Raw genomic sequence first — 230,000 nt, 5'->3', positions numbered from 1 at the left:
GGCCATTTTGTGTATGTACAGTCTACATAAGTCAGTGTATGTCTGCTTAAGTCAGTGTGTGTGTGTGTGTGTGTGCATTGGTCACTGATTGTGATTGTGTGGACCATTGAGTTTGAGTGAGTGAGTCTGTGTGTGTGTGTGTGTGTGTACATATAAACATGGCATTGTAGCGGAGGTGCCTCTAGTGGCTGTAAGTGTGACAGCTACTAGAGTCTTGTTTAACCCTTCAAGTTAAGGCAATGTTTTATCTTGTGGGGTTAAACCTATAGGACCACTGTGGAGCGAATGTGGTGCAAAATCCTTGCGCCAGCCCTGCTGGGGATCCACCTTCTGGGCACCCCTGGTTTAAACGTTTACGGATTCCACTGGAAAGCTGTTCTATGTATCTACTATCTGTTCTATATCAACGGTAGCCCTTACTGCCTCCACCTGGGAGGCAATGCCAGGTATCTACTTCCCTTTCTATATCACAGTTGGCCTTTACCTCTCTCACTGGAAGGCTACTCCAGGGATCCACTACTCTTTCTATAGGGTTACATGTCTATTATCCTGCCAGTGAATATTGCATTTTGTGGACCCCATATTGTTGGCCATGCCTGTCTGAATTGTAAATAATATATTTATTGTGAGAATTTTAGTGGTACAAATAAGGAAATATTGTAGCTTTCAGGGAGTCCAAATGAAACACCGACCATTAACTTAATAACTAACACTTCCTTATGACACTGTCCTCCAGCTTCCCTTCCCACAGCTTGCAAGGCGACTAATCTATTTGTCTTTTATTTAGCCGGGACAGACTGGGTCATTCAGAGCCAACTGAGTAGAATTGTCTCTTTGATGGGTTGGGAGAATGTTGGGTATTACTCCTAGATGGCTAACAGGCACGTTGGCAAATGTATTTTAATTAGGATGTAATCTATGTATCGGGCACACCGGCAGGTCCCAATAATTGAAATGGTGAGATTTTACGTAATAGCAGATGAATGATGATGTTTATTCGTAAGCGCACAGTGTTATTACAGCTCTGCTCATTCCACCACCTGTTTAAATGTACAGTGTGAGTCCGGCTTGTCTAAGAACACTATAAACTGTAATATTTAAGGGCCTTGCTTAGAGTGATGGGATGTGCAGTCCACAGAATCCACAGTGCCCAGCTAGCTATAAAGCCACCACCGGAAGGAGAGCACAGGGCTGTAGTGAGGTGTGCTCGGTGCTGTGACGGCTAGCTCGGAGCTAGTCCCTGTTACACAGCCCTTCCCTACCTTTTGTGTTTATACAATGGGCAGGTATGACACGGTGACTGCAAAATCCATCCTCACCGTTCAGCCCACACCTTCCCCACATTTGTTTATACACAGTCACGGTGTCCCTGTTGATATGCACGTCATGCGATTTTGACATCAGTGATGTGTACCCTGGCGACCAGTATACTCCACTCAAGCAAGCGATGTTTCCTGTAAAACGAACAGCCCAGAAATGAAACCGTATAAGAATAATCCATAGAGACAATGCATTGTTCTAAATTTTCACACCTATTGTTCCCCTGCCACCTGCAGGATGCTCTGTAGACCAACAGACAGAGCCCTTTGTGAACTATTTCAGTGCAAATTTGGACACCTTAGTACATCAAAAAAGGTTAAACTCCCATTTATATTCATATTTTCATTTATCATTAATGTCCTTATCATTTTCACCTAAATACATTATTCCGTGTCCAATACAAAGGGGAATTTTGCCTCTCTATAAGGTACTGTTTATATATTTTGCTCGGCAGACTGGAGTCTTCTCGAACCAGCTGAGACAAATTTATAAATGCACAGTCAGCCAATCGTTACTAGTGATGTAACCCGTCGGCCTGTTGACAATTCGTATTCAGATAGCCTGCCTGCGTTGCTGCCTCTGTCCTGTTACTGTAGACACGTTAGAAGGCTGACAGAGGTTCAGACAAAAATACAGAACATAAGGAAAACCTCAGTCTGCAAAATCAAAACCAAAATCCCATGAAAATGTATAAGGGACTGTCTTATTGGCTTTTATTTAAACAATGCATTGTCAGTGCCAGTTTTGATGTCTCGCCAGGCCTGCGCGTGTTTGTATACGACACATACATCACGGTCTGTGTTTATCCTGCTTCCCAAACAGAAGTAATCCTGGTGATGAGTCACGTTTGTTTAGTAACCGTGACGTTCTCCCAGAGGAAGACACATTAATTATAAAAAAATAAAAAGTTAATTAACTTTCTCCTCTAACGCAGTCATTGCTGGGCGACTTGGCCCAGCCACGAAGAGGTTAATGTGATAGCTGCCAACACCTTGGTAGTTCTGCAAATAACCACCTCATTGCCTTTCAAACCCATTAAACGCAAATCAAGGTGATGGATGGCTAATGGAGATCTAACTGGGAATGTTCTATTACAACAGGTCACATCTAGTATGGGGTCACCGGCTGCATGCTTAATGCTTGTACAACCAATTTGTGCCTGCACAGTGTTCATTAACCCCTTCTACAGGGGCTGGATAGCAGATTTTTAATGAGATGGAGGAGAGCAGAGAATGTTCCGTATCTACAAACAGATTATAGCCAACTGGTCACCACCTTGCGGCACGCAATTTCACCAGGCCCGAAATACAAGACTAGAGAGAACAATCTGCCCACCTTTAAACATGTAAAAGTATTTCCTGATAATGGGAAAAACAGTTTGACATTGATTGACAACACTGATGTTGAAGAAATTCCACTGTAGCATCTCCACAAATTGTCCTGTCATGTCTTATGGTCAAACCAACTTCCCCTAGTGACCCAGATAAGAGCAATCTCTCCTAATCTCTAGCGCTGTTATCTCCACTCAGTGAGGGCTCGTGTTGGAAGAGCAGATCAAGAAAACCATCATGGTGACAATGTAGGGTATTTATATAACATTTGAGGGCCATAGTTGTTGGCACTCTAATACATTGAAGATCACGCCATATCGGTGTCCCATCAACGTATCACTCAACACCTGGTGCGTTTGGTCCCAAGAGTGTTTTCCGATGGGGAAGCCTTTAGTTGGACTGGCTTCAGATTAAATGCTGGCGTTAGTAGATCTGCAGCTCTTTATTCAGAGAAGTAGGACAAGATAGCATCAGTTATGTGAGAAGGAATTGCATTGTCACTCGCTGACATCTATCATGCATCATATAAACTACCAGCCAGTATTGGCCTACACCTGCCCGGTACAGTTAATCATTGGAATAGGAAGGGTGGCAGGGTGATTAAGTGCTCCATTTATTGTCCTGGACGCTGGTGCAGATACTGCGTGCTGTGACAGAGCAGAAAGTACACCGTTAATATGACTATGGTCAAATGTAGATCAAAAGAACCTGCAGTTTATTTTTCTAATCCTGAAATATAGCTCTAATCACTCCGAGGCAGCAGATGGATAAAAGAAACAATTTGTAATCGAAGCTCCTACCAGCAGCCCTTCCACTAAACCTTTGAGACTTTAAGCTCTTTCGAGCAGGACTTTTGCAACTTCTTCTTTTGTAAAAAGTTTGAAGTGGTCTTGTTGACTGTACACCCGTTGTATAGCACTGCAGCATTAATAATGTCTGTTTATATCAATATTTGCAAGAAGCTTTGTAGAGGAAAGAATCCAAAGACCTTCGCTTTCTACTTGGCTGTGAAGATGTGCCAGAATTTCTGCCTGCCCGGTTTATTTGTCATCAAATTCCATGGTAACACATCTTATTAGCAGAGTTTGGGAAGGCCTCCTGTGTTTAACTGATCGAGGGAAGCACACAGTACAGTTGCCATTTTACCCTTGGACTGCGCTACAGAACATGTTGGTACCTTAGAAATAAATAAATAATGAGTGGGCTAGAGAAAGTGAGTGTGTATTCGATAGTAACGCGGTTCAGCTGTGAGGAGGATAATTGATGATGTATAGTTTTGTTTTCTCCAGTGCGGTTTAGCTTGTACTATTACCATGAGGCCACGTGTGCAACATAATTCCTTACCATTATTGAAACCTGATTTACATACGGTGACACAATGTCATCTAAAACAGACACTTAAAACCTAATTTCCCTTGATTAACATGTTTTAAACCCAGCCTGAACAGCATGTCCGCCAGTTTACATGTGCGTTGTGCACGCGGTAACAGTATTTATATGACAGCGTTCCTTTAATATGATATAAAGGAACACGTAGTCTAAAAAGCTAGAAGAGCATGCTGGGTGTTGTAGTTTGTAGACCGCTGTTGCATTGATGTTAAAAATGCATTGTCTGTTCCTCTTGTGAACTCCCTTATACGGTAGCTCAGACGCTTCCTTGCTACAGGACAGGACTTAAAATAATTAATTGTAAATTATAGTCTATTGTTACAGCCAAAACCCAGCTTAGAAATGTGATCTAGAATTCGTCATAATGGCCTCCTCTACCTGATAACACAATAAGTGAGATTCCTTCCCCTGTTAGCACTAATTGTAATGTGTCTGACATAGCTTGTTGTTTGAAGAGGGTTTTTTTTTTTCTCTGCTCTAATTAAACAGGAAATATTTCCTGCACGTGAATTACAGAAGATTGTCTTGTCTGGTTAGAGCTTCCTTTAAATATCTCGCTGCAGATTACAACAGGGAGGGGTAGGACTGCGGTATGTACTATATAGTTTTTACGGTTTTATTTTCTCCCCTCCAGTGTGATTTGTTGCAGTCCACCCATCCTCTGTTATATAAACCACAAGAACATATCAAAAAAAAAATTATACGTGTCGTGGGTAGGCCAGAGTTATTTTCAGTTGCAGACGTACCGTCTTAGAAAGCGCAGTGGGTGGAGAAGTAATGGACTAAACAAACAGTGTAAGGTTATTATTCCAGATCTGTTTCTGACTATACCAGACACCTCTTTAAAATTCACTATAGAAAATATAGGGAAGTACCTATATTTCCAAAAAATAATACCATAAACTTTATTCCTATTGTATAGGAGAGTACTGTACAAGCAACATAGAAAGAGGAGAAGCTCACACGGTGATTATAGTTACCTCCTGCTGTACAATAAAATACCTATATTATAAAAATGTTATACAGTATCTCAAAGTGAAACTTTAAAAGGAGAGGTTATTGTAACACACAATATATAGAGCCTATTGTAAGTCGGCTCCAACCGTGGAGGCATCAAATGAAAATTTGTAAATAAACGTGCTTCAGTTGTTTAGGTCCCAAGAGAGACCCTTTTTTCTTCATCAGGAGGGATGATCAGAAACCAAAGTAATTAAAGGAGCACTGTAGGGTCAGGAACACAAACATATTCCAGACACTACAGTGTTATAATCACCATCTAGCCCCACTGGCCCCCTAAATATAGTAAAATCTTACTTTTATTCCAGTCTGCTGCTGGCTCTGCCCTTGATCTGTCTGCTTGGTTGACATCATTAGAAGTTATGATCTGAGCCAATTAAAATGCTTTCCCATAGCAAAGTATTGGGTTGGCTGAGATTGTCAAGGAGGCAGATCAGTGGCAGAGCCAGCACAAGCTAAACAGCCCTGTCCAATCAGCATCTCCTCATAGAGATTAATTGAACCAATGCATCTCTATGAGGGAAGTTCAGTGTCTCCATGCAGAAGGTGGAGACACTGAATGTCCGTCGCATTTGCCCCAGGAAGCACCTCCAGCAGCCATCTGAGGAGTGGCCAATGGAGGTGTCCCTAGGCTGTAATGTAAACAATGCCTTTTCTCTGAAAAAGCAGTGTTTACTGCAAATAGCCTGGAGGGGCTGACTATACTCGCCAGAACAAATTCAATAAGCTGTAGTTATTCTAGTGACTATTGTGTCCCTCTAATCAAAATAAGATTTATAAGTGTATACAAATAAAATCAAATAGCAGCAAAGGAAATAGCACAAAGTATTTTGACTGGTGCACAGCCTTCCCAGGTGCTTAATTGCAAAATACTGTCCCGCCCTTCCTTTATATGGAAATTGGAAATATGCCAATCATAAAATGGTGGGCACGTCGAAAAGCATTTTGCTTTTTCTTTTGCCACTATGTTTTGATAGTATGGGAGAATACTGTAACCTGTGTTACAATAGTATAGAAGAGTACCAGAAGCTTCATTCCTGGAATATCGGAGAGTCCCCAACCTTTATTCCTATAGTGTAGGAGGGTACCGGAACCTTTATTACTATAATATAGGAGAGTACCGGAACCTTTATTACTATAATATAGGAGAGTACCGGAACCTTTATTACTATAATATAGGAGAGTACCGGAACCTTTATTACTATAATATAGGAGAGTACCGGAACCTTTATTACTATAATATAGGAGAGTACCGGAACCTTTATTACTATAATATAGGAGAGTACCGGAACCTTTATTACTATAATATAGGAGAGTACCGGAACCTTTATTACTATAATATAGGAGAGTACCGGAACCTTTATTACTATAATATAGGAGAGTACCGGAACCTTTATTCCTATAGTATAGGAGAGTACCGGAACCTTTATTCCTATAATATAGGAGAGTACCGGAACCTTTATTCCTATAATATAGGAGAGTACCGGAACCTTTATTCCTATAGTACAGGAGAGTACCGGAACCTTTATTCCTATAATATAGGAGAGTACCGGAACCTTTATTCCTATAATATAGGAGAGTACCGGAACCTTTATTCCTATAATATAGGAGAGTACCGGAACCTTTATTCCTATAATATAGGAGAGTACCGGAACCTTTATTACTATAATATAGGAGAGTACCGGAACCTTTATTACTATAATATAGGAGAGTACCGGAACCTTTATTCCTATAATATAGGAGAGTACCGGAACCTTTATTCCTATAATATAGGAGAGTACCGGAACCTTTATTCCTATAATATAGGAGAGTACCGGAACCTTTATTCCTATAATATAGGAGAGTACCGGAACCTTTATTCCTATAGTATAGGAGAGTAGCGGAACCTTTATTCCTATAGTATAGGAGAGTAGCGGAACCTTTATTCCTATAGTATAGGAGAGTACCGGAACCTTTATTACTATAATATAGGAGAGTAGCGGAACCTTTATTCCTATAGTATAGGAGAGTACCGGAACCTTTATTCCTATAGTATAGGAGAGTACCGGAACCTTTATTCCTATAGTATAGGAGAGTACCGGAACCTTTATTCCTATAGTATAGGAGAGTACCGGAACCTTTATTCCTATAGTATAGGAGAGTACCGGAACCTTTATTCCTATAGTATAGGAGAGTACCGGAACCTTTATTCCTATAGTATAGGAGAGTACCGGAACCTTTATTACTATAATATAGGAGAGTACCGGAACCTTTATTACTATAATATAGGAGAGTACCGGAACCTTTATTAGTATAGTATAGGAGAGTACCGGAACCTTTATTCCTATAGTACAGGATAATAGTAACTTCCTTCCTTTACTATTGGAGAATACAATATTATTTTTTTCTCTAGTTTAGGAGAGTCACGGAACCATTGTTCCCTTAGTTCTTGTGTTTAATGCATAGATAGAACACTAAAACTATGCAAAATTAATAAAATAACTATAATAAAAAATATTTATTTCCAGATTTCTGTAGCACTGCTGAATTGTTCCCTAATGCTGTGCTTCATGAGCACTGCAATATTCTGATGCAAAATACTAACAGCTGTACTTCCAGAAACCAAAAGCAGGACATCATGCACGGCAGTAATTTAGGAACTAAAACGAAATCCTGCATAATGGGAGGGAGGGGAAGATTGAGACAAAAACACCCAGCTTAACTAGCTGTAACCTGTGGGTGCCTTTAATGAGAGTTTTTGTTGTTGGAGTGGTAGACACAACAGATGTTCTTCCAATATATACGTAAAAGATAGAATCTGTATCTCGGTGTGGACTGGAGGATGCAGCTCCTATCATTCTCAGCCCAGCCTCGGGTGATGAGAGTTGTACTTCCCCTAGAAGTTGCCTATTCATGCTGTGAATGATGTAGGGATCCCGTACAGTCTGGAGTCTATAAAGTTGGATATCTTTCGTTTACAAGCAAGCACAGATCAATTACCGTAGAGCCAACCACGGACCAAGCTGAACTAATTACCCTGTTATTTTTTAATTGAGTAAACGAGCTGATTGATGACTCTGTGAAGGAAACATGAAATACACAGAGCTGGGGAAGTTTGACATTCCCACCTCCCATGTCACATTGTGGGATTGCCAGAGCTGGTCATGTAAACATGGCACAGTTATTCACTAAACTGGAACTGAGGAGAAATGAGATGGGAATCGTAAATGGACAATTTGGATAGCATATTCAAATATATTTATCTTGGCTAGTTTGGGCTAAATTGTTAAATTCCACAGTCAAATCTCAACAAGTCAACGTTTTTAACGTGATTAACGTGATCTATGTAAAAATATAATTGGGACAATAACTGTTTGAAGGCACATTCTAGCATTACGATTACGAATATATGCACTACTAACTATACAGAGTTTTCCCCACTATTTAGAATGTCAATTCTGCACTCCTTCATTAAATAACTTTAAAACTTCCCTTTATTCCCTAGTGCTAGCCCTGTCATGTCTGCTCGTCCCCCCAGCTGAGATGTTGGCCAATCCAATGGTTTCCCATAGGGAAGTACTGAAAGGATAGTGCACATGCACAGCAATTGCCCCGCAATCAGCACCCCCTTTGAAGAGATGGATTGTCTCAATGCATCTTTATGGGGAGCTTTTGGCATCTACACGCAGAGCCTGAAGACGTTGAACGTTAGTCCTCCTGCAAAGACTGCAGGACTGTATCCAGGAAGCTCCTCTAGTGTCTGACAGTGTAGCCACTACAGGTGACAAGAGAAAGCTTTTCTGTCCCAGAACCACTGCATTAAGCTCTAGTGTTTCTGCAGCCTAGAGTGTCCTTTGAGATTTTCCTACAAAACTAATTCACGTGGAGTCCACTATACACTGCGTACCTTAGCTCAGTGATGGCAACTTTGTGATGTCCACATCTAATGACTGAGACTGCAAAGAGTTCATATCTTGAAAGATCCATGTGAACTCTGACCCTGTAATAAATGAGAATTAAAATTACCCAATTGAGGCCAAATTAGCTGTACTGTAAGCATACCTAACTTGAAGAATCTTCATTTTGGCTATTTAGCCCTAAGTTTTAAATTCACACTTCATTGAATAACCGTGCATGCCCTACCTAGTACTCCCTTCCCTAAACTGAATATGCTGTGATGCAGTATACGGAATTGATGTGATCCCCGTGAGAAATTAATTAATTGCAATTATAATAAATTGCTTGATCTGGTAATCCTATGCTCCTAGAATAATAATGAAGCTGTGTTTGTCTTGGGTGGATCATTATATAATCCCATATCTGTCAATTCTTAATATACGATGTTAGAAGCTGTCACAATATCAGTGTGTGGAGTTAGGAATAATCCGATAATGGTTCCATAGAGTGAATTGTACAGTTCCTTAAATGGACTCTCCAATGCCAGGAAAACAAACTATTTTTCTGGCACTGCAGGTCCCCTCTCCCTCTCACCCCCCATCCCAGGTTGCTGAGGGGGTTAAAACCCTTCAGTGACTTGCCTGTATCCAGCGCCGATGTCCATTGGCGGTGGGTCAGGGTCCGCCCACGCTCCTCCCCAGCGCATTAGACCTCCCCATAGGAAAGCATTGAATAATGCTTTCAATGCTTTCCTATGGGGATTTCAGCTACGCTGGAGGTCCTCAAATAGCGTGAGGACGTCCAGCAACGTTATAGCACACTTTTCGTGTTCTATGAACACGGAAGTGTCCTCTAGTGGCTGCCTAGTAGACAGCCACTAGAGGAGGACTTAACTCTGCAAGGTAAATATTGCAGTTTATGAAAACTGCAATAATTACACTTGCAGGGTTAGGAGTAGTGGGAGTTGGCACCCAGACCACTCCAATGGGCAGAAGTGGTCTGGGTGCCTGGAGTGTCCCTTTAAAAATCTCACCTCTGTGAAACTGTCACTTACTAGTAATTTAATGTTATGTTTATTTATCCCTGTATCTAACAAAAATGTTTCTGAGATCTGAAAAATGAAATTAAAGGAACACTTCAAACACTTAAAGCAGTTTAGCTTGCTAAAATGGTTTGTGTGAAGAACACATCCTTCCCCTCCCCCACTCCCCACCCCCTAATTTTACAAAAAGTGCAGGTTTCAATAAAAATTGGCATGTTTATAAATTAATATTGTTACACCCCTCCGCCTGTCAATCAGACAACGGTCCTGTTACTTCCTGGTTTGTTTATCTCAAATCGAGCTACATTGGGAAGTCTGATTGGACAGCCACAGAAAGTCTGGCCTGGAGAAGAAGAGGAGTACTTGCAAAGACTGCAGACAAGAGAACTGCAGCTTTTGCCAGCTCTTTTTAGATATGACCCAAACAAATGCATGTATGTTTTCATTGGTGTATCTACTAAATAGGGATGGCTATCTTTTGTTTTATAATTTGTAGTCCCTTTAAATCTAGAAACCACATTACTGTATTTACCTCTATCCCGGAACTAAATACCTCCATCGTGGACCCCTGCAAATCAGGGGTGTTTCTAGGATTAAAAAAAAAATACTGTGGGCTTGAGCCCAAATAATTTTGTGTCCCCTTCCTAAAGCGCCACCCTTTGCCCCTCCCAAAATCCCACCCCTTACTCTTCCCACCAATTACCCCTTAACACACCTCTTGACACACTCACACACTGGAGGTAGAGTGCCTTCATCAGAATATGTTGTTCCCACTGTCCCCTCGGCCCCCTCACTCCTCAATCCCCACCATCACACTTTCCAATCAATGACGCCCCTCCCTCCGGAATGTTTGTTTCTCTTGCTAATTTGCATCATGTGCCCTGACTGTGCCAGGATTTGAACTGAGCAGTATTGCTTTTTTCAATGCTAACAGTGCATCACAAGGAAAAAAGGTTAACACAAGATATAGGTAGTTTTCAAATTCTTATTCAATGGTGTCATTTTAACAATTGTGATGGGTCCTCTTTGAAAGGAGACAAAGCACTGACACATACTTTGGGCAGTGTAGCAGTCTTCCATGGTTACTCAGTGCTGCCCTCAGCTATTATTTTTGGAAAACAGTTAACAGGTTAGAAAGCAGCTTCAATCAAGGTAAAATCTGCCCCTAGCGCCTTAAGGAAAGTGAGTATTATCACCCTTCCCAGGGTATTCTCATGCAGTTACAGCCCAGTTACCTGTGGTTAGAGATAAGGCCTCACTTCCCCTGCCCAGAGAAGAGAGTTTTGGCACAGATTACTTGTATTTAGTTGTCTTAGCCAAAGTCAGCAGGATCAACCTGGATATGCCCCTGGTACATCCATAATCTGTGAATTTAGTTCTCCAGAATGACCACGGGTATTCTTTGAAGGAAAGTATCACAAATTGTCACCTCACTGGGGTCAACTATGTTGATTTACTCTGCAGGTATATTATGCCCTGGTGACTTATTTAGAAATGTTGATATATCCTGGCTATTTTAGAAGAAAGTGTAAGAAGTAGGGAGGTGATCCAAAAAAAAATGTATCTCACGGGGCAGAGCTCTGCTGTTTTGAAATGTCCCATTATCTCCAGTTCTGTCAATATGTGTCTATATAAGGAAGTCAAATGTGATTAAGCTGACAGATCAAGACTGTATTGACATGAAAGCATTGGAGTGGGTATATTTTGGTTATATGTACATAGTAATCCTACTTTTTTTTTTTTTTTTTTCTGCAGGCCATGGAGTTCAGTTCCAAAGACCTGGCTTTACAGGCACAGAAGAAGATACTCAGCCGCGTGGCCACCAAGTCGATGGTCAACATGTTCATTGATGAGACCAGCAGCGAAGTTCTAGATGAGCTGTACAGGGTTTCCAAAGAGTACACAAAGAATAAGACAGAGTCACAAAAAGTCATCAAGGACTTGATAAAGGTGGCGGTCAAAATAGGTGTATTGTATCGACACAACCGTTTCAGCCCCGAGGAGCTTGTGTTGGCCAATGATTTCAAGAACAAGTTGCACAATGGAGCCATGACTGCCATTAGCTTTTATGAAGTGGAATTCACTTTTGAGAAAGGAGTATTGCCTCAGATACTTATGGAGTGTAAGAACTTACTTCTTCGTCTTGTGGAGAAACATCTGACACCTAAATCACTTGGGCGGATCCAACATGTTTTCAATCACTTTGCAGATCAAGAGATGCTGACCCAGCTCTACAACCCAAAGGGGGAATTACGACCCCATCTGCAGAAAATCTGCAATGGAATGAACAAACTGATTGACGAAGGCAAATTGTGAAGAGATATGTAAATAATGCAATGAGGGAACAAAGGAAGTACGCGTGAGGTTTCTGGCCCAGTTATGTGTGGACCTTGAGAGACATTAATGCTTCTTAATGAATTGAAGCTCCATGCCAAAGGACACATAGGCTGCATTGCCATAACAGCTGGGCTACTATTGTACAGCAAGCCATGGATATAATATTGCACATTTTAACAGGCGTGCTATTTTATTTTTGTATTCAGGCTGTTTATAAAAGTTTAAATTAAGATAAAATATATGGGGGGGGGGGGGGGGGGGGAGAGGAACTCCTGGCCTATTAAGAAATTAGAAGGTCACATCAGTTTCCAGTACTACTTAAGAAAAAAAAAAAATATATAAGATCAGTTTTACATTTCTAAATGTTCTGGTTATCTGACACTGGAGCTATGAACCATGTTGTGTTCACATTTTAACTGCTCAGCACAATTCCTGCAGATTGGCATAAACATTATATTAAAATGCTCTGTGGACCTTGTACGTCTGGCCAATCAAAGGTTTTTTGTTTGTTTGTTTGTATCTGTTTTGTTCAAAATGTTGAGAAAGACGTTGCCAAGATTTACTTCCCTTTATGATGAAATGCATATTTTATTTTGATGTAAGATTGTGTGTAGTTGCAGGACATCCTGTAATATTTAGCTTCAGGCAGTAATGTAAAATGTATGTAATTTTCATGCTATCTTAAAAGATACATGTAGTTTCCAAACGTCCTGGGATGTGCATGTACTTTCAGACTGCTCTGTACGATACATGTAGTTTTAGCCTGTTTTCTAACACATATACTTACAGATTGTTTGATGTATGTAGTTTTATAACATCATATAGGATACAAGCTATCCAGTAACATCCGTGTAGTTTCAGACTGTCCTGTAAGATACATTTGGTTTCAGAACATCTTCTAAGATGCATGCAGTTTCAGGCTGTCCTGTAAGATACATGCAGTTTCAGGCTGTCCTGTAAGATACATGCAGATTCAGGCTGCCCTGTAAGATACATGCGGTTTCAGACTGTCCTGTAAGATATATGCAGTTTCAGGCTGCCCTGTAAGATACATGCAGTTTCACCCTGTCCTGTAAGATACATGCAGTTTCAGGCTGTCCTGTAAGATACATGCAGTTTCAGGCTGTCCTGTAAGATACATGCAGTTTCACCCTGTCCTGTAAGATACATACAGTTTCACCCTGTCCTGTAAGATGCATGCAGTTTCAGGCTGTCCTGTAAGATACATGCAGTTTCACCCTGTCCTGTAAGATACATGCAGTTTCACCCTGTCCTGTAAGATACATGCAGTTTCACCCTGTCCTGTAAGATACATGCAGTTTTACCCTGTCCTGTAAGATACATGCAGTTTTAGGCTGTCCTGTAAGATACATGCAGTTTCAGGCTGTCCTGTAAGAGACATGCAGTTTCACGCTGTCCTGTAAGATACATGCAGTTTCACCCTGTCCTGTAAGATGCATGCAGTTTCACCCTGTCCTGTAAGATGCATGCAGTTTCACCCTGTCCTGTAAGATGCATGCAGTTTCATTTGGTTTCTGGCTGTCCTGTATGATGTGTAGTTCCAATATATCCAGGGTGTATTGTGATAAGACACTGTGTGTCTCCATTACACCTCTTATGTATAGTTTTTTCTGTCAATGACTCTCTGTAATGTGTATTAACAATGAATCTGAATAATAGATTCACCATAACAACATTGAACCTGTGTGCCTTTGCTTTTAGTAAGACCAAAGGTAAATAAATGTACCGTGAGTTATGTCTACCTGTATTAATGGTTTCTTTAAAAGAGCTGTATTTTTTTATTTTTTTATTATTGTTATTGTTCTATATTACTACATATATACTTACCACACGTTTTATGATCTGTGGCAGCATACATGACAAAAAGGACACTACAGATTAATAATAATAAATGGGAAAATAAAAAGCTATAAAGAAATACAAAACATATCTCCCCGTTGGTGTATGTGGGTTCTCGACAAGGCCGAACGAAGTACGGGCAAATTGGTCATGGACCGAGGGCCCGACGCTTTTGGGGGTCCGTCCGTGGTACAGTAAATTAATGGCTTAGCTGGAGAGTGCAACAAGCTCCCCAGCCAGCCTGCTCATTGTAAGGGGCCCGCACAGCTTCCACGGGCCCCTGTTGCTAAAGATGTTCTCCCCTTGGTCGACCGCGCTATAGTAACTGGCAGCAGAGGCTTCGCACATTGAGACACAGCTACCTACCCAAAGACCCAGTATGCTGCCTCTCTAGCGGTGCATGCGGTATTTGGCTGGAAAAGATAAACTGACAGAGGTTCCAGGAGCAGAGTCTCTGCCGGCAGACTGCCTGCAACATTGATCATAGAGCTCCGCGCAGCTTGTTCTGCAGGAAGTGACATCATGTTTCAGAGTGCAGAGCGAGCTGTGCGGAGCTTCTCGATCAGTGTTACAGGCAGAAATCTTTAGGCCACTCGCATGCTGAGGAGGAGGTTGGGTTGCATACACCCACCAGGAATGCAGACAAACTTATTCTCTCACCGAACCACCAGGAGGTACAAGGATTCCCTGTCCAAACGTAATGCTCAGGGAGAGGGGAATACTTTTGAAAATAAAAATTCTTATTAAAAATGTTTTTAACTGTATAAGCTCCCCCACTACTGCCCCATCACAGCTTCAATCCACTCTTTACCCACCAAAGCCCATGTTGTCTCTACACCCCCAACCCTACATTCACTACAGCCCATATACCCCATACCGCTATACCCCCTAAACCTCCTATACCCCAAATACCCACTACAGCCCATATACCCCTTACACCTCCTATACCCCCTACACCCACTACAGCCCCTATACCCCTAAACCTCCTATACCCCAAATACCCACTACAGCCCATATACCCCTTACACCTCCTATACCCCCTACACCCACTACAGCCCCTATACCCCTAAACCTCCTATACCCCAAATACCCACTACAGCCCATATACCCCCTACACCCACTACAACCCCTATACCCCATATACCCACTATAGCCCATATACCCCCTACAGCCCCTATACCCCCTACACCCACTATACCCCCTACACCCACTACAGCCCCTATACCCCTACTCGCACTACAGCCCCGATACCCCATACACCGACTACAGCCCCTATACCCCCTACACCCAGGGCCGCCATCAGGGTCCCTGTATTCGCTATATTCGCTATATATAGGTGCAGCCGCGGGCCCCCCGGCTCCCTGTATTTGCAGAGGGTACGCGAGATGTGCGGCGGTTAGAGCATTTCCATGGCAACGCTCCGCGCGGCGCGCACACCACATCTCGCGGGAGTGAGAGCGAGGAAATGCTGTAAAGTACACTTGCAGTACGCTGTGCCCCCTCTGCAAATACAGGGAGCCGGGGGGGGGGGGGGGGGGGCACTGCATCCACTACACTGACACACACACTGCATCCACTACACTGACACACACACTGCATCCACTACACTGACACACACACACTGCATCCACTACACTGACACACACACTGCATCCACTACACTGACACACACACACTGCATCCACTACACTGACACACACACTGCATCCACTACACTGACACACACTGCATCCACTACACTGACACACACTGCATCCACTACACTGACACACACTGCATCCACAACACTGACACACACTGCATCCACAACACTAACACACACACACTGCATCCACGACACTAACACACACTCTGCATTCACAACACTAACACACACACTGCATTCACTACACTGACACACACACACACTGCATTCACTACACTAACACACACAAACTGCATCCACAACACTAACACACTGCATCCACAACACTAACACACACTTTGCATTCACTACACACACACTGCATTCACTACACTGACACACACACTGCATCCACAACACTAACACACTGCATCCACAACACTAACACACACACTGCATCCACAACGCATCCACTACACTGACACACACACTGCATCCACAACACTAACACACACACTGCATCCACAACACTAACACACACTCTGCATTCACTACACTGACACACACACTGCATTCACTACACTGACACACACACTGCATCCACAACACTAACACACTCTGCATTCACTACACTGACACACACTCTGCATCCACAACACTAACCCACACTCTGCATTCATTACAATAACACACACTGCATTAATTAAACTAACACACACACTGCATTAATTAAACTGACACACACACTGTATTCACTACACTGACACACACTCTGCATTCATTACACTGACACACTCTGCATTCATTACACTGACACACACACACTGCATTCATTGCACTAACACACACACTGCATTCATTACACTGACACACACACTGCATTCATTACACTGACACACACACTGCATTCATTGCACTGGCACACACACTGCGTTCATTACACTAACACACGCGGGGCGGGGGGCAGACCTTGTGCTTTGGACCTCTGGTGGTGGCCCTGCCTACACCCCCTACACCGACTACAGCCCCCTACACCCACTACAGCCACCTACACCCTATACCCCCTACACCCACTACAGCCCCTACACCCACTACAGCCCCTATTCCCCCTACGTCCACTACAGCCCCTGTACCCGCTACAGCCCATATACCCCCTACACCCACTACAGCCCCGTACACCCACTACAGCCCCTATTCCCACTACAGCCCTTATACTCCCTGACCTCATACAAACATTGCCATGATACAAATACAAATACTTACATACTGGCATGCTACACAAATACACTTAAATACTATTTAAAAAACAGACATGTATTTAAATACACTCTTAATCCACATATGCTGACACTACACACAGTCATACATATATTCACTTACACCAGGACTCACAGTGAATATACACATAGAACTAAACATTCACTTTATATGCACATACAATCAAATACATGGTACATCTATACCAGCGTGTATATAGGTCTGCAGGAGGCCCGGGTCCTAATTGTTCCCGGGGGTCCAGGCCACTGTCATTCCATCCCTGTGTCTATACCTTGAGCAGTTGGGTTACTGGACACTTTCTGTGTGTTTATTCCCATTCGCTTATTAAACGGGCAAAGTAATGACAGAGTCCCATATTGTGCCATCAGTTCTACTATTGATCAGACTGATCATTTCTCTAGATTCAGAAAGTTCTATGGAATAGGAATCCGGTCTGCCCTCCGTCTTTGTTGACTGTGATTTCCAGAGAAATTGAAAGATACAATGGAATCTCATCTATGTTATACATTACATTTGAAATTCCCATTGAATTCTCCCTTTAGTGAGGGTTATACACTAATGTGAGAATTGCCAGGAATTGAAAGTGAAATATAAGGCCTATGTAGCTGATCTATAAACGTTCTCTAAGTCAGCTTTGCTTCTAGATAGGCTACTCTTGCCTTAGAGGAACACTATAGTGTCATGAATATAAACGTGTATTTCGGACACTATAGTAGTTAAATAACTATTTAGATAAACGACCCTCTCTCTTTACATTAAACAATGGGATTTTACTAACCTTTTAGTGCTGCAAGAACGCCTCCATGGCTGAGATCATTAATTTTGATGATCTCGGCCAATCATTGCATCTCTATGAGGAACATTCAGCACCTCCATGTAGAGGGAGGAGACAATGAATGCCAGACTAGGGAGCACCTCCGGTGGCCGTCTGAGTGACTGTCACTAGAAGTGTTACTAGGCAGCAATGTAAACACTTTCTGGTGTCTATAGGGTCCCTTTAAATATGAAATTCACTTCTCCCTTTAGTGAACAACCCTGCTATGTTATTGATATTAATAACAGAGTCTCGTTTAACACTCAGCAAAACAAGAGCTGCAGCTCTCTACAAACCACAATTCCCATGATCCATCACCAGGTGGCTCCAGTTAATCAACAACTATTGAGCTCCCAGTAAGATGGATCATTTCTAGGTAAGTCATGGGGTAGCACGACCTCTGTTTATGGAGGTAGCTTATTACTTTGGATGATACAAATGTACATGGAGAACTATATCCTGCTTCTCTGGTGATTTGCAATTTAAAGGGCGGAACCAGAGCCAAATCTTGGTAGGGGCACTGGTAGTGGGCTGCAGTAGAGATGTAGGGTGCTGTAGTGGAGGGTTAGGGGGGCTGTAGTATACCGCACTGCACTGACGTCACCGGCGCTAAGCAGAGCAGGTAGTGGCGGAACTATAGGGAGAGGGCCCGGGTGCCAGAAATTATTTTGCACACCCAGCACAAGAGTGGCCAAAAGATTAAATCCCATCTGTTGTAAATATCCCATGATGCATTGCCAGCTGGGGATCTATCATTTGCTCATTCTAGCAGGGTTCGCTGTTGCAAAGCAGTGGTGTGCATGTGTAGTGCGTTTGAATGCTGGGGTGTGTTTGTATGTAGTGTTGGCACTTGATAGTGGGAGTGTATTTGTATGCAGTGTTTCTGTTTGACTGCTGGAATGTATGCTTATATACAAATATGCAGACACACAAGGTGACACAGATACAAACACTGGCACACACATAATTGCATACACAAATTTCAATTTACATGCAGGGGGGTGACTTCCTGGGGTTGGCTGCCGCTGATGGGGGTTTGAGGCTCTCTGTCATCATTGCTCCCTCCTCCCTCTCTGTGTTACCCCAGCCCCCATAGTCTCACATATTAAAGTGGCCAGGTCGTCGCAGCCAAAGGGCCGCAGCATCCGACCGAGCCCCTGATGAGACCTCTCTATCTGTCTGTACTACCCTGTGTATGGGCTTCCCTAGGAGCCCCCAACACCTGCAGGTTCCCACCAGCAGCATGGCCACAGCATTATTTTCGGGGAAGGGAGGTTTCCCCTACCCCAGATCCGCCTCTGTTAGACCCAACTTGTGTGTAAATTCAACTGCTGCTCCTAGATTTTCACTTTCATATTGTGCTAAATAGTTTATCCTCCCTAGAGAATCAAATGTGGTTTATATATTTATACAATCTGATAGCAAACCGAGAGAATAATTGTTTTAATCAAACTGCTGCTACATTTTAAATTTTGAGCAGATTAAACAATCTGCTTCACATGTTAAAATGTCTGCCCACCAATCCCATCACCTGCCGCTGGGAACAATTCCCCAATTTAAACAAGGGCCGGCGTGGCTCTGGTTTATTGTAGAGTTTGCACATTCCTGATAGCGCCACATGTTGACATGTCTTTGTTAAAAGCTGGCTAATACATCTATTCTATGTTGTTTGGACTCTTGGCCCTGTTAGATATTATGGAACATTAATATTTAACAGTCTCTGCTGTTTTGGGAAACTAACACAGAGTTGTGAACGCTGCACTAAACGAGTCTTGACGACAATGGCATGGATTTGCAAGCAAAAGCTTCCTTTGGGTGCCATGTTGATGAGGCGTTTTCGGTCACGCAAACTGCACCTATAACGCATCCAACACCTGCTGCTCATCCACACGGTGTCATCATTAATCCACCCATATCACCCATCGAATATAAAATGAACACACACGTGGTTGATTTAATTTATACATTTAATATACTGCCGTTCCACAAGATTTCACAACAGCAGTGCAAGTATGTCAAGTATTTGCAGGGTCTCCCTGCGTTAAATACATACTTACAAGGCCTTTCTCAGTGCACATAGAACCTAAGAAAATGTTTGTCTTTGTAATATCAGCATATTCCCCTACACACAGCACACATTCCTATTCAGACACAAGCCCTGAACCAGAAGCACTAAATGGTTACCCTTTAATGCACAGACACGCTCTCCACCCCCTCTCCCAGCACAGTCTTAAAACAAGGCCAAGGCGCATACATGGTGCCGGTTACATGACTTCAAATAACCCCATAATATCAGTGGCTCTTAGACTGTTAACCTGATTTGCGTAACTCCAGGCAATATGGACTCTGCCACAGGAAAAGGCACAAGGATTGCCTATACTAGTTAGGCAGTTGCCCCTCTAAGTGCCAGGGTCCACGTCTACACTACTATAGTGACACACGATGCCCGAGGTTCATTGGGTCCTAACAAAGCCAATGTCTAGAGACAGTGATACGAGAAGGAACATCTTCTATTGCTCTATTTCACTTCAGTAGAAAGAAGACATTGTGAAGATTGGTGGTTGTGCTGAATCATTGAATTTGTTCTTTTATACTAAAAATGTAAGCTGTGAAAGAACTGGTCTCTTTGCCTAATTACGTAATTGTTAACATTGAAATCTCTTAGCTCCACCCTGTGGGTTCATGTGGTAACAAGTTCCTTAAAAACGAGATGGCTTCTGCTTTCACAATGAAAGCCCTAATTCCAAGAATTTCATTTTCTGTTTAAAAATGTCTGTTTTCAGACAATACCAAAGTAAATCCGTAAAAAAAAAAAAACCCCAAACTTTTTTGTAGAAAGAGAGAACATCATTTAACGTTGAAGGTCTTCTAAAGGAATGCGGTGGTTTGAGCAGTAGTTAAGAGTTCACGTAGCCAATTTGGTTGAATGCCTACAAAATAGGAGCAGAGGCACTGTACGAGGTAAAATTATCACTTTAACATTATTTGACGCCGTAAAAAGAAAGGAAACTGCAATAAGAAATATACAAGATCCAGGCAGAACACGGCGGTCAGAGTTTAAATATTTCATCCTCGTGGTCCTTTATGGTAGAGGCCCGTGTGGTTATGGTGAGAGGAACAGGTCCTAGTAAAGAACGTTGCTGAGTTTGTGGTGATGACTCTCTGGTGCGGTCAGGAGGTCTCTGGTAACTTTTGGCTTCTGCGGTCATGTTGTCATCTGGAATCCTAGAATGAACGAATGAATCCATTAATGTTTTATCATAACTTTAAGATCAACTTCCACCTTGTTTTAAACGCTATGATGTGCCAATCATATCATGCTTATCTTACACCATAAGCACAGTAGCTAACCTCACCACATCCTACACTGTCTCATAGCAATCTTTGTGCAACCGTAGTTCCTGAAAAAAGCATTTCACCGCGAGACAGGCCCTTGCGTTTTACTCATTTTTAATTAATATGCTGATTATGTTATCATGGCTACATTCTAGGAGATCTCCACTGAAGTAGATTAAGATTAATTAGAGTCTGTAATTTTCTGAAGAGTCACTTGTGGCTTTTGAGTGCACTCAGGAAATCTAGTGGAGAATAGAATTGCCCTTCATATGGCATGATATGCCGATAATTCAAATAGTTATAGAATCGAACACTGTCACTGGTCAGATCTACTGGCAGAATGTTCTCTTAATTAATTCATTGGTCCTCCATCCTGTGACACGTGATGCTGAAAAATTCTGTTCAAAATTTAAAGGGAATGTCTTATCCCCAAAACATGTGGACAAAAAAATAATAAAAAAAAATATATAAAACACTCCAAACAGATACAGCACTTCAGCTTGCTTTGTGTAGTGTCTCCTATTTGAATTTTATGAAAATGCCAATTACAATAGAAATTAGGACAATTTGCAAATGAACCTTGTTACACCTCCACGTATATCGATCGGTCAGTAAGTTCTGTTACTTCCTGATCTGGTTAGTGGACCTAAACTCAAGAGGCAGCCAGTTGCTATAGCACCTACCTTGCAAAGTATTCTCATTGAGCTGCATTGGGAAGTCTGTGATTGGACAGTCACAGAAAGCCTGTGCTGGGGAGGAAGGGGAGGGCTTGCAGTAGCTGTACATACCTTAATCTGCAGCTATTGCAATCCAAATTTTAAAATACTTCCAGAGAAAACATGCAAAACAAATTGCATGCATAATTTCTATGGATTTAATGGAGTGTTGCTTAAAGGGACTCTCCAGTGTCAGGAAAACAATCAGTTTTCCTGGCACAGCAGGTTCCCTCTCCCTCCCACCCCCAATCCCCGTTTGCTGAGGCAGCGACGATGTCCCTCGGCAGTGGTTTCGGGTCCGGCCACGCTCCTCCACGTCAGCCGGCCGGGGAGACTCATTACGCCTGCCGGTGGGGGAGACATAATGTGCATGCGCGGCTATGTCGCGCACGCGCATTATACCTCCCCATAGGAAAGCATTGAAATTGCTTTCAATGCTTTCCTATGGGGATTTTAGCGACGCAGGAGGTCCTCACATAGCGTGAGGACATCCAGCGACGCTATAGCACAAATCTGTGCTAGCTAGAAACCCGGAAGTGCCCTCTAGTGGCTGTCTAGTAGACATCCACTAGAGGAGGAGTTAACCCTGCAAGGTAATTATTGCAGTTTATGAAAACTGCAATAATTACACTTGCAGGGTTAGGAGTAGTGGGAGTTGGCACCCAGACCACTCCAATGGGCAGAAGTGGTCTGGGTGCCTGGAGTGTCCCTTTAACAAACTGTCCTGAAGATATGCCCATGATATTTTAGTACAATAACACTTTTCTCTTGTTTCTGTGAGTCTCCCTGCATTAATTTTCCCTCGATCTCAATGGTGACTGTGAGCTCAACACAGGAAGATCCTGGACATCTGAATACAAGGCTGGCAAACATAGAGAGAAGTGAGAAAAATGAACAGTACAAGGGCAAGTGGTTACATGAAATGTCCACCTGTGATTATTTTTAGATGTCAGATATGAAATATATGGATATATCTATCTATATGATGAATGCACTGCAAAGGTAACTCATTATTCCTATTCATCTTATACTCACAACGTTTCCACCTCTTTGAGCTTTTTCACAGCTGCTCTCTTAGACACACGGATTTTGGTGTCCAAGTTGTTCATAAAGTCACTAGCTGATATCTCATTCCTGGTCCCTGCATGGGATTTATTCTCCTGTCGCTTGCTCCTGTCCTTCCCCGATTTTTGAGTCTGACTTGAAGATGGCCTCTCGGAGCTTGAACCGTCTCCTGACTCTTCTGGAGACTCCAGTCCATTGGACAACTCACCCTGTTCAACCAGCACAGGGATGTACAGATATTTCTTGAGGAATATAGACTCATTTGTGTACAATCTGTTGGCTCGTTTTATTTGTTCCATCTGTGGACAAAACACTGGTATGAAATTAAATCAATTGTGCTCTATATAGTCTGTAGAAAATGTACAAGTGTAATATTCAGGCTGTTTACAATAATTTCCCTGATAAAAGGCCCATTTGTTTGTGTTTACTGAGTGAGTCAGTCTGTCTGAAAAGGGGAAGAGGAATTGGGCTTGATGTCTAACTGTAACTGAGGGTGGTAATGACTGTTTGCTACCATGGTACTTTAATTTATCAAATCATTTGCATCGGTTTGCAAAATATCAAATGTGGTGTCTCTGTGAACTACAAGGGGAACTACATTGTGTCTGCTGCATTGAGAAGTGTCTGTGAATTGCATGGATTGTGTCTGAGCTGTATTGCGTGGAGTGTGTCTGTGGATTGAGTAGAGTGTGTCTGAGCTGCATCCAGTGGAGTGTGTCTATGAATTGCGTTGAGTGTGTCTGAATTGCGTAGAGTGTGTATATGTGAATTGCGTGGAGTTTGTATCTGTGAATTGCGTAGAGTGTGTATCTGTGAATTGCGTAGAGTGTGTATCTGTGAATTGCGTAGAGTGTGTATCTGTGAATTGCGTAGAGTGTGTCTGAATTGCGTGGAGTGTGTATCTGTGAATTGCGTGGAGTTTGTATCTGTGAATTGCGTAGAGTGTGTATCTGTGAATTGCGTGGAGTTTGTATCTGTGAATTGCGTAGAGTGTGTATCTGTGAATTGCGTTGAGTGTGTCTGAATTGCGTGGAGTGTGTATCTGTGAATTGCGTGGAGTGTGTATCTGTGAATTGCGTGGAGTGTGTCTGAATTGCGTGGAGTGTGTATCTGTGAATTGCGTGGAGTGTGTATCTGTGAATTGCGTGGAGTTTGTATCTGTAAATTGCGTGGAGTTTGTATCTGTAAATTGCGTAGAGTGTGTATCTGTGAATTGCGTAGAGTGTGTATCTGTGAATTGCGTAGAGTGTGTATCTGTGAATTGAGTAGAGTGTGTATCTGTGAATTGAGTAGAGTGTGTATCTGTGAATTGAGTAGAGTGTGTATCTGTGAATTGAGTAGAGAAATGCTGATGCAAATTTAAACAATTGCCATGGAAACGTTTAAATGACCTTATGTTGCTGATTTCTCCAGACAATCTATTTCTGTTTAAAATATATGCAATACTGCCTTCTGAATTTATGCGCTGTGATACTAGTTTGCTAAAACATAGCTTGTGATCAATGTCCAACTGTGTGAAGTACTGTATAGAAATAAAAATCATGTGATCACTTGTTAAATATTTCAAGTGCGGATTCTATACAAATAAATTTATGTCACGCCAGTGCTGCGAATTTCTGCATGAGGGAGAGTTTAAAGTAAATTTCAATTAAGGCACCTCATCTATTTTAAAGGGGGCGTTCATGACTCCCCCTCTATTCTTCTTCTTCAACGTAAACATGTTTCGTTTTATGCTTTCATTAATTTATTTATTTTTAATCAGTACGCCAGGAATATCTAACATTTGATGGATGACAATTCACATAATTTGGTGTCGGATATTATGCTCTCACACCATAGTGATAGGTCTGTCCACCAATTGGTGTGTCAGCGACAGGCAGGTGAGGCGGACTATGGATATTGGGGCTAGTAAAATTCTTTAAGCTTGGAGGCTACAAGAGCTGCCTGTTCCATTTAGGATAAGGGAGATTGATATATGAACATTAAATTGCTAGCTCTTGGGGACAGTGTTTTGTTGTAACTCACAGTGACGCCGTATTTCAACGCCAAGCCTTGTAACGTGTCGCCCGGTTGAACCTGATGCTCCAACTTTCTTACTCTCGCCGGCGAGTACGATGACTGGACCAGGCTACCGTAAGAGCGTGTACACGAGCCGCGCAGGAGCCCAGAGTCGCCTTGTTTGTGGGTTGACGACATGGCGTTCAATGTCGGCTGCTCTCACAAGCGAGCGGTCCCCAAAAAGGAGGTGTTTTCTGTAAATTCACAATGGGATGCTTTCAGTCGCTGTCACATGCTGCTTCCTGTATCTAGGGAAATTAAATTAGGCTGAAAAAAAAGAAAAACAGAGAAAATGAAGTTACCCTCATGGATCACATGCTCTGGGGTTCAATGGAGGGGCTGCCAGTGCAGAGTCAGGCTCAGGCTAGTTTAATTTCTCTGTATAATGTCAGCTATAGCTGGGCAGCTCAGTAAATAACTGGCCCTGATCAATGCATGTTCAAAATGTCAATAACCCAGCCAACAGCAGCTGGCCAGGGCTGTCTGCCGCAAAGCCTCTATGAACTTGTAGTCCTAAGGGTTGGGCTATACAGAGCTGACCTGGCAGCAGAACTGCATCTCCCGGCATGCAACCGGCCCGCCCCCTCAGCTGTGCGATTCACTTGTCAGAGGCGACAGAGGGGGAGAGGACTACATCTCCCGTGAGTCTCTGCGGCGCGTGACGGTGAACAACGGAAGCCGAGCAGGAAGTGAGGGGCTGTGCGGTGTAGAGAATGTCGTTCAAACGGGAAGGGGACGATGGCAGCCAGCTCAATGTACTAAAGGTGAGAGGGAAGGGGTCTTGGGCAAGCATCATGGGAGTTGGAGTTGCCGGGGCAGCATGGGAGTTGGAGTTGCTGGGACTTCATGTGAAGAAACATTCAGAATAATAAAACCTTCAGATTGTAATAATGTCTGTGTTACAGCACTGCAGCCATTTATTATCTCACTTATTATTATTATTATTATTATTATTACCATCAGTGAGCCCTGTGTCTCTGGAACAACTGGTTATATTTTATTAACAGGGAGACATTGTGTCAGGGGAGGGCGCACTCAGTGTGTCTGTCTGTCTCTCCCAGGGGAGGGCGCACTCAGTGTGTCTGTCTGTCTCTCCCAGGGGAGGGCGCACTCAGTGTGTCTGTCTGTCTCTCCCAGGGGAGGGCGCACTCAGTGTGTCTGTCTGTCTCTCCCAGGGGAGGGCGCACTCAGTGTGTCTGTCTGTCTCTCCAAGGGGAGGGCGCACTCAGTGTGTCTGTCTGTCTCTCCCAGGGGAGGGCGCACTCAGTGTGTCTGTCTGTCTCTCCAAGGGGAGGGCGCACTCAGTGTGTCTGTCTGTCTCTCCCAGGGGAGGGCGCACTCAGTGTGTCTGTCTGTCTCTCCCAGGGGAGGGCGCACTCAGTGTGTCTGTCTGTCTCTCCCAGGGGAGGGCGCACTCAGTGTGTCTGTCTGTCTCTCCCAGGGGAGGGCGCACTCAGTGTGTCTGTCTGTCTCCCCCAGGGGAGGGCGCACTCAGTGTGCCTGTCTGTCTCCCCCAGGGGAGGGCGCACTCAGTGTGCCTGTCTGTCTCCCCCAGGGGAGGGCGCACTCAGTGTGCCTGTCTGTCTCTCCCAGGGGAGGGCGCACTCAGTGTGTCTGTCTGTCTCTCCCAGGGGAGGGCGCACTCAGTGTGTCTGTCTGTCTCTCCCAGGGGAGGGCGCACTCAGTGTGTCTGTCTGTCTCTCCCAGGGGAGGGCGCACTCAGTGTGTCTGTCTGTCTCTCCCAGGGGAGGGCGCACTCAGTGTGTCTTTCTGTCTCTCCCAGGGGAGGGCGCACTCAGTGTGTCTTTCTGTCTCTCCCAGGGGAGGGCGCACTCAGTGTGTCTTTCTGTCTCTCCCAGGGGAGGGCGCACTCAGTGTGTCTTTCTGTCTCTCCCAGGGGAGGGCGCACTCAGTGTGTCTGTCTGTCTCTCCCAGGGGAGGGCGCACTCAGTGTGTCTGTCTGTCTCTCCCAGGGGAGGGCGCACTCAGTGTGTCTGTCTGTCTCTCCCAGGGGAGGGCGCACTCAGTGTGTCTGTCTGTCTCTCCCAGGGGACGGCGCACTCAGTGTGTCTGTCTGTCTCTCCCAGGGGAGGGCGCACTCAGTGTGTCTGTCTGTCTCTCCCAGGGGAGGGCGCACTCAGTGTGTCTGTCTGTCTCTCCCAGGGGAGGGCGCACTCGGTCGTTCTGTCTGTCTCTCCCAGGGGAGGGCGCACTCAGTGTGTCTGTCTGTCTCTCCCAGGGGAGGGCGCACTCAGTGTGTCTGTCTGTCTCTCCCAGGGGAGGGCGCACTCAGTGTGTCTGTCTGTCTCTCCCAGGGGAGGGCGCACTCAGTGTGTCTGTCTGTCTCTCCCAGGGGAGGGCGCACTCAGTGTGTCTGTCTGTCTCTCCCAGGGGAGGGCGCACTCAGTGTGTCTGTCTGTCTCTCCCAGGGGAGGGCGCACTCAGTGTGTCTGTCTGTCTCTCCCAGGGGAGGGCGCACTCAGTGTGTCTGTCTGTCTCTCCCAGGGGAGGGCGCACTCAGTGTGTCTGTCTGTCTCTCCCAGGGGAGGGCGCACTCAGTGTGTCTGTCTGTCTCTCCCAGGGGAGGGCGCACTCAGTGTGTCTGTCTGTCTCTCCCAGGGGAGGGCGCACTCAGTGTGTCTTTCTGTCTCTCCCAGGGGAGGGCGCACTCAGTGTGTCTTTCTGTCTCTCCCAGGGGAGGGCGCACTCAGTGTGTCTTTCTGTCTCTCCCAGGGGAGGGCGCACTCAGTGTGTCTTTCTGTCTCTCCCAGGGGAGGGCGCACTCAGTGTGTCTGTCTGTCTCTCCCAGGGGAGGGCGCACTCAGTGTGTCTGTCTGTCTCTCCCAGGGGAGGGCGCACTCAGTGTGTCTGTCTGTCTCTCCCAGGGGAGGGCGCACTCAGTGTGTCTGTCTGTCTCTCCCAGGGGAGGGCGCACTCAGTGTGTCTGTCTGTCTCTCCCAGGGGAGGGCGCACTCAGTGTGTCTGTCTGTCTCTCCCAGGGGAGGGCGCACTCAGTGTGTCTGTCTGTCTCTCCCAGGGGAGGGCGCACTCAGTGTGTCTGTCTGTCTCTCCCAGGGGAGGGCGCACTCAGTGTTCTGTCTGTCTCTCCCAGGGGAGGGCGCACTCAGTGTGTCTGTCTGTCTCTCCCAGGGGAGGGCGCACTCAGTGTGTCTGTCTGTCTCTCCCAGGGGAGGGCGCACTCAGTGTGTCTGTCTGTCTCTCCCAGGGGAGGGCGCACTCAGTGTGTCTGTCTGTCTCTCCCAGGGGAGGGCGCACTCAGTGTGTCTGTCTGTCTCTCCCAGGGGAGGGCGCACTCAGTGTGTCTGTCTGTCTCTCCCAGGGGAGGGCGCACTCAGTGTGTCTGTCTGTCTCTCCCATTGGAGGGCGCACTCAGTGTGCCTGTCTGTCTCTCCCAGGGGAGGGCGCACTCAGTGTGTCTGTCTGTCTCTCCCAGGGGAGGGCGCACTCAGTGTGTCTGTCTGTCTCTCCCAGGGGAGGGCGCACTCAGTGTGTCTGTCTGTCTCTCCCAGGGGAGGGCGCACTCAGTGTGTCTGTCTGTCTCTCCCAGGGGAGGGCGCACTCAGTGTGTCTGTCTGTCTCTCCCAGGGGAGTGCGCACTCAGTGTGTCTGTCTGTCTCTCCCAGGGGAGGGCGCACTCAGTGTGTCTGTCTGTCTCTCCCAGGGGAGGGCGCACTCAGTGTGTCTGTCTGTCTCTCCCAGGGGAGGGCGCACTCAGTGTGTCTGTCTGTCTCTCCCAGGGGAGGGCGCACTCAGTGTGTCTGTCTGTCTCTCCCAGGGGAGGGCGCACTCAGTGTGTCTGTCTGTCTCTCCCAGGGGAGGGCGCACTCAGTGTGTCTTTCTGTCTCTCCCAGGGGAGGGCGCACTCAGTGTGTCTTTCTGTCTCTCCCAGGGGAGGGCGCACTCAGTGTGTCTTTCTGTCTCTCCCAGGGGAGGGCGCACTCAGTGTGTCTTTCTGTCTCTCCCAGGGGAGGGCGCACTCAGTGTGTCTTTCTGTCTCTCCCAGGGGAGGGCGCACTCAGTGTGTCTGTCTGTCTCTCCCAGGGGAGGGCGCACTCAGTGTGTCTGTCTGTCTCTCCCAGGGGAGGGCGCACTCAGTGTGTCTGTCTGTCTCTCCCAGGGGACGGCGCACTCAGTGTGTCTGTCTGTCTCTCCCAGGGGAGGGCGCACTCAGTGTGTCTGTCTGTCTCTCCCAGGGGAGGGCGCACTCAGTGTGTCTGTCTGTCTCTCCCAGGGGAGGGCGCACTCAGTGTGTCTGTCTGTCTCTCCCAGGGGAGGGCGCACTCAGTGTGTCTGTCTGTCTCTCCCAGGGGAGGGCGCACTCAGTGTGTCTGTCTGTCTCTCCCAGGGGAGGGCGCACTCAGTGTGTCTGTCTGTCTCTCCCAGGGGAGGGCGCACTCAGTGTGTCTGTCTGTCTCTCCCAGGGGAGGGCGCACTCAGTGTGTCTGTCTGTCTCTCCCAGGGGAGGGCGCACTCAGTGTGTCTGTCTGTCTCTCCCAGGGGAGGGCGCACTCAGTCTGTCTCTCCCAGGGGAGGGCGCACTCGGTCTGTCTGTCTGTCTCTCCCAGGGGAGGGCGCACTCGGTCTGTCTGTCTGTCTCTCCCAGGGGAGGGCGCACTCGGTCTGTCTGTCTGTCTCTCCCAGGGGAGGGCGCACTCGGTCTGTCTGTCTCTCCCAGGGGAGGGCGCACTCGGACTGTCTGTCTCTCCCAGGGGAGGGCGCACTCGGACTGTCTGTCTGACTCAGGGGAGGGCGCTCTCAGTCTGTCTCTCCCAGGGGAGGGCGCACTCAGTCTGTCTGACCCAGGGGAGGGCGCACTCAGTCTGTCTGACCCAGGGGAGGGCGCACTCAGTCTGTCTGACCCAGGGGAGGGCGCACTCAGTCTGTCTGACCCAGGGGAGGGCGCACTCAGTCTGTCTGACCCAGGGGAGGGCGCACTCAGTCTGTCTGACCCAGGGGAGGGCGCACTCAGTCTGTCTCTCCCAGGGGAGGGCGCACACGGTCTGTCTGTCTGTCTCTCCCAGGGGAGGGCGCACTCGGTCTGTCTGTCTCTCCCAGGGGAGGGCGCACTCGGACTGTCTGTCTCTCCCAGGGGAGGGCGCACTCGGACTGTCTGTCTGACTCAGGGGAGGGCGCTCTCAGTCTGTCTCTCCCAGGGGAGGGCGCACTCAGTCTGTCTGACCCAGGGGAGGGCGCACTCAGTCTGTCTGACCCAGGGGAGGGCGCACTCAGTCTGTCTGACCCAGGGGAGGGCGCACTCAGTCTGTCTGACCCAGGGGAGGGCGCACTCAGTCTGTCTCTCCCAGGGGAGGGCGCACACGGTCTGTCTGTCTGTCTCTCCCAGGGGAGGGCGCACTCGGTCTGTCTGTCTCTCCCAGGGGAGGGCGCACTCGGACTGTCTGTCTCTCCCAGGGGAGGGCGCACTCGGACTGTCTGTCTGACTCAGGGGAGGGCGCTCTCAGTCTGTCTCTCCCAGGGGAGGGCGCACTCAGTCTGTCTGACCCAGGGGAGGGCGCACTCAGTCTGTCTGACCCAGGGGAGGGCGCACTCAGTCTGTCTGACCCAGGGGAGGGCGCACTCAGTCTGTCTGACCCAGGGGAGGGCGCACTCAGTCTGTCTGACCCAGGGGAGGGCGCACTCAGTCTGTCTGACCCAGGGGAGGGCGCACTCAGTCTGTCTGACCCAGGGGAGGGCGCACTCAGTCTGTCTGACCCAGGGGAGGGCGCACTCAGTCTGTCTGACCCAGGGGAGGGCGCACTCAGTCTGTCTGACCCAGGGGAGGGCGCACTCAGTCTGTCTCTCCCAGGGGAGGGTGCACTCAGTCTGTCTGACTCAGGGGAGGGCGCACTCAGTCTGTCTGTCTCTCCCAGGGGAGGGCGCACTCAGTCTGTCTCTCCCAGGGGAGGGCGCACTCAGTCTGTCTGACTCAGGGGAGGGCGCACTCAGTCTGTCTGACTCAGGGGAGGGCGCACTCAGTCTGTCTGACCCAGGGGAGGGCGCACTCAGTCTGTCTCTCCCAGGGGAGGGCGCACACGGTCTGTCTGTCTGTCTCTCCCAGGGGAGGGCGCACTCGGTCTGTCTGTCTCTCCCAGGGGAGGGCGCACTCGGACTGTCTGTCTCTCCCAGGGGAGGGCGCACTCGGACTGTCTGTCTGACTCAGGGGAGGGCGCTCTCAGTCTGTCTCTCCCAGGGGAGGGCGCACTCAGTCTGTCTGACCCAGGGGAGAGCGCACTCAGTCTGTCTGACCCAGGGGAGGGCGCACTCAGTCTGTCTGACCCAGGGGAGGGCGCACTCAGTCTGTCTGACCCAGGGGAGGGCGCACTCAGTCTGTCTGACCCAGGGGAGGGCGCACTCAGTCTGTCTGACCCAGGGGAGGGCGCACTCAGTCTGTCTGACCCAGGGGAGGGCGCACTCAGTCTGTCTGACCCAGGGGAGGGCGCACTCAGTCTGTCTCTCCCAGGGGAGGGCGCACTCAGTCTGTCTCTCCCAGGGGAGGGCGCACTCAGTCTTTCTCTCCCAGGGGAGGGCGCACTCAGTCTGTCTCTCCCAGGGGAGGGCGCACTCAGTCTGTCTCTCCCAGGGGAGGGCGCACTCAGTCTGTCTCTCCCAGGGGAGGGCGCACTCAGTCTGTCTCTCCCAGGGGAGGGCGCACTCAGTCTGTCTCTCCCAGGGGAGGGCGCACTCAGTCTGTCTCTCCCAGGGGAGGGCGCACTCAGTCTGTCTCTCCCAGGGGAGGGCGCACTCAGTCTGTCTCTCCCAGGGGAGGGCGCACTCAGTCTGTCTCTCCCAGGGGAGGGCGCACTCAGTCTGTCTCTCCCAGGGGAGGGCGCACTCAGTCTGTCTCTCCCAGGGGAGGGCGCACTCAGTCTGTCTCTCCCAGGGGAGGGCGCACTCAGTCTGTCTCTCCCAGGGGAGGGCGCACTCAGTCTGTCTCTCCCAGGGGAGGGCGCACTCAGTCTGTCTCTCCCAGGGGAGGGCGCACTCAGTCTGTCTCTCCCAGGGGAGGGCGCACTCAGTCTGTCTCTCCCAGGGGAGGGCGCACTCAGTCTGTCTCTCCCAGGGGAGGGCGCACTCAGTCTGTCTCTCCCAGGGGAGGGCGCACTTAGTCTGTCTCTCCCAGGGGAGGGCGCACTCGGTCTGTCTGTCTCTCCCAGGGAAGGGCGCACTCGGTCGTTCTGTCTGTCTCTCCCAGGGGAGGGCGCACTCGGTCGTTCTGTCTGTCTCTCCCAGGGGAGGGCGCACTCGGTCGTTCTTTCTGTCTCTCCCAGGGGAGGGCGCACTCGGTCATTCTGTCTGTCTCTCCCAGGGGAGGGCGCACTCGGTCGTTCTGTCTGTCTCTCCCAGGGGAGGGCGCACTCAGTCTGTCTTTCTGTCTCTCCCAGGGGAGGGCGCACTCGGTCGTTCTGTCTGTCTCTCCCAGGGGAGGGCGCACTCGGTCGTTCTGTCTGTCTCTCCCAGGGGAGGGCGCACTCGGTCGTTCTGTCTGTCTCTCCCAAGGGGAGGGCGCACTCGGTCGTTCTGTCTGTCTCTCCCAGGGGAGGGCGCACTCGGTCGTTCTGTCTGTCTCTCCCAGGGGAGGGCGCACTCGGTCGTTCTGTCTGTCTCTCCCAGGGGAGGGCGCACTCGGTCGTTCTGTCTGTCTCTCCCAGGGGAGGGCGCACTCGGTCGTTCTGTCTGTCTCTCCCAGGGGAGGGCGCACTCGGTCGTTCTGTCTGTCTCTCCCAGGGGAGGGCGCACTCGGTCGTTCTGTCTGTCTCTCCCAGGGGAGGGCGCACTCGGTCGTTCTGTCTGTCTCTCCCAAGGGGAGGGCGCACTCGGTCGGTCGTTCTGTCTGTCTCTCCCAGGGGAGGGCGCACTCGGTCGTTCTGTCTGTCTCTCCCAAGGGGAGGGCGCACTCGGTCGTTCTGTCTGTCTCTCCCAAGGGGAGGGCGCACTCGGTCGTTCTGTCTGTCTCTCCCAGGGGAGGGCGCCCCTATTTACAACTAGTTTTCGGAAGTTGTGTAACATGTTCTAAGTACCGCAAAAATACGTATCTTGGCTCATGGTAGACTTCCTTTTAATTTATAGCATTGTTAAGCTACATGTATCTCATCTTGAATAAACTGCACAATAATTTAGTTTTTTATATATATATAACCCTAAATAAAATTTTAGTAGTGTTTTCTGCATTTTGACTTACTACATACAATTAAATGGGTGACTTTCTTCTTTTCATTTCGTATCACAGAAGCGGAGGGTTGCCGATCTTCTAGCCAGCTTTATTCCCGAGGATGAGGCCCTGCTGATTAAAAATGGAAGGTAAAACTCTTCATCCAATCAAATAACATTTAAAGGGGAATCCAATGGGTTAATAAGAGGTCTCCCCTGTCCCCATTCATAAATGGGACTATTTCAAGAGAAATCACGACTTTTATCAGAACGTCCTTCGAGCCGGCAGCTGTGGGCTCTTACTGTGACTGTGCGGCTCTGCATACTTACCTTGTCAGAACTTGAAAAGGTGCGTAGACTGTGCGGCAGCAACACGCTGAGAGCGTTTAATAAAACAAAAACAAAAAAAACATTTTACGCTGGCCTTGATTGAATTTGTAATACTAATTAATAACATTTGGAATTATTTTTAAATGAAAATAACAGTGAATTATTTTATTCGTAGTGATTGAACTATCTCTCCATGTAACAGGATTATCTTTTACAGTTACGCCTGCACCGTGTGTTCTCACCGACCGGTCTTTGACACAATTGATATGCTGTCTGTTCACAGAAATGGGAAGAAACACCTGGCCAGTGAGTATTTCACTACTTTAACCCCTTAAGGACACATGACATGTGTGACATGTCATGATTCCCTTTTATTCCAGAAGTTTGGTCCTTAAGGGGTTAATACTCCCTCTCACAGAATATGGCTTCCTGCAGGGATGCCCCGGCTCGGCGCTCGTGTCGGAGGGATGCCCCGGCTCGGCGCTCGTGTCGGAGGGATGCCCCGGCTCGGCGCTCGTGTCGGAGGGATGCCCCGGCTCGGCGCTCGTGTAGGAGGGATGCCCCGGCTCGGCGCTCGTGTAGGAGGGATGCCCCGGCTCGCCGCTCGTGTAGGAGGGATGCCCCGGCTCGCCGCTCGTGTCGGAGGGATGCCCCGGCTCAGCGCCTACATGGGGCCAGGTCTTTCACAAAACTATCTTCTAATGTGGTGATTTTGCCCTTTTTCTTACTGTGTTCTCCATTAATACAAGGTTTGCAGTGGTTTTATGGAAAGAAGGACAATTTCAAGAACGAGGTCCAGAAGCGGCAGCATGAACGGTTTGTGCGAGCAGAAGAGACCGGGGAACAGGTTTGGCCAATGAGTTTGTCCCACGTCTGTGTAAATTTGGAATGAATGGTCACACCTGCTCCCATATGTAGCTCTGATCTTTCTAGTGTTAGGGGAGATTGGTAACAGTATTCACCATGAGATACAATGTAGACAGTTTCTCCGTTAAAGGGAAACTATAGTGCTTAAGGGGTTAAAAACCCTTGCTGTCATTTACCTGATTCCAGCACCGACGTCCCTCGGCATTGGTTCAGGCTCCACCTCTGCCGCCAGCCAGCCATCTAGACGGCAACTAGAGGTGGAGTTAACCCACAAAGGTAATTATTAAAGAAATGCAGCTTTTGCAAGCTCTTTTCAGGTATACCCCCAGCGAATACACCTAATGTGATACACCTAATATCTGCAGCCTGGGTGATTTGTGTTCTATTACTCTAACTACATAGAGTTTGTGTTACTTTACAGGGTACACATGACTTTTTCACCTGGATCTTAATCTTATATGTTTGCAGATGCCCATTGGTCCGGCCCCTTTGCTGACGCAGACAAGGAAAATTACCCAGCATGCTTTGCTAAAAGCTACTCCCTACAATAGTTGCTGTTCTCGTAACAGGTAACCAACTACGTCCTTCTAGGGCGGCAGCTCCTGTATTGATTGTTTTGAAAAAACAAAACTGGCATCTGCCTAATTTGACTGTTAAAGTTCTAGCTTTTACTGGGTTCAGTTCTCATTTGATGCAGTTTAGCCGCCCACCAATACTCTGTGTATTTACAAACGGAGCAAAACCAGATACATTTCCTATTTGTTTATCTAAATCACCCGCCTCCTAAATCTACCCATTTCCCCACTAACAAATGGCTTACAGCTATTAGCTACCCTAATAAAATTCCATGGAGTAAATGCTATCTGTGCCATATCTGTGCCTTACTCTCCATCACCCTGATTGAGGCATGGAGCTCAACACATGCAGAGTGTGAGTGCAGTCAGCATGAAACACCGGACTCCATGCTTGCTGCTTGACCAAAGCCATTTACCCCTTCTCCTTGACGATTGTGCTGCACAGTGTAGCTTTTCCTGTACAGTTTGGCATCCTAAGCACTGCACATAATTACTTCCTTTGAATTCTAATTGTACTATTACTGTAATTCAGTGGAGAGGCGTTTCTTTATTTATATTATTTTTATTTAGAGCTGAATCCAATTGAATGGATTTGCATTCACCCATATGGTAACCTGCCAGCAGTATGGCGTTAGTGAGTTGTCCTTTGTTGTGAGAGTGTAATAGATTACATGCTGTCATCCTACTGCAGCCGAGACTGAGCTTTCACCTGTACAATGCAGCGGGTGCTAACGGAACACTGAAAGAATTCAATGATTTCAGAATTAACAAATTGATTGTGCTGTTAACTCCATTCACATTGAAGACATTATTAGAATTGTTTCTCTGTTAAAAGCGTGTTTATAATATTTAGTTTCCCCCCCGACTCCCTTAAAATGCTGTAGCTATGGATTGAAAGTATGTTAAATTGCCTTTTCTGTAGGTCAAACATTTTACGGTTTCTCTTCTCATTTCCTGCTATTACTGTGTCTCAGGACAGCTGACGCAAGCAGAAAGATCAGTCCGTTCGGTGCTAGCCCTGCTCCTGACACTGTGCCGAACCTCCCGCAGAGAACAACAGAAACCTCCCAGCCTGGACAGTGCGACAGATCCCTAGGTGAGTGTTGGGTGAGCCTGGGGGGATCAACGGAGAATGTGATTTGTAATCGAGGATTCAGAGGGTTTATTTAACTTACAATTAACGGTTATTCCCCATCTCACACACCTACTTTGTACAGATGTTGAGAAGCAGACGACAGAGTGTCCCAAGCCCAGCACCGGCCACAAAAAGAGAGGAGCAAAGCGTTCAGAGAGTGAGGCCGACAGTACTGACCCTGAGAGGACGAGAGCCATTCAGCATTACCTTCTACTAAAGAGGTGAGCGCTACCTGCTGAGAGAGAGAGAGAGAGAGAGAGAGAGTGTGTGTGTGTGTCCCCTTCCTTTTACCTCTCTCCATATAGTGTCTTTACAGTCTCTTCTCTCGCTTTCAGCTCCGGGTGGATTCCAAACAGATCAGGAAAATGGGTAAAAGATCCGGATGTGGAATTTGATTCAGATGAAGAAGAACCCCCAGTGCTCCCCCACCCTGACACATGAACCCCTGGGAAAAAAAGCACAGTTCTGGATCAGCGACTGTCCAATGAATGACAATGTCCGGATTGGGAAGGATACCCAACTTTAATTTGGTTATTCTACAAGTTAAGAATCCTGAAAACAGAGCAGACATTTCTATAATAATCCAAAATGTTTTTAGCATCCTATGGGTGCGTGAGGAGTCCTGGGCATTTAATAGCCAGATCCTGTGTCCGTGAGGCAGGTTCCCTGGACTGGATCACCAGACCAATATATTTCTTATCACCTAGACGCAGCAGGACTTGTGCCATGCTTTATTTGTGATAGTCACTGGGTGTCAGGATCTTAAAGAATAACATGTAGAAAGATCTACAACCGTCACTTTCTGTGTGTGTTGACTGGGATTTCTGAGAGTCATAGTTAAGTAACAGCTTGACGTGTGTGTTTGATTGATCCTGGTTCTTGTTAATCCATTCTACCTGGTTAACTGCAGTGCAGCAATTGCCTGATAGAGGGCGCTACAGGACAAACGCTGCTCAGTATTTAAATCCTATCAGTCCAGGAACACTGCATATAACTGACAAGATCTCTATCGATATATTAAAGGTGGGGGTTTACTCTGAAATATTGCATTTTTGAGGTTAACATAAAATAAAACCAAACCGATTTTCACATAATAAAGATGTCATATGAGTTTTTCTTCCCAAGCTGCATCTCCCCACACCGTCATGGCTGACTGTGTAACTTCAATCATTGCAAATAGCTTTAGAATGGTTGCAAAATTCAGGAGATAAAGGTTTAGCCAGAACAGGTACCATGCAATCTAGTTCAAAGATTTCTAATAAGTATTCTAGATGTAGATTTATTATATATATATATATATATTAAATCTGTGTTTTAATTGTAAAATCAAGACTGAAACGTTAGTTTTAACCTCCATTGATTAATGTAAACTTGTAGGTTTAACCCCTTAAGGACACGACATGTGTGACATGTCATGATTCCCTTTTATTCCAGAAGTTTGGTCCTTAAGGGGTTAATAAATGTGTACATTTGTGTGGGGGGTTTTCTAACAGTTTAGCTCACTATGTTTGCTGCTTGCAGGGTCCTATGGCGTCCTGCAGAGAGCTTTTCGGCCTGGGGGTAAATATGGCAGAGAAAGCCCTAAGGGGAGAAACGCGTTGTGGTATTTTGGCCACTTTCAAATTGTGAGTCAGCTATTTTACTCTTTTTTATTTATTTTTACCTGGCACAAAGAGTTTTTATAATTCCAGTGAGAATTTACTCCAAAGAATCCTTTGGTGGGGATTATACCACTCAAGCTTTATCCATTGAGCAGTCTGCCTGCTCAATAAAATGTGAGTAACCACTTGGTATTTTATTACTTCACCTCTGGCTTTTATACAATAAGCACTATTATTGTTTCTTTTTACATTTCATATGGTCCTTTTACCAACAAGATATCCATCTACTACAAAACTTCACGTATCCCATAAGTGGGGATTGTACCACTGTATGCCATCCACACTAGAGCTAGTCTTATAGCTCTGGGAAATGTGAGTAGGACTATATACACCTCTTAAAATAGTACTTAGTACCTGTTGGGATATACTGCACCATTATTTGCTGTCTTTTTATTTTTTCATACGGATTTCATGAATATCCCATGCCAATACCTTACTGAGGAATACTTCCCCTGACAAGATTGGGATTGACTTTTTATACAAGGTTTTATTTGGACTTTTTGCTGCATTTATCAGGCATAGACTCTTTTTGGACTATTATTAATACTTTCATCCTTTGTTTCGAGGCGCACCCTTTTTCTGTTTTGTGTTATTTTGTATTTTATTTACTGTTAGGGGATTAGAGGGGGGGACTCCCCTTTTTCCTTGAGGTGTGCAGCCGTGTACTGTGTATAATATCTTTCTGTGGCAGCCTAGCGCTGAATCTGTTTTCTCATACACTCTTTTGTTTAAAATTCTTTATTTTTGTAGTGCATATTAAGAATAACATACAAGCGTGAGATACCCCGACGGCAATCCTCAAGCGAATTAGTTACATTTAGAACAATGGGGTAAACCAATTTGCATGCACAATTTTATAATTTTAGTCAAGACTGTTAAAGCGAGAGTGTTATAAGCTAAGTAGTGATGTCTCAGTAGTTAGACAAAAATATAGCCCTTTTCTCTTTTTTGTTGTGAGACAGATGGGTGGACAGGGTAGTGTCCTGAGTTTTATCAGAGCATGAGAGAATATTTGCTTTGCTCACAGATAGGTGTTACCCAGTGGTCGCAGTGTGAGTATCGGTCAGGCCCAGGCAGCACCCTACGGAACTGAGCTAACCGTCCTAATCCCTGTGTCTGACTGTACATGGAGATGCATACCATATAGTTTTAAATGTGTAACACAAGCTCATACACTCTTTTGGACTTACTTTTTGGACTTTTGATTATTATTCATTATCCATATTTCAAACTCTTTTTGTTTTTTTAATCTTGTATGTATTTTCTCTTATATAGTGTCTTGTATAGTTTATAATCAGGTTATTTTTTTTTTCCACCTGTTGCGCCGCCTTCCCCTTCACCTCTTTTTGTTAAGGGACGTGGTGGAAGGCAAAGGTTTCTTTTACATTCCAAGATACCCTAATATATCCAAATGGTCCTGTTTAAATAAAAAGATTGAAATATATAAATGTTGGCAAAATAGCTTGCTGATAATCCAGTGGCGAGAGCAACTCGAAATCACTGCAAGTGGATCGCGGACACAATGCGATTTATAATAATCAATCTACTGATTAAAACTTGTCCTTTTTGGGTGCTACACAATATAGCACAGCACACCAAGGGTTAAAAAAAATCCACAAATCTGAAATCATGAAAAGTCTTCCTGCAGATGTAGACTGCTGCAGTTTTTTTTGTTTTTTTTTTTCTCTTTAGCTGTACCTGTTTACTATGTATAAATAAAGAGTATGCAGCATGGCATGCAAAGGGTTAAAAACAAACACATTTTCAAAAACATCACTGAAATCATCGGCAATTCACCGCACTGATTTGAAATCATCGGCAATTCACCGCACTGATTTGAAATCATGAAAGCTGAATTGACTGCTGCTGGTTTTTTTTCCCCTCAAATCAGTGCGGTGAATTGCCCAATGATTTCAGTGCTGTTTTTGAAAATTGGAGTTTTGTTTAAATAAAGAGTATGCAGCATGGCATGCAAAGGGTTAAAAACAAACGAATTTTCAAAAACATCACTGAAATCATCGGCAATTCACCGCACTGATTTGAAATCATCGGCAATTCACCGCACTGATTTGAAATCATGAAAGCTGAATTGACTGCTGCTGATTTTCTTTTTTTTCCCCTCAAATCAGTGCGGTGAATTGCCCAATGATTTCAGTGCTGTTTTTGAAAATTGCAGTTTTGTTTAACCCTTTAAGTGCCATGCTGAACAATGGCTATTCTTTCTTCATACATTAAAAAAAAAAAAAAAAACTGCAGTCAAAATTCAGCTAGTTTCAAGAGTTTTCACGATTTTTATCAGTGCGGTGAATTGCGGTGAATTTCAGTAAAGTTTTTTTTTTTTTTTTTTTACACCCTCGAGTGTCGCGCTGGATAATCTTTACTCATGCATTTTACATAAGGGTAACGCTATGTTAAATAACCTTGATCTAGCAACCATATGTAGATATTTTATTAACATTCATTTCCTCAATCAGTTTATACATTTTAAAAAGGGAACCGGCTAAACCAGTAAAATGAATCGGTGATCTGCAGATTATTTTATTATTTCCGATCAGTATGGTGAATGGCCGGTGGTTCCGCTGGTGGTTTTAACGTGTATGATATTTATGACCCTTTGAATGCCTGGCTGGATTAATATCCTTGACAATTCACATAATTAAAATAGTATTAATTGTGCTTAGAGTTTGGTAACGTTCTAGTTTTCATAGGTTTAGAAAAACAACAACATTTCTCTTTGACTACCAAAGCTTTAATAATTGCTTAACTGTATACAAAGAAACCAGTATTTCAATCCATAGTTTGGTTGTGTAAAGAAATGAATAATCTCAAAAGCCATAACAGATTAATATCAGTTTATTTACATATTTTATATCATTTCCCTGCAATATCTTCCTTGTGTATAACGAGACTGCAGCCTGCCAGGAGAAAGTCTCTTTGTCATTTTCTGAGATCCACGTAGTGTCAGCGATAAAAGAGAAGCCCTATTACATTAAGTTAAATTTATAAAAGGATATGGGACGGTTCATTGAACTTGCCCCATAGCAGTTTGTGGTTTTTACTACATCCCCCATAATTCTACGCTAGGCTGTGGCACAGTATTATGGGGGTTGTAGTCCAGGAGCAGACACTGGGAAATGTAAGACATTGCTGTGGTATGGGTTACAAGGTAGCCAGAGGCCGAGGAGAGGATACACTGGGAGATAGGATAGACAGAGGATTCCAGAAGGGAATGGGTAAGAGGGAACACAGCCAGGTGTGATCCTCAGTCACAAAATGGCAGGAGCCTATTAGGGCCAGAGGAGAGTCATTTGTAGAAGACCAGTGATCTCAGACAGGGACAGGAGCTCAGGACACAGAACATGGGAACTGTTACACTTTCTTCTGTTTACGACCTGTCAAGAAAGAGAGTCACGCAGATTAACCAAGCAGCTATAGGCACCTCACTTTGTCTTTAATTCTGTTTGGGACTCTGCATACAACACACAGGGTGGAGCTCCTATCTCCCCTCCCAAGCAAAAGGTCACCTAGCTTCACTAGCAACACCTCTACAAGATGGTTTCAGTCTTGAGCAGTAGCCCGACCATACCAGAGGACCACATACCCAACCCTTACTAGGTTAAAGTACATCCAAGTGGAGTCATGGGAGGCCTAACGGCTCCCCCTTAGTGCCTAACTCACTATGACAATCTAGGTCTGACAAAAAGGCACATTGACAGATTCTTACGCAGAAATCCCCACTAGACTCCAGGCTCCTTGATAACATGAAGGGTTATTTGGCAATGGCTTTGAGTCCCCACTTATACAACCATGAGGCTGCCTACAGATTCCCTTTTATTTTCCTTTATCCTTGGTCTCTGAGTATGTTAAGTCTCCATACAGTTCATTCGTTTTTATGCATTTGGCATGTTGCACTCAGTTGTATGCCTTTCAGTTTATCCATGTTATACTATCCTATTGCATGTTTCTGTACGTGCTTTGACACATGCTATTTGTTACAATTCACAGCATTTACAGAGATAAAAAGACACTTACACATTTCTAGGTTCCTGGTGATGGCTGTGGATGCCCGAGCTCTTGGTCCCTGTCGTGTGAACTGGTACCCAAATCGTATGATTGAGGGGCAGTTCTCCACCATTGAGGCCATCTCCATTTCTACTGTGTCTCCCAGGTTCTGATGCTGTAAAAATAGAGATCAGAAAGACTGTTACCCTGGAGAACTCTGGACACGTATAAAGGATGCAAAAGAAACTGCGTGATAAATAGAGATGTGGGGCCGGGTAAAACAATGAGTGACTGCAGTGTGAAAAAAGTAAAAAGATGCACTATAGTCGTTATAAGCAAACCTTTTTTTTATTTATTTTTCCATTCAAAATAAAATCCACAAACTCCAGATAGAAAAGTTAAAAAAATATATTAAAAGGCCCACGTGTTTCATGCTGCAGTGCACTTACTCCTTATCAAACCATAATCTCCATGATGGGACGGAGGGAGAGCAGACAGACAGTATATACGGAGTGTACAGGTGGGGACACGGTTGATGCGTTACCTGGTTGTCTACTCGGAGTTCGGTGAGTGTGGAGTTACTTTTCATGGCTTTGATTACAGCCAACATCCCAGCGCTGGAGATAAAGTTAGACTCAATATTCAGACTCTGTAATGTTTTGTTCTCCTTCAGCATCTCGGCCACGGCCTGAAGATACAAAGTCAAACAATCTCTAGATTACAACTCACAATATGTCACACCACACACAGTGTCAGTCACCTTCTGTCTCCCACCCCTCTGATCCATCATGCTGGGAATTCCCATGGGCATATGGCCCTCAACTGTATTTGTTTGTCAAATGTTGTATTATTTGCGATGTATTTTACCAATTACATCCATGTAAAGCGCTGCGGGTGTGTTGGCGCTTTATAAATAAGTAATAATAATGTGGAACCTGGCATTCTGTGAGCCATACTCCGACCCAACGGACACCTGGGTGCTGTGTGCAATGGAACCGAAGCTGGAATTTAGGCATCGGATACTCTCCCTTCCACTGGCAGATACACATAGAACAGTAAAAATACTTACAAAGGCCACTGGGTCGTTGCTGCGAGTGGCAACTAAACTGAGCTTCTTGACGTGGCTGTTAGATTTCATACCTTCACAGAGTTCTTTCAGTGTAGGAATGGGAATGTCCTGTAAAGAAGTAATAGAACAAAATGGAATATGGAATACACATTGTATAACATTCAGAAGAGATGCAATATGTGCTGTATAACATGAGCACAAGGTGAGATACTCTATAGGGAGATAGGAGCTCCACACTGCACTGTATGGAATGACCTGTAATAGATACAGTGTGTATTACATCTCCACATATTATATATATATATCGTACTTACAGTCCCTCTGATATACACTGTATCTATTATAATATACACTGTATAGAATGATCTGTAATAGATACAGTGTATATCAGAGATACGATAAGTAAGATATATAATATGTGGGGATGTAATACACACACTGTATGGAATGATCTGTAATAGATACAGTGTATATCAGAGATACGGTAAGTAAGATATATAATATGTGGGGATGTAATACACACACTGTATGGAATGATCTGTAATAGATACAGTGTGTATTACATCTCCACATATTATATATATATCGTACTTACAGTATCTCTGATATACACTGTATCTATTATAATATACACTGTATGGAATGATCTGTAATAGATACAGTGTGTATTACATCTCCACATATTATATATATATCGTACTTACAGTATCTCTGATATACACTGTATCTATTATAATATACACTGTATGGAATGATCTGTAATAGATACAGTGTATATCAGAGATACGGTAAGTAAGATATATAATATGTGGGGATGTAATACACACATTGTATGGAATGATCTGTAATAGATACAGTGTATATCAGAGATACGGTAAGTAAGATATATAATATGTGGGGATGTAATACACACACTGTATGGAATGATCTGTAATAGATACAGTGTATATCAGAGATACGGTAAGTAAGATATGTAATATGTGAAGGTGTAATATACACTGTATGGAATGATCTGTAATAGATACAGTGTATATCAGAGACACGGTAAGTAAGATATATAATATGTGAAGGTGTAATACACACACTGTATGGAATGATCTGTAATAGATACAGTGTATATCAGAGATACGGTAAGTAAGATATATAATATGTGAAGGTGTAATACACACACTGTATGGAATGATCTGTAATAGATACAGTGTATATCAGAGATACGGTAAGTAAGATATGTAATAAGTGGGGATGTAATACACACACTGTATGGAATGATCTGTAATAGATACAGTGTATATCAGAGATACGGTAAGTAAGATATGTAATATGTGAAGGTGTAATACACACACTGTATGGAATAGATACAGAGTATATCACAGGTGTGAGATATATACACTGTATAGGCTATATGTATAAAATGAAAGCTACACACGGTATAAAACTAGGAGATATTTAATACTGCGATCACCTTGATATTATTCAGATTGACTTCCTCCAAGTCGGCAGCATTACTCTTGATTTTCTGCAGAGTTTCCTCCACATTGGTTGGGTTGGGGGGTTCGTCTGGCACTGGTTTATATGAGTCTGGCTTGACCACACCTACAGGAAAGGATTTATAAAGAGAGAAATGGTATAACGGCCATATGTAATACCAAGCTATATCATACATATTCAGATTCCGGTATGGCAGTGATAGCTGGCTAAGGATCATGGGAAACATAGGAAACAACATATGTTTAGCCGAAGGTTAGAGAACAGAGGACTGGGCGATCTAACAGACAGGGCATGTCTATTAATGACAAATATTCAGAGGGAGCCACAGCAGGGCATCCCTTGCCTACCCATATCCCATGCTCCTGGTCTACCATGACATTCTCATTCATGTGACCAATGTCATTCAAATACATCAATAATGCATTCATTTATGGGGTAATGGGAGACCAGACTAGTGTGTGAGTGACTCTGAATCGTACTGTATGGCTTGATGACTCTGTTTAAAAACTAAAGCTAAAGATATTAAATACATTACAAACTAAAAACCCTTTCCCATGAGAGACGGAGATACCGTGGCCTGCATTTCACTTGGGCGAAAAAATAAATCAAACATTTAACAATGAAATTCCTAGCAGCTGATGGATTCTATCACACCCATTAACAGATATTTACCTCCTTGCCATAAAAACAATCCACACTGTCAGAGGAAGTTGCCTTCTTCAATGTCTGCTCCTGTAGTCCCTTTAATGCAAACATTGCTTTTTCTTCGAGAAGGCAGTGTTTTCATTGCTGCCTAGAGCTACCGCTAGTGGCTGTATCTTAGACAGCCACTAGAGGCGCTTTCTGGTTAAGATCGTGCAATCCCACAGGACCGAAATTCGGCATCTCCATGTTATACAAGACGCTGAACGCTCCCAATAACGATGCATTAAAAAACAGGACTTTCAGAGCTATAACATGTATAGTATCCAGTTTGTTGATTCAATGAAGAAACCTAGTTGCCACTTAACTCCATTATAATTATTTTCCATATTTTTTTGGATTACTTTAATTTGGTTTTTTTGGTCTCTTTTGGATCAGCAGCAGATGGTTTAAAGATCACACCATGAGTTCACACATTCCTGATGTGGCTGTAACGTGGCTCAGTGGCACTTACAAAGAAAATCCCATCATACCTAGCAGGTAATGAAAAGCTGTTCTAAATCATACATGGAGAACACACCGTTTATAAGTGACGTACACTCCGTTGAGTGCACACTCAGCCCCTCACACTCTGTTGCACTTACTGTTGATGCCCTCTTTGTTTGAGATGATTCCAGTTGTGATTGCATCGTAGTACTGCTTGTTACTCATCAATGTGTACATTCCCAAGATGGCTGAAAGATGAAAGAGAAATACGTCATAAATACATTCTGAACTTGTGTGAATCCCTAGGGGTCAGGGAGCTGTACGTTGTCTAGCTGGCCTCCTGCTCACAATCATGAGCTGTTTATAACTTCAGGCATCATCACCAGTCCTGCTATACAGCCGTATCGGAAGCTGGCATAACATGGGCTACAGCGTGTATCTTGTGACTTAACTGTAAGGGTTGTTTAGATTAGGGAGGTATTTAAGGTTATGAGGAATAAGGGGGACTGATGGTCAGGGGGTGTTAGCCTTTAACCCCTTAAGGACCAAACTTCTGGAATAAAATGGAATCATGATATGTCACACATGTCATGTGTCCTTAAGGGGTTAATTTACTGTGGACTGTAAAGCTTATATAAATAAACGTTAACCGCATTTTAAAGGCATGCACAACCTTTACTGTTCGTCCCCAACACTATGGTCCCATAAAACCCATGCCTAACCGTACCTTAGCATCCCTCTACCTAAAATCTGCCCTCATGCCTAAGCTTACTCTAACCAAAATAAACCTACCTCAACATCCCCTAACCTCCCTTCTTTACACATAGTAACTGAGACAGCACCCACATTAGCGCGGAGCATGGGGTTACCAGTGCGGTACAGGGTGTGACAGCTTCTACGGAGCCATAAAGATGTCTTTCTGAATATCACACAGAGGGGGCAAATAGGTCAGGACAATGGAGTGCAAGTTAATCTACATAACTGTATACTGTTTAATAAACAAAGTAAAAATAAGAAAAAAAATAAGGAATGTTGTGATCAGTTGTTCTACGCCTTGATCAGTGTGCATTACTGGTTGATCACAAGCAACATTTCTAACAGAGCCCCTACACACGGTATGGTTTGGGAAGGCAAACGATACCGAGAGAGGTGCCATGTCTGGTCACTATACAGTACAGGATGAAGAGAGAGGTGCTAGGCCCGGTCACTATACAGTACAGGATAAAGAGAGGTGCTAGGCCCGGTCACTATACAGTACAGGATGAAGAGAGAGGTGCTAGGCCCGGTCACTATACAGTACAGGATAAAGAGAGGTGCTAGGCCACGTCACTATACAGTACAGGATGAAGAGAGAGGTGCTAGGCCCGGTCACTATACAGTACAGAATGAAGAGAGAGGTGCTAGGCCCGGTCACTATACAGTACAGGATGAAGAGAGAGGTGCTAGGCCCGGTCACTATACAGTACAGAATGAAGAGAGAGGTGCTAGGCCCGGTCACTATACAGTACAGGATAAAGAGAGGTGCTAGGCCACGTTACTATACAGTACAGGATGAAGAGAGAGGTGCTAGGCCCGGTCACTATACAGTACAGGATAAAGAGAGAGGTGCTAGGCCCGGTCACTATACAGTACAGGATAAAGAGAGAGGTGCTAGGCCCGGTCACTATACAGTACAGGATAAAGAGAGGTGCTAGGCCCGGTCACTATACAGTACAGGATAAAGAGAGAGGTGCTAGGCCCGGTCACTATACAGTACAGAATGAAGAGAGAGGTGCTAGGCCCGGTCACTATACAGTACAGGATGAAGAGAGAGGTGCTAGGCCACGTTACTATACAGTACAGGATGAAGAGAGAGGTGCTAGGCCCGGTCACTATACAGTACAGGATAAAGAGAGAGGTGCTAGGCCCGGTCACTATACAGTACAGGATGAAGAGAGAGGTGCTAGGGCCGGTCACTATACAGTACAGGATAAAGAGAGGTGCTAGGCCCGGTCACTATACAGTACAGAATGAAGAGAGGTGCTAGGCCAGGTTACTATACAGTACAGGATGAAGAGAGAGGTGCTAGGCCCGGTCCCTGCTAGCCTGTCCCCGCTAGGCCCGGTCACTACAGTGCAGGATAAAGAGAGAGGTGCTAGGCCCGGTCACTATACAGTACAGGATAAAGAGAGGTGCTAGGCCCGGTCACTATACAGTACAGGATGAAGAGAGGGGTGCTAGGCCCGGTCACTATACAGTACAGGATAAAGAGAGAGGTGCTAGGCCGGTCACTATACAGTACAGGATAAAGAGAGGTGCTAGGCCCGGTCACTATACAGTACAGGATGAAGAGAGGGGTGCTAGGCCCGGTCACTATACAGTACAGGATAAAGAGAGGTGGCTAGGCCACGTCACTATACAGTACAGGATGAAGAGAGAGGTGCTAGGCCCGGTCACTATACAGTACAGGATAAAGAGAGGTGCTAGGCCACGTCACTATACAGTACAGGATGAAGAGAGAGGTGCTAGGCCCGGTCCCTGCTAGCCTGTCCCCGCTAGGCCGGTCACTACAGTGCAGGATAAAGAGAGAGGTGCTAGGCCCGGTCACTATACAGTACAGGATAAAGAGAGGTGCTAGGCCCGGTCACTATACAGTACAGGATGAAGAGAGGGGTGCTAGGCCCGGTCACTATACAGTACAGGATAAAGAGAGGTGGCTAGGCCACGTCACTATACAGTACAGGATGAAGAGAGAGGTGCTAGGCCCGGTCACTATACAGTACAGGATAAAGAGAGGTGCTAGGCCACGTCACTATACAGTACAGGATGAAGAGAGAGGTGCTAGGCCCGGTCCCTGCTAGCCTGTCCCCGCTAGGCCCGGTCACTACAGTGCAGGATAAAGAGAGAGGTGCTAGGCCGGTCACTATACAGTACAGGATAAAGAGAGGTGCTAGGCCCGGTCACTATACAGTACAGGATGAAGAGAGGGGTGCTAGGCCCGGTCACTATACAGTACAGGATAAAGAGAGGTGGCTAGGCCACGTCACTATACAGTACAGGATGAAGAGAGAGGTGCTAGGCCCGGTCACTATACAGTACAGGATAAAGAGAGGTGCTAGGCCACGTCACTATACAGTACAGGATGAAGAGAGGGGTGCTAGGCCCGGTCACTATACAGTACAGGATAAAGAGAGGCGCTAGGCCACGTCACTATACAGTACAGGATGAAGAGAGAGGTGCTAGGCCCGGTCACTATACAGTACAGAATGAAGAGAGAGCTGCTAGGCCCGGTCACTATACAGTACAGGATGAAGAGAGAGGTGCTAGGCCCGGTCACTATACAGTACAGAATGAAGAGAGAGGTGCTAGGCCCGGTCACTATACAGTACAGGATAAAGAGAGGTGCTAGGCCACGTTACTATACAGTACAGGATGAAGAGAGAGGTGCTAGGCCCGGTCACTATACAGTACAGGATAAAGAGAGAGGTGCTAGGGCCGGTCACTATACAGTACAGGATAAAGAGAGAGGTGCTAGGCCCGGTCACTACAGTGCAGGATAAAGAGAGAGGTGCTAGGGCCGGTCACTATACAGTACAGAATGAAGAGAGAGGTGCTAGGCCCGGTCACTATACAGTACAGGATAAAGAGAGAGGTGCTAGGCCCGGTCACTATACAGTACAGGATAAAGAGAGGTGCTAGGCCACGTCACTATACAGTACAGGATGAAGAGAGAGGTGCTAGGCCAGGTCACTATACAGTACGGGATAAAGAGAGAGGTGCTAGGCCCGGTCACTATACAGTACAGGATAAAGAGAGGTGCTAGGCCACGTTACTATACAGTACAGGATGAAGAGAGAGGTGCTAGGCCCGGTCACTATACAGTACAGGATAAAGAGAGAGGTGCTAGGCCCGGTCACTATACAGTACAGGATGAAGAGAGAGGTGCTAGGGCCGGTCACTATACAGTACAGGATAAAGAGAGGTGCTAGGCCCGGTCACTATACAGTACAGAATGAAGAGAGGTGCTAGGCCCGGTCACTATACAGTACAGGATAAAGAGAGGTGCTAGGCCACGTTACTATACAGTACAGGATGAAGAGAGAGGTGCTAGGGCCGGTCACTATACAGTACAGGATAAAGAGAGAGGTGCTAGGCCCGGTCACTACAGTGCAGGATAAAGAGAGAGGTGCTAGGGCCGGTCACTATACAGTACAGAATGAAGAGAGAGGTGCTAGGCCCGGTCACTATACAGTACAGGATAAAGAGAGAGGTGCTAGGCCCGGTCACTATACAGTACAGGATAAAGAGAGGTGCTAGGCCACGTCACTATACAGTACAGGATGAAGAGAGAGGTGCTAGGCCAGGTCACTATACAGTACGGGATAAAGAGAGAGGTGCTAGGCCAGGTCACTATACAGTATGGGATAAAGAGAGAGGTGCTAGGCCAGGTCACTATACAGTACGGGATAAAGAGAGAGGTGCTAGGCCACGTCACTATACAGTACAGAATGAAGAGAGGTGCTAGGCCCGGTCACTATACAGTACAGAATGAAGAGAGGTGCTAGGCCCGGTCACTATACAGTACAGGATAAAGAGAGAGGTGCCAGGCCTGGTAAATGCACATCGTGAACAGCTGCAAAACACATACTCTGAGGTGATGTGGATAAAACATATAAAACACTTTAAAGGACCACTCTAGGCACCCAGACCACTTCAGCTTAATGAGGGTTAACCCATTTTTTCATAAACATAGCAGTTTCAGAGAAACTGCTATGTTTGTGAATGGGTTAAGCCTTCCCCCTATGTCCTCTAGTGGCTGTCTCATTGACAGCCGCTAGAGGCGCTTGCGTGCTTCTCACTGTGATTTTCACAGTGAGAGCACGCCAGCGTCCATAGGAAAGCATTGAGAATGCTTTCCTATGTGACCGGCTGAATGCGCGCGCAGCTCTTGCCGCGCGTGCGCATTCAGCCGACGGGGAGGAGAAGAGGCGGATCGCAGGAGGAGATCTCTCCGCCCAGCGCTGGAAAAAGGTAAGTTTTTACCCCTTTCCCCTTTCCAGAGCCGGGCGGGAGTGGGTCCCTGAGGGTGGGGGCACCCTCAGGGCACTCTAGTGCCAGGAAAACGAGTATGTTTTCCTGGCACTAGAGTGGTCCTTTAAAGGGACACTCTAAGTACCAAAACCACTTTATCTTAATTAAGTGGTTTTGGTCCATAGCGGCGGTTTTGTCTGGCAATGTAAAACGTTGATGTTTCTGAGTAATGGCAATGTTTACATTCTTCCTAAGCTATGCTGACTGATGGCCACATCCTCATTGTAAACCTTTTGATTTTCGATGTCAGACACATCCAATACTTCTCATAGACAAACACAGAATTCAGTGCATCTCTGTAAAAAGCATTGGATTGGCATATAGCATCAATAGCAGTAAAGGTGCCCTATGTCTTCCATTATTCTCTAAGAGAAAGATCAGATAAAAGTCATCAGCTGATAAGTTCATGGGAGGTGAAGTGACTATACCGAGGAGACTGTGATAGTGCTGCATTACATGCAAGTTTTAAAACTTAAAAAAAAAAAAAAAAATGTTTTAAATGGGAGAGCCACAATAATCAAAACACAGCAAGGGGCAATTCATATATTTATTTTTAAGCTGTGGATGTTCCTTTAAGTGGCTGTGTATATGGCTTACTACGCACACTGTTAATGTATATTCACAGCAATCTAGTACCTGCAATGTCGCACATTTCGGCATCCGTGGCGTTTGCCAGCGCTTCCTCCAGCTCTGGCTCTAGCGTAATCTGTTCCTCTTTTGGGATCTCGCGTTTTGCCTGCTTCGGGATGAAGGGCTTTCCTGTGTTGAGACAAGATTACATAATCACCACCGGTTTTAGCATAATATTCACAGCCTGCTTCACTATCCCGCCTCATACTCTAATCATCAGTTGTACAGTATCCCTGACAGTATACAGGGCCATTTAACTTAATCCTTGGTGTCACACCCTGCCCTATACTTTAATCCCAAGAGAAATATAATGTCCTATACCCTAATAACTAGTGAAAGTTGTTTTGATGCCTATAGTGCCTATAGTGTATAGTGCCTATAGTTAAATACCCCAGAGAACCTACTTTCTATGAATATATACTTTTGTGAAGTTGTTTTGTATTCTGTGACTACCTTTAAAGGGACACTATAGTCACTACAGCTTAACTTGGTTGTTATAGTGTCCATAGACTGTCCCTGTAGGCCTTTCCATGTAAACACTGCCTTTTCAGAGAAAACTCAGATAGCCATCAGTGTTGCATGGAGGCGCTAAACATTATTCATAGATATGCACTGATTTAATGCATCTCTATGAGGAGATGCTGATTGGGGCAGTGCAGAGTTTTGCTACACATGCAATAGCCTCCCAATGCTTTCTTATTAGAAAGCTTTGGATTGGCTGAGATCATAAAGTTTGATGATCTCAGCCAATTGGGTGAAGAGTGGGCGGGGCCAGCCATGACAGGACCCGCACGGCGCTGGAAGAAATGTGACTAAATAAACTTTCACTAAAACCTAAACTTTAGTGACAGGAACAGTGGCGGCTCTAGACTTTGCAAGGCCTTAGGCGAAACTCAAACACGGGGCCTCTACTAATACCATTAGTGAAGAAAATGTATAGGGGTTGTAATTATATTGAAGGGCGTGCTTGCAGTGCTGGATACAGAGAGCTAGTCTCTGTATTCTTTGTTCAGAGGCTTGCAGTGTTGTGGCTCCATGTGCCACTACATTGTGAGCTCTCTGACTGTAGTTATGGCATAATTTGCAATAAACAAATGTAATTTGCAACTATGCTAATCGTTTATGCACGATTGCGGGGTATGGTTGTATAGCTAGGCAATAGTGTACAGTTAAGTGCCTGTGTGAACGGGTTATTTAAAACAAAAATGAAAATTTTGGTTGGGCTTTAAAAAATCATTTACCAAATAATAAAGTTACAGATAAGAAAACGGTTTCATAGACATGTCCCCCACATATTGTATAATCCTTTAACTTGTGGGGATATTTATGGGATGATAATATTAAACAGTCGAGAATTGCCCACTATTTCAATTCTCTTAGATCTTAGAGATCGTTATCATGTAAGTGAAATGTATTCCATACAAATAAAATCACAATTTGTTATAAAAATAGATATCATTTATTGTGACAAATAAAATAATGATAATATTAGGCAGCATGCATGATAATAATCAGTGAATATTCAGTATAACATAAGTATGCAATACAATGGCAATGTTTAAACACGTTCCAATGGCTAACAGCATCAACTGTCAAGACTTACAATATTTATGAGGGTATTTCACAGACAGAAAACGAAACTTCCAGCGAAAAGCCATAAAACCTTGGCTAACAGTTATATCAACTGAGTAACCCTTTCAATGCTGGCTAGATCCTCCTAGGCATATAATATCCTATTCTTATGTCATTTTCAATTAAAATAACGTTTAAACCAGCTCATTAATCATTTCCTGGAACCATCCAATAAGAATAATCTACTAGATTCTATAAGCCGAATTTCAATTTGCCTAAAAATATATTTTATCTTATTTAGAGCAAATCAATACACCTGGATAAAAACATCGGTATGCTAACACGTAATAATATCACACTAATATATAATTATTCTTAATTCCACCTGCAGAATGTTATGTTTATAACTATATATTCTTTAGTTAACTAAGATTTCTAAATATTGAAATCTGACCGTGATTTATCCAGTCATATATCATGCTATTAGATTTTTAATTAATTTAGATTAATTAAATAAAACCAGCATAATTACCAGTTAAGTAGATGTTCTCATCAGATGAGTAGGTGGTCCCAGGAACTTGAATGCAAGTATGATTGGTTGTATGGAGGTGTGTAAGTAATAGTAAAAAGTAAGTGTCAAGGAGTGTTTCTTGAGTTGGGTCCAAGAGAGTTTGAAAGTTGAGTTAGTCCCAGAGTAAATATCTGTCCTGGATCTCTCTGAATGTCCGAATCTGAAAGCCCTAAACTCCAACTAACCTCTCTCTTCCCTTTGTCCTAACTTTTAAAGGGCCAGACTCTCGTACGTCATTAGTTGATAAGGCCAATAGGAAACTGAAGGTGTGGTCAACCTGCAGATTGCAATTTAGGTATTTGGTCCATAGAGGGCAGTCTCGCCTCACTAAACCTTCCTATCCAGGAAAGAGTTAACTTTTCCTGATGACGATTTTGACTTCATTTGGCTTATTATAAAATGACTACCATAACTTAAATTTGCTGTCAGTTCAAAGCGTTTGCCTCAGTCTTTGAGGCAACGACTTTGATCGTAATTTCTAAAATTGACATGTCTAAACTTAATTTCACTCCTTACTTACAATGGGACCTTGTAAAATTTAGAAGGTAACATTAATTACTAAGTCTTCTCTGTCACTAGTGTCTGTGTTACAAATAATTTATCTTCCATTAACATTTAAAAAGAGCATTCCATCCCCCTGCTTCATTGCTTATCACTTGGCTTGTTTATATAATGCATTCCTTAGCTCAGGCTCAGTGGCTGGTTACAAAAAGGATAGATATTTTATATCTTTGTTAGCCTGAAATCCAAAATGGAGTCCGCTCTGTTCTGAGTGACTCAGGCAATATACACTTTTAATTTCTATCATAGCACAAAATGTCTGCCGATATAAATATCCTGACAAACTGTATATTATCATATATGTGTTTTCCCATGTAGTGTATATAATATATATATATGTTGCTTGCAACTTTATCTTTGCATTGCCCATACCATACCACCTTCACATTGCAGGCAGACACACACTAATACTTGCACACATATAAACACTAATACACAAATACATATACACACTAATACATGCACACATACATACTAATACATGCACACATATAAACATTAATATACAAATACATATACACACCGATACATGCACATGTATACACACACATGCACAGAAACAGAAATACTGACTAATATAGACATACAGTCACAACATGTATTTATCTGGCTTTGTGTATTGCTGAGTGTGTTTGGCATTGTCTACCTGTGTATATGCCCTAAAGTGTGTGTCGGACAGAAAGTTTCCTGGAATGTGAATGTATGTTTCTGTGAGCATGTGTAGGTGTGTCTGGGACCATATGTGTGTGTGGTAGCTGCTTGCGGTGTTTTGTGTATATGGAGGGCTGCCTGTGGCCTTTGTGCACTGTGTTTATGGCGAAACTATGTTTCATGACTGTGTATGTATGATGACTGTATATAGGGGGTGACTGTGACAGAGTGAGTAAAGGGGTAACGTTGGCAGGGAGAGTGTGACATGGCGAGGGAGTGAATGTGACAGGGTTGGGGGTTAAGAGTGAAATGGTTGGAGGAGGGAGTGTTACTGGGTGAGGAGAGGTAAGTGTGACAGGGCAAGGAAAGGTGAATGTGACATAATTAAGGTGGGTTAATTGACAGGGTGAGTGTGACAGAGTGAGGAGGGTGAGTGTGACAGGATTAGAGGCGTTAAAGTGACAGAGTTGGAGGTAAGTGTGGCACGGTTGGTGAAGTGAATGTGACAGGACAAGAAAAGGTTAGTGTGACAGAATTAGAGTGTTAATGTGATAGGATGAGTGTGGCAGAGTGAGGGGAGGCGAGTGCGGGATGGTTGGAGATGGTAGTGTGACAGGATCAGGAGGAGTTAATGTAAGTGTGGAAGGGTGTGCGGAGGGTGGTGACAGTGTGTGGATGGGGTGAGAGTATGTGTGATGGGGGTGAAACGGTGTGTGTGGAGGGTGAGTGAAGATGTGTAGAGGGGGGATTACAGTGTGTGGAGGAGGAAAGAGAGTGCAGAGGTGACAGAATGTGAAGGGGGTGACAGTGTGTGTGGGGGGGTGACAGTGTGTGTTAAGAGGGGGTGACATAATGATAGACTGTGTGCGGAGGGTGATAGTATGTATAGTGGGTGACAGAGTGTGTGGAGGTGGGTGACAGACTGTGGAGGGGGATGACAGTGTGTGGAGGTGGTGACAGAGTGTGTGAAGGGGGGTTACAGATGGTGAAGGGGATGACAGAGTGTAGGTAAAGGTGACAGGGTGTGTGGAGGGGGGGGAAGTGACAGACTGGCGGGGGCGACATAGTGTGTGTGGGGGTGACAGACTGAAGGGAAGGGGGGGTGACAGAGTGTGGAGGGGGTAACAGTCTGTGGAGAGGGTAACAGACTGTGGAGGGGGGTAATATACTGTGGAGGGGGGATGACAGATTAAAGCTCTGCACCCGGCAGAGCTGCAGACTGAAGACTGTACTGGGCACTCTCTTGGGCAGACTGGACGGAGGGGTCTCGCACCTGGCGGCATAATGGGCAAGCAGCATAATGGGCAATCCGCCGGGCCCCCTCCTGTGTCGGGCCCTCGGTCACAGACCGAGGACCGGACACTTCAGTCTGCCCTATGGCGATTTAGATGGCCGCCTAAATCGCCTAATTAGAGAGCCGCCTCTGGACAGGAATACCATATTACTGCCACTATAGTGTTCCTTTAAAGTTATAGTCTCTGCAAAAAAAGAAAGTGTGATTCACTCCTTGCTAGCAACCAGGACTAATACATAAATCTATGTTAGTTAGTTGTACATGGTGTGGAGTGATTACATAGTTACATAGTTAGATAGCTGAAAAGAGACTTGCGTCCATCAAGTTCAGCCTTCCTCACACCTGTTTTTTGCTGTTGATCCAAAAGAGAAAAAAAAAAAAAAAAAAAAAAAACCCAGTTTGAAGCACAATTTTGCAACAAGCTAGGACAAAAAATTCCTTATTGACCCCAGAATGGCAGTCAGATTTATCCTTGAATCAAGCAGTTATTACCCTACATTGAAAGATTATATCCTTGAATATTCTGTCTTTGCAAGTATGCATCTAGTAGCTGTTTGAACATCTGTATGGACTCTGATAAAACCACTTCTTCAGGCAGAGAATTCCACATCCTGATTGTTCTTACAGTAAAAAAACCTTTCCTTTGCCTTAGACGAAATCTTCTTTCTTCCAGTCTAAACGCATGGCCTCGTGTCCTATGTAAAGTCCGGTTTGTGAATAGATTTCCACACAATGGTTTGTATTGGCCCCGAATATATTTGTATAATGTTATCATATCCCCTCTCAGGCGACGTTTTTCTAAACTAAATAGGTTTACATTTGTTAACCTTTCTTCATAGCTGATATGTTCCATTCCTTTTATTAATTTTGTAGCCCGCCTCTGCACTTTTTCTAGTGCCATGATATCCTTCTTTAGAACAGGTGCCCAAAATTGCACAGCATATTCAATATGTGGTCTTACCAGTGATTTATAGAGAGGCAAAATGATATTCTCGTCCCGAGAATGAATGCCCTTTTTCATGCATGACAATACCTTACTGGCCTTGGCCACTGCTGATTGACATTGCACATTGTTGCATAGTTTGTTGTCTATAACAATTCGATTATAATGAGCAAAATTGAGAAAAATCCTTTAGTTTTTCGTTTTCCATTTTTTTTAAATGTTCTATTAGTACTTAATGCTGTATAAATATAATGTATCAAAAGAAAGCCATATTTTTTGTTATTTTTCTATAGTTACACTTGTTGTGTAGAAATAATTAAGTGCAAATCTGTGGGGGGAAAAGTGTTCTTCTTTATGTTGTTTTATTTATTGTGGCTGTGTACCACTAAGTTCATCTAAAAACCTCCCCAAAAGGCTACTTTACTTCCCTTGGCTCTCCCTAGCTTCCCCTCCTTTTAGCTCAGTAGATCGCCCTTCTCTCTCTTGTCCAGGAACGTCTGCAGGCCTGACTTACTGCATTGCCGACAGCGGAACTTGGTCATAAATCTATGTAACTCCGGCTCAGCCGCAATCACCACTGCGTTCCGATCAAGTTTACCTGCTGTTTTCAATCCCTTACCAGAAAGGCAGAAGAGCTCTATTTGTAAGGGAGGTACAGGGGACATCTCTGTACAATCGCTACCTGAGAGCGAGGGGAAGCCCACTTTTGCCAGCCCACAGGAGCTCCCGTTAGCTGACCACATCAGAGTGCAAATTCCACAGGTTGAGCACTCCAACAAAGTCTATCCAGAAATGTATAATGCATGGGGATTTCGGGGATGTTATATTGTGATTTTGGGGGATATTTTATGTTGGGCTTCTCTGTGCCTGGATAATTAGATCAAGAGAGGGAGGTTGCAGCCCTCTCCACAGACACAAAGAAGCCAGGGTGGGATTAGCTATTCTTTTGTTGAAGAACCCATGCTAGGTAGCGGTCTCTGTATAAAAGACTAGAGAGATAGTCCACAACATGTGGAGTGCTAAAGGTTGGCTACCCCTTAAATAGGTTATCGAAAGAAAGCCATGGTTCTCCTTTAAAAACGATATATAATATGTATGGGTGTACGTAAACAGAAAAGGTGACTATGATAGAATGAACGCATGGCAAACGTGCCAAAAAGGCCTTGGTCACAAACCTTCCATCTCAAAAGAGATGGTTAATGAATGTCCGTATGATGAACGTTTTATTGAACCCTATAAGATTAAAAGCTCTGATCACCTTTCTTCTCTCCAGTAAAAGGTATGAGGTCTTCCCTTTCCTTGGCCTCCAGGGCCTCCTTCTCCAGGTGCTGCATTAGGGCGTCCCGGTCTAGAGGGCCTGTGGGTGTTTTTTTGGTTTGGTCTCTCTGACGCATGCCGGCTGGGAGGAGAATGTTCTGCGATGAAACACAAATAAGATCATCAGGTCAGTCGGATTATGTGAAGACAACAATGGGGATATTGGAAGCAACCCCAGAACATGTATTTCTAAATAGTGGTGATGCTGGAATTGCCTACATACACTCAAACTAAGATAATGGGGATCAGCACACAGAACATACTTTATGGGTAACCACTGTTTATATAAAAAGTGAGGTAATTGGCAATAGCTTTCGTTCGTTCCCAATCAGCAGGTATCAAGATGTTTAAGTTCCATTACTTATAGAACCTGCTCTATTAGTAAATCAGACTGATAACATCTACAAGGTTGGTCCTGTAATGAACTGCTAGACAGCTCCCTCTGAGTGAGAGATACAGCATCTCCAGACTACTGTTTTGGCTTCTTATAAGCCTTGTCATGGAGGTGAGGCTGACACTGAACACAGTGAGTCCATAGTCTATGTCTGGGTTTCCGTTAGACTTAGGACTTATCTGAACAAAGTGGTCTGGGTCCATTGGTCCTGTATGTTTAACCCTTCAAGGTAGAACATTGCTGTTTTTCAGAAAGGGTAATATTTATCTTGAAGGGTTAAACATGCCTCTAGTGGCTGTTTAACCCTTACATTGGCTGTCATACTGACAGCCACTAGGGGCGTTTTAGCAACTCATAGGAAAACAATTAATTCAATGCTTTCCTATGTGAAGCAGTGGACGTGCGTGCGGCTCTTGATGCGCCTGTGCATCGTATCACCAATGCTTCTCTGTGAGGAGCAATGGATTGGTCTATCGCTGGAGGAAGCCATACTTCCTTAATGACGTTACGTGAGGCAGCACTGAAGAATTCGCTGCACTAGGAGAAGGTAATTAAAAAGCCCTTTTCATTTATTTTATGTACAGGGGCACTACAGCGTTAGGAATACAGGTTTGGTTACTCCAAGAACAATGATCACTTCAGTAATTTTAAGTGGTCATAGTCCTTGGAGTCTGTATGTGCAGCGTTTCGCTAAGAAATGCTGCACATACAAAGTTTAACCGCCCCAGGACAGAAGATGTAACTCCACCCCTGGCCACATCATCGGGGCATCATTAGCCAGCCCAGAACAAGAGTGCCTGGCTGGCTAATGTGATTTCTGTGCAAATTTGTCATCTGACTCCAGCACAGAATGCGGACACTAGACAGCCATAGACGGCAAGGACCCCCTCTGTGCTGCCATGTCCTTCCCTCAGCCCACCCATTGTGGCGTATGTTCCCCTCAGGCGAGTGGGAAATGACACCTGAAAAGAAAGATCAGGCTGCAGGGAACACTTGGACTTGGTGCTGAAACAGAGGCAAGTTTTCTCTTTATCATCAAGTTTGGGGGTGGGGGGTTATCAGCACAGCAAAGGTTACTCTAACCAAAGCATGCTTCATGAAAACAATTGTTTTTGGTTGGAGTAACCCTTTACCAGAATGAGCTAAACATAGAATATAACATTGAATGCATGAAAACATGTATAACGGACATAAAAGGTTGCCCTATGATTAGTTTGTTAGCTGATCCCTATATTTCATATGGCTTTTACAGATCCAACCTCACATCAAGATTTTGTTTGCATGGGAAGTAGGACTCACAGTACCTCTGGGTCCATTTCTTGCAGCTCCAAATCCAGTTGGGCCAACTCTTCTGCTGACATGCCCCGCATGATCTCATCTTCATCTATGTCTCGGTACTTCTCCAGCTCCTTCTGGTAAGACGACATGGTGGCGGGAGCTGTTTGGAGCCGCTGGTGGAGAAGATTAAACAAGGAATGCAACTAATTAATGACTTTGACCTCAAACAGCTAAATATATGGTCAGTCGTGGATTCAACAAGTCACTATAACAGATGCCGTGCCAACAAGCTATTCACAAGTCTTTATTGAGGAGGAACGCAACAAATCAGTTCCACTGATTAGCCAACCCCCAAAAATCTTAACCAGAATTCTATATCTGGCTAACAGAACATCTGTCTTATTCTCAAATAATTTAGCTTGCAGTTTTGTACAACAAACAAAGTTTCTCACCATTTAAAAAACAAACAACTAGTCAATATGTATTAAAAACATACTGCCATTAGGAGCAGTCATCTTAACAACTAAGTATTGCATAATTATTCTTTACTGTTAAATTATACCTATACCTTAAATAAGTGACGTCAACGCTCTTGTATTCTTGTAGTAAATGTTTCATATACAAAACAATAAGCAGATATTCTAAAAGTGTCTGACTTCAGAAATTCCAGGTGTCATTTCTTTCAGGGGTTGTACCAATGTATTGAAGAAATTCACATGTGTTACCCATCTTTAAACATAAAAATGTTTTAATCTAAATCTTACCCTGGAAAGTACAGACCAGTGAGCTTAAAGGGTTAATGCAGGCACCACGACCACTTTGTTGATTTGATGTGTCCATGGTGCCTGCACTCTCTGTATGTGGCCCTGGTGCTGGACCTCAGGTACGTTTTAGCTGTATTCTTTCTTGGGTCCACTTCTCTTTAATCTGTTTCTAACTGGTCCTATAATTGGCATCAAGTGTCAGTCAAGACACAAATACACACAAAAATATAAAGTTACGCATTTTGGGATGAGAAACAAACAAGCCTTTTACACCTTAAATGAAACTGAATTATGCATAACTGTAAATAAGGACAGCTTTGGAATTGTTTGAGACAATAAGTAATATAAAAGGTTGAGAACAAGAGTAAGAAAAATAAGTTTGTGGATATTGCTAAATAAAACTTACCAGGAAAGGTTAAAGGATCTTAACATGTATAGCATGGAGGAAAGACGAGACAGGGGGGATATGATAGAAACATTTAAATACATAAAGGGAATCAACACAGTAAAGGGGGAGACTATATTTAAAAGAAGAAAAACTACCACAACAAGAGGACATAGTCTTAAATTAGAGGGACAATGGTTTAAAAATAATATCAGGAAGTATTACTTTACTGAGAGGGTAGTGGATGCATGGAATAGCCTTCCAGCTGAAGTGGTAGAGGTTAACACAGTAAAGGAGTTTAAGCATGCGTGGGATAGGCATAAGGCTATCCTAACTATAAGATAAGGCCAGGGACTAATGAAAGTATTTAGAAAACTGGGCAGACTAGATGGGCCGAATGGTTCTTATCTGCCGTCACATTCTATGTTTCTATGTTTCTATGTTGCTACATAATAAAGTTTTGTGGTTTTCCAAACTCTGTGGAGATATGTTGGGGTCTGTGTGTTGGAAAACCGGAAAATGTAAGAATAAGAGTTAAAGGATCACTCTAGGGTCAGGAACACAAACATGTATTCCTGACCCTGTAGTGTTAACACCACAATCTAGCAGCCCCTGCCTCCATAAATATAGCAAAATCTTACTGTATTCAAGCTTGAAGCTGTAACTCTGCATGCTGTTAGACTCAGAAAAAAAAGCAGTCTGCTGACATCATCAGAAGTGGTAGTCTGATCCAATCACAATGCTTCCCCATAGGATTGGCTGAGACTGTCAAGGAGGCATATCAGAGGCAGAGCCAGCATGATTCAAACACAGCCCTGGCCAATCAGCATCTCCTCATAGAGATGAATTGGATCAATGAATCTCTATGAGGATAGTTCAGTGTCTGCATGCAGAGGGAGGAGATACTGAATGAATGGATGCATTTTAGGCAGACATGACCCAGGAAGGATCTCTAACAGCCATCTGAGGAGTGGCCAGTGAAGTTATCACTAGGCTGTAATGCAAACACTGCATTTTCTCTGAAAAGACCGTGTTTACAGCAAAAAGCCTGAAGGTAATGATTCTACTCACCAGAACAAATTCAATAAGCTGTAGTTGTTCTGGTGACTATAGTATCCCTTTAATATATGTTGTACCAGCATGTTGATTCAAGTAGAAATCGGACTGCCATTTTGGAGTCAAGAAGGATTTTTCCCATTCTGTCCAAAGAAGAATAACTCTGGGATGGCTCAGGGTGCGAAATATACTTTAGACTTACTACTCATACGCATACTTCTACTACTCATTGCATCGTTACCTTCCATGCTCTGCTTCTAAACCTCACCCCCTTTACACATTCCCTTTCTATTTCAGTGAACACTACCGGTGTACAGGCTCCGTTGGCCTTGATGACCCAGTTTTTAGTTTTATGGTTTCATGTTTTTTTTTAGCTATTCTTTTAAGAAAACGGTAGTACCGTAGAGATTCACATATTGCGTGGTTCATTGGAATCCACTGCATTTGCAATTTGATTGTGTCCTTTTTCTGTGATGTAACATCCCCATACATCAGATTTTGAATAGTAAAGACAGATATATTACCTATTTTTTCCCCTTTTTTTTTACGTAGTGTCCCAGCTATGGTAACACACATTTGAGGTGATTATCTCCTCCTTATTCAGATTGCTCCAATAATAATTTTTCTTTTTTTGCATTATTGTACATTTTTAGTACTGTAATAATTTGACCAATTTATAATTTTTAAACAATAATTTTTTTTTATGTGATTTGACACATTTTGATACACCACAGCCCCCACGCCACAGTTTGCAACATGCTGCTTCATTTTTGTTGTTTGTATCATTTTGGCAAGATTTTTAGTTTATATTGCTGTGTCTGCAGATTTAAATTTATTTTATTTGTTTATTTAATTTTTATCTATTGTGCACATGAGATTGGCCTTACCACTAGCAATCTAGTAGTCATTGTGGGAGGAGCAACAGGCTCGGCGATATTTTGTGATTTTTTTTAAAGAATTGTCTTTTTAATAAAAGAAGGCCTTTTCTGAGTTGTCTTATTAACTAAGGAGCACACATATATTTTATTCTGTTTTGAGTTTTGGTCTCTTTAAAGTCGCTTATACATACTTATATGTAGCTGCCTTAATCAAATTATATTCTTTTGGTTTATTTCCTTAGATTTAAAAAAATACCTCCATATGGGTCGGACACCTTCTGTGATTTATTTATTTATTTAATTCTTTATTTTTGAAGTGCGCACAGTGATAACAATTGCTTATGAGGTACACCAAAGGCAATCCTCTAGCTCGTTAGGTACAATTCGAACATAGGGGTAGACATGAGATCTTGCACACCATTTTTTAAAAGTAAGGAGATAAACCGTAATGATGAACTTTGCTTAGAGAGTTTGAAAAGCACAACAAATGAACAACGTTTAGATTTTAGCCTAGTACATTTTAGAGTTAATCTTACGTGCCAGGTAAACGTTTTAGCATATGAGGCACTAACACGGAGTCACAAACTGTAATTTTTGTGGGATGAGAATTCCTAGGCTTGGCTAAAATAGAAGTTGTGGGAGTTTAGGTGAGGCCTGTGTGATAACAGATTTGCGACTCCGCATGTGCATAAGTTGCTGATTTACATGCTTTCCATGCCCGTCCTATGTGTTGTAGTTACAGTATGAGTGAGCATGGAGCGTTAATAGGGCATGCATGGCTACCTATGATTAAACTAAACAAAAATACAAAAAAGAATCAGACAAATAAGAACTTGCTGATACGACTTGGTTGAACTCGGGGGTCATGGCAACTTGTAAGCTGTCAGACATATAGGCTATTAGACACACGGTTGGCCAGTAGTAGGCTAACTCATAAGGCATTAATATTAACATGCAGTTATCAATGATATATGCAGTGATCATAAGCGTTTGAACAGTACCAAGAAGTAGAGTTCAGTATTAAACAACTAGCACAGTTTAAAGAGTTGCAGAATGGACCAGCCAGGTTTTAGTGCGGCAGAGGTACCAAACCGTGTCCCCTGTGCGTTCTTGCGATGTGAGTCCTTCTTTAACCAATTCCCCGCAGGGGAAATGATGTAGGAGACGCGTGGGGGATCGAGATGTCGGAGCTGCAGTCGTGGTGTGAGGGTCCCCTCCAGCCCCAGGCCTGTGTTGAGGGTGGCATCTTCTTGCCACTGGCTCGAGAGCTTGGTGAGTTCGAGGCAGTCCCTGTGTGGGTGTAGCGGTCGCTGCCGGTGTTCCGTCGCCGTCTTCGGCGGGCAGTCTTCCCGCAGGGTGGCTGATGCTTCGGAGGCTCTCTCCGTGCGGCCCTCAGCCTGGGCGGGCTACTTGTGTTTGCGGTCAGCGTGGGGTATATCGTTCTGCCCGGAATAGGGCACCTCTTTCCTCCAACCACAACCCCAGTTTTACGTGCAAGTGGTGAAGTCGCGCTTTGAGCCGTCGTGTTCTCTCGAGTGTGGGGGCCCTTGTATGTGCCCATGCGGTATGGCGTTGCTTCCCGCCCTTGGGCTTGACAGCGTTTGCAGGGTCTGGTTGCCTGTCTGGGTGCTTGGAGAAGATACCTGTAATGGCGCCGCCTGGTCGTTGGACGGATCCATTTGGACACTAATTTCACTGCCAGATGGAAAGCCATTCCGCGATCGCTCAGCAGTGACCAGAAGGTCGCACAAAGACGATCAAAGTCCCCGAGAGGGTTTAGGGTCGATTGGGCTTGTGTGCTTCGCTGAGCAGCCATCTTAGCTGCTTCTCTGAGCCCTGGCGATTGCTGGTGCCGTGCTGGCTCAGGACAGTTGCCTCTGTGCTTTAGTGGTCGCTTTAGGTGCCGGGATATCCCTCTCCGGCAGGGGGGGGGGGGGGGGGGGAGATGTACTCCGGGGAGACTTCCAGGTGAGAGGCTGCAGTCCCTTGCTTTATCTGGGTAGGCCTCTGATAGGCCTCAGGTCTATCCCCGGGTAGGAGCCTCCGATTATGGTCTGGTTGCTTGGCTCTTGACTCTTTAGGGCTAGGTCTCCCTTCTCCGGGTCGCCCCGCCGTCGTTTTGCGCTGATTTTGACGGTTTACTAGCGATTTAAGAGCGATTTTGTACGGAGCCCATGTTCAGTGCGACCGCTCGGCATGGCCGCTTAGCTCCGCCCCTCCACCTTCTGTGATTTTGTGTGCACTTATTGCGTTGTTCTGTTTTACCATACTATCATTACATTATAATGTACATCTTTTTGTACCAAGTACTGCAAAAGGTATAAACGAAGAAAGTTTAAAGAATGATATTTTTCCCTTTAGTTGAAATCACTTCAAATTGTTTTTTTTACCTTATTTTGAATGAACGGCAGACGTGTGAAAGGCTGAACGTGAGGACTTTTATAATTAACAAATCCTTGGTGTCTGGATACATACCCATACCTTGGAAGACTTCAAGAGTAGTGCCTATCCATAAAAGTGGTGACACTACTTTGGTTTCTAACTATCGCCCAATATCATTGCTTCCAGTATTGTCAAAAATGCGTGCATACGCAACTATGTGAGTATTACCAACAATCTAACTATCTGACCCCAATCAATCGGGTTTTCAACCAAATCATTCCACTACAACTGCCCTCTTAAAAGTTTGCAATGACATCCAAGCTGGCATGGAACAAGGACACCTAACAGGAGCTATTTTCCTTGATTTCGCAAAGGCCTTTGACACAGTAGACCACAACATTCTACTGCACAAACTCAAAAACTCAGGTATTGGTGATCGTTCGCTAACCTGGTGATGATCATATGTATTGGATCAATCACAATATGTGTCCATTTCTGACAGCAACTCCCTCCCTCTCCCAGTCACGTGTGGTGTTCCCCAGGGTTCTATTCTATTCCCCCCTACTATTCACATTATTTATAAATGATCTGCCTAATGTCTGTAAATCCTAAATGTACACATGTACGCAGACGACACAGTAATCTATGCGAGCAAATCCAATCTACCGCAGCTTGAGGCTGTGCTCCAACACCAGTTCACAGAGGTAGAAAAGTGGATTGCAAAAAACAAACTCTTCCTAAACACTGACAAAACTGTCACAATGATCTTTGGAACAGTACCTAAATTACACAAATTGCACAATTCCCATCTATCCATCAAAACAAATTCAAATAGCACACTGAATGCAGTCCACTCTTTCAAATACTTGGGTATGTTTTTAGACCCCAATCTATCTTTTGGCCTCCACATAGAAAAGCTTGCATCTAAACTTTATCCAAAACTAGCTGCCCTGTACAGAAACAAATCCTGCCTAAGCCCTTCAGTAAAGGAAAAGATTGTACAGCAAATGCTGATGCCAATCATTGATTATGGGGATGTAATATATGCACCTGCACCGCAATCCCACATTAATAAACTCAATACATTGTATAACTCGTTCTGCCGATTTGTGCTACAATGTAATTACAGGACCCACCATTGTGACATGCTAAAAGAACTAAACTGGCGTTCGCTGGAATCCAGGTGCACCCTTCATCTTTCCAGCCTTGTGTAAAGGACCACTATAGTGCCAGGAAAACATACTTGTTTTCCTGGCACTATAGTGCCCTGGGGGTGCCCCCACCCTCAGGGACCCCCTCCCGCCGGGCTGGATGGTGAGGAAAGGGTTAAAACTTACCTTTATTCCAACGCCGGGCGGGGAGCTCTCCTCCTCCGATCCTCCCTTTCGGCTGAATGCGCATGCGCGGCAAGAGCTGCGCGCGCATTCAGCCGGTCTCATAGGAAACCATTTACAATGCTTTCCTATGGACGCTTGCGTGCTCTCACTGTGATTTTCACAGTGAGAATCACGCAAGCGCCTCTAGCAGCTGTCAGTGAGACAGTCACTAGAGGATTTGGAGGCTGGATTAACCCTATTATAAACATAGCAGTTTCTCTGAAACGGCTATATTTATAAAAAAAAAAAAAGGGTTAATCCTAGAGGGACCTGGCACCCAGACCACTTCATTAAGCTGAAGTGGTCTGGGTGCCTAGAGTGGTCCTTTAAGAGCTTTTCTGGGAAGCTCCCACCCTACCTGAGCAGAATGCTCTCCTCCAACTCCTATAACATCCGATCCAGTACCAGCACTTTATTTAGTCTACCTCAATACAAAAAGAAAGCGTCCCGATCCTCCTTCTCCTACAGAGCGCCGCAACTATGGAACGACCTCCCGCACACCTTCAAATCTTCCCCAGGCCTAAAGTCCTTTCAGATATCCTCAAAACAGAATGCACCTGTCATGGTTGATTATATATTTCCTACCTGTTCAATGTTAAATTTTGTATTTATTGTGTATTAATATTGTTTTTGTATTTTATTGTACCCTAATGTAACAATGCAATGTTTTGTGGATCCAGGACATACTTGAAAACGAGAGAAATCTCAATGTATCTTTCCTGGTAAAATATTTTATAAATAAATATCCTCAGTTACTAGGTAACTATCGAAACGTCTTCTAGAAGGAACACCTTTGTAAATAACACAAATGTGACCTATGTGTAACGCATGGCATGAGATTGAAATACACCAGACATATACGAAGATGCTATTTGTAGTGTTAAACATGATCTACTTTTATTTTGGTCTCTGACTTGGTATTATGTGTAAGAGGTCTATTTGAATTTTGTATAAGCTTTACACAGAGATCAGAGAATAAGTTAATGTTTCGTGCCATTTAAAGACCCCTCTTATTCCTTCCCTTTTTGTTTATTTATTTTCATCAGAAGATGAATATTAACGTGAACGAGTAGTCCATTACAGAATTTCAAGATCCTTCCATTCTAGAACTGTCCACTACTAGGCAATGCCCGGTCCAGGTTTTTAGGAAATCTTTAATTTGAAATATTTATTTTATTTCGAGGCTTAAAGGGACGTTATAAGCAAGAAAACAACTTTAGCTTAATGAAGCAGTTTTGGTGTATAGATTATGCCCCTCAAACCTAAGTACTCAATTCTCATTCATTTGGGAGTTAAAGGGACACTATAAGCACCCAGGCCACTTCATTGCAATGTAAAACACTGCAGTTTCGCCACATTAGGTCCATCCATCACTGTAATGTCACAGGAGAAGGAGACCTAGTCATCAACGAGGGAGCCTCGGAACTCTAAAGAGGAAACGTTAAAAAAAAAAGGGGGGGGGGGTTATATTCTTTTATCATCAGACGGTGGGGTATCTACAGTTAGGGACAGGGACACCATACTGTTAGAAAAAAAAGGTTTGTATTGTAGTGATATAGTGATCCTTTAAAAAACTTTGGTATGTAGTCCTAGCCACACCTCTCTGCATGTGACCTGCACAGTCTCTCTACACATTTCCTGTAAAGAGAGATATAATGTTTAAACTTCCTTTATTGCAGTCTGTTTAATTTAGAATGTTGTATCTATTGCTCTGTTAATAGCCTGCAGGAGGCTTCTGTGTGTGATTAAAGTGCAATGAAACATAGCAAGAGATAAAAACTTCTAAAGTAAACATACTATGCTGTCACATCTTAAAAGTAAATAATTGTTTCATGAAGGCTGTGTGAATCACAGTTGGAGAGGTGGGGCCAGGGGCGTATAAACAGAAACAAAAGTGAATGAACTCCTAAATGGCAGAGAATTCACTGTAGGGGTATGATCTATACACCAAAACGGCTTCATTAAGCGAAAATTGTTTTGGTGCGTAGAGTATCCCTATAACTCAGATCTGGTCATCCAAAGTCCCCAGCGGAGATCTTGCCTCTGGTGCTCTCAGTTCTGCTTTGCATACCTCTGCATTAGAAATATAAAGTCCATCCATATTTGGATTGCATTCATTGACTGGAAATGTCAGCAGATGCACTTTGCCAGTGAGTGTTAACCACACCTGTATAGAATTGATATTGCTACTACATAAAGCAATATGCCAAGTGAAGGGCTATGCTATGGGCACACTAGGGGCGCGCATACCATTGTACTACAAGCTCCTTAAACCAAGCTTTTTATTCCACCTTTAAGTGGTAAGCTCCTGGGGTTATGGTCTGCTGGTATACTACTAGGTGGTAAATTCCTATAATCAATCTCTCCCAGTACACCACAAAGTGACAAGCTCCTTGATCCAGGGTCTCCCAGTACACCACTAGATGGCAAGCTCCTAGGTCTAGGGTCTCTCAGGACACCACTAGATGGCAAGCTCCTAGGTCTAGGGTCTCTCAGGACACCACTAGATGGCAAGCTCCTAGGTCTAGGGTCTCTCAGGACACCACTAGATGGCAAGCTCCTATGTCCAGTGTGTCCCAGTACACCACTATCTCCTATGTCCAGTGTGTCCCAGTACACCACTATCTCCTATGTCCAGTGTGTCCCAGTACACCACTATCTCCTATGTCAGGGTGTGTCCCAGTACACCACTATCTCCTATGTCAGGGTGTGTCCCAGTACACCACTATCTCCTATGTCAGGGTGTGTCCCAGTACACCACTATCTCCTATGTCAGGGTGTGTCCCAGTACACCACTATCTCCTATGTCAGGGTGTGTCCCAGTACACCACTATCTCCTATGTCAGGGTGTGTCCCAGTACACCACTATCTCCTATGTCAGGGTGTGTCCCAGTACACCACTATCTCCTATGTCAGGGTGTGTCCCAGTACACCACTATCTCCTATGTCAGGGTGTGTCCCAGTACACCACTATCTCCTATGTCAGGGTGTGTCCCAGTACACCACTATCTCCTATGTCAGGGTGTGTCCCAGTACACCACTATCTCCTATGTCAGGGTGTGTCCCAGTACACCACTATCTCCTATGTCAGGGTGTGTCCCAGTACACCACTATCTCCTATGTCAGGGTGTGTCCCAGTACACCACTATCTCCTATGTCAGGGTGTGTCCCAGTACACCACTATCTCCTATGTCAGGGTGTGTCCCAGTACACCACTATCTCCTATGTCAGGGTGTGTCCCAGTACACCACTATCTCCTATGTCAGGGTGTGTCCCAGTACACCACTATCTCCTATGTCAGGGTGTGTCCCAGTACACCACTATCTCCTATGTCAGGGTGTGTCCCAGTACACCACTATCTCCTATGTCAGGGTGTGTCCCAGTACACCACTATCTCCTATGTCCAGTGTGTCCCAGTACACCACTATCTCCTATGTCCAGTGTGTCCCAGTACACCAATAGATGGTAATCTCCTAGGTCCAGTGTGTCCCAGTACACCACTAGATGGTAATCTCCTAGGTCCAGTGTGTCCCAGTACACCACTAGATGGTAATCTCCTAGGTCCAGTGTGTCCCAGTACACCACTAGATGGTAATCTCCTAGGTCCAGTGTGTCCCAGTACACCACTAGATGGTAATCTCCTAGGCCCAGTGTGTCCCAGTACACCACTAGATGGTAATCTCCTAGGCCCAGTGTGTCCCACTACACCACTAGATGGTAATCTCCAAGGTCCAGCCTCTCTCAGTACACCACTAGATGGCAAGCTCCTAGGTCCAGGCTCTCTCAGTACACCACTAGATGGCAAGCTCGTAATTCCAGGCTCTCTCATTACACCACTAGATGGCAAGCTCCTAGGTCCAGGGTCTCCCAGTAAACCACAAGATGGCAAGCTCCAAGGTCCAGTGTGTCCCAGTACACCAGTAGATGGCAAGCTCCTAGTTCCAGGCTCTCCCAGTACACCACAAGATGGCAAGCTCATAGGTCCAGGGTCTCCCAGTACACCACAAGATGGCAAGCTCCTAGGTACAGGGTCTCCCAGTAAACCAAAAGAAGGTAAGGTTCCTAAAGTCAGAGTCGTCCAGTATAGTAAGAATAGTGAACTCCTGGAGACAGGCTCATCCAGTATACCACTAGATGGTAAGCTCCTGAGGCCAGGGTGCCCCATTATACCACTAGATGATAATCTCTAGGTGATTTTAAACAATATCTCCCCCAGAAAAAAACTGCTGATAAGATCACTCAGTAACAGGCTGAAACCCGTCATACAATTTATACACAATCCATGTACAAAGTCTGCTCACATCCTGGGACTATGTATTGGTAATAACGATGAGAAAGTTTCCACCTTGAGCACAGCTCAGTGGCCGACTGGTCTTATGAAGCATTCGCACACGTTGTAACTGACAGCAGCAGCCGGCGGCTCCCAGTCACCATTTATAAACAACCCCTCACCCCTTCACTGCCAACGAGACCGGCGACCCATAAACAGGCCCACACAGCAACTGCCACACATTGCCCCAACAAAAAACCTTCTTATAATGGATGCTGGGTCTTTAACCACTGCAATCCCAGGCTATGCTCCTTTATCCATTAACCTGTCATTTAAATAAGAAAGCAAATATCCATGATATGTTTTATTTTAAATATGTATGTATATATTCATAAATTACTTCAGCCCTTAATAACCAACGTACTAGGTATGTTGTGATAGAAGAGGATTCGCCTTGTCACGAAGGGTGTATAAATTCTGACAAGATATTACCAGTTATCTTGAGGAGTATGTCTATAGCATATACCGCAGCGATGTACAGCCTGGTGCAAGCAGTACGAAGCACAATGCTATTACCAGCAGCTATAAGTGACAAATATTGTCTTTTGGTACTCTGCATCTATCACGCCATCTAATACCATCTTACCTTTCAAGGATAACTGATAACTGGTGCCAATTGTTTATATATACACCCGCACCATATAGATTTATATATACACCCGCACCATAAAATAACAGATGGAATTCGTATCTTGTAATACCATTTTTATTGGACTAACAGAATTTTGGAATGACAAGCTTTCGGGAGTACTAAAGCATTTCTGAGCAAAGACGGCACCCTTTATCATTACTGTTACTTTCTCGGGTTCTATTTTAAACATCTTTCCTGCCACTAACCCACCACAAGTAGATTTTCTAAGTAAACCCCTTGATATTAAAGGTTCCTGTTCACCAGCTAGACTGATCACGCAGGTCCATTCCTTTAGATTAGCAGGCTTATTTACAAAGTGAGAATTAAAAATTTTATGGCAAAGTCGCCAAGTAGAAAGCATAGAATTTTTCTAATTTGGCTATAACTTTAAAATTACTTTTAATTATCACTTAAGTAAATAACCGTGTAAATTTCTGTTATAGAGTGACTCCCTTCTCTTACGTATTAACCCCTTACCACCATTTCAGTTGCATTCTATGCAGTAAAAAGGCTGCTGGGTGTGTGGTCAAAACTCACAGTGTGCTTTGTGGATCGAAGTGGAGATGTTTTGGCTGGGGTCTATCACTGCTGCATCTCACCAGCTTGTGGTCAGCTCACACTGTCACCAAAGTAAGAGATACCGTGTTTTAGACAACACGCTGACTCAGCTCAAACTGTTTGAAATTGGGACAGATCACTATCTAAACTGTGAGAGAATGGGAGTAAAAAGTCTGCATGCAACGGCAGGAATTATCTAAACAGACCAACTCATCTTTTACATGTTCCAGAAAAATATGCAACTGAGGGGCAATGCTTCAAGTTATCAGCTGGAGTGAACTTCTATATACCTGCCGCGGCTATATTTATAGTATTGTAATCAATTCCATGGTATTATACACAACTGGCAACAGTAACACGCACACACCCAACAACACTGTACGGACATGAGAATGAATAAGATATTACAGAAAAAGAATTGTGATACTGTGTTTTTTTGTATTTTGATGTAAAGATGACATAGACCACTGTGTAAAAAGGGTAAAGTTAAGCAGAGAGAAAAAAAAAACAAAAAAAGAATGCAGTGTACAAGTTCTCCTCTTTCCATACATTTCGCCCAAACTTAGAAGGCAATGATTGGCTTTGAGCACAGTGGGCGGCTTTTCCCAATGATCTCAGCGAATCATCTCTGTCCTAAGGGACTGCATGCAAAGACTCCTTGCGCCATATTCACTACAGCAAGCATCCGTGATTATGGTGTGTATCTTTCTAAAATTCAAGTTGACCATGCTAACTTAGATTATTGGCCCTTCCTGGTTTTTAAATTAAAGAAAAAAAATCGTTAAGTTTGCAATTAAACTTACCTGTAATCCAGCCCGGGAGAGGCTCCTTTCTGAAGCAGATCCTTCTTGGGTGAAGTCATCAATCCTGATTACTTTTGTCCAATCAGAAGCTTCTTACAGAAGTATCGAAGGCACGACATTCTCGGAAATCGCCAATCCACCAATCCATATATTATCCTTGGACGCACACAGTATACGCTGCAGGCTGAGGTCAGGCATAGAATTGCTTCAATTACTGAATATATTTGTGTCAGAAGCTTCTATAAACTCTGTGTGTCTGACAGCCACTAGTAGGTGTGGAAATTACAAAATGTAAACAGTGATGTTTCTCAGAAACTGTCCTGTTTTCATTAGTAAGACTGTAGGGCAGCATCTATGCTCCAAAATCATATACTTAAGATGAAGTGACTTTGGTGCTAGGAATGCCCTAATATGGCCATTTTTCTGATCAGCAGGTTTTTTATATATATTTTTTTTAATATAATTTAGACAAGAAATTGAAATGAATACAAAAAAATCTATATTAATCCCTTAACGACATTAAGATATTCCATCAGGTCCAAACAATACTGGACTTTGAAGCGATGTTCTGGTGTGAGCAGGGTTAAATCCTTCCTCACAACAAGGAGATCCAGGTACCAATTGATATCTGGGGGGTTCCTTTCTGACAGCTGGGGCAATTCATTTGTTGCCCAAGACTGACTTGTGAGCGGAACCCAGCGCTCAAATGAATGCTGCATACAGTTATTTAATTAGGATTTAAATCCCCCATGGCTGAGCGATCACTCTCAGCTGCGGTGATTCTTGGACTGCACGCAGTGTCTGAAAAACCCTGACCCTGGTCTTCCTGCATGCCCCCTACCGATTGTGGTGCTTGTTACAAACTGCCGTTTGTAACTGGGATTTATGGGACAAATTGCCCTGTGTTCTTGGCTTATGGAGAAGCCTAATTGCCAGCCTCCTTCCTCATGATTATCGTGTCGCTGGAGTGCTTGGATCCCTCAGGAAGCGCTAGGCGCATCCTTCAACGGAGGTACCCAGTCGGGGTGCCAGGTGATCCGTTACATTGCTGGCAGCGGTGGGATGGCGTTCTAGTGCGAGAGAGACACCGGTAACGCTACAGATTTACAATAGAGGGCTAGCTATCGTGCAGCGTCCCTATCTACAATATGGAAGAGGAGTTCCACTGGAGATTGCAGGAGCTCCTGTCCCTGCAGGATGGTCCTATATCAGAAGAGGCCATGATGGACTACCGGGAGGCCGCCAAAGAGGAACTTTGGGACGAAGCCCTGGAGGATGGGCAGTGTCAGCGAGGTGAGAGGCTCCCCAGTGAAAATCAGCGGCAAGAGGCTCTACGAATGATTTTCCTAGGAGAGCAGCCCCTGGACGAGTGGGTAACAGAGCTCAAGAGACTAGTATGGAAGGCGATTTGGCTGGACACCTACCAGGCCCTCTGGTGGTACACAGTGCAGCATACCCCCGAGATGGAGGAGCTCGACAGGCCTGAGGGGGACGAGTACGATGGTCCTGGTCTACTACTGGATGCCATGGAGGAGGAGCCTGCTTTCGGCAGAACGGAGAAGTTCTGATTCTGGGACATGCAGATTTGGACTGATGATTAGGTGAAACCAGACATGATGCACCTGGTAACCATGGAGTGGGAACTGGAGCAGGCCTACCAACGCCTGCTCTGTTCGATTCAGCCCCCATTTAACCTCCAGGCAAACGCAGACCTACAACCCTTCAGCAGAAGAGACAGCATAGACTGGTCATGGGAAGACCCCCAGATGGCAGGTGGAGATGGGACCGAGGTCTCTCTACTGGCCCTACAGGGATGCTGGGAAGCCAACCCAGATCCCCAGCGGCAGTGTGTCCTTCAGGGACTGTCTCTCTCCCCAGCAGCAGGACAATGTTACGGGAGTGGAGACAGTCAGTCTCCCTCTCCAGCGGCAGCCTGTGTTTCAGGGAGAGGAGCACAGCACCCTCTCTCCCCAGTGGCAGCTTACCCTACCAAGGGGAGACCCCAATCTTCCAGACGGCGCAGATGGGACTGTGGTCTCTGTGCCTGACCCACAGGGATGCTGGACAGCCTGTCCAGATCCCCAGCTACCATCGCAGGAGTACCAGGAGGAGGAGGAGGTAAGTGATATCTCCCCTCCCCAGCCATGTCCCCACCAGGCTACCCCAGCAGAAGCGCTGGCAGCGCGCAGCTGGTCTCTGCCCCCTAAGTCCCCACAGAGTGTTGCCCAATCACACCAGAGGAATCACCAGGTGCAGTAACTGTTTGTTGTGGGTGGGTTGCCAGACTAACGCAGACCCTGACCAACAGAAGTTCAGGTACCTGGTTAGTCTACCCCCTAAAGGGGAGATATGTTACAAACTGCCGTTTGTAACTGTGATTTTATGTGACAAATTGCCGTGTCCTTGGCTTATGGAGAAGCCTAATTGCCAGCCTCCTTCCTCATAATTATTGTGTCGGCTGCTTGGAGCATCCTTTAACGGAGGTACCCAATCGGGGTTGCCTGGTGATCCGTTACAGTGCAGGGTTATGTCAACTGGGCGATGTGATTATCATAGACAGCATGCAGGAGTTTTATCTTGAAAAGCCCTCTGTTAGTGCTGGCACTAGCAGACAAACTCTTAGGATTAGAAGTAGGGTTAGTGGTAGGATATAATTAGTGTTTTGGTAAGGTAAAGGTTGATGTTGGGTTATGGTTTTTGCAGTTTTATGGTAATGAATAGTGTAGGGTTAAAGTTAGTACAGGTGGTCCTCAGTTTACTACCTACCTGTTTTACGACGGCTCGCACTTACGGCCAGCTCTCTAGCGTAGGGATTCCCCACGTTAGAGAGCTAGTCTATGTTTGGGGAATATTCAACCGAACATAGATTAGAGGGATTCCCTGCTCTGGTACGTATGTCTACGTTCGGGTAAACTTCCCCGAACACTGACAAGCGCACCAGAGCAGGGAATCCCTCTAATCTATGTTCGAGGAACGTTCCCCGAACATAGATTTGAGGTATTCCCTGCTCTGCTGTGCTAGTCTATGTTCGGGAAAATTTCGAACATAGATCTGCATGCATCCTCACTTACCAACCAATTAGTTTTACGACCAGGTCGTAAGAACGGAACGCGATCGGTGAGGATTATCTGTATAGGTTAAAGTTAGTGTAAGCATATGTTTAGCAGCAGGGTTGGTATAGAGTTACCCTTAACCAAGAAAAAATAAGTTAGATTGTAGACTTAGGAGGCATTTAACAATAAGGATGGACTAAGACATGAATTTACACAGCCTTCCTAAACACTTCCTGTAAAGAGAGATCTAATGTTTAAACTCCCTTTATTGCACATTATGTTTAATTTAGAATTTATTCTCTACTGCTCGGTTAAAAGTCTTCAAGGCCCTGCAGGAACCTCCTGTGTGTGATTAAAGTTCAATTTACAGATCAGGAGATAAAAACTTTTAAAGTAAGTTACATCTGATTGAATAAGTAAAACATTTTGTTTGAATGCAGGCTGTGTAAGTTAACGTTGTTTTGGTGCACATAGTATCCCATTAAGTGGTAAATTATGAAAAATAAAATGGTTGAATTTTTTATGCAACATCTATACTGTGAGCGTCAATGCATTTCTCGTATTTCAGAATATTACAAATAAAGAATTTACAGAACCAGAACAAATATTATGTGGTCGCTTTATAGTGGAAGCCTGAAGTAAATTTGTGGAAGATCCAAAAAACGGTCAGCATCTGATGCCGTCAGTCCATAAAGACATGGGAAGAAATCTCTCTTCCCTGTGACATTTTTTGTTACCACCCTAAAACTGAATCTCTGGTTAAATCAGCAATATCACTTTCCAGTCTTTACGAGGATAGAATCTTTGTAAAAGTTCCTATATTATATAACTCCACTGAAATTCAAAAAGGAACAAAAGATTTATGTAAGACAGTAGTCAAATGCATTTTTCAAAACTGTTTGTCAATCCTACATAGTATACCTGGAATGTCACGTCAATTATTTAACCCAGGCACTGCCATTGGTACATGCACAGTATGTCTGGAATGTGCTTAGACCACATATCTCTGTTGATGCCCAGACACGAGGACTGATGAAGTCCTTTATATGGAAGTGCTATAAAGCCAATTCTGTGTTTTAATCATTACCACTGCAAGACTTCAAGATTTAACCTCTTTTCAATATTTTTCAAAAAGTAAAAATAAGACTTACACACAGGTCATAGGGTATCAAAAGAACACACAAATATGGGGATTCATTTTGGGGGTTTCTGTTATCAAATGCCCTCAGTAGGTTTTTCCCCTTTATTTTTAAAACGTTCTTAAAAGTTTAAGAGGGCCATCTTTACAACAAAACAGTCAGAGTTTATTTTAAAATGAACATGTAACATTTGGAAACTAATGCTAATTTTAAAGGATTATAAAATTCTGTCTATACATTGTGCTAGCAAAATATATAGATTGGGGGATAAAAACAAACTATTTAACACAACGCCCTTTCGCCCTTAAAAATGGCACGCGACAGGGATGGCCCCCTGTCCGGCCTCTTATTCATATTAGCGCTGGAACCGCTACTGCGGCTCATAAGGGAACACCCGGGGATCAGGGGTGTCAGGATAGCGACAGAGGAGTTTAAAGTCTCGGCCTACGCCGATGACATCATGCTGACCCTCACCAACCCGAAAGACTCGGTGCCAAACCTTCTCGTTCTGCTCGACGAGTATAAACGCGTCTCGGGGTACAAGATAAATGTTGACAAATCGGTGGGCATGCCCATTGGACTCTCTGACTCAGACATTGCATGGTTGGCCCACACCTATACCCTGAACATTAGCAGACGCCCAATTAAATACCTAGGGGTGGCACTTTCTCCCCCCCCCCCCCCGACCCCAAAGACCTGTATGCGGAAAATCATAAACGACTGATGACCACGTTAATAAAAGACCTTGCGAAATGGCACGAAAAACCCATTTTGTGGATAGGCAGACTGCATAGCGTCAAGATGAATGTATTGCCGCGCCTCCTGTTCCTCTTCCAAGCCCTGCCGGTACGGGTCACTAAAGGAGACCTAAAATCAATTCAAACACCCATAGATGACTTCATATGGGAGGGGAAGAGGCACAGGATAGAGAGACAAACCCTATATACACCCAAAAGCAGAGGAGGTCTGGGGCTACCCCACCTCCACGCCTACTACCTATCGACACAATTAGCGCAAATAATAGAGTGGCACTCACCACCTGACACCCACAGATGGGTCGATCTAGAAACGATGATAATGAATACAGATCTCCTGCAATATTGGATTTGGGTCCCCAAACCGGACAGACCGGAGATTTCCACGACCTGCCCAGCGATCCTGAACTCAATCAGGATATGGGACGCCACGGCTCACAAGTACGCCTTAACACACCCCATCTCACCCCTCACACCGTACTTGCGTAATAACGCCTCCCCACCTGGCCTAATAGCTATAGACTTTCGGGGTATTGAAAACACGGGAATCCAAAGATATCACCAGCTATACCAGGCAGGTGCTCTCAGAACGTTCGAAAATCTCACCAACCTAGCCCCACTAACCACAAAGGACCACTTCCAATATATTCAGCTCCGGGACTTTGCAGGTAAGACACAAGTGAGGGAAGCAGCTCATGCCAAACCAACCTTCTTTGAAACATTGTGCTTATCCGACGGACCACGTACCGGCCTGATTACACTCCTCTACACCCAATTAAGCGCACCAACTGATAAGACATACACTCCCACTTATGTCACACAATGGGAAACCGACCTACAACAAACACTAGAGGGGGGAGATTGGCAAGAAATTTGGGAAGCAGCAGCAAAAACATCCATTTGTGTACTCCATCAAGAACAATGCTATAAAACACTTATGCGGTGGTACACCACTCCGGTTAAACTGTACCACATGGGTAAAACAACCATTGACACATGCTGGAGGGGGCGTGGAGAGAAGGGCACATACATACACATGTGGTGGACGTGCCCCAAAGTAGTGACATACTGGGAGGGAATAGCCCGCCTTATGACGGAAGTACTACACAAAACATTAACTCCGGACCCGTGGTCATTCCTGATAGCTAGACCAGTAGACTGCCTGACCAACAAAGAACAAAAACTGTTCAACAAGATATCCCTGGCCGCAAGACGAGCCTTAGCACATACCTGTCTGCACACTGATATGCCACAAATGGAAAAAGTCATCCATAACATCAAAGAGGCACACCTTATGGATAAATTAACAGCACAAATCAGAGACACATACCCTCTATTCCTCAAAACGTGGGAGCCATGGGAGGACTGTACTGATTGTTGAGAACGGCCTAGATACAGTGACAAAATCTCTGGTGCACACCCCTGGTGGTGGTCACCGGTGCCGGCCACCCCGACCTCGTTCATGCCCACTCTACACAGACGCCATCCCGTCCTACGCCATCCCGTCCTACCCCTTCCCCTCTCCTCACAAACTTTCCTATCTTTCACTCCGACCTATTCTCAAGTCATATCATAAAAATGTTCACATATAGATAGGGTGTATAGGATACAGATATAAAGCCACAGGCCGCAAACGTATAGATTTTATGGATACACAGAGATAATGAACGGGGAACATGTGGATGGCAACTGGTATCTGAGTTGGACCAAAGGTCGAAGACACAACTCCGATAGGGATCGATTGTCCTTGCACCAGAAAACCAGGACAGCAAACTAATGTATAATAAAGGATACGCGACCATAACTGTTCATAGTTACTCTCGCTAGACCAGTCTTATATAACCCTGTACGGAATATTTCAATGACCCTTGTGTATTTGTACCACGGTCAAGCAGTATTTAACTGTATATCTATACAAGCATATACCCTACAAGTAGACATGCATGAAACTATAAATAAAGATAAAAAAATAAAAACTATTTAGATATAAGTATTTCTCCAGAGCATAGACTGTGCTGTAAGAATTGATGGACATGTTCTCTAAGTGCATGCGCTGTGGTTGCTATGGAAACTCCCCAGCTGATGCTGCTAGCACTGACTTGAGAGTGTAGGCAGACAGACAAACAGGAGGTGGGTGTTATAGAAGTGCTGGATCGAAGATGAGGCGGGTCATAACAGATTCATTTTAGCCAAAATATCAGAAATACTTCAAAGCTTGATCTTTTAAATTTATTTTTATCTATAGTTTTGCATATGTTGGCGTGAGATTTCAGATTGAGGTAATGGCAATAAGTTGTGTACATAGTCAAAAAACGTATCTACTAGGAATCAAGTATCAGCATTCTGATTAGTAAGAATAATTTAGGTGGTAGAGAGACATTAAATGATCACTCTACAAATCATCACAATTTATATGACTGCAACACGGATGGTGCACAGACAAGCCTGAGTCTACTCTGAGATCTGAGAATGGCTTAAACATGCAGAGATATGTAAAAATCCCAAAGGTTTAATCCAGTCCATCAGAGCTGTCAGACAGTTGGATGCTCAGTCCCAGTTACATGACGCACAAATTGGACAAAGCATATCTCTTCTCAGAAGACACACGAGCCACAGCCACCGTAGTGACAAAATCAATGCAAATAGGCAAGACGGGAGACATATTAGACAAAGGTAGACAACGTAAAAGGCATTCAGTGGAGAACAGGAATTACAATATTAATAATACAAATTAACAAGTTAAAAACCTCTTAAGGTCTATTGACAACTTAAATACAATACATTGTCCCACCAAACATCAGAAGGAAAATCTAGAATTTATATGGCAAGGTTGAGGGATCAGGATGGATCCAATTTAATTAAAATAGCCTTTCTTGCCACTGATATTTTGGTAAATTTAAGTGGAGCATCAGGGCAAAACCTAGCACCACCAACTCAGGAAACAGAGCGAAGGCAGTGTAATTTTAACACTAAATTGTTTGTCCGGAGGTAAGTAGGCTTGATGGAGGGTCTTTAAATGCATCTCATGGTATGTCGAGGATGGCAACAATTTGCTAATTTTAGGCCAGGTGGAGAGTAGAGTCTATGTGTAAAGTGGTAGAATGAAATTAAACCTTTTTAAATGGTCTCAACATGAGACAATGGCTTGACTCATAGCACCATAACCACTGCAAGAATCTGGTGCGTTTCTGAAGCTTACCGTGCCCTTTTAATATAAATACACTGAATCTACCCAATTTCTGTAAGAAACCTGGACCTGTAACTTTATAGGTAATGTGTTTAAGGTTTTGAAGGGATACTCCAGACACCTCAAGGACATCAGCTTGCTGAAATGCTTTATGTGTAGAGAGTGCCATTTCATTTTACAATAAGAGCATATTTTAATAGAAACTGACACTTTTATAAAACAACCTTGTTAAGCTCCCCACCCACCCCACCTCCTGTCAGACAACGGTTTCTATTACTTCCTGGTTTGTTTAGCTCAATGGTACTATACTCAAGAGGCAACAATTACCCAGAGTATCTGTCTTACAAAGATTCCCATTGAGCTGCATTAGGAAGTCTGTGATTGGACAGCCACAAAAAGTCTGGGCGGGGTTAGAAGGGAAAGGTTTGCAAAGGCTGCAGAGAAGTAGTCTGCAGCTTTATCAGGCTGTTTTGAACTATATCATCAATGACATAATGCAGAATTAAAGGCATGATGCATGATTGCTTTCATTTTGGGGTATATATACTAAAAGGTCATTTGTATTAGTACAGTGGAGTGTCACTTTAAGAGCAAGGGTAATATTAATTTGTAACCATAACATTGGCTCCTGAGCAGTAGGATATTGGTGTTATAAAGAGTGCCCTTTCTTCCTCCAAGATCCTGATCCTAAATTAGAATGAAGCTACGAGCAGGCAGCCCTAGTAGCAGTTATTTTGGGGAATGTCCCCATATTCACCTCTCTGGGTATACATTGGACTGTATGGATTTATGACACTGTTCTGGGGAGGAGGGGAGAGCTGTGCAGGAGCGCAGAGAGCAAAAGTATAAGGTGTCAGGTGGAACAGCAGCATCTGTCAATCAAACGGGGGTGGGGGGGGGGGGTGGAAGGGGAGAGAAAGGCCAGACTGAGCAAAGTCCTACAGCTCTGTAATAATTCCCACTCAGGAGGAGAGCTGCAGGGACGTGGCTTTACTCCAAGAGTGAGCTAAGTTACAGCGCAACAAACAATTAGACATATCAGAGCAAAACTAATGGTCATTAATATACAATCTACCATTTATCGCTCAGCAGGATGACTCCAATGCTTTTATCCTGACAATCAATGTGAGAATGTGCGAAAATTCAACACATTTGCATTAGATGCCAGGAAGTGCCAGAAGAGTTCAGCATTTAATATAAAGATTTTATTTTTACACCTGCGATTAATATACGTACTAACACACCTTCGGGAAGGTAAACGTGTGATCTGTATATTGTGCTTGCAAAACTGGTATCAACTGCAGACCCTTCTCATGAAGCACGTTGCGTTCCTTAACTGTGAAGGTGCCCGTAGATACAGAATTTTAGGTTTACAATTGAAAGAAGGGGCAGGTAACATTCGGCTCTTGTAGACTACATCTCCCATCATTATGGCTCTTATAGCCATAATGCTGGCAAAGCATCAGGGGAGATGTAGTTCGGAACATGTGGTGTCCCGAAGGTTACCTACCTCTGTAGTAGGATATCCAGGATGCTGCTGCAAAACGTATCTATACAATGTGCTAGCAAAGACATAGACTAAACAAACAAATAGAAAAACAATTCTCCCCCTATTATGGTACCCATTTCTCAGCATACAGGGCAATGCCAAAAGCATAGGGTACATGTCAAAGATTGAGTGAGGGGAGAGCTGGAGAACCCTTTTTTATAGCAACTGAAGCGCATGAGCTGTAGTTGCTGTGATTATTCCTTTTTTGTCATATCACACACGTTATCATGGAATGTATGTATGGAGATGTCAGTGCACTGGGAATTAACCTATTGTGTTGTCATATTACTGGTGGTGCGTCCTGCATGCAAGAACATATAAAGGGATTTAAAGTAACACTTTAAACATTAAAACTTGCTGTAGTGGTTATAGTGCCCGGATTTCCCCAGCACACCCCATAATTTAAGCAGTCAAACAGTTTTAGGATGGTCTCACTTCTTAACTGGCGCCTACTGGGCTCTGCTCCCTGCCTCCTCTACTTCCGACAGAGCAGTGCAGGACTTCGCTCACTGGCTGAGAACAATCAGCTGAGGCTCTCTATCTCTCTGAGGCCGATGAGTGCAGGGCTTAGGTCAGGAGACCTAATGAAAGCTCCTGCTTAGGATTTTGCAGCTTGCTGTCACAAGTAGAGGGGTCGCAGACCTACACCCGATGGCCCTACGTAAGCAGTCAAGCCTTCTAAAAATGTTTCAACTACTTACAATGGCTGGAACACTAGTCACTAGAACAACTACAGCTTATTGAATTTGTTCTGGTGAGTAGAATCATTACCTTCAGGCTTTTTCCTGTAAACACGGTCTTTTCAGAGAAAATGCAGTGTTTACATTACAGCCTAGTGATAACTTCACTGGCCACTCCTTAGATGGCTGCTAGAGGTGCTTCCTGGGGGCAGTGCTGCACAGTGTGACAGACATTCAGTATCTCCTGCCTCTGCATGCAGTCACTGAACTTTTCTCATAGAGATGCATTGATTCAATTCATCTCTATGAGGAGATGCTGATTGGCCAGGGCTGTGTTTGACTTGTGCTGGCTCTGCCCTGATCTGCCTCCTCCTTGTCAGTCTCAGCCAATCCTATGGGAAAGCATTGTGATTGGCTCAGACTACTTCTGATGATGTCAGCAGACAGGGGCAGCAGCTACAACCTTGAATACAAGTAAGATTTTACTATATTTAGGGAGGCAAGAGGGGGTTTTAACACTATAGGGTCAGGAATACATGTTTGTGTACCTGACCGTATAGTGCTCATTTAATTCACTAACCTGTAAATGTTTAGGACAGAGGAACTTAGTTTTATAACAATAAAATTCTGCCAAATCAGCTATTTTGGTCTAAGATTTGCAGATCTCTTGTTGACCCAACACAATTACTGATCTAATGAACAAAAAAAAATCCAGGCAGGTGTTAAGCTTCGGTTTAGGAATGTCTGTAAATTGGCACAACTGCCAAATTACTGGCTAATTAATATAGTTTAATGAACAGCAGTTTGTTCCTGAATATACATTTGGGAATGCGATCACGGAGAAAGTACTTAGCTGCATGTAGGTGAAGACAAATTGTAGAAACCAGCAGCCAGCCACGTGGAAAACCACAGTAATTTCTGTAAAATAAAACTGAGCGACGGCCTCCGCATGTGTTCAATTATATTACTAGAAAATCTCAATTAGTTTTATGTTCTCAGTCAATATCTTAAACACACAGAAATGATAAAGGGTCACCTTTCTCGGCCACCTCTCACAAAAATGAAGTGGAAACAACAATCATCATGGGAACCAGTAAAGTCAGCAGAAGAATCCCACAAATTTCCATTTTGAATAAAAACATTTTGAGCATTTTTGCTATTATTATAAGGATACTCACTAAATACCTACTAAAATGACTTTAGCTTAATGAAGCAGTTTTGGTGTATAGATAATGCCCCATTCAGTCTCACTGCTAAATTCTCTGCGATGTAGACCGGTGGGAGATATCCCGGTCCCCGCCAGACGGAGCAACCCACGCCCCATACCTCTCGGAGGACCCTGAAGACTACACAAGCTATACAGGAGCGGAGGTCTCCAAAATGGTGGACACATCAGACCCAGTTCCACACGGCACGCTGATACAGCAGCATGACCTGCAAGGCCCCAGCAACAAAGAAAGAGACACGCTTGATAGTTTTGACAGCTTCTGGGCCAAGCTGCTGACCCGTATTAGGCCAGCTATGACTGCCCCTATACCGACCGAACGGGACAAAGTGCACAGCGTGGGGATGCTTGGGAAACCTTTAAAGGATGCAACGCGGTCCTCCACCTCAGCCATCCACAAAAGATGCCCACCCGGGCTGAGAGCAACAAGGGACACAACATACAGGCACCGGCCACACATGTGGAGGTCCACAACACATAAGCGACGACACACAGCGAACAACCGCAGGACCCACCGCATCATCCGGACAGGGAAGGCCTTGGACCTCAATGGATCCCAGGCTCGTGGCAAGAAGGTACAAGCTCTTACACAGCGCCAGGGCTGGAGGGGTGTCTCACCTCCACGATGCAGCACTTGCCCCGCAAATGGACCGAGCCCAAACAAGAGAAATAACCCTTGCACGGGTGTCGGATGACTGCTCAACACACCATATCAAGGGGCTGCCATAGAAACCCGCAACCTGGGTCCATGAAGCCTATTCATATAAAAGGCAGTGTTTACATTGCTGCTTATGAAGACCTCTAGTTATAGTCAGACGGCCACTAGAGTCCAATGTCAGTGCTCTGCATGGAGTAGCTGAATGTTACCCATAGAGAACATGCGTTATATCCTGCCAATGCTTTCCTATGGAAAAGCATTGACTTAGCTGAGATCATTAATCATTCATCTCAGCTATGGAGGCGAGACAATATATATATTTTTTTTATCTCTCCAGTAGTATCTGCTTTTTTCCCCTCCACTGTATTGAGGCATAACCACAGCTATGCTTCAAGTATCACTGGAGTGTAAGTGGAATATTGGTATTGTGGTGTGAGCATGTCAAACAAAAACATTATGCAAAGTGTCATTTTCTTTGCTAGATATTACTTTTTCAGAGAAACATGAAGTGCCAGTAAACTATAGTAAAGCTGTTTTCTATTTTACAGAAATTTGTTATTAACAGATTTAAAAAAAAAAAAAAATTAAAATGCCTTCTCCGTGAACAGCTACAAGTCACAGTATCCAGCAGTTAAAAAAAAAAAAAAAAAAAAAAAAAAAAAAAAAAATTCTAATGGAGGAGTTAAAATTCCAAAAAGAAAAAAAGGAAGTCCGTAAGGAACGGTGTAAATTCATACACATGAGAATGATTAACTATCATCTCTTGAAACACAATCAAGCCCAGCTGGACGTGCCAGCGAGAGAGTTAGAGATTATCCCCTTAACTCCGCACCGCTGGATTCTGAAATCCTCTGACCTATTTAACCCTCTTGGACTTTGTAAAGTCCGACCATCACAGGGGAATGCAAAGCCGATGCTTGTGAATTTAAAAAAGTAACCACCAACATCGTCCTATAGCTCCAAGAATGGCACAAGGATGGCACTGAATTGCGATGACCACCTATTGCTCTATGAACCCCCACCCCCAAAAAATAAGGTCACCAATCGGCAATACAAACGGAGGCCTCATTTTAATTCTTTTGGATAATATTTCCAAATTATCACTATCTGTTAGAAAAACCTTTTCACATGATTGTTCTACAAAAATCCCCATAGACCTAAATCCTGACTTCTGTGGATAAATCATTCGAAGCTTTTTTTTTTTTTTTTCTAACAGATTGTAATAATTTGAAAGGCTTGTACAAAAGAATTAAAATGAGGCCCAAGTTGTCAGCTGAGTGGTTATTGTATTATACGCCGCAATTCAGAATATATTGCAGTATCAAAAAGTACATTCTCAGGAGAGCTGACAATTGGCAAGTAATGGAGTTTATATATAAAGAAGTACAAAAAGATCCCCTTGGGGTTATGTTTTTAATGGATGGTCCCATTAATTTGGATGCTCCGAGTTCTCTACATACTCCATAATACAGATGGATTTCTCTACAGCCTCTATAAAATACTTTTCGGTCCTTGAGTACAGAAGGTTAAGGGCTTCATCAAGTTAGAAGATCCATAAAACCAGGTCTATAATTGTCATCCGATGTCAGAAGAAACATGGGCTTGATGGCTGGTGCTAAGCCTTGCCATGTGTATCTCTTACGGTTTATGGCCTTTTGAAGAATAATGGGCACTGGGCATATTTGGGATACAGCACCGGGTGGGTTTCAAAGCAGAAAATCTTTATTGAAACCTCATGGATCTGTGACAATGCAAACATGCTGTGCATGCGATACAGTGCGCCCAACATAGCCCTAGCTGCAAGCTCACAATTTGAAAGAAAGATCTAAAAATAAACAAAAACACAAATACAAGCATGAGCTGGTCACAGGTCAAAAGGGAACACTGGGGGGGCGGGGCCGGACCGCCATGCTGAGTGGAAGCATGGAGAAAAAGCTCCTGCAAACTGCTCAAGTTTTTGGCCCTAAAGACCAGCAAAACGCTTGTTAAAAGCCAGAAACTTAAACACCAGTGAAAGAGGCAACCCTGGTCCCGAGGAGAGGCTTGCCACGAGGTTCTAGTCCCTCGGTGGGGCGATCCCAGCCGAATGTGATGGAGACCGCCCGGGCGGTGAGAGGGGTGGACGGCCGCCGCCCAGCTATCCTGCCCACCAGCGGTTTAGCTGAAACGCAAGGCTAGGCGGGTCTGGCCCTGTTTCCCCCCCCTATGGACCGGCGGGGGTGATCCCGGTCCCCACCCTGTGACCCAGTGAAGTGCCACAACACCAGCGAGAGTCCGCTCCCAAGATGGCGGAGACCACATGGCACCTCCGAAGAGAGGGCCGCCGGACGCACCCTCCTCTCCTGCTCCCATACAGGCGGAACGATGACCGCACCAAAGAGGGCACCGGCGAATAAGCACTTACCTCACACAAACTGGAGAGGAGCAGCATAACAACCCGACACACCAGAGCATAATGAACCCGAAGAGGGAACACGTTACAAGGCCTCGGACCAACCTGGCACACAGCCCAGTTCCCCGTTGAGAGCCTGAAACGGAAGATTGGCCCACCCACAGCCACTAAACCCGGAACTCACTACAGGCCCAAGTCTGGTGCTCGGCTGGAATACCATTGAACTTAGGAATGGAGCTGCGACCCCCCTTTCAGGTCACCCAATGGGACTATAAGCACAGAGGCAGCCATTAAGCATGTTACCACACTACAGCATACCACACTGCACACTAAGGGGTCATCCTGAATGCTGCCATAGACTCTTACCTGACTGTCGCTGGGTAAACATAGGGTGGCTATTTTAAGCATGTTTTAAGCATTTTTAAGCATATTAAGCGTTGAAGCACAATCTTTACTTTTGACACTGCTTTTCTGTTTTAAGCCTATGTACCTATCAAGCACTAAAAGCTCATTTACTCTAATGTACATCAACAAGTAACCCACATACATTACTATAAGCTTATGCATACCCATCTATGTTATTCAAATGCCTAACCAAGCATGTTCATCCTAACTACACGAGTTTGTTTCTTTCATGTCATTTAAAAAAAAAAAAAATGTGCCGTTTACACTGCCACGTATTTGTAACACCAAGAAAATGCCTGCAGTTGCTGTTGTGGCTCTGCATGATTATTGTTATTTGATGCACAAATAAAATAAAGAATTAAAAAAAAAAAAAAAAAAAAGGGAACACTGACATTAACCATGCTTCTCTCTCAAAAGTAACAAAAACTTTCCTATTATTGTATGGCTCAAATGGGCAGACCCTGAGAGCATGGTTTATGGTTTTAGTAACAGTAAAGGTCTTTATTGCAGCTTTATTTCAAGATATGTTATAATGACAGACCAACACATTTGACTTTTTTGTCTCAAATGCTTCCCATTCAAAATCCAAATTTTCAAGATTAGCCTAGGTAAAGCAGGGCTCGACAAATCCCAGGCACCATGGATGCAGAACATGAGATAGGAAGATATCTGTTCGGAATGGCCGTAGCAAAACGAGCTCAACAATATTATTTCAAACTGATACGAAACATACCTTTATGAGATTATTCTTTTTAGAAGCCAATAGGCTGAAGGTTTATTCATTAAAATGTAAATGGTGTAAACAGAAAATCAAAACAGCAAAATTGAGGCCACTATAGCTGCAGAGGAGAAATTTCCCAATTCCAAATTGCTGATTTTGTCCTAAATTGTGCAATCCGGCTTCCAAGTCACTGTGTAGTGTGTAAACCGTATTGTATTGAAGCATGTCCTTCTACCGTGTAATTTGTTGTGTATTCCATGGCACCCAGGCAACACTCAGGAATCCTGTGCCCTTCCCAAATGAGCCAGCTTTCAGATTACTAAAAGCTACTGACACAAGGTTTTACAGTATTCCAATAAAAATCTGCAGAGATTTTTATTTCTCATCTCACCAGGGAGGACAGGAATAGCAAAATGACATGACAGCTGTAACTTGACCAGGAAGACAAAAACGAATTCTTCAAAACTGGAGCCTATTTGCACTAGAAACCTACACACCAGTGACTAACGTTGCATTTCCTACCACAAGAGAACACACAAACTCCCCCAGCACTCAAAGTCTTTTGTAATTTGAGATATTGGCCCCATAGAAAAAAAATAAAACACAATTAAAATAATAATTTTATAGTGTATAACATTCAACGTCTATACTGCCATGGGACCCCTAAACACATGTGCTGCAGAAACAAAATATCACAGCATATATATCACGAACAACAAATGGCGCATGCGTGGCGATTGCAATCCCTGGGGGATCGTTTAATGTCCAGTTCAGCAGATCAGGATTTACACCCGCTAACAAACACACAGAGCAGCTGGTGTTTAAGGCAAAAGACGGCAGCTTTGGAAAGGGTTACCAGTTAAGATATTAAGGTCTTCCGTAAGCCTAGGAACAGAAAGCAGTAACTTACTGTTTTCTCAACGTTTAAAGGGCATATAGAACCCATTGCAAGCATGGAATTAATTAGATCACAACCTTTTAGCGTCAACATGGATCAAAAGCCCAGATTAAAAGATATGATTCATGTGTATACAGTTCATATTACATATTATTAGGGTGTGGTAGATACTAGCATGTCCACCACTACCAAACAGGGAATAAACAAAAAAAAAAATCATGTACAAAGATAACGATAACAGAAATGATAACAGTTATAATGTTAATGTGTTCTTTATAATGTTAGCTCTTCAGTACAGATATATCTCCTACATTTCTGACATTCAGGTTCAGTTCCTGGTTTAAACTGTTATGGATCACAGGTTATAGCGATCCCCTATGTTGTGACATGCCGGACATGTCACTTGTTCATAAAGGGTTAATGCTAGCAGCCACTGCCGTCCAGCATACTGAAAAGGAATTCGATCCCCCAAATCCTGCCGGACTAAGCAGTCTAGGCACATACACACAGCCCTCGAAACCGATATGGAAGTCATTTACTTGTGGAGTGACTGAGTGGGTTATTACCGGCATATAACCGACCACCTGCATGCAGAAATCATGCGATTTTCACATAATTCTTTTTTTGAAAAAAAACAAACAAAAAACAAAGACAAAAAAAAAAAACTATTTTTCCAAAACCAGTTACAAAAAACAAAATAAAAAACACCACATATATCACGGGTCCATGCCTAGCACAAGATAGTTAACCCTTTCAATATCACGTTTTTCACTTCAGTTCGATGACTGCAAGTAAAAACCTGTTTATTTTATGAACGGAGCGTGATTCATTTAAAACGGGGTTCTAAAGCCAAGCCTTGCAATCTAATGGTTTAATTATAGATCATAACTTTATTCGTAGTTTTATAGAACGCAGTAAGCACACAAAATATAATGAAATTAAGAAGGAACTTTTTGCTCTGGTACACAATCTGACTGTACACTATGTACCAGGGAGATTTAACAGCACTTTACACAGATCCATAGGAAAGATACACGCTTACCTTGTGACTTTCCTGCAGGCTATGTGAGGGTCTGTCAAAGCTGGGAAGGGGGATAACTCTGAGAAGGGGTGTGACTCAGCCTGTCATTTGGCTGCAGCTGGTACTCAGATCAACTCAGTGGCAGCCACCTACTGGCCAACTTGTAGAAATGCAACAAGGGCAACTTAGTCCCAAAACAAGAATCGGCTTATTCATAAAGCTGGCCCATTGACCGTGATGGAAAGGCAAAACTCATTGCATGAATCTGCGTGCCCATAAAAAGTCTACAAGCAGTTGCAGCTTTTTGCTTTTTAAATGGATTCAGTTATTTCAACAATATTTTACTGACAATCTTATTTATATTCCTTGCATTTCTGTGCCTTTTGTCTGAAATTTCATAATTCCCAGCATGCTGTTCACGTGTGGGTGTTAATTTTCAAATATTTTTAACATGTTAGAAGTTGTGTAGAGCTCATGTAAAATACAATTGAATTGTCTGTAGAATGGGATACCCACTGCAGTTTAGACTGCAAAAAACATTTAGGATTTTTTTTTTGTATGCCAAGCAGGTTTCATTTAAAAATTTTAACTTGTTTTGATTTTTTCAAATTAATACGGTGGTTTCTCTGATCTTTCCCTTTAAAAGACGTGTAATTCGTATTTCCTTGAGTCTGGTTTTAAAAGAAAAACTGTGAAAACGTAAAGTATAAACAGCAGAGTGATTGCTGGGGCAAATTGCTTGTTTTAATAGAATGCATGGCCTAGACTCTTTCACCACCCAACCCCCACCCAGTGGATAGACATGTGCAAAGAGAGTATTGCTGCTGTTAACATCTGAATAGGCATTCCTTAGAATGACACCTGTTCAATAGAATACGATTCCATAGATTCTAAGCTTTAGAATGGTCTGTCTCTCTCTATATTGAATATGCACTGAAACACTTCGCAGAGTCAACTAGCACAACAGAACCTTAGGCTTTTCCTGAACACAAACAGACAGAGAGGTGAATCCATGAAGTCTAAAATAGGTTAACACACCTGTTTCTATCCACCACAACTTCCTGAAATGTTTGTGTAGCTGGCCCCTGCCTGTAACTGATTTGCAGAATGCAGAGCAGGGTGATGGATCAAAATGTAAACAGACTGACAAAAGAAGACAGGATTATGGATTTCATTTGACAGAAGTAAACTGCTTTTATTGTTTGGCTCAAAGCAACGGACCAATGCTCATCTTTCCAGACACCCTGGATGTTAAGTTAAACTGCAGATATTTATTACAGGAGTGCCAAATGTGACCTCCTCATGAATAAACAGGGTAGTTCCACTGTAGCAGGAGTAGGAGATTAAATGTATTTGCAAATGTCCACTAGTTGAGCAAATAATTAGCTACCCCTGGTGAACCCCAGGAAATTAGGTTGGATTCAATATGTATTTTAGATGGTATTTGTTTAATGGAAGAGGGAAGAGATGTCTAACCAGAAAAAAATCTGGAAGAGATCCACATCTCGAGCTGGTTTACATGGGAAAATACTTTTTGAAGGAATCAATCCACAAACTGAGTAGGTGCTGGAGTGGTTCCACAGATTGAGAAGGTCCTGGAGTAGTTCCACGTGCTGAGTTGTTTATGTACAGAAGCCACATATCGAAAACGTTCTAGAGCAATTCCATAGCTTGGGTAGAGTATATCAACCTATTGGTTGGTTGAGAGAAAAGAAAACCAAGAGGGTCTTCAAAAATCAAACTCGAATGGACCGAGCAATTGCTAAAGATCCATCAAGACAACAGTCAGATGTCCACTGAGATACTGAACACTGAATCCTTTCACTGAACAATAATGTTGTCCCCCCTTCCCAAGATGACAAATAAATAAAATCAGCTAGTCAAAACTAGAAAAGTGTCTAGCAAGTGTCTTGCATCCTGCTGCTTAGCCTCTTTCCTAAATGAGGAGTAAATGTTAGGCAAACTGCAAGAGAGCTAGTAGGACGCAGTCCATTACGCTGTCTGTACACCTTGCTTGATGATAATTTTCTGCCTGGTGTTACGTTGGTTAGGATCGGCCGGTGCTGCTGAAGGTCCCATAGCAGCTGCCATGGCAGAGTTTGGGAGACCGTGGGCAGTGATGTATTTTTTGTAAGCTTCCCGGATGATTTTGAAGGCACGGGCATTGTAGTAAGGGATGTCTGTGATAGGATCCCTGTATTGGGCAGGTTTGTGGGTAACAGGACAGATCTCTCTGACCGGGAACTTTGCGTTCTTGTTCTTGGGGAAGAAACGGTCGAAAGTTTCATCTTCAGTGAAAGTGATGAAGGTGCGGGAACATTTGCTAGAGGAAGTGGTGATTTTATGGGTGGAGTCCCCCATCTGTTCCTGATCCAGCCTGCAAAGACAGCACAGTGTAAAATCAGCTATCTGTACTGAATTTCTAAGGTCTCATTTTTTTCATGACATTTTAAAGAAAATGTCATTTATTTTCCACAATTGCCTAGTAAAACCCTTTGCACAATCTTTAAGTTTCAACCATGGATCAACTCTTAATTATATATAGCACGCAAAGCCCTAACACTTCCAAAATCAAAACCAAATTTCTCCTAAAGACTTCCATAATAGCCCCAGTATCTAGCTCCCCAGATTCCACGCTACACTAATTACTGTGGCTTGTCAGTTTTGTAGTGATAACACATACTTTGCTATATTTGTTTAGACAGTAATTATCTTATAGTGAATTTTCAGTCTGTAAAGAGAAGCAATCTGCCATTACAGATCATTGTTCTGTAGTTTGCCTGGTTACAATTGCAAAGGGTGCAATTTAGTATTGATCAAATATCCTAAGTAATTATCTGCCGGCGACAGTCCTCCGTGACTTGACTAAATGTTACAAAAGTCTTAAAATATTCGTTCACAATGTATCGCATACAGAACGTTTTTTGTTTTCCAGATCATTGATTATGTCTAATGAATGTGGAAGGAGCAATGATCTGTCATTATACACAATCTTGTATTAAACAAAACAACAACAAAAAAATACTACATGCTATTTACGTCCCATCACCTTCTAAGATATTTTAATAAACTTATGTCGGACACGGAGCAGAACTCCCGCCGGGGCCACTAAGGGCCGTACATATTATATGCCTCCTTTACTTAAAATGCGGCACCTTGTCAAACATACTTTAAATGATTCAAAACAAAAGACTAAGACCAAAGACATGCTTTATATTTGGACTGGAGAAGAGCCTGTTTGTATATGTCCTCTGCAGGATAAATTAATTGCCAACCAGAAATATAATGACTTGTAGTAACAGAGAAAATGCCTTTATATTGTATGTTTGATGTACTTCTAACAGTACACGCCATTAAAGGTAATTGTAAGTAATTAGTGTTTTATGTGTTTACCAGTCAACAATACAAAAGGGGAACAAAATGAATTGATTCAGGCATACCCGGCTTAGGAATGCTGGAGGCTCCCTTGGGAGTATTGTTTTTCAATGCAATACATAAACCAATGACAAGTGAAACAGTTATAGTAAATGACAGAAGAACCCTCTTAACATAGTAAGTTCAAAGGTGCTGAAGCCATTATTGAAGACAAACTACAGGCAATTAAACACAGGTGTAATAGAGGAATTACATGGAATACTGAAACTATCTCCTATTCCAGATGCTCTTCCCGTTTCAACCTCACCATGAGAAGTAAATAATGACTGTTACAGACACAATAATAATATTATAATCTACCACACTGTAATTACCCTTCCACATCCACGTTCTCCTCCTTCACAGTTATGTCCGTTATTAGTGGCATTGCTACGGAGTGATAGCGGATGGTTGGGCCAACACATCGTCTTTTCTTCAAGACCTGCTTCTTTTTGTCAGCTTCCAGTCGCTCATAATTCTCTGTAGGGAGGGAACAAAGTATTCAGATCAGAGTGTGGTGGCTTACCGATAAATCACCGCGAATGTAGGAAGAAAAGGAGGGGGAGATATGTCAACGAATGTATTACCCAGTGCAAACATGGATTATGAAACGCTAACACTACATTATGCAAATGGTGGATAGATAAACAAAACCATGTGCTTAAATTAAGATGCCCCCACCTCTTTATAAGCAAACATACTATTCTCTATCCACATTCAGTGATAAACAAGAGTATCATAAAGTGGCTGTGCAATACTCTACATTCGTTGCAAAACATTGTTTAGATTTAGAGGATATTCCTCTTCGCCTCTGAAAGTTTACACAGTAAGCAGCGTGTGACGGTAAGCCAACTAAGCCAAACACAGACAGGAGAATATAATAGCAGCACAGAAATATAAATGGACGGTACAAAACTCTTTGGAAACCTGTTCCTTGACAGGACTGTGCAATGAACAACAGACCACCCATTTTGACGTGAAGATTTTGCTATGGCAGATAAAAAGAGTTTCTTACAGGAAGAGCAATGAAGCAGTGGAATTGTGTGCTTTAATAGCTGGCTTTATCAATGATTTGTCAGTGTCTGGATGCTTTTTAAGGAACACTATATGCACCAGAACTACAACAGCTTAATGTAGTGGTACGGGAAAAACAGCATGTCCCTAAAGCCTCAACAGGGTAAATGCAGCCTTTTTTGAGAAAGGGCAGAGGTTACATTGCTGCCTAATGCCTGTAGAGGCGGTCACTTGGACAGTCGTTCGATGGACTTACTGGGCATATTCTGGCAAAGATTGCAGGGCCAATGTTCAGTCTCCATGCTGTGCGTGGGAGACATTGAAGGCTGCCCAAAGAGACACACTTTTTTCCCTACTTTGTTGCACAACAGGAAATCACTTCAAATGGGGGTTTTCATGTTTGTCTAGATAAACAGCAGAAACTAAGTGAAAGGCTGAACTATATCACTATGTAATTGTTAGCCTTTACTACTCCAATAGAAAAGCCATTTCAGGCATCTACTACCTATTCTATATCATTTTTAGCCTTTGCCACTTCAAGGCTGTTGCATTTATCCTCTACCTATTTTGTATCACATTTCCACTCCCCAAGGTGGCAATTCTCCCGATACAGTTGTGTTATTCTGGCGTTTCTGTTAGTGATCACCAGCTTACCTAGTGAGCGTATGTTGATTTCCTCTGTGATTTTGGCCTCCTCAAGCAGTTCTTCCTGTGTCAATGGTCTGTCAGGATGAGGCCCCTTTTTCTTGCGAGATTGCACCTGCCGTTCTTGGACACGTAAAAAGGTCTGCCGCGTGTGCTCTGTTGTGGACTGGCGCATCTGCTTACGACCTGTAAGGGAGAACGTATTAAATGAGCGCTGTATACGTTTCCTTTCACCGCACCCTACTGTGTCCTTTTTAGATTTGCTTAATCACGACAGTGCATGAAATCCCAGGATATGATCCAGCTACTGTGATGTACGCTTCAACCGTTAAGGGACTGGGAAATTAACATTTAATAATTTGATTTGACTGCACTTCATACAGGCTTTTCCAAATGACGATTCACTGTCTTAACACTTACTGTCCACGGCATCTTCTGTGGCTTCCTGGGGGGCAGGCTTCTCCTGGCGGCTTTTCTGTGTGCTGCTGGTAGGTGCATCTGCTTTTGGCTTGGGTTTTGGTTTAAGGAGCTGAATTGGTTCCTATGTGTAAAAAAAAAAAAAGGCAAAAATGGTTAATATACATGTAGAATAAGTGTAATTTCCAAACATGACCAAATTCTTATGGAGGATTAAATGATTCACTGATCTTAACATTTAGGATACACAGTCACAGCAATTATAATGCCATTTTCAGAAATTTAGTTTGCAGATGGGACGAGAACACCGTTAGACCTATGAATAGTAAAATGTTCAGTTACTAACATGGATGGTCTCCATTTATTTTTAGCCAGAACCGTTAACAATACTTAATGTAAGGTTAATCACAGTCTTCAAGAATAGAAACTGCGATGGTAGGTATAGGCCTGTCTAAAGTAATGAACATTCCGGCTATTTGTTGGGCCCCAGTGCAGAGCGGAACCAGACATACCTTTTGTTACATCGCTTGGAGGATTGGTGGCTAACTGAGAAGCTTTGTTATTGAGTTTAGCCTTCCCGATGCCAGCTCTCTAGCACTAACCTACCCAAGCTTTAATTATCTACCCCAATGGAGAATCTCACTCCTACAAATGCACCTATACGTCTGTTATAATCCTTTAACATAAAATTACGTCTTGGCATGTGCTTGACAACTCGAAGTCCTTCTATAACAGAGCAAGGATCATTGTTCAAGGGTATAAGACACCGATTTATTATAGTCACGTTAGTAAGACTCAGTGTGGAGAAAAATAATGCAATACTACATCAACCAGACACTGCTGAGATATATCAACTGGGAGGTTCATGTAAGGGTACCTCCCATCCAGTGACCCTATAAAAGCTGCCATGTCACTTTAACAAAATTCTAAGACCCCGCTTTAGAATCTGGAGATCTTAAAGTCTGTGATGTGGTGAAATGGATAAAACAGCTATTTCTTTATCCTGGATAAACCAGTAGGGTAACGCAGTCGATGAGGTCTCACCTTGTAAGCTTTAGTCACCACTCTCCGCTTTCTCTTAGGCTCGTCTTCGTCATGGTCACTGGTCGGTTCATCTCCTTCATCGATATCAAAATCTGAATCCACCTCGTCCTCACTGGCCGAGCGATCTTCATTGTATTCATCATCACCTGATTCCTGGTCACCAGAAAAATATACATTGATCATATTAGAGGGTGTCCGTTTTAGTTATTAAATAGCCATAATATATATACACACACACACACAAACAATGCACTGATGACTGATTTACCAACAAAATTATTATTTGCAAGTCTCTTCCCAGAATTCCTGGCTGCAGCATAAGCACTGTATGTAAAGGAAATGTGTCACAAAAAAAAAAAAAATCTACTGAGTAGTCTTAGGGAAGTATTTGTACTAATTATGGTCTACTGACCTGCCTTCAACAAAGACTTAAGATCAAGTGTCCTCACTAACACACAACAAGGCCTGATCCCTGGGATCTCACTTTATCACTTGTCCCATCCTTAAAGGAACACTAGTCACCAGAAAAACTACAGCTTATTGAATTTGTTCTGGTGAGTATAATCATTCCTTTCAGGCTTTTTGCTGTAAACACGGTCTTTACAGAGAAAATGCAGTGTTTACATTACAGCCTAGTCATAACTTCACTGGCCACTCCTCAGTTGGCTGCTAGAGGTGCTTCCTGGGGCAGTGCTGCACACTGTGTCTCCACCCTCTGCATGCAGACACTGAACTTTCCTCATAGAGATGCATTGATCCAATTCATCTCTATGAGGAGATGCTGATTGGCCAGGGCTGTGTTTGGCTTGTGTTGGCTTTGCCCCTGATCTGCCTCCTTGACAGTCCCAGCCAAACCTACGGGACAGCATTGTGATTGGCTCAGAGAATCACTTCTGATGATGTCAGCTTGGCAGGCAGATCAGGGGAAGAAGCAGCAGCTGCAGACTTGAATAAAAGTAAGATTTTACTATATTTAGGGAGGCAAGGAGGGGCCAGCAGGGCTAGATGGTGGTTTTAACACTTTAAGGTCAGGAATATATGTTTGTGTTCCTGATCCTATAGTGTTCCTTTAAAGGGTTAATCAAAGTAGCATAACCACTACAGCGTATACAGTTTCCCAGTAATGGTTGTATGCAATGATGGTAAAGTGCATCTTGTTTCAGCTGAACTCTGATGCCTATCCCACCAGCCATTCATTACTGAGAGCGTCAGTGTGTGCAGGGTTTCAAACTAAACCACTGCACATAAAGACTCATAGAACCATGACCACATCAGATCAATGAAATGCTCATGGTGCTTGGAGTAACCCTTTAACATCTTCAACCTTCTCCTCCTCCTCTTCTTGTATCCTTAAAGCATCACTCAAACATGATGCAATAACTACTAACCTGAAAAATTCCCTCTCTAAAAACCATTCCATCTCCTCACTTCCCATTCCCTCGAAAATTATTGAATGAATTGCATTGCAAACACTTCATTATGTTAACAATGTGCCTCTAATGAATGCTTCATCAGACTCCTTCTAGCCTCAAGTCTTTTAACAAAGGCCTTGAAAATCAGTTTGTTTTGAAATCATATTGAACGACGGACCGGTTATTCTTCCTAAAACATTCTGTCATGACTCTTACTATAGCAAAAGCCTCCCTATCAAACCACGATGAGTAACCTCCCTATCAAACCACAATGAGCAAAGAAAACGGAAAAAGAAAAGAAAAATGCCCCACTGTTTCTTTGTACATCCCTAGCGGACCCAAAACAAATACAAAAAGCGGGTCGACAAGTCTACACGCATGAATCCAGTTAAAGGCAACCCCATAACAACACAAGCTTAATATACCCCCCTTAAATCGTTATGTAGGGGTGCTGTCAGACTATCAGTGGGTGCACATTGACAAAAATAGTACACTCCTGAAGGTAATAAGGTGTCCAGACACTCCTAACCCTATAACAACTTAAATTGTTATAAGGGTGGGAGTGTTCCTTTAAAGCATGAACCTATCTACATCAATTTCATGGGATATTTAGAGTGGAGTGTCATGGCAAAATTAAGACACCATGGACTGAATGGCTTTCTATCGGAAAGAAACAGAACAAACAGTGGACAAAAGACAGAATCACGCTTCTTTCTAATTCATAAAGAGGTTTGAGCTTTGAATTGCTTTAAATTGGGGCTAATCACGAAAGTGAGAATTGCTGGAATTTCATAGTGAATTCCAAATTTAAAGCGTTAACCACCACGACCACTCCTGCTTTTAGAATTCCTACTTTTGTGCTGGAGTATAGCTCATGCGCAGTACGAATGCCATGAGGGCGACGTTCATTAGGCCCTCCCATAGGAATGCATAGCTTTAATGCTTTCCTATGGGGATTTCACGGACGCTGGATGTCCTCATGACAGCAACTTTGGCAGTCTTACTCCTTCAAGGTAATACTGCAGTTTCTGAAAAACGGTCATTATTTACATTGCAGGACTAAGTGGGACAGGGACACCGCACCCAGACCATTTCAATGAGATGAAGTGGTCTGGATGACTATAGTTCCCTGTAAGGAAACTCTTTAAAATGTTTGTGCAAGCAGCATAACCACTGCAGCCAACTGTAGTGGTTATGATGCTATGAGTACCTGTGTGCTGTTTCCCGATACTGGGGCAAACCAATTTACAATGGTTTGGCTTCCCTACTGGACCACCAGTAAAGTCAGTGATGCAGAAACCAGATGCCAATCCCACCGGTCATTCGTGGACTGTTAGAATCAGATGGGTGCTTTCAACTAATGAATGGCAAGCCAGCCAGGAACTTGTTTCGGACTGGCTGATGATGTACTAATGACACTGCCATGGGTGAAGTTATACCTCTTGCAGCATCATTAAATATCTCTGTATGTGAAACACTGTACCTACAGATTCCAAGCACCACGAGCACTTCAAATCACTTAAACAGTCATGGTGCTTGGAGTGACCCTTGGAGGTCAAAATACCCAAACTGACATCAAAACTGACTTTGAGAGTTTTTTCAATTCAACATTTTGGCCTAAATTTGGTCATTTATTTTGAATACTTGTCAATTCTCACTTCATAAATAACCTGACCTCTGTTCCCACTAAGTGCTTTTATGAAGTGGAGTTGTCTTCTAACTTACATTTTAAGAGCCATAGATGCCCGAGATACCCCTTAAAGGGAAACTATAGTGTCAAGAAAACAAACTGGTTTTCCTGGCACTGTAGCTTTCCCCTTCTGTCAAGGCCCACCCCATGGTGCAGAAGGGGTTAATAACCCTTTCTGTCACTTACCTGGGTCCAGCAACCTGGGTCCATGCCCCTCGATGTTGGCTCAGCTCCGCCCACGCTCCTCCCCCACCGCAGGAGAATTCATGTGCGGCAATGGCTGAGATCGCATTAGGATCTCCTCATTTGAAAGCATTATTCAATGTTTTCCTATGGGGATTCCGTTCTTAGTCATTCAAGAACCGAGAAGTCCCTCTAGTGGCTGTCTGGTAGGACTTAACCCTGCAAGGTCATTATTGCAGTTTATAAAAATAAGCTAAAGGGTGTCTACAGAGCCCCTTTAAAAGCACAATGTATTACTCTAAACACCATGACCACTTCAGTGATTTGAAGAGATCAAGGTGGTAACAGTATATATATGTGCAGTGTGTCTGCTTGAAATACTGCACATACAGAGATATTTTAAGATTGTTTGCTGGGGGCTAGTTGCACCCACAGCAGATGATATTGAATCCCTCAGTTCCAAGTTGTCTAATGTCAATTATGTGCATATGTAACATTGGTCATCAGAGCGCACTGCACGCTCCCAACAGACGATAAAAATCTTCTCTTTGTAGGCAGAGCACCTGCAAGTGTAAGCTAGATCTCCCACATCCCTCCACTGCTCAAAGTCTTTATTTCCCCTCTGTCCACTTCCCCCACTCCCTCGTCCGCCCAGAGCATGGCGCATGCGCTTCAAGTCGACAATCGGTCGTCACAGGTTTATCATGGAGATTGGACTGCGTGCGGCCCCACAGGCTGTATATCCTTTAGATCATCCATGTCAATCTCGCGGCCCACAACTAATATTTATGCGGCCCACGGCGAGGGAGCGCTGAGCGCTCAGCTCCCCACAGTGATGTCGGGAGCCGGAATATGACGTCACTCCAGCTCCCGGCATTGCGGCATGTGAAGGAGCTGAGCAGGGAGAGCTTACACTCAGCGCTCCCTCACTGTCTGTCCGCCCCCCTGCCTGCCCAGCAGCCCCACTAGACCCCAGGTAAGAAACCAACCCAGTCTGTGTGTGCAGAGGTGTATGGCTGCCTGTGTGCGCAGAGGTGTATGGCTGCCTGTGTGCGCAGAGGTGTATGGCTGCCTGTGTGCGCAGAGGTGTATGGCTGCCTGTGTGCGCAGAGGTGTATGGCTGCCTGTGTGCGTAGAGGTGTATGGCTGCCTGTGTGCGCAGAGGTGTATGGCTGCCTGTGTGCGCAGAGGTGTATGGCTGCCTGTGTGCGCAGAGGTGTATGGCTGCCTGTGTGCGCAGAGGTGTATGGCTGTCTGTGTGCGCAGAGGTGTATGGCTGTCTGTGTGCGCAGAGGTGATTGGCTGTCTGTGTATGGCTGTCTGTGTGCGCAGAGGTGATTGGCTGTCTGTGTATGGCTGTCTGTGTGCGCAGAGGTGATTGGCTGTCTGTGTATGGCTGTCTGTGTGCGCAGAGGTGATTGGCTGTCTGTGTATGGCTGTCGGTGTGCGTGTATGGCTGTCGGTGTGCGTGTATGGCTGTCGGTGTGCGTGTATGGCTGTCGGTGTGCGTGTATGGCTGTCGGTGTGCGTGTATGGCTGTCGGTGTGCGTGTATGGCTGTCGGTGTGTATAGGTGTATGGCTGTGTGTGTGTCTGTCAGTCAGTGAGTGTATGTGTCTGTCAGAGTGATTCTGTCTGTCTGTCAGTCAGTGAGTGTGAGGGTTTCAAGGAGTAACGGGAGGATCCGCTTTTTTAAGGTGTGGATGGGGCCATTTGGGGTATGCCAGAGGCCGGTCTCCGGACACTGCTTGTTGGCTGTTTTTTTTTTTTTTAAACAGAGGCAGGGGTTTAGTAGACGAGAGGAGGGGGTTGTTGTTTAGTAGAGGGGCTGGGGTTTAGTAGTTTAGTAGATGGGCTGGGGTTTAGTAGATATGGGGGTTTGTTGTTTAGTAGAGGGGCTGGGGTTTAGTAGATATGGGGGGTTTGTTGCTTAGTAGCGGGGGACTGGGGTTTAGTAGATATGGGGGTTTGTTGTTTAGTAGAGGGGCTGGGGTTTAGTAGATATGGGGGTTTGTTGTTTAGTGGAGGGGCTGGGGTTTAGTAGATATGGGGGTTTGATGTTTAGTAGAGGGGCTGGGGTTTAGTAGATATGGGGGTTTGTTGTTTAGTAGATATGGGGGTTTGTTGTTTAGTGGAGGGGCTGGGGTTTAGTAGATATGGGGGTTTGTTGTTTAGTGGAGGGGCTGGGGTTTAGTAGATATGTGGGTTTGTTGTTTAGTAGAGGGGCTGGGGTTTAGTAGATATGGGGGGTATGTTGTTTAGTAGAGGGGCTGGGGTTTAGTAGATATGGGGGGTTTGTTGTTTAGTAGCGGGGGACTGGGGTTTCGTAGATATGGGGGTTTGTTGTTTAGTAGCGGGGGACTGGGGTTTCGTAGATATGGGGGTTTGTTGTTTAGTAGAGGGGCTGGGGTTTCGTAGATATGGGGGTTTGTTGTTTAGTGGAGGGGCTGGGGTTTAGTAGATCTGGGGGTTTGTTGTTTAGTAGAGGGGCTGGGGTTTAGTAGATCTGGGGGTTTGTTGTTTAGTGGAGGGGCTGGGTTTTAGTAGATATGGGGGTTTGTTGTTTAGTAGAGGGGCTGGGGTTTAGTAGATATGGGGGTTTGTTGTTTAGTAGAGGGGCTGAGATATAGTAGATATGGGGGTTTGTTGTTTAGTAAAGGGGGTGAAAGTGTACGTGTTTTGTTTTGTTGTGGCGCAGTAAAGGTAAACCTTGTTTATTTGGCCCTTGCTGGCCTTTGAGTTTGACATGCTTGCTTTAGATTGTAAGCTCATGGGCTTACTCTCTGCATGAGGGCGCTTCAATGGCTGGGCTCTCTGTCCCCCCTCATTGTACAGCGCTGCAGTCTGTGTTGGCGCTGTATAACTGGCAGTGATTATGATGAAAGCTGGACTCGGTGTCACTCCATATCTCCTATCACAGTCAGCACACACGGCTGGCTGGGAGTGATGGGGAACTCACCTCGTTGAAGCCCCCGTAGGTGGTTTTGTAGAAGTCGTCCTCCTCCTCCGCGCTGAGCAGGCCGGACATGCGGTTTCCCGCCGTTTTCCGGGGGGCTCGGCTCTCCGCGAGGCTCATGGCTGCGGCTCCCGGGGATCGATCGACTGATCGGCCAGCGACTGAGCGGGTCTACCGAACAGGACTGCCAGAGAGTGCCGAGCGCACAGCCAATCGGAGGACGGTGGGAGAGTGACGTCAGAGAGACACGTCGGCCATTCACTCGTGCCAACCACAAGATGGCGCCATTAGCCTCCCTGGATCACAACCATGTCTATGATCACAACAGCAGAACATGGGAATGGGACCAGCTCACACCATATATAATATAATATACAATAACACTATATATATAATATACTATAACACTATATATATATATATAATAATATACAATAACACTATATATATAATAATATACAATAACACTATATATAATATACTATAACACTATATATATAATATACTGTACAATACAATAACACTATTATACAGGGCTATATATAATATACACATTATACAGGGCTATATATAATATACACATTATACAGGGCTATATATAATATACACATTATACAGGGCTATATATAATATACACATTATACAGGGCTATATATAATATACACATTATACAGGGATATATATAATATACACATTACACAGGGCTATATATAATATACACATTACACAGGGCTATATATAATATACACATTACACAGGGCTATATATAATATACACATAATACAGGGCTATATATAATATACACATTATACAGGGATATATATAATATACACATTACACAGGGCTATATATAATATACACATTACACAGGGCTATATATAATATACACATTACACAGGGCTATATATAATATACACATTATACAGGGCTATATATAATATACACATTATACAGGGCTATATATAATATACACATTATACAGGGATATATATATATATATATATATAATATACACATTACACAGGGCTATATTTAATATACACATTATACAGGGATATATATATATATATATAATATACACATTACACAGGGCTATATTTAATATACACATTATACAGGGATATATATATATATATATAAAGGCCAAATAATTGAAAGCAACTAATCACAGTGTTATGAGTCAAATTACACAGCATGGCAAAATTCCAAAGAACTTTACCACACTCAGGGCCGGCCTTAGGCATTTAGACGCCCTGTGCGAAAAATCTTCACAGCGCCCCCCCCCCGTCATCCATGTATGCTGTAATGTTTGTGTTGTCTGTGTATGTGATAGTAGGTGTGATGACGGTGTGTGATATGTATGCTATGTGTGATATTTGTAATGGGTGTATTAACAGTGTGTGATATGCGTGTATTGGTTGTATGTGACACACACACACACAGAGTCAGACGGCCATACACACACACAGGAAGACAGTCATACATACACACACACACACACACAGACACACAAAGGCAGACAGTCTCACACACACACAGGCAGACAGTCAGTCATACACACAGACACAGACAGTAATACACACACACAGAGGCAGACAGTAATACACACAGACACACACACAGAGGCAGACAGTAATACACACAGACACACAGTGGCAGTCATACACACACACAGACACACACAGGCAGACAGTCAGTCATACACACAGACACAGACAGTAATACACACAGACACAGACACACACAGAGGCAGACAGTAATACACACAGACACACACAGTCACACACAGAGGCAGACAGTCATACACACACACACAGACACACACAGGCAGACAGTCATACACACACACACACAGACACACACAGGCAGACAGTCATAAACACACACACAGACACACAGAGGCAGACAGTAATACACACACACACACACACAGAGGCAGACAGTAATACACACAGTGGCAGTCATACACACACACACAGACAGTAATACACACAGACACACACAGAGGCAGACAGTAATACACACAGACACACACAGTCACACACAGAGGCAGACAGTCATACACACACACACAGACACACACAGGCAGACAGTCATAAACACACACACAGACACAGGCAGACAGTCATACACACAGACACACAGTGGCAGTCATACACACACACAGACACACACAGGCAGACAGTCAGTCATACACACAGACACAGACAGTAATACACACAGACACACACAGAGGCAGACAGTAATACACACAGACACACACAGTCACACACACAGGCAGACAGTCATACACACACACACAGACACACACAGGCAGACAGTCATAAACACACACACAGACACACAGAGGCAGACAGTAATACACACAGACACACACACAGAGGCAGACAGTAATACACACAGACACACAGTGGCAGTCATACACACACACAGACACACACAGGCAGACAGTCAGTCATACACACAGACACAGACAGTAATACACACAGACACACACAGAGGCAGACAGTAATACACACAGACACACACAGTCACACACAGAGGCAGACAGTCATACACACACACACAGACACACACAGGCAGACAGTCATAAACACACACACAGAGGCAGACAGTCATACACACACAGACAGTAATAAACACAGGCAGAGAGTCACACTCACCTGACAATCCCACAGTTACCTGTGGAGTTCATTGTGGAGGCAGTGCAGCTCCTGGTGACTGTTTGGTGGGGAAGCAGGGACTCCTTCCTGCTTCCCCTGCAGCAGTTTTCCGGCGCTTTTAGCTCCGCCCCCGCTGCAAATTTGAAAAAAAAAAAAAAAAAACAGCTCGCACACCCCTAAGGCCGGCCCTGACCACACTGTTAATTTTTTTGGGTGTGAGGATGACGAGGGGCTTGGGGACCCCTAGCCACCTTAATTTTAGCCCCCACCCTTCGCCCATGGGTGGGAGCTGCGGGTGGGGAGGACAATAGATCCCCCCCCTTATTTTCATTTAGGGCCCCCATCCGCCGCTCATGAGTGGGAGCCTGGGGGAGGACAATAGGTGTCCCCCCCATTTTCATTTAGGGCCCCAACCTGCTGATCATGGGTGGGGGCCGGGTGGGAGGACAATAGGTCCCCATCACCCCATTTTCATTTAGGGCCCCCACCGGCTGTTCATGGGTGGGGGCCGGGGGAGGACAATAGGTCCCCGTATTTTCATTTAGGGCCCCCACCCGCCACTCATGGGTGGGGGCCGGGGGAGGACAATAGGTTCCCCCCATTTTCATTTAGGGCCCCCACCCGCTGCTCATGGGAGGACATGGGGAGCTTAGGAAGTGGCGGGGAGCACTGCTCCCTGCCGCTTCTGTTTTTACATATTACAAGGAGGGAGCTGCGCGCTGGTAGCTCCCTCCTTGTAATAAACCGAATGAACGAAAAGGAAATTTCTATAGAATAGAAATTTCTATTCATTTATTCGTCTTTCTGACGAATGAATGGAGGAAATTCCAGTTCGCATGCCCAAGTGTTTAACCGAGCATGCGCGGGAATTTCATAACGCTATCTAGTGTGGGCAGGTGACGTGTGCCACAGGGACTTCACATACCCACACAAAGACGGCGGTGCCCAGGACATAGGTCTGGGCATGAAAAAAAAATAGGTAATATGGGGGCTTAGGGGCATTTGGGGGTAACTAAGGGGTCAATTAGAAGTAGTGGAGTCAGGAGGGGGGGTTAAAAAGAAATGTGATTCGGCCATGACAGTGCCGCTTTAAGTGCCTAATTCTTTTTAACATCTTTATTTTAGTAACTTCTACAGTCTGTCACAAAACCTCAGGGAATAAACACAGGTTGATCTGACAGAATCTCACCCATCTTTACTAATGAACGTAGAGACATGGCTGAACATCTTCAGTTTTAGGTCAATGTAAGAAAAAGAAAAAAAAAAAAAATCAGGTGTTTGAAGGTTGGCTAGTTTGGTCTAAAATTAGCATTTTTCGATACTGGTTTTAGTGAATATCCATGAATAAGACTAAACAATTGTTACGTACACTAAAAACATTATAACCAATCCAAAGCACTGTATATTAGCTATAGTGGCAGAAGTCCTCCCCAGGCAACACTGGTGCTTTAACCGTAAATTGGAAGTTCCCATTCTGCTTCAGCAATACAATACAAAAAAAAAAAAGTGACTCGATCCTCATTATCCTACAGAGCACCGGATTATGGAATAGTCTCTCAATACAGCGTGTCGATCATAGGGTGGGAGAAACGGATGATCTCTTGTCCCAGAGGTGCCCAGCAACAGTCAAAGGCACACATGCCCCGTCACACCCCTCTGGGCCAGTGGGGGTGATCCCAGTCCCCCCGTGGAAGGCTACCCCGATGTTGGAACGCATGAGGCAGCAGCATGAGCGGGGACACCACATGCATCAACGTTCCCAGCAAGATTCAACTCGATGTCCAGGTCAAGTTGGAAAACAAATTACACAAGTATGACCCACTTCAGTCGAGCATCAGTTCCCGACGACACACTGTTCATGGAAACTCGGCCACAGCAACTCAGAACGGCCTGAGATGGCGGCGGAGAGCGCAGAGCACATCCCTCCTGGCTAAGGTGACACAGAAACAGTTGTTGGGGCGGTCTACGACTGAAGCCTGGGCAGTGTCAAGAGAACCAAAGGGAGTTTCATTCTTGTTCTCGATCTGTACTAGCTCTCACACTACTGGAAATGGAGACACCACTGCAAGAAGCTGAGCGGATGCCGGCTTATCAGGGCAGATGGTGGGTGTCGATCTTCAAATCAGTGAAAAGACCATCCACATGGGGATATAGCTGCCTGAGATCAGCTCACAGGGTCCTCGGAGGAACTCTACTAACGTGCTTAAGTCCCACCTATCCCGGGATAAAGCACAGACTTCCAGGAGGTCTATATTGCCCAAACAGGAGGACACAAGAGCGGGAGTTTGCATGGCCCCTACAGGGCGTAGGTTGATTGGAAGCGAGACTCCCTCTGGCACAGTGCCCCATCTTAGCCTATCTTATTGACATCAGTTGGACACTTGCCTTACTTTAGAGGTGTAGGTTTATTTTGAAGCAAAATCCCAACTCTCATTTGTATTGTTTTTTTTGTGAAGCACTAGCTTTCTGACCTCAAAGGGTGCTCCCCAGGAGGCTTTACTTCTTAGTAAGGCATTGATCCTCACTATGCAGTTTCCTAACTGTTTACCTCTCACTCCTCCATTTAGGTCAGCCTCTCATTGACCCAAACATACATGTGTGCTTGCCTGACTATCTTTCACATAAGATGGAACGTCTAGCGTTGTTATTCTTATTCATTTTTCCTTTTTATTATTAGCTTTTCCTTCAAACTAGCTAATATGTCTACTAGGATTGTTGTTATCCAATGATAGGCATGTGAGCCTAACCTTGCTGTGTTAAACCCTTAAACAAATGAATTTCACAGTTAGTTATGCAGGTGTATTCTTCTGAATCTTGATGTGTTTCAGCAAGCCTGTACTTAATGACTGTAAGCCTTGAGGGTCTTTACCTGTTAAGTGAACCAAAATCAGAGAATTGGAAATATTTTTTAAATGAGCCATTCTCTGGCCAGTGTCGCCAAATTCACAGTTTAGTGAAAAGGTCCCAACCGTTACTGAATACACTAGAATGTTCAGATTCTGATCAAGACAGCAGTGTGAACCAGCAGTATCACAAAATGAATCATTTGTTTATTTACAATTTGTGATGAAAATCAGTTAATCTGTCCACGATATGACAATAAAAGTGATCCCGGCCATTTGAAAATGAAAGTTATATTCTGATTGGCAGGTTTGTAACTAGCATTCAGATCTTATGACCAACTGATGAAAGAAGCATTGAGATCTGAACATGGGCGAATCCTGTACTATTTTACACACATAACTAAGCATTACGCTACCAACACTACTTTGCTCAAAGTAACGTTTTTCTCAGTGACTATATGAATGACAGTCAAAGTAACTTTGTAAAAATATAAAAAAAGACGCAGTCACATATTGCACGCACGCTATTAAGAAACAGCACAAACCACAAGTGGGATTTGAAAATATGTTTTATTGAGGGAAAACATTCAATTCCGATATTTAAAGTCATATTTACAAAATAGGAAAAATATCTTTTTTTTGAGAAGTAGAAATGTGTAGCCCCTCTCCTCTTTATCCCCCCCACGCCCCCAATGGCTGTAGAACGAACTGGTTAAAGTAAAAGAAGTGCAGCAAGTGTGACATTCTCGGAGTCGGACAACTGTAGGACCACTGGTGGCCAATATTAATGGGAATTAACATCTAACAATTTTAGTTTTCATTTAATGATGCCCAAGCAAAACAGTAATATCCATTGTAACCCAACGTGTTTATAGTGTGACAATCTCCAGTTGGAAATAAGTAATTGTAACCAGACACCTGTCCAACATAACGGTGACTGAGAGTACCTGTGGCGGGCAATGTCACAGAAAACCCCTGATATAAACTCACAAATGGACTGCTTGGGACAGGAGATAAGGACATTAAATGGAAAAATTAATTAATTAATGGACTGTTAATAAACTGTTTGGAAGCCTCGTGGAAAAAGAAGATGTTCTACAAACTGTGATATATATATTTTTTTCTTTTTGTTTACACTCATCCTTCACCTGCACTTGAATAATATACTCAAGGCTGCTGTGTGGTCATGGTGGAAGATTGTGAGATTTACAGAATGCACAGCCCACCTCGCTACGGACAGGACATCGGAGCCGTACAAGCCATGTAGGATAGTTGGAAATTAAATAATACCTGGACTCTCTCTGAGATCATCACTGACCAATTCCAAATGCACTGTCCTTGAAATGCGTTGGAGACAGCACTACAGTGTAAAACTGTACAGGTACCACCACTAATTCCACCTCAGTCCTCCAAAATTTCTGCAAACATCTTCCGCCTCTTCTTCTCTGCCTGCTGATGCTCTTCCCAGTCTTTTCGGCGCTTCACAAAATGTGTCAAAGCAAAATTGCGGGCAATGTGGTGGCCAATCGCATCGTTCTGAAGCTCGTTTAGTCTTTCAACTACAGGGCGAATGCAAAATAATAAATAATTAGCACAGGCCATGAATATGTCCTAAATCTACAACAGAGGAAAAGAGACATGTTTTCTAACACCTGAATATTTAGTAGAGGTGCAGAATTATACATACCTAGTTGCTGAGCAATCTCCTCTTTCACGCCCATTGTAGATGCAGCCCAAATTCGATCAAGTACTCTACTTCCATGCTTGTTACACGCAAGCTGCATGCTGTGAACCTGTGTAATAGATCAGAGTTATCACGTAGCAAAAGGGAACCATCACTTTTCACAAATTTAAACTACTCAATAAAATATTGAAAATCTTCTAAAACCTTTATTAACTTTTTATTCTTGTGATGCATTTTACCTTTGTGTATAAAAGATTTAGCCAACGACAACACAATCTAGTTAGTCCTGGCACAACGTCAGCTGCCCTGCCCCCGTGCCGCTCACGGCGACCTTGCTTACCTCATCACAGCGAGCGGCGTCATCTGGTCCCTGTCTCCAGACTGGCAGTGTGTTGGATGCTGCACGCTCCAGAGCAGCTTCCTTATATGTGTGCTGCACCCGGCACACAATGTTGACCTCAGAGACCACAAGAGAGGGAATAAACTCCTCCCACGTGTTGCGGTTAACACTAATTAGAGATTAGTCAATCAGACACACCGTGTGTGTATATAAGCTAACCTCTCCCTTGCCTCAGTGCCTTGTTGTGGTCTTTGGTTTACCATTGAGCGTTGCACTGGTTATTTGGATTTCCTGGTTACTGATTTTTGGCTTTGTCTCGTTATTCCGTCTCTCTGTTTCCCTTGACCTCGGCTCGTGTTTGGAATATCCCTTTTTGCATAACCCGACCATTCTAAGGATCGGTATTGCAATTCTCTCTTCTCTGTCCTGTATATGTGTTAGGTTTCCCTAGTGAACATTACACACAGACTGCACTGGAGAAGGATATACACTCCACCTCCACAATACTAAGTACAGGGACAGACAAGGGCAGAACTTATAACAATTATTGATGAGAGCCAAAAAGGAGACTCTTCATTTTAAGAGTGATGTCTAGAATTAAACAGAGTTACTTTTCTTTCACAACACATTCGCAAATCAAAAATTTATATGGATAAGTAAACGGAATATTAAACAGTTTTAGACTCATTCTTGAGATTGATATACACTGATCAACCACAACATTAAAACCACCTGCCCTATATCATGTAGGTACCCCTCGTGCTGCCAAAACACAAGACCTCTGAATGAGCCCTGCAGTATCTGTCACCAAGACATTAACAGCAGATCCTTTAAGGCCTGCAAGCTGCAAGGTGGGGTGTCCATGGATTTGAATTATTGTTCTAGCACATCCCACCAAGTCCAATTCAAATCTGGGGAATTTAGATCCCAATGTAACTCATTGAACTCTTGATGTTCTTTAAACCATTGCTGAATAATTTCTGTAGTGTGGCTGGATGCTGTTAAAATAGGTCACTGCTAACAGAGAACATCATTGCAATGAAGGGGTGTACCTGGTCTGCAACAATCTCTAGATAGGTAGCTAAAGTAACATCCACATGAATGCCAGGACCCAAGGGTTTGCAGCAAAACATTGCCTCAGCCGGCCTGCCATTTTCCCAAAGATTTAAAGGGAAAAGTGAATAATCAGACCAGGCAACCTTCTTCCATTGCTCCATGGTCTAGTTCTGACGCTCACATCCCCATTGAAGGAGCTTTCGGCAGTGGACAGAGTTCATCATAGGCACTGTGACTGGTCTGCAGCGACGCAGCGCCGTATGCAGAAAACTGTGATGCACTGTGTGTTCTGACGTCTTTCTACCATGGCCAGCATTACGTTTTACAGCAATTTGAGATACAGTAAGCTCTACTGTGTGATCGGACCAGACTAATTATCCTTCGTTCCCAATGTGCATCAATGAGCCTCGGGCACCCATAACCCTGACGCCAAGTTCATCAGTTATCCTTCCTTGCACCACGTTCGGTAGGTACTAACCACTGCTTCCCGGGAACACCCAACAAGACCTGCAGTTTTGGAGATGCTCTGACCCAGTCGTCTAGCCATCATATTTAGCCCATGTCAAAGCCCATTTTTCCTGCTTCCAACATATGAACGTTTGCTCTCTAAATTATCCCAACCCTTGTAACAATATAATCAATGTTATTCACTTCTCTGGTCAGTGGTTTTAAAGTCGCGGCTGATTATTGTACAGGCTTTTATCTGTCCTGCACCTGGCACACATGTTGAGAAAGAAACAAGATGCATAAGAACAAAATCATGAATTAAAAAGGTCAGACACAGTGTTTGTAGTTTTAGTGATTAGTGTTACATTACTGATGGTAGGGGGATGAAGAGAAGTGCATTAGATATAAATTATAGGAAAGCACTGAATGTGTCTGGATTAACGTCTGATGTGTAATGCAATAATGTGTGACCCATTCCTGAAACATGTAACATGTAAATAGTCATTTATTGGCTGCATGTAAGACACAATATCACATCAGCAACATGTCTCTCACCCTCAGTTTCCGCAGAACCTTTTTCCTCTGTTTATCTGTTATGGTGGCGCTGTTGAGCAGGGCATCAAAAATATGGCTGCCGGCCTGGTTGCAAGCGACGGTCAAGAGGTCGACCTCTGTCATGCTCCCCAAGCTGTTTAGCGCTGGCATTGGGTCTTCAAAATGGAGGAGATGTTGCACAAGCAGGGAGCCGTGATAGTTTACCATCTCCAGTTTGCGCTCTGTGTTAACCTGAATTAGAAATGAAGCATAATCATTGTAAAAAAACTAAAACAGACAGACAGCATGGGAGCGCAAACAGAAAGGAAGTTCACTCACCGGATGTTCTGAAGCAGATTTTTCCTTCTCTTCTTTGTCTTCTTCTTCTTCAATGTTAAAATAAACCTCAAAGGTGAGTAGTGAGAGGAGAAGAGGCACGCACGTCACCTGGCGGGATGTTGGCACTGCACAGTGGAATGCCTGCAATGTTTAATAGTCCAAGTAAGATATGACGCATGCAAGATATAGAACACGCTCCAGCCCTTTATATCACATACCTCAGGACAGTAAAGGTAGTGTATGCCTAAGACCCAAGGTCTAGGTAACACAAGTGAGATACAGATATCAGAAGCCTGCTAAAATTGATAATCTTTAATTAGGTATACTTAACCATGAACAAATAAAACCACATAAATGTGGATACTTAAAGTAAAAAATCACCCAAAACTGTGCAAGAGGAGATAGAAAGGGGCTCAGGGAGTAATGGATGAGGTATCAACTTAGGCAAAAATGCTCTAGATGTATACTCATTACTGGGGAATATAAATGGGAGGTACCAATGTGCACTTAACTACCCGGCTGAATCGTTATAGAACCGAACCCTTAAAACTGGGAAGGGAAGTAACCGCTAGTATGATACTCCAACTGTGGAGTGCAGCATAGAACCACAGAAGTGTATATTCGTATGGAGGTATAGATACAATGAGCTCTTAACAATGTAACACTTCAAGGTATTGCAACAGGTAATGTAACATACTTGCTTAGAGGTCACAGGTGGATCATGTGGCCGTCACAAAGTTACACAAGAGGGTACTGCAACTTAAAATAGTACAGAAATATACATATGGCCACACCTTTATAGCTAAAGCCTTGCTTTGACCAGTCAGTGCATACAGCACTGTGGCTAGTTCCAAGAAGTATTGAGTCCGTTTATATTCAACAGGGGAACATCTAAGTATCCCAAATCTACACTTTCTACCAGTCAGTGCATACAACACTGGGGTTAGTTCTAAGTAGTGTTGAGTCTGTTGATATTTAATAGGGGAACATCTAAGTATCCCACATCTATACTATCTACCTAGTACTTAATGTTACTGTCCTGCATTTAGCTATAAAGGTGTGGCCATATGTATATTTCTGTACTATTTTAAGTTGCAGTACCCTCTTGTGTAACTTTGTGACGGCCACATGATCCACCTGTGACCTCTAAGCAAGTATGTTACATTACCTGTTGCAATACCTTGAAGTGTTACATTGTTAAGAGCTCATTGTATCTATACCTCCATACGAATATACACTTCTGTGGTTCTATGCTGCACTCCACAGTTGGAGTATCATACTAGCGGTTACTTCCCTTCCCAGTTTTAAGGGTTCGGTTCTATAACGATTCAGCCGGGTAGTTAAGTGCACATTGGTACCTCCCATTTATATTCCCCAGTAATGAGTATACATCTAGAGCATTTTTGCCTAAGTTGATACCTCATCCATTACTCCCTGAGCCCCTTTCTATCTCCTCTTGCACAGTTTTGGGTGATTTTTTACTTTAAGTATCCACATTTATGTGGTTTTATTTGTTCATGGTTAAGTATACCTAATTAAAGATTATCAATTTTAGCAGGCTTCTGAGATCTGTATCTCACTTGTGTTACCTAGACCTTGGGTCTTAGGCATACACTACCTTTACTGTCCTACTGTATATAATACAAGGGTTACCCCCTATTGAGATACGATCTGGACACACTTACCCTATCCCCGCAAGGGGGTTCTTTCTTTTTCCTATCACATACCTCCATAAGCTGGGATACAAGTTCCGTCTGGCATCGTTTCAACCTCTTGCAGGCATCAGCTAGATTTGTAATGATCCCCATATGACCTTTGGCTAAAATGTTCTCAAGACCTCCACCCAACTCTTCAATAATGGAGGAAAACTACGGAGAGAACAGGGTATAGTCAAACATACTGCACCTGGTTCAATTTACAGAAAATCATTCAACACACATTAATTCCAATTCACCAAAGCAGTCTGAAAGCGCCACTTGGCAGCAGGGGAGGTCGCGTGAAGAAGCCCAGACTTTAGCAAAGGTTCCTATTGTATCCTTCACTTTAAAGTAACACTATAGCCACCCAGATCACTTTATCTCATTGAAGTGGTCTGTGTGCAGTGTCCCAGGTCTCTTTACCCTGCAAAGACAATTATTGCAGCTTTTAATAAACTGCAATAATTAGCTTTGTGGGGTTACTCCACCTCTAGTGGTTGTACACCAGACAGCCACTAGAGGGACTTTCTGGCGGTCGCCTAACTGACGCTGGACGTCCTCACACTATGCTTGAGGATATGCCATGTCACCAATATCCCCAAAGGACGGCCACACATGCGCATTTGTTCTTCCACGCCTGCTGAGTTCAGCGAGGGAGGATCGGAGGCAGACCCAAGCCTGCAGGACCAAGATAAGTCACAGAAGGTGTTTTTAAGGGACGTGGGCACTATAGGGAGCTATATTGCCAGAAAAACAAGTTTGTTTTCCTGGCACTAGTTTCCCTTTAACCCCCCAATGTAACACTGAATTTTGTTTTTATAAACATCAGTGTTTACATTGCATTGTCAAGATGGTCTCTAGTGACAGCAACTTGCCTGGGTGGGAACGCATGCACGCAACATTAGCCTCAGAAGAGGGCCACGAGGATGTGAGAAACGGCCCCGCTCCCCCCCCGGCCGGTGGGGGTGATCCCGGCCACATGGGGACGGCGCACATCCAGACGGAAACCCCAGACTGGGGCCTACACTGATCCCTTACACTGATAATGGCTGCCAAAATGAGACCCGCCCGACAACAGGACCAAAGAGAGACAGAACAGTAGGCTGAGAGACACTTCGACATATACCTTTAATCCCGGGGTGGACTGGCCCACGGGCGGACATCCTGGACTGCTCACAGGCCGATATCATGGTTGCCTGACCTCAGGGTGAGGTGGGCACCCGGAGGTGATTGTCCCCACTGCAGCGAGCCCGACGGGTGTGGGCGGCATGTGCCTCCAGCGGACCGGTGGCTGAGGGGCCGTGCGCCCACCAATCTTAAGAAGTGGCCGGTGCTGGGTGAGACATACAGGGCAGCCCATGTTCCCGCGGGGGTATCGAAGGATCAGGGGAGGTGCAGGGGACACAGGGCCGGCGGACTCTTGTGGGGGGGCCCGCAGGAGCACAAGTTGTCCCTGAGTGCCCACTGAGACACGGTGCTTACGGGGGCGGCCTGGACGGAACGGGGGCTCTGACCCGGGGCCGGACACACCCTAGGAGACCTTGTAACACGGAGTGCCCCTCGGCCAATGTGGAAAAACTCCATGCCTCGCAAATCAAGTGAGCCTCGATCGGCCCTGAGAGTTCACAGGGCGCACAGGTCTGACACTTCTGGAACAACATGTAAAGGGACGAACCTGACACTACCCTCATTCAGCCAGCCAGGATACACAGACCTGCCAGGCCACTCTGCCTTTAGTTCTGGACATGAAGTTACACACCTTACAGTAAAAGAATTGCAATGCTATAGACATGATATAACATTTAATATGATCTTAAACGTAACTAAACTTGACAATTCATAGGCTTGTATAGCTTAGGGAATCTATATATATCTACTATTGTCATAACGCTAGATATTTGCATGTTTGCTTCATTTAATATAATCTTAAACGTAACTAAACTTGACAATTCATAGGCTTGTATAGCTTAGGGAATCTATATATATCTACTATTGTCATAACGATAGATATTTGCATGTTTGCTTTAAAAAAAAAAAAAAGTGCTGCTTAATCTGCCACAATTTAATTTGTAAAAATGTTATGAAAAATTCTGCAGCTGCTATTGTGGCTCTGCTCGCCTATTGTTATTTCATGCACAATGAAAATAAAGAATTAAAAAAAAAAAAAAAAAAAAGGGAATATGATTAGCAATTGGATTTCTCTTTGGGTGATCAATCTGTTAATAACACTTAGGTGTGAATGAACCCTTAATTCCCCTGGAGTTCAATTTATTTTCTTTGTGAATCAATAGATCCCAGGGTGTGTAAATCTCGCTTAAAAGATGCAAGCTCTTCAACCTATATTACTACAAAGAATTGGACCAAATTGACAATCAGTACTATTGGAAGATCCATCCTTGATTTCCTCCTCTGCTGGATTTGAAGAAGATAGGTAGACGGACTTACCATTTTTTTGGTCTGGGTAGAGGAGATCAGCCTTTGCACAGTGTAGTTGGCAATGGGGTGGCAGGAGAGGGCTTCGAGCTGGCCTTGGAAGTGTTTTCGGAACAGTCGTTGTAGCTGCTTCTTCTCAGAAACTTCCAGAATCTTCTCCAGGAGCCGGCTACTTGTCTCATCTTTCAAGAACACCAAGAGAGAGCTGCAGGAGGCAACCCGAGAGGAGTTAAAACTGCTTGAATCCAATAGACAATCTATGCTTCCATAATAGTGATAAAATGGATAACATGGCTGACCTAATAAACAGTCAAAGGTACTCTGAATGTTTCTAAATTTAAAGTGACACTGAGCTGGATTTGACCCATTCTTTTTGTAATTCATTATATAGAAAACACATTAAAAATACACAGAGAAAGTATTCGAAATATTACCCCACATCCCATGCTCCCAATTTCCATTCTATTCAGTGATACATACACTTGAATACTCCAGTCACCATAGCCACATCCCGTCCCTGTTGCCATGCTTAGCTCGCTAGCTGATGTTCACAACCAATGAGCTTGCGCAGGACTTAGCTCAGGAGAGCTAATGGAAGAACGTAAGTAAACTGAAGCAAAGCATCTTAGCCAGCTCACCTGCTCTCTGCCGACACGTTGCGAGAGGACAGATAATCAATCACTTGGTCGCACAGTTCAGCACATGCCGAAGGAACTTTCCGTTGCAGAATCTGGAGGGCAACCTGCATCCCGAGGCTGGCAATTTTATGCGTGGCAAATACTGTTGTGACAAGGAAAAGGAATTAGCTACTACACTGCGATAACCAAATTAGAAACAGAGAATCCCCCCAGCAGAGAACGTACCTCCAATTAGATCCGAGAAACAGCTACAAAGGTCCTGTAACTGCTGCAGGAAAGTCTCTGGAACGTCAAACTCTGATTTTACTGGCAAAAAAAGAGAGAGACTAGTATAAGTCCAGTGAAGGACACGGAAATGAGGGAGTAGTATAGTATGGCCCCTTCTGTTGCAACCAACAATACATGTACATATCCAAGTTTGTATGACAAACACTGTGTGAAGTTGCCTCAAGGCTACAGATCATTGCTAACCAAACTTGGCCCAGGTTTTGGTGGCAGAATAAAAATGGTTTAACATTAACAAAAAAAATATTTCACAACCACTGCAGTAAGCTGTGCATTAAAAGGGACACTATAGTCACTAAACAACTTTAGCTTAGTGTGGCAGTTTTGGTGTATCGATCATGCCTCTGAAGTTCCACTGCTCAATTCTCTGCTATTTAATTCAAATAACTTTTGTTTCTGTTTATGCAGCCCTAGCCACACCTCCCCTGTCTGTGACTGACACAGCCTGCATGAAAACAAAATGGTTTCATTTTCAATCAGATGGGACTTATTTTACAAGTTTTTATCTCATTCTCTGTAAATTGAACTTTAATCACACACAGGAAGCTCTTGCAGGATCTAGCATACTATTAACAAAGCAGGAGATCAGAAAATTTAATTTAAGCAAATCTCCAATAAAATAAGTGTAAACATTAAAGGAATCTTTACAGGAAGTGTTTAGAAAGGAGGTGTAAGTCACAAGCAGGGAGGTGTGCCTAGACCTGCATAAACTCCTAAATGGCACAGAATTGAGCAGTAAATGATCTTGACACCAAACTGTTATATTAAGCAAACGTTCTTTTGGTGACTTTAGAGTCCGTTTAAGCTATAGCGGTGGTGCTTAGATTGTACCATTAAAATATCTGCACTAGGACATGTGGGATTACCCCCTTTCTGTAAGATACTGTGCTATGTTTGCGATTACCTGTTAATCCCTGGGCGCCTTTCCTTCTCTCCGTTTCAGAGTTTAGGATAACCCCACTGAGCACCTGGAAAAGGGTCCGCACAATAAAGCTCCCGTGGACGCTCTGATTATACTGTAGAAACTTTTCCTTCACCTCTGAACAAAGACTGAAAACCAGCTCCTCCAAACTACTACAAGGCTGGACATCAAGGTCCTCGTCAGACTCGTCTTCTTCCGGCTGGTTCTGAAGTCGCGGATACTGCAGGAGAGCAGTCTGGATGACATGCGCCCCGCTTCGGTGCCAGCACACAGCCTGCCAGTTCCCACTCAGTGCGCTCAGCACCTGACACAGCTGGGCAGACGTGGCGACGGAAAGCAACTTCTGAAGCACAATACTTGCCGACATGTCTGTGGACAGAGACAGCTCGTTTCCCTGCACCTCGTTAAACACATTCCTGACAAACAGACCTGTGAAGTAAAAAAAATACAGTCTGGTGATAAGGTGGTGATGGGAAGATGGAATTACCCAAGCAATGTAAAAAAGGGACCCGACCCTAACACCTTCTAGAACTCTTTAGAGGCAACACTAAAGTTGGAGCTATTTTTAATTTAGAAACAGTCCGTATTGTACCATAATTTTACTCACCACATCAAGGCTCCAGCAGCAAACACAAAGATGCTAACCTAACAGAATAACCAGTTAATAGATACGACAGTCTTATGAACGTGTTATGTCTCTTGACTGTATGATTAGTGTGATTATTTGAATTCCTTTGGTGAAATTAATCAAATTAGCAACAACAAAAAAAGTAAACTGAGTTTAAATGTTCTGCTCTATCAGGAGATGTTGGTGATTGAACTGCTTAGAAAATGATTAAAAAAAATCCCCTGTGTTCTTGGATAGACTTTAGATCATCGTGCTAATGTGCAGAGCATGAAAAGGGCTGACCTTCAGATATACCCTTATGAAAAAATGCCAAATTAAATACATGCATGTTTTCCTTTAGGGTATATCTATAAATGCGTGTTTTGTTTTCTATTTGGGCAGTAGAGAGCTCATTTTAATTGTGCCTGCCGCAACACTTGCTCAGCAATTTGAGTTCCTTATAATTTGTCATATTCTTATTCTTTCGGTCTTGCCCTATTGTCTGATATTGCAAGGAGATCCACACGGACACTCAAAAAGTGTTTATCTCAAGATTCCCGGTCAGAATCCCTTACCTCGGTCTTCATCTGACTCAAAGTCTTGCTGCAGAGTATCTCCCACCCTTCGGAAGTACCCCACAGATTTGGGGTCTAGTCTAGGAATGGCAGAGTCAGCAGAACCCTTTTTGTCCTCGCTTTTGGATGATTTTGTTGGTTTGCCTTGAGCGCTCTTGTCGTGTTTCAATTGCTTTGTGGGTGGATCTTCTGTGTTTACCTTTTCTGTCTGCTGTTTGTTTCGTTTCTTCCCATGCATCTTCTTTTTTTCCGTGCCCATCTTACAAAGTTTCTTGAACTATTATCTGTAGAAGGAGAGAAAAAAATACAAAATCATGCCAGACTGTCTTGCATACAGACAGAACCGTTGATACAGGAACAATATAATTAATGCAAATCAGTCAATAAAATGTTATGATATTATCACACTATTATTAAACCACCACTATACCCCACAAATTTACTATACACAAAATGCTGTATTGTGCCATGACATACAGACTGCAATGGCCCCTGGCTGCCATGTATTCACCTATAAGATCTTCTGACCAATGTTTCCCTACAAAAAACGTGTTAAAGCTTATGTGATCCCAAATAGCAAAAATGAAAGCGTTAAGGTAACATTTTACAGCATTAGTTCTAATAATACAGCCCCCTGCTGTGGAATCAGACTCTGATCACCCCTAACATGGATTATAGTGATGAGATCTCAGGGGATGTGAGCCCAGAATGTCGGTATTCATGCCATGGACTGTATGACCCAGTTAATGCCCGAAGGATTAACCCCGGTGATTATGGGGTTAAAGCCCATGCAGGACATTACCCGTGCCTGTTACCTGAATACCAGTCCAGGAAAGCAGCATGGCTTCCAACTGCACTCACAGGGAGCCGAGTGATGACATCATCAGAACGCGCAGTTTCCTGTCCCAGAACATGCTCTGTACAGTGTGCTGAGAGCTGTATGCTGGGAACTGAAATACCTCTACCACCAGTGTATACTGCATGTCACCCTGCCCCCCTTTTATTTACACCCTATATAGTGTGTCCCCCTTTATTTACACTCTATATAGTGTATGTCACCCTGCCCCCTTTTATTTACACCCTATATAGTGTATGTCACCCTGCCCCCTTTTATTTACACCCTTTATAGTGTATGTCACCCTGCCCCCTTTTATTTACACCCTATATAGTGTCTGTGTCCCTTTATTTACACTCTATATAGTGTGTCCCCCTGTCCCCCTTTTATTTACACCCTATATAGTGTATGTCACCCTGCCCCCCTTGTATTTACACCCTATATAGTGTATGTCACCCTGCCCCCCTTGTATTTACACCCTATATAGTGTATGTCACCCTGCCCCCTTTTATTTACACCCTATATAGTGTATGTCACCCTGCCCCCTTTTATTTACACCCTATATAGTGTATGTCACCCTGCCCCATTTATTTACACCCTATATAGTGTCCCCCCCTTTATTTACACCCTATATAGTGTATGTCACCCTGCCCCCTTGTATTTACACCCTATATAGTGTATGTCACCCTGCCCCCTTTTATTTACACCCTATATAGTGTATGTCACCCTGCCCCCCTTTTATTTACACCCTATATAGTGTGTGTCCCCCTTTATTTACACTCTATATAGTGTGTGTCACCCTGCCCCCCTTTTATTTACACCCTATATAGTGTATGTCACCCTGCCCCCCTTTTATTTACACCCTATATAGTGTGTGTCCCCCTTTATTTACACTCTATATAGTGTGTGTCACCCTGCCCCCCTTTTATTTACACCCTATATAGTGTGTGTCCCCCTTTATTTACACTCTATATAGTGTATGTCACCCTGTCCCCCTTTTATTTACACCCTATATAGTGTATGTCACCCTGCCCCATTTATTTACACCCTATATAGTGTCCCCCCTTTATTTACACCCTATATAGTGTATGTCACCCTGCCCCCCTTGTATTTACACCCTATATAGTGTATGTCACCCTGCCCCCCTTTTATTTACACCCTATATAGTGTGTGTGTCCCCCTTTATTTACACTCTATATAGTGTGTGTCACTCTGCCCCTCCCCTTTTATTTACACCCTATATAGTGTATGTCACCCTGTCCCCCTTTTATTTACACCCTATATAGTGTGTCACCCTGCCCCCCTTTTATTTACACCCTATATAGTGTATTATCACCCTGCCCCCTTTTATTTACACTCTATATAGTGTATGTCACCCTGCCCCCCCTTTATTTACACCCTATATAGTGTATTATCACCCTGCCCCCCTTTTATTTACACTCTATATAGTGTATGTCACCCTGCCCCCCTTTTATTTACACTCTATATAGTGTGTCAACCTTTCCCCCCTTTATTTACACCCTATATAGTGTATGTCACCCAGCCCCCTTTTATTTACACCCTATATAGTGTCCCCCCTTTATTTACACTCTATATAGTGTATGTCACCCAGCCCCCTTTTATTTACACCCTATATAGTGTATGTCACCCTGCCCCCCTTTTATTTACACCCTATATAGTGTGTCAACCTTTCCCCCCTTTTATTTACACCCTATATAGTGTCCCCCCCTTTATTTACACCCTATATAGTGTATGTCACCCTGCCCCCTTTTATTTACACCCTATATAGTGTCCCCCCCTTTATTTACACCCTATATAGTGTGTCCCCCCTTTATTTACACTCTATATAGTGTATGTCACCCTGCCCCCCTTTTATTTACACCCTATATAGTGTATTATCACCCTGCTCCCTTTTATTTACACCCTATATAGTGTATGTCACCCTGTCCCCCCTTTATTTACACCCTATAGTGTATATCACCCTGCCCCCCTTTTATTTACACCCTATATAGTGTATTATCACCATGCCCCCTTTTTATTTACACCCTAGTGTATGTCACCCTGTCCCCTCTTTTATTTACACCCTATATAGTGTATATCACCCTGCCCCCTTTTATTTACACCCTATATAGTGTATATCACCCTGCCCCCTTTTATTTACACCCTATATAGTGTATATCACCCTGCCCCCTTTTATTTACACCCTATATAGTGTGTCACCCTGCCCCTTTTATTTACACTCTGTATAGTGTATATCACCTTGTCCCCCCTTTTATTTACACCCTATATAGTGTCACCCTGCCTCCTCCCCTTTTGTTTACACCCTATAGTGTATATCACACTGCACATGATTTATTTGCACCATAGTTTGTCACATTGCACTTCGTATATAATGTACATCACACTACATGCCCTTTATGTACATTAGTCTACTGGTCTGAATTCTTAATTTACAAGTTTATCTGGCACTGCATCTCCTTTATTTACACATTATATACTGTACCTACCACCACATCCTCTTTACAGTTCATCTCACGCAGCTTCCCTTATAATTATTATGCCCTACCTCTATGGCACCGCACGCTGTATTAATATGCCCTACCTCTATGGCACCGCACGCTGTATTAATATGCCCTACCTCTATGGCACCGCACGCTGTATTAATATGCCCTACCTCTATGGCACCGCACGCTGTATTAATATGCCCAACCTCTATGGCACCGCACACTGTATTAATATGCCCTACCTCTATGGCACCGCACGCTGTATTAATATGCCCAACCTCTATGGCACCGCACACTGTATTAATATGCCCTACCTCTATGGCACCGCACGCTGTATTAATATGCCCTACCTCTATGTCACCGCACGCTGTATTAATATGCCCTACCTCTATGGCACCGCACGCTGTATTAATATGCCCTACCTCTATGGCACCTCACGCTGTATTAATATGCCCAACCTCTATGGCACCGCACACTGTATTAATATGCCCAACCTCTATGGCACCGCACGCTGTATTAATATGCCCAACCTCTATGGCACCGCACGCTGTATTAATATGCCCAACCTCTATGGCACCGCACGCTGTATTAATATGCCCTACCTCTATGGCACCGCACGCTGTATTAATATGCCCTACCTCTATGGCACCGCACGCTGTATTAATATGCCCTACCTCTATGGCACCGCACGCTGTATTAATATGCCCTACCTCTATGGCACCGCACGCTGTTTTAATATGCCCTACCTCTATGGCACCGCACGCTGTATTATGCCCGACCTCTATGGCACCACACGCTGTATTATGCCCGACCTCTATGGCACCACACGCTGTATTAATATGCCCGACCTTTATGGCACCGCACGCTGTATTAATATGCCCTACCTCTATGGCACCGCACGCTGTATTAATATGCCCGACCTCTATGGCACCGCACGCTGTATTAATATGCCCGACCTTTATGGCACCGCACGCTGTATTAATATGCCCTACCTCTATGGCACCGCACGCTGTATTAATATGCCCGACCTCTATGGCACCGCACACTGTATTAATATGCCCGACCTCTATGGCACCACACGCTGTATTATTATGCCCGACCTCTATGGCACCGCACGCTGTATTAATATGCCCGACCTTTATGGCACCGCACGCTGTATTAATATGCCCTACCTCTATGGCACCGCACGCTGTATTAATATGCCCGACCTCTATGGCACCGCACACTGTATTAATATGCCCGACCTCTATGGCACCGCACATTGTATTAATATGCCCTACCTCTATGGCACCGCACACTGTATTAATATGCCCTACCTCTATGGCACCACACGCTGCATTAATGTCCAACTCTATGGCACCGCACTCTGTATAATTATGCCCTACATGGCCCCCTGATATTTAAATCCCCCATGGCGCACCAAGAGATCACACTCAATATATACTTTTACTATGACACACCTGGCTCTGCTCCTCTTCCCAAGAGGAACAAGGTCTGAGGATTTATTGCAAATTTAGTAATTCAGTAATCTTGCTGGTGGTCAACTCAATTCTGAATTGTCAATTAATGTTCCCCATTCTCCTCTTATACAACAATATTGTGCCAGTTTAGCTAATTTTACAGGTTTAATTTTCTCAAATGCCATAGTAATGCCTTATTGGTAGGCATTTATGGTGTCAAGGGAATTTTAATTTATTAACACAGATTATCTTTTTGCAATTAGGTTATGGTTTATAACAATATACTATTTGAGCAATCTTTTCCCTATATCTCTCCATCAGGTCACTCCCTAGATATGGTGGTATCATTTTGCTACTTTCATTTTCCATCAAATTCCCTACTATTTTTAACCCCTTAAGGTCACAGCTTCAAAAGCTTGTCTTACCCTTAAGGACACAAGCCATTTTTGTGGTTTGTGTTCAAATGCAATTTGCATCTGTCATTTATTGCACCAACACATATATACCATTTTTAAAGGGCAAACAGGGCTTTAATTTTGTCACATATATTCATTAATTATAAAAAATTAATTATAAAAAAAATACTTAATACAGGGCTTGACAAATTTGCTTTGAGTTTAGGATCCTGCGAAAAATGGTAGGAACCTTTCCTTTTTTTTAAATAAAGCTGTATTTTCAAGGACAATCACACAATTTTTAAAGGGACAACAGTCACCGGAACCACAAAAGTTTGATGAAGTGGTTCTGGTGTCTACAGCATGTCCCTGCAGGCATTTTAATAATAAAAAAAATCTGCCTTATCATAGAAAAGCAGTGTTTACATTGCTGCCTAGTAAGACCTCTAGTGACAGTCACTTAGACGGCCATTAGAGGTGCATCCTTATCCAGTGCTACGTGCAGCACCAACAATTAGCAATTGATTTAGACACAGATTTGAGAGGGAGACATTCTCACACACTTTTTTTATTTTTTTATTTTTTAAGTCCACCCAGCCTCCTTACCTTTAGGAGAACTTAAGTGTTTCCATTCCCTACTGTCTAGTGGAGCTACTGTAACCCTGTAATTTTCAATCTCTGCTCCCTCATGTGCCATTTAGTGGGGCCGGAGTGACATCATATCCTATCACCACCACAGGGTGGGCAGAGCAGGAAGATTATAACTCCCCCACTGAGTAGGCTGACAAATACCTAAGTGCCAGGAAAAAATTCCTAGTCGCCACGACGACCTGGGGTTTGTCAAGCCCGGATGTAATAGAACAGAACACTTTGGTAAATCTAATCTCCCCTCTTTGAGTTGTATTAAAAATATTATAAAACTTACCTACGCTCATCCCATTTTAGGGACAGTACTACCACCAAAAAGATTTAAATTGGCAGACCGTACCGTGTTCCTTTCTCTCCCCAGATGCATGCCACTAAAGAGGATACACCACATGCAGCTCTCTGATGGTTCAGTGGGCGTAGACAGTATGCATACCTCTTGCAAGTTCCAGCACTGTGTGGTATCAGAGGGTTGCCATGGAACTCCCCAGTAACGCTCAAATTAAAGCCCTCAGGAGATATGCACGCAATCTGCACACGCTGGAGATGCTGACTAGAGGCTTCCTAGATCCCTCAATCACAGTATTAGTCTGGGCCAGTAAGGAAGATGTTTCCACTGTCACATGAAGACCATCAGCACCCTTATGGGGTGCTGGGGGAGATTCTTTGATCGGTCCAGGGCCAAAGAGAGGACACTTATACATAACACCTTAAATCAGGTGCTCACCGTAAAATGGTATTTTGTGGCATTTGAGAAGTGGTTGTGTTGTTCAAGTGTAGTTTATTAGTCAAACTATAAAAACTAAGACATGTGAAAACATAATACACAGCAGTTATTTTATAGGTCCTGGATTCCAAGACACCCTGAAATATGAAGCTGCATGAAAACAAAACTTCCTGAATTGTAATAAAGCAAACAAGGAAAAACCAAAACAAAAAATGTGCTTAATATTTTTTTACATTTATTTACAATAAAAGATTTGAAATATTTACAGGGGGTGGGGAGGGAGAATGAATTACAAAGCGCAGGTGGCAAGCAAAGGTGCACAGAGGACACAATTCCTGGTTTTCTACTAAGTATACTTCTGAATAAAATTAACATTTTCATTAAGGAGCTGACAAGTTTTAACAAACATTGAACTGCCAAGAAAATAAAATAGGGCAGACAGTCAGATGTATGCATGGTATTACAGGTAAGCCAAATTACCTAAACACTGGCTGGTTGGTAACGGCTTGCCTTAAGTCACTTGAAGGATCACATGTTTTCACAATGCCACGGGTATAAGACAATGATATTTAGGGCCTTACCTGATGACATATCCTAATGGGTCTTACTTATCGAACACCTGACTCAAAACATTGTTTGGTGGAAGTAATCAATATATAATATATTGCCATATATCTGAGGTGCAATGGTTAGCCATCACTGATTTACTATACCAGGAAAGTTGTGTTTTAAAGGAATGTCCTCCACATGTGGTAGAAAAAGCATATGTGTAGATCTAGTAAATAATGGTCTTACATCAGCTCTTACAATAAAATTATGTCAATTAGAAAGGTTCTACATAGGTCTTTGATTTAAAGCCCTATCAAGTTATACATTAGAAGCAAAGAGCACTGCATTTTATTATACTACCACATGCCGAAACCATGGGAAACCAGTAACCATGTTTTTTTTTTGTTGTTTTAAAAAACAAAACCCAATATCAAACAGCAGCAGTCCCATAACCATCCACCTCCTTAAACAAACTAGAGAAACCAATACCAAGTGCCACGTTATCATGCACCATTAAGCTTATTTGCAACTAATTCAAACAAGCAATTAACAGGTACCAACAGGATAAAAAAGTGAAAACTTCCAAAATCTTCCTTTGGTGGATTTATTTAGAAAATATTACAACCACCAAACATGAAGTACAACTTTTCTCTAGCTTAGAAAATCAAAGGCTATTACAAATGCAGCAAAAATGGAGAGGGAAAAATAAAAAAACATCTAAGTACCTAAAGATTTGGGACATTTCCCCTGCCTGGTTCCTGTCTACTTCAATATGAAGTAATTCGGTTACCATTTATACTGCTCTTGCAGAGTTGAAAACTTGTATCCATATGTAATAATGCTACACCTGAAAACAAGTATTTCTGTAAACTGCATCTGCTGACCAGAATGACTGCAGGTGCACATTTGAGCCAGTTATTCACCATTTAGACAAGATTTTTTTTTTTTTTTAAAGGATAATGACAAAAAAAAAAAAAAATGTTCATGCAATGAGAAACCGGTTTTATAAAAGGGGCACTGTTGCCTTCATCAAAAAACCTGAATTGCAAAGAAAAAAACAAAAACACAAGTGCAAGGGATTTCCTGGGGGCATGTTTGTTTAAAGGGGGGTAGGGAGGAGAGGCCGAAAGCAAATGCCTCCAAAAACCTTGCTCCAAAAGTTAAAACGGTATGGTACTGCCCAATTTGTATCAGTGAAAACCTCCCAACATGTGGGAAATCCATTGTAATATCAAAAGTACATTTTTAACCACGCTACGACCATGACAGAAATGTAACCAGCGCAATATAAAAAAGGCCATTATCTGTTCTATAACCACCTGTATGTGGCACGTCTTCCTGGGAAACAAATACTAATAAAGATAGACAGTAGAGAGAAACATGTAGATGCTGCAGAACCTGTTTGGATGCTTAATTCCTTGCATTCAAGGGATAATACATGTAAGAGAAAGACCTGCCATAGAAGGTGTTCTGCAGTAGTGTGTTTTAACACTACATGTGTTTGTAGGCATGCAGATTTATTGTAAAGGACGCAAAAAGCACAACACCTGTACTAATGTAAGAAAGCAGAGAGGTCAACGTCCAAGCAGTGAGTTGCTTCACTGAGCCTCAGGTAGAACAAGAGATGAACCAAGTTGGCTCACTGTGTGTTTGAAAAGCCTCTATTTTCACAAGAATTGCGTCTATATGTAACAAAATACCAAGAAAGTTTTTTTTTAAAAAAAGGCATTTAACGTGGTCACATTAGGGAGAAAAAAAATCCACTTAGAAAGAAAGAAAAGGGAGTGGAAAATAAATATGAACATTTACTAAGGAAGGTCCACTTGCATCTTTTCATTCATTTGGAATATAAAATGAGTTTAAAAAAAAAAAAAAAAATCACACAAGGCTAGTTCTGTAATGTACATGCCAAGTTATTGCTACAAGTCACAATAAGGGAAAGCTTGACATCCCATCCCCTAATGTACTACGGTGCCATCCAGAAGGGCATCTGTTGCTTTGCTCGCTGCTGGGATCCTGGGTATTGATACCCCATATTCCAGCCTTGAGAGAATGTGCAGGTCTTGTGTCCGCCATGCTCCTCTTCTTCATCAGATGAATCTCCTGCATACGCCACCAATCCAAATGTTTTTTCAGAAGTCTTCAGCTTTTTGGTAGAGTGATCTGAAATCGAGAAGGGGTGGGGAAAACAGAGAAAGAGAGAGAAAAAAAAGGACCCCATCCCACAAAAAAATAAAATTCCAGGATCCATTAATTCACAAGAAATGGTTAAATGCGTTAAATTGGGCAGCATTGTAACAGGCATGGAGGTCACACCAGATCCGAGTTTCAATGTCAACAGCAGCGCAGACACCATCCGTTCAGTATCATGTAAGAGAAGAGAGAAGAAGAAAAAAAAAAAAAAAAAAAAGAGAGAAAGACACAAAAAAAAATACAAAGATTTGCAATTAGATATCAAACCTGAGTGATGAAGGACTTTAATTATGTTCCCAGTACAAAGTTAATCCCCACCCTGTGTGTGCAAACTCAACACTTGAAGGGTGGCACTGGCGATAAAACTGGGGACAAGAGAAGTTATAAATATAGGCCTGGGTGATTTAAGACTTGGCAGTAGCCAGGGGGTAGCTGCTTTGAAAGTACCAGATCCTGCAGATTCCTGGTGAAATCTGATCAGAAGCAACATATGACAGGGAGCAGTGTGAGCCTGGCTGTAAACCTATCTGTGTGATATTGGAGATGCACTGGACTCAGCAGGAATTTACTGGCAAGCTGTGCTCCAGGTGACACTTTCTGTTTAATGGATAACCCGATATTGAGGTACTCACCATCAGAAACCCCTAGACTCCCAGAGGCTGCCTTTTCCTCAGAGTCCTGTGTTATGGCAGGTAAACCAGGTGGAGGCATCAACTGCCTAAAGACAAACATTGATTTGATTAAAGTAACATATGGCAGAAAATTCTCCATTTCATTTGCCTCAGGAACACAGAGTGCCAATTACAAAAAACTAAGCAGAGAGTAGAACAGTGCAAGGAGGAGCATGCTGCATGAAAATCAGCGACCAAGCCCAGAAAGCAAACTGATACTACAAGTGCACCATACAGGCGCAGATAGAAAGGGCACGCCCCAATTACTATAAAAAGAGACATTTAATTGGGGGGAGGAAGGGGCCGCAATATGAGCAGTAGCTGTGCTTCAGCAGGGGGACTTGCTTGTAAGAGCACGATTAGCCGTTACGTACAGGCATAAACTAGTGTTGCAATATTCAAATAGTTACAGCTTACTTGAAAAATTAGACAATATGGCAAGCTTTACTGTTCAATTCAACCAGTACACTAGGCTAGCAAAATCTTCAAGAAATTCAGAAAATAGGATTGTATTCTCAAGTATAAGGGAATTGTGTGTGGTACCAAGTATAAACTGGAAAGCTTACACTAGAACTACATTTTTAAATAGTATTTTATAAATTACTCCTGCATTTCTGTTCAGAGGACAACTTTCTTTCATTGCTCTTGTATGTACACGGTATAGTGACAAAATAAAATCCGAATAAAAGGTATACTCAAAAAAGGCTAGCCAGTGTATCAGGTAAGCAAGATGTGCAAACACTAGCGTGTCGCCGCCATGGTATTGAGCTGTAAGCTGTAGCAGAATATGTGCACGATACTACATGTCTGGCTGCATGTACAGAATTCCGGAATGGAGCTGCCGGTATCAAGGGAGATGGCTCCGGTGCATACTCTATTCTGCAATGCCAACTAACACGATTCATCAATACAGAATAAATTGTTCTGTGGACATTTGCCAAGTGTAATTTGTGCAGGAGTGCTACACTTTGCAGAAGTTTGTTTTAGCAGTTTCTATAGCTTGGCATAGACTGGTCATGCAATACATGTATACGTGCATCGAATTTCCAGTGTCAGTCCACAAGTTGGAAACCAGGCAGTTGCATCTTATAGCTACAAAAAGTTAACATTAAAAGTTCAATTTTTACCCGAATGTGTAATTTGGCATAGACATTATGGCTTTTCTCAGACAGAATTTAAAAAAAGGTATCTTGCAATACTGTGATAACCAAGTTAGAAATGGCTGCTCACCTGTCCCTCTCTCGCTCCTTTGTGGCCATGCCGTCCGACTTGATAGCTGGACTGTCCATCTTGTTCTGGGCCGGGAAGCCTGTACCTAAATTAGTCATATGAATGGGTCCATGCTATGAGCAGAAAAACACACATCAGCATTAGCAACTCTACAGGAGCAATATCCAGCTCCTCAATGTCAGCTTTCTCCTCACAGAGGGGCCCGCAGCCCTATTCTAAAGGCTGCACTGCGGGCCCCTGTGAGCGAGAGGTACACAAACATTTCTAACTAAGGAACATAAGCGTAGAACTACTTCACATGAACATATACCTTTCAGTGGACCATAGAATCAGCCTTACAAGATAATCTGCAGTCTGGAAAAAACGTTTGCGCCAAAGAGCTTGTCTTTCATCGTCCATTTCAAAATATTATCACCTATTCCATATTGAATTATTACAATAAAGAAAGGGGGTTCTGGAGAGAAACCATGCTAATTAAATTAGTGAAATCCATTACAATCTAAAGGACAAAACCCCCTGCCTTATTAGAAAAAACCCAAAATATTTAAAATGGCACGGTTTAGCTCCAGGAAAACCAGTTTCCTGTAAAATATAAAAAAATTTCATGAATTAAAAATGAGGGAGGGTGAGAGCCCACATACTTTCAAACACTGCAAGTACCAGCTCACAGCAGCGCTCTTAAAGAGCAGTGGGAAGAGCCTTTGTGGATTATATCAGCAGAGCCTGCCACTGCCACTAAGCGTTGTGTTTTGGGCATTAGAAGATAAATGATTGATGCAGGAAAGGCAAAATGGCTGCCTCCAGTAACTGAGGATTTCATATAACTGTCATAGTGTACATTCACATGGTCTTAAAATAATGATACATACTACAGTGAGATGATGCTCTGTTAGTTCTGTTACAGAGAAAGTAAAACTGTAAATTAATGAAGAATAGAACAGTTTTTCAAGGCTGGGAAAAGAAAGTCAGAACACTAAAAGACAAGTTCTCAAGTTGGACTTAGTTAATTTGGTTATTATGAGCAAAGAAGAAATAATATGAGAGAGAAAACGCAAAATGAGAGAGTCATTGTTGGGCAGCTATAACCATAAAAGCCAATTGATGGAGAGATAAAATATTTTTTAGGGTGATGGGACTGGAGACGCCAGGGTACTTTTCTGGTGAAAAGTACATTTTGGTAGGCAGATTTAAACCTAGTTAATGAATTGGTTTTAAAGTGAAGAAGTTGCCCCCAAAAATGCCAAAGTCAACTTAAAGAAGCGCTATAGTGCCAGGAAAACAAACCTGTTATCCTGGCACTATAGGGTTATTAGGTGTGTGTCCCCCCCCCCCCTCCAGCTTGGCTGAAGGGATTTAAACTTCTTCAGCCACTCAACTTAATCCAGCGCCGGGCTCCCTCGGCGCTGGTGACCTCTCTTCCCCCTGCTGACGTGAGCTCCCAAGTGGAGCCGAATCTGCACGCGCGCGCATTCAAACCTCCCATAGGAAAGCATTACTCAATGCTTTCCTATGGGGATCTGAACTCACGCTGCGTGCGTTCAATGCGATTTTCACACTGAGAATTGCGGCAGAGCCTCTAGTGGCTGTCAGGGAGACTGCAAATAGTGGCTGGATTAACCCTGCAGCTGCAGTGTTAAAACTAGGGGGACATGGCACCCAGAACACTTCATTGAGCTGAAGTGGTCCTTTAACAGAATTTCACAAGTACATTGTGATAGGCATCGGCGAACACAGTCAGCAGCCAATTGTTTGCCTAATGCAAAAATATAAAATCTCTAAAATAAATTGGACGATTTTGTGCGAGATCAATGAAGTGAATCATGGATCCATCTATTTCGTGTTAAGATGAAGAAGAAGGAAGTTGGGGTGGAGATTTTGGTCATATAAATCACTGTGTGGGACATGTGTAGTTTATAGCACCTGGTAACCAAGGAGGCCGGAGTCCCTCTCTTCTGGCAGCTCCTCTGTGAAGCGTCTTTTCTGACCTGGTGGAAGAATCTGCGATGACTGGGAAACGGGCGGCTTAACAGGGACTGGAGGCAAGAAGGGAGCACTTAAAGAGGCCTGAAAAAGAAACAATACACAATCTATGAATTCAACAAATCCTTGAAACTCATTGTTACTTTTAACTTTGTTTGCAATATATGGAAAGTCAGATTATGCAGATACTCAATGCGTGGTACTTGGTCACAGAATGCAATACAAAGGGCCACGTGGACAGCATTTTAAGATAAGCCTGAAACACTGAGACTGCACATGCATTTTACTGAACAGATGTTGTAGAAAACATAAGGTATATTTTTATCACTTGATATACATGTTTGTAATTTCAGCGGAACAAGGCATACTTCATTTCCTTTACTCATTTAACCAATTAATCATAATTGCACAGGCCCTTAAATTTGAAAACATTTAGCCAAAGTTGAACGAAGCCACCATTTCCACAAAGCTCTTCCACATGTGAGTGGTTTTTCCAGGCTGAGTGATTGGCATGCATACAGCGGTTTACTAGAGCCTGGACAGATAGTGTTCAAGCAGTTACTGTGGCAGTACTTACAGGAGGCTGCATTTGTGGGATTGGATAGCGTGTTGGCACTGGCGGTACAGGAGTGGTTATGGTAGGCACAACTCCAGGTGGAGGAGGATCAGTGGTGGTCATTGGTGCAGGTACAACATATGGGATCTGGACTGGCTGAGGGGGAGGTGGTGGCAGGACAACAGGAAACCCTCCGTGGAAGCCATTGGGTGGGTAGTATGGCGACTGCAGTGGAGCCGCACCTAAAGGGGGAGGCTGCGTGTAACCTGGAAAAGACAATGATTATACAAAACCAAATTTTAAACATGTCGACGGACACATGAAAACCATACACCTAGGTCAGTACTAAGGTTACTCCAATCTCTTTCATGCTATGTCATGTAAGCTACACTACTCACCCCAATTGAACTATGAGAATAAAAGCAATACAAATGAAAAAGTCTCTCTTTCCAAAAGGAACAGTTATTCAGGGGAGAGAATGCTTAAATTACACGATGTTAGCAAGAAGGTTATCCAACTGCACTTACCAATTTTATTTTTTTAAAACAAGAAACCAACCACTCACCTGGTAAAGGTGCAGCTGTACTGATCTGATTCACAAATCTAGCATATTCTGCATAGACCTAAAACAGAAAGATTTCCAAAAATAAACTCACTTGGACTGGCTCACACTCAAAGCTAAACTTTGCAATATGAAAATTAGGAAAAGAAAAGGAAGCCTAGGAATAGGGAGTGCACTCTTGCTGGGGATAACCCAGATAACTAGGGAAGTAGTAATAGAAAAACAAGAATAGAGTAACTTATTACTTTCACTAAAAATAAGTCGACAAAATATGGTAAAACAGGTTATATTTGTTCTTAAGTGCTCAAAGTGATAATTAAAAAGCAGTTTTTATGTTTAATGAGTAAATTTGCCTGCCGAATTATTCAATGTCACTGATAAGTCGGTTGCAGGTGCGTGTATCGGTCTCCAGCTAGTAATGTCTCCCAGGTACAATGCCACAGTGTTATTCTAAATGCCTAGGTTTGCAAATATTGTATCAATATCTAATTATTCTGTTTGTAAGGTTCAATAAGCTCAATTGTTATTATACATAGAAAGGAGTTGTATCTAGGTTATGCATTATACATATCTATCTGCATTTGCTAGGCAAGGTCTGCTGCCTCATTGTCTTATACACTTTAGCTTTGCTAAATTCAACAGTTCGTTCTAATATAAAATCAGTGTACAAGGTGGGATAATAAGTATAAATCAGAGAAAAATCACTATTCAGGGATAAACCCAAAATGTCTGACATTAAGTAATCCTAATTATGATCATCTAGCAACGGTTGTATACCGAGATTTCATGGTGTTATGTATGTATTGCCAAGAGCACCAGCCAAACATGTGAGTATATATGTGCAGATAGGATTTGCTGCACCGATCGATCTATTAAGAGTGGCAATACTCGGGATCCCGATTAAAGACTAACACAGCTTTCAATCTAGTAGTTTTAACTTTTAAGTTTAAGTTCTAGTATTTGTCTAGATCACCGAGAGCCCATCTGTGCCGATAGGATTATTGATAGTATTAGACAGTGATATACTGATTTTCTGCTAATCAATTTCAAAGAGAAAAAGCTAACTGCTATAGTTGCTACAATTCCTGCACTGCCTGACAGAATGAGAGTAGGGAAGCAGGCTGCTATCGTCTAAATATCACAATTTCTGTGCCTTCAAGGGCACCGATGGTGTCAAGCCTGTTAGGAATCTCTGACTATTGGCATATTCCTAGTATCCCTACTACATAAATCAATCTTTAAAAAGTGACAATACTCAGGATCCTGGTTAAAGAAACTGACTTCTGAGCTAGTAATTCATGGTTAAATAAACTACCAGAATCACCGAGAGACCCTGGACGTGCGCGTTTCGCCCACAGCTCATCAGAGCTTGCAATATGAAGTAGTAATTTTAAGTTTATATTATTTTAACTGTGGTTTAAGACAAATATCCAAAACCTCAGACAGGAAAAAAACCAAATCCTCAAGCTTGGCCAATACTCAGGGCACTTACAATGGCAAATTTGCCGCTAAGCAATTAATGTAAGCGGAGCTCACCATGGTGACATGTCACTGCTGCTTCAAGGACTATGGGTAATCAAGCAGCATCAGAAGCCAGCACAAAACATACTAAGCGGACTGTAATAAATGGCATTTACTGCACATATTTAATGAACGACTTATTGAATAGACCCAAAAAGATAACTTACTGTTTGTAAGAGGTTCTCGCAGAGTTTCTTGGCTGCTGCAAGCCCCTCTGGCTTTGGGTGGCTGTGCAAAAGAAACAGTAAAATAATGATTTAAATGGATGCTAAACAGGTATTTCTATGGAAAAAGCCAACCTAAGAAAAAGTGCAATAATAAGAAACTGATGGGCTTTGAATCAGAAATTATAAATAGCACCCTTGTACCTGATATAAATGTACATTGGCTCAAATGCCTCTCTTCCGGAGGCCGGTTCAATACAACCGGAACCTTTGCCGCGCAGGAAGACTTTGGCCCCGGTCTCGGTTTGGATGTGTTGAAGATAGCAGCAGGCTGGTCCTTCCACCTTCTCCTTCACGTTGAAAGTTAGCAAGGCATGCTCAAGTCCTACAAACAGTTTGTCCTGCACATAGTGCATCTGCAGGTAAAATAAAGGGTTAAATTACTCCTCTGTTCCAGCAGCAAAGGCCAAAATTAGCAGATTGGCAAGAACAGTGTTATTTAAACGTAACGCACACCGGTTCTACTGATCCAGTACAAGGAAAACTGGTCATGTGCCACGAGCAAGCGAAGCCAGGTAAGAATGAAAAAAGTGAAAGCACAAGCGCAATCCCCGTCAGCTGTTTGCATAAGTAAGGAGAAGCACACACGGACCCCCGCTCTCCCTCCTCGATTTGTTAACTTTCTTTATAATTAATGTCATGGTGTTAGAAAGCATTGGGACAAAAGTCCTCCTCGAGTTCAAGCTCTGAGGAAGGATATGGTGTTAAATGGTTGTATATAAAAGGCAGTCATGTTAGCGATGGTGAAAGTTCAAAGTTTATGTAAATAAGTTTACAGTTATCAAGTTTTAGTGGCATTCCCCTTTAAGCGTTAAATAAACACCACGGCCCTAGACCATTAAAATATAATTAAAGTGTCAGTTTATTGTGTGGTCTACGGTATTTATGCGAAATACTGCCTATCCATACATATAGTAAATATACCTCCAATGAAAAAAAGAAAAAGAAAAGCAGAAATAAATGCATACATTTTATCTCATACCAGCTTGCGAAAGCAGCATATCTTGTCTGCAGCATTGGCAACCCCTCCCCTCTTTCTCAAGCACAGACCCTTCAGTAAGCTAGGTAAAATGAAGTGATTTATGTGTGTCCAGGTTGAAAAGCACCTCTCTTAATGATGGGAAAGACATTGATAAATGTTACAAAAGGCAATTTTCCGAGAAGTTTTTAGCAGCACAGTGTGCATACTGGCCCTCTGTATACTTTGCAAATAGTAATTAACTGCACAACCAAATCAGATTTATTATTTCAGCTGGCTAGCATAAGAGGTGTTCACGGCATAGATCAGGGTGATTGACAGGGACTGTCACCACTTGTAATTGTGAACCAGGAAATGACAGCAGATATCCCTGCAATGGTTAGTGACTTTATTTCCATGTTATGTTGTCAAGCTTTAGCATTCCCAATTTATGTGGGTTAAACCATATCCAAGGCTGGATTCCAGTGATGTTGGTGCAACTGGAATTCCACACTGCATAATTTTGCCAACCACACTGGAAACACGATACCTGAATGTCAACACTGCTTCTCTTTAAATCCCACAAACCCATCACATACCCCTGACTGGAACTGAGGTTTTTGAGGAGCCACAGGAGGTAGAGGGGCCACCGGGGCAGGCTGATGGTACACAGTAACAGTTGCTCCATTAAATGTTGGACTGGAACCAGTGGCTGCTTTTACTACTCCATTCGTGATTATTTCCTTGATTCGATTTACGGCTCCTGAGGACAATCACAAGAGGCTTCTGTTTAAAAAGCTTATTTTGTCACCAAGTAAAGGACATCACTCTAAAGATTTGATTTAGAGAAGAATAGGATAGAAGTGGTAGCAAACGCACAGCTTCAGCATCCCTGAGTCTATAAACCATTTCCTGGTTCAAGACAGATACACTGGAGATTTTATGAGCGCCCATTGCCGTAATAAATGTGGGGAAATTAAACAAGCAACTGGCTGCAAGAGAACTCACTAGCTGTGTAGGAAGGTGCAGTCAGCCGTTACAACATCTTTAAGCTCAGGCTGCTCTCTGACCGTCCAGTTCCTCTTGGAGGGGTGTATCAGCCGAGTCTCACTCCACAAACTCTGCTTTCTTAACCCTCCATTTACACATATTCACATCACTTATAAGATATTTCTACAGATGTCAAGAACACATATAAATACAATTTTACATTTTATAAGGCTACCTAAAATCACCTCTCAGAAAACAAATATGGGGATACAGTTTCACCCTATGGCCAAATTGTGTCAAGCCCACCATTACTACACAGTACCCCAATACACAAATTCCACGTGGGAGACAAATTAAATAGTGCTAGTGCTATTTGACTTAAGGTGTATTATAATATTCTGCTGTAAGAGCATAGTGAGTTGGAGGTGACCACAAGAAAGTAAAGGTTTGGGAAGGTTATGGATCGTAATGTCATTTTAATTATAGTTTTCATAAAGTAGATATATGGTATGCAGTGTAAGTATACACATTCAAACACTATTGCTTTAATAGTTTAGTTTTGACACTGCATTTTTTTTTTTAAATTGCCTTATCACATTAATTTTTGATATATATATATGGGTGTAGAAACAATCGCACTCCTGGGACTTGGTTGAAGTAGTAAAATTTAGCTTTTATTTATTCCATATAAAATATCAACGTTTCAGCTCCAACATGGAGCTTTCATCAGGACAGGTAACATGTTACCTGTCCTGATGAAAGCTCCATGTTGGAGCTGAAACGTTGATATTTTATATGGAATAAATAAAAGCTAAATTTTACTACTTCAACCAAGTCCCAGGAGTGCGATTGTTTCTACACCCATATCTACCTTTGCCACAACCAGCACTACAAAAGTCTTCTTGGAGTGCAAGCTACTACAATGTGTGTGTGTATATATATATATATATATATATATATATATATATATATATATATATATATATATATATATATATATATATATATATATATATATATTCACAACGCTCTAACAACAGGTTATTAAAATAGGCTTTAGCTCAATTAGCACAATTTGATTTGTCTCCCACGTTGAAATTAGTGTAGGACCCACCCATATTGGGGTACTTTGAAGTAGTGGTGGGCTTAACACAAATTGTCCGTATGGTGGAACTGTTTGTTACGTTGATCTAATTTAACAATACATTTTTATTTTAGATGTTTTATCCATTGCACTTTAGATTCCTACCACTACCCATCGACATTGGATGAAGATCAAATCAACATCTATAGACTGTAAGCTCCTCTTCAATCTATTGTTCCCGTAAGTTTTCTATATAAATGGCAATAACATGTTTTCATTCATTAGCATGCTGGTCAAGCCCTGTAACACTGCATCAAGCTTATCTCAGCACACAAGACATCACTTACTGTCAACAAGGTCCCGAGTCTGGCCCTGAATATGCAGATACAAAGGTCGCTCCCTGGAAACAGAAACATGCAGAGTCAACAAACCAAGGCGGATAAAAAAAACAAACAAACAAAAAAAAACTCAGTGTCCCTAAAAACAATACACTACATAGTTACAGGTGAGAGCAATAAAGGAGAAAACCTGCACTTATTACAACCTGGAAACAGAAATGACTTTTTAGGTAAACATTGGTAAGAAACATTTCAAGATGGAAGGAATGGTAAAGCATGAAATCCTGAACTGTAAAGAGAGAATCCTGGCATAGGTGGTGACAGCACAGAGGGCTGTTCAGTATGACATACCCAGCACCAACTTTGACTTTCTCCTCCGGTGTCATGTATCTCCCTCGAGTGGAAACAGCTGCCCCGCTCAGACGGCTGATCTAAGAAGACAAGAAGTGAGAATATGATGTCTGATGGTACAACAAGTGCAGATTGCTCAGGCACTTAATGGTCTAAGGGGAAAAAGTAGTAACCTAATCTACTTACCTGTCATGACATTCTACTTATCTGAACACAAGATTTTTTTTTTTAATGAGGCTTGGGGGCCCCGCTTAGACCTGGACATTAAAAAGATTATTCACTAAACTCACAATTTACCACATTAATTCGAGAAGAAAAAACAAGGCAAAAACTTCTGATCTGGAAAAATATTTAAACTCCACTACTGTGATAACTGGCTATTTTTGTTCAGTATTGCCATTCGTATTTAAAAGGACACTGTAGTCACCAGAGCAACTACAGCTTAATGTAGTTGGTCTAATGTCTATTGCCTATCCCTTCAGGCTTTTTGCAGTAAACACTGTCTTTTCAGAGAAGAGGCCGTGTGTTTAAATTACTGCCTAAGATCACTCAGACAGCCACTATAGGTGCATCCTGGGTCAGTGCTGCTCAATGTGCAGCATGGACGTTCAGCACCCCCACGCTCTGCAAGGAGGCGTTGAACGTTCCTCAGAGTTGCATTGATACAATGCATCTCTATGAGGAGATGCTAATTGGCACAGCGTGGCGTTTTGACGTGCATGTGCAATAGCTTTGCAATGCTTTCTTATAGTAAAAAGCATTGAACCGGCAAAGATCATCAATATGGATGACCTTAGCTAAGGAGCCAGAGCGTATCGCGACGAGACCTGCGTGGCAGTGAAAAAAAAGGTTTTATACGCTTTTAGATGGGGACAAAAGGGGGTCTGTGACCTAAATGGCAGCTTCCAAACTATATAGTGTCAGGAATAAAAGTTAGAGAAGAAAAGGATAGAAGTGATAGCAAACACACAGGTTCATCATCCCTGAGTCTAAACCATTTCCTGGTTCAAAACCGACACACTGAAGATTTTATGAAGCGCCCGTATGGAAATTAAACTAGCAAGTGGCTGCAGGAGAAAACTACCAAAATCTCTTTCAGCCAGCATTCACTAGCTGTGTAGGATGGTGCAGTCAGCCGTTACAACATCTTTAAGCTCAGGCTGCTCTCTGACCGTCCAGTTCCTCTTGGAGGGGTGTATCAGCAGAGTCTCACTCCACAAACTCTGCTTTCTTAACCCTCCATTTACACATATTCACATAATTTATAAGATATTTCTACAGATGTCAAGAACACATACAACGCACACAGTGTATTCCTGACACTATACTTTTCCTTTCATTTGCAGTTTAGTGTATTGGCCTTTGCCCATCATAGTGTGCTGATGAAACACCCTGGATCCACTGTGGGTTTTTACTTGCTCTCCAACAAGGTTCCAGGATCCCTGGTGTTCTAGAGGGGGAGTGTGAAAACGAAAGGGCAACTACTGAAGCCTGTAAAAAAATACTCTAGGAGGAGGTTACCCTTTGGAAATTCAGAAGATTACTTTTTATAATATGTAGACAGTAATCACCGTTTCCCACAATAACTATTGAAGATTTAGCCATGACTTTACCATGATAATCCCAAAATCATCAAAAAGGCATAACAAAAACAGCAGCACCCACCTCATCTTGAGTTTGCCCTCTTGTTAGGAGATTGCGGCACGTGAGCGGCACATCATTTATTTCAACTTCTGCCACAACAAGATCATCTTTGCTTTTGGATGCAGGCGGACCTTTTCCTTGTAACTGGACCTGTAGATTGGTTGGTGGAGAAGGAAAAAAAAAAATCAGTCCATTTCAATGCTCCACCACAAACACTATTAATGCTATCCTTTTATAAAAATGCCTTAAAAAAAAAAAAAAAGACCGGAATGGGGGAGGTTGGGGGTAAAATTCCCCCTTGGTTAAGTGTCCCTTTAAAAGGGCCACTACAGACAATCCATTTATTTCACTAAGATACTTGAAAGCGCAGCTTCAAGCCACGCCTCCCAGCCCTCTAGGTATGAGAGTCTAACTAACCGGCTCTCATACTAGGATGTTACACACAAACACGTGCAGTGCCATCAAGGTCAGCCATAGAGAATCATTGAATTTCTCTAGTAACTCTATAAGTGATGACAGATGGGGAAAAGACAAGATGTGACAGCAAAACCTGCTAGACTTTGAATGCACTTTCCAAGTTTCTTAAAATTATTGGTAATTAAACATGCGAGTCTCTTGCCCTCCTCATACAAAGTGAAATAAATACAGCCACAAATGTTCCAATAACCAGAGTGACAGATCAGGTATATAAAGACACTCGTGCCACATCTAAAAGCATCACAACTCTACAATGAAGCTTAGCTAAAAAGTTTTGTCTCTGTGACTAGTGATGTCCCGAACGGTTCGCCGGCGAACATAGCGTGTTCGCCACGGACGGCGAACATATGCGATGGTCGGTCCGCCCCCTATTCGTCATCATTGACTAAACTTTGACCCTGTACCTCAAAGTCAGCAGACACATTCCAGCCAATCAGCAGCAGACCCTCCCTCCCACCTCCTAGACAGCATACAATTTAGATTAATTCGGAAGCTGCGTACCATTTTTTTCTTTTGTGTGTTTATTATCCCCCCCATAGCCAGTAACCTGTGTTTATTATACATTATCCCCCCCATAGCCAGTAACCTGTGTTTATTATACATTATCCCCCCCATAGCCAGTAACCTGAGTTTATTATACATTATCCCCCCCCATAGCCAGTAACCTGTGTTTATTATACATTATCCCCCCATAGCCAGTAACCTGTGTTTATTATACATGATCCCCCCATAGCCAGTAACCTGTGTTATTATACATGATCCCCCCCATAGCCAGTAACCTGTGTTATTATACATTATCCCCCCATAGCCAGTAACCTGTGTTTGGGGGGAGGGGGACGACACCTAATGTCCTCCCCCCTGGCCCCCACCCCTGACCGGTGGGTGTGGGTCCTAAACACAAATTTGGGGGGGGGGGGGGAGAAGACACCTAATGTCCTCCCCCCTGGCCCCCACCCATGCAGGAGAGAACTACCAAAATCTCTTTCAGCCAGCATTCACTAGCTGTGTAGGATGGTGCAGTCAGCCGTTACAACATCTTTAAGCTCAGGCTGCTCTCTGACCGTCCAGTTCCTCTTGGAGGGGTGTATCAGCAGAGTCTCACTCCACAAACTCTGCTTTCTTAACCCTCCATTTACACATATTCACGGTGGGTGGGGGCCCTAAACAAAAGTAAGGGGGGAGGACCTAATGTCCTCCCCCCTGAGCGGTGGGTGGGGGCCCTAAACACAAATTTTGGGGGGGCCTAATGTCCTCCCCCCTGAGCGGTGGGTAGGGGCCTTAAACAAAAATAAGGGGGACGACCTAATGTTCTCCCCCTGAGCGGCGGGTGGGGGCCCTAAAAAAAAATGTGTCCCCCAGGTGACTAGGGGTCGCCAAACCCCTAGTCAACCCCTCCCCCCCCCAAAAAAGGATCCCCCTACCTACCTCCCTCACCCTAAAAATAAAGAGCGGGGGACCTTTAACTAAGAACCTGTAAAGAAGAAGAAAAAAAAAAAAAAAAAAAAAAAAACTTACCATTGGATGTTTACTTTCTTCTAAAATCTTCTTTTTTTCAGCCCCAAAAAAGGGCAAATAAAAAAAAAAAAAAACATAACCGACGCAATTAAATAAATAAATAAAAAAAAAAAAACGAGCGCAAAAAAATAATCCATCATTACCCATGGAGGGCTCCGCGCAGACTGAGCTCTGCAGGGCGGGGAAGGCTTATAAAGCCTTGCCCCGCCCTGCAATTAGGCTCAGAGCACTGATTGGTGGCTTTAAGCCATCCAGAGTGCTCTGACAGGTAAATGAAGAGACCGACAGGCAAGTCTCTACATTTACCTGTCACAGCACTCTGATTGGTTGGTTTGAAATCCACCAGAGTGCTCTGTGTCATTTTACAGTGTGGGAAAGTTCTTTGGAATTTTCCCACGCTGTGTAATTTGACTCAACACTCTGATTGGTTACTTAATCCACCAGAGTGTTATGATACTTTTTTTTTGGGGGGGGGGGGGGGGGGGGAGAGTGGTGGCCGGGGGGGGCCGGGTGGTGGCTCAGGGGTGGTGGCCGGGGGGGGAGGACAATAGGTCTCCCCCCCCCCTGTCGGTATTTAGTGCCCCCACCCGCCGCTCAGCGGTGGGGGCCAGGACATTAGGTCCCTCCCCCTTAGCATTTAGGGCCCCCACCCACCGCTCAGGGGTAGGGGCCGGGGGGGAGGACATTAGGTTCCCCCCCCCCTTTTTAGTATTTAGGGCCCCCACCCGCCACTCAGGGGTGGGGGCCAGGGGGGGACGATATTAGGTGTCCCCCCCTTTTTAGTATTTAGGGCCCCCACCCACCGCTCAGGGGTGGTGGCCGGGGGGGGAGGACAATAGGTCTCCCCCCCTCTTATTATTTTTTTGAAAGGGTCCACATAATCCCCTTCATTTCTTTGTATACAATGTTAAAGGACCACTCTAGTGCCAGGAAAGCATACTCATTTTCCTGGCACTAGAGTGCCCTGAGGGTGCCCCCACCCTCAGGGACCCACTCCCGCCCGGCTCTGGAAAGGGGTAAAAACTTACCTTTTTCCAGCGCTGGGCGGGGAGCTCTCCTCCTCCTCTCCGCCTCCGTTCCTCCCCGTCGGCTGAATGCGCACGCGCGGCAAGAGCTGCGCGCGCATTCAGCCGGTCACATAGGAAAGCATTCATAATGCTTTCCTATGGACGCTTGCGTGCTCTCACTGTGATTTTCACAGTGAGAATCACGCAAGCGCCTCTAGCGGCTGTCAATGAGACAGCCACTAGAGAATTAGGGGGAAGGCTTAACTAATTGATAAACATAGCAGTTTCTCTGAAACTGCTATGTTTATAAAACAATTAGTTAACCCTAGCTGGACCTGGCACCCAGACCACTTCATTAAGCTGAAGTGGTCTGGGTGCCTAGAGTGGTCCTTTAAGGGGTCTCATTTAGGTATGGCTTGAGGACTGTCTTAATGTGTTTTATGCGCCACCTCCGATAGACTGTAAGCTCGATTGAGCAGGGTCTTCTTCATCCTATTGTTCCTATAAGATTTTTGTAATTGTCCTATTTATAGTTACACCCCCCCCTTTCATAACATTGGAAAGTGCTAAGGAATCTATTGGCGTTATATAAATGGCAATAATAATAGGCATAAGGCTATCCTAACTATAAGATAAGGCCAGGGACTAATGAAAGTATTTAGAAAACTAGGCAGACTAGACGGGCCGAATGGTTCTTATCTGCAGTCACATTCTATGTTTCTATCTCTATGGAGAACATTCAGCGCATCCATGACTGACTACGACTGCCACTAAAGAAGTTACTAGCCAGCAATGTAAACACTCCACTTTTTCCCTCTGAAAAAGCAGTGTTTACAGTGCTATGGCTGCAGGGACAGGCAAGACACCAGAACTACATTAAGCTGTCCCTTTAAGGGGTCCATTTTAAAAATAGCAATCTCACCAGATCAACTAGTATCAAGCTTTTCATTTACCCCCAATCTCAGAGAACTAAGATAAATAATTAAAATAAACATTTCTGCCTGCTACAGACGAAGAAAACCTTTTTCTCATGGTCGAGTGCACCAAATACCCAAGATAGCTATTTTCATTTAGCGAACACTGGCATTACCTTCTCAGGTATGTTCTGAGCTGGTTTGATCTTCCCCTTTGCCATCAACATTGCATTAATCTTAGCCGCCACGGCAGCCGCTGCATCCAAAGCCCCACAAGGAGCACTGACTGACTCGGAAACTGTACTTGCAGGTTGGGGATCTGGAGGAGCCATGTAGACCCCAGGGCCGAGAGATTGGATCACAGGCATTGTACCAGGGATGAGAAGAGTAGCACCGGCAGGGCCAGGCTGGTCCCACTTACTTCGTCTTCTATAAAAAACCAACAAAACACATCAGCTGTTTTTAACGAAAATTACAAATCTTACTTGATTTCTTCTATTTCTTGAGAAATCCCACTCTGAAATGCAAAGTGTAGGTTCAATATCTCATTTCTAGGGATTGTTTGGCAGTCCGCTACCAGGGGAGAGGATGACCGAAGTAACTTCAAGAGTAAGGGAATGTTCTGTTATCCTCTTCCTGAGGGGAGGAGTTCTCTCTCTCTGAGGTGATATTTCAGGGTTAGTTTAGTTCTCTCTCTCTGAGGTGATATTTCAGGGTTAGTTTAGTTCTCTCTCTCTGAGGTGATATTTCAGGGTTAGTTTAGTTCTCTCTCTCTGAGGTGATATTTCAGGGTTAGTTTAGTTCTCTCTCTCTGAGGTGATATTTCAGGGTTAGTTTAGTTCTCTCTCTCTGGGGTGATATTTCAGGGTTAGTTTAGTTCTCTCTGAGGTGATATTTCAGGGTTAGTTTAGTTCTCTCTCTCTGAGGTGATATTTCACGGTTAGTTTAGTTCTCTCTCTCTCTGGGGTGATATTTCAGGGTTAGTTTAGTTCTCTCTCTCTGAGGTGATATTTCAGGGTTAGTTTAGTTCTCTCTCTCTGGGGTGATATTTCAGGGTTAGTTTAGTTCTCTCTCTCTGAGGTGATATTTCAGGGTTAGTTTAGTTCTCTCTCTCTGAGGTGATATTTCAGGGTTAGTTTAGTTCTCTCTCTCTGGGGTGATATTTCAGGGTTAGTTTAGTTCTCTCTCTCTGGGGTGATATTTCAGGGTTAGTTTAGTTCTCTCTCTCTGGGGTGATATTTCAGGGTTAGTTTAGTTCTCTCTGAGGTGATATTTCAGGGTTAGTTTAGTTCTCTCTCTCTCTGAGGTGATATTTCAGGGTTAGTTTAGTTCTCTCTCTCTGAGGTGATATTTCAGGGTTAGTTTAGTTCTCTCTCTCTGGGGTGATATTTCAGGGTTAGTTTAGTTCTCTCTCTCTGAGGTGATATATCAGGGTTAGTTTAGTTCTCTCTCTGAGGTGATATTTCAGGGTTAGTTTAGTTCTCTCTCTCTGAGGTGATATTTCAGGGTTAGTTTAGTTCTCTCTCTCTGAGGTGATATTTCAGGGTTAGTTTAGTTCTCTCTCTCTGGGGTGATATTTCAGGGTTAGTTTAGTTCTCTCTCTCTGAGGTGATATTTCAGGTTAGTTTAGTTCTCTCTCTCTGAGGTGATATTTCAGGGTTAGTTTAGTTCTCTCTCTCTGAGGTGATATTTCAGGATTAGTTTAGTTCTCTCTCTCTGAGGTGATATTTCAGGGTTAGTTTAGTTCTCTCTCTCTGAGGTGATATTTCAGGGTTAGTTTAGTTCTCTCTCTGAGGTGATATTTCAGGGTTAGTTTAGTTCTCTCTCTCTGAGGTGATATTTCAGGGTTAGTTTAGTTCTCTCTCTCTGAGGTGATATTTCAGGGTTAGTTTAGTTCTCTCTCTCTGGGGTGATATTTCAGGGTTAGTTTAGTTCTCTCTCTCTGAGGTGATATTTCAGGTTAGTTTAGTTCTCTCTCTCTGAGGTGATATTTCAGGGTTAGTTTAGTTCTCTCTCTCTGAGGTGATATTTCAGGGTTAGTTTAGTTCTCTCTCTCTGAGGTGATATTTCAGGGTTAGTTTAGTTCTCTCTCTCTGAGGTGATATTTCAGGGTTAGTTTAGTTCTCTCTCTCTCTGAGGTGATATTTCAGGGTTAGTTTAGTTCTCTCTCTCTCTGAGGTGATATTTCAGGGTTAGTTTAGTTCTCTCTCTCTGAGGTGATATTTCAGGGTTAGTTTAGTTCTCTCTCTCTGAGGTGATATTTCAGGATTAGTTTAGTTCTCTCTCTCTGAGGTGATATTTCAGGGTTAGTTTAGTTCTCTCTCTCTGAGGTGATATTTCAGGGTTAGTTTAGTTCTCTCTCTGAGGTGATATTTCAGGGTTAGTTTAGTTCTCTCTCTCTCTGGGGTGATATTTCAGGGTTAGTTTAGTTCGCTCTCTCTCTGAGGTGATATTTCAGGGTTAGTTTAGTTCTCTCTCTCTGAGGTGATATTTCAGGGTTAGTTTAGTTCTCTCTCTCTCTGAGGTGATATTTCAGGGTTAGTTTAGTTCTCTCTCTCTGAGGTGATATTTCAGGGTTAGTTTAGTTCTCTCTCTCTCTGAGGTGATATTTCAGGGTTAGTTTAGTTCTCTCTCTCTGAGGTGATATTTCAGGTTAGTTTAGTTCTCTCTCTCTGAGGTGATATTTCAGGGTTAGTTTAGTTCTCTCTCTCTGAGGTGATATTTCAGGGTTAGTTTAGTTCTCTCTCTCTGAGGTGATATTTCAGGGTTAGTTTAGTTCTCTCTCTCTGAGGTGATATTTCAGGGTTAGTTTAGTTCTCTCTCTCTGGGGTGATATTTCAGGGTTAGTTTAGTTCTCTCTGGGGTGATATTTCAGGGTTAGTTTAGTTCTCTCTCTCTGGGGTGATATTTCAGGGTTAGTTTAGTTCTCTCTGGGGTGATATTTCAGGGTTAGTTTAGTTCTCTCTCTCTGGGGTGATATTTCAGGGTTAGTTTAGTTCTCTCTCTCTGGGGTGATATTTCAGGGTTAGTTTAGTTCTCTCTGAGGTGATATTTCAGGGTTAGTTTAGTTCTCTCTCTGAGGTGATATTTCAGGGTTAGTTTAGTTCTCTCTCTATGGGGTGATATTTCAGGGTTAGTTTAGTTCTCTCTCTCTGGGGTGATATTTCAGGGTTAGTTTAGTTCTCTCTGAGGTGATATTTCAGGGTTAGTTTAGTTCTCTCTGAGGTGATATTTCAGGTTAGTTTAGTTCTCTCTCTCTGAGGTGATATTTCAGGGTTAGTTTAGTTCTCTCTCTCTGAGGTGATATTTCAGGGTTAGTTTAGTTCTCTCTCTCTGAGGTGATATTTCAGGGTTAGTTTAGTTCTCTCTCTCTGAGGTGATATTTCAGGGTTAGTTTAGTTCTCTCTCTCTGAGGTGATATTTCAGGGTTAGTTTAGTTCTCTCTCTCTGAGGTGATATTTCAGGGTTAGTTTAGTTCTCTCTCTCTGAGGTGATATTTCAGGGTTAGTTTAGTTCTCTCTCTCTGAGGTGATATTTCAGGGTTAGTTTAGTTCTCTCTCTCTGAGGTGATATTTCAGGGTTAGTTTAGTTCTCTCTGGGGTGATATTTCAGGGTTAGTTTAGTTCTCTCTCTGAGGTGATATTTCAGGGTTAGTTTAGTTCTCTCTCTCTGAGGTGATATTTCAGGGTTGGTTTAGTTCTCTCTCTCTGAGGTGATATTTCAGGGTTAGTTTAGTTCTCTCTCTCTGGGGTGATATTTCAGGGTTAGTTTAGTTCTCTCTCTCTCTGAGGTGATATTTCAGGGTTAGTTTAGTTCTCTCTGAGGTGATATTTCAGGGTTAGTTTAGTTCTCTCTGGGGTGATATTTCAGGGTTAGTTTAGTTCTCTCTCTCTGGGGTGATATTTCAGGGTTAGTTTAGTTCTCTCTGAGGTGATATTTCAGGGTTAGTTTAGTTCTCTCTGAGGTGATATTTCAGGGTTAGTTTAGTTCTCTCTGGGGTGATATTTCAGGGTTAGTTTAGTTCTCTCTCTCTGGGGTGATATTTCAGGGTTAGTTTAGTTCTCTCTGAGGTGATATTTCAGGGTTAGTTTAGTTCTCTCTCTGAGGTGATATTTCAGGGTTAGTTTAGTTCTCTCTCTGAGGTGATATTTCAGGGTTAGTTTAGTTCTCTCTCTATGGGGTGATATTTCAGGGTTAGTTTAGTTCTCTCTCTCTGGGGTGATATTTCAGGGTTAGTTTAGTTCTCTCTCTCTGGGGTGATATTTCAGGGTTAGTTTAGTTCTCTCTGAGGTGATATTTCAGGGTTAGTTTAGTTCTCTCTGAGGTGATATTTCAGGTTAGTTTAGTTCTCTCTCTCTGAGGTGATATTTCAGGGTTAGTTTAGTTCTCTCTCTCTGAGGTGATATTTCAGGGTTAGTTTAGTTCTCTCTCTCTGAGGTGATATTTCAGGGTTAGTTTAGTTCTCTCTCTCTGAGGTGATATTTCAGGGTTAGTTTAGTTCTCTCTCTCTGAGGTGATATTTCAGGGTTAGTTTAGTTCTCTCTCTCTGAGGTGATATTTCAGGGTTAGTTTAGTTCTCTCTCTCTGAGGTGATATTTCAGGGTTAGTTTAGTTCTCTCTCTCTGAGGTGATATTTCAGGGTTAGTTTAGTTCTCTCTCTCTGAGGTGATATTTCAGGGTTAGTTTAGTTCTCTCTCTCTGAGGTGATATTTCAGGGTTAGTTTAGTTCTCTCTCTCTGAGGTGATATTTCAGGGTTAGTTTAGTTCTCTCTGGGGTGATATTTCAGGGTTAGTTTAGTTCTCTCTCTGAGGTGATATTTCGGGTTAGTTTAGTTCTCTCTCTCTGAGGTGATATTTCAGGGTTAGTTTAGTTCTCTCTCTCTGAGGTGATATTTCAGGGTTAGTTTAGTTCTCTCTCTCTGAGGTGATATTTCAGGGTTAGTTTAGTTCTCTCTCTCTGAGGTGATATTTCAGGGTTAGTTTAGTTCTCTCTCTCTGAGGTGATATTTCAGGGTTAGTTTAGTTCTCTCTCTCTGAGGTGATATTTCAGGGTTAGTTTAGTTCTCTCTCTCTGAGGTGATATTTCAGGGTTAGTTTAGTTCTCTCTCTCTGAGGTGATATTTCAGGGTTAGTTTAGTTCTCTCTCTCTGAGGTGATATTTCAGGGTTAGTTTAGTTCTCTCTCTCTGAGGTGATATTTCAGGGTTAGTTTAGTTCTCTCTCTCTGAGGTGATATTTCAGGGTTAGTTTAGTTCTCTCTGGGGTGATATTTCAGGGTTAGTTTAGTTCTCTCTCTGAGGTGATATTTCGGGTTAGTTTAGTTCTCTCTCTCTGAGGTGATATTTCAGGGTTAGTTTAGTTCTCTCTCTCTGAGGTGATATTTCAGGGTTAGTTTAGTTCTCTCTCTCTGAGGTGATATTTCAGGGTTAGTTTAGTTCTCTCTCTCTGAGGTGATATTTCAGGGTTAGTTTAGTTCTCTCTCTCTGAGGTGATATTTCAGGGTTAGTTTAGTTCTCTCTCTCTGAGGTGATATTTCAGGGTTAGTTTAGTTCTCTCTCTCTGAGGTGATATTTCAGGGTTAGTTTAGTTCTCTCTCTGAGGTGATATTTCAGGGTTAGTTTAGTTCTCTCTCTCTGAGGTGATATTTCAGGGTTGGTTTAGTTCTCTCTCTCTGAGGTGATATTTCAGGGTTAGTTTAGTTCTCTCTCTCTGGGGTGATATTTCAGGGTTAGTTTAGTTCTCTCTCTCTGAGGTGATATTTCAGGGTTAGTTTAGTTCTCTCTCTGAGGTGATATTTCAGGGTTAGTTTAGTTCTCTCTCTCTGGGGTGATATTTCAGGGTTAGTTTAGTTCTCTCTGAGGTGATATTTCAGGGTTAGTTTAGTTCTCTCTCTCTCTGAGGTGATATTTCAGGGTTAGTTTAGTTCTCTCTCTCTGGGGTGATATTTCAGGGTTAGTTTAGTTCTCTCTCTCTGGGGTGATATTTCAGGGTTAGTTTAGTTCTCTCTCTCTGGGGTGATATTTCAGGGTTAGTTTAGTTCTCTCTCTCTGGGGTGATATTTCAGGGTTAGTTTAGTTCTCTCTCTCTGAGGTGATATTTCAGGGTTAGTTTAGTTCTCTCTCTCTGAGGTGATATTTCAGGGTTAGTTTAGTTCTCTCTGAGGTGATATTTCAGGGTTAGTTTAGTTCTCTCTCTGAGGTGATATTTCAGGGTTAGTTTAGTTCTCTCTCTCTGAGGTGATATTTCAGGGTTAGTTTAGTTCTCTCTCTCTGGGGTGATATTTCAGGGTTAGTTTAGTTCTCTCTCTCTGAGGTGATATTTCAGGGTTAGTTTAGTTCTCTCTCTCTGAGGTGATATTTCAGGGTTAGTTTAGTTCTCTCTCTCTGAGGTGATATTTCAGGGTTAGTTTAGTTCTCTCTCTCTGAGGTGATATTTCAGGTTAGTTTAGTTCTCTCTCTCTGAGGTGATATTTCAGGGTTAGTTTAGTTCTCTCTCTCTGAGGTGATATTTCAGGGTTAGTTTAGTTCTCTCTCTCTCTGAGGTGATATTTCAGGGTTAGTTTAGTTCTCCCTCTCTGAGGTGATATTTCAGGGTTAGTTTAGTTCTCTCTCTCTGAGGTGATATTTCAGGGTTAGTTTAGTTCTCTCTCTCTGAGGTGATATTTCAGGGTTAGTTTAGTTCTCTCTGAGGTGATATTTCAGGGTTAGTTTAGTTCTCCCTCTCTGAGGTGATATTTCAGGGTTAGTTTAGTTCTCTCTCTCTGAGGTGATATTTCAGGGTTAGTTTAGTTCTCTCTCTCTGAGGTGATATTTCAGGGTTAGTTTAGTTCTCTCTCTCTGGGGTGATATTTCAGGGTTAGTTTAGTTCTCTCTCTCTGGGGTGATATTTCAGGGTTAGTTTAGTTCTCTCTCTCTGAGGTGATATTTCAGGGTTAGTTTAGTTCTCTCTGAGGTGATATTTCAGGGTTAGTTTAGTTCTCTCTCTCTGAGGTGATATTTCAGGGTTAGTTTAGTTCTCTCTCTCTCTGAGGTGATATTTCAGGGTTAGTTTAGTTCTCCCTCTCTGAGGTGATATTTCAGGGTTAGTTTAGTTCTCTCTCTCTGAGGTGATATTTCAGGGTTAGTTTAGTTCTCTCTCTCTGAGGTGATATTTCAGGGTTAGTTTAGTTCTCTCTGAGGTGATATTTCAGGGTTAGTTTAGTTCTCCCTCTCTGAGGTGATATTTCAGGGTTAGTTTAGTTCTCTCTCTCTGAGGTGATATTTCAGGGTTAGTTTAGTTCTCTCTCTCTGAGGTGATATTTCAGGGTTAGTTTAGTTCTCTCTCTCTGGGGTGATATTTCAGGGTTAGTTTAGTTCTCTCTGGGGTGATATTTCAGGGTTAGTTTAGTTCTCTCTCTCTGGGGTGATATTTCAGGGTTAGTTTATGAGGTGGTATGTGTGAGGTTATCCTCCTATCTGCCCGGTATCTCATACCCCTCTGGGGGGGGGGGGGGGAGGGGTATGAGATCCCGGATTGAGGCCTGTGCTATTTATCTAATAATCGGTAAAACTGATCCCAGTCCAGACTGAGCGCTGACCGCCAGCTCCCCGCCGCCCGGTGACCCTCGCTCCCTCCTTCTCTTACCCGCCGGACTGCGCGCTTCCCGCTGACATGGTGATCCGAGCACACAGAGCCTTCTCCAGCGACTTCCGCTACGTCACCACGCACGACGTAACGTGGCCACGCCTTCCGTCGCAGCCCGCCCAAGCCAGCGAGCAGCAATCTGTTAAGCGCCGCCCCAACAAGGGTGTCACCTTCTACTAAGCCCCGCCCCAGCCAGCGATCAGGCCACCTCCAAACCCCGCCCCAGCCAGTTTGCCCCCCTTCAGTAAGCCCCGCCCCAGCCAGTGAGCCGCCCTGCAGTAAGCCCCGCCCCAGCCAGGGTGCCGCCCTGCAGTAAGCCCCGCCCACCCCGCCTGTTAGCGCTCTATAGGCAGCTATGGAGGAAGGTTAGTCCCTCAGTCAGGAGGGAAAGTGACTAATGTGTTAATATTAGTGTTTAATATAGAACATACAGCCATACTGCTGGACTGTGTAATCCTTTAATTATACATATCACTCCATAAACAATATACCATATCAACCCAGTGATAAACACTATAAACTCAATATAAACCCAGTAATAAACAATATAAACCCAGTAATAAACAATATAAACCCAGTGATAAACACTATAACCTCAATAATAAACAATATAAACCCACTAATAAACAATATAAACCCAGTGATAAACACTATAACCTCAATAATAAACAATATAAACCCACTAATAAACAATATAAACCCACTAATAAACAATATAAACCCAGTAATAAACAATATAAACCCACTAATAAACAATATAAACCCAGTAATAAACAATATAAACCCACTAATAAACAATATAAACACTATAACCTCAATAATAAACAATATAAACCCAGTGATAAACAATATAAACCCAGTGATAAACAATATAAACCCAGTGATAAACACTATAACCTCAATAATAAACAATATAAACCCTCTAATAAACAATATAAACCCAGTAATAAACAATATAAACCCACTAATAAACAATATAAACACTATAACCTCAATAATAAACAATATAAACCCAGTGATAAACACTATAACCTCAATAATAAACAATATAAACCCAGTGATAAACACTATAACCTCAATAATAAACAATATAAACCCAGTAATAAATTATAACCTCAGTAATAAACAATATAAACCCAGTAATAAACATATATTAATTATAACCTCAGTAATAAACAATATAAACCCAGTAATAAACATATATTAATTATAACCTCAGTAATAAACAATATAAACCCAGTAATAAACATATATTAATTATAACCTCAGTAATAAACAATATAAACCCAGTAATAAACATATATTAATTATAACCTCAGTAATAAACAATATAAACCCAGTAATAAACAATATAACCCAAACTTTTCAGAAACAACCAATAAGCAAAAAGAACACTAGAACAAAACTCTCAGGCCGACCTTCCCACTTCCTCTTTCTTTGCTGCTGCCTCCAGCTGAGAACTACTCAGAGAGTGTGCCTGCTCTGGTTTTTGCTTGTCTTATTTTATCCATCTGTTATATAAATATATCTGCTTACCTTGCTTTGGTTATGCTTGTGTAAAGTTTTATCTGGGGTGCTGTATTTCTGCTTTAGGGGACTCCCTTTTTTCTTGGATAGTTTATCCACGGCTTCCCCCCACTCCCGGCCCCCTCTGGCCCTCATCCGCCTTCCCGGTCGCACGCTTTGCCTCCTCTTAGGCTACTGTGGTAGACCTTGGCCTATTTACCATAAAGCAGCGACAGACATTTTGTTGGAGCCGCAGCAGGCATATTATTTGAGCTCTTGTGCGCCTGTGCGTTTGTCATGGCGCAGGGGTCTGTATCGACTCAGTCGAGCCTGATCAGTGTAGCCACGCCGATACTTCAGATAAAAGTAAGTCCCTGATTGGCATGGCTGCACATGAGCAGGGCGGTCACGCTGAAAAGGAAAAAATTAACTTACCGGGATCACGGCAGAGTGCCACCCGATTCTCCAAGAAGACAGGTCCCAGCTGGTGCGGCGTTATAAGGGACTCCGGCCGCTGCGGTCCCGTTCTTACTGTTAAAGGACGCACTGCCCACGTTAAAGATGGCATGCGTGTGACGTCACGTTATCGACGCACATGCACGTTTTGGGGTCAAAGGCCATGTACTAACCAATCACAGCACTGAGAGGCATATTTAAACCCTGTAATGCCTTTTCTCAGTGCCCTGTCGTGATTTCCACTTGTGGTTGTCAGAGAACGCGTTCTTGGTATATTTTTCTAGTTATTGACGTTGGCGATTGTTTTTGACTTTCCCTACTTCTGGTATCCTGACCCTTGGCTAGTTATTCGTATTGTCTCATTCTGTATCCCCGACCTTGGCTTGTTATTTTGAGCACTCTCTTTTATGTTAAGTCCGGCCATTCTAAGGTCCGTTATACTTTGTTTGTGTTAATCTAGTTCTGCGTGTTGGGTCACATATGTGACAAACTGCCCTTTGTCACTGGCTTTTGGAAGAGCCTGATTGCCAGCCTCCTGCCTTATAACTATGGCCCTGGGGTGTATGGCCCTTTAAAAACATTATTTGGGCATATTGGATTGTAACATACTTTTTATGCCCCTTTAATTCCATGAGAAAATGTGCCTCTTCCCCTTCCCCTGTTTTCCTGTCTATTGTTTCTCCAGCAGGGCGTGGTCCCAGGGACACTACCAGACCAGTTTAAACTGGCTGCTTTGTCCCTCCTCAGTCTCTCATCAGCCCTTGCTAAACCCCATGGCGATTTTATTCTGTTCGTGGCATCTGAGTGCTGTTCGGATATATTGAGCGCTCAGATCCTAACTAGGAATGTGGGGGTTCTGTTCAATATAATAGGAATTATGTATTTTTACTGTTGTTTTAAATGGAGATAGTTTCTGTACCTGGAGATGATTGGCTTACCACACCAACTTAAAGGGACTCTCCAGTGCCAGGAAAACAATTCGTTTTCCTGGCACTGCAGGTCCCCTCCCACCTCCCATCCCCGGTTGCTGAAGGGGTGTAAACCCCTTCAGTCACTTACCACGTCACTGCTTCTTCCTCCGCCGCCGCTCCTCCCCTTCATCACATCAGCCGGCAGGGGAGACTGATCACGCTCGCCGGCTGGGGATACCTAATGCACATGCGCGGCAATTAAACCTCTCCATAGGAAATCATTGCAAATGCTTTTCAATGCTTTCCTATGGGGATTTTAGCGCTCTGGAGGTCCTCACACAGCGTGAGGATGTCCAGCGATGCTATAGCACAGATAATCTGCGCTATGATCCTAAAGGTGCCCTCTGGTGACTGTCTAGTAGACAGCCACTAGAGGAGGAGTTAACCCTGCAAGGTAACTATTGCAGTTTTGAAAAACTGCAATAATTACAGTTGCAGGGTTAAGGGTAGTGGGAGTCGGCACCCAGACCACTCCAATGGGCAGAAGTGGTCTGAGTGCCTGGAGTGTCCCTTTAAGCCAATTATCTCCAGGATAGAGGAGAAGATAGACCGGCTGCACAGCCTAAATCTGTGGAACTGTTTTGGGCATGAAAGCCATGCTTGCAGTCGGTCAAATAGGACTTCCACCTATCTTTTGAACCACTGGACCAAATTGTATGATTAATATGTTTGTCCCCTAGTTATGCTTGTTCTGAAAATGTAAGTTTTATGTGAATGTGATGTATATTTTTAAAGTTATGAATATTGTGTAAAACTGTATATTTCTCTGCCTGTGATAATTAAGTTAGCCCATTGTGTTTAGTAATTATATCACAGGCAGAGGGGAGGGTTTGTGTGCCTTGGCTGGGAGTGTCTAACTGTATTGTTATGTGTTTGATTGGCTGTTCCACAAGACCACGTGGGTGGTAACCTTGTGGAAAATCTTGTATTAAACAGACCTGCTTGACCCTTTCTTGAAGCCTTGGCTCATGCTTGGGGGATGGGATAACTACACTCTGGAGATTGCTATAATCACACTACATCCTGTTCCAAATTATTATGCAAATTCTATTTAACCCCTTAAAACCGCAGCCAAATGTACAAGTTGTGAACGAAACAAAATGTAAACAAAACCTGGAATTTGCGCTATATGTCTGTCCAACCGTAATTCACCTCTTTCATATTAAATTCACCCCCCTTATTATATATAATTTTATTCAGGGGAAACAGGGCTTTCATTTAATATCAAATATTTAGCTATGAAACATAATTTGATATGAAAAAAATGGGAGAAAATAAGATTTATTTTTATTTTTTTAGTTCTTCATGACATTTTAACTGTCAATGTCATAATACTGTTTGCTTTTACTGCAATAAAATACACATATTTGTATTCAGCAAAGTCTCACGTGTAAAACAGTACCCCCTATGTACAGGTTTTATGGTGTTTTGGGAAGTTACAGGGTGAAATATAGCGTGTTACATTTGAAATTGAAATTCGCCAGATTGGTTACGTTGCCTTTGAGACTGTATAGTAGCCCAGGAAATAAATTTACACCCATAATGACAAACCATTTGCAATAGTAGACGACCCAAGGTATTGCAAATGGGGTATGTCCAGTCTTTTTTAGTAGCCATTTGGTCACAAACACTGGCCAAAGTTAGCATTAGTATTTGTGTGTGAAAAATGCAAAAAACGCCAATTTTGGCCAGTGTTTGTGACTAAGTGGCTACTAAAAAAGACTGGACATACCCCATTTGCAATACCTTGGGTTGTCTACTATTGCAAATGGTATGCCATCATAGGGGTAATTTTCATTCTTGGGCTACCATAGGGTCATAAAGGTAACGTAAGCAATCTGGCGAATTTTAATGTTAAAAAAAATGAAACACAAGCCTTATATTTGACGCTGTAATTTTTTAAAACACCATAAAACCTGCGCATGAGGGGTACTGTTGTACTCGGGAGACTTCGCTGAACACAAATATTTGTGTTTCAAAACAGTAAAAAGTATCACAGCAATAATATCGTCCGTGTAAGTGCTGTTTGTGCGTGAAAAATGCAAAAAACGTCACTTTTACTGGCGATATCATCGTTGTAATACATTTTACTGTTTTGAAACACTAATATTTGTGTTCAGCGAAGTCTCATGTACAGGTTTTATGGTGTCTTGGAAAGTTATAGGGTTAAATATAGTGCTAGCAAATTAAATTCCCTATACCTTCGGCATGGGTTGTCAGGCAGGTCCCGCTAATTGTAATTAATTAGGATACCCAATTATATAAAATTATTACATAAATATATGTGTAGAATTAATATATGTATATATATACATATGTGTATATATATGTGTATATATATATATATATATAATTTTTTTAAAATATTTTTATTTATATATAGGTATATATATAGTGATATATACGTATATATTTATGTATATAGATATATATATTATTTCGTTCTACGTGTATTTTGATATAAATATATATATATTAATATCACAATACAGTTAGAACGAAATAAAACACATCTATATATTTTTTAATATTTTATTTTAAATTATTTTTTTTATTTTATTTTTTACGTATTTACATTTTTTTTATATTATATATAAATATATATATAACAATAATTATATATATATTTAATCAGTATCAGTCTACGTGTAATTTGATATTAATATATATATATATATATATATATATATAAAAATATTAAAATACACCTAGACAGTGTATGTGTGTATATGTGTATATATATACTTGATCTAAGTATATATATTTGTTTTTTACACTTATTTTAAGTTATTTTAATTTGATTTTCAGCCAGCAGGGGGACTAACTGTCATTACAGTTAGCCCCCCTGCTGGCAATGCAGCAGCCAGCTATACCGGCCATGTGATTGTGAGGTCCTCGCAAGGACCTCACTCTCACATGGCCCGGGAGGGCTGAAGAGGACGGAGGTGCCGCGGGGGGCTACCTGGGAGTCCCCCCAACCGCGATCGCCGGCGTGGGATCGCCGGCGACCGGGTAAGTAAAAAAAAAACGGAGGGCGTACTATTACGTCCTGCGGCATTTAGAGCCGCTTTAAAAAGGACGTTATAGTACGCCCTGCGGTCTTAAGGGGTTAAGTGTCACAAAGATAAATATTTTGTTTTTCAGTTCAACTCATGGATGGCATTGTGTCTCAGGGCTCTTTTGATCACTGAAAACAATCTCGGACATCTGTGATAATTAGATTGCCAGGTGAGCCCAATTTAAGGAAAAACTACTGAAGGAGGGTGTTCCACATTATTAAGCAGAACACCATTTTCATGCAATATGGGGAAGAAAAAGGATCTCTCTGCTGCTGAAAAGAGTGAAATAGTTCAATGCCTTGGACAAGGTATGAAAACGCAAACTTAAGTGTGATCATCACACTATTAAGAGATTTGTGGCTGATTCAGAGACGGGTTCATGCAGATAAAGGCACATTGAGGAAGATTTCTGCCAGATCCATGCATCGGATCAAAAGAGCAGCTGCTAAAATACCATTACATAGCAGCAAACAGATATTTGAAGCTGCTGGTGCCTCTGGAGTCCCACGGACATCAAGGTGTAGAGTCATCCAGAGTCTTGCAACTGTGCATAAACCTTCTATTCGGCCACCACTAACCAATGCTCACAAGCAGAAACGGCTGCAATGGGCAGAAAAATACATGAAGACTAATTTTTAAACAGTCCTGTTCACTGATGAGGGCCGTGCAACCCTGGATGGTCCAGATGGATGGAGTAGTGAATGGTTGGTGGACGGCCACCCTGTTCCAACAAGGCTGCGACGTCAGCAAGGCGGTGGTGGAGTCATGTTTTGGGCCGGAATCATGGGAAGAGAGCTGGTCAGCCCCTTTAGGGCCCCCGAAGGTGTAAAGATGACCTCTGCAAAGTATGTGGAGTTTCTGACTGACCACTTTCTTCCCTGATACAGAAGGAAGAACTATGCTCTCCGTAATAAAATCATCTTCATGCATGACAACGCACCATCTCATGCTGCAAAGAATACCTCTGCATCAATGGCTGCTATGGGGATAAAAGGAGAGAAAGTCATGGTGTGGCCTCCATCCTCCCCTGATCTCAATCCTATTGAGAACCTTTGGAGCATCCTCAAGCAAAAGATCTGTGAGGGTGGGAGGCTATTCTGACATCTTGTAAACAAATTCAAGCAGAAACTGTCCAAAAACTCACAAGTTCAATGGATGCAAGACTTGTGAAACTGCTATCAAATAAGGGGTCCTATGTTAAAATGTAACGTGACCTGTTAAAATGTTTAAAAAGTTAAAATATTGTGATAAGTTTGATTGAAATAGCTTTTGATTTCACTAAATATCACAACAAATGACAAATGACAATTTTCAGTTCTTTACAACCTATAAAGTGTTTTGAAACTTACTGTGCGTAATAATTTGGAACAGTGCATTGTAAGTTTTTTATGTTTAAAAAAAATACTGTTATCATTAGGAGGTTTGTTCAATAACATTTGAATTGCACTCTTAATAGTTGATAACATGAGAATTATGCTGACTGTTATTTACATTTACAATTATTTAGGTAAATAAGAAAAATATAATTTGCATAATAAATTGGAACAGGGTGTAAATGGTACATAGCGGCGGTGGTTGTAGTATGCCAATAAACATATAAATGGTACATGGCGGCGGTGGTTACAGTATTCCAATGAACAATTTGCATGATATGTTGCTTGTATACGATGTCACTTGCCTGGAATCCTGATCACATGGCTTATTGCGCGTATACTGTGTTGCGTGTGTATAGTGTATTATTTGCATGGCATGTTGCATGTGTAGCGTGTTTCTTGCTCTGTATGTTGCTTGCATGGGGTGTTCCTTCCATAAAATGCTTAATGACCACATTCATTTTTTTTTCCGACCTGGCCTGAAGAAATCTGGGCAGATGGGTAGCCTGGAGGTAAGTGGGCAGATGGGTACAGATAATGTCAGTGCATCAATCTAAAACCGTATGATGAATGGAGTTAAAAATCATAAACTAAATGAAGCAGAAATCATCACTGCATTACTGCTGAACCATTACTAATTATGAATGAATGAGATACATAACTTATTTTTAACCCCTTACGGACACATGATGGAAATATTCCGTCATGATTCCCTTTTATTCCAGAAGTTGTGTCCTTAAGGGGTTAATAAAGCTCTTTCGGCTTCAAAACCCATATCATGTCTTCATACTTCTCTGCTTTGGGGATCTAAATCCCAACACACGGAGAAATGTCTATGAGGACTTGCCAGCTGACATATGAGAGACGTGGCTGGCAAACGGGGGACAGATGCTGGCGTAGAAGATGTTTCTTTTTTGGGGGGGGGGGTTAAATCGGGACTATCTGTCTGGATTTAGGCCACTTGGGTGGTATACGTTTTCATACGGGCTGGTAATAAAACAAATATCCAAACAGCACTGGAAGTCACTGTAGATCTAAACCTTATCGATACCTCGCTGTAGCAAGGTTGTGAAGCAATTTATATAGCAGTTCAACAAGTATGACTTTTGTGGGAGATTGATAAAGTCTAATAAAGTGTTAAGATTTCTTTTTCTTTTTTGAATCTACTGTACTTTCATGCATTTTTTATTGTGCCATTTCCAAAAGATTACTGTTTATTATTATCAAGAAGTAACGTGAGACTTATGAAAGCATCAAGTCCCGCAGAATTCTAAGTAATACAATTACCACGGAAACCAGTGGAAACTGCAGGCACGTTGAGTTGGCGATTGCACTTTTTAAAATGTTTCACCGCTTTGCATAAGACAACACGTTAATAACTTTATCCCGTGTGATCAGCTTGAGCTGCCTCAAAGTGAATGGAAAATTTCTAGAAAATATATTTACTTTCCGTGTTTACAATCAAAACAAGAAAATATGTCTCTAAAAAGGGAATGTTGCATATAGGCGTTATATTTCTCATGAAGAATGTATTTAATTTGTCATTTTATTCACCCATAGAATATGGCCATTTACGGCAACAGTTATAATTACCTGCTGGCCCTTTAAGGGATGAATTTAAGAAGAACCATTTTTACCTACTACAGATGGAGATGGTAGAATAAAGTCAGTTAAGCCACCTAGTCTGTCCATTCACTCCTGAAGTCTTCTTTATCTTTTCTACCACCTATGCTGTACGGTTACTCCATGCATGTACAACTCTTTCATGGAAAATGTAAAATTTTCTGACATTGCTCTCATTGGAGAGCATTCAATGTATGCATACAGAAATTTATAGTTGGTTCTTATGTATTAATGTATTATATTTAGACATATGGATTGCATTGTGTCCTGCAACAGTGCCATCTAGTGGTATATTAGCCTGTATAACTATTTGTTTTTTCTACCAACATATTTACATTCGCACTGCTACCCCTAGAGGGCACTAATAACCTATGGGATTTTACTGTCCGTTTATCCTCATAGACAAAGTACCATGTGAGCATTATTAAAGGGACACTATAGTCACCCAGACCATTTCATCTCACTGCAGTTCATTAAACATATAATCAAAAGCATTGCTATTTTTTAGAGTCTATATTCACTTGACACTTGACAAGCAACGTGACACAGAAGGCCATCAAGTCAGCTTTGGATTGACCATCACAGAGGAGATAATAGGCCGGAGGGTTGGGAAGCATTATTTTTATAGAACGGGGGAGGGGAGAGGGGGGAGAGAAACCTCTATTTAACTTGCATCATGAACACCTGTACATAGTGGCATACTAAATGGGAAGCGGGAGGCATCCTCCCTGGGTGCCATTGATTAGGGGGTGCTACCTTCGGGCCGGTGCGTGGCCACCTTGTGCGCACCAGCCCAGGGTCACACGGCACAATCTCAGGGTGACTGTGATGGAGGAGCTTCTGTGTTTCTAACCGGTCTGATGGGAAGTACTCTTAGAGAGCAGAAAACTGTTTTCTGTCAGACCGGATAGAGTGAGCAGAAGGTTCTCTACTGCAGTCTGTGGCTCGGCCATGCTACACAGGAGGTACAGGTGGGGCTGGGAGGGTATAGGACACATGGAGGGGCTGGAAAGGGGGGGAATTGAGACACATGGGGAGGCTGGAGGAGGGAAATGGGACACATGGACAGGGGAAATGGGACAATGAGACATTTCCCCTGCCTGTGTGTTGGACTCACTCTCAAGGTAAGCTCATTACACTGGGAAGGGGGGAAGAGAGACACATGGAGGGACTGGGGAGGTGGGAAATGGGCCACATAGAGAGGCTATGGAGGGGAATTGAGACACATGGAGGGGCTGGGTGTCACACACTTCTTTGGTTACTTTTGGATGTTCCTGGTATCCTGTTTTCCTTGTCTCTACGCCTGGACCCTGCACACCTGTTCCTGATAAGTGGCTGATATATCCCTATATAAACCCCGCCTTGGTTGTTACACTTTGTCAGATCGTTTTGTTTCTGTTTTGTATCTTTGCTGTTTATCTGACTCCTGGTTCTTGATCCTCTGCTCGTCCTTCGTTTTGCCTGTTTGCTGCCTGTCATGACTACTGGTTCCGTTCCTGACTACTCTTTTGGATATTCCTTGCCTGTACCTCGTTCCTGGAAGCACTGGTTATTATCAGCCCCAGTGCACTGTTTTACAGCCTTGGGGATTTCTGCCTTGAGTCCCCTTGGCTTGTGTAAAATTGCAAAGGGTGCTTTAAACTCTGTGTGTTGGACTCACTCTCAAGGTAAGCTCATTACACTGGGAAGGGGGGAAATGAGACACATGTAGGGACTGGGGAGGGGGGAAATGGGCCACATGGAGAGGCTGTGGAGGTGGGAAATGGGAAACATAGAGAGGCTATGGAGGGGAAATGGGACACATGGAGAGGCTGGGGAGGGGGTAAATGGGACACATGGGGAGGCTGGAGGAGGGAAATGGGACACATGGACAGGGGAAATTGGACACATGGAAGGGCTGGGGGGATGGGACACATGGAGGGGCTGGGGGACAAAGAGATCCATGGAGGAGCTGGGAGAGGGAAATAAGACACATGGAGGGGCACAACAAGACACATAGAGGGGCACAAAAGGTTACAAGATGATCATTGTCCAACGGTTTTTCTTCTCTTACTTAAATGCACGGCCAGATTAACACAGGAGGTAATGGAGCTGTAACCCTAGGCCCATTCCCATAGAACACCAATCCCCCAAAAATATATTATTATATTATTTTTAGTTTTACTAGTCCTTAAATGTTCTTGCTCTATTATGCATTATGGCACAAAACTTTTGTGGACTGTAAAATAATTAACGTACTTACTGATGATAAGAAGACAAGAAGAGGAGTGGACAAGTGAGTCCTGAAGAGAGGATTCAGAGTTTAGAGACGAGAGGTGTTGGGCTTGTAAAACAGTATATCACATGGTCTGAAAGAGAGAGATTGACATAGGTAATAGCCTTAAAATGCATCCTTCAAATGTCCCTCCAGCACCACCTCTACCAGACACAAGGGGGTATGGCTGCTTTAGTTTTTCCTGTCTATAAGCTTCTATAATTAGGCATACCTATTCGATCATAATCATCAACACTAGACTTAATAGGCTCTCAATCCAGCACGTCTTCCATTACACCAAGCCAAACCAAACATGATGACCATTGCAATACCATTTGACCGCAATCAACTGCAAGTGCAGATACAAACCCAAGTCACCCACACAAGCTCAATAAGTGCAAGCAGAAGAGGACTAGCATGGGTGGCAATTGCATACAGTGGTCTCACACCACCACCATTTTGCTGCAGATTTAAATAAGCGGGAAGTGCAGAGTACTGCAAGAGTGTGGCAACAGGCAGGGTTTGTGCAGGGACTTTGTTAGCCCAGCACTGTGTAGGTTTTTACTGAGGTTGGTGACCCTCAACCCTGGCCCACTGGGTTATGTCCCTGGAGTTTGCTAACCAGGCTGTCAAACTATAATGAGAATGTATAATGTTCCTTTAGATATTAGAAAGTAGCTGCAGCGTGAAATACATCGGTACTCAAATGCTCACACAGGGTTGCAGTTTCAGGGGTACAACCCATTCAAGTGTAAGAGGCCTAAGCCACCATGGGGGCCCAGAAAGTTGTTTATATATTAATTTCTCTTTCTTTTTTTTTTTTTAGTCTGGTGCTGATAGATTTGACTGGCTCTATCTGAATCATCGTGGCACCAGGTTCCTCCTCTAAAATTAGTCCTGTTATGCAAGGGCAAGAGTGGCCTCTGGAGCACCAGTGATGGAAACCCGCTGCTCACTGCTGTAGACAGTCACTGTCATATTCCGCACATGGCGCTTTCTGTGTGTGTGAGGAGAGGGGAAGGATGGGCAATGGCATTGCATCCCTGTTCTTTACTCACACACAGAATGAGGGTGGTGGGGAGACACAAGGGGTAGGGTGACAACAGCAGAGTGTGTATTGAAGCTGTAAATGTGAGTGTATGTGTCTAATGTGTTACTTAGTGTATATTTGTTTGTGACTCTGTATTTTTGTGTCAATTAGTTATGTATGACTATAAGTGCAGGTCTGTTAACGTGATTCTGTATGTGTGTATCTGTGTGCGTGTTTGTGTCAAAGCAAGGGTGTGTGTGTATTTTTGTATGTTTCCTTCAGTGTGCCTATGTGTGAAAATTCCTTTGAAGGGACACTATATCCCCACTACAGCCCTTATCCCTCCTTTCTACAGCTGTTTATCCTCCACACTAGAGTTTCTTCAACATTTCCCCTTCAACATACACACAAAAGCTAATTTCTTCCCAACACACACAACAATCACTATCAGCCCCAAACACATACTACTGTCCCTATCATCTGCTGCACACATACACTACAGCCCTGAGACCCCCTTGCACACAGATATACCACAACCCCAATTTCCCGCAGACACAAACTACATCCCTAATTCCTCCCACACAACCTATACAGTACCAGATTCCTCCCAAACACATACTAAAGCCATTTCCCCCAAAACACATTGAAATAATTCCTTTTTCTTAAAGAGTGAAAGCACTGATGAAGATCTGATTGTCACGTATTCATCCGCTTATAAAAATGTGGTTAATGGCATTTACTGTCCACGCAGGAAAAGTTGTGCCGAGCAGCAACCTAATCCACAGAAGGGTTAATGCTGAGCAGCAATTATGCAAATTGGAACCTGGTAACTGCCTTTGGGATCAAAGGCCGGTTACAGCCTATCAGATCTAGAGGAGGGGTATTTAGGCCCAGTTCTCATCCTGCTCAGTGCCCTGTCGTGGTTGTCCTTGTGGTTGTCCAAGAGCGCGTTATTGATTCTGGTAATTCTGGTTATTTGACTTTGGCATTGTTTTTGACGTCCCTGTTTTCTGGCATCCCTGACTCCTGGCTTTTCCTTATCGTTGTGTCTCTTTCTGTATTTCTTGACCTCAGCTATTCCTGACTATTCTTTGGTACGTTACTCCGGCCATTCTAAGGTCCGGTATACGTTACCTATCAGTCCTCTGTGTTACACAATTCTACGCACTGGATCATACTGTAATCCTGACACTGATTTAGAATACACTTTACTTTCATAGATTAAATTGTAGTGTTAAAAGAAAAGAAAATCTAGCGGGTGCTTTTTGTGAAATGGGGGTTCAGGCCTGAAGGTGGACTCAGGCTAGGGCCTTGTGAGCATTCTCTGGGACGAACCCTGTCAGCCCAGGCCTTGAGCTATGTAAGGATTCAAGTAAGGAACTGCAGTCACCCATCTATACAACCTTGGTGCAAATGGGGCCAGCACCAGGACCAAAAAGCTAGTTTGCAGTCAAGAGAAGAGAAGATGGTCCAGACACTACCAATGTTTAGAAAGGCAAGTTTATTGGAACTCAAGTGTATAGCAGCAACGTTTCGACCAAATTGGTCTTTTTTAACCTTGTAAAAGACTAATTTAGTTGAAACGTTGCTGCTAGACACTTGGATTCCAAAAAATGAGCCTTTCTAAACCTTGGTAGTGCCTGGACCATCTTCTCTTCTCTTGAGTTGAGCTGTGTATATGCCCCAATATTTCTGAAGGCAGTCCTGCTCACACACATGGATGATCATTGGTGGCAATAGAGTCACGGGAATCCGTAGTCTGATATGATCTCTGTGAATGCTCCATCACATCGCTCAACTCATGCAGTAAAACCCATATATCACATTAGGACCACCCACGCAGAGCAAACAAAATGGCAATGTACTTGTACCTGCTACACCCCCAGGCCAAAGTACAAGAATCCATATTGATCAAATCTGTCTATTTATTATGAAAAGAAAAGAGGCAGGATCACTCCATAATCAAATGGACTGATCCCCCTCATAAACCACCCCAATATGGGCGTCGAAAAGTGTATCAAAAAACAATAAATAAACTTTATTTCGAAGAAACAATTAAAAAGCTAAAAACTCATGAAAAAGAAGGTATGAGATTACTGAAGGCAACTGATTACAGGGTTTAGTGTCCATATAAATGTAACAATGTAGCTCATAGAAGAGTTGTAGATGAAAAAAGACACTAGTTACACTATATATTGTGCCATGCAAATAATCATTAAACCTACAAAGAGCAGTATATGTGCTTAAAGGACCATTCTAGTGCCAGGAAAACATACTCGTTTTCCTGGCACTAGAGTGGCCTGAGGGTGCCCCCACCCTCAGGGACCCCCTCCCGCCCGGCTCTGGAAAGGGGAAAAGGGTTAAAACTTACCTTTTTCCAGCGCTGGGCGGGGAGCTCTCCTCCTCCTCTCCGCCTCCGTTCCGCCCCGTCGGCTGAATGCGCACGCGCGGCAAGAGCTGCGCGCGCATTCAGCCGGTCACGTAGGAAAGCATTTACAATGCTTTCCTATGGACGCTTGCGTGCTCTCACTGTGATTTTCACAGTGAGAATCACGCAAGCGCCTCTAGCGGCTGTCAATGAGACAGCCACTAGAGGATTAGGGGGAAGGCTTAACCCATTAATAAACATAGCAGTTTCTCTGAAACTGCTATGTTTATAAAAAAATGGGTTAACCCTAGCTGGACCTGGCACCCAGACCACTTCATTAAGCTGAAGTGGTCTGGGTGCCTAGAGTGGTCCTTTAAAAAAGGAGACCAGAAATCAAAAGGATAGAGAGGAGTACATATAGTAGAAGAAAAAAAAGAGGGGAGTGTAGGGAAGAAAATAGCTTCACAATTCCTACACATATAGCCCAGAAAATCCTCCTGTTCCTCCTAACCCGCCTGTCTCAAAAAATGGCCGGCCAGCTGGCCGGCCAAAATCGCATTAAAGCACAGAAATTACTGACATATGAGTCCGCTAAGGTACTAAAAAAAGTCGGTAAAAGCCCGACGCGCGTTTCAGCGGTAAAGCCGCCTTTCTCAAGGGACAGACAGACCAAAGCAAACGGTCCCCCCCTCTCCACTCGTATTAAGTCCCTATTATGCGCCGCCCACTTGATAGTTTTGCGCCATCCTCGGTCCGTACTGGCCAATAGGATCCCCATAGAGAGAAAAGGTCAGTGCGCATGTTCCAGGATGTCGGCGCATGAGTGAGGCACCTCGTTCAAGTGCCCCACGTGCGCCGCCCATCCATCAGTACTGCACTGGCCAATAGGATCCTCGCAGGGAGGAGAAATTAGTGCGCATGTTCCAACATATCGGCGCATGCGTGAGAAACTTAGTTTTATCATAGTCTCACTCTCTACTCTCCCGGGAATATAATCAGCGCGCATATTGCAACAGAGTGTCGGCGCTCTCGCCAAGAGATGTGTGTAAACCAATTCTGAGTGTTGACTCGCAACACTGTATCAATAGTGGTATACTAGGTCCAAGTAGCTAAATAATTAGCCGCTTGGACACTATATCTAAATAATTAGCCATTTAGGCACTATATCGCCACACTGTATCTATAGTAATATGCTGAATCAAACAGCAAGTATCATCCAGCAGATAGAGATGATAATTCTCCTGCAGCCTTCGGAGGAGGAATAAGTAGTGAGGGAGAGGGAGAAAAAATTCGAAATAATATCAAAATACATTCACTGTATAAAGTAATAAATATAAAAGACGACAAAAAAGGAGTGATGAAACATAAGATATTAGAGCATGGCTGGCTATGTAGTAGAGGACATTGCAGCTTATCTTCATATCTAAACTTCATATAAAGGGGGCAAACGAGAAGCCCTCGTTCAGACCCAGAGGTTGAAGTGTCTTAAGGTCGTATATCCACCTGGACTCTCTCTGCCTGAGGATTTTATCAAAGTCCCCACGTCTGGCATTCCTTTTGACTAGTTCCAAGCCACAGAACCTCAGATAATTGGAGTCCCCGTGGTGGTATTCTCTCAAGTGTCTCGAGATAGGTGTCTCAAGACGATTCCTAGGAGATCTTACATGTTCCATGATCCTATCAGTCAGTATTCCTGACTATTCTTTGGTACGTTACTCCGGCCATTCTAAGGTCCGGTATACGTTACCTATCAGTCCTCTGTGTTACACAATTCTACGCACTGGATCATACTGTAATCCTGACACTGATTTAGAATACACTTTACTTTCATAGATTAAATTGTAGTGTTAAAAGAAAAGAAAATCTAGCGGGTGCTTTTTGTGAAATGGGGGTTCAGGCCTGAAGGTGGACTCAGGCTAGGGCCTTGTGAGCATTCTCTGGGACGAACCCTGTCAGCCCAGGCCTTGAGCTATGTAAGGATTCAAGTAAGGAACTGCAGTCACCCATCTATACAACCTTGGTGCAAATGGGGCCAGCACCAGGACCAAAAAGCTAGTTTGCAGTCAAGAGAAGAGAAGATGGTCCAGACACTACCAATGTTTAGAAAGGCAAGTTTATTGGAACTCAAGTGTATAGCAGCAACGTTTCGACCAAATTGGTCTTTTTTAACCTTGTAAAAGACTAATTTAGTTGAAACGTTGCTGCTAGACACTTGGATTCCAAAAAATGAGCCTTTCTAAACCTTGGTAGTGCCTGGACCATCTTCTCTTCTCTTGAGTTGAGCTGTGTATATGCCCCAATATTTCTGAAGGCAGTCCTGCTCACACACATGGATGATCATTGGTGGCAATAGAGTCACGGGAATCCGTAGTCTGATATGATCTCTGTGAATGCTCCATCACATCGCTCAACTCATGCAGTAAAACCCATATATCACATTAGGACCACCCACGCAGAGCAAACAAAATGGCAATGTACTTGTACCTGCTACACCCCCAGGCCAAAGTACAAGAATCCATATTGATCAAATCTGTCTATTTATTATGAAAAGAAAAGAGGCAGGATCACTCCATAATCAAATGGACTGATCCCCCTCATAAACCACCCCAATATGGGCGTCGAAAAGTGTATCAAAAAACAATAAATAAACTTTATTTCGAAGAAACAATTAAAAAGCTAAAAACTCATGAAAAAGAAGGTATGAGATTACTGAAGGCAACTGATTACAGGGTTTAGTGTCCATATAAATGTAACAATGTAGCTCATAGAAGAGTTGTAGATGAAAAAAGACACTAGTTACACTATATATTGTGCCATGCAAATAATCATTAAACCTACAAAGAGCAGTATATGTGCTTAAAGGACCATTCTAGTGCCAGGAAAACATACTCGTTTTCCTGGCACTAGAGTGGCCTGAGGGTGCCCCCACCCTCAGGGACCCCCTCCCGCCCGGCTCTGGAAAGGGGAAAAGGGTTAAAACTTACCTTTTTCCAGCGCTGGGCGGGGAGCTCTCCTCCTCCTCTCCGCCTCCGTTCCGCCCCGTCGGCTGAATGCGCACGCGCGGCAAGAGCTGCGCGCGCATTCAGCCGGTCACGTAGGAAAGCATTTACAATGCTTTCCTATGGACGCTTGCGTGCTCTCACTGTGATTTTCACAGTGAGAATCACGCAAGCGCCTCTAGCGGCTGTCAATGAGACAGCCACTAGAGGATTAGGGGGAAGGCTTAACCCATTAATAAACATAGCAGTTTCTCTGAAACTGCTATGTTTATAAAAAAATGGGTTAACCCTAGCTGGACCTGGCACCCAGACCACTTCATTAAGCTGAAGTGGTCTGGGTGCCTAGAGTGGTCCTTTAAAAAAGGAGACCAGAAATCAAAAGGATAGAGAGGAGTACATATAGTAGAAGAAAAAAAAGAGGGGAGTGTAGGGAAGAAAATAGCTTCACAATTCCTACACATATAGCCCAGAAAATCCTCCTGTTCCTCCTAACCCGCCTGTCTCAAAAAATGGCCGGCCAGCTGGCCGGCCAAAATCGCATTAAAGCACAGAAATTACTGACATATGAGTCCGCTAAGGTACTAAAAAAAGTCGGTAAAAGCCCGACGCGCGTTTCAGCGGTAAAGCCGCCTTTCTCAAGGGACAGACAGACCAAAGCAAACGGTCCCCCCCTCTCCACTCGTATTAAGTCCCTATTATGCGCCGCCCACTTGATAGTTTTGCGCCATCCTCGGTCCGTACTGGCCAATAGGATCCCCATAGAGAGAAAAGGTCAGTGCGCATGTTCCAGGATGTCGGCGCATGAGTGAGGCACCTCGTTCAAGTGCCCCACGTGCGCCGCCCATCCATCAGTACTGCACTGGCCAATAGGATCCTCGCAGGGAGGAGAAATTAGTGCGCATGTTCCAACATATCGGCGCATGCGTGAGAAACTTAGTTTTATCATAGTCTCACTCTCTACTCTCCCGGGAATATAATCAGCGCGCATATTGCAACAGAGTGTCGGCGCTCTCGCCAAGAGATGTGTGTAAACCAATTCTGAGTGTTGACTCGCAACACTGTATCAATAGTGGTATACTAGGTCCAAGTAGCTAAATAATTAGCCGCTTGGACACTATATCTAAATAATTAGCCATTTAGGCACTATATCGCCACACTGTATCTATAGTAATATGCTGAATCAAACAGCAAGTATCATCCAGCAGATAGAGATGATAATTCTCCTGCAGCCTTCGGAGGAGGAATAAGTAGTGAGGGAGAGGGAGAAAAAATTCGAAATAATATCAAAATACATTCACTGTATAAAGTAATAAATATAAAAGACGACAAAAAAGGAGTGATGAAACATAAGATATTAGAGCATGGCTGGCTATGTAGTAGAGGACATTGCAGCTTATCTTCATATCTAAACTTCATATAAAGGGGGCAAACGAGAAGCCCTCGTTCAGACCCAGAGGTTGAAGTGTCTTAAGGTCGTATATCCACCTGGACTCTCTCTGCCTGAGGATTTTATCAAAGTCCCCACGTCTGGCATTCCTTTTGACTAGTTCCAAGCCACAGAACCTCAGATAATTGGAGTCCCCGTGGTGGTATTCTCTCAAGTGTCTCGAGATAGGTGTCTCAAGACGATTCCTAGGAGATCTTACATGTTCCATGATCCTATCTTTAAAGGCCCTGAAAGTTTTCCCCACATACTTCTGTCCACATGAGCATGACAGTAGGTATACTAGGCCCTTCTTGTTACAATTAAAGACATTTTTAATTTTAAAGGAACCCTGACCTGTACTGTCGTGGATAATTTTAGAGTCTTTGAGAATATATTTACATGCCACGCATCTACCACAGCCATACGTGCCACTTGTCTATTTATTAGACAAAACCAAAGAAATAAATATTTATCCAGCCCCAACACTAAGAGCTGAATAAATCCTTATTTGTTCAGTTTTGTCTACTAGTAAATTTAGGGGTTCGGGACCCCCCAATTTGCATTCCCGTCGGACACATTCTCCGTGGCTTTCATATGGGCTTTGACAATTTTCTTTTTTATTTTTAAAAGGATAATGATGATACTATGGTACTTCTTCCTGCTAGGGTCTGAACACTTCCTGTTGGAAGACAGAGCATGGGTAGAGCAAAGTCGGTGGAAGCTTTAAACATTATTAGATGGTTGCACTATGTTTTGCATGATGTTCTGTCAGATGCATTCTTGCAGTTTACGTGCCTGGGATATTAGTAAAATATCTTCTCTAAAAAAAAAAAAAGCTAGACAATAAGTAGACATTCATCTGCCCCGTTTTTTGTCATTTTGCATCCCCCATGCCTTAGCTGCATAAAGACACTGTGATTAATTGCAAGACGGATGAAGAGGGATTTCTTTCCCACACTGGTTACCAACAAGAAACTGTTTCTGAGGCCTATCCGCTTGTGGATCCATCCATAATTCAATGTCCCCAGTACAAAAAGACTAAAACCTCTCTGTTGGCTAATTATCATTCCCAACACTTCATCTGAAACTAATGCTGCCTTCGCTTAGTCAAATAAAGGAGAGAATGAGGACGGGGAGGGTCATTTTCATCCAATCAGCCTACAGGACCTCCAAGACTTCTAGATATGCCAAATTCCTCTGCCAACTACAGAGAAACAAGAGGTTTCCTGCTTGTCCAGGAGAACAAAAAATGATTATTAAATAGGACATACGAGTAAAAAAATAATAATAATATATATGTATAAATATATTATATATAGGGCAGATATATAGATAGAGGGATAAATATAGATAGAGAGATTTATTACACTTAGACTAGACAGATGATAGATAGATAGATAGATAGATAGATAGATAGACAGACAGACAGACAGTAAGATGGACGGATAGATAGCTAGATATATAGATTACACTTAGACTAGATAGATAGATTGATAGATATACAGACAGACAGATATAGATTGATAGATAGATTTATTACACTTAGACTAGACAGACAGAGTTATTACATTTACACTAGATAGACAGATACATAGAGAGATTTATTACACTTAGACTAGACAGACAGACAGACAGACAGACAGACAGACAGAAAGATAGACAGATAGATAGACGGATAGATAGATAGCTAGATAGATTACACTTAGACTAGATAGACAGATACATAGATAGATTTATTACACTTAGACTAGACAGATGATAGATAGATAGACAGATAGACGGATAGATAGATAGATGGATAGATAGACAGACCGACAGATTGATAGATAGATAGATTACACTTAGACTAGATAGACAGACAGATAGATTTATTACACTTAGACTAGATAGACAGATACATAGATAGATTTATTACACTTAGACTAGACAGATGATAGATAGATAGACAGATAGACGGATAGATAGATAGATGGACACATAGCTAGATAGATAGATTACACTTAGACTACATAGATAGATTGATAGACAGACAGACAGACAGATAGATAGATTTATTTATTACACTTAGACTAGATAGACAGATTTATTACACTTAGACTAAATAGACAGATACATAGATAGATAGATACATAGATACATAGATAGACAGATAGATTAGCTTACACTTAGACTAGATAAAAAGCTAGCTAGATAGATCGATCAATCTTAGTTACTCACTTTTAAATTCTAAAATTAGCTCGGTGATCCTTTCATTGAATGTTAATATATAATGTAACGGACCGTTTCAGCAGACAAGGGGTTAAAATCCGTTTAGGCGATATTCCCCTTTCAGATATAAAGGCAGCTACTGTAGAACACCAAACTCCCGAACTGGATACAAGGGAATGCACCAAACTCCCGAACTGCATACAAGGGAATAAGGTAGCACTCCAAACTCCCGAACCGGAACCTCACGAATAGCTGCTAGGAGACGAACAGGAAAAGCTCCCAAGCGGCTTACACTACTGGCAATCAGTCTCTAACAGCATACAGTGAATCCCCCCAAGAACAAGACAAGGCTCCGTGTTGGGGGTCAAGCAGTGGTCTGGTTTATTCAGGTCTACCCGCCCAGTATTTATGCAAGTCTCCCACCTGGTGGACACTCCCCTAGGGGACCAGATGGAAGACTGTGACAAGGGACAGACATACACCAATTACAGACACACAGCAGTAAAACATCCCCACAATGCATCCTAATTCCCTCCCTCTATCCTGGAGATAATTGAGAAGTAATTAAATTATCTCCCAGGACAGAGGTAAGACTCCATTATACACGTGGGGACACAAAGACAGTAAAACACTTTAAAATATATAAAGTCACCTTGTCTACATAAAACACAGACACTTCACATATCCCTAGATAGCTGGGATCTGAGCGCACAAAACTACCGAATAGCGCTCAGATCCTATACACACAGTTCAATTGCCATGGAGCCAAAGTCTTTAACTACACGAATGGGCTCCATGGCATAGCTATCTGGGTTAACACATTCACATAAAATAACATACCGAATAGACATGTATTCGTTAAACTGTACGAACAGGAACCAGGCGGCGGACGGCTCAGCGGTGTTCGTGCAAATAAGTGTCCGTTTTTAGTTCCATAGTTTAAGTGCCGAACACCGCTGGCCGTACGGGACTTTTAAAATGGCCGCCGCCACGTGTTTGGTAAACGAACAAAGACCACCCTGCATTCGTCAATTAAGCTGCGGTTAACCGCAGCTTTAGGGTGGTCAATTGGCGGCACACTCCAGCTCCCGGGTGGTCGCGCCTTCGGTAGTTGGTTTGGTAGATAAAATCTACCGAACACCCCGGTTGAAAGGCACGAATAAGCCTTTCTGCAGGGAAAATAAGTCTTTTAAAAGTCTGGTCCATAGTCCAAAGGCAGCAGGCGGGCAACCAGGCTTCTCCAATGCAATGTGGCGAGATTGCTCTTGTCACATATAACAATATTAATTCTAAAAAAACACATGTATTAAACCCTCCCCAGCATCAAAACTATCTCTAGTGCAATTAAAAAAGACTACAGTAAATGATTGCTAGTGGGAAGATGCCAGGGGCATGTCTAGCAATAGAGATCTAACAACATGGTATCTCGGTGCCCAGTGGAGGGTTCCTGAACCTGGGGTTAAATATCAGTGGTGTGGTGGCTCATCAGTTATCTGTGCTGGCACCTACTGCTGCTGTACTGTGGCTGAGCTACTATGCATGGCATAGTTCTTAATTGCGTTGTGTGGTTACTGTGTGCAGCATTGCGATTAGCAAGAGTTTGAGAGCAGGGCTTAATTTTGTACGTTTGTGTTTACTTTTGTATTATACACCTCTATTACAGTGCTGCTGCCCACCCCATGTATTCTCCAATTAAGAGTTAATAAGTGTTTAGGGGTTTAGAAAAATGTCTGTCTGGTTAGATATTTTGCATTTGAGTTGAAGACAGCAAGGTGAACTTTTAGTGTAGGACTCACCTAAGAGGTTTGCATTGACATGGCAAGTGAGCTTACACTTTAATTGATCATTGGAGTGGTATTCCATGCATCCACTACCCTCTCAGTAAAGTAATACTTCCTGATATTATTTTTAAACCTTTGCCCCTCTAATTTAAAACTATGTCCCGTTGTTGTGGTAGTTTTTCTTCTTTTAAATATAGTCTCCTCCTTTACTGCGTTGATTCCCTTTATGTATTTAAATGTTTCTATCATATCCCCCCATCTCGTCTTTCCTCCAAGCTATACATGTTAAGTTCCTTTAACCTTTCCTGGTAAGTTTTATCCTGTAATCCATGAACCAGTTTAGTAGCCCTTCTCTGAACTCTCTAAAGTATCAATATCCTTCTGGAGATATGGTCTCCAGTACTGCGTACAATACTCCAAGTGAGGTCTCATCAGTGTTCTGTACAATGGCATGAGCACTTCCCTCTTTCTACTGCTAATACCTCTCCCTATACAACCAAGAATTATGCTAGCATTTCCTGCTACTCTATTACATTGTATGCCTACCTTTAAGTCATGTTGAGGTTAGGACTCTATCAAATATTCTGTACTCTGCCCTTGGGTTTTTACGTCCAAGATGCATTATCTTGTACTTATCCACATTAAATGCCAGTTGCCACAACTCTGACCATTTTTCTAGTTTACCTAAATCATTAGCCATTTGGCTTATCCCTCCTGGAACATCAACCCTGTTACATATCTTAGTATCATCCGCAAAAAGACACACCTTACCATCAAGACCTTCTGCAATATCACTAATACAAATATTAAAGAGAATGGGTCCAAGTACAGATCCCTGAGGTACCCCACTGGTGACAAGCCCAAGCTTCGAATATACTCCATTGACTACAACCCTCTGTTGCCTGTCACTCAGCCACCGACTTACCCATTCAACAATATTGGAATCCAAACTTAATCTCATTCCTCTCTCTAAACAACATCATCTCATTCCTCTCTCTCTAACTTACATTATCTCATTCCTCTCTCTCTAACCTACATTATCTCATTCCTCTCTCTATAACCTGTGAAATTACACAAATATCTGTCTTTAAACTACACTATCTCATACCTGTATCTCCAACCTGTAACATTTTTTTTTTTTATAATGCACTCTTTATATGTCATGATAGAAGAAGATATCTAAAATTATTTTACTCCTTTACCTAAACTGATTTCCAGCTCACACTTCTGCCAGCATTCAAAGTGTTTTGAATGGCATAGCACGTAGGTTCAACTGCTGAGTGATTTTAATACTAATTCGGTGGACATATGGCTCCCACTTCCTGGGCATTCTGATATTTTTGCATTACGTATGATCTCGCAGTGGACTTGGCTCCCAAGTTGTCTGCTAGCCCCAGGCCCGGTGACCTTCTGGAGACCTTGTGTGCCATCAAGATTCGCCGGGTGGCTGGGGGTCTGCCTGGACTGGTTTCCATGGAGACAAAGCCTTTGTGGATGTGCAGGAAGAGGCATAAGAAAAGTGTGAGAGCAACAAGCACACAGGGAGCGATGGAAGTGAAGAATTGAGCTGACGTGTAGGAATGAGGCATTGACATTAACCCTCTGTGACCTTAAACTGAGAAGACCCATTAGTGTGGCTACTAATATACTTCACGATAAACTTTCCTATTCCTTGCAGATAAACAACTGATTTTAAACCACCAGCGTCACAGTATCCACAAACTGCTTTCAAAGGCACAACAAGGCCTTTGAACAAATACATCATTCAGTTGCTTTGAGCTTTGGCAGATATGTTGACCTGATGGCATGTGCTAAACTAAGTATCTAGACCAATGTAGAGATGGTCTCAGTATTTAAAAAAGGAATTATCAATCCTAGCCCCAGCTTTATTCACAATATCTGTGAGGTACAAATGTTATTTGTTGAATTCATGCATTCCATAGAAGTATGTAAGTGTTCATGATAGAAAGAGTTAGAAAGGCACTGTCGCATTTCCTGGTTACGTCAGTGTTATATTTGACAATAAATGGAGGCTAAAATAACTTCACTATTAAATAAAAATAATTACATTTTTTAATACTTTGCATAGACTGTGACACGAGCCCATAAAACAACGGAGAAGCCTTTGGACTGCATTCAACTCAAATATAATAGTTGACACAAATGAGAAATATCCCTCCTATTAATATAAGGCAAATCGAATATATAAACACAGGAATGTACAGGAGTCCTCTATAAACTCCAATTATGATAGTTGGTAATAGTAATACATAATGTCAGTAGGAACGCTACTGAGGAGAACAATGCAATAACGTTAGCAGACTGACTAGGAGGTCACGTGGGGGCGGAACGACCAAGTCCGAGAGTTCCAAAGTGGAGATTTAGTGAGGAACAATATACAGTGTCTGTTATGTTAATAAGGCAGTTTGAGAGTTTGAAGGATGATATATCCGAGTGTAGACAAGTATAGCTAAACACCACCACAAAAACCTCCACCAATGGATAAAGTGACTAGTCAGTCGGATATTACACAACATAATTTTGTTGCATTCACTTCATCTGTGTGCTACAATCTAAATAGTGTATATATTTGTCAGCTGTAGAAATGTAAGCAAACCAGTCTGGAGAGTTTTTTGTCTTTAGAACCCTTCAGTTACTTTATATTTCTAACTACAAGGCTAAGTGCCCAATGTCAATAGAATAGGTAAATGACTCCCTCATAAATCTTTATATAAACTGTAAAGAATACATTGGTTACCAGAATCCCCTCACTATAGTATTTAGGACAGTTTAGGGCAAACTTCCTTACTGTTTTGTTACCAATGCTTTAGCTAGTACTGATGATGTAGGTAACTCTAGGGAATTCTGGTAACCAATTTATTCTTTTCTCTTTATCTTGGGCTTTTACGAGGGAACCATTTACCTGTTCTATTGACTTTTACCTTCATCTGGTATAGAACTGTTTTCTTTTGGTTAGTTTTGTATACATAGACACCAAGCAGGGGGATGTTAACTTACTTTACATGTATTTTATCTCCGGCTCTATAAATTTAACTTTAATCGTAAACAGGAGGCTACTGTAGGGTCTGGAAGGCTATTAACAGTGCAGGATACATTCTAAATTAAACAAAATGTGCACTAAAGGAAGCATAAACATTAGATCTCACTTTTCGTGTTTAGGAAGGCTGTGTAAGTCACATTAAACTACAGGGGCATTAACTATACACTAAAATGGCTTCATTAGGCAAAATTTATTTTGGTGCTTAGAGTCCCCTTTTAATCTCTTCAGACCCCTGATATGTTGCATTTAACCCCCCACTAGAGGCGCTTCTTGGTCCGACACTGGACATCATTACACTTTGCATGAGAAAGTCCAGCGTCTTGCAAAACCCCATAGGAAAGCCAATGAGTCAATGCTTGTGCATTAAGTCCTCCCCATCGACTGACATTGCCAGAGGAGGAGCCAGACACAGTGCCGAGGGACTTTGGCACTGGAATCAGGTAAGTGAAAAAAGGGTCTTTACTTGCCACCGAGGGGTGAGGGTGAAGGGGGCAAAGGGACCCTTTAGTGTTAGTAATACATTTTGTATTCCTAGCACAAACATTTTCCTTTAACCCTGCTTTTATGCCTATTCATAAATTAGTTTAACCCTCTTATGTCTGCTGATATATTGCATGTAATTTCCCTCGTCTACCTGCTTATACAGATAATTTAATCTTTATACTTCATCATTTGGTTTGAATCACAGTTTAACACTTGTGCCTTAAATGACTGTGTTGACTTTAAAGAGTAACTCTCCTACTTTTGTGCTCCTAAAATATTATCCCCCCATATCTGTTATTTAAATAGTAGCAATCCCAGCCCACTCTGTGCCCTGAGTATACAGGCTGATTTACAGTCTTTGGCAGAGAGTGGGCGTATGGCCACAGTGTCTAAATATCCAAATAAAGCATTATTGCAGGACATGCCCAAGCAGCCTTGGCAGGGATACAGTTTTCCAAGACAAGGTGCAGATGCTGTAAAGGGGATGATGAGCGAGCAGTGCTTGTAGTATGGCGATCCGTGAAACACCGCTTTATCCTAAATAACCTGCATTCACGTAAATCTGGTGCCGTATGCCCCAGGATGACACAATTTTATGTATGGTACAAAACATCGAAACAACTGATTATAGATCCAGAAACACGCAAAAGTAAATAATCAGAAACACAGCCACTGGACGGACACATCTTTCATAACTCAATGTTCACAGTACTGGGTAATTCACATTGTTCTGTGTGTCAGGTAAATATCATGGAAAACACAGCTTAAAGAAACACTAGAGTCACTCAGGCCACTTCATCTCAATTAAGAGCTTCAGTGGCATTGATCGCGTAAAACTCGGTCGCGGGATGCGGAAGCTCACGGGGAAGCTTGAAAGTGCACACTGCACATGCCGCGCATGCGCAACAGGTCTCCAGTGCTCTTTTATGAAACAGGGTGGTGACATGGACTCTAAAGTGTTAGGAATGCATTTTTGTCTGTGCTTTGCTGTCGGCAGTAAGCAGCTCTCTTCAAGCAGGATACAATTATATAAGACAATCAGGAGACATGTTTTCTGATTGCCTGGTTAACAGACCTAGTGGGCTGTCTCTAATTGGCCGTGATTCTTACATATCGCTGCCATTAAAAGACACATAACAATTTGAGTGGGCCTTTACAGTAATGCAGAGTGCTTATGGTCTTAGACTAGCCCGTTAACTTGCAATGTTCTGCATCGTGTGCATGTATTATAATTGCTTTAACCTTTTTCGTTTTGCTAGGCTGGATTTCCCTATATCTACAGGCCAATAATGCATTAACAGCATGAGAATTGTTTACCCTAAAATTAAGAACAATCAAGTGGGAGTTTTTTTATGAGGCATCAAGTAGGCGACAAACAAGCGGTCTCATTGTTCGCCCTTGAGTTACAGTGTAAAATCTACCGTCTTCACATCCTAAACAAGAGGATTCTTTTAACGGACGGCATGCAGAGTGAATTCCCGAAAGGTTACATGGATGTAAATAGAATTATCTGTACAAGCGGTTAAGGAAATACCAAGCACAGTCCTATTCTGGGGAAAATAAGAAATTGACAGAATTTTGCACCCTTGAGAAAGAGCACGCCTAAAATTTGAAATTCCCTGTTGATTTCAGCACATTTTTTTCAGTTTGTTGAATAACTCCATAAATTCCACCATTTTGCTAAACCATCATCACAAATTATATTCATCCTGGTAGGAATGCACATCTACTATAAATTTCTGGGTCCCGCACTGCCTTCTGGGGGGAAACATACAAATATGCAGAATATATAGATGAATTTTCAGTGATAATTTACTAGACACTGGATTATAGGAAATTAAAAACCGAATTGCAAATGTTAGGTGGAAATTACCAAGTTGTAGATGATAGCCAAATTGAAGAACTGAAACTAAACAAGCAATTTTTACCTGAAATTTGCCATTTGGTTTAACTAGACATGTGCAATTTGTTTCGGTCTGAATGTGAATTCAGACGAATTTCGGGCAATTCGGACATTCGGGTACTTCCGAATGTCCTAACAGATGAATTGCCGAATTGCTGAATGGTTGAAGTCCTGAAATTCCAAAATTACCGAATTTCCGAAGTGTCGAATTTGCGAAGTGCCGAAGCACAGTATTGCCTAAGAACTAATATACTCACCCAGTGGAAGAATGAAGAATGTTACACTGTATACAAATTTTTTTTTTTCAATTTTTTTTTTTTTTGCAGTGCAGATAAAAGTTACATGCAGGCTCGGGGTGCCACAAGAGCAGTCCTCAAGCGTTTCTCCTCGCTTAACATGCGGGGTATGAGATTATCTAGCACATTTTTATATATTTTAAACAAGATGGTTCAGTAAAGTTGTAGAAATACAGGTGCAATAGGTGTCGATTTTAACAAAGATTCGGCTAGTTGCTAAGCCTGGCTGTCTCATCTGCTTGTGCCTATTCGACTCTTCAGTAGTAGCCCTTTCTAAACATGCTGAGCTAAAGATTTATACATTATATGAGTAGTTGTGGTATCTGTGCAGGTCTCTTACGTGTATAGGTGCACGAGTATGTGTGATCGTGTTATGTGTCACATGTCAGGTGGTAGTCTAATGTACAGGTAGATCTGAGGCACAGAGGTAGTACCTAACAATTAAAACACAAACAAATCTAAAATAGACCATTAACAGAAATATTCGGCTGCTATTGATCGCAATCATGTGGGGAGTTACAGTGAAGCTGGCATTAGTGAGTGTGAGTCCCATCGTGTCAGCTGCCGCTTATGGTCAGGTCTCCAAGGACGGTGCGGCTGCAAGAAGCTTGCCTGCATTTAACCAATGCCCGAGGTAGGAAATCGAAAGTCCTGCATAACGGGTGCTAGGGAGGTTGCAGCATTCGGGTGGTTCCGTCGAGCGTCCCTCCCGCCCCAGGCCGGTTGGTAGGCCAGCATCCTCTTGACACGGACGTGGGGGCTCCTAGGATCCCAGTCCTCCCCTGCATGGGGTAGACGGGAGGTCGTGATGGTATGCCGCCGCAGGATGCGGGTTGATCCTCCGTCTATGTGGGTGATGCCGTGGGTTTGTGCCCGTTTCGGCCCTCAGCCTAGGTGATCTCTGGCTAATAGGCTTGCGTAGATTTACGGTGGGGGGGATCAGAGGGGGCCAACTCACCGCCCTACTGTGTACCTCCCTGTGCTGGATTGTAGCTGCAGCTTGACGGGCTTCCAGCTTCGCCCAGAAGCGGTCGAAGATGTCATCCAGCCTCTTCTGCGTTATTTGCGCGGGAGTTAGCAGTGCTGTCTCCGGCTGCGGTATGTCTGGTTTCCGCTGGGTATTACAGGCTTCCATTTTGTGGGCTCTGTTAGAGTGTAGGTTAGTGGGCTCTTACGTGCTGAAGACTAGCCAGGTCGGACCGGGATGACCCCCGCCGGTCCAAATGGGGGGAGACAGGGCTGAGAGAAGAGCTTGGGGTCGCACAGCTTCGCATCGAGCGGGGGATCAGCCGCTGCCCCCGCCCGACGGCCATACTGGGCCTCACTCCTCCGACCTCCGTCGGCCGTGTGGTGTACCCGCGGGCGACAGACCCGGGGTTCCTCTGCTGGCTCCAGAAGTCCCTTTTGGGAGCTTTATAGCTGGCCGGTTGGCTGGAATCAGGTTTAGTTGGGGAATTGAGCTCGGAGTTCACACGAGGTGCGTCCGGCGCCATGATATCCAGGCCCCGCCCCACACTGTATACAATTTTAAATAAAAAGTATACAAACATAGCCAGGATTCAGCTGTAAGCATTTGCAACACTTACAATAATCAAGTAACATACATTCATATAAAATGTAAGTTACTTAGCCAGTCAGTGTAATGACAGGAATGAATAAGTAGATAACTCCCTAATTCCCACGGTATTAGGGAGCTATCTACTAAAAGGTTGAAAGACCTAAATTGGTCTTTCTGCCAAATTTACTAATACTAAGTAAAGATAACTTAGTATTAGTAAATTATGCCACTTCTCGCTATACTGCGATTAGGGGCATGTCTATTAAAGCCTATGGCTGCTCACTTTAAAAAAAATAAAAATAAAAAAAAATAGGCCCCCCCCTCCCAAGGGGGGTAACATTTTTATTTAGGGTCCCCACCCGCCGCTCAGGGGTGGCGGCCCGGGGATGGAGGACATTAGGTCCCCCCTTATTAGTATTTAGGGCCCCCAACCACTGCTCAGGGATGGGGGCTGGGGGGGAGGACATTAGGTGTGTCCCCCCCTTATTTTACTGTAGGGCCCCCACCCGCTGCTCAGGGGTGGGGGCCAGGGGAGAGGACATTAGGCCCCCCCTTATTAGTATTAAGGCCCCCCACCCACCGCTCAGGGTGGGGGCAATAGTTTTTTTTTTTTTTTTTTTTAATAGACATGCCCCTACTCGCGGTATAGCGAGTAGGGGCAAAATTTACTAATACTAAGTAATTTTTACTTAGTATTAGTAAATTTGTCTGAAAGAACAATTTAGGTCTTTCAGTCTTTTAGTAGATAGCTCCCTGATACCGTGGGAATTAGGGAGTTATCTACTAAGCGGCTGCAAGAGAAGTGCTGAAGTTCCGAAGTTGCCAAAGTGTTGAAGTGCCGAATTGCGGAAGTCCCGAATTTCGGAGTGCCAAACCGAACCGAAAATGTTCCCCATGCACATGCCTAGGTTTAACCACGAGTCAGTGTTTAGTGAATACATCACATTGACTTAACGAGAATCATAATTAACTTGATATGTAATAATACATGTAATATATCAACTGGAAAAAGTCACATAGATAATAAATAATGACCAAAACAATCACCATTCGCGTAGCTGAATCTATAGAGGAGAAAAAAATAACACCTTTTTGTAAGGGTTTGTTACCTTGCTTTGAAGAAACCTGAACCGTGGCTATTCATAGATGACAACTCTGGGGATTTGCAGCACATGTAGGAACTTCAAACACGGTATCTTATCCTAATGAATTTTTTAATGATTTTTCTCTTTTTCTTCAATTATTAACCATGTAATATAAATTTTACTATTTATCATTACAAAAAATTAAAACACCGGTGTCAACATGGAATTGGGCTCAACCTGCCGGAACAAACAAAGGCCCACAATTTATATTCTTTTCCAGCTAACTTGTTCAGATTCGACAAGGTGCGTTCCAAAATTCGGAAATTCGTCACTTCGGACATTCGGAAGCATCCAGGAAGACTATTTTTCATACTTCGATTTTGAATGATAAGTAGGGATGTGCATGGGAAAAATATTTGTTTCGTTTCGGCATTCCGAAATTCTGGACTTCGGCACTTCAGGACTTCCGCACTTCAGGACCTCCGCACTTTAGAACTTAGGCACATCCGAATGTCCGAATTTCCGAAATCTGTCCGAATTTGCATTCGGAACAAAATAATTGCACATGTCTAATGATAAGCCAAGCCTGGCACTGTGGCAAACTAAGTTAGCCTATGTGTTCAAATTGGACTGGGTTATAGGCTCCCTCTATTAAAAGAACAAGGTATCTCAATTCTTTACATAATGTGATTCCAGCATACAATCTGTACACATACATAATAGAGCTCTTATTGGCCAAACAGTTCAGTTCACTAGCCGGCCTGCACGAATGCTCTGCAAGCAACCTCCAATTTGAGTTGAATGACAGGGAGGGATGGTACATTCTTCATGGAACTTTAACCGAGCCAATATTTTATCTTTTTATTTAACTTTTAATGAACAGAGGTACTTTTTCTAGAGAAAAAAAAGTAGCAAGAGAGGTGAGAACGAACAACAGCTCAATTAGCCTGCCCTCTCAGATCTCAAGCTGGTTTTAGCTTATCTTGCCATTACAGAGAGAACATATCTGAAGCATATCAGACTGGTCCCACCCGTACGGGCAGTTCAGATCCGAAATGCCAGCTAGTTCCCTCTGCATGAGAGATACAGCAACCCCAGACGATCATTTCAACCTTGTAAGGTATCATCAGTGAGGTATGAAATCATATAAAATCATGATGTGATTGCTTTGTTATATTAGCGCCATTTTATTTTGTGTTTATTTTAAAAGTCTTTGAAACCAGGGGGCTGCACTCACCTGAACATGCATAAATGGGGTGCTACTGGGGGCAAAGTTAAACAATACACAAGATCCAGCACACTCACTTATCCACTAAACAGCAACTTCAATGTTGACAGATTGTATTAGTTTTAAAAAAAACAAAAAAACTAAAACAATCTGTCAACATTGAAGTTGCTGTTTAGTGGATAAGGGAGTGCGCTGGATCTCGTGTATTGTATAAATTGGCCCCCATCAGCACCCCACTTATTCATGTTCAGGTGAGTGCAGCCCCCCCCCCCCCCTGTTTCATATATATACACTGCTCCAAAAAATAAAGGGAACACAAAAATAACACATCCTAGATCGGAATGAATTAAATATTCTTCTGAAATACTTTGTTCTTTACATAGTTGAATGTGCTGACAACACGGTATTAGGGAGTTATCTACCAAAAGGCTGAAAGACCTAAATTGGTCTAAAAAATACTTAGTATTAGTAAATTCTGCCCCTACTCGCTATACCGCCAGTAGGGGCATGTCTATAAAAAAATAAAATAAAAAAAAAAACCTATGTGGAGGTCTAGCCAACTCCTTGGTTTTGCACCCCTCCTTGTCACAGGTGCCTCTTCCCAGGGCCCTATTTAGCCTTGTACTGCAGAGAGTCCCAGTAAGGAAGTATTTCCCAAGTAAGTGGATTCATCTCATAAGAGCAGACATTAGGCTGTTAGAGTAGGACCTGCCAAAGATGGGGTACATTGACATTGTGGCAGGCTTATGCAACATATGATCATATAATGTAACTAAACCCCCATAATTTTTTTACCTAGATTAGATAAAAAAAAAAAAAAAATCTAATCCAATCTGTCAACATTAAAGTTGCTGTTTAGTGGATAAGTGAGTGCACTGGATCTTGTGTATTATTTTTAATGTCTTAAGATGAGTATGATTATTTGCAGTGCTCGGTTTTTGTATTAACAAAAAACTAATTTTTTTACAAATGTCATTGGTCATTAAAGGAGAGGAGCACTGGCATTTTTTGTAAAGGTGCTATTAAGATTGAAGTGTAATCAGGGTTCATCGTGGATAAACATAGCGTTAATATATGTCTGACCGGCTACATGTCGTTTTATTCCATATTTATATCTAGGGTCCACATTTGCTATTAAAGCTTTTATCTGCATTAATGATAGAATTACTAAGAGTACATGGCAACGATGGATACATTTGGGGTTAGGGTACCATCTACATTAGCTGGGAGAACACCTGCAGTCAAGGTGATGTGGGCTACTGCAGTCACTCTGATGAAATGATAGGGTTAATTAATAAAGACCCCAGAGCAGACATCCATGATGCTATGGGCTGATTTAGTTTCTCTCCCGCTGTATTTTATTCACCTGATTAGACTTTCATGCCGGCATCTGGATGCTTTCGCTTCGCTGCCCTGAGGGATGCACTGTTACATAAGGGGAGCTTTACACAGATGCTGCCAACCGATGCTGGGAAAACACAGCATGGCCGCTCCGATAATGCCAAGCAGGACAATTGGAACGTGAATTAACCCCACATGTGCTAGGGAGTTGTCCGCCACTGTGCAGAGCGATGTTTGATTAAACCCCCCTTCCCGGCTAATCGAATTGTTCTATGAGCGCAGCACGGTTAAATGATTTATTTTATAAAACACAATTTTAATAAAGCCAGGGTCAAGGTCTTGACTTGTTTTACTCTGATATGGTTTAATTTTGTTTCTTCACGTTCTACGGAGTCACAATGTTCTAATGTACAATGTACAATGTGGCGACATACGGCATGGGATGCATCAATATTGGCACATTAGTGAATGTGCGTTGGAATGTTTGAAACAATACAATTTATACAATTGATAGTGGGTAGGTGCACTCGCCAACCATGAATGAAAAACCAAACTAAATCTGCTTAGTCAATGGATTCAATGCGACCAAGTAAAGTCTTGGGCCTGAGCAGACGCTTGATGCCTTTATTGTGAACTGCCATTAACTGACCCATCTGAAGCGGGAGGATGGAGTAAACTTGTTTGGATTAATCGCCTGAATTTCCCCAGGAGATCCCACCTAATTCCAGGTGATCAGATAAAGATGGAGAGTACGGCATTTTGAATACATGTGGCAGGGAGGTTGGACAGAGAACACTTTAGTCTAAATCATAATAGAGGAATTTGCCATGTAAGATATTTGGGATTTCTCCCAAACCAAAATAATTCATTGTGGTGGCTCTTTGCCAGATAAGGCTCCATGCATTTTCATTCTGTGAGACCTTCTCTGAGAACTTCTATCACTGCTACAGCAGAGCAAGCCCCCGCCACCCCTTAAATTCCCCCCCGCCCCCCCTAAAAAATAGAGAAAAAAAAACCATGACACCTGCTGAACTGGGACGTAATCCAAAATTCCACCATTACAACTAACCCACAGGGATTAGTGAGGATTCTATTCCCAGCCTTTATGCAAAAGGTTATGAAAAGCATAAAACTGTCCATTTATCTGAAGGTTTAAGAAAACACTACTTATTCTCAATAAATTGTGTCTCTCGTTAAGCAGAAATATCAAGACTTTCTGGAATTTGCTTTTAGATGATCGCTTGTTGGTGACCCATTAACCATGAATGAGATGAAGAAAGAAAAAGCCCAAGATGTAAGATAGTATTACACTGTTGTCAAAGATGGGTTATATAGGTAATATGGGCATAACAGTAAACAGAAGAGAACTAATGAGGTTGGGACTTCGAAGCAGCAGTCTGGGAGAAGTATTCAGAGAGACGGGCTGGAAGCTGCATATACCTGTGTATTTACAATTGAATGCCTCTCCATTTTAGCTGGTTATATACACTCTTCCCCCACTTTTTACTTCAATTCAAGCGGTGTTTCGTATCTACCCCATGGATTCAGTACTGATATAGGGGAGGTACTTTATTAGCACAACATCTAATTATTTTCTATAGATCATTAACGTTTTCCGCCAAATATCCATTGGTAGTTCTAATAGTTTGTGGCTCTTTCCATAGGACCTCCCTACTTTTTTTTAACAGGTCTATATACGTAATGCTATTTCTAATTATTTAAATATTACGTTTAAATCTCGGATATTTGCTTCCCCTTTATATATATATATATATATATATATATATATATATATATATATATATAGGGGCATCTAACTTTGTTACACTGTATATATCCTGGTGATCTGGACACTGTATACCAACTAACTCTATTTCAAGAGATATTTGAAACATAATTTCAATGTTGAATATATCTAATACTTTTACAGGTAACCTCTGAACCTTTTTTATCATACAACCAACACTTTTTTGTTGTTTTATTTTAGGTTGCACATTCTTTTTTTTTTGTGTGTTTATTTTGTCATGTCTGTGTGTTGTCTTTGTTAATAAAATGTATTACCTATAATGAAGTTTTAATCGGATGTAATTCCAGAGGGGTGTAGGTTTCCCCCTATTCTAGGTGGAACCCTAACTTCATTAGTTCTCATCACATGAATGAAATTAATTAATATACAGAAACGTTTCGACATAGCGTTGCGCTCTCAGGTCTGACAGTATACACATTCGTAGTAAAGCATTTATTGGATATTAGTTTGTAGAAAACCAGTAATGCCCATGCCCACAAATGTCAATGTCAGGAGAAACAGGCACCGCATTGCACTTTTATAAATATCCTGCATTGTGTTCATGGTTTGAATTCTCTCTGGAATTCATGATATGATTTGTTTATCGATGGTGTGACATTCCCGGCTTACTCAATCTTGGCTAGTCACCTGGCTATTGCATACTCCATGGAGGTTTATTTTTCTAATTTTCTCTCCTCTGTACCTGGACTCTATACTTTGTTTCCTAATAGGCCTACATTCTGCCAGTTATGAAATCAAAACCTCCCGATAGATCACCAACAACATTCAGTACACCAGGGAGTCAAGCATTGTGTAACATCTCACACAGTACTCTGCTGCATCCAACAACCAGCAGAAAATGATCACAGTTATAAAAAACCAAACTAAATCTACTTATTCAATGGATTCAATGAGACCAAGTAAAGTCTTGGGCCTGAGCATGCGCTTGATGCCTTTATTGTGAACTGCCGTTAACTGACCCATCTGAAGCGGGCTACAGCTGGGCTGGGGGCAGGTAGTTCAATACCCCTGCCAAACAATTTCAGGATTTCTTTGGTATCCATGTGCTGTGGCTAAATTGTAGACTATGCTAGCTTTTGGGCACCTAAAAAAAATACATTTTACTATATTATATAACTTGTCAAATAGTTTTACTGAAACCCAATATTTAAATGTTTTGTGTACAAGTGTTGAGAGCAAACTTTAAGACGAGATAAAAAAAATGTTCATTGGTACGAATTATTCTCCCAATGACACAATGTGATTTTAATTCCGTGATAGAAAGAGCAGTTCGCTTATGTTCAGATGTAATGAACTCTTCTAACACCATATGGTCACCTTTGTTAGATTATAAATCTGGGATTTCAATTTCTTGGGCTGTCCGTTTCCATTACATAAGAGATCCCATACGTGAATCTATTGATTATTCTATGCTCAGCTTACATGACATCCATCTCTTTTTAAACTTGTTTTCCAATGCTTCTTTTTGAGACGTTGTTTTTCCTTTTCTTTATTCGCCTTTATTTATTTTGGTTACTTGCGACATTTTTTTTTAACCATTAGTGCAGTGCGCAGGATTTTTACTGGCGGGTTATTTTATTCACTAAACTAGGAATTGCCCAGAATGGCACTTTTTTATTTTGTATTCTTAACTATTGTGTGAATCACATGAGAAGTTACTTAAGCATGGACACAATCTTTCATACAAGATTCACATTTTAGAATATATAAATAACTGTGATAAGGCAATAGGCTATGCCCATTGAGGCACAAGAAGTAAGAGTCTGGACAGAATCTATTTGTAGAAAATGAAGAGACGAACCAAATGGTAACCCAAAGACATATCTTAAGTAAATTTGATTTGTCTCCCTATGGGTGGGGGGAATAGAAAACAAATATGAACATGAAATAATAAATGGAATTCGGGAGCGATTTTAGTAATGCCCAATATTAAGCTACATAGGGTTAAACCAAGGGCCCATGGAGCCTACAAGCAGAAAAATAAAAATAAAACAAGGATGTCCAGCTGAAGAGCCTTCAGGAAGGACCAGTACTGGACACAGAGGGTCCACGTCCCATGTCTGGGTGCCAGGGTTTCCGAGAGGGACATCCCATTGAACAGAATACAGAAATGTCGAGCTGTTGCAATAGAAGACCGGCAGCTTCAGGTGTAGACACTTATGCTCCACCAACAGGGATTTTTTTTTTTTTTATTTTTTTTTTTAACATCAGAGAGGCTTCTGTCCCATGAGTATCCACACCAACAGGGATTTAGGGGTTCCCCAATGTGTTTGGTAACAGCTCTGAAGGTTTGTCTCAGAAGGACCAAAACTTAAACTGATCTATTGAACGCAGAGATACTGCAATTGAAGCCCTATCCGCTAAGCAATCTGTAAACTATAATTCAATATTTAGGGATATAGTTATAAAATCAGCAGGAACATTCTATTGATTGTCATGGTAATGACTATAGTTCTAGATTGTTTCGCCACTCTTACTCTTGAATATCTCCGCCTGTGTGTAAAATGTCCAACCATTTGGTGGAGAATCTAGGAGCGAACCTGACTCTAGTTAGGCATTGATTAGAATTTGAGTGTGGGTACTTCCCAAAGTCATGTTATTGTATGCACATAGATACATAAAACAGGTTTTTGGTCTTGTGTCAGAGTAACCTTGTCAATACAACTAACAGGCACCTCAGTCCATTCGTGAAAAATGGAAAACTTGTTTTTGTCCAGACATGATACAGGGATTTGCAAATAGGGCTATACAACTTTGGAAAATCTAAGCCTGATTGGAGACCGCCTAGATCTTTCTTCATGTATAAATGTTTTTATGCAGGCATTGACCAGTGCTATCTGATTGCTTTTCACAGTGGGTCAACATTCCATCAGACCGAGTCTCTTTCAGATGTTCCAGCATTACATGATGACCTTGGCTGCCCACCTGTGGCTTGCAGCTGAGTACACAGTGACCCGACCTTCCCACCTGCTGCTTGCAGCCAAGAACTGTTTGTTGCAAATACCCAGGAAGCATCAAACGTACACAGCGTCCCAAGAGGTCAAGGATCGAGGTGGAACGGCAGGGGGAACCAACGCCAATTAAAACTTCCAAGGAAGCAAAAATGGAACAAAGAAAAACAAACGGCATTGCAAGTCCACATTTAATAATGATAGGCATTTTGAAAGAGGGAAAAAAGTTCATTAAAAGCAGATTTCCATCTCTCGGGGATAAGCCTTTTTTCTAGGTAGGAGGTACGCAGGAAAAAATAGTAATGAATTAGGCTGTTTGACTATTTGCAAAAGGTCCATCCGTAAAGGGTGTGCAGAGTAATAGTGCATTAGATGAATTTATTTATAGAGCAACTTAATATGTACGGCTTAATTTAACAGATTACAACACGGGGCTGATTTGACCGAATATACCACAGGAACAGACAGGTGCATGTAGATGGACAGTGTATAACAGCAGCAAACACTGGCCGGTGTACGAATTATATGACAGACGCTCAATTTAAAGGTTCATCAATTTCCAAAGAGTTTAAAACAAAGTGATGAGATCCCAACAAACACAGCATGTTGTGGTATAGCACAGGCGATTCTGGATTCTGTACCAGTGAGCTTGCAGTGTTAACAGCATGTAAAACGGGAAAAAAAAAACATACTTTGTAATAATGTTGGCGATATAACTGTGTGTATCCGTGTGTGTGTCTGTGTGTGTATCCAAGTTTGTATATGTGTCAGTGTGTGTCTGTCTATCAGTGTGTATCTGAATGTGTTGTGTCAGTGTGTTTATATGTGTGCATCTTTGTGTATTAATGTGTATCGATATTGGTGTAAGTATACAGTTCGACTGGAATGTGCATTCTGAATGTATTATAGGTAACTCTGTGTAAAAGAAAGATACAGTCTCAGAAGCGCGTCATGGTATAATGGGAAAAGTGGTGTCAAAGAACTTGAAGGGACAGTCTGTACACGGTCTACAATTTTAAATATGTTATATAAATACATTTTAAAAATAAAGAATACTCACATTCACAGTATTAGAACAAGGTACTAACAGTGTTAGAACAAGGTACTAACAATAATCAGATGTGTTTGATCGCAGGGATGTGTTTGCATGTTGTGTTGGTGTTTGAGTGTTGGGGTGTATGCACATACACCCATACACTGCCACATACACACATACTGATGCAGCAATGCCCTTCTGGCGGCTCATGCGCTTGGGGTCAACCGATGGGTATTGCTACGTAAGTATGTGTGTATGTGGCAGTGTATGGGTGTATGTGCATACACACCAGCACTAAAACACAAACATTACATGCATACACATCTCTGTATTTAAACAAGAAAATGATATGCAAACACACCCCTGCATTCAAACTCCAATTCTACACACAAACATATCATCGCATTTAAAAGCAAACGTTACCAACAAAATGTCTTGCTCCAAGGCGCTCTCTAGATTAGCTCCGCCACAGCAGATACTCCACCCCTAAAAAAACTGGTAATCTACTGGTGTGTCAGACGTCACCAGCCATGGAATTCCTGTACAAAGTGCTTGTGATTTAATGTATAACTATATACACTGTCCTAAAGAGCTTGCAATCTAATGGTATGATGGGTGATGCAGTCCTGGGCCTGTACAGTGACTGGTGCTTGCAATCTACTCAAATTACAGGAGACACAGTCTTAATGTATTGGCCTGTATTACACTTACAATGTGAGCAGGACTACAATCTATGGATGTTTTAGAAGTAATGTTTGATGGGTTTTGAGGGTTACGTACATCTGTTATCCATTTTGTAACATACCCTCCGTGATCTGCTTATCTATTTCCATTGACTCTTACCTGTGCTTTCAGACTCCAAGTTTTCACTGTGTCACGGATTTAAAAAAGTTCTCTCTGCCGACGTTCAATTATTACAGTTCTCTTCCTGTCTTAATTATCAGCAGTTACCTCATTAACATTAATTATACCTGGCCTTGGTTTTGACTGTTTCACAGATCCGAATTATGCTCTGCCTCTTCTTTCTGATTTGATCATTATTATTATTTTATTATTTATATAGCGTCATCAGATTCCGTAGCGCTGTACAATGGGATGGCATGTGAATTGGTTGTCTACCATCCCTGACCGTAACAGGTCTCTGCCTATGATAATTCTCTCCTGCGCTCTCTCAGTTAAATTTTCTCCTCTCCTCTCTCAGTTAAATAAATATTTTCCCCTGCTGTGAACAATGCCTGTCTGTTGGAAATGAATTACACTCTGCTTGCCCTGACCGTCATTCTGATAGTTCTCTGCCTATTCTATCCCTTTACCATCCCTTTAATTTCTTTACTTTTTTACTGCCTGCAACAGTATCAGCTGCAAAAATCCTGACCATCGCATACTTACCAAAACCACTTCATTTTTTTTTATTAAGTCCCCTACCTCCGCAAACAACCTTTCAATCCACCTATATCTGGAACTGATCCTTGGCGTGCCTACAGGTTACTCTTTAAGTAAACCCAATAAAGGAGCACTTTAAGCTCCATACCCACTATAGTGGGCAGTAGTGGTTATGGTGTAGGGTGTACCATGGTAAGATGTTAAACTGTTTTAGCTGGGGTGTGTATGCAACATCGGTTACATTCTGTCTAGCAAAGCAGGGCCATGCAGATTTGTGCTTGTTGGTTGAGAGCATTATGTACAGCAGTCCTGCTTCCGTGCTTAATTCCTTAGAGACACCCAGGTCCCCCTGCTGCAGAAGACCAGACGCAGCTGATGTGGTGAGGGTCAAGTTAATCAAGTTAAGTTGCTAAACCATGCAAATCAGGATGACACTGTCACGGTGTAACCTATAATACAGACGTATAGGATAGGAAGCGTATTACCGGTTCTTAAGAGTGGCTTGACTTAATGTAAAAACAGGCAAGAGAATAGTCAGGGTAAGCGAAGATCTAAGGCAGGAGAGGTACACATGATTGAGAGACAGAGCCGAGTCAGGGGGTACCAGAGAGTAGGATAATGAAGACAAGCCGGTAAGAATACTAATAAATCACAATAAACCAGCAATGGGCTATTCGGTACTACAGAGATCACACCAGAGCACTGACTACTTGACAAAATGGCTTTTATAGGAAACGAGGTCATTTGCATCATTCCTGTGCCCAGAACATATGTGAACGTTGATAAGGACGCAATCTCACATAGCCTGGATACTTATTTTGATGCATGGGCTCTGCATTATAAATGTATGTGGAGATGCAGCATCTGGAGTCAGTACTTAATCCAAAGAGAGATCGGACTGCCCTTCTGGGGTCAAGAAGGAATGTTTTTCCTAGTTTGTTGCAAAAAAAATGAAAGCGCTTTTTAATCAACAGCAAAAACAGATGTGAGAAAGGCTGAACTCAAAGGACGCACGTCTTTTTTCAGCTACGTAACTGTAACATTGATGACAGAATGGTGCGGAATTGGGTGCGGGGCACATGAAGGCTGCTGGACAAGGCAAGAATAGGCAGGTATCATAGCAGACACCTTACCATGGGATGGTACCAGATCACTTATCATTACACAACAGGCTGTAGTGGTTATAGTACTTGGAATGTTCCTTTAAGATTGACAATATGGCGACAAGCATCAGGTGTCACCCTGGTGAAATTGTAACATATTTTACTCATTAGGATATTATTTGCTATTATCGTTTGTATGTTTTTGTAAGCTAATTTTTGCAGGATCCATACCCATCTCTCCGTGTAACCAAGCCTATCTTGCTGAATGTTATTGCCCGTGATGTCCAGGCATTCTGTAGACCTGTGGAATATTATGACAATTCATAAATGATAAGATAATTATATTCTTGCATTACAAGCAATAGAAAAAAAAAAGTTTACTCCAGGTGTTGGAGGTAGATATACTCTTCTCCTGTCTAGAAGAACGGTAACCTTTATTTTTGACGCATTGCTCTCCTGAACAAAAACAAGGTTAGTCCTTCCTCTTAGGCTGTTTGGCAGTATTAGATAGTGCCAGGGACTCTGCACATTTGCTGTGACATTTTGTGAATAGGCAGTGCTTTAGATACCAAAACTGTGTAAAAGTAATGACACACCTGAGGTGTTAACGGAAGATAACTGAGTCGAGGTTCATTTCCACATCCCCTCACCATTCTCGAAGGCTAGTGACGCATTCCTAGACCTGAGGACATTTCTCAAACTGGCAAATGACACAAAGTTCTTTTATTAGGTTCTACAGACCCGACACAGAATAAAGAAGAGCCTTATGAACAAACACCAACTACAAGTCTACACATACACATGCACATGCAAAGATAAGATGCAAGTAAACACTGGTTTTAGGTGAAATTAACCCTGATCTGCTGTCTGGACCTCATCTTCTTCTAAGAATAAGAAGTTGACCACTGGTTCTTTTTCTCGTGTTACAAGTGACTTGATATGCTGCCATGAGTTTGATGTAACGGTTAAAGTACATGAGTATTAAATTTACTATTGGCAACTTGCTGAGATTCTCAACACAGCTATAGAGTGTCCGGTTGGATCCAGACATGACCAGGGTGGGCAGCTGGCTTAGTAATGCCGTATGAGTCTGGGGGCAACCACAGATAGTGCCAACTCGAATCAATACTGTAGTATCTTATGCAATAACATAAATGCTTCATAAAATCTACAGCTGGTGACTCTGCAGAGGAACATAGAGACACGATGATAAAGACAAGAAGTGTACTAAATGCAGAATAAATACAATCATTATATTTATTTATTTAAATATTGTAGCTGTCTATTCAGAAAAGAGCAAGGCCTGTTGGACCACAGAACTGACTATCTTAAGATACTGAAGGCTGTCTTTATGACTTGGGACTAAAGTGAGCGATGATTACAATGTCAAAAGCTGCAGCAAAAAATGGGCCAAGCTTCCACAAGAAAATAAGCCAATAAAGCATAGAATTTGTGTTTTTCCACCCGGAGGCGAAATAAATTAAAAATGTGTTTGTTTGTTTTTTTATCATGTGATGAAATCCATTAACGTTATTTATCCAGCTACACAAACACAACAGGGAGGTCTGTCCAAGACACTACATTTGCACAAAGCCCAGGAGGCAGGTGAGAGACAACAAGGAATGGTTCGAGGGGTGAGGACCACAGGAGACAGAGGGAGCTGGGTAGGAAGATTGGGGGAGAGAAGATGTTTCAAGGGAGGGGGGCTGCTGTGAAAGTAGATCAGAGAGACCTAATTAAAAAATAAAAGCATAGCTTTAAAAGAGTGTTCTCGGAAAATAGAGGTATTTAGGGCAGAGGGACAAAAATGTCCAGAAAAAAGGAATGCAGGGAATAAGATTATTAAAAAGGAAGGGGGGACGTAGGCTGGTATCACCTAGCTACAGGTATGCAGAGAGACATAATTCTGATGTGCTCTGAAAATGGAGAAAAAAAAATGTCTGATGAATTAAAAAACGGAGTCCTTAAGGTACCCTAGATCAAAGATGAACCTTGGCACTCCATATGTTTGTGAACTACATTTACTATGACGTGGAAACTGCTGAAATATTTGCGGGTTTCAAGAAGAATCATTAGAGAAATGGCAGAGGAATATTGTAAGAAAATAATGGGAAGAGAAATAGTGAGAATTGCCGGGGAAAGAGAAATTAATTAACGTGTAGAAAAGTGGAGGAAATGGAACGAGCGAGCGTAACGAGGCAAGTGATGTGAGGGGCGAGGAATGGATCTGAGAATAAAAGATAAATTTAGAAATAAGGGCAGAGAGGGGCGGGAGGAAGGGAGAGCAAAAGAGAAGAGAGAATGAAGAAATGAGAAAATACAAAGTGACAGACACATAAAGCAAAGGAGAGAACGGCAGAGACAAAACAACAGAGGGACAAGACGGGGGTAGGGCTTTTTGTCTTCCCCCCTTCCCAAGCTTCCCAGCCAAACTTTTTCAGCTGGCTTCAGTATTTCAGGGGGGCAGATGGAAGGCCCCCAATCTCCAATAGGGAGGGAGGAGTTTTGACCAAACCAGCTCCAATTTCAACAAGTGATCCTTTCCACAGAAGGAGAAAGACCTACTGACAGCTATTTAGAGAATATTTACATTCAATCTTGGTTTTTATTATTATTGGTATTTTTTTTTCTTCATTTTAGGACCACTGACTTCCCACCAGAGAATTTCCCAGGGAACATAAAAAGATGGGGAGAGGGGTACGTATTTATTGTACATTCATACAGGTCTTCTTGTGTGCTCACTTGACTGTGTGTATATTTTTTATTACAGTGCCGCAGAACATGTTGGTGCCTTGCGGTATAAATATTTTAATGAGTACATTTATCAGTGAAGTTATGTGCACACATTATACCATCAAGACTTTGTCCTGGAGGATCTTAATGCTGGGGTTAGATACATGAATAGCTAGAAATGGCACTATCACAATTTAGATGATCTTGGTGGATTTCATGCAGGTGTTACGTTTTTATATGTTGTGATATAGAAAAATACTGTATATGTGTTAAGTATTTTGTTTTTATTAATTATAATACAATTCTAGTAGCACTGTTTATATATCCTAAGTAGAATGAGGTCACTCATCCCATGAATTAAACATCTTATTCAGATGTGTAGAAATTGAACGCACCAGAGTAGTTGTAAGTTGTCTTACAATGTATTGAGATAATTGCATGCTGTGATACAGTAGTATTTAGTGACATGGAAAATACATATTAACAGAAAATTAATGACACTGTTTAAAGTTTAGTTGCTGATTACTATGACTGCAGATCATTGTATATGTGGATCACCTAGAGATCATTGTATGCGGATCACATAGAGATCATGGTATGTGGATCACATAAAGATCATGGTATGTGGATCCCCCAGAGATCATTGTATGTGGATCACATAGAGATCATTGTCTGTGGATCCCCCAGAGATCATTGTATGTGGATCACATAAAGATCATTGTATGTGTATCACCTAGAGATCGTTGTATGTGGATCACATAGAGATCATGGTATGTGTGGATCACCTAAAGATCATTGTATGTGGATCACCTAGAGATCATTGTACGTGGGTAACCTAGAGATCCTTGTATGTGGATCCCCCAGAGATCCTTGTATGTGGATCCCCCAGAGATCATTGTATGTGGATCCCCCAGAGATCCTTGTATGTGGATCCCCCAGAGATCATTGTATGTGGATCCCCCAGAGATCCTTGTATGTGGATCCCCCAGAGATCATTGTATGTGGATCCCCCAGAGATCATTGTATGTGTGGATCCCCCAGAGATCATTGCATGTGGATCACCTAGAGATCATTGTATGTGTGGATCACCTAGAGATCATTGTATGTGTATCCCCCAGAGATCATGGTATGTGGATCACATAAAGATCATTGTATGTGGATCACCTAGAGATCATTGTGCGTGGGTAACCTAGAGATCATTGTATGTGGATCCCCCAGAGATCATTGTCTGTGGATCCTCCAGAGATCATTGTATGAGGATCACCTAGAGATCACTGTATGTGGATCACCTAGAGTTCATTGCATGTGTGGATCACCTAGAGATCACTGTATGTGGATCACCTAGAGATCACTGTATGTGGATCACCTAGAGTTCATTGCATGTGTGGATCACCTAGAGATCATTGTATGTGGGTAACCTAGAAATCATTGTATGTGGATCCCCCAGAGATCATGGTATGTGGATCACCTAGAGATCATTTTACGTGGGTAACCTAGAGATCATTGTATGTGTGGATCCCCCAGAGTTCATTGTATGTGGATCACTTAGAGATAATTGTATGTGGATCCCCCAGAGATCATTGTATGTGTGGATCACCTAGAGATCATTGTATGTGTAGATCACTGAGAGATCTCTGTGTACATGTGGATGACCTGGAGATCACAGTTATATGTGGATCACCTGGAGTTCTCTGTGTGCATGGATTACCTAGAGATCAATGTGGATAATCCATCTGGAGATCATATTGTGTGCATGAATTACCTGGGGATCACTGTGTCTAGATCACCTGGAGATCACTGCGTTGTCATCTGAAAATATCTTGTATGCAGTGGCGTACACATGACCCATGGGGCCCCGGTGCGAAAATTGATCCGTGGGCCCCCCCCACCCCTCGCGCTTACTCTGCGGGGGCCGGGGCAGCAACACATTGCGGCGGGCACCTGGTCGCAGGGGTTGCAGGGCTGCGACCGCGGTATGTACGCCAGTGCATGCAGATGCACACACACTTAAAGGACCACTACAGACACCCAGATCACATCAGCTCAATGAAGTGGTCTAGGTGTCAGGTCCCTCTAGTTTTAACCCTGCAGCTGAAAGCATAGCAGTTTCAGAGAAACTGTTATGTTTCACTGAGGGTTAATCCAGCCTCTAGTGGCTGTCTCACTGACAGCCGCTAGAGGCGCTTCCGCCATTTTAAGACACTGAACGTCCATAGGAAAGCATTAAGTAATGCTTTCCTATGGGCGGTTTTAATGCGTGCGCGGCTCTTGCCGTGCATGCGCATTCGGAGCTAAGAGGCGGAGGGATCCCCAGCGCCATGGGAGTCCGGCGCTGGAGAAAGGTAAGTGCTGAAGACACACACACACACACTCTCACGAACAAATGCATACACACTAGCTAACAGACACACACATTTACTGACATAGACACACTCAGCGGCAGACATACATACACACTCACTTACAAAACATACACTCTCACTGACAAACACACTCACTAACAGACATAAAACAGACTCACTAACACACACACACAAACACACTCAGTAACAGACACACTCACTGACACTCACTAGCAGACACACACACTCTAACACAAGCACCAACACACACACTCACACTAACACACTAACACACACACACTAACACTCACACACTAACACTCACACACACACACACACTAACACACACTCACTCACACACACTCACTCACACACACACACACACTTACACTCACACACACACACACACTAACACTCACACACTAACACTCACTCACACTAACACACACACACACACTAACACTCACACACACTAACACTCACTCACACTCACTCACACACACTAACACTCACACACACTAACACTCACACACACTAACACTCACACACACTAACACTCACACACACTAACACTCAGACACTTACACTCACACACTTACACTCACACACACTTACACATGTTTTTTTTTTTAAATTTAATCCCCCCAGCCTCCCTACCTTTTGGAGTGCTGAGGGGAATCCCTGGGGTCCAGTGGTGCTGCTGGGCTCCTAGGCGGGCAGTCAGGCTGGCCGGTGCGCGAGGGAGCACTCTCCCCTGAGTGCTTCCTCTTCAGCTCCCTCGCGCGCCGCGTAGGGATGCCGGCGCCGGAAGATGATGTCATCTTCCGGCTCCGGTATCAGTGCGGTGCACGAGGGAGCTGAAGAGGAAGCACTCAGGGGAGAGTACTCCCTCGCGCACCGGCCAGCCTGACTGCCCGCCGGGTGTAAGCAGGGCCAGCCTCGGGGGGGCCCGGAGGTGGCCGGCTCCTGGGCCCCCCAGGAGAAGAGGCTGGCCCAGTGGGTACATACAGGGTCGCAGGGGCGGCCGGGCCCCCTGGTGGGCCGGGCCCGGTCGCAGCCGCGACCCCTGCGACCCTGGTATGTACGCCACTGCTTGTATGTGTAGATATCCTAGATCACTATGTGCAAATCACCTGGAGTTCACTACGTGAATATTACTTAGAGATCATTGTATGTGTGGATCACCTAGAGATCATTGTATGTGGATTACCTAGAGATCATTGTATGTGTGGATCACCTAGAGATCATTGGATGTGGATTACCTAGAGATCATTGGATGTGGATTACCTAGAGATCATTGTATGTGTGGATCACCTAGAAATCATTGGATGTGTGGATCACCTAGAGATCATTGGATGTGTGGATCACCTAGAGATCACATAGTGTGCATAACTATGCATATATGGATCACCAGGATATCACAATGTATGTGCGAATAACCTAGAGTTAATAACCTGGAATAACCTCCAGTGGAGATCAGTGTCTAGATAACCTGGAAATCTTTGTGTATGTGCGGATATCCCTGTGATCACCATGCGCAAGAAACACTCAGCAATAAGTGATTTACACACACCTGGTGATCACTTTGTGTATGAATGACCTGGAGGTCAATGTGTGTGGATTACTTGCAGACCACTGTGCGTGAGGACATTGCTGTGTGTATGTGTCACGTCTAGATCAGTGCAAGTGTGGATTATCTTGGGATCCCTGACTCGGAGTATGTATGGATGACATTGAGATCACTAGGTCTGTGTGTGTATGTGTGTGTGTGTGGATGACCAGGAAATCAATATGCGGATCACTTGGAGATGTGTGAACAAGCTGCAGATCAGTATGTGTATGGATTACCTGGGTGCCCCACCTGTATTAATTACCTAGAGATTATGTTGTGTATGGACCACCATCTGAAAATCCCTGTGTATATGGATCACTTAAAGATACCATCTCCATCTGGAGGTCACCATGGGAAAGTCTCCCCTGGCGATCACAGTATGGATCACGTAGAGCTCAGCGCACATGGGCCTTCTGGGTATCACTTGTGTGCATACATTACCTGGAGATTAATGAATGTGGATCACAAGGAGGTCGGTGGTTGTGTATGGATCACACGGAGATCATGGATTGTATGAAAGACCTAGGATGTTACTATATGTGGATCAAGCAATGATAACTCTGTGCATGGACTCCCACCTAGAGATAAATGTTCATATGGATTAGATGAGAGCAATGTATCTGTGGATTAAGTTATATGAGATCACTGTGTGTGTCATCAGGAGATGTATGTATGGACCTCTTGGGTAACACTGTGTTTTCATATGAATCACCTAAACATGTAGATCACTATGTAAAAGGATCATCTGGAAAGCCCTATATTTATATCCTTGGAAGATCCTTGTCTATAGGTATCACCTAAAGCCTATATTAGCATTATTGACATAGCATTCCCTATTGGATATATGTCAGTCAGAGATCAGATGGAGATCCCTGTGTTTATAGATCAGATGGAGATCACTGTGGGTATAGATCCGATTGAGATTACAGTGGTTATAGATACGATTGAGATCACTGTGGGTATAGATCAGATGGAGATCGCTGTGGTTATAGATCACATGGAGAGATCACAGTGGTTAAAGATAAGATTGAGATCACTGTGGGTATATTATTATTATTATAATTATTGCCATTTTATAGCACCAACAGATTCCGTAGCGCTTTACAATATTATAAGGAGGGGATTAAACTATAAACAAGACAATTACAAAAACAACTTACTGGAACAATAGGTTGAGGACCCTGCTCAAATGAGTTTACAGTCTATAGGAGGTGGGGTATAAAACACAATAGGACAGTTATAGATCAGACGGAGACCCTGTGAGTACAGATCAGGCGGAGGTCCCTGTGTGAATAGATCAGATGGAGATCACTGTGGGTATAGATCAGATGGAGATCACTGTGGGTATAGAGCAAATGGATTTTCCTGAGATTATAGATTAGACAGAGATCCCTGTGGTTACAGATCAGATAGAGATCTTGGTGGGTATGGATCAGGTGGAGATCATGGTGGGTACAGAGCAGACAGAGATCCCTGTGGTTATAGATTAGATACAGATCCCTGTGGGTATAGATCAGAAGAAGATCAATGTGGTTATAGATCAGATAGTGTTTCCTGTGGTTATAGATCAAATGGAGACCCCTGTGGGTACAGATCATATGGATTTCCCTGCAGGTATAGATTCCAGTTGTCACAGATCAGGTGGAGATCCTTGGGGTTATAGATCAGGTGGAAATCTCTGTGGTTATTAATTATATGGAGATCTCTGTGGGTATACATCAGATAGAGATCTATGTGGGTACATATCAGAAGGAGATCCCTGTTGTTGTAGATTAGATAGAGAGCCTGGTGGGTATAGATCGATTGAAGATCCAGGTGAGTATAGATCAGATGGCATTTCCTGTTGTTATACATCAGATGGAGATCCTTGTGGCAATATATCAGATGGAGATCTATGTGTGTACAGATCAGCTGGAGATCTCTGTGAGTATAGATCACATGGAGATCACTGAGGTTCTAGATCAGATGGAGATCACTGTGGGTATAGATCACATGGAGATCACTGAGGTTCTAGATCAGATGGAGATCACTGTGGGTATAAATCACATGGAGATCACTGAGGTTCTAGATCAGATGGAGATCACTGCGGGTATAGATCAGATGGAGATCCTGACGGTTATAGATCAGAGGGAGATCACTGTGGGTATAGATCAATTTGATATCCTGATGGATACAGATCAGATGAAGGTCCCTATAGGCACAGATCAGATGGCGATCCCTGTGGTTACAGATCAGATAGAGAACTTGGTGGGTATAGATCATATGGAGATCATGGTGGGTAAAGAGCAGATTGGGTTTCCTGTGGTTATAGATTAGACACAGATCCCTGTGGGTATAGATCAGAAGAAGATCAGATGGATTTTCCTACGGATATAGATCAAATGGAGATCCCTGTTGTTTTAGATTAGATGTAGATTCTGGTGGGTATATATCAGATGGCATTCCTTGTGGCTATATATCAAATGCATTTCCCTCTGGGTATAGATCAGATGGAGGTTCCTGTGGGTATAGATCAGGTGGACATCCTGGTGGGTACAGAACCAATGGAGATCCTGGTGGGTACAGATTAGACACATTTCCCTGGGATTATAGATTAGATGGGACTCCCTGGGGATATAGATCAGATGAAGATCCATGTACATATGTATTAATTTCCAGAACACAGCTCTAAATAAAACGTGGGCATCTTTTTCCCAAAAAGAGCTTAATTATAGTGTTTTTTTGTGGTAACTGGACCAAAATGTACTCATTTTCATATTGACATCCTTTTAAAACGCACTGATTAGCCATATTATTTAGATTTTATCATCGCACTGGCAGATTCACCATGATTTCCTGGATATATATCACATGTTGATGGATGGCACTGCCTAGCAGTATGCAGAACTCACACGCTGCAATACGTCCTCTGAGCTATCTAAGCAAACGTCCTCTGAGCTATCTAAGCAAACTGCTCTCTTTAGACAAATGCTGAGTACAGCTGCCATAAAGTACAGGGCAGAACTATCCAAATATTTCCCAACTAGACAAAGAAGGGACACTTGTCCGGGAACACATTATGGATCTGGTATACCTATTGTAGGGTGGAGGTGCAATTCCAAATGAATGGCCAGCCTTGTATCTTTCCAAAGGCGACCTTGAAGACATAAATTCATGTTACGGTTCATAAAGCACTCTTGACTCCGTTTAGTAAATATAAACAGTTGTTTCTGCAAGCCATTTGTTTATGTAATTAGGCCGCACCTGCTATTCAAAGGCAATCCAGTGATTCCTTCCTAACTAAAGCAAGAAGTTACTGAATGCAAGCGATGCGTAAAGAAACCAAGTAAAATAGAACAGCTTCTCTAATGATATAAACAATATGTTAAAACATTTAAGGGTGGTTGGGAAACACACTAGTTCACTGTAGTTTTCTTTTAGCACAAAAGGTTAGCTAGGTTTTTCTCACTACCTAAACCAAAGAGATCTGGCCAAAAGGAATCCTGGTGAAAATCTTAAGGGACATTGAGAACGTCAGCTTTTGTCCGGGTGGAATGAATGTTTTATTTGCTGGGATGACCTATGATCTCTGGATGGTAAATAGAGATTAGGGTCAAGCTTCCCAAGGAATTTATTCTCTGGGATTCAACAGTTCAACCTTTTCCATCTCTCCCGTCTTTTTGAATATACATGTTTCGAGGGTGTTTATAAAAAAGTTAGCTTAGTGTGGTTTAGATATTTCCTTTCGAGGGACACTCGAAGCACCACCTTTAGTTTGGTATACAGGTGTTGCCATTATTTTAAAACATATGATGGCATAACCCGCTGTAAATACACCTCTACCAGGTGTGTGTCATAAATTAGACTTATCAAGAATGGTACAGTGGAACATTGTTGCGTTTTCGCAATGCTGAACCAACGTTTTAGCTTTTTTGCCATCAAGTTATCATTTAGCAACAACAGGAGAGCAGGCACAGGTTATTGCCTTCTGCTGGGGAAGTGAGGAATTTTCACAGTAGTGTTTAAATCAGGCCACTATACTGCTCTAGGCAAGCTATCTGCCAGCGTTTTAAAACGTCTTTAATTACGATTGCTATACAGATCATCATGTTATGTTTTGAAAAATATTTTGCACAGGGATTAAAATGATTACTTCTACATGAGATGTTACTAAATTGAGCACAGTTTAAAAATAGAATAAAATTATTTGGATTAGTCTAAAGAAATGCAGGGTGATAAAACTTAAAGTGATAGTACAGGATGCAGGACACCCTTTTAAATATAACATATACCCAGCATGCCCTTTGAATGTATAAAACTCTGTATCTTCTTATTTAACTTAATCAGTAATATTATAATTTAAAAAGGGTTTGACCTAGTAAACGTTCAGCTAAAACAGTTAACTGTGGACAACAAGATTCCATTTGGAACTTAGTGAACAGACCTCTATGTTTAAGGACCCTCTATGTTTGCCTGTGTGTTGGAAAAGCGAGCTAAAACAGGGGTGCCCAAAAGGTTGACCCCAGATGTTTTAAACTACAGCTACCATACTGCTTTGTCATTCTAAAGGCATTCTAAGGGCATGCAAAGCATCATGGGAGTTGTCATTCTACAACATCTGGAAATCTACCTTTTGGGCAGCCCTGGGCGAAAACTTGTATTTTCACAGATGTTGCTTTGTATAGGGTATGTTTGTAGAAAGTGGCTTTGGGGACATGTTAAATCATCCCGTTACAAAGCTTCATTGAATTATTTTATATTTATCAGGATGGACGGGAGTATTCGCCAGCCGCCACCAACGCGGACAATGGTGGGGGCAAAAAGAAGCAGAAAGAGAAGGAAATGGATGAGCTGAAGAAAGAAGTGACGATGGTTGGTATAACCTGCGAAATCACAGCATTGATCTGTTTACCTTGTTCTCTGATACGATCATTACTATAGTGTGGCTACTGTGTTACAATCTTTACAAAAAATGAAACATTAAACGGTTAATTAGCTACCCTCTTGGTTAGTTATGGGAAGCAGAGGATACATTTGTGTGTATAATGGATCTTGTAAGAGATGTCATAGAGAATAAACAAAAAAAAAAAATGCCATTCTACCTGTGTATGATTTACTGAGAAGATTATAGGCTTAAAAAGTAACTTTTAATAAATAAATCTAAAATAAAAATATATTAAAGAAAAATAATAATATGAACAGCAGGAGTGAGTGGAGACTACACAGCGAGTAAAACTCTGTGACTACTTATACAAGCTGTAAAAGTGTATACATAATAACACTAATGCTGAAGCAATACTGTTTTACTACAATATAACATCAGGGTATTCCCAAGTAATAGAAGTGATACTATATTATATATCACTAATAGCTGTAACAAGAGGGGGGAGATAAGACAACTGCTAAACCAGTGCTGTCAATAGTTAAAAGATTTATGGATAAGTAAATCCCTACATGATAGTACAACTAACGACATGGGTAAGCTCAACATACAATAATTGATAATGTTCTATGGTGCTTAACCTCTGAAAGATCCAAGATGATGGTTCAGCTCAGACAGATTTCTGACAGACGGCGATTAGCCAGTTAAATATCACAAAAGCTGCCTAGATCATAGCAGCGTATTGATAATAAATTAAGGTTGCTGTCAAGCAGTAAAGTGTAAAATAAGGGGTTGCTGACCTGGCTCCGTTTTTTAGATTTATTTATTAAAAGTTACTTTTTAAGCCTATAATCTTCTCAGTAAATCATACACAGGTAGAATGGCATTTTTTTCTTTTTTTGTTTATTCTCTATGATATTCACTATTTAGGGGTTACCCCCCTTTTTTTGTGCCCTCTACCTTGTGATATCTAAATTTTGGCCCTAGGTTATTTCTTTTCATTTTTTTCGTATTGTAAGAGATGTATTTTTCGAGACTGCCTGCAAAAACTTTGTCTAAAGGAGCTTGAGAGCTAAGATTGTAAAGGTCCAAGTAGGGTATTTTATTCCTTTTTTTCTGTTAATTAGTCTGACTACACTGTACAGTTAGATTGTATTGTTCACAATATCGGACACAGAATATATATCAACCCTGACAATATATACTATAACAGTACAATGAATCACAAGGAATCTTGTACAATATAAAGCTTGCAAAATGCATTTGTATGATGCTCTGAGCTAAAAGCGTTCTGGGCACGCATGCACGCACACACAAATGTGGCACACACGCAAACATGCACTTTTTTTTTTTTTCAAATAACAGAATTTCTGTTAAAAATATTTTTTTTCTTCCAAATGTACATTATATTGTAACCAGTTGCCTATTCTAATAAAGCTTTCCAGATTTTGAATGTTTGTTTTAGGGACCGTTTATTAGAGTTGATAACTGCGTTTAGTATGACATTTATTTTCTACCCCGTTCTTGTAAACAAATTTAAATATTAAAGGACCACTAAAATCACCCAGACCACTTAATATCAATGAAGTAGTTAGGGTGCAGTGGTCCTGTATGTTTAACCATTGAAGGTAAAACACTGCAGTTTTGTAGAAAGGGCAATATTTATCTTAAAGGGTTAAACATCCCTCTAGTGACAGCTACCAGACATTCGCTTAAGCTGCACTGACCAATAAAACTCATAGAAAACTATTTATATCCTACAAGAAGCATTGGATGTATAAGCGGCAATTGACCATACATGCGCGTCATGTCCCAAATTATCCTCTATTTATTTCATTCATTTTATTGTTAAAGGGGTTGGGGGGGACCAGTTTACACCTCACAAACAGTTTTACCCCAAAGATTTGCTCCAGCACAGTACCGCCCTACCCTCTGTTCTTCCACTTTTTTACAATTTGTCATAATAGAAGGCTTTGGCAGCACCGGGCAGGAGCATGGCTAATTGTCTCAGAGCAGTCAGATCCTCTAAGCCACTCGGTAGCTCCCCATTCATAAAAAAAACTGTTTGAAAAGGTTACGTATCTTTTTCGAGCTGTTTTTAAGAATGGAGGGTTCCTGAGTGGCTTAGAGCGTCAGCTGGCCAGTCTAAGCCAAACAGCAGCACATCTGCCTTCCTTTATGGAGCACAGAGTTTGGGGTTAATTTTAATTTTGACTTAATTTTGATATAGCTGTTATGGAGCCCAAATGGTTTCTTTATTCAGAAATTCTACATGGAGAAATATAGTTTTATAAATATTATTTTTTATATATTATTTAAATCAGGCTTTTTTTCCCCTATAACTTAATCTGTTGATTTAAGCATGTACATCTACAACACGTTTCTCTGTCATAGATACATTTATTTATTTATTTGTGCTATTTTTATTATGAATTTAAAGAAAAAAAAGGCTTAGAATATCTTTTTCAAAAAATAGCACTAAAAATCCACAGTAAAAATGCTCCTGTTTATTCATAGAACTTGAGTTACTGGCAGCATAACAGATTGTGGCAAACCTGGAACTCTTTATTTTTTTTTGTTTTGACAGGAAGATCATAAACTAACTTTGGAAGAAGTGGCACGAAAATATGGAACTGATCTGGTGAAGGTATGGTGAAGCAATTATAATAAATGCATTTCTATCATCTTCTCTACTACATTCTGAGAAAATTATTGCATTAGCTTTATCACATACGTATTGCTTACTTTTTTTTATTTTTAATTTAAATATACCATATTTTTGTTATTGTTTTGTAAATTTTGAGGCTATATAAACTGCTTGCAATGTATAACATAACAGAATTCTATTTATATCTTTCATTTCATCTATCCAGTGTGCTAGCCAAATGGCTCAATAAATACATTTAAAAAAAAAGAAGAAATAGAAAATTACAAAAAAGAAATTGTTAGAAATTGTTTCAGGTGAATCCAACATGACTCTACATCACATTCAGAATGTCCCTAATCATTCCTAAAATGCATAGCTTTTGGGACAAGTTTGAGAGCATACAATAATAATGTGAATTACGACCATGCAATTAGCTGGTCTTCCAGTGTCTGAATGAATTAGTAATTGATTAATTAGTAATCATACAACACATCCATTTTGCTTTAAGGGTGTCTCATCCTGGTGGCACCAGCATCAGTATGTATCGGAATGCTTAATCATCTCATTACAAGGTTGGTTGGAATTCTCTCTCGTTAAATAGGGTTTGACAAACGCTCGCGCAGCAGAGGTATTGGCCCAAGATGGACCTAACGCCCTAACACCACCTCCAACCACTCCAGAGTGGGTGAAGTTTTGCCGCCAGTTGTTTGGTGGCTTTTCCATTCTCCTCTGGATTGGTGCAATCCTCTGCTTCCTGGCGTATGGAATTCAAATTGCAATGGAGGATGAACCTATTAATGACAATGTAAGTATAAGGCTTATCCAAGGTATATCTTATATAACTCTGTAATCCCAGATTGGCGAAGATAATTCTATCATTCTGAGACATTCTAGATATGGAGACAAACTCATAACTATTCCTTCCTGAGTCCTTTTAAATTAAGAGCCACTCTGACAGCACATCAAGAAACCATTTGGGTATTCAGACCAACTGTGGTAACTCTACTACTATGTAAATCTTCTGGACGTAAAGCCAAACTCCAATTATTCTACTATCCATGTAAGGCTTTAGACCAAGATATGATTGCGCAAATATTGGCAAAATCCAGTTCCTGATTTGTGTTAGGATGGCTCAAACCTGCCCTTCACAATGTAATGACGTTACTATCATCACGCACAACAAGAACATAACGTCATCACGAAACGTAGACATTTTTTAAATTATTCTCACATCCAGTAAACCATAAATAGATAAACAAATCCTGGAAACTCTCACATCGAGAGTCATTCTAGGTACAGAGCAAAACTCTGATAGCACATCAAGAAACCCTTTGGGTATTGAGACCAACTGTGGTAACTCTACGAGTATGTAAATCTTCTAGACGTAAAAGAAAAAACTCTAATAATAGAACAATAATTCTTCTATCCAGATAAGGCTTTAGACCAGGATATGTAGTGTGACTGTGAAGTTCAAATAGAGATTGTTCTATCCTTTCAGTGGGGATGTCCAGATAGATATTAGAAATGAAGAGCAGAGTAAAGATGTAGATGAGGTTTTATCTCTGTTACAAATGATCATGCGTATTTTATCCACTGCCTATCGTGTCCTCACTACAATACCGTTTACTTGTTTATGTTGTAGTTGTACCTCGGAGTGGTCTTGGCCGCTGTTGTCATTGTCACAGGATGTTTCTCTTATTATCAAGAAGCAAAAAGTTCAAAGATCATGGATTCTTTCAAAAACATGGTACCCCAGGTAGGTTATCCTTGGAGGGAGTTTTGTAGTAAAAAGTTCATAATAGATATAATTATTGCAGTCTTCCTAATTGTTGCTAATGTGCTTCCGGGACCAAACATTCATAGTAATTTAAAAGGGTAATAATGCATTATCCAGGAAACCTCTTTGGTCCAGTGTCACATCGCTCTGTGAGTAGTGGGACTAATATTTTTGCACCATGTCTGCAGCAAGCACTCGTCATCCGAGAAGAGGAAAAGATTCAAATCAATGCTGAGCATGTAGTGGTCGGTGACCTGGTGGAGATAAAGGGAGGAGACCGTGTACCTGCAGATATCAGAATTATCTCATCACATGGTTGCAAGGTAGGTACAATCATGTATCAACTAACATGCGCATACAGAAACATGTACCAGCCTGTAACCCAGTGTACGATGAACTACAACTAATATAATCAGCCTCTTGCTATAGGCCTTTGTAGTTCATCAGAATTTACTGACAGACTAAATGCTAGTATTGTAAAGGGAGCTATTTATACACTGATCAGCCACCTGCCTAATACCATGTAGGTTCCCCTCATGCTGCCATTTCAGCTCTGATGCATTGAGGCATGGACTCCACAAGACCTCTGATGTGCCCTGTGGTATCTGGCACCAAGACATTAGCAGCAGTTCCTTTAAGTCCTGCAGGTTGCCAGGTGGGGCCTCCATAGATTGGATATGTTGCTCCAGCACATCCCATTGATGCTCTGTCTGAGATCAAATTAAGATCTGGGGAATTAAGAGTCCAAGGCAACACTTTTAATTGGTAATTAATGTTCCTCAAACCATTCTTGAACAAGTTTTGCAGTGTGACAGGGTGCATTATACTGCTACAAGAGGCCACTGCAATCAGGGAACACTATTCCCATGAAGGAGTGTATGTGATCTGCAACAATCTATAGGTAGGTGATTCGTGTCAAAATAACTTCAACATTAATGACCGGACCGAAAGTTTACAAGCAGAATATTTCCCAGAGCATAACTCTGCCTCTGCTATCCTTCATCCCATAGTGCATCCTGCTGCCATCTCTTCCCCAGGTAAACAATGCACATGCACCCAGTCATCCACCTGATCTAAAAGAAAATATAATTTATCAGACCAGGAAAACGTTAGTTCAGATACTCATATACCCATTAAAGGCGCTTTCAGTAGGGGACAGAGGTTATCATGGGTACGCTGACCTGTCTGAGGTTACGCAGCCGCACATGCAGCAAACTTAATGTTCTGGCACATTTCTATCATGGCCAGCATTACGTTCTTAAGCAATTTAAGACCGGACCAGATGGGCAAGTCTTCGCTCCCTATGTGCACACACTAGTGTGGAACCCAGTTCCCCCCCTATGGACCGGCGAGGGTTATCCCACCTCCAGCAGCCCACCTAGATACCAGCATGAAAGTCACAAGATCAAACAAAATGGCAGGTGCACCCTGGTCGTCGGTGCGAGGGCCTCAGCAACTAAGAGACAACTATGTGACAGAAGCGCTAACACGTCTGGACAAAATCTTTGAAAGTTTTTGGGAAAAACTGCACCAACGCATGGCATTACCGCCACTTCCACCTAACCATGAGTCGAGGGAGAGGTGGACAGGGAGGCGAGTCACTTTTAACATGCCACACACCCAAGCCACTGCTGTTCTGGCAGGCAACCCACCCGGACCTAAAGCTGACCGGAGAACACCTCCAAAGCAATGCACAACTCGCAGGCAGACCACCCGCTGCTGGCGGCGATGAAATACAGCTGCCATCTGCCAAGCATGAAGAGGAACAGATAGGGCCTCACGAGGTCGCAGTGCCTGCGGAGCGACGAGATCGACCTACCCGAGGGCATGGGTCTGGGCGGAGGCCTCCACTAGCTCGTATCTCACCATCGCCCTAGGGGTCCAGCACTGCAAGAGACCCACACGGCAGACCCACGGACCCCAACTCTTTGCCCCACAGGGGATGAGCCTGGAAACTGCAAGACCTCGCACACCCAAGCGGTCGGAGCCCGCTAGCCGACAAATCCGGAGCGGGGAAGGCTCCTTATCTGGGCTCCCCCCTACCGTTCAGCGCACCAGCTTGGGACTTAAACCCCGGACAGGTAAGGGTTGACTGCGCAGCTCGGTGACCCCGGAGGGTCTTACCCGTGACCCATGGACTTAGACCCAGTGGGTGGCTGCGGGACGCACCTCTCACACATGGCAGCCCCTGGTGCCAGATTGGGCACAAGCGAGTATTGACTTGAAGTATCTGACCCAGTACCTCACTGTTATTACTGCCACATTTAATTTATACCTAACATGTACCTAACAACAATAATTGCGCTGTTCTTGTATACAAAGATATTGTTTTCTTTAGGTATTGCTCTACTAGCTAATAACTGTGGCTGTGGCACTATAATGCATGACATGCTCTCTTTTAGCCCTGCTGCCACTTCTTTACTGAGCTAGATATCATACTTATCCACAGAAAACACATTGCAGGCAGGTTCCTTAGCCTACCGTTAAACCTTATCTACACTATGTAAGCACTGACCACCCCACTAATTGCTATGCACTACTGTATAGAATGACTTGATACTCCAAGCAAAGACTCCCGTTAACCCTTACATAAAAATGGGACCACATGATCGTGAGTTAAAATGTCCTATACATAGCTGTGGAACACAATGGCGATATGTGGTTAACAAGCCTGAACACCACAGACAATACCACTTTGGGGGTCAACACCGTACGGAGACACTTCAGTTAATCAGCTTGTTTATTTGCTCAGAACCTAGCTCTTATTACACACTTAATTTTAGAATCAGTGAACGCCGCATACCTACTAATATGCTCATCATAATGACGGTTTATGCCAGTTGGTGTCAGTTAGTGTTAGTTAGCTCAGCTAGCTTGGCACATATACTCCAGAGGACGCTAGGTGACTCTTAGGAGGAAAATATTGGTATCTTTAGAAAGACCATTTAATGGCGAGCAAAACAGTATGTAATATGTGTGGGTACAGTAAATGAGTAAGAAAAAAATTACAGCTAAACACAAACAGCCCTGGTTCTTAACAGTAAGAACATTGAAAAACGGTCTGGTCACTAAGGGGTTAAAAGTGATAACGAAATGCTGCATGTACAAAAACCACAACATTGTTATTTATTTGGCAGGTGGACAATTCGTCTTTGACTGGAGAGTCTGAACCACAAACCCGATCACCAGAATTCACTCATGAAAACCCACTGGAGACCAGAAATATTTCTTTCTTCTCCACCAACTGTGTAGAAGGTACGCGCGTAGTGACACAGTCACACCACAAAAAGATACACAAACAAGACATAACTTTTAGCTATACTTACCTTACTGAGAGAGATACTTACCTTGCTAAGAGAGAAACTTACCTTGCTAAGAGAGATACTTACCTTACTGAGAGATATACTTACCTTACTGAGAGAGATACTTACCTTGCTGAGAGATATACTTACCTTGCTGAGAGATATACTTACCTTACTGAGAGAGATACTTACCTTACTGAGAGAGATACTTACCTTGCTGAGAGATATACTTACCTTACTGAGAGAGATACTTACCTTACTGAGAGAGATACTTACCTTGCTAAGAGAGATACTTACCTTACTGAGAGATATACTTACCTTGCTGAGAGATATACTTACCTTACTGAGAGAGATACTTACCTTGCTGAGAGATATACTTACCTTACTGAGAGAGATACTTACCTTGCTAAGAGAGATACTTACCTTACTGCGAGATATACTTACCTTGCTGAGAGATATACTTACCTTGCTGAGAGATATACTTACCTTACTGAGAGAGATACTTACCTTACTGAGAGAGATACTTACCTTGCTAAGAGAGATACTTACCTTACTGCGAGATATACTTACCTTGCTAAGAGAGATACTTACCTTGCTGAGAGATATACTTACCTTGCTGAGGGATATACTTACCTTACTGAGAGAGATACTTACCTTACTGAGAAAGATACTTACCTTGCTAAGAGAGATACTTACCTTACTGCGAGATATACTTACCTTGCTAAGAGAGATACTTACCTTACTGAGAGATATACTTACCTTACTAAGAGAGATACTTACCTTACCTTACTGAGAGAGATACCTTGCTGAGAGAGATACTTACCTTGCTGAGAGAGATACTTACCTTGCTGAGAGATATACTTACCTTGCTGAGAGATATACTTACCTTACTGAGAGAGATACTTACCTTACTGAGAGAGATACTTACCTTGCTAAGAGAGATACTTACCTTACTGCGAGATATACTTACCTTGCTAAGAGAGATACTTACCTTGCTGAGAGATATACTTACCTTGCTGAGGGATATACTTACCTTACTGAGAGAGATACTTACCTTACTGAGAAAGATACTTACCTTGCTAAGAGAGATACTTACCTTACTGAGAGATATACTTACCTTACTGAGAGATATACTTACCTTACTAAGAGAGATACTTACCTTACTGAGAGAGATACCTTGCTGAGAGAGATACTTACCTTACTGAGAGAGATACTTACCTTGCTGAGAGAGATACTTACCTTGCTGAGAGATATACTTACCTTGCTGAGAGAGATACTTACCTTACTGAGAGGGATACTTACCTTACTGAGAAAGATACTTACCTTGCTAAGAGAGATACTTACCTTACTGAGAGAGATACCTTGCTGAGAGAGATACTTACCTTGCTGAGAGAGATACTTACCTTGCTGAGAGAGATACTTACCTTGCTAAGAGAGATACTTACCTTACTAAGAGAGATTCTTAAAGAGATGGAAGTTTGGGACTGCACGTGTGTGTGGGAGTTATGTCAGTGTGGGGTGCTGCATGTATACAACAGGAGGTGTATCTAGGACTGTATGTGTGCAGTGGAAGTTGAGCATTTTGAGGTCAGCATGTTTTTGCAACAGCTTGTGTGTAATGGTAGTTCTTTTAGTGGTGGTGGGGATGTGATATAAGGTGTATGTGTGACTGCATGTGTATAATGAGAGTTTTTTTTTTTAGTGGTGGTGGGGATGTGACAGAAGGTGGATGTGTGACTCCATGAGTGTAATGGGAGTTGTTTCAGAGGGGTGGGTGATAGAAGGTGTGTGTGAGACTGAATGTGTATTATGAGAGTTGTGTCAGTGTAGGAAGCCTGTATGTAAGAGATTGGAGGCATATGTGGGACTGCATGTGTGTAATGTGAGTTCATACTAGTGGATGGAAACCATGGTCACTGATCCCTCCGTTCTTGCAAGTTTACAATAGCAGAGTGAATGGTCAGTGATATAGAATCCTGACTTGCAACAAATCATCAATTACCAAGGAGTTCTTACTCTGATCTGTACCCAGTGGAGGAGCAGGCTAGTTAGGGACCGTATGTTGGTCTAGTCATATGGCTACATTACCCAGGACTTTGACAGTCCTAGACGACTGGTTTGAAAGTAGATTGATTTTATGTCTCTAGTGGTCAGTGGTCATGGAAATCAAATCAGACAGGGTGTATCACATTAACTATTATGATGTTTTGTGATGATTTTGACCTCAAATATACAGATGGATGAGCAGGCATACATAGACCTCAACACACGTATAATGGCTGGAATGTCTGTCTCCTTATCCCCTTAGATATAATACAGTGACCATGGGCACACACAGTCTGTCAATAGCTGATCAGGAGATATCTATGAAGCTTATGTTGGGGTGCTCAGGCAATGCAGCTGAAGGGCATTGAGAGCATAGATTTCCAGCGTCTGTTTCATTCCAGGAATGTTTGTGCCTGCGCACAGTTGGGCGCTCCCTCTGTAGATAAGGATTAGAGAGCTTGTATCCTTCCAAAACTAACACTGGGTCAGGATTTCAAAACACACAGAGAGGATACTATTGTGGATGTGAGAACCCGCACAGAGGAATGAGGGTCTTTTGTATCCACTATGCTAAGTGGCCCAGTATGGGGCTTTTTAAAATTCAGCCCAATTCACGGGGAGAATGGCTGGATTTCAAAAGAAAAGTACATCAAAAGACGGGAGAGACAAAGAATAATGGTGTATTGTGTCAGTCAGTGATACTGACCAGCACAACCAATCTGAAGAACTAAACAGGTAGAAAGAGTTACCAGAAAAATCAGCATTTAAAAAGAAAAAAAAATCTTTAATAACATACATCAAATACGTTGCCTCTGATAATATTTCCTCCTTATACTCGGCATCTTCTTCCTGATTGGCGACTTTGTTGATATGTTTGGAAATAATTTGTTGATGACTGGTGCAGGACTCAGGAAACATGTGATAAAGCTTAGTGTTTCCTTTTTTTGAGAACCTGTCCACCTTCAGCTCATTGTCAGAAGTTAAAATGTAATGTGCTGTGATAGCCCCACTAACGCTTTGTTTAATGTAGACTAAAAACAACCCGTGTTTCATTTCAATCCTGCAGGTACAGCCAAGGGTATTGTCATAGCCACTGGAGACCGCACAGTGATGGGCAGGATTGCCACTCTGGCTTCAGGTCTAGAAATGGGCCGAACACCTATTGCCATGGAGATAGAACACTTTATCCACATCATCACTGGAGTCGCTGTCTTCCTGGGGGTCTCCTTTTTCGTCCTGTCACTTATCCTAGGGTACTCTTGGCTGGAGGCAGTCATCTTCCTTATCGGAATCATTGTGGCTAATGTGCCAGAGGGTCTTCTGGCCACTGTGACAGTAAGTAATACTGGGTTACCCCGAGTACTCCAAATTCTACATCCTTACCATGAAAAAATAGTCTTATCAGGTGTAGACTCTGGAACGGACTTGGTATAATCTCCAAGCAGTGTATTATAAATGTAAAAACAAGGGCAAATTCAGCACCTATGGGTAACTCATGGGGGCTTGGTTCCTAGAGATTATTTATTTCCGGTGTAATTAAGTTCAACGTAATTTTACTGGTTCTAATAGGTGTTAATATAATGGTCTCGTTGTTACCATTTAGAGTGTGAAAAACGTTGTAAACCCATATTTCTGATATCATCTTAATCTTGTTGTTTTTCACCAAAAGGTGTGCCTGACACTAACAGCTAAGAGGATGGCCCGTAAGAATTGCCTGGTTAAAAATCTGGAAGCGGTGGAGACCCTTGGATCGACCTCCACCATCTGTTCCGATAAAACAGGGACATTGACACAGAATCGAATGACCGTCGCACACATGTGGTTTGACAATCAGATTCATGAAGCAGATACCACAGAGGATCAGTCAGGTTTGGCCCGTTTCTCTCTAAAGGTTTTCTTAACCTCAAGCCATATGTATCACGATAATTCATACAGAATATTCATGGTTCAGAAAAAAAAGTCCCTAAAAAAACATTTCAAAATGCCCGAGGTTTATGTACCTAATTATACTGTTTTTTTTTTTGGGGGGGGGGGGTTTCAAACCTTGAAATCTGTAGGTAGTTTTATTTTACAAGTGTTCTAAAAATGCTCATTAATTAAACAATCATAGAATGTTCAGCCACCAAGAGATAGTGGTCACCCTCGTCAGGTTGAAACATTCAGATTCATTCTTAATAAACCATCGGAATACATTTCTTAAAGTCCGATAACTTGTTAATAATTGATCAATAAATTTATCAAAATCTAAACATTATAAATATGTTGTCCACGCAAGTAAAACCCACTTTGAGAGTCAAATTACTAATTGATTTCGGTGAAGCACAGCATGAATTAAATAAATTCTGAAGAATGTCCTGCTCCCTAAATTGAATGTCATAAGAGCTTCCATTGACAACAGCAGACTTAGAAATTGAATTTTACTCTGCTCGGTGCCTTCTCCAACTACCAAACAACCAAGGACTATCAAAATTGGCAGGTTGTGGTCAGTGATTGATTTGACTTTGGTAGTCGACTGGAAATCCTAATGTAATTTAATTTGCAAGTAAATTCTAATTACATTTCTAATACGCCTGTACAGAAAGGGAGGGTTAGCGTCCTACAGTATGGTAGTGTCCTACTATAATAGGTGGTCATGTGACATTATTACAAAACAATTTACATTTATCCGGAAAGAGGAGAGACTCAGGATTGGGTATTCAAGCAGCCTACCCTCATCTAATACTAGTGGAGCACTTAACCACCATATAGACTCTATCTATTACATTCTGTATAAAATGAAGAGAAATGCAGCTGAGTTGGTTTTAACAAATAAATATATTTAAATTCAACCTTTTGTAAAAAGATCTCTTTACATTTGAATAATACATTTATAAAAGTGCTTAAAGGACTTAACAAGCCCAATACAATACATACTCATGCTCATGTTTTATATGAAATTTCAGATATAAAAGATTGTGTCTTCTACAAAAACCCAAAATGGACACCCCAATTATTTTGCTAATATTTTTTTTTGTCACCAGATCACAAACACCCACTTCATCTATTTTGTTTGTGTCCTCTTTGCATGTCTGTCTACAGGTGCCACCTTTGATAAACGTTCCCTGACCTGGACTGCCCTGTCCCGCATCGCTGGCCTCTGTAACCGCGCTGTATTCAAAGTTGGCCAAGAAAACACACCTATCTCAAAAGTGAGACAGTTCAACACACACATTCGTTCTTCTTTATGTAACTGTTGCGTACAAAATTGGACATATAGCAGCATGATTTGCATTAGCGTACTCAAAAATGTGCCTTTTTTATTATTTACTCTATATGCAAATATGTACATTTAGCTAGTGTGTTTAAAATGAGTAGCAATAGATAACAATAGATTAACAATATCATAGTTACTACAGTTTGCTGTAGTGGTTATGGTACCAAGGGGTTCTCTGACGCTCCCACCCATAATTTGTGAATGGCTGGATGTCTTACCTGGGGTTCCCTGCTTCCACTACCAGTACCAGGGATCAAGACGTTCCTAAGCAGGTATATCAGTTAGTTCCTCTTGGCTGGGAGTGATCCCTCCAGGGCTTAGTTCAGGAGAGCTAAAGGACGTTCCTGCTTGCCAACTTCCAACACGCAGGCGTGGGAAAAAAAACAAACTGTTTGACTCCTTACAATGGCGGGAGGAGGGGTGCCAGGGCATTATTGACACAGCGTAACCACTACAATAAGCTGCAGTGGTTATGGTGGTTGGAGTGTTCCTTTAAACACAATAGGCTTGTTTCCAGCCATGTCACTAGTATCTACTATAAACTATTGTTTTCTATCGTTGGTGTTAATAGTCAGTAGATAATAGCGACCACTAAATACTGACAAGAATCCAACTTTGTTGCAACTACTGGAAATGGACAGATGGCTCACAGCATGCGACTCCATAATGTGAACTCCATATTGTAAGCCCTTACCGCTATGCCAATGATTGGGCAGGATAAATACGTCAGAAAAACACATTGAAGATATATTTTAAGCTATAGTCACACAAATAGTTTGGCCACCACAGAGTCAAGATTAAATAGTAACCATGTCGTAGATGACGTAACTGTTAATTGCAGAGAATCAGGATTCCAATGCCTTACTAGTTTTATAGCGATTAACACACACATCTTTTTTTAAGTGTTCCTGGACACCTAGGACCTTTTTCTCCATATAAATCTGTCAGCCTGTCTGAGAAGCATGCGGCCTGTTCTGTAAGGTTTGGCAAGCTTCCCCCATGTTGTGCAAAGATTTGAACTATTAGTGCTTGTAGCGGATTGGTACCGGGCTGTCCCATGACATGTATGAGAATAAGTGTATTTGGTCATATGGCTGGTTTAATGTGTATGTACATGTATAGAAAGCATGGTATCCGGGTATAATGACAGTTAAATGTATGTAAAGAATTGTATTCCTCTAGTTGTTCGGTAGAATCATTCAAATAAAACAAGGGAATGAAACTACCGAACAACCAGACCACCCAGGAATGAGTGTGCCTCCAATTACCGTTTGCAACAATGTTGCAAACAGGTAATTGGCAATCAGTGCAGTGTGGTCTTTGTCCTCTGGGTGGCCGCCATTCGGGAAACAAACACGTGGCGGCGGCCATCTTAAACTACCGAACAGCGGTGTTTTGCCGTCGAGTGTCTGGAACTAAAATCGGACACTTGACTAGGCAAACACCGCTGAGACCTCCATACTTCCAGAAATTCGTATGGAAACTACCGAATGACCCGCCGTTCGGTAGAAAGAGCCCCATAAACAAGGGAATTCATTCAAACCCTCTCCAGGCTCTATAACACAGGCAATTCACCTGTTTTCATTCCCTTGTTTGTGACCGACCGCAGGGCCAAAATGCATGGAACTGTTTTCGGATACTTTACCCATGCGGTCGGTCAAATCTTTGGAACCCCATATCTCACGAACCATTCATCCGAATGGGCTAATTTTTAAGTATGTTGGTCCCCCAGAATAGAGCTATCTGGGGATGTTGGATTTGTGGATGTACCCCAAGTATTTAGGGTACATCCAAAACTCGGGGAAAACTGTGTACACAATAAGGGGATTATGATGCTAGAGGAGGGGAGGAGATCTGTGGGAGGTTACTACTTAGAGATTGGATAATGTCTTAAGTGTTAGAACCTCCTCCCTTGCATGGGAGAGGGCTTTATAAGGAACTGTGGAATAAAGCTTGCTAGTCTACTCCTGAAACTGTGTGTCGTCCAGTTATTGGGATTGCGATGGGGATACTGCTGTATTACTTTACCTGCTGGAAACCTTGCCTATGGACTTAACATCACCTTGTTCCTGAGCCTCACTGGAATCTCTAGTGGAGAATAGCTGTGCAAGATCGGCTCTCCGCTACATTGGTTGGCAGCGCTGGGATCCAAACTCACAGAGGAACAAGCGTAAATGGAGTACGGATGGAGATTGATTTTTCTGCGCTAAAACGCTCCACGCTAAAGGACCTCCTAGAGGCAAGGGGTATACAAGCCAGCAATAAGAAGAAAGCAGTACTTGTTACAGAACTCATGGCAGAGTACAGAATGGAGGGCGATTCAGTTCCGGCACAGAGGGAGCCGGGAGGAACACCACAAGGATCGGAATTCCAGAGGCAGGTTCAGTTCAGGCTATCCTTTTATGGGGAAAACCCCCCAACAGAAATTGTTACCAGGACAATGGCCGAGGTACAAGAATTCATCCTAAGGACACAGGCACCAGAACAAAGCTCTGCAATTAATGTGCCACAGGAAGGTAAGCCTAAAATACCATACCAGGCGTTTAAAACATATGTGGAGGCAGAGGAAGATATAGACACTTTCCTGCAAGACTTTGAAAGACTGTGTGCACTGCATAAAATTAACGCAGAGGACTGGGTACCTATTTTGGCCGGAAGGTTAACCGGGAGGGCAGCAGAGGCATATCGGACTGTACCTAATGACGAAATAAGGAATTACAGTAAAGTGAAAGAAATTATACTCGCCAGGTATGCTATAACACCCGAGGCATACCGGCGGAGGTTCCGGGATCTAAAGAAAACAGAGAAGGACTCGCACGCAGAGTGGGCATGCCGATTACAGGGGGCAGCGCTCGGGTGGGTGCAAGCTAGCAAGGCACGTTCTATGGAGGATGTAATACAAATGTTGCTGATGGAGCAGTTCTATGAGGGAGTAACCAATGAGGTCCAGGAATGGGTAAGGGACAGAAACCCTACTTCCCTTACCGAGGCGGCTAGGAAAGCGGATGACTACCTGGATGCACGCAGGTCACAAAAACCTGCAGCTCCAAAAGCAACCTTTAAAACATTCGGGGGAAACAACTACACCCCAGCTCCACCGAGACCGCTACCACCACCTCCACCACCCGCTGCACAGCCCCGGTTCCGACAACCCACCGCTGGCCCCTGTCATCACTGCCAGAAGTGGGGACATTATAAAAGGGAATGCCCACAGCTACGGGACCGTTCCACCTGGATTCGTCCAGGCCCACCTCCACCCAGGGCGGCCGCAGCCCACCACTACCAGGACCTAGTCACCACCCCATATGGTTCCGCAGTCCCCATTACTACTGTGGAACAATGGGAGGTACTGCACGAGGCAGATCCGGTCCAGGCCAATGTGGATAATCTACGGCACCATCGACAGACGGTATATCTGAATGGTACAGCAGTCCGGGGATTACGAGATTCGGGAGCCACCATCACTTTGGTACAGAGCCACCTGATTTCAGATCAGGCAAAACTGAACAAAACTGTTGCCGTCCGGGTAGCTGGGGGAGCAGTGTTCCGGCTACCTACAGCAAGGGTACATTTACATTGGGGAGCGGGGGCAGGGGAAGTGGAGGTGGGGTTGATGCCACATTTACCGGCGGAGGTTTTATTGGGGAACGATCTGGGGAGGCTCACTTCTGCTTTTGAGCCCCAGTCACCCACCACAGGAGAGGTCAACCCTGTAGTCACCCGACAACAGGCCCGCACCCAGGACCACAACACACTGCCGGAGGTCCAGGTAAGCAACCCTACCCCCCCTCTAGAATGTGTCCCCTGGGCTCCACCTAATGAATTTGTAGCTGAAGTCGCAACAGACCCCACGCTTCAGGTGTATAGGGACAAGGTTGGCACGGGTTCCCCCGGGGCGGAGGGAGAGAAGTTTATCTGGGATAAACAACTTTTATACAGGGAAACAACCAAACAGATTACGGGGTTAGACCCGATAGCGAGGAGACAATTAGTGGTACCACAGCGGTACCGGGCTGAATTACTCCGGATAGCGCATGATATTCCGCTATCCGGACATCTAGGGGTTAGTCGCACCAGGTACAGACTAACCCAGAGTTTCTTCTGGCCAGGGATTAGCCAGGAAGTACGCAGATATTGCACGACTTGCGATACCTGCCAGAGAGTGGGAAAAAGGGGGGATCGCAGGAAGGCTAAACTTCACCCCTTACCCATAATAGAGGAACCTTTTAGCCGAATAGCGGTGGATCTGATAGGCCCCCTCAATAAAGTTAGCCCGTCAGGAAAACGGTATATTTTAACGGTCGTAGATTATGCCACCAGGTATCCAGAAGCAGTGGCTCTGACCAACATCCACGCTGAGACGGTGTCAGGATCGGGACAGGGATCCAACACGCAGAGTACAAAGAGTGGAAAGGTACGTATACCGGGCCTTAGAATGGCCGGACTAACGTACCAAGAGTAATAAAGAATAGTCAGAGACAAGCCGAGGTCGAGGGAACGAGAAGACAGATAAGCGAGAGACAAGCCGGGTCAAGGGATAACAGAGATAAGCAGGGTAGTACAACAAGCCGAGTCAAAACCAATAGAGCAAACTAGAATACCAGAGCACTGAGTGACTAGACAAGCTAGAACCACGACAGGGCAATGAGCTGAAGTGAGAAGTAAGCTTAAATACCCTGGCTCTGGATGGTAATCACGCCTCTGACAAGTACCGATTGGATATCGGACACTTGAGTGACAGGTCGCTCGTGATAGCGTCATGACGTCACGTATTGAGCGTCCCGCTAGAAAAGGATGTGGATTCCTCGCGGTCGGTGTTTAAGTGACTGGATGAACCGCGAGGAACGAAGGAAACAGCTCGTTTGGACGGATAAACTACTAAGTCTCTACCTCTTTTAGAGGTAGAGACCTCAGGTACCCTGACAGACGGTCGCGGATGCCCTCATGCGGATATTCTCCCGGATGGGATTACCCAGGGAGATTATTTCGGATCAGGGTACCCAGTTTACCGCAGAATTCACCCAACACCTCTGGAGGATCTGTGGCATTAAGCCTATTATCAGCGCCCCTTACCACCCCCAGACGAACGGGCTCTGCGAACGATTCAATGGTACCTTGAAGCAGATGCTCCGAACCTTCGCAGAGACCCACAAGGACTGGGAACGATTCCTGCCGCACCTCCTATTTGCATACCGGGAGGTGCCGCAGGAATCCACAGGGTTCTCCCCGTTTGAATTATTGTTTGGAAGGAGGGTCCGAGGCCCATTGGATCTTATTAGAGAGCATTGGGAGGGAGACCGGAGCACAGATGGCACTCCCATCCTACCATATGTGTTGGCCTTTCGGGACCGCCTAGAAGCGTTGACCAAGACGGTACGGGAAAACCTTCAGGAGGCCCAGACCCGCCAGCGTACATGGTATGATCGGGGAGCCAGGGACCGTAGCTTTCAGGTCGGGCAGAAGGTACTAATTTTAAAACCTGTCCGACATGATAAGTTACAGGCCGCCTGGCAGGGCCCATATAAGGTGGTGGAGCAAAGATGCGATACCACCTATATTATCGGCCCCTGCACAGGGACTGGGGGGCGACGCATGCTCCATGTGAACATGCTGAAGCCCTACCACGAGCGTACTGAGGAGGTAACCGCCATCTGTGCCCCTAACACGGAAGAGTTTGACAGCTTACCCCTCACCGATTTGCTGGGGGATGGGCAGCTGTCCGGAGATTTAGGGGAGGTTACGCTGGGAGATCGGCTGAGCCCACAGGAGCGGATCGAGGTACAGCAACTATTGGAAGAGAAACGCGACACGTTCTCTAATGTACCTGGATACACGCCTCTGGCAACTCACCGGGTCGAGACCCCAGGGCAACTACCCATGCGCCAGACGCCATACCGCATTCCAGAAGCGGTACGGGCAAACATGCGTAAGGAGATCGACGAAATGCTCCAACTGGGGGTGATTGAACCCTCAGACAGTCCTTGGGCATCTCCTGTAGTCCTCGTACCCAAGCGAGACGGTACGACCCGCTTCTGCGTGGACTATAGGAGATTGAACGAGAAGACTGTATCTGACGCCTATCCGATGCCCCGGATAGACGAGTTACTGGACAGAATGGCCAGGGGCCACTACCTCACCACTATTGACTTGTGTAAAGGGTATTGGCAAATCCCCCTGGCCCCAGACGCCATCCCGAAGTCGGCCTTTGTCACCCCATTTGGCTTGTACCAGTTTAAGGTCATGCCATTTGGGATGAAAAACGCCCCAGCCACCTTCCAAAGGATGGTGGATCGACTCCTAGATGGATTCCAGGACTATACATGTGCCTACCTGGACGATATTGCTATTTTTAGCAATACGTGGCAGGAACACTTAGCTCACATCGGAGCTGTACTAGATAGGATAAGGGAAGCAGGTCTGACCTTGAAGCCGGCCAAGTGTAGTATCGGCATGGCTGAGGTACAATACCTGGGACATAGAGTAGGGTGCGGTAAACAAAAACCCGAACCCGCCAAAGTAGAGGCTGTAGCCCAGTGGCCCACCCCTAGGACTAAGACCCAGGTTTTAGCGTTTCTAGGGACAGCAGGGTATTACCGGAAGTTTGTTCCCAATTATAGCGCCCTGGCCAAACCCCTCACTGACCTGACCCGTAAGAACCTTCCCCGCCAAGTAAACTGGACCCCGGAGTGTGAGCAGGCATTCCAACAATTGAAAAATGCACTGATAAATGCCCCTGTCTTGGCAGCTCCCAATCCAACTAAACGTTTTCTTGTTCACACAGACGCTTCTATGTTTGGATTGGGGGCAGTACTGAGTCAAGTCGGGGCCGATGGCGGGGAACATCCAGTGGCTTACATCAGTCGCAAACTGTTACCTCGAGAAGTAAGCTACGCCGCCATCGAAAAGGAATGCCTGGCTGTGGTGTGGGCCCTAAAGAAGCTACAACCCTATTTATATGGACAGCCCTTTTCCTTGCTCACGGATCACAACCCGTTAGTCTGGCTGAACCGGGTGGCTGGAGACAACGCCAGGCTGCTGCGCTGGAGTTTGGCGCTACAGCCTTTTGACTTTAATATCCAGTACCGGCCGGGTAAGCAGAATGGAAATGCTGACGGGTTGTCAAGACAAACTGACTTAGAGAAATGATCCGTGAGCCCCCGGACATCCCCAAGCCGATCCGTGTTGGATCAGACTGTGTATGCCGGCTTGTGGGCAAGGGGGAGCAGTGTAGCGGATTGGTACCGGGCTGTCCCATGACATGTATGAGAATAAGTGTATTTGGTCATATGGCTAGTTTAATGTGTATGTACATGTATAGAAAGCATGGTATCCGGGTATAATGACAGTTAAATGTATGTAAAGAATTGTATTCCTCTAGTTGTTCGGTAGAATCATTCAAATAAAACAAGGGAATGAAACTACCGAACAACCAGACCACCCAGGAATGAGTGTGCCTCCAATTACCGTTTGCAACAATGTTGCAAACAGGTAATTGGCAATCAGTGCAGTGTGGTCTTTGTCCTCTGGGTGGCCGCCATTCGGGAAACAAACACGTGGCGGCGGCCATCTTAAACTACCGAACAACGGTGTTTTGCCGTCGAGTGTCTGGAACTAAAATCGGACACTTGACTAGGCAAACACCGCTGAGACCTCCATACTTCCAGAAATTCGTATGGAAACTACCGAATGACCCGCCGTTCGGTAGAAAGAGCCCCATAAACAAGGGAATTCATTCAAACCCTCTCCAGGCTCTATAACACAGGCAATTCACCTGTTTTCATTCCCTTGTTTGTGACCGACCGCAGGGCCAAAATGCATGGAACTGTTTTCGGATACTTTACCCATGCGGTCGGTCAAATCTTTGGAACCCCATATCTCACGAACCATTCATCCGAATGGGCTAATTTTTAAGTATGTTGGTCCCCCAGAATAGAGCTATCTGGGGATGTTGGATTTGTGGATGTACCCCAAGTATTTAGGGTACATCCAAAACTCGGGGAAAACTGTGTACACAATAAGGGGATTATGATGCTAGAGGAGGGGAGGAGATCTGTGGGAGGTTACTACTTAGAGATTGGATAATGTCTTAAGTGTTAGAACCTCCTCCCTTGCATGGGAGAGGGCTTTATAAGGAACTGTGGAATAAAGCTTGCTAGTCTACTCCTGAAACTGTGTGTCGTCCAGTTATTGGGATTGCGATGGGGATACTGCTGTATTACTTTACCTGCTGGAAACCTTGCCTATGGACTTAACATCACCTTGTTCCTGAGCCTCACTGGAATCTCTAGTGGAGAATAGCTGTGCAAGATCGGCTCTCCGCTACAGTGCTTAATGCAGCCCCTGACCACCACCAAGAGCAGAGAATAAGCTACTCGCCAAAGCTGAATTTATAGTCATCAATGGCTAGTGGGCAAGTGGAAATTTTGATAGCTAGTGTATGCATTGTCCAAACAGAAGGACCAGTTAGAAAACACAGAATTTATATTCTCAAAAAATAGACACTGGAAGAAGGGCAATCAAGATGGAGAATCAGGAAAGGGTCCAATGATACGTTACATAGTTACATAGCTGGAAAGAGACTTGCGTCCATCAAGTTCAGCCTTCCTCACATATGTTTTTGCTGTTGATCTAAAATAAGGCAAAAAACCCAGTTTGAAGCACTTCCAATTTTGCAACAAATTAGGAGAAATTTCTTCGTGACCCCAGAATGGCAGTCAGATTTATCCTTGCATCAAGCTGTTATTGCCCTACATTGAAAAATTATATCCTTGAATATTTCGTTTTTGCAAGTATGCATCCAGTAGCTGTTTGAACATCTATATGGACTCTGATAAAACCACCTCTTCAGGCAGAGAATTCCACATCCTTATTGTTCTTACAGTTAAAAAAAAAAAACCTTTCCTTTGCCTTAGACGAAATCTTCTTTTAGTCTAATTTTAGTTGTTAACAAGGTGACTGTCAGACAGGTGTAAACATTGCAGTTTCTTAAAGACAAAAAAACATGTTTTACATTGCAGGGTTGAAATGATAGGGCGACTGCACGCAGGTTATTTCATCTGGGTCACTTTAGAGGTCCATTAAAGCACAACAATAGCCCAGGTTTTGTCAGTACCCTCACTGGAACATAACTGGGAAATGTCTACATATTGCATTGTTGATGTGCCTTGGGACTGGGTTGAGAACCACTGGTTCATGGTACCAAGGGCTCTTGGTTTGGATCTGAATATATCAGTGTATATAAACCCTTCCGCTCTCACAATAGATTAATTATTGCCCTTTTAAAATGCAGAAAGAAACTGCAGGGGATGCCTCTGAGTCTGCCCTGCTCAAATGCATTGAGCTGTCTTGTGGATCTGTGAAGAAGATGAGAGACCGCAATCCCAAAGTGGCTGAAATTCCATTTAATTCTACAAACAAGTACCAGGTGAGCACCAAATCCTGATTATTATTATTATTATTTTATTATTTATATAGCGCCAGCAAATTCCATAGTGCTGAACAATGGGTGGACTAACAGACACGTAATTGTAACCAGACAAGTTGGACACACAGTAACAGAGGGGTTGAGGGCCCTGCTCAATGAGCTTACATGCTAGAGGGAGTGGGGTATAGTGATACAAAGGGTTTAAGCAGGGGCATACCTAGAGCATTTGGCACCCAGGGTGGATCCTGTGCTTGGCACCCCCTCGCCCTCTCGCCCCCCAAAATAAAAAGCCCTGTAAGTTTTTTTAAATGTTT

General features: G+C 43.1%; 8 protein-coding genes and 3 non-coding genes across 16 annotated transcripts in view; 3 read left to right on the top strand and 8 right to left on the bottom strand.

Moving 5' to 3' along the window:
• Positions 1 to 12,555, top strand: part of TNFAIP8L2 (TNF alpha induced protein 8 like 2) — a 15,974-nt gene extending 3,419 nt beyond the window's left edge. Inside the window, exon 2 of the mRNA XM_063440506.1 lies at positions 11,731 to 12,555. Within this exon, the coding sequence (XP_063296576.1) occupies positions 11,734 to 12,291 (558 nt within the window). The 5' untranslated portion in view covers positions 11,731 to 11,733 and the 3' untranslated portion in view covers positions 12,292 to 12,555. The remainder of the gene's footprint in view (positions 1 to 11,730) is intronic.
• Positions 12,556 to 19,837: 7,282 nt separating this feature from the next.
• Positions 19,838 to 25,545, bottom strand: LYSMD1 (LysM domain containing 1). Of its 2 annotated transcripts, XM_063440151.1 has the most exons (4): positions 25,366 to 25,545; positions 25,031 to 25,257; positions 22,976 to 23,304; positions 19,838 to 21,113 (listed from the first exon to the last, which is right to left on the bottom strand). In XM_063440151.1, the coding sequence occupies exons 2-4, from the start codon at positions 25,199 to 25,201 to the stop codon at positions 20,939 to 20,941; spliced, it is 675 nt and encodes a 224-aa protein (XP_063296221.1). In that variant the 5' UTR covers positions 25,202 to 25,257; positions 25,366 to 25,545; the 3' UTR covers positions 19,838 to 20,938. The 2 variants fall into 2 exon arrangements, with proteins under 2 accessions (XP_063296221.1, XP_063296222.1); XM_063440152.1 differs by having other exon boundaries at positions 22,979 to 23,304; positions 25,031 to 25,545.
• A 171-nt stretch (positions 25,546 to 25,716) lies between these two features.
• On the top strand, positions 25,717 to 37,234 carry SCNM1 (sodium channel modifier 1). The gene is made up of 8 exons (XM_063440132.1): positions 25,717 to 25,827; positions 33,309 to 33,379; positions 33,777 to 33,865; positions 34,309 to 34,406; positions 34,895 to 34,995; positions 35,976 to 36,097; positions 36,219 to 36,357; positions 36,472 to 37,234. The coding sequence occupies exons 1-8, from the start codon at positions 25,777 to 25,779 to the stop codon at positions 36,575 to 36,577; spliced, it is 777 nt and encodes a 258-aa protein (XP_063296202.1). The 5' UTR covers positions 25,717 to 25,776; the 3' UTR covers positions 36,578 to 37,234.
• A 3,398-nt stretch (positions 37,235 to 40,632) lies between these two features.
• On the bottom strand, positions 40,633 to 90,735 carry TMOD4 (tropomodulin 4). Of its 2 annotated transcripts, none has more exons than XM_063439690.1 (10): positions 90,633 to 90,735; positions 59,792 to 59,938; positions 58,035 to 58,191; positions 51,191 to 51,313; positions 45,643 to 45,732; positions 44,331 to 44,461; positions 42,869 to 42,976; positions 42,344 to 42,487; positions 41,830 to 41,974; positions 40,633 to 41,189 (listed from the first exon to the last, which is right to left on the bottom strand). In XM_063439690.1, the coding sequence occupies exons 2-10, from the start codon at positions 59,912 to 59,914 to the stop codon at positions 41,167 to 41,169; spliced, it is 1,044 nt and encodes a 347-aa protein (XP_063295760.1). In that variant the 5' UTR covers positions 59,915 to 59,938; positions 90,633 to 90,735; the 3' UTR covers positions 40,633 to 41,166. The 2 variants fall into 2 exon arrangements, with proteins under 2 accessions (XP_063295760.1, XP_063295761.1); XM_063439691.1 differs by lacking the exon at positions 90,633 to 90,735 and adding an exon at positions 72,105 to 72,188.
• A 1,038-nt stretch (positions 90,736 to 91,773) lies between these two features.
• On the bottom strand, positions 91,774 to 103,576 carry VPS72 (vacuolar protein sorting 72 homolog). The gene is made up of 6 exons (XM_063439689.1): positions 103,389 to 103,576; positions 97,146 to 97,298; positions 96,105 to 96,225; positions 95,694 to 95,870; positions 94,361 to 94,505; positions 91,774 to 92,988 (listed from the first exon to the last, which is right to left on the bottom strand). Exons 1-6 carry the CDS (start codon positions 103,503 to 103,505, stop codon positions 92,604 to 92,606), a joined length of 1,098 nt encoding a protein of 365 aa, XP_063295759.1. The 5' UTR covers positions 103,506 to 103,576; the 3' UTR covers positions 91,774 to 92,603.
• Positions 103,577 to 109,561: 5,985 nt separating this feature from the next.
• NOP9 (NOP9 nucleolar protein) lies at positions 109,562 to 121,364 on the bottom strand. Of its 3 annotated transcripts, none has more exons than XM_063439687.1 (11): positions 121,310 to 121,364; positions 120,449 to 120,732; positions 119,249 to 119,695; positions 118,285 to 118,365; positions 118,060 to 118,201; positions 117,434 to 117,626; positions 115,019 to 115,159; positions 113,292 to 113,432; positions 112,974 to 113,204; positions 110,579 to 110,684; positions 109,562 to 110,450 (listed from the first exon to the last, which is right to left on the bottom strand). In XM_063439687.1, the coding sequence occupies exons 2-11, from the start codon at positions 120,705 to 120,707 to the stop codon at positions 110,293 to 110,295; spliced, it is 1,899 nt and encodes a 632-aa protein (XP_063295757.1). In that variant the 5' UTR covers positions 120,708 to 120,732; positions 121,310 to 121,364; the 3' UTR covers positions 109,562 to 110,292. The 3 variants fall into 3 exon arrangements, with proteins under 3 accessions (XP_063295757.1, XP_063295755.1, XP_063295756.1); XM_063439685.1 differs by having other exon boundaries at positions 121,264 to 121,360; XM_063439686.1 differs by having other exon boundaries at positions 121,251 to 121,357.
• A 6,607-nt stretch (positions 121,365 to 127,971) lies between these two features.
• Positions 127,972 to 153,510, bottom strand: KHDC4 (KH domain containing 4, pre-mRNA splicing factor). 2 transcript variants are annotated; one of them, XM_063439809.1, is made up of 14 exons: positions 153,401 to 153,510; positions 145,955 to 146,207; positions 141,887 to 142,015; positions 140,222 to 140,301; positions 139,880 to 139,932; positions 138,058 to 138,221; positions 136,645 to 136,856; positions 136,444 to 136,504; positions 134,759 to 134,816; positions 134,215 to 134,459; positions 133,578 to 133,721; positions 131,658 to 131,770; positions 130,389 to 130,474; positions 127,972 to 129,726 (listed from the first exon to the last, which is right to left on the bottom strand). In XM_063439809.1, the coding sequence occupies exons 1-14, from the start codon at positions 153,427 to 153,429 to the stop codon at positions 129,530 to 129,532; spliced, it is 1,824 nt and encodes a 607-aa protein (XP_063295879.1). In that variant the 5' UTR covers positions 153,430 to 153,510; the 3' UTR covers positions 127,972 to 129,529. The 2 variants fall into 2 exon arrangements, with proteins under 2 accessions (XP_063295879.1, XP_063295880.1); XM_063439810.1 differs by lacking the exon at positions 127,972 to 129,726 and having other exon boundaries at positions 130,386 to 130,474; positions 131,658 to 131,742.
• Positions 138,470 to 138,600, bottom strand: LOC134584220 (small Cajal body-specific RNA 4). The gene has a single exon (XR_010086497.1). It is a non-coding gene; the product is annotated as a small Cajal body-specific RNA 4 (non-coding RNA).
• Positions 141,335 to 141,465, bottom strand: LOC134584219 (small Cajal body-specific RNA 4). The gene has a single exon (XR_010086496.1). It is a non-coding gene; the product is annotated as a small Cajal body-specific RNA 4 (non-coding RNA).
• Positions 143,345 to 143,475, bottom strand: LOC134584217 (small Cajal body-specific RNA 4). The gene has a single exon (XR_010086495.1). It is a non-coding gene; the product is annotated as a small Cajal body-specific RNA 4 (non-coding RNA).
• Positions 153,511 to 198,019: 44,509 nt separating the features above from the next.
• The window catches only part of LOC134582960 (sodium/potassium-transporting ATPase subunit alpha-2), an 83,139-nt gene continuing 51,158 nt past the window's right edge, over positions 198,020 to 230,000 (top strand). The window contains exons 1-12 of the mRNA XM_063439684.1: positions 198,020 to 198,077; positions 198,330 to 198,386; positions 207,123 to 207,227; positions 209,825 to 209,884; positions 210,486 to 210,689; positions 211,527 to 211,640; positions 211,850 to 211,984; positions 214,799 to 214,916; positions 218,076 to 218,344; positions 218,679 to 218,877; positions 220,088 to 220,197; positions 229,552 to 229,686. Coding sequence (XP_063295754.1) covers positions 198,375 to 198,386; positions 207,123 to 207,227; positions 209,825 to 209,884; positions 210,486 to 210,689; positions 211,527 to 211,640; positions 211,850 to 211,984; positions 214,799 to 214,916; positions 218,076 to 218,344; positions 218,679 to 218,877; positions 220,088 to 220,197; positions 229,552 to 229,686 — 1,461 coding nt within the window. The 5' untranslated portion in view covers positions 198,020 to 198,077; positions 198,330 to 198,374. The remainder of the gene's footprint in view (positions 198,078 to 198,329; positions 198,387 to 207,122; positions 207,228 to 209,824; positions 209,885 to 210,485; positions 210,690 to 211,526; positions 211,641 to 211,849; positions 211,985 to 214,798; positions 214,917 to 218,075; positions 218,345 to 218,678; positions 218,878 to 220,087; positions 220,198 to 229,551; positions 229,687 to 230,000) is intronic.

The sequence above is a fragment of the Pelobates fuscus genome, chromosome 13 (genome assembly GCF_036172605.1).
Source record: "Pelobates fuscus isolate aPelFus1 chromosome 13, aPelFus1.pri, whole genome shotgun sequence".
NCBI lineage: Eukaryota > Metazoa > Chordata > Amphibia > Anura > Pelobatidae > Pelobates > Pelobates fuscus.
This window is presented reverse-complemented; position numbering and strand designations above follow the sequence as displayed.

Bases quoted from the DNA above. Each gene is read 5' to 3' on its own strand.
- TMOD4 (XM_063439690.1), bottom strand. From the start codon at position 59,914: ATGTCGTCTTACCAGAAGGAGCTGGAGAAGTACCGAGACATAGATGAA. The intron at 58,192-59,791 runs GTACTGTGAGTC...GTTTCATCGCAG, and splicing joins TGCAAGAAATGGACCCAGAG to AACATTCTCCTCCCAGCCGG. The intron at 41,975-42,343 runs GTAACGCATCAA...CTATTTTTACAG, and splicing joins AACTCCGAGTAGACAACCAG to CATCAGAACCTGGGAGACAC.
- LYSMD1 (XM_063440151.1), bottom strand. From the start codon at position 25,201: ATGTCGTCAACCCACAAACAAGGCGACTCTGGGCTCCTGCGCGGCTCG. The intron at 23,305-25,030 runs GTGAGTTACAAC...TTTTGTCCACAG, and splicing joins CGTTGAAATACGGCGTCACT to ATGGAACAAATAAAACGAGC. The intron at 21,114-22,975 runs GTGAGTATAAGA...CGTTCATTCTAG, and splicing joins CTCAAAGAGGTGGAAACGTT to GATTCCAGATGACAACATGA.
- KHDC4 (XM_063439809.1), bottom strand. From the start codon at position 153,429: ATGTCAGCGGGAAGCGCGCAGTCCGGCGG. The intron at 139,933-140,221 runs GTATGTCATACT...TTCTGTTTCCAG, and splicing joins AAAGTCAAAGTTGGTGCTGG to GGAGCGACCTTTGTATCTGC. The intron at 133,722-134,214 runs GTAAGTACTGCC...TTTCTTTTTCAG, and splicing joins TCCCACAAATGCAGCCTCCT to GCCTCTTTAAGTGCTCCCTT.
- SCNM1 (XM_063440132.1), top strand. From the start codon at position 25,777: ATGTCGTTCAAACGGGAAGGGGACGATGGCAGCCAGCTCAATGTACTA. The intron at 33,866-34,308 runs GTGAGTATTTCA...CATTAATACAAG, and splicing joins TGGGAAGAAACACCTGGCCA to GTTTGCAGTGGTTTTATGGA. The intron at 36,098-36,218 runs GTGAGTGTTGGG...TACTTTGTACAG, and splicing joins ACAGTGCGACAGATCCCTAG to ATGTTGAGAAGCAGACGACA.
- VPS72 (XM_063439689.1), bottom strand. From the start codon at position 103,505: ATGAGCCTCGCGGAGAGCCGAGCCCCCCGGAAAACGGCGGGAAACCGC. The intron at 95,871-96,104 runs GTAAGTGTTAAG...TCTCCCTTACAG, and splicing joins CACAGAAGATGCCGTGGACA to GTCGTAAGCAGATGCGCCAG. The intron at 94,506-95,693 runs GTAAGCTGGTGA...CCCTCCCTACAG, and splicing joins AATCAACATACGCTCACTAG to AGAATTATGAGCGACTGGAA.
- NOP9 (XM_063439687.1), bottom strand. From the start codon at position 120,707: ATGGGCACGGAAAAAAAGAAGATGCATGGGAAGAAACGAAACAAACAG. The intron at 118,366-119,248 runs GTAATCGCAAAC...TTTTTTTGCCAG, and splicing joins AGGCGCCCAGGGATTAACAG to TAAAATCAGAGTTTGACGTT. The intron at 110,451-110,578 runs GTATGTATAATT...TTCGCCCTGTAG, and splicing joins GGAGATTGCTCAGCAACTAG to TTGAAAGACTAAACGAGCTT.